The sequence below is a fragment of the Cavia porcellus genome, unplaced genomic scaffold (assembly GCF_034190915.1).
Source record: "Cavia porcellus strain 051 isolate PalLab524CR breed Dunkin Hartley unplaced genomic scaffold, mCavPor4.1 scaffold_39, whole genome shotgun sequence".
Classification (NCBI taxonomy): Eukaryota; Metazoa; Chordata; class Mammalia; order Rodentia; family Caviidae; genus Cavia; species Cavia porcellus.
In genome coordinates this window covers 2,142,108-2,430,465 of record NW_026947522.1, presented here as the reverse complement: position 1 = coordinate 2,430,465, position 288,358 = coordinate 2,142,108, and positions in this window count along the sequence as shown.

Below are 288,358 nucleotides of genomic sequence, written 5' to 3'. Positions count from 1 at the left end.
AGCCTAACCCTAACCCTAAACCTAAGCCTACACCTAACCCTAATCCTAACCCTAAACTTAACCATAACCCTAAACCAAACCCTAACCCTAATCCTAACCCTAAACCTAACCCTACCCATAACCCTAAACCTAACCTCTAACTATAACCCTAACTCTAACCCTAACACTAACCCAAACCCTATCCTTAACCCTAAACCTAACCCTAACCCTATCCGTAAACCTAACCCTAACAATAAACCTAACTCTAACCCTAAACCTATCCCTAACCCTAATCCTAACACTGAGCCTAACACTAATGCTATCCGTTACCCTAACCAAAATCCCTAACACTGAACTTAACCCTAACCCTAAACTGAACACTAACCTAATCCGTATCCCTAAACTTAAGCCTTACCATAACCCTAACCATAACCCTAACTGTACCCCTAACCCTTACCATAAAACTAACGATAAAACTAGTCCCTAGCCCTAACCCTAAAACTGACCCTATCCCTAATTTCTAACCCTAGCCCTAGCACTAAAACTAACCCTAACTGTAACCATTAATGTAACCCTAACACTAACCTTAACTCTAACAATAACCCTAAACATATCCTTAACACCTAACCCCTAAGCCTAATCCAAATGCTAAAACTAACCCGTACCATAATCCTAACTCTAAGCCTAAGCCTAACCCTAAGCCTAACCTAATTGTAACCCGAACCCTAACTGTAATCCGAAGCCTAACCCTGACAGTATCCCTAACACTTAACCCATAAATCTAACCCTAACGTAACACTAACCCTAACCATAATCCTAACACTAACACTAACAATAACTCTGACCCTAAACTCTAACTCTAAATCCTAACTCTAAACCTAACCCTAAGCCTAACCATAACGCTAACACTAATCCTAAACCTAACTCTAACCCTAAACCTAACAGTAGCCCTAACACTAACCCTAAATCTAACCCTAACCCAAATACTAAACCTAACCCTAAACTTAACCCTAACCCTAACCCTAACCTTAAGGTGAACCCTAAAATTAAGCTTAACGCTAACACTACTCTATCCTTAAAACTAAACCTAACCCTAACCTAACCCTAAAACTAACCCTAACCCTAACCCTAACCCTAACCGTAACACTAACCCTAAATCTATCCCTAACCCAAATACTAAACCTAACCCTAAATTTAACCCTAACCCAAACCCTAACCTTAAGGCGAACCCTAAACTGAAGGCTAACGCTAAAACTACCCTATACTTAAAACTAAACCTAACCCTAACCTAACCCTAAAACTAAATCTAAACCTAACCCTAACCCTAACCCTAACCGTAACACTAACCCTAAATCTATCCCTAACCCAAATACTAAACCTAACCCTAAATTTAACCCTAACCCAAACCCTAACCTTAAGGCGAACCCTAAACTGAAGGCTAACCCTAAAACTACCCTATACTTAAAACTAAACCTAACCCTAACCTAACCCTAAAACTAAACCTAAACCTAACCCTAACCCTAACCCTAATCGTAACATTAACCCTAACACTAACCCTAAAGCTAACACTAACCTCTAACTCTAACAGCTAACCCTAACCTTAACACTAAGCTTAACCCTAACGTTAAGCCTAACCTAACATTATCCCTATCCCTAAAACTAAGCCTAAACATAACCCTTACCCTAACCCTAAACATAAGCCTAATTCATAACCCTAACACTAACCCAAAATCTAACCCTAAACCTAATCCCTAAACATAATGATAAGCTAAACCCTAACCCTAACCCTAACCTTAAGGCGAACTCTAACCTTAAGCCTAACCCTAACACTACCCTATACCTAAAACTAAACCTAACCCTAACCTAACCCTAAAACTAACCCTAAACCTAACCCTAACCCTAACCCTAACCGTAACACTAACCCTAACACTAACCCTAAAGCAAACACTAACCTCTAAATCTAACACCTAACCCTAACCTTAACCCTAACACTAACCTTAACCCTAACATTAAGCCTAACACTAACACTATCCCTATCCCTAAAACTAAGCCTAAACATAACCCTTACCCTAACCCTAAACCTAACCCTAAACATAAGCCTAATTCATAACCCTAACACTAACCCTAAACCTAACCCTAACCCTAAACCCTAAACCTATTGCTAAGCTGAACCGTAAACCGATCCCTAACCCCTAACCCTAACCCACACCCTAACCCTAACCCTAAGCCTAAACCTAACACTAACCCTAATCCTAACCTAAGCATAAACCTAAACCTAACCCAAACCCTAACACTAACCATAACCCTAACCATAACCGTAACCGTAACTGTAACACTAACTCTAACCCTAAACCTAAACCTAACCTTAACCCTGTAAAACTAACCTATAACGTAACACTAACCCTAACCCTAAACCTAATCCTAACCCTAACCCTTGCCATATCCCTGACCCCAAATTTAACCGTAACCCTAAACCTAACACTAAACATAAAGCTAACCTCAGACCCTAGTTGTAAACCTAAGCCTAACCATAACCCTAGACCTAAGCCTACCCCTCTCCTAAAACCTAACCCTAATCATAACACCTAACACCTAACCATAATCCTAACACTAACCTAACGTTAACACTAACCATAATCTTATCCCTAACACCTAACCCCTAACACTAACCATAACCTTATCACTAACCCTAAAGCTAATCCCTAACCCCACCCTAACCCTAACACTAACACTATCCCAAACCATATTCCTAGCCATAACCCTAACCCTAAATCTAATACTAACCCTAAACCTAACGCTATCTATAAGCCTAAACCTAACCCCTAACCCTAACCCTAACCCTAATGTTAACCCTAATCCAGAACCCTAACCCTATACTTAACCCTAAACCTAAACCTAACCCTACCTGGAAACGTAGCCCTAACAATAAACCTAACCCTAAACCTAAACGTATTCCTAACCCTAATCATAATACTGAGGCTAACACTAATGATATCTATAAACATAACCCAAATTGCTGACACTAAAGGTAACACTAACCCTAACCCTAACCCTAACCGTAACTGTAACCCACAACCTAACCCTAACACTAAACTAAACCTAAACCTAACCCTAACCCTAACACTAACCATAACCCTATCCCTAATCCCTTACTCTAACCCAAACCCTAACACCTAACCCTAACCCTAACTTTAAACCGAACCCAAACCCTAACCCTAACCCTCACCCTAACCCTACCTCTAACCCTTACCTTCTAACCCTAACCCTAACCCTAACCCTAACACTAACCCCTAACCCTAACCCCTAACCCTAATACTAACCCTAAGCCTAACCCCAAACTCTAACCCTAACCCGATCCCTAACCTTAAAACTAACCCTAAACCTGCTGTAACCATAACCCTAACAATAAACCTAACCCTAACCTTAAACCTATCCCTACCCCTAATTTTAATACTGAGCCTAACATTAACGCTATCCGTAACCCTACTCCAAATCCCTAACACTAAACTTAACCTTAACACTAAACAGAACACTAACCCTAATCCGTACCCCTAAACTTTAGCCTTACCATAACCCTAAACGTCTCCATAAAACTAGGCCCTAAACCTATCCCTAACACTAATCCTAATACTGAGCCTAACACTAATCCTAACCCTAAACTTAACCCTAATACATACACCTAACCCTAACTCTAACCCTAACGCAAACCCTAACACTAATTCCTAACCCAAACACTAACCCTAACTCTACCCCTAACCGTAAACCTAAATGTAAACCTAACCCAAACCATAACCCTAAACATAACCCTAACCATATCATTAACACCTAACACCTAACCATACCCAAACGCTAACCCTAATCCTAACCATAACCCTAACCCTAACACTAAACCTATTCGTAACTGGAACCCTAACCATAATCCAAAGCCTAACCGTGAGCCTATCCCTAACACCTAACTCCTAAACCAAACCCTAAACTGACCATAACCCTAACCGTAACACAAACTCTAACACTAACCCTAAGTTCTAACCCTAACCCTAACCATAAACCTAACACTAACCTTAACCCTAAAGCCAACCCTAACACTAACATCTCACTCTAACACCTAAACCTAACCCTAAACCTGACCCTAACCCTAACACTAGCCCTAACACTAACACTATCCCTAACCCTAACCCAAATCCTAAACTTTGCCCTACACCTAACCCTAATCCTAACCCTAAACCTAACCTTAAACCTAAAAGTAACCCTATCACTAATCCAAAAACTAAGACTAACCCAAAGAATAACCCTAACCCTAAACCAACCCTAACCCTAACTAACCGTAACCGTAACCCTAAACCTAACATCTAACTCTAACCCCTAACCCTACCACTAATGCTAACCCTAATCTGTAACCCTAACAACAAGCTTACCCAAAAAGCTAAACCTAAGCCCTAACCATAATCCTCACCCTAAACCTAACCCTAAAATTAACATTGAACCCAACCCTAAACCTAACCCTAACCATAAAAATAACACTAACCATAATCCTAACCCTAACACTAACCCTAAGCCTAATCCTAACCCTTAACCTAACCCTAACCATTACCCTAACCCTAATCCCTAAACCTAACACTAAACCTAACCCTAACTCTATCCTTAACCCTAAAACTAACCCTAACCCTATCCGTAACCTTAACCCTAACAATAAACCTAACCCTAACGCTAAACCTATCCCTAACCCTAATCGTGATACTGAGCCTAACATGCTACCCGTAACCCTAACCCAAATCCCTAACACTAAACTTAACTCTAAGCCTAACAGGAACACTAACCTTAATCCATATCCGTAAACTTAAACCTTACCATAACCCTAACACTAACCATAAAACTAGCCCCTAACCCTAACCCTAACACTAACCATATCCCTAATCCTTAACGCTAACACTAACATTAACGGTAACTGTAACCCTTAATGTAACCATAACCCTAACCGTAACACTAACCAAACTATAAACATATCCTTAACACCTAACCCCTAACCCAAACCCAAATGCTAACACTAACAGTAACTATAATCTTAACCTTAACACTAAACCTAAACCTAATCATAAACCAAATGCTAACAGTATTCCAAAGAATAACCCTGACCCTATCCCTAACACCTAACACTAAGCCCAAACCTATCCCAAACCCTAAACCTAACCCTCTCCCAAAACTTAACCCTAACACTAACCCTAACCCTAACCGTAACACTCAACCTAACCCTAAACCTATCCTTATCCCTAAAAGTAAGCCGAACCCTAACCGTAACCCGAACACTAAACCTCACCGTGACACTAAGCCTAATCCGAAACCCTAACACTAACCCTAACCCAAAACCTAAACCTAACCCTAACCCTAACTCTTAACCATAACCCAAACACTAACCCTAACCATAATCGTTAACCTAGCACTAACCCTAACACTAACACTATCCCTAAACCTATTCCTACCCCTAAGACTAACCCTAACCCTAAACTTAAACCCAAAACTAACACTAACCCTAAATATAATGTCATATCCTAATGCTAACTGTATGCCTAACCCCTAAACCTAAACCCAAACATAACCCAAACCCTAACCCTAACCCTCACCCTAAACCTAACCCTAACACTAACCCTAACCCTACCCATAAAACTAAACCTAACACTAACCCTATCCTTATCCCTAAATCTAAGCCTAACCCTAACCAAAACCCTAACACTAAATATTACCCTGAAACTAAGCCTAATCTGTAACCCTACCCTAACCCTAAACCTAACACAAATCCTAACCCCTAACCCTGACCCTGAACCTAACGCAAACCCAAACCCTAACCCTCATCCTAAACCTAATGCCTAACTCAAAACCCTAACTCTAACCCTAACCCCAAAGATAACCCTAACAATAACTTTAACCCTAAAATCTAACCCTAACCCTAACCCTGACTGTAAAACCTAACACTAAACCCTAAATCTAAACTTAAACCTAACCCTAACACTAACACTAACCCTAACCCTAAAACAAATTCTAAAACTAACCCTACACCTAACTCTAATCCTAACCCTAAACCTAACCTTAAGCCTAAACTTAACCCTATCCGTAATCTAAAACTAAATCTAACCCTAACTGTAACCCTAACCCTAATCCTAAACCAACCCTAACATTAACCCTAACCCTAACTCTAACCCTAACCGTAAACCTAACCCTAACATCTAACTCTAACCCGTAACCCTAACCCTAAAACTAAGCCTACCACTAACACTAACCTTAATCTGTAACCCTAACGATAAGCCTAACATGAGCACTAAACCTAATGCCTAACCCTAACACTCACCCTAACCCTAACCCTAACCCTGACACTATCCCTAATCATATTCCTAGCCCTAAACTTAAACCTAACCCTAAACCTAACCTTAACCCTAACCCTAACCCTAATCCTAAACCTTTACCTAACCCTAAACATAACCTTAATGCTAACCCCTAAACCTAAGCCTAACCCTAACCCTAACCCCTAGTCCTAACCCTAACCCTATACTTAACACTAAACCTAACCCTAAACCTATCCATAACCCAAAACTTAACAATAAACCTAACACTAACCCTAAAATTATCCCTAACCCTAATCCTAATACTGAGCCTAATATGCCATCCATAACCCTAACCCAAATCCCTAACCCTAAACGTAACCCTAAACCTAACCCAAACACTAACCCTATCCCTAATCTCTAACCCTAACAATAACAATAACCCTAACTGTAACCCTTAATGTAACCGTAACTCTAAATATAACCCTAATCATAACCCTAAACATATCCTTAACAACTAACACCTAACCCTAACCCAAATGGTAACACTAGCACTAACCATAATCCTAACACTTACCCTAACCGTACCCCTAAACCTAATCCTAACCCTAAACCTAAGTGTAACCTGACTCTTAACTGTAATCTGAAGCCTAACCCTGACACTATTCCTAAAACCTAAACCTTAAATCTAACGCTAACCTAACCCTAAACCTAACCCTAAACATAACACTAACCCTAACAATAATCCTAACCTCAAATCTAACCCCTAACCATAACCCTAACCCTAAAGCTAACCCTAACACTAAACCTAACGCTAGCCCTAACCCTAACCCTAAATCTAACCCTAACCAAAATCCTAAACCTAACCCTAAACCAACCTTAAACCTAACCATAACCTAACCTTAATGTTAAGTGGAACACTAGCACTATCCTTACCCCCAAAACTAAGCCTAACACTAACCCTAACCCTGACAATAACCATAACACTAACCCTAACCTCTAACTCTAACCCCTAAACCTAAACCTAGCACTAACCCTAACACTAATCCTAAAGTTAAGCCTAAACATAACCCTATCCCTATACCTAAGACTAAGCCTAACCTTAACCCTAATCCTAACCCTAACCCTAACCCTAACCCTAACCCTAAAACTAACCCTAAAACTAAACCTAACCCTAACACTTATTCTTAACCAGAAGGATAAACCTAACACTAAACCTATCACTAACCTCTAACTCTAACCCTCACCCTAACCCTATCCCTAATGCTAAACTTAACCCTAACCCTAATGCCTAAGCTAACCATAACTCTAAACCTAACCCTAACACGTAACAGTAACAATATCCCTAACTGTAATCCTAACACTCTAAAATTAACCCATAAAGTAACACTAACCCTAACACTAACTCTAACCCTAACCGTAATCCTAACACTTGCCCTATCCCTAAACCTAACCCTAAGCATAACCCTAACACTAAAAGTAAACATAATGCTAACCTCTAAAGCTAATCCTAACTCTAAGCCTAACACTAAACCTACACCAAAGCCTAACCAAAACCCTAACCATAACCATAAACCCTAACCCCTAACCTTAATCCTAAATCTAACCTAACCCTAAAACTAAACATAAAATTATCCCTAACACCTAACCCCTAATCTTAACCATAACCCAAACACTAACCAGCAACCTAATCTCTAACTCACCCAGAACACTAATACTAACACTATTTCTAAACCTATTCCTAGCCCTAACCTTAACTCTAACCCTAACCCTCACCCTAGCCCTAACCCTAACCCTCACCCTAACCCTAAACCTAAACCTAATCCTAACCCTAACAGTAACCCTAACCCTAACACTAACACTAACCCTAACCCTAACACTAACCCTAACCTCTAACTCTACCCCCTAACCCTAAATCTAACCCTAACCCTAACTTTAAGCCTAACCATAACACTATCCCTATCACTAAAATTAAGCCTAACCCTAACCCTAAACCTAACCCTACTCCTTACCTTAATGCTAAGCCTAATCAGTAACCCTAACCCAAACCCAAACTCTAACCCCTATCCCTAACCCTAAACCTCAAACAAACCCTAACCCTAAATCTCACCATAACGCTAACTCTAACCCTAACATAATAACCCTAACCCTAACCCTAATCCTAACACTAACACTAACCCTAACCCCTAAACCTAAACCTAATCCTAACCCTAACACCTAAACCTAACACTATCCCTAACCCTAAACCAAACCCTAACACTAAGCCTATCCTTAAAGATAACCCTAAAAATAAACCTAACCCTAACCCTAAACCTATCCCTAACAATCATCCTAATACTGAGCCTAACACTAACGCTTTCTGTAAACCTAACCCAAATATCTAACACTAAAACTAACCCTAACCCTAAACCGAACACTAAACCTAACCGTACCCCTAAGTTTAAGCCTTATGATAACCCTAACCCTAAACACAAAACTATCCCCTAACCCTAACCCTAACCATAAGCATAACACTAACTCTATCGCTAATCCCTAACTCTAACCCTAACACTAACTGTAAACCTGAATGTAACCCTAAACCTAACCATAACCCTAACCATAACCCGAAACATATCCTTAACACCTAACCCCTAACCCTAATCCAAATGCTAAAACAAACCCTAAACATAATCCTAACCCTAAACTTAACCTTAACTTAACCATAAACTAACTCTAAACCTAATCATAACCCGAACCCTAACTGTAATCCGAAGCCTAACCCTGACCCTATCCTTAACACCTAACCCCTAAATCTAACACTAACCTAAACCTAACTGTAACACTAACCCTAACACTAACAATAACACAAACACTAACCCTTACCTCTATCACTAGCCCCTTACCCTAACCCTAACCCTAACACTAAACCCTAACCTTAACCCAAACCCTAACCCCAACCCTAACCCTAACGCAAAACTTAAAACGAACCCTAACACTAACCCTAACACTATCTGTAAGCCTAGCACTAATCCGAAACCCTAAACTTAACCCAAACCTTAAACCAAACCCTAACCCCTAACCCTAAACCTAACCCAAACCCTAACCCTAAACCTCACCCTAACCCTAAATCTAACCCTAGCCTTCTAACCCTAAAAACTAACCCTAATCCTAAACCAAAAACTAAATCTAACCATAACCCCTAACCCTAACCGTAAACCTATACCTAAAACTAAAACTAACAATAACCCTATCCATAACGCTAACCCTAACAATAAACTTAACCGTAAATCTACCCCTAACCCTAATTCTAATACTGAGCCTAACACTAAACCTAACCCTAACCTCTTACTCTAACCCCTAACCCTAACCCTAACCCTAACACTAACCCTCATCCGAAACCTAACTCTAACCCTAACAAAAACACAAAACCTAACCGTAACACTAACCCCAAAACCAAGCCTAACACTGCCCATAACCTCTAACTCTAAAACTTAACCGTAACGCTAACCATAACCCTAACCCTAACCCTAACCCTAAAGATAAACTCTAAACATAACCCTAAACATAACCCTAACACTAAAGCTAACACTAACCATAACCTCAACCCTAAACCCTAACCCCTAACCCTAACCCTACCCTAAGCCTAACCCTAAACCTAACCCTAACCCTAACCCAAAGCCTAAAACATAATCTTAACCCTAACACTAACCCTAACCTAAAATTAACTGTAAACCTAAACTTAACCCTAAACCTATACCTAACCCGATCCCTAAAACCTAGACACTAACCCTAACCCTAAACCTAACCCTAACTTAACAATAACCCTAACCGTAACCCTAACCCTAACCCTAAAACTAAATTCTAAAATTAACTCTAACCATAACCATAACCCTAACACTAATCCTAAATTTAACACTAACGCCAACCCTAAACCTAACCCTAAACCGAACCCTAACCCTAACATCTAACTGTAACACCTAACCCCTACCATAAAGCTAACCGAAGCCTAACCCAAAACCTAACCCTAACCCTAACCCTACCCAATCCTAACTGGAACCCTAACCTTACACCTAACACTAACCCTAATTCTAACCCTAAACCTAACCCTAACCCTAACCCTAACCCTCACCCTAACCCTAAACCTAACCCTAAAAATAACACTAACCATATCTTTAACACCTAACCCCTAAACCTAGCCCAAACCCTAACCCTAACACTAAACATAACCCCTAACACCAAACCCTCACACTAAGCCTAATCCTTACCATAACTGACTCCAAGCCTAACCTTGTCTAAACCTAAACCTAAACCTAACCCTAAAACTAACCCTAACCCAAACCCTAAAACTAACCCTAAACCTAAACCTAACACTAACCCAAATGCTAACCTCTAACCCTAACCCTAACACTAAACCTAAACCTAACCATAACCCTAACACTAACACTAACCCTAACCATAACACTAATGCTTAACCTAAATGAAACTGTAAACCTAACCCTAACCTTAAAAGCTAACCCTAAACCTAACCCTAACCCTATACGTAGCACCTATCCCCTAACCCTGAACCTAAACCTAATCCTAACTTAACACTAACCCTAACCCTAACCCTAACACAAACACTTACCTTAATCCTAACTTCTAAACCTAACCCTAACGGTAACCTAACCCCAACCCAACCTGTAACCCTAACCCTAACACCAACACTAAGGCTGACTTCTCACCCTAACCCTAACCAAAACCATAACACTAACCCTAACCATAAACTCTAACGCTAACCCTAAACCTAAACCTAACCCTAAATTCTAACTCTAACCCCTAAACCTAACACTAACCCTAAAGCAACCCCGACCACTAACCCTAAACCTAAGCCAAACACTAAGTCTAACGCTCACCCTAACCCTAACACTAACCTTAACCCTAACCCAAAACATAAACCTAACCATAAAACTAACCCTAACCCTAAAACTAACCCTAACATTAACCCTAAGCTTAAGCCTAAAGCTAACCATATCCATAATCCTAAAACTACACCTAACCATAACCCTAACCATAACCCTAAACCTTACATCAACCCTAACCCTAACCATAACCCTAACCCTAACCTAACACTAACCCTAAAGGTAAACCCTAACCCTAACACTAACACTAAACCTAAACCTAACCATAACCCTAACACTAACACTAACCCTAACCATAACACTAATGCTAAACCTAAACATAACCATAAACCTAACACTAACCTTAAAAACTAACCCTAACCCTAACCCTAACAGTAACCCAAACCCTAAAACTAACCGTTACCCTAAACGTAACTCTAACCCTAACCCTAACCCTATATGTAGCACCTATCCCCTAACCCTGACCCTAAACCTAATCCTACGTTAACACTAACCCTAACCATAACACTAACACAAACGCTTACCTTAACCCTACCTTCTAAACCTAACCCTAACCGTAACCTAACCCCAACCCAACCCGTAATCCTAACCCTAACACCAACACTAAGGCTAACTTCTAACCCTAACCCTAACCAAAATCCTAACACTAACCCTAACCATAAACTCTAATGCTAACCCTAAACCTAAACCTAACCCTAAATTCTAACTCTAACCCCTAAACCTAACACTACCCCTAACGCTACCCCAAACCCTAACCCTAAACCTAAGCCAAACTCTAAGTCTAACGCTCACCCTAACCCTAACACTAACCCTAACCCTAACCCAAAACATAAACCTAACCATAAAACTAACCCTAACCCTAAAATTAACCCTAACATTGACCCTAAGCTTAAGCCTAAAGCTAACCATATCCCTAATACTAAAACTAAGCCTAACCATAACCCTAACCCTAACCCTAAACCTTACATCAACCCTAACCCTAACCATAAACCTAACAATAATCCTAAACCTAAAACCTAACCCTACCCCTAACTCTATCCCTAAAACATAACCCTACCCATAACCCTAACCCTAATCTAACGATAACCTAACCTTAAACCTAACATAATCCTAAGCCTAACACTAAAACTAACACTAACTTCTAACCCTAACCCTAATCATAACCATAATTCTAACCCTAACACCACCCCTAACACTAACCCTAACCCTAACCCTAAACCTAAACCTAACCCTAACCCTAACCCTAACCCCAAACCTAAACTTTAACCCTAATCCTAACGATAACCCTAACACTAAGCATAACCCTAAATTCTAACCCTAACACTAACCCTAACACCTAACTCTAAACCCTAAACTTAACGCTAACCCTAACCCAACCTTAGCTCGAACCCTAACCCAAACCCTAACCCTACGCTAACACAAACTCTAACCCTAAACCTAACCCTAACCCTAATCGTAACAATAACACTCACCCTAACCCTAACACTAATGCTAAACCTAACCCTAACCCTAACTGTAACCCTAAACATAACCCTAACCATATCACTAACAACTAACCCAACACCCTAACCCTAACACTAACCCTAAGCCTAACACTAACTCTACCCCAAACTTCTAACACTAATCCTAACCATAACCCTAACCCTAACCCTAAGCCAATCCCTATCCCTAACAACTAAACCACAAACATAATCCTAACCTAACCATAACAGTAACCGTCACCTTACCCGTAACAATAACTCTAAACCTAAATTCTATCCCTAACCCTAACCCTAACCATAACCCTAACACTAACGCTAAATCTAAATTCTAACCCTAACCCTAACGCTAACAGTAACCCTAAACTCTAAGGCTAACTCCTAACCTAACCCTAACCATAAACCTAACCCAAAACCTAAACCTAAACCTAAACCTAACACTCAACCTAACGCTAAACGTAACCCTAACACTAATCATAAGCCTAACCCCAAACCTAAACCTAACCCTAACACTAACCCTATCCCTAACACCTAACCCTAACACTAACCCTGACACTAACCCTAACACTATCCCTAATTCTTTTGCCTAACACTAACCCTAACAGTATCCCGAACCGTAACCCTAAACGTAACCCTAACTCTAACCATAAACCTAAACATAACCATAACCATATCCATAACACCTAATCCCTAAACCTATCCCAAAAACTAACCCTAAACCTAACTGTTACCCTAAACATAACCCTAAAGCTAACCCTAAACCTTAGTATAAACCGAACCCTAACTGTAATCTGAAGCCTAATGCTATCCCTATCCCTAACACCTACCCCTAAAACTAAACGTAACCTACCCTAAAATTAACTGTAACCGTTACCCTAAACCTAACCTTAACCTGAACCTTAACTTCTAACCCGAACCCTAACACTAAACCTAACCCTAACCCTATCCCTAACCCTAAAACGAAGCCTAACCCTAACCCTAACACTAACCCTTAACCTAACACTAACCATAACCCCTATCCCTAACCCTAACCAGACCACTAATCCGAAAGCTAACCCTAACGCTGACCCTAACCCTAAACCCTAACCCAAAAGATAAGCCTAAGCATAACTCTAAACCTAACCCCTAACCCTAACCCTCACCCCAACCCTAACCTAAACCTAACCCTAATCCCAACACTAATCCTAATCCTACCCTAACCATATCCCTAACCATAACCCTAAAATTAAGCCTAACCCTAACCCTAACCCTAATACTAGCCCTAGAAATAATCCTAAGCCTAATCCTAACCCTAAAACTCTAAATCTAACCCATACCCTAACACTAACGCTAACCCTAACCCCAACCCTAAACCTAACCCTGAACCTATCCTTAATTCCTAACCCTATCCCTAACCCTAACCCAAACCCTAACCCCGAAACCTAACCCTAAACCTAACCCAAACCCTAATCCTAACCCTAACCCTAAATCTAACACCAATCTTGTAACCATAACCATAACCCTAATCCTAAACAAAACCCTAACCTTAAACCTAACCCTAACCCTAACCCTAACCCTAAACCTAACACGAACCCTAACACCTCATCTTAACCCTAACCATAAACCTAACCCTAACCCTAAACCAAACACTAACCCTAACACCTAACCCTAACCCTAACCCTAAACCTATCCCTTACCCTAAGCCTAATGCTAACCCTATCCCTAAATCTAACAGTAACAATAAACTTAAACCTAACCCTAAAACTATCCCTAACCCTAATCCTAATCCTGAGCCTAACACTAACACTAACCCTAACCCTAATCCCTAACTCTAACACTAGGTTTAACCTTAACCTGAACACTAACCCTAATCCGTAACCGTAAATTTCACCCTTACAATAATCCTAACACTAACAGTAACACTAAGGCCTAACCCTAACACTATCAGTATCCCTAATCCCTAACCCTAACCCTAACCCTAAACATAACTCTAACCCTAACCTTAACTCTAACCATAACCATAACCATATCGTTAACACCTAACCACTGACCCTAACCCAAAACCTAAAACTAACCCTAACCCTAAATGTTACCCTAAACCTAATAGTAACCATAAACCTATGTGTAATTTAAAGCGTAACCCTGACCCTATCCATAACACCTAACACCTAAACCTAATGCTAACGTACCACTAACCCTAACTATATTGTTAACACCTAACTACAAACCATAACCCAAACACTAACACTAAACCTAACCCTAACACTAACCCTAAACCTAACCCTAACTTAATATTAACCCTAACAGTAAAACTAACCCTAACACTAACACTAACCCTAACTTCTAAACCTAACCCTAACCCTAACCATAACCTAACCCTAACATTAATTCTAACCCTAAATTCTAACCCTAACCCTTAACAAACCGTAACACTAACCCTAAACATAGACTCTATTCATAACCCTATCCCTAACCCTAACCCTAAACTCTAACTCTAAACCCTGAACCAAAGACTAACCCTACACTAATCCAAACCCTAAACCTAAACCTAACCCAAACACTAACCCTAACCCTCACCCTCACCCTAACACTAAGCCTAACCCTAACCCTAACCCAAAACCAAAACCTATCCCTAAACCTAAACCTAAACCTAAACCTAAACCTAAACATAACACTAACTGTAACCCTAATCCTAAACTTAAGCCTAAGCCTAAGCATAACTCTAACCCTAACCCTAAACCTATCCCTAAAACCGAGCCCCTCACCCTAAAACAAAAACTAACCCTAATTTAACACTAGCCCTAACCCTAACCCTAAACCAAAACCTAACCTTAACCCTAAACCTACCCCTAACCCTAACACTAACACTAACACTAAACCTATTCCTAAGCCTAACCGTAACCCTAAACCAAACCATAAACCTAAACCTAACCATAACGCCTAAGGCCAAACCCGCAACCTAACCTTGATCCTTACTATAACCCTAACCCTAATGCTGACCCCAAGGCTAACCTTGTATAACCCTAACCCTAAACTTAACCTGAACCCGAACCCTAACACTAACCCTAATCCCTAACCCTAACAATAACCCAAACACTAACACCAAACCTAACTCTAAGCCTAAACCTAACCTTAAAGCTAAATCTCACCCGAACACTATCTTTAACCTGTAACGATAACCGTAACCATAACCCTAAACCTAAACCTAACCATAACCCTAAAACAAACACTAACCCTAACAATAACAATAATCTTAAACCTAAAACCTAACCCTAACCCTAACCCTATCCCTAAAACATAACCCTAACCCTAACCCTAACATAAGCCTAACCTAAACTTAACCCTAACATAACGCTAAGCCTAACACTAAAACTAAACCCTAACTTCTAATCCTAACCCTAACCCTAACCCTAACACTAACCCTAAACCTAAACCTAATCCTAACCCTAAACCGAACCCTAACAATAACCCTAACCCTAACCCTAACCTTAAAACCTAACCCTAACCCAAAAAATAACACTAACCCTAAAACTAACAATTACCCTAAACTTAACCCTAACACTAACCCTATCTGTAGCACCTATCCCCTTACCCTGACACTAACCCTAACCCTACTTTAACACTAACACTAAGCGTAACACTAACACTAACTCTAACCCTAACTTCTAAACCTAACCCTAACCATAACCTAACCCCAACCATACCCATAACCGTAACCCTAACACCAACTCTAAGGCTAACTTCTAACCCTAACACTAACCAAAACAGTAAAACTAACCCTAACCCTGAACTCTAACCCTAACCCTAAATCTAAACCTAACCCTAAACTCTAACTCTAACCCCTAACCCTAACACTAACCCTAATGCTACCCCAAACACTAACCCTAAACCTAAGCGAAACTCTAACCCTAACGCTAACCCTAAACCTAACACTAACCCTAAACCTAACCCAAAAACTAAACCTAACCATAAAATTAACCCTAACCTTAACACGAACCCTAACATTAACCCTAAGCTTCAGCCTAAAGCTAACCGTATACCTAATCCTAATACTAAGCCTAACCATAACCCTATCCTTAACCCTAGAATTAACAATACCCCTAACCCTAATCTCTAAACCTAACCCTAACCCAAACCATTTCCCTAAACCTAACTCTAAACCTAACCCTAACACTATCCCTAACCCAAATCCTTAACTCTAATCCTAACCCTAACCCTAACACTAACCCTAAACCTAAGCCTAACCCTAACCCTAAACCTAAATCTAACCCTAAAGCTAACACTAACCTCTAACCCTAACTCTAAACATAACCCTAAACCTAAACCTAACCATAAACCTAAACCTAACAGTAACCCTAACAATAAACATAACCCTAAACTTGAACCTAACCCTACCCTTAACAATAGCCCTAAAACCTAACCCTAACCCTAACCCTAAGATCTAACTCAAACACCTAATGCTAACCCTAACCCAACACTAACACAAACCCTAACCCTAACCCTAACCCAAGCCTAACCAAACCCTAACCCTAAACTGAACACTAACCCTACACCTAACACTAACCCTAACCTGAACCCCAAATCCTAACGCTAACCCTAACCCTAACCAAAACCTTAACATAACTCTAACCATATCCTTAACACCTAACACCTAAACCAAACCGAAACCCTAACCCTAAGCCTAAACCTAACCCACAAACCCCAAAACCTCACCCTAACCCTAATCCTTACCATAACTGACCCAAAGCCTAACGTTGTCTAACCCTAACCCTAAACCTAACCTGAACCCGAACCCTAACCATAACACTAACCCTAATCCCTAAATCTAAACCTAACACTAACTCTAACCTTAACACTAACAGGAACCCTAACCCTAACACTAACACTAACCCTAATCCTAAACCTGGACCTAACAATAACCCTCACGGTAACCTCCAACCCTAACACTAACCATAACCCTAAACCTAAACCTAACCATAAACGTAACCGTAACACTAATCCTACCCATAACCCTAAGCCTAAAGGTAAACATAACCCTAACACTAACCCTACCCTAAAACCTAACCGTATCCCTAACACTAACACAAACCCTAAAACTAAACATAACCTTAAACTTAACCCTAACCGTAGCCCTAACCCTAGCCCTAACACCTATCCCCTATCCCTAACCCTAAACCTAACCCTAACTTAACACTAACCCTAAAGGAAAACTAACCCTAACACTAAGACGAACCTTAACTTCCAAACCTAACCCTAACCCTAACCATAACCTAACCTAACACTAACTCTAACCCTGACTTCTAACCCTAACCCTTACCAAAACCCTAACAGTAACCCTAACCATAAACTCTATACATAACCCTATCCCTAACCCTAACCCTAAACTCTAACTCTAAACCCTAACCCTAACACTAACCCTAACGCTACCCCGAACCCTAACCCTAAACATAAGCAAAACACTAAGCCTAATGCTCACCCTAACCCTAACACTAACCCTATCCCTAACCCAAAACCTAAACCTAAACATAAAACTAACCCCAACCCTAACACTAACACTAACATTAACCCTAAGCTTAAGCCTAAAGCTAACCATATCCCTAATCCTAAAATTAAGCCTAACCATATCCCTAACCCTAAACCGAAACCTATCCGTAACACCTAGCCACTAACCCTAACCCTAAAACTAACCCTAACTAAACACTAACCCTAACTCTAACCCAAATCCTAAACCTAACCATAACCCTAACCCTAACGCTGACCCAAGGCTAACCTTGTCTAACCCTAACCCTAAACCTAACCCGAAACCGAACCTTAACCCTAACACTAACCCTAATCCCTAACCCTAACAATAACCAGAACCCTAACAGCAACCCTAACTCTAAGCCTAAACCTAACCTGAAAGCTAAATCTCACCCTAACCCAATCCTTAACTTGTAATGCTAACCCTAACCGTAACCCTAAACCTAAACCTAACCATAACCCTAAACTTAAACCTAACCATAACCCTAAACCTAACACTATCCCTAACCATAAAAATAATCATAAACCTAAAACCTAACCCTACCCCTAACCCTAACCCTAAAACATAACCCTAACCCTAACCTAACCCTAACCTAACACTAACCTAACGTTAACCCTAACTGTAACCCTAAGGCTAACACTAAAACTAACCCTAACTACTAACCCTAACTTCTAACCCTAACCCTAACCATAAAACTAACCCCTAAACCTAACACTAGCCCTAACGCTACCACGAACCCAAACCCTAAACCTAAGCCAAACACTAAGTCTAACGCTCACCCTAACCCTAACACTAACCCTAACCCTAACCCAAAACCTAAACCTAACCATAAAACTAACCCTAACCCTAACACTAACCTTAACATTAACCCTAAGTGTAAGCCTAAAGCTAACCATATCCCTAATCGCAAAACTAAGCCTAACCATAACCCTAACACTAAACCTATCCCTAACACCTAGCCCCTAACCCTAACTCTAAAACTAACCCTAACTTAACACTAACCCATACCCTAACCCTAACACTAACCCTAACCCTAAATCTAAGACTAACTTTCTAGCCCAGCCCGAAAGCTAATCCTAACCCTATCCCTAACACTAACCCTAAACCTAATCCGAATGCTAACCCTAAACCTAAACCTAATACTAACCCTAACCATAACCCTAATGCTAAACCTAAACATAACCCTAACCCTAACCCTAAACTTAAAACCTAACTCTAACCCTAAAACTAAACCTAACCCTAAAACTAACCGTTACCATAAACTTAAACCTAACCCTAACCCTAGCTCTATCCATAGCACCTATCGCCTAACCATGACCCTAAACGTAACCCTACCTTAACATGAACCCTAACCATAACACTAACACTAACTCTAACCCTAACTTCTAAACCTAACCCTAACCATAACCTAACCCCAACCCTACCTGTAACACTAACACTAATACCAAATCTAAGGCTAACTTCTAACCCTAACCCTAACCAAAACTGTAAAACTAACCCTAACCCTAAACCTAAACCTAACCATAAATTCTAACTCTAACCCCTAACCCTAACACTAACCCTAACGCTACCCCAAACACTAACCCTAAACCTAAGCCAAACGCTAACCCTAATGCTATCCCTAACCCTAACAATAACCCTAATCCTAACCCAAAAACTAAACCTAACCTTAAAACTAACCCTAACCCTAACACTAACCCTAACATTAAACCTAAGCTTAAGCCTAAAGCTAACCATATCCCTAATCCTAAAACTAATCCTAACCATAACCCTAAGCCTAAACCCTAGAACTAACAATAACCCTAACCCTAATCTCTAAACCTAACCCTAACACTAACCCTAACCATAACCCTCAACCTGACTCTAAACCTAACCCTAACACTAACTCTAACCCAAATGCTTAACCCTAATCCTAACCCTAACCCTAACCCTAACACTAACCCTAACCCTAACCCTAAACCTAAATCTAACCCTACCTAACACTAACCTCTAAACCTAACTCTAACCATAACCCTAAACCTAAACCTAACCATAACCCTAAACCTAACAGTAACCATAACCATAACCATAACCCTAAACTTGAACCTAACCCTACCCTTAACACTAGCCCTAAAACCTAACCCTAACCCTAAGATCTAATTCTAACAACTAACGCTAACCCTAACCCAACCCTAACACAAACCCTAACCCTAACCCTAACCCAAGCCTAACCAAACACTAAACCTAAACTGAACACTAACCCTACACCTAACACTAACCCTAACCTGAACCCTAATACTAACCCTAACACTAACCCTAACCATAACCATAAACATAACCCTAACCATATCCTTAACACCTAACACCTAACCCTAACTGAAACCCTAACCCTAAGCCTAAACCTAACCCCTAAGCCAAAACATCACCCTAACCCTAATCCTTACCATAACTGACCCAAAGCCTAACGTTGTCTAACTGCAAACCTAAACCTAACCTGAACCCGAACCCTAACTCTCACACTAACCCTAATCCCTAAACCTAAACCTAACACTAACTCTAATCCTAACATCAACAGAAACCCTAACCCTAAACCTAACCCTAACCGTAATCCTAAACCTAGACCTAACAATAACCCTAACGCTAACCTCTAATCCTAACACTAACCATAACCCTAAACCTAACCATAAATGTAACCGTAACACTAACCCTACCCATAACCCTAAGCCTAAAGGTAAACATAAACCTAACACTAACCCTACCCTAAAACTTAACCCTATCCCTAACACTAACACAAACCCTAAAACTAAACATAACCTTAAACTTAACCCTAACCCTAGCCCTAACACCTATCCCTTATACCTAACCCTAAAACTAACCCTAACTTAACACTAACCCTAACAGTAAAATTAACCTTAACACTAACACTAACCCTAACTTCTAAACATAACCCTAACCCTAACGATAACCTAACCCTAACACTAACCCTAACCCTAACTTCTAACCCTAACCCTTACCAAAACCCTAACCCTAACCCTAACCATAAACTCTAACCATAAACCTATCCCTAAACCTAACCCTAAACTCTAACTCTAAACACTAACCCTAACATTAACCCTACACTAATCCAAATACTAAACCTAAACCTAACCGAAACACTAACCCTAAACCTCACCCTAACTCTAACACTAACCGTAACTCTAACCCAAAACCAAAACCTAACCCTAAACCTAATCCTAACGCTAACACTAACCGTAAGCCTAACACTAAACTTAAGCCTGTCCCTATACCTAAACCTAAAACTAAGCCTAACCATAACTCTAACCCTAACCATAAAACTATCCCTAAAACCTAGCCCCTAACCCTAACCCGAAAAACTAACCCTAACTTAACTTACCCGAACCCTAATTCTAACCCTCAACCTAAACCTAACCCTATCCCTAAAACTAACCCTAACCTAACCCTAACCCTAACCTACCTTACCCCGAAAATAACCCTAATCCATATCCCTAACCTTAAGCCTTTACACAACCATACCCTAACCGTAAAATTAGCGCCTAACCCTAATCCTAACACTAACCCTATCCCTAATTACTAACCCTAACACTAATACTAACCATTAATTTAACCCTAAGTCTAACCGTAACCCTAACCAAACCCTACACATATCCTTAACACCTAACCCCTAGCCCTAACCCAAACCCTAACACTAACCCCTAGCATAATCCTAACCCTAACCCTTAGCGTAAAACTCATTGTAACCCAAAACCTAACCAATAACCGAAGCCTAATCTTAAACCTATCCCTAACACCTAACCCCTAAATCTAACCCTAACCCTAACCCTAACCCTAAACCTAACGCTAGACCTGACCTTAACCCTAAATCTAACACTAACCTAAAACCTAAACCTAATTCTAAACCTAACCCTATCCCTAACCTTAAGCCTAAACATAACACTATACCTATCCCTAAACCTAACCCTAACCCAAACCCTAACCATAACCATAACCCTAACCCTAAATCTAACCCTAACTCTAACCATAACCCTAACCCTATCCTCTAACTCTAACCCCTAACCCTAACCCTAAAACTAAAGCTAAACCTAAAATTAAGCCTAAGGCTAACCCTAAACCTAACCCTAAACCTAACCTTAAACTAAGCCTAACACTAACCCTAATCCTAACCCTAAACCTAACCCTAAAACTAAAAAGCAATTAGCCTTACCTTAGACCTATCCCTAACACTAAAACTAAGCCTAACACTAATCCAAACCCTAACTTCTAGGCCTAACCCTAAACCTAACCCTAAACCTAAACCAAACACTAACCCTAAACCTAAAGCCTAGCGGTAACCCTAACCCTAACACTAACACTAACACTAACCCTATCCCTAACACCTAACCTCTAACCTTAACCTAAACCTAAGACTAACCCTAAGACTAAACCTGAACCTAACGCTATCTCTAAACCTAACACTAAACCGCATCATAACCATAAACATAACCTTAACCAAAAGCCTAACATTAACCCTATCGCTAACACCTAACCAATAAACATAACCCTAACCCTGACTCTATTCCTAACCCTAATCCTAAACCTAACCCTTACAATAACCCTAACCATAACCCTAATCCCAAGCCTAACCTTGTCTAACCCTAATCCTAAACCTAAACCTAATCCAAACCCTAACCCTAACACTAATCCTAATCCCTAACACTAACCTAACCCTAAGACTAACCCTAATCCTAACACTAACCCTAACACTTAACATAACCCTAACACTAACCCTAAACGTAAACCTAAACATAACCCTAACCCTAAACCTAACCTCCAACCCTAACCCTCACCCTAAATCTAAACCTAACCATAACCCTAACACTAACACTAACACTAACACAAACCCTAAAACCTAACACTAACCCTAAAAATAACCTCACCTTAAAACAAAACGTAAGCCTAACCTTAACCCTAATCCTAAACCTATCCCTAACACCTGTCCCCTAAACCTAACCATGAACCTAACCCTAACAAAAACCTAATCCTAACCGTAACCCTAACCCTAACGTTAACCCTAACCCTAACTTCTAACCCTAAACCTAATCCTAACCCTAACCCTACACCTAACCCTAATCTAACCCTAAACCTAACTCTAATGTAACCGTAACCCTAACTGTATCCCTAACACTAACACTAACATTAACCCTAACTTCAAACCCTAACACTAACCATAAACCTAACACTAACCCTAACCCTAAACTCTAAACCCAACACTAACCCTAACCTCTAACTCTAAACCTTAAACCTAAACCTAAACCTAACCCTAACCCAAAACCTAACCCTAAATCTAACCCTAACCCTAACCCTGACACTATCCCTAACCCTAACACTAACCCTAACCTTAACCCAAACTCTAAACATAACACTAAACCTAACCTAAGCCTAATGCTAACATTAAATATATCTCTAACACTAAATCGAAACATAAGCCTAAACTTAAGCCTATCCTTAACTCTAAAACTAAGGCTAACCCTAACCCTAAGACTAACCCTAAACCTATCACAAACACTAAGCCTAATCCCTAAACCTAACCCTAACACTAACACTAACACTAACACTAACACTAATCTCTAACCCTAAGGATAAGACTAACACTAAAACTAACCCTAAACCCTAACTGTAACCCTCACACTAACCCTAACCCGAAACCTAACACTAATCGCTATGCTAACCATAAGCTTAAACCTAACCCGAACCCGAACACTAATCATAAGCCTAACCGTAACCCTAACCGTAAACCTAACCCTAACCGTAACCCTAACAAAAACACCAACCCTAACCCTAACACTTAACACCTAACCCTAACAATAATGCTAACCAAAACACTACTTCTAACACTAACCCTATCCCTAATTCTAAACCTAATCCTAACCCTAACCGTAAAGCTCTAAATCTAACCCAAACCCTAACCCTAACCCTAACCCTAAAGTTCAACTCTAACCCTAACCCTAACCCTAAACCTAACCCTAATCATTATCCCAAACCCTAACCCTAACAGTCACCCTAACCTTATCCCTAATCCCTAACCCTAACCCTAACCGCTAACCCTAAACCTAACACTAACCCTAATAACTAACTCTAACCCTATGTCTAACCCTAACACAAACGCTAACCCTAATCTGTAACCCTAACTTTATCCCTTACAATAAACCTGACCCTAAACATAACACTAACCCCTAACCCTAACCCTAACCCTAAACCTAAACCTAACCTTAACCTTATTCCTAATCCCTAACCATAACCCTATACCTAATCCCTAAGGTTAACGCTGACCATAACACTAACCCTCACCGTAAACCTAAACATAACCCTAAGCCTAAACCTAATTAAAACCATAAACCTAACCATATTCTTAACACCTAAAAAAAACCCTAACACAAACAGTAACCCTAACCATAACCCTAAACCTTACCCTAAACCTAGTAGAAACCATAACCCTATCTGTAATGCGAAGCCTAACCCTGACACTATCCTTAACACCTAAACCCTAAACCTAACCCTAGCCTAGCCCTAAACCTAAGCATAATGGTAACCCTAACACTAACCCTGAAACAAACTTTTAACCCTAACCCTAACCCTAAACATAACACTAAATTCTAAACCTAACCCTAACCCTAAGAGTAACCCTATCTCTAACACTAACCCTAACCCTAACCCTAAACCTTACATTAAGCAAAACCCTAATCCTAACCCTAACCCTAAAACTAATCTAACCCTAAGCCTAAACATAACACTAACCCTAAACCTAACCCTAAACCTAACCCTAACTCTAAGCCTAACCCCTAAACCTGACACTAAGCAAAACCTAATGCTAAACCTAATCCCTAACCCTAATGATAAGCCTAACAGTAAACCTATACCTAACACCTAAACTTAACCTAAACCCTAAACCTAACCATATCCCTAATCCATAACCATAGCCCTAACCCGAAAAGTAACCATAACCAAAACCCTAAACATAACCCTAACCATAACCATAACACTAAACATAACCCTAACCATATCCTTAACACCTAACCCCTTACCCTAAACCAACCCTAACCCTAAACCTAACAGTAACCCTAATCATAACCCTAACACTAACACTAAAATTTATTGTAACACAAAACCTATCCATAATCTGAAGACTTACCCTATCCCTATCCCTAACACCTAACCCCTAAACCTAACACTAACCTAACCTTAAACTTAACTGTAACCCTAACCCTATCCCTAACCCTAAACCTAACACAAACTTCTAATCCTAAACCTAACCCTAACCATAACCCTAACCCTAGACATAACCATAATACTATCCCTAAAACTAAAACTAAGCTGAACCCTAACACTAACACTAACCCTAACCCTAATTTCTAACTCTAACAATAAGCCTAACCCTAACCCCTAACACTAACCCTCACCCTAAACCTAACTCTAAATTTAACCCAAATCACTACCCTACCCCTAACACTAAAAATAACCCAAACACTAAATGTAACCCTAACCATAACCTTAACCATAACCCTAACCCTAAACGTAACCCTAACAGTAACCCTAACCCTAACACTTAACCCCTAACCCTAGCCATAAAGCTAACCCTAACCCTAACCTCTAACACTAACGCTATCCCTAATCCTAAGCCTAATATGAAAACTTACCCTAAACCTCTAAATTTAAACCAAACACTAACACTAACCCTAACCCTAACAATAACATTAACACTAACCCTAACCTCTACCCCTAATTCTAACCCTTACCCTAACCCTAATGCTAAACCTAACCATAACCAAAATCCTAAACATAACACAAACCATAAAGCTAAAATTTAAACCTAAGCCTTACCCTAACCCTAACCCTAACGCTTACCCTAACCACTAATACTTAACCCTACCCCAACCCTAACACTAACCCTAACCCTAAATTTATCCCTAACACCTAACCCCTAACCCTAACCCTAACCCTAAACCCTAAACCTAACCCAAACCCTAACCACGAAACCCTACACTAAATCTAATGCAAACCTTAACCCTAAATTAATCCTAAGCCTAACTTTCACACTAAACTTCTAACACTAACCATAAACCTAATCCTAAACCTAACCCTAAACCTAAATCTAACCCGAACCCTAAAACCTATCCCTATCCCTAACCCTAAACCTAACCTAAACCCTAACCCTAACCCTAACCCTAACCATAACCATAACCATAACCATAACCATAACTCTAAATCTAACCTTAACCATAACCCTAACCCTAACACGAAACTTAACCCTAAACCTAGCCTCCAATTCTAACCCCTAACCCTATCACTAACACTGAAGCTAACCCTAAAATTAAGCCTAAGCCTAACACTAAACCTAACCCTAAACCTAAACATAAGCCTAACTTTAACAGTAACCCTGACTGTAATACCTAACTATAACCCTAACACTAAACCTAACACTAAAACTAAGCCTAACCCTAACCCTAATCCTAGCTCTAAATGTAACCCTAACCCTAACACAGCAATTAACCTTACCCTAGACCTTTCCCTAACGCTAAAATTAAGCCTAACCTTAATCCTAACCCTAACCTCTAGCCCTAACCCTAACCCTAAACCTAACCCTAAACCTAAACCAAACACTAACCCTAAACTTAAACCCTAACGCTAATGCTAACCCTAACCCTAAAACTAACACTAACACTAACCCTATCACTAACACCTAACCCTTAAGCCTAACCTTAAACCTAAGACTAACCCTAACACTAAACCTGAACCTAACACTAACCCTAAAACTAACACTAAACCACATCATAACCATAAACCTAACCTTAACCAGAAGACTAACATTAACCCTAACCCTAACAACTAACCCCTAACCCTAACCCTAACTCTAACAGTAAACCTAAACCTAACACTAACCCTAACCCTAGCCCTAAACCTTACCCTAACCATAACCCAAACCCGAACATCTAACTCCAACCCCTAACCTCAACCCTAACCCTAACCCGAACCCTAAACCTAAACTTAACCCTAACCTTTACCCTAATCCTAACCATAATCCTAAACATAACCCTAACCATATCCTTAACACTTAACCCCTAAAGCAAACACTAAGCCTAACCCTAACTGTAACCCTAACTCTAACCATAATACTAACCCTAAACCTAGACCTATTTGTAACCCAAACCCTAACTGTAATCCGAAGCCTACCACTGTCCCTAAGCCTAAAAACTAACCATTAAACCTATACCTAACCAAACCTGAACTTTATCATAAATCTTACTCTAACACTAAACCAAACCATAACTTCTAAACCTAACCATAAGAATAAACCTAACACTAACCATAATCCTAAACTCTAACCCAAACCCTAACCCAACCCAAGCCCTAAACAGTAACTCTAAACCTTCGACCTAACCGTAACCCTAACCCTAACCCGAACCCTAACCCTAAACCTAACCCTAACAGTAACCCTAACGCTAACCCTAACCCTAAACCTAACACTAACCCTAGCCCAAAACCTAAACATAAACTGGAATCTAACCCTAAACATAACTTGAAACCTAAACATAACCCGAACCTTAAGCCTACCCATAATCCTATCCCTAAACCTAAAACTAAGCCTAACCCTAACTCTAAACCTAAACCTAACGCTAACACTAACCCTAATCCCTAAACCTAACACAAACCCTAACACTAACACTAACCCTAACCCTAACCCTAACCCTAACATCTAACTCTAACATCTACCCTTACCCTGAACCCTCAAGCTAACCCTAAAACTAACCCTAACCCTAACCCTAAACCTAACCCTAACCCTAAACCTAACCTTAAACCTAAACCTAACACTAACCCTAACCCTAGCCCTAAACTTAACCATAACCCTAACACTAACACTAAACCTAACCCTAGCCTTAAAACTAACCCTAACGCTAACCCTAAACCTAACACTAATCCTAATCTTAACCCAAAACTTAACCTAAACCTAAACCTAACACAAACACAAACCCTAACCCTATACTTAAGCCTAACCCTAACCATAAACCTAACCCTAACACTAAACCTAACCCTAACCCTAACATTTAACTCTAAAATCTACCCTTACCCCAAACCCTCAAGCTAACCCTAAAACTAACCCTAACCCTAACACTAAACCTAACCCTAACCCTAACCCTAAACCTAACCCTAACCCTAACCTTAAACCTAAACCTAACACTAACCCTAACCCTAGCCCTAACCTTAAACCTTATGCTAACACTAACCCTAACCCTAGCCCTAAACTTAATCCAAACCCTAACCCTAACACAAAACCTAGGCCTAGCCCTAACGCTAACCCTAAACATAACACTAACCCTAACCCTAGCTCAAAACTTAACCTAACCCTAAACCTAACACAAACCCAAGTGCTAACCCTATACTTAAGCCTAACCCTAACCATATCCCTAAACCTAAAACTAACCCTAACCCTAACCCTAAACCTAACCCTAGCCCTAACCAAAACCCTATCCCTAAACCTAACCCTAAACCTAGCCCTAAGCCAAATCCCTAACTCCGAACCCTAACACTAACCTTAACCATAACGCTAACATTGTCCCTAACGCCTAACCCCTAACCCTAACTTTAAACCTGCCCTAACCCTAACCCTAACCCTAACCCTAAACCTAACCCTAACTCTAATCCTAACTTTCTAACCCTAACCATAACCCTAATGCTAAAGCAAACCCTAACCTCTAACCCAAACCCTATCCCTAATCCCTAACCCTAACCCTAACCCTAATACTAACCCTAACCGTAACTCTAAACATAACCCTAACCCTAAACGTAACTCTAACCATAACCCTAACTATATCATTAACACCTAACCCCTAACCCTAACCCAAAAATAACCCTAAACTTAACCCTAAACCTAACCCTAAACCTAATAGTAACACTAACCCTATCCGTAATCTGAAGTGTACCCCTAACAATATCCCTAAAACCTAATACCAAAACCTCACCCTAACCTAATGCTAAACTAACTATAACACTAAGCCTAACACTAATGCTTAAAATAACTTCTAACCCTAAACCTAACCATAACCATAACACTAACCCGAACCTGAACCGTAATCGGAAGCCGAAACCTATCCCTGACACCTAACCCCTGAGCCTAACCCTAACGTAACCCTAACCATAACTGTGTCCCTAACCCTAACACTAACCATAACCCTAACTTCAAGCCTTAACCCTAACCATAAATCTAACACTAACTCTAACCCTAAACTCTAACCCCAACAGAAACCCTAACCTCTAACTCTAAAGCCTAAACCTAACCCTAAAACTAATCCTAACCCAAAACATAACCCTAAACTTAATCTCTAACCCTAATGCTATCCTTAACCTTAACACTAACCCTAACCCTAACCCAAATTCTAAACATAACACTAAACCTAACCTAAGCCTAAACCTAACTTTAACTGTATTCCTAACACTAAACTGAACCTTAAGCCTAACCCTAACCTTATCCCTAACTCTAAAACTAAGGCTAACCCTAACCCTAACACAAATCCTAAACCTATAACAAACACTAACCCTATTCCTTAAACCTAACACTAACACTAACACTAATGCTAACCTTAACCCTAATCCCTAACCATAAGGATAAGCCAAATGCTAAACCTAACCCTAAACCCTAACCGTAACCCTCACCCTAACCCTAACCCGAAACCTAAACCTAATCGCTACCCTAAACCTAAAAATAAACCTAACCCTAACCTGAACACTAATCATAACCCTAACCGTAACCCTAACTGTAACCCTAACCCTAACCGTAACCCTAACAAAAACATCAACCATAACCCTAACATGTAACCCCTAACCCTAACAATAACGCTAACAATAACCCTAACTCCTAACAATGACCCTATCCCTAATTCTAAACCTAATACTAACCCTAACCCTAAACCTCTAAATCTAACCCAAAACCTAACCCTAACCCTAAACCTAAAACTAAACTCTAAACTTAACCCTAACCCTAAACCTAACCCTAATCGCTATCCCAAACCCAAACCCTAACACTCACACTAACCTTATCCCTATTCCCTAATCCCTAACCTAATCCCTAACCCTAACCCTAACCCTAAACCTAATCCCTAACAGTAACCCTAAGTCTAATGCTAACATGAACTCTAACCCTAATCTGTAACCCTAACCTTATCCCTTAAAATAACCTTATCCCTAAATGTAAAATTAACCCCTAAACCTAACCCTATCCCTGTCCCTAAACCTATCCCTAATCCCTAACCCTAACCTTGACCCTAACACTAACCCAAAATGTAAACCTAGACATAAACCTTACCCTAATCGTAACTCTAACCATAAGCCTAACCATATCCTTAACACCTAACACCTAACCCTAACTGAAATTCTAACCCTAACACTATCCCTAAACCTTACCCTAAACCTAGAAGTAACCCTAACCCTATCTGTAATGTGAAGCCTAACCCTGACCCTATCCCTAACACCTAAACCCTAAACCTAATCCTAACCTAGTCCTAACCCTAAGCATAAGTGTAACAATAACCTTAACCCTAAACTCTAAACCTAAACCTAACCCTAACCGTAACCCTTTCTCTAAACCTAACCCTAACACTAACCCTAAACCTTACATTAAGCAAAACCCTAATCCTATCCCAAAACCTAAAACTAAGTCTATCCCTAAGTCTAAACCTAACCCTAACCCTAACCCTAACCCTAAACCTAAACCTAAACCTAAACCTAACCCTAACCCTAAACCTAATGTCTAAACCTGACACTAACCCTAAACCTAACCCTAAACTTAATCCCTAACCCTAATGATAAGCCTAACAGTAAACCTATACCTAAAACCTAAACCTAACCCAAACCCTAAACTTAACCCTATCCCTAATCCATAACCCTAACCCTAACCCTAAACATAACCCTAACCCTAACACAACCCTAACCATATCCTTAACACCTAACCCCTTACGATAAACCAAATCCAAACCCTAAACCTAACCGTAACCCTAATCATAACCCTAACAATAATCATAAACTTTATTGTAACCCGAACCCTAACCATAATCTGAAGCCTAACCCTATCCCTATCCCTAACACCTAACCCCTAACCCTAACCCTAACCCTAAACCTAACCCAAACTTCTAACCCTAAACCTAACCCAAACCATAAAACTAACCCTAAACCTAACAATAACACTATCCCTAAACCTAAAACTAAGCCGAACCCTAACACTAACAATAACCCTAACCTTAACAGTAACTCTAATGCTAATCGCTAACCCTAACCCTAACACTAACCCTAACGCTGACCCTAACACTAACCCTAACCCTAATTCCTTAACTCTAACAATAAGCCTAACCCTAACCCTAACCCCTAAACCCAACCCTCACCCTAACCCTAACCCTAAAGCTAACCCTAATCACTACCCTACCCCTAACACTAACACTAACCTGAACACTAAACGTAACCCTAACCGTAACTTTAACCGTAACCCTAACCCTAACAGTAACCTTAACCCTAACCCTAACACTTAACCCCTAACCCTAACCATAATGCTAACCCTAACCCTAACCTCTAACACTACCCTATCCTTAATCCTAAGCCTAATACGAACCCTTACCCTAAACCTCCAAATCTAACCAATACACTAACACTAACCGTAACCCTAACAATAACACTAAAACTAACCATAACCTCTAACACTAATTCTAACCCTTACCATAACCCTAATCCTAAACCTAGCCCTAACCTTAATCCTAAACCTAACACTAACTATAAAGCTAAACTTTAAACCTTAGCCTTACACTAAACCTAACCCTAACCCTAACCCTTACCCTAACCACTAACACCTAACCATACCCTAACCTCTAACACTAACCTAAACCCTAAACATAAACCTAACCGAAACCCTAAACATAACCCTAACACTAACACTAAACCTTATTGTAACCTGAACCCTAACCATAAATCGAACCCTAACACTATCCCTATCCCTAGCACCCAACCCTTAAACCTACTTCTAACCTAACCCTAACCTTAACTGTAACCCTAACCTTAACTGTAACCCTAACACTAACTCTACCTTCTAAACCTAACCCTAACCCTAACCCAAACCCTAACCCTAACACTAACATTAACCTCTAACCTTTATCCTAACCCTTACCATAACGTTAAAACTAAACCTAACCCTGACCGTAATCCTAACCCTAACCCTAAAGCTAAACTCTAACCCAAACCCTTACCCTAAAGCTAACCCTAACCCTAAACCTAACACTAACCCTAATGCTAACCCTAATCCCTAAACCCTAAACATAACTCTACACTTACCCTAACCCTAACCTTATCCCTAACACCTAATCAGTAACCCTAACCCTAAAACAAACCCTAACACTAACCCTAATCCCTAACCCTAAACCTAACACTCACCGTAACCCTATCACTAATGCCTAAACCTAATCCTAACCCTAACCCCAAAACCTAACACTAAACTTAACCCAAACCCTAACCCTAACCCTAACCCTAAATCTAACACTAACCTTCGAACCCAGGCCTAAAGCTAATCCTAACCCTAACACTAACCCTAAACCTAACCTTAACACTAACACTTAGTGCTAACCCTAACGCTAAACATAACCCTAACCTCTAACACTAATCCTATCCATAATCCTAAGCCTAATCATATCCCTAACCCTAAAGCTCTAAATCTAACCAATACCCTAACAATAACCCTAACCCTAACACTAACCCTAACTTCTAAACCAAATCCTAACCCATACCCTAACCCTAATCCTAAACCTAAACCTAACTGTGACCCTAACCCTAACCCTAACCCTAAAGCTAAACTCTAACCCTAACCCTAACCCTTACCCTAACCATAACCCAAAACGTAACCCTAAATCTAACCCTAGCCCTACCCTAACCCTAACCCCTAACCTAACCCTACCCCTACCCTAACCCTACCCTAAACCTCAACCTAACCTTATCCCTAATGTCTAACCCTAACCCTAATCCCTAATCCTAACCCTAACCCTATCCTAATACCTAAGCCCAACTCTGACCCTAACACAAACCCTAACCATAAGCCTAAACATAACCCTAACTCTAACCATAACTCTAACCATAACACAAACCATATCCTTAGCACGTAGCCCCTATCCCTAACCCAAACGCTAACCCTAACACTAATCCTAACTCTAATCCCTAACCCTAAGGATAAGCCCAACCCTAAACCTAACCCTAAAACTTAACACTAACCCTCACCCTAACCCAAACCGGAAACCTAACCCTAATTGCTACCCTAAAACTAACCCTAACCATAACACTAACCAGAATATTAATTGTAACCCTAACTATAACCATAAACGTAACCCTAACCCTCACTGTAACCCTAATAATAATGCCAAACTAACCCTAACACTTAACCCTTAACCCTAACAATAACTCTAAACATAACCCTAACCTCTAACACTAACCCTATCCCTAATCCTAAACCTAATCCTGACCCTAACCCTAAACCTCTAAATCTAACACAAACCCTAAACCTAACCCTAACCCTAAAGCTAAACTCTAACCCTAACCCTAAACCTAAACCTAACCCTAATCCTATCCCTAATACCTAACCCAAACTCTGACCCAAACACCAACCCTACCATAAGCCTAAACATAACCCTAACTCTAACTGTAACTCTAACCATAACCCTAACCATATCCTTAGCATGTAGCCCCTAACCCTAAACCAAACGCTAACCCTAACACTAACCCTAAACCTAAGGATAAGCCTAACCCTAAATCTAACCCTAAACCCTAACCCTAACCATCACCCAAAACCTAAAACAAAACCTAACCCTAATTGCTACCCTAAACCTAACCCTAACCCTAACCCGAATACTAATCGTAACACTAACCATAACCATAACCGTAACCCTAACCCTCACTGTAACCCTAACAATAACACCAACCCTAACCCTAACACTTAACTCTTAACCCTAACAATAACTCTAAACATAACCCTCTCCTCTAAATCTAACCCTATCCTTAATCCTAAACCTAATCTTAACCCTAACCCTAAACCTCTAAATCTAACACAAACCCTAACACTAACCCTAACCCTAAAGCTAAACTCTAAACCTAACCCTAACCCTAAAACTATCCCTAAGCTTAATCCTAATACTGAGCCTAACACTAATCCTAACCCTAACACTAACCCTAATCCCTGACTGTAACCCTAAATCTAACCCTAACCCGAACACTGACACTAATCTGTAACCCTAAACTTAGACCTTACAATAACCTTAACCCTAAATGTAACACTAACACCTAACCCTAACCCTAACCCTAATCCGAAAACTATCCCTAAGCTTAATCCTAATACTGAGCCTAACACTAATCCTAACCCTAACACTAACACTAATCCCTAACTGTAACCCTAAATATAACCCTAACCCGAACACTGACCCTAATCTGTAACCCTAAACTTAACCCTTATAATAACCCTTACCCTAAATGTAACACCAACCCCTAACCCTAACCCTAACCCTAACCCTATTCTAATCCCTAACCCAAACCCTGACCCTAGCACTACCCTAACCATAACCCTAAATATAACCCTAACCCTAACCGTAACTCTAACCATAACCCTAACCTTATATTTAGCACCTAACACCTAACCTGAACACAAACGCTCACTCTAACCCTAACCCTAAACCTTACCCTAAACCTAGTAGTAAACCTAACCCTATCTATAATGCGAAGCCTAACCTTGACCCTATCCCTAACACCTAAACCCTAAACCTAACCCCAACATAGTCCTAACCCTAACCATAACCCTAACCCTAACACTAACCATAACACTAACTTGTAACCCTAACCCTAAACCTAAACCTAACCCTAACACTAACCATAAGCCTAAATTCTAAACCTAACCCTAACCATTACTCTAACCCTAAATCTAACCATTACATTAAGCAAAACCCTAATCCTAACCCTAACCCTAAAACTAAGTCTAACATTACACCTAAACCTAACCCTAACACTAACCCTAGCCCTAAAAATAACCCTAACCCTAAGCCTAATCCCTAACCATAATGATAAGCCTAACTGTAAAACTATCCCAAACACCTGAACCTAACCCAAACCCTAAACCTAACCCTATCTGTAATCCATAACCCTAACCCTAACCCGAAAAGTAACCCTAACCATAACACTAAACGTAAACCTAATGCTAACCAATACCCTAAACATAACACTAACCATATCATTAACACCTAACCCCTAACCATAACCCAAGCCCTAACCCTAACCCAAGCCCTAACCCTAAACCTAACCGTAACCCTAATCATAACCCTAACACTAACCCAAAACCTTATTTTAACCCAAACACTAACCGTAATCTGAAGCTTAAACCTCTCCCTATCCTAACACTTAAGTCCTAAACCTAACCCTAACCTAATCCTAAACTTAACTGTAACCCTAACACTAACCCTAACCCTAAACCTAAACCAAGATTCTAACCCTAAACCTAACCCTAACCCTAAACCTAACAATAACACGATCACTAAACTTAAAACTAAGCCAAAGGGGCTGGGGATTTAGCTCAGCGGCATACGCGCCTGCCTTGCAAACAGGCAGTCGTGAGTTCAATCCCTGGTACTGATGAAAAACGAAAAAGACAAAAAAAAAAAAAAAAAAAAAAAAAAAAAAAAAAAAAAAAAAAACCTAAGCCAAACCCTAACACTAACACACTAACACTAACCCTTACCCTAGCAGTAACTCTAACCCTTATCGCTAACCCTAACCCTAACACTAACCCTAATGCTAACCCTAACACTAACCCTAACTCTAATACCTAACTCTAACAATAAGCCTAACCCTAACCCTAACCCTAACCCTAACCCCTAACCATAACCCTCACCCTAACCCTAACCCTAAACCTAACCCTAATCACTACCCTTCCCTTAACCCTAAACGAAACACTAAACGTAACCCTAACGGTAAGCTTAATCATAACCCTAAACCTAACCATAACCCTAAAAGTAACTCTAACACTAACCCTAACACTTAACCCCTAACCCTAACCATAAAGCTAACCCTAACCCTAACCTCTAACCCTAACCCTAACCCTAACCCTAAACCTAGTCCTAACCATATTCCTAAACCTAAAACTAACCATAAAGCTAAACTTTAACACTGAGCCTTACACTAACCCTAATCCTAACCCTAGCCCTTACACTAACCACTAACACCTAAACCTATCCTAATCCTAACACTAACCCTAACCCTAAATTTATTCCTAACACCTAAACCCTAACCCTAACCCTAACCATAAACCCTCACCCTACCCAAACCCTAACCAAGAAACCCTACACTAAATCTAACACAAACCCTAACCCTAAACTTAATCCTAACCCTAACTCTGACAATAAACTTCTAACACTAAACCTAATCCTAATCCTAACCCTAAACCTAAACCAAACCCGAACCCTAAACCCTATCCCTAACCCTAAACCTAACCTAAACCCTATCGCTAACCCTAACCCTATCCCTAACCCTAAACCAAATGCTAACCCTATCTCTAAAACTAACACTAACAATGAACTTAACCCTAAGCCTAAATCTATCCCTAACCCTAATCCTAATACTGAGCCTTAAACTAACCCTAACCCTAACCATAACCCTAATCCCTAACTCTAACCCTAAGTCTAACCCGAACATAACCATAATCCGTAACCTTAAACTTAACCCTTACAATAACCCTAACCCTAAACGTAACACAAACCCCAGCCCTAACCCTAACCCTAACCCTATCCCTAATACCTAACCCTAACTCTAATCCTAACCATAACCCTAAACAAAAGCCTAACCCTAACCGTAGCTCTAACCATAACCCTAACCATATCCTTAACATTTAACACCTAACCCTAACCCAAAAGCTAATGCTAAACCTAATCCTAATCCTTACCCTAAAACTAATAGTAACCCTAACCCTATCCGTAATCTGAAGCCTAACCCTAACCCTATCCATAACATCTAAACCCTAAGCCTAACCCTAACCTATCCCTAACACTAACCATAACCATAACGTTAACACTAACCTTAACACTAACTTCTAACCCTAACCCTAACCCTAACCCTAACCCTAAGCGTAACACTAACCGTAACACTAAAGTCTAACCCTAAACCTAAACCTAAACCTAACCCTAAACCTAACACTAACCCAACCCTAACCCTTACATTAAGCCAAACCCTAATCCTATCCCTGACCGTAAAACTAAGCCTAAACCTAAAGTTAACCCTAACTCTTACCATAACACCAACCCTAAACCTAAATCTAACCCTAACCCTAAGCCTAATCCTGAACCCTGACACTAATCCTAAACCTAACCCTAACCCTTACCCTAATCCCGGACCCTAACTATAAGCCTAACCCTAACCCTATCCCTAACAACTATCACTAACCCTAACCCTAACCCTAACACTATCCCTAGTCCATAACCCTAGCCCAAATGCTAACACTAAACCCAAACCGTAACCCTAAACGTAACCCTAACCGTAACCATAAACATAAACATAACCCTAACCATATGCTTAACCCCTAACCTCTAACACTATCCCAAACTCTAACCCTAAACCTAACCGAAACCCTAAGCATAACCCTAAAACTAACCCTAAACATTATTGTAACCTGAACCCTAACCATAATCCGAACCCTAACACTATCCCTATCCCTAACACCTAAACCCTAAACCTAACCATAATCTAGCCCTAACCCTAAGCATAACCCTAACCCTAACCCTAACTCTAACCCTAACCCTAAAACTAAGTGTAACATTACACCAAACCCTAACCCTAACCCCAACCCTAGCACTAACCCTAACCCTAAAACTAACCCTAAACCTAAGCCTAATCCCTAACCCTGACACTAACCCTAAACCTAACCCTAACACTAATCCATAACCCTTACCCTAACCCCTCACCCTAACCCTAACCCTTAACCTAACCCTAATCACTACGCTAACACAAACCCGAACATTAATCGTAACCATAACAGTAACCTTAACCATAACCTAAGCCTAACTGTAACCCTAACGATAACCCTAACCCTAACACTTAACTCATAATCCTAACCATAATGCTAAAGCTAACCCTAACTTCTAACAATAACCCTATCCCTAATCCTAAGCCTAATCCGAACTGTTACCCTAAACCTCTAAATCTAACCCATACACTAACACTAGCCAGAAACCTAACAATAACACTAACACTAACCCTAACCTGTAACTCTAATCTTAAGCCTTACCCTAACCCTAACCCTAACCCTAAACCTAGCCCTAACTGTAATCCTAAACCTAACACTCTAACACTAATCCTAACCATAAGACTAAACATAATCCTAACCCTAACCGTAAATCAAACCATAACCCTAACCATATTCTTAACACCTAACCCCTAAACCTAATCCAAATGATAACCATAACACTAGCCCTAAACCTTACCTTAAACCTAATAGTAACCCTAAAGCTATCCGTAATCTTAAGCCTAACACTGACTTTAACCTAACACCTAACCCCTAAACCTAACACTAACTTACCCCTAACCCTAACCCTAACACTAATCCTAACACTAACTTCTAACCCTAACCCTAACCTTAAACGTAACCCTAACACTAACCCTAACCCTATACTATAACCCAGACCTAACTGTAACCCTAATCCTAACACTTGCCCTAACCCTAAGTCTTACATTAAGCCAAACCCTAACACTCTCCCTAACCCTAAAACTAAGCCTAACCATAATCCTAATGCTAACCATAACCCTAAACCTAACCATAAACCTAAGCCTAATCCCTAACCCTAACACTAACCAAAAACCTCACCCTAACACCAATACCTAACCTTAACAATAAGCTTAACCCTAACCCTATCCCTAACACGTAGCCCTAAACCTAACCCTAAGCCTATCCCTAATTCATATCCCTAACCCTAACAGTATCCCAAACCGTAACCCTAAACGTAACCCTAAACCTAGCCATAAACCTAAAAATAACCATAAAAATATCCTTAACAGCTAACCCCTAAACCTAACCCAAAAACTAATCCTAAACCTAACCATAACCCTAACCATAACCCTAAAGCTAACCCTAAACCTTAGTGTAAACCAAACCCTAACAGTAATCCGAAGCCTAATGCTATCCCTATCCCTAACACCTACCCCTAAACCTAACCCTAACCTAACCCTAAACTTATATGTAACCCTAACCCTAAGTTTAACAGGAACCCTAATTTTTAACCCTAACTCTAACCCTATCCCCAACCCTAAAACTAAACCTAACCCTAACCCTAACAGTAACACTTAACCTAACACTAACCCTAACCCCAATCCCTAACCCTAACCCAAGCACTAACCCTAATGCTAACCCTAACGCTGAACCTAACCCTAATCCTAAAACATAACGATAATCCTAACCGTAAAACTAAACCTAACGCCTAACCTTAATCCTCACCCCAACCCTAACCTCAACCTAACCCTAATCGCTACCCTAATCCTTACTCTAACACTAACCCTAACCCTAACCCAAACACTAATTGTAAACCTAACCGTAAACTTAACCATAACACTAACCCAAACCATAATCCTAACAATAACACTAACCCTAAGTCTAACCCTAAGCCGAACACTAACCCTAATCTGTAACCCAAACATTAACCCTTACAATAACCATAAACCTAACCATAACACAAACACCTAACACTAACCTTAACCCTAACCCTAACACTAGCATTAACCCTATCCATAATCCATAACACTAACCCTGACCCTAACACTAACCCTAACCCGAACACTTATTGTAACCCTAACTGTAACCTTAACCATACCCCTAAACCTAACTATAACCATAACAATAACTGTAACCCTAACCATAAGTCTAACCCTAACACGAACACTAACACTAATCTGCAATCCAAACCTTAACCCTTACAATAACCTGAAGCCTAACCCTGTCCCTATCACTATCACCTAACCCATAAACATAACCCAAACCTAACCCAAACACTAACCATAACCTTAACCCTAACACTAAATTTAACCCGAACTTCTAACCCTAACCCTAACCATAACCATAACCCTAACACTAACTCTAACAATAAACTCTAACCCTAAGCCTAACCCTCACTATAACCTTAAACATAAACCTCACACTAAACCTAACCCTAACAATCAAACTAAACTCTAATGCTAAACCTAACCCTAACACTAACCTAACCCTAACCCTAACCCTAACCCTAACCCTAACCCTAACCTTAACCCTAACCCTAAGCCTAAACTCTATCCCTAAACTTAACCCTAAGCCTAACTCTAACACTAACCCTAACTGTAACCCAAACCCTAACCATAATCCGAAGCCTAACCCTGTCCCTATCGCTATCAACTAACCCATAAACATAACCCTAACCTAACCCTAACACTAACCAGAACCTTAACCCTAACACTAACTCTAACCCGAAATTCTAACCCTAACACTAACCATAATCATAACCCTAACACTAACTCTAACAATAAACTCTAACCCTAACCCTAACCCTCAGTCTAACCCTAAACATAAACCTAACCCTAAACCTAATGTAACAATAAAACTAAACTCTAAACCTAAACCTAACCGTAACCCTAACCCTAACCTAACCCTAACCCTAACCCTAACCTCTATACCTAAACTTAACCCTAAGCCTAACCCTAACCCTAACTCTAACTGTAACCTGAACCCTAACCATAATCTGAAGCCTAACCATGTCCCTATTGCTATCAACTAACCGATAAACATAACCCTAACCTAACCCTAACACTAACCATAACCTTAACCCTAACACTAATTTTAATCCGAACATCTAACCCTACCCCTAACCCTAACCATAACCCTAACACTAACTCTAACAATAAACTCTAACCCTAACCCTCACTCTAACAATAAACATAAACCTAACCCTAACCCTAACAAAAAAACTAAACTCTAACCCTAAACCTAACCCTAACCCTAACCTAACCCTAATCCTAAACCTAAACCTAACCATAACCCTAACACTAACCCTAACCTCTATCCCTAAACTTAACCCTAAGCCTAACTCTAAACCTAACCCTTATCCTAACCCTAACTGTAACCAGAACCCTAACGGTAATCCAAAGCCTAACCCTGTCCCTATCGCTATAACCTAACCCATAAACATAACTCTAACCTAACCCTAACACTAACCGTAACTTTAACCCTAACACTAACTCTAACCCAAACTTCTAAACAAAACCCTAACCATAACCATAACCCTAACACTAACTCTAACAATAAACTCTAACCCTAACCCTAACCCTCACTCTAACCCTAAACATAAACCTAACCATAAACCTAACCCTAACAATAAAACTAAACTCTAACCCTAAACCTAACCCTAACCATAACCATAACCCTAACCCTAACCCTAACCCAATGCTAACCCGACGTGTAACCCTAAACCTAACCCTAACCCTAATTCTAACCCTAACACTCACCGTAACCCTAACCCTAACCCTAACTGTAACCCTAAACACAACCCTAACCATATCATTAACACCTAACCCATAACCCTAACCCTAACACTAACACTAACTCTAACCCTAACTTCTAACACTAACTCTAACCATAACTCTAACCCTAACTGTAACCCTAAACATAACCCTAACCCTAACCCTAATCCTATCCCTATCCCTAACACCTAACCCATAAAAATTACCGTAACCTAACCCTAACAGTAACCATAACCTTAACTCTAACACTAACTCTAACCCTAACTTCTAAGCCTAACCATAACCCTAACACTAACTCTAAACCTAATCTCAAACCCTAACCCTAACCTAACACTAAATTCTAACTCTAACCCCTAACCTAACCCTAACCATAAACCTAACCCAAATTCTAACCCTAAACCTAACCCTAACACTCAACCTAACGCTAAATGTAACCCTAACACTAACCCTAAACTTAACCCTAAAAATAACCCCAAATCTAAACCTAATCCTAGGCCTAACACTAACCTTAATTAGGCCTAACCCTAACCCTATCCCTAAACCTAAAGCTAAGCCTAAACCTAACCTTAACTGTAACCCTAACCCTTAACCTAACACTAATCCTAACCCCAATCCCTAAAATTAACCATAACCTAAATCTAACACTTACACTAACCCTAACCCTAATCCTTAACCATAATGATAAGCCTAACCTTAAACCTAAACCTTACCCCTAACCCTAATCCTCACCCTAACCCTAACCCTATTCCGAGCACTAGTCCCTACCCTAACCCTAAGCCTAACCCTAACCCAAACACAAACCGTAACCATAACCATAACATTAATCATGAAACAAAACCCTAATGGTAATGCTAACACTAACACTAACCCTAACCCTAACACTTAGCCCCTAACTCTAACACTAACGCTAACGCTAACCCTAACCTCTAACACTAACCGTATCCCTAACACTAAGCCTAATCCTAACCCTAAACCTAACCCTCTAAAACTAACCCATACACCAAACCCAACCCTAACCCTAACTGTAACCCTAACAATAATCCTAATCCTAACCCTAACCTTAACCTTAACCCTAGCCCTAACTATAAAACTACCCTCTAAACCTAACCCTAACCCTAACACTAACTGCAAAATTAAACTCTAAACCTAACCCTAACACTAACCCTAACACTAATATTTACCTCTAACACCTAACACTAACCTTAGCCCTAACCGAAACTTAACTTGAAACCTAACCCTAACCCTAAATGAACCCTAACCCGAACTCTAACCCTAAACCTTTCTCTAACCTTAATCCTAACTCTAACACTCAACCTAACCCTAACCCTAAAAGTAACCCTAAACATAACCATAATCATATCTTTAACACCTAACTCCTAATCCTAACCCAAACCCTAACCTTAACCCTAACTGAAACCTGAACCCTAATCCTAAACTAACCCTAACAGTAACCGTAATTGTAACCTTAACCCTAACACTAACTCTAACCTTAATTTCTAACCATAACCCTAACCCTAACCATAAACCTAACACTAACCCTAAACCTAAACTCTAACCTTAACCGTAACCCTAACTCTAACCGTAATCCCCAACTCTAACCCCTAACCTTAACATTAACCATAAACTTAACCCAAACCCTAACCCTAAACCTAAACCTATTACTAAACCTAACGCTAAAAGTAACCCTAACACTAACCCTAACCCTAATATAAGGCCTAACACTAACCCTATCCCTAACACTAAACCTAACCCTAACACTAATCGCTAAACCTAAGCCTAACCCTAAACCTAACTCTAACAATAAAAATAAACCTAATCCCTAACCCTAATGATAAGCCTAACATTAAACCTAACCCTTACCCCTAACCCTAAACCTCACCCTAACCCTAACCATAACCCTAATCCCTACCATAACCCTAACAATAACCCTAACCAGAACACTAACTGTAACCCTTACCATAACCTTAACCGTGACCCTAACCCTAACTCTAACCCTAACACTTAGCCTCTAACCCTAACACTAATACTAATGCCAACCCTAACCTCTAACACTAACCTATCCCTAACCTTAAGCCTATTCCTAACCCTAACCCCAACCCTCTAAAATTAACCAATACCATAACACTAAGCCTAACCCTAACTGTAACCCTAAAAGTAATCCTAACCCTAACGCTAACCTTAACCTTAACCCTAACCCTAACTATAAAGCTACCCTCTAACCCTAACCCTAACCCTAACCCTAAACCTAACCCTAACCCTAAACCTAATACTCACCCTAACCTTAACCCTAGCCCTATCCTTAACCCAAGCTAAGCTTAACCATAGCCCTAACACTAAAGCTAAACCTAACCCTAATCTTAACCCAAACCCTCACACTAAACCTAACCCTTAAAATAACTCTAACAATAACACTGACCCCAAACCTAACCTTTTCTAAACCTAACCCTAAACCTAACCCGGTACTGAACCCTAACCCTAACACTAAACCTGATAGCTAAACCAAACCCTAACCCTAACCCTAAGACTAACTCTAACCCTAACACTAATCCTAACTTTAAACCTAACTCTAACCCTAACCCTAAACCTAAACCTAACCCTAACCCTAACACTAAACTTTTACCCTAAACCTAACCATAACCCTAACACTAAGCATAACCCTAAACTCTAACCCTAACCCTAAGCCTAACACTAACCCTGACATCTACCTCTAACCCCTATCCCTAACCCAAACCCAACCTTAACTCGAACCCTAACCCTAACCTAATGCTAACCTGAACTCTAACCCTGAAGCTAACCCTAACCCTAACCCTAATCCTAACCCTAACATTCACCCTAACCCTAACCGTAACCCTAAACATAACCCTAACCATATCATTAACACCTAACCCCTAAACCTAAACCTAACCCTAACCCTAACCCTAACCATAACACTAACTCTAACCCTAACTTCCAACCCTAACCCTAACCCTAACCATAACCCTAAACCTAAACCTGTCCCTATAACATAAACATAATCCTTAACCCTAACAATAACAGTAACCGTAACCCTAACACTAAATCTAACCCTAACTTCTAACCCTAACCCTAACCATAACCATAAAACTAGCACTAACCTTAAACCTAACCTCTAACCCTAGCCCTAAACTCTAACTCTGACCCCTAACCCGAACCTTACAACAAATCTAACTCAAACCCTAGCCCTAAACCTAACCCTAACACTAAACCTAACGCTAAATGTAACACTAACACTATCCCTAACCGTAACCCCAAAACTAAACCTAACCCTAACCCAAACCCTAGCCCTAACACTAACCCTTACCCTAAACCTAATATTAGGCCTAAACCTAACCCTATCCCTAAACCTAAAATTAAGCCTAACCATAACCCTAATCATAACCCTAGCCCTAAAACTCACACTAACCCAAATCCTAATCCCTAAAACTAAACCTAACCCTAACCCTAACCCTAACACTAAATCTAACCATAACACTAACTCTAACCCTAACTTCCAACCCTAACCCTAACCCTAACCATAACCCTAAACCTAAACCTGTCCCTATAACATAAACATAATCCTTAACCCTAACAATAACCGTAACTTTAACCCTATCACTAAATCTAACCCTAACTTCTAACCCTAACCCTAACCATAACCATAAAACTAACACTAACCTTAAACCTAAACTCTAACCCTAACCCTAACCCTAAACTCTAACTCTAACCCCTAACCCGAACCTTACAACAAATTTAACTCAAACCCTAACACTAAACCTAACCCTAACACTAAACCTAACACTAAACGTAACACTAACACTATCCCTAACCGTAACCCCAAAGCTAAACCTAACCCTAACCCAAACCCTAGCCCTAACACTAACCCTTACCCTAACCCTAATATTAGGCCTAAACCTAACACTATCCCTAAACCTAAAATTAAGCCTAACCATAACCCTAATCATAACCCAAACCCTAAAACTAACACTAACCCAAATCCTAATCCCTAAAACTAAACCTAACACTAACCCTAACACTAACCCTAACCTTAACCCTTAACCCTAACGATAAGCCTAAACTTAACCTTAACCCATACCCCTAAACCTAAACTTCACCCTAAACCTAATCGTAAACCTACCCCTAATCCCTACACTAACCCTTTGACTAAATGTAACCCAAACACTAACCGTAACCCTAACCATAAAATTAACCGTGCACCAAACCCTAACGGTAACCCTAGCACTAACTCTAACCCTAACCATAAAACTTAGCCCTTAACCCTAACACTAACGCTAATGCTAACACAAACCTCTAACACTAACCCTATCCCTAACCCTAAGCCTAATCCTAACCCTAACCCTAAATCTCCTAAACTAACCATGCCCTAACATTAAACCTAATCCTAACTATAACCCTAACAATAATCCTAAACCTAACCGTAACCTTATGCTTATACCTAACCCTAACTATAAAAAGACCCTCTAAACCTAACCCTAACCCTAACCCTAAACCTAACCCTAACCCTAAGCCTAACACCTAACAACGAACCATAACCCTAACCTTGTCCCTAACACCTAACCCCTAAACCTAACCCTAAACCTAACCCTAACCGTAATCCCTAACCCTACCCCTAACCCTACCACTAACACTAACCTAAACATATCCCTAATCCATAACAAAACACAAACCCTAACACAAACCCTAACCCCGAAACCCTAACCCTAAACCTAACCCAAACACTAACCCTAACACTTACCCTAACTCTAACACTAACTTTCTAACCCTATCGCCTAAACCTAACACGAAATCTATCCCTAATCCATCACACTAAACCTAATACTAACCCTAACCGTAACCCTAAACATAACCCTAATGCTAACCATAACTCAAACCACAACCCTAACCAAATCCTTAACACCTAACTCCTAACCTTAACGCAAACCCTAACCCTAACCCTAACGCGAAACCTAACCCTAAACCTAATAGTAACCCTAACCCTATCGGTAATCCGAAGCCTAAACCTGACCCTATCCCTAAAACATAACTCCTAAACCTAACTCTAACCACTAAAGCTAATCCTAACACTAACCCAACACTAAACCTAACTCTATCCACTAACCCTACCCCAAACCCTAACCCTAAGCCTAAACCTAACCCTAAACCTCACCCTAATGCTAACCCTAAAATGAAACCTAACACTAAACCTAAACTTAACCCTAACACAAACCCTAACCCTAACCCTAACCCTAACCCTAACCCTGACCGCAAAACCTAAACCTAACCGTAAACCTAACCTAAACCTAACCCTAAATTAAACCCTAAAACTAAGCCTAAACCTAATCCTAACCCTAACGCTAACCCTAACATTAAACATAAAAATTAGCCGAACCCTAACCCTATCCCTAACCATAAAACTAAGCCTAACCCTAACCCTAAACCAAACCTTAACCCTAAACCTAACACTAAACCTGACCCTAACCCTAACCATAACCCTAACACTAACACTACCCCTAACGTTACCCTAAACTCTAACTCTAACCCCTAACCCTAACATTAACACTAACCCTAACCCTAACCCTAACCCTAACCTTAAGCCTCACCATAATCCTATGCCTATCCCTAAAACTAAGGCTACCGTAGACCTAACCCTAACCCAAAACCTAACCCTAAGACTAATCCTTAACCCTAACACTAACACTCAACCTATCCACAAACCTATCCCTACCACTAACCCTAATCACTAACTCTAATGGTAACCCTAACCCTGAACCTATCCCTAACCCCTAACCCTAACCCTCAGCCTCAACCTAACCCTAACCCTAACCCTAACCCTAACCCTAACCCTAATCCCTAACCTAACCATAACTCTAAATCCAACTTTAACCCTAACACTAAACATAACCTTAACCATAACCATAACACTAACACAAACCTTAACACTAACCCTGTAAAACTAACCCATAACCTTACACCAACCCTAACACTAACCCTAAACCTAACCCTAAGCCTAATCCCTAACCCTAACACTAACCCTCAACCTAACCCAAAACCTAACCCTAACCCTAATCCCTAACCCTAAAGGTAATCCTAATCCTAAACCTATCCCTAACACCTAACCCTAACCCTCACCCTCAACCTAACCCTAACCCTAACCCTAATCCCTAACCTAACCATAACCCTAAACCCAACTCAAACCTTAACACTAAAATTAACCTTAACCATAACCATAGCACTAACACAAACTTTAACACTAATCCATATCCCTAACCCTATAAAACTAACCCATAACCTTACACTAACCCTAACCCTAAAACTAAGCCTAACCCTAATCCTAACACTAACCCTTGCCCTATCCCTACCCTAACCCTAACAGTGACCCTAACCCTAACCCTAAAAATAAAGCTAACCTCAAACCCTAATCCTAACACTAAGCCTAACTCTAACACTAAACCTAAGCTTAACCATAACCCTAACCCTAACCATAACCATAACCCCTAACCACTAACCCTAATCCTATACCTAACCTAACCATAACACTAACCATAACCTTATCTCTAACACCTAACCCCTAACCCTAAACATAACACGAACACTAAGCCTAAACCTAATCCCTAACCCAGCCTTAACCCTAACAGTAACATTATCGCTAATCCTATTCCTAGCCCCAACCCTAACCCTAAACCTAAACCTAACCATAACCCTAACCATAGCAATAAACATAATCCTTGAACCTAACCCTAACCCTAACCAAAACCCTAACACTAACACTAACCGTAACACTATCCTTAATCCCTAACCTTAACCCAAACCCAAACCCTAACCCAAAATCTAGCCCCTAACCCTAAAAATAAACCTAACCCAAACCCTAAGGCTAACCCTCATACTAAACCTATCTCTAACCCTAACCTTCTAAACCTAACCATAATACTAACCCTAACACTTAAACTAAAACTAACACCTAACCCTAAACCTAAACCTAAGCATAACCCCTAAACCTAATCCTAACCCTATCCCTCACCCTAAACCTAACGCTAACCCTAACCCTAATCCCTAACCTAACCATAACCCTATACCCAACTCTAACCTTAACACTAAAAATAACCTTAACCATAACCATAACACTAACACAAACCTTAACACTTATCCTAAGCCTAACCCTGTAAAACTAACCCATAACCTTACACTAACCCTAACCCTAACCCTAAAACTAAGCCTAACCCTAATCCTAACCCTAAACCTTGCCCTATTCCTAACCGTAACCCTAAGAGTGACCCTAACCCTAACCCTAAACATAAAGATAATCTCAAACCCTAACACTAACACTCAACCTAAGCTTAACCCTAAACCTAACCATAACCATAACCCCTAACCCCTAACCCTAATCCTATACCTAACGTAACCCTAACACTAACCATAACCTTATCCCTAACACCTAAGCCCTAACCCTAAACATAACACGAACACTAAGCCTAAACCTAAACCCTAACCCAGCCCTAACCCTAACAGTAACATTATCGCTAACCGTATTCCTAGCCCCAACCCTAACCCTAAACCTAAACCTAACCCTAACCCTAACCATAAACATAAACATAATCCTTGAACCTAAACCTAACCCTAACCCTAACCAAAACCCTAACCCTAACACAAACTGTAACACTATCCTTAATCCCTAACCCTAACCCAAACCCAAACCCTAACCCAAAACCTAGCCCCTAACCCTAAAAATAAACCTAACCCAAATCCTAAGGCTAACCCTCATACTAACCCTATCTCTAACCCTAACCTTCTAACCCTAACCATAATACTAACCCTAACACTAAAACTAAAACTAACACCTAACCCTAAACCTAAACCTAAGCTTAACCCCTAAACCTAACTTTAACCCTATCCCTAACCCTAAAACTAACCCTAACCCTATCTGTAATGCTAACCCTAACACTAAACCTAACCCAAACCGTAAAACTATCCTTAAGCCTAATCCTAACACTGAGACTAACACTAACCCTAAACTGAAAACTAACCATACTCACTAACCCTAACCCTAATCCTAACCCTAACAATAATCCTAATTCCTAACCCTAACACTAACCCTAACCATAACCCTAAACGTAACTCTAACACAAACCTTAACCCTAACAATAACCCTAACCATATCCTTAAGACCTAACACCTAACCCTAACCAAAACCCGAACCATAACCCTAAACGTAACCCTAACCCTAACCCTAACACTAACCCTAACCCTAACCCTAACATTAAACCTAATCATAACAGGAATCCTAACCGTAATCTGAAGCCTAAACCTGAGCCTATACCTAAAACTAACCCCTAAACCTAACTCTAACCTAACCATAACCCTAACCGTAACACAAACCCTAACACTAAACGTTACCTTAATTTCAAAGCCTAACCCTAACCATAACACTAACAATAACCTTAATGTTAAACTCTAACCCTAACCCTATCCCTAACATCTAACTCTAACCAATAAGGCTAACCCTAAACCAAACACAAAACCGAAACCTAACCCTAAAACTAAACCTAACCCTAGAGCTATCCCTAATACTAACACTAACCCTAACCATAACCCAAATCGTAAACCTACCCCTACATCTAACCCCAACCCTAACCCTAAACCTAACCTTAAGACTAAACCTAACCCTATCCCTAATCCTAAAACTAAGCCTAACCCTAACCCTAACTCTAACCCAAAACCAACCCGAACCCTAACCCTCCCCCTAACTCTAACCCTAACCCTAACCCTAAACCTAACATCTAATTCCTAACCCTGACCCTAACCCTAACACTAAAGCTAAACCTACCACTAACTCTACCACTAATCCCTAATCATAATGATAAGCCTAAACCAAAACCTAAGCCTAAACTTAACCCTCACCCTAACCCTAATGCTTAGCCTAACCCTAAACCCTACCCAAACCCTAACCCTAACCCTAACCCTTACCCTGACTCACATGCTTACACTAACCCTAACACTAACCCTAATCCTAACCCTAACCCTAAATTTAAACCTAATCATAACCAGAACCCTAAGCGTAATCCAAAGCCTAAGCCTGACACTATCCCTAACACGTAACCCATAATGTAATCCTAACCTACCACAAACCCTAACCCTAACCGTAACCCTAACCATAACACTAACCCTTAACCTAACTCTAACCTCTAACACTAATCCCTAACCCTAACCCTAAACCTAGTGCTAACACTAACCCTAAGCCTAAACCTAATGCTAGCCATAACCCTAAACCTAAATCTAACACTAACCCAAATCTTAAACCTAACCCTAACCCTAACACTAACCCTAACCCTAACCTTAAGCCTAACCCTAATAAGATGCCTATCAATAAAACTAAGCCTAGCACTAACCCTAACACTAATGCTAACCCTAAACCTAACCCTAACCCTAACCGTAACCCTAACCCTAACACTAACCCTAGCCCTCACACGAACCACTAACTCTAACCCCTAAACATCACCCTACTCCTAACCCTAAACCTAATGTTAAGCCTAACCATAACCCTATCCCTATCCCTAAAACTAAGCCTAACCTTAACCCTAAAACTAAACCTAAACCTAAACCTAACCCTAAGCCTAATTCCTAACCCTAACTCTAACACTAAACCTAACCCTTAAAATAACACAAATACTAAACCTAATCCCTAACCCTAACAATAAGCCTAACACTAAACCTATCCCTAACCCCTAACCATAACACTCACCCTAAACCTAACCCTAACCCTAATCCCAAACTTAACCATAACCCTAAACCTAAACCTAACTCTAACACTAATGATAACCCTAACCGTAATTGTAACCATAACAATAACCGTAACCCTAAGCCTAAGCCTCTAAAACTAATCCATAACCTAACACTAACCCTAACCCTAACCATAACGCTAACCCTAAACCTAACCCTAATCCTTGCACTACCCCTAAACCTAACCCTAACCATAACCCTAACCCTAACACTAAACCTAAAGCTAACCTCTAAACCTAATCCTAACCCTAAGCTAACCCTAAAATGAACCATAACTTTATCTCTAACACCTAACTCCTAACCTTAAACATAACTCTAACACTAACCCTAACCCTAATCCGTAACACAGCCCAAACCCTAACACTAACACTATCACTAACACTATTCCTAGACATAACCCTAACCCTAACCCTAAGCATAACCCTAACCCTAGCCCTAAAACTAAACATAATCCCTAATCCTAACACTAACCTAACAAGAACCATAAAACTATCCCTATTCTGTAACCCTAACCCAAACCATTATTGAAACCCTAAACCCTAAACCCAACACTAATCCTAACCGTAAACCTAAACCTAATATTCACTCTAACCCTAACTCGAACCCTAACCCTTTAACCCTAACCCTAACCCTAATTCTAAACCTAACACTAACACTAACCTTAACTCTAATCGCTAACCCTAACCCTAACCCTAACACTAACCCCGAACCCTAACAGTAACCCCTAACCCTAACCCTAAACCAATCCCTAACCCTAAACCTAAACCTAACCCTATCTTTAACGCTAACACAAACCATAAACCTAACACTAAACCTAAACGTATCCCTAACCTTAATCCTAATTCTGAGCCTCACACTAACCCTAAACCTAACCCTAACCCTAACCCTAATCCCTAAACCTAACCTTAACCCTAACACTAACCATAAAACTACCCCTAACGTTAACCCTAACACTAACACTAACCTTATCCCTAATTCCTAACCCTAAAACTAACACGAAATCTATCCATACACTAACACTAAATGAAACCCTAACCCTAACCGTAACCCTAACCATAACCTTAACCATATCCTTAAAACCTAACACCTAACCCTAAACCTAACCATAACTCTAACCCTAACCATAACCCTAACCATAACCCTATACCTAACCCTAACTCTAACAGTAACCATAACCCTAACTGTAACAATAACCCTAACCCTAAGCCTAACCCTCTAAAACTAAACCATAACCTAAAACTAACCCTAACCCTAACCCTAACGCTAACACTAAACCTAATCCTAACCCTTGCACTATCCCTAAACCTAACTCTTGTTGGGAGCAGGAGCCAGGGGCCCGGCAGTGAACAGGTGTGGGAAACCACACACTGAAGCTGGACCTCAATTAGTTCCTCATCCTGCAGTGACCTCAGCCTTCTAGACAAAGCATCGCGCTGATATTAACCTGGGAAAAGCTTCATAACATAAACAATAGAAGTTTCTCATGGGCCGAAGAACATGTTTACCTCATGGGCTGCACAACATAGAAGTTTCTCACGGGCCCAGGAGCATGTTTACCTTTGCTGTGTGCACAAGAAAGTGTCCTAAAGTGACTTGTACTGCTCTTTGTTTTGAAACATTATAAAAACTGTGTAGTCCTTCAATAAATCGCCTTTTGCCTCTTGAGCAACTGGTCTCCCTGTGCCTTCAGTCTCTCACCTGACTCCTTCCCCGCGCTGACTGTGGCACCTGGCACTTGGCGCCCGAACTTGGGGCTTGGAATATAAGCATTTGGAGCATTTTTCCAGTGGAAGGAGAATCGGGAATTCCGAGAAGACCGCTGCTACAGACGACCCTGGTAAGTGAAAAGTGAAAGTAACAGGGAGTGGCATATACGCAGGGATTGAGAATGGGTAACTCCCCGTCATCAGAACGGGAACTTTTTGAACAAGTTATTTCCTCTTTGTTAAAGAGTAGGGGCATTCCTGTAGCTAAGCTTCAAATTCATCGGTTTGTTGACTTGGTGCATCAGGTTTGCCCCTGGTTTCCCGAACAGGGAACGGTTAATGTTGAGACTTGGAAAACAGTAGGAGAAAAGATTAAAGATTATTATTGTGCTTGGGGTCCTGAGAAGGTTCCTGTGGATGTGTTTCCGATTTGGACTCTAATTAAGGACTGTTTAAAAGGGGACTCTGAGTCTAGTAAATGGGAAAAAAGAACTCGAGAAAGTTTTATAAGAAAAACAAATCTTCAGAGAATGTGGCATCCTCCTTATACCCCCCGCTGCCCTCTGCTCCGCCACCCCTGTTACGAGCAGCCCGACCTCCCTACGACTAACAAAATAAACAATAGGCCTGATGATTTACAAGTCAATAACCCTGATGGAGAAACTGATTCAGATTCAAATGAAGAATTAGGTCCGAAAGAATGGGAAGAGTTAGAGGGTGAAGCCTCTCAATATGAGCATCAACATGAGGCGTTCATGCTTCAAGATCAGGCAAACCCACAATGTAAATAACCAACGGAGGGTCTAGAAAACTTGACTGAAACCTTTAAAAAGGAATTGTCTGATATGGTTAAGCAGATTCAAAAGTCATCTGAGGCTAATTTAAGGGATCAACAGCATAAAAGTTGTAGTACTTCTTCATTGGCAAGGCCTTTGTTTGATCAGTATGAAACTTCTACTACACCTCTTGTTGCTCGAGTAGGATTTAGACCAATGCCTTTATTGCCCCCACCTGTGCCTATACGTCCTGTTGCGCCTTCAGCGATATCCCCTTTACAACGTGCACTTCAAGAAGCTAGAAAGCAAGGTGAAAATTTAGAGGGATTTCAAGTTTACCCAGTAGTTAGGAGAGTTACTCCACAAGGACAATCATATAATGAATATGAGGGGCTTCCTTTTAAAACAATTAAAGAATTAAAAATGGCAGCTACACAATACGGAGCTACTGCTCCTTTTATTATGTCTATTCTTGAATCAGTAGTGAGCCAGGCTTTGCCGCCTCAAGATTGGAAGCTTTTAGCTAAGGCTATACTGAATGGGAGAGATTATCTTCTTTGGCTATCAGAATATGAAGAGAATACCATGGGATATGCATTAGATGATCAAGCTATTGCTAATGGAATTTCTATGGATAATCTTCAAGGGAAAGGGGCTTTTGTGGCCCTGGGTGCTCAATTGAATTACCCTGGCTATGCCTATGATTTGATTCGGTGGGCTGCTTTAGCAGCATGGAAAAAAATTGCCCCAATCAGGATCAAAGAAGGGAGAGTTAGGCAAGATTAAACAAGGCCCTGATGAGCCATTCCAGGACTTTGTCTCTCGCCTCCTTCAGGCTGCAGGATGATTAATAAATGATCAAGAAGCCAGCAATATATCAGTAAAAGAATTGGCTTTTGAAAATGCCAATGCAATCTGCAAACCAGCTCTTCAACCCTGGAAGGGACGGGGCACCTTAAATGATTACATCAGACTTTGTGCAGACATAGGAGCAGGATATATTCAAGGATTGTCTATGGCAGCTGCCTTAAAGGGACAAACCCTGCAAGAATGTTTGGCAATACAACATAGCAAAGGTAAAAAACGTGCCCCTGGCCCTCCAGGAAGTTGTTATAATTGTGGAAAAATGGGGCATATTGCCAAACAATTCTCTGATTCTCCAAAAGGTGATAATAATGCAAATAATAAGATTAAAATTGATAAAAAGCCAAAAGCCCCAGGATTATGTCCACGCTGTAAGAGAGGAGATCACTGGGCTAATGAATGTTATTCTAAAAGAGATAAAGAAGGCAATTTGTTATCCCCCCAACAGGGAAACTCCAAAAGGGGCCAGCCCCAGGCCCAGCAACAAATCTTTGGGGCAATTCAACCCAAAAACAATCCATTTCAGACCTCTCCAGAGCAACTCCAGGAAGCGCAGGATTGGACCTCAGTTCCACCACCCACATCATATTAACCCCAGAACTAGGAGTTCAATTGATACCTACCGGTATTTATGGCCCATTACCTCCAAACACTTGGGGACTTTTACTAGGGAGAAGTGGATTTACTTTAAAAGGACTTATAGTACTTCCTGGAGTGATCGATCAAGATTATGAGGGAGAAATTAAAGTTATGGCTAAAACTGATACAGTTGTCATTATCATTCCACTGGGTACTCGTATAGTACAATTATTATTGTTTCCTCTTATTCAAGGAAAACAAAAGATGCTTAGGAAAAAACGAGGCACCCAAGGGTTTGGCTCCTTTGATGCTTTTCTTATTTGACAGATACAAGATGAAAGGCCAGAATGCTTACTAAAAATACAGGGAAAAACTTTTCTTGGAATAATGGATACAGGGGCTGATGTTTCTGTTATAAGACAACAAGATTGGCCTTCATCCTGGCCCTTGGATCCTGCCCCTGCCATTCTCCAGGGCAAGCCTCCGCTCCTTTTAAATCCTATTCTATATTATCTTGGGCTGATTTAGAGGGACATACTGGAGAATTTCAACCATATGTTTTACCTAATCTTCCCCTAAATTTGTGGGGATGAGACATACTAAGCCAAATGGGAGTGTACTTGTGGAGTCCAAGTCCCACTGTATCCAAACAGATGTTGCAAATGGGTCAATTGCCATTTGCAGGCATGGGAAAAAATAATCAAGGTATCAAAGACACTTTATCCATCCCACAAAAGGTTAATAAACAGGGCTTGGGTTTTTCCTAGTGGCCGCTGATCGTCCTGCTATCCATGCTGATAAAATTAATTGGAAATCTGAAACACCAGTATGGGTAGATCAGTGGCCCATGCCTGAGGCTAAACTCCAAGCCGCCAGGCAATTAGTGCAGGAACAGTTAGTCTGTGGTCATATTCGACCTTCCTCCTCCCCCTGGAATTTGCCTATATTTGTGATAAAAAAGAAGTCAGGAAAATGGAGATTATTACAAGACCTTAGAAAAGTTAATGATACTATGTTTCCTATGGGAGCTCTTCAGCCTGGACTTCCGTCACGTATGGCAATACCTCTGTCACATCATCGTATTGTTCTTGATTTGAAAGATTGTTTTTATACTATCCCTCTCCACCCTGAGGATTGTAAGAGGTTTTCTTTTAGTATTCCTTCCTGTAATTTGTCCTCACCTATGGAAAGATATGAGTGGGTCGTGTTACCTCAAGGAATGGCTAATAGCCCCACCTTGTGTCAAAAGTTTGTACATGCAGCCATTGCCAATACCAGATCTAAATTTGCCTCTGCCACCATTATTCATTATATGGATGATATTTTAATAGCCCATCAAGATTCTGAGATGCTTTTGCAAGTATATGCCTCTCTTCATCAGGATTTAACAAATAATGGGCTGGTCATCGCACCTGAGAAAGTCCAAACTTCACCTCCTTTTTCTTATCTAGGTTTTCACTTATATCCATGGCATTTTTCTCCTCAATGATTGTCTGTTAATACTTCTCACTTGCGTACGTTACATGATTTTCAAAAACTCTTAGGCGAAATTAATTGGATTCGGCCATCTCTAAAGTTAACTACTCAAGACCTCCACCCATTGTTTCCTTATTAGCTGGAGATTCTGACCCAAGTTCACCCCGCCAAATGACGGCAGAAGCTCGCAAAGCTCTTGAACTGGTTAATAAGGCTCTTCAAAGTGCACAGCTTCATTATTGTGATTATTCCACTCCCTGGTCTCTTATCATCATACCCACGTCTTTTTCCCCTACAGGTGTCTTATATCAGCAGGGAGTTCTCTCATGGATTCATGGTTCACATTCCCCGAAAAAGGCTCTCCCCCCTTATGCCTCTTTGGTTGCAGAAAGGATTATGCAAGGAAGAAAATTGTCTATAATGCATTTAGGGAGAGACCCTCACTCTATTATAATCCCTTATATATCCAAACAGCTCGAATGGTTGCTTAATATGACTGATTATTTTCCTCTTTCTCTAGCATCCTATACCAGTCAAATCCAGCATCATTATCCCAAGGATAAAATTCTTCAACTTGCCTCTAAAGTTACCTTTTCATTTCCTCAAATCATACGCATGAAACCCCTTGTTAATGCTATTACTTTATTTTCAGATGGAAGCTCCAATGGACAAGCTACTTTAGTATCCCCAAATCAAACTTATGTATGGCAATTGAGGAGTACTTCTGCTCAGGAGACTGAACTTTATGCTGTTCATCAGGCTTTTATTCTTTTCTTTGATGTTCCCTTTAATTTGTTTTCAGACAGCCAATATGTAGTACAAGCCTTGTCTGTTTTAGAATGCGTACCTGTTATCAACACTGCTAATATCCTTGTTGCACAGTTATTTGGTCTTATTCAATCATCTTTACATTCTCGATCTGCACCTTGTTTTGTAGGACATATTCGCAGTCACTCTAATCTTCCAGGTGCTTTAACTCATGGAAATGCAATTGCAGATCGAGCCAGGCATATTGGACTGTCTGCTGTTTCACAAGCACAACAGTCACATGCTCTTCATCACCAAGCTGCACAGGTTTTACGTTATCAATATGGTATAACACGGCAGCAGGCACGAGAAATTGTTAAAAACTGTCCCTCATGTGTGCCTCTCCTTCCAGTACCGCATTTTGGAGTCAACCCTCGAGGACTCCATCCAAATGACATCTGGCAAATGGATGTCACTCATTATCCTTTTTTTGGGTCATTAAAATACCTACACGTTACCATAGACACCTTTTCTCATTACATGTTTGTTTCACCTATGACTGGAGAAACTGCCACCCATGTAATACAACACCTACTATATTGTTTCTCTATCCTGGGCATTCCTCGATCCATTAAAACTGATAATGGCCCAGCATATGTTAGTAAACCCTTTGCCAAATTCTGTCAGACTTTCCATATTAAACATGTTACTGGACTGCCTTATAATCCTCAAGGAAAAGGATTGTTGAACGTGCTAATCTCTCACTAAAAAACACATTAAAGAAATTAAAAGGGGGGAGATGGTATAAGTATTCTCCCAAAACCCTTTTTAGCCATGCTCTTTACGTTCTTAATTTTTTAACTTTTGATGCTTCCAATAGATCTGCAGCTGAGAGACATTGGTCTCCTGATTTGCCCTCCAAGCCAATGGTTTATTGGAAAGACCCATTAACTAATCTATTACATGGCCCTGGCCCAGTATTGATATGGGGAAGAGGGTATGTTTTTGTTTTTCTCACAGACGCTGATACACCCAGGTGGATCCCAGAACACTGTGTATGACATGCCCAAGAGCAAGATAGAAAAATTGCGCAGGACAATGCTTCGACTAACCATGACCTCGAGGATGAGAACAACAACCAGAAGGCCTCCTGCGACAAGAGATGAAACTCTTCTGTTTTTGGCTCAACTGTTAAGCATTATTTGGGTTTTGCATACATTTTATATGCCTGTGTGGGCAGATAATTATTGGGCATTTGTACCTAATCCTCCTTTGTTGCACCCTATGTCATGGGGTGACAACGATGATGTTACTGTTTATGTAAATAATACTTGTCTTAAGTTTTCCTTCTTCCACTCATATACAACCTATCTCTATTGTATATAATTATACTGGAATGTCTGCTTCATTACCCCTATGTTTTTCTAAAACAAATAAGAATTGTACATTAATAGAAAGATATTCTGATTGGGATGGAAACTTTACTAATGGAATGCACTGGGGAGTAGATATGATGTATGTATTTCGCAACAATAGTGAAACTAGAGTGGGAAAAGGTAATCCCCCTGAGCATATTCCAGAATGTAGACAAAAATATCCAAGCCAAAGTGTATATGGACCCTCATGGAGTTTGTGCCATCATAATTATACTATATGTTACAAAGATCTATGTGATTGGAGTGATTACAGAGAAACAACCTACAGGCCCTGAAATTTATTATATGGAATATGGACAAGGAATAACATCACCTTTTTTACCATGCTGTGGAAGTTGGTTGCAGCACTTGATTATATTGCTGTTGCAAAGGAAAAAGTTGTATTGCAACATATAGGGACACAGGATGCTATTTCTGTTAATGGCACAGTAAAAAATGTAACTATCATAGCTTGTGTTTCGGAACCATATGGTGTTATAAGTGGAGAACTTACTGTAAATAAGAACAATGAATCTTATGAAATTACTTGTAAAGATTGCATCTTATACAATTGTGTTAATGCTTCACGAAACCACTCATCCATATTACTGGTCAAACAACCTCCATTTGTATTTTTACCTGTTAATATCACCACAGAGTGGTATCAAGATCCTTCTGTGATTATTTTGCAAAAATTAACTAAGTTTTTAAATCGGGCCAAACGATTTGTTGGAGTGTTAATGACTGGAATTGCTGCACTTATTACTTTGATAGCCTCCACTGCAATGTCCGCAATATCTCTTACAGAAAGTGTGCAAACTGCATCCTATGTTAATGAGTTATCCCATAATGTTTCTTTGGTTTTGAAAATACAGGAAAGTTGGGATAGTCTGATTGAACAAAAATTAAATGCTCTACAAGATACAGTAATAACCTTAGGAGATCAATTATATGCTCTGCAAGTACAATCATCTTTGAAATGTCATGCCTTATACAAACATATTTGTGTCACTTCACATAGATATAATGAAAGTGATGTACCTTGGGATAGGGTGAAAAATCATTTCATAGGAATATGGCATAATTCCAATACTTCTCTAGATTTGCTTAAGCTGCATAAAACTATCCAAGATATAACCAATGCACCAGCAATAAAAGTTGACATAGCAAAAGAAACTGAGCAAATATTCAATGCATTAACCAGACATTTCCCAAGCCTCACGGGCATTTCGCATTTTATCATTCTAGCTGGTATTGGAGCTCTAGCATTTATTGTCATGATAACAATTTTTCCATATTTTGTGAGAACTGTTGTTGGGCAAATGAGAAATGTGCATTTGGACTTGAAACGTTTTAAGTTAGAATCAACTGCTAATGAAATTCCCATGCGACGCTTTGTCTAAGAAACAAGGGGGATATGTTGGGAGGAGGAGCCAGGGGTCTGGCAGTGAACAGGTGTGGGAAACCACACACTGAAGCTGGACCTCAATCAGTTCCTCATCCTGCAGTGACCTCAGCCTTCTAGACAAAGCATCGTGCTGATATTAACCTGGGAAAAGTTTCATAACATAAACAATAGAAGTTTCTCATGGGCCGAAGAACATGTTTACCTCATGGGCTGCACAACATAGAAGTTTCTCACGGGCCCAGGAGCATGTTTACCTTTGCTGTGTGCACAAGAAAGTGTCCTAAAGTGACTTGTACTGCTCTTTGTTTTGAAACATTATAAAAACTCTGTAGTCCTTCAATAAATCGCCTTTTGCCTCCTGAGCAACTGGTCTCACTGTGTCTTCAGTCTCTCGCCTGATTCCTTCCCTGCGCTGGCCGTGGCACCTGGCAAACCCTAATTGTAACCCTAACCCTAACATGAAAACTAAAGCTAACCTCTAAACCTAATCATAACTCTAAGCCTAACCCTAAACCCCAAACCTAAGCCTAACTCTAACCCTAAACCTAACCATAACCCCTAACCCCTAACCCTAATCCTAACCCTAGGCTAACCCTAAAATGAACCATAACCTTATCTCTAACACCTAAATCCTAACCTTAACCATAACCCTAACACTAAGCCTAAACCTAATCACTAACATGGCCCAAACCCTAACACTAACACTATCCCTAGCACTATTCCTAGACATCACCCTAACCCTAAACCTAACCATAAACCTATCCCTAAAAGTAAACATAATCCCTAATCCTAACACTAACCCTAACACGAACAGTAAGACTATCCCTAATTCCTAACCGTAACCCAAAACCTAGCCCTTAACCCCAACACTAACCCTAAACCTAACATTTATCCTAACCCTAACTGAAACCCTAAGCTTCTAATCCTAAACCTAACCCTAACCCTAAGTCTAACCCTAACACTAACCCTAACTCTAACCGCTAAACCTAACCCTAACCCTAACACTAACACTAACTCTAACCGTAACTTCTAACCCAAACCCTAACCATAACTATAACCATAACCCTAAGCCTAACCCTAACCCAAAACCTAACCCTAACACTAACAGTAAACCTGTCCCTATAACATAAATATAATCCTAACCTAACCCTAACAATAACTGTAACCTTAACCCTAACACTAAATCTAATCCTAACTTCTAACCCTAACCATAAAACTAACAGTAACCCTAAACCTAAACTCTAACCCTAACACTAGCCCTAAACTCTAACTCTAAACCCTAACCCTAACCCTAACAATAAACCTAATGCAAATCCTAACCCTAAACCTAACCCTAAAACTAATGCTAAACGTAACACTAACACTAACCCTAACCGTAGCCCCAAAGTGATATCTAAACCTAACCTTAACCATAGCCTTAACACTAACCCTTACCCTAACCCTAATATTAGGCCTAAACCTAAACCTATCCCTAAACCTACAACTAACCCTAACCCTAACCCTAATCGTAACCCTAACACTAAACCTAACATTAACCCTAATACTAATACCTAAACATAACCCTAACACTAACCTTAACACTAAACCTAACCTTAATCCTTAACCCTAACGCTAAGCCTAACTTTAACCCTAACCCTTACCCCTAAACCTAAACCTCACCTTAATCCTAACCATAAACCTACCCCTAATCCCTACACTAACCCTAAGCCTAACCCTAACCCAAACACTAACTCTAACCCTAACCATAACATTACCCGTGACCCTAAACCTAACGGTAACCCTAAAACTAACTCTAACCCTAACCCTAACATTTAGCCCCTAACCCTAACACTAACGCTAAAGCTAACCGAAACCTCTAACAGCAACCCTATCCCTAACCCTATGCCTAATCCTAACCCTAACCCTAAATCTTATGAACTAACCCATGCCATCACACTAAACCTAATCTAACTGTAACCATAACAATAATCCTAAATCTAACCCTAACCTTAACCTTAACCCGAAACCTAACTATAAAACTACCCTCTAAACCTAACCCTAACCCTAACCCTAAAACTAACCCTAACACTAAGCCTAATCCCTAAAAACTAACCCTAACCCTAACCTTGTCCCTAACACCTAATCCCTAACACTAACCCTAAACCTTACCCTAACCCAAATCCCTATCCGTAACTTAACCCTAACACTAACACTCACCTAACCCTCTCCCTTATCCATAACCGTAAGCCAAACCCTAACACAAACCCTAACTCCGTAACATGACCCTAAACCTAACCCAAACCCTAACCCTAACCCTTTCCCTAACCTTAACTTTAACACTAAATTTCTAAACCTAACGCCTAACCCTAACACTAACTATCCCTAATCCATAACCCTAACCCTAATACTAACCCTAACCGTAACTCTAAACATAACCCTAACGCTAACCGTAACTCGACCCACAACCCTAGCCAAATCCTTAACACCTAATCCCTAACATTAACACAAACCCTAAACCTAACCCTAACCCGAAACCTAACCCTAAGCCTAATAGTAACCCTAACCCTATTCGTAATTCGAACCCTAACCCTGGCTCTATCCCTAACACCTAACTCCTAAAAATAACTCTAACCACTAACGCTAACACTAAACCTAAACCTAACCTTAACCCTAACCCTAACTCTAACCAACAACCCTAACCCAAACCCAAACCCTAAGCCTAAACCTACCCCTAAACGTCACGCTAATGCTAACCCTAAAGTGAAACCTAACTATAAACCTAAACCTAACCCCAACCCTAACCCTAAATGAAACCCTAAAACTAAGCCTAACCCTAAACCTGAACCTAACACTAACCCTAAAACTAACCATAAAAATTAGCCTAACCCTAACCCTATGCCCAACCATAAAACTAAGCCTAACCCTAACCCTAAACCTAACATTAACCCTAACTCTAACCCTAACACTAACTCTAACCCTAACCCTAACCCTAACTGTAACCCTAACGCTAACACTAACCCTAACCTTACACTAACCTCTAACTCTAACCCCTAACCCTAACCCTAACCTTATGCCTCACCATAATCCTATGCTTATCCCAAAAACTAAGCCTAACCCTAAACCTAACCCTAACCCAAAACCTAACATTAAGCCTATTCCCTAACCCTAACACTAACCCTCAACCTAACCCTAAACCTAACACTAACCCTAATCCCTAACCGTAACGGTAACCCTAACCCTAAAATTATCCCTAACCACTAACCCTAACCCTCACTCTCAACCTAACCCTAACCCTAACACTAATCACCAACGTAACCATAACCCTAAACCCAACTCTAACCCTAACACTAAACATAACCCTAACCGTAAACGTAACACTAACACTAACCCTAACCCAAACACTAACCTGTAAAACTAACTCATGACCTTACACTAACCCTAACACTAACCCTAGCCCTAAGACTAACCCTAATCCTAACCCTAACACCCGCCCTATCCCTAAACCTAACCCTAACAGTAACCCTAACCCTAACACTAAATCTAAAGCTAACCTCAAACACCAATCGTAACACTAAGCCTAACCCCAACACTAAACCTAAGTCTAACCTTAACCATAACCATAACCCGGAACCCCTAACCCTAATCCTAAACCTAACCTAACCCTAACAACTAACCATAACCTTATCCCTAACACCTAAGCCCTAACCCTAACCATAACCCAAACACTAAGCCTAACCCTAATCCCTAACCAAGACCTAACCCTAACAGTAACATTATCTCTAACCCTATTCCTAGCCCCAAACCTAACCCTAAACCTAAACTTAACCCTAACCTTAACCCTAACCATAAACATAATCCCTAAACCTAACCCTAACCATAACCCTAAGCCTAACAATAACCGAAAACCTATCCTTAATTCCTAACCCTAACCCAAACCCTAACCCAAAACCTAGCCCCTAACCCTAAAACTAAACTTAACCCAAACCCTAACCCTAACCCTCACCTTAACCCTATCTCTAACCCTAAACTTCTATCCCTAACCCTAACCATAATCCTAACCCTAACACTAACCCTAAACCTAACCCCTAACCCTAACCCTAAATCTAAGCCTAAACCCTAACCCTAACACTAACCCTATTCCTAACCCTAAACCTAACCCTAACCCTATCTGTAACGCTAACCCTAAGAATAAACCTAACCTTAACTGTAAATCTACCCCTAAGCCTAATCATAATACTGAGCCTAACACTAACACTAACCAGAAAACTAACCCTAATCACTAACCCTAACCCTAATCCTAACCCTACCAATAACCCTAATTTCTAACCCTAACACTAACCCTAAAGGTAACCTAAACACTAACACTAACCCTAACGCTAACTTCTAAGCCTTACCCTAACCATAACCCTAACAATAACCTTAATGCTAAACTGTAACCCTAACCCTAACCTTAACATCTAACTCTAACACATAAGCCTAACCCTAAGCCAAATGCGAACCCAAAACCTAACCCTAAAACTAATCCTAACCCTAAAGCTATCCCTAATACAAACACTAACCCTAACCCTAACCCAAATCCTAAACCTACCCCTAAACCTAACACTAACCCTAACCATAACCTAACCTTAAGCCTAAACCTAACCCTATTCCTAAACTTAAAACTAAGCCTAACCCTAACCCAAAACCAACCCGAACCCTAACACACTCCCTAACTCTAACCCTAACCCTAACCCTAAAGCTAACATCTAACGCCTAACCATGACCCCAACCCTAACCTTAATGCTAACCCTACCACTAAACTAACCCTAATCCCTAAACATAATGATAAGCCTAAACCAAAACCTAAACTTAAACCTAAGCCTCAACCTAACCCTAACCCTAAACCTAACCCTAATCCCTACCCTAACCCTAACCCTAAACATAAACATAACACTAACCGTTATCCTAACCGTAAAGTTAACCCTAACCCTAACCCTAACCGTAACCCTAACCCTAACTGTAACCCTAACTCTAACCATAACCCTAACACCTATTCCTAACCCTAACCCTAAATGTAAACGTAAACCTAACCCCAATCCCAACCCTAAAGCTAACCTCTAACCCTAACCCTAACCCTAACCCTAACCCTAACACTATCCCTAACTGTATTCCTAGCCCTAACCCTAACCCTAACCCTAAACATAACCATAACGGTAACCCTAACCCTAACCATAATCCTTACCATTAACCTAAAGATAACCATAACACTAACCCTGACCCCTAAACCTACCACTAAATCTAACCCCTAACCCTACCTCTCACCCTGACCCTAGCACTAACACTAACCCCTAAACCTAACCCTAACCCTATCCTTAACCCTAAACCTAACCCAAACCCTATCCATAACCCTAACCCTAACAATAAACCAAACCCTAACCCTAAACATATCCCTATCCCTAATCCTAATACTGAGCCTAACACGCTATCGTAACCCTAACCCAAATCCCTAAAACTAAACTTAACCCTAACCCTTACCCAAACACTAACGCTAACCTGTACCCCTAACATTAAGCCTTACCATACCCCTAACACTAAATGTAAAACTAGTCCTTAACCCTAACACTAAACCAATCCATAATCCCTAACCTTAACCCTAACATTAACACTAAACCAAATGTAACCCTTAATGTAACCCTAACCCTAACCATAACACTAACCATAGCCCGAAACATATCCTTAAAACCTAAGCCCTAACCCTAACACACATGCTAACACTAACACTAACTCAAACCCTAACTCTAACCCTAAACTTAAACCTAATCATAACCCGAAACCTAAGCGTAATCCGAAGCCTAACGCTGACCTTATTCCTAACATCTAACCCATAACGTAATCCTAACCTAACACAAAACCTAACCCTAACCATAACGCTAACCATAACACTAACCCTAAACCTAACCCTAACCTCTAACACTAACCCCTAACCCTAACCCTAACCCTAACCTGAACCCTAAACCTAACGCTAACACTAACCCTAAGCCTAAACCTAATGCTAGCCCTAACCCTAAACCTAAACCTAAATCTAACACTAACCCAAATATTAAACCTAACACTAAACCTAACCCTAAACCTAACCCTAACCCTAAACTTAAGCCTAACCCTAATAAAATGCCTATCACTAAAACTAAGCCTAACACTAACCCTAACCCTAATGCTAACCCTAAACCTAACCCTAACCATAACCGCAACCCTAACCCTAACACTAACCCTAGCCCTAACCCGAACCACTAACTCTAACCTCTAAACGTAACCCTACCACTAACCCTTACCCTAACATTATGTCTAACCATAACCCTATCCCTATCCCTAAAACTAAGCCTAACCCCAACCCTAAATCTAAACCTAACCCTAAGCCTAATCCCTAACCCTAACACTAACCATAAACCTAACCCTTAAACTAACCCTAATCCTAACGCTAATCCCTACCCCTAACAATAAGCCTAACCCTAAACCTATCCCTAACCCCTAACCGTAACACTCACCCTAACCCTAACCCTAACCTTAATCCCAAACATAACCATAACCCTAAACCTAATCCTAACTCTAACACTAACCGTAATCATAACCGTACCAATAACCCTAACCCTAAGCCTAGCCCTCTAAAACTAACCCATAACGTAAACCTAAGCTTAACCCTAACCCTAACGCTAACCCTAAACTTAACCCTAACACTTGCACTATCCCTAACCCTAACCCTAACGTAACCCTAACCCTAACACTAAACCTAAAGCTAAACTCTAAACCTAATCCTAACCCTAAGCCTAACCCTAACCCCAAACCTAATACTAACCCTAACCCTAAACCTAACCATAACCCCTAACCCCTAACCCTAATCCTAACCCTAAGCTAATCCTAAAATGAACCATAACCTTATCTCTAACCCCTAACTCCTAAGCTTAACCATAACCCTAACACTAACCCTAACCCTATTCCCTAACACAGCCCAAACCCTAACACTAAAACTATCCCTAACATTATTCCTAGACATAACCCTAATCCTAACCCTAACCCTAACCATAATCCTAGCCCTAAAACTAAACTTAATCCCTAAACCTACACTAACCCTAACACGAACCGTATCCTTAATTCCTAACCCTAAACCTAACACTAAAACTACCCCTATCCATAACCCTAAACGTAACCCTAACCCTAACCGTAATCCTAAACTTAACCCTAAACATATCCTTAAAACCTAACACCTAAACCTTACCCTAACCCTATTCGTAACCGAAACCATAACCCTAAAACTAACCCTAAACCTAATCGGAACTGGAACTCTAACTGTAATCAGAATCCTGAGTCTGAAACTATCCCTAACACCTAACACTTAAACCTAACACTAACCATAACCATAACCGTAACCCAAAGCATAACACTAACACTAACCCTATCTTCTAACAATAACACTAACCATAACTCTACCAATAACCTTAACCCTAAACTCTAACCATAACGCTAACCCTAACATTTAGCTCTAACCCCTAACTGTAACCCTAACCCTAACCGGAACTCTAACCCTAAACCTAAACCTAACCCTAACCCTAATGCTAAACCTAACCCTAACACTAACCCTAATCATAACCCAAATCCTAAACCTAACCCTAAACCTAACTCTAACCCTAACCCTAAAGCTAACCTTAAGCCTAAATCTAACCCTATCCCTAACCCTAAAACTAAGCCTAAACCTAAACCTAATGTTAACCCTAAACCAACCCTAAATGTAAAGCTAACCCTAACTCTAACATTAATTTTAACCCTAACGCTCAAAACTAAATCCAACCACTAACCCTAACCCTAAACATAAACCTAATCCTTGCACTATCACTAAACCTAACCCTAACATTAACCCTAACCCTAACACTAAACATAAAGCTAACCTCTAAACCTAATCCTAACCCTAACCCTAACCCCAAACCTAAGCCTAACCCTAACCATAAACCTAACAATAACCCCTAAACCCTAACCCTAATCTTAAACCCTAAGCTAACCCTAAAACGAACCATAACCTTATCTCTACCACCTAACTCCTAACCTTAACCATAACCCTAAAACTAATCCGAACCCTAATTGCTAACACAGCCAAAACCCTAACACTAACACTATCCCTAACACAATTCCTAGAAATAAACATAACCCTAACCCTAAACCTAATCCTAACCCTAACCCTAAAATTAACATAATCCCTAACCCTAGCACTAACCCTAACATGAACCATAACACTATCACTAATCCCTAACCCTAACCAAACCCTAAACTAAACCCTAATCCCTAACCCCAACACTAACCCTAACCCTAACCCTAACTTAAACCCTAACATTCGAACCCTAACCCTAACCTTAATTCTAACCCTAACAATAACCCTAACTCTAACTGCTAACCCTAACCCTAACACTAACACTAACCCCTAAACCTAACACTAACACCTAACCATAAGCCTAACCCAATCCCAAACCCTAAACCTATACCTAACCCTACCTTTAACACTAACCCTAACCATAAACCTAACACTAACCCTAAACATATCCCTAACCCTAAGCCTAATACTTAGCCTCACACTAACCCTAAAACTAACCCTAACCCTAACACTAACCCCTAACCCTAACCCTAACCCTAATCCTAACACTAACCATAAAACTACCCCTAAACTTAACCCTAACCCTAACACTAACCTTATCCCTAATTCCTAACCCTAAACCTAACACTAAAAGTACCACTTTCCGTAACCCTAAAATTAACCCTAACCCTAACCGTAACCATAACCATAACCATAACCATATCCTTAAAATCTAACACCTAACCGTAACCCTAACCCTAACCCTAAACCTAACCCTAAACCTAATCATAACTGGAACTCTAATCATAATCAGAAGCCTGAGCCTGAGCCTATCCCTAACACCTAAACCTTAAACCTAACCCTAACCTACCATTAACCCTAACCGTAACCCAAAGCCTAACACTAACCCTAACCCTAACTTCTAACAATAACTCTAACCATAACCCTACCAATAACCTTAACCCTAAACTCTAACCATAACACTAACCCTAACATTTAACTCTAACCCCTAAGCCTAACCTGAACGCTAAACCTAAACCTAAAACTAACCCTAACCTTAACGCTAACCCTAACCCTAACACTAACGCTAATAATAACCCAAATCCTAAACCTAACCCTAAACCTAAATCAAACCCTAACCCAAAATGTAATCCTATCCAAAACACTAACCCTAAACCTAATCCCTAACCCTAACCCTAACCCTAACCCTAAGCCTAACCCCTAACCCAAACCCTAACCCTATCCTTAACCGTAAACCTAACTCTAACCCTATCCATAACAATAACCCTAACAATAAACCTAACCCCAACCGTAAAACTACCCCTAAGCCTAATCCCAATACTGAGCCTAACACTAACCCTTACTCGGAAACTAACCTTAATCACTAACCCTAACCCTAATCCTAACCCTAACAATAACCCGAATTTCTAACCCTAATACCAACCCTAACCATAACGCTAAACGTAACCCTAACACTAACCGTAAACCTAACCATAACCCTAACCATATCCTTAAGAACTAACGCCTAAACCTAACCCAAACCCGAACCATACCCTAAATGTAACCCTAACCCTAACCCTAACCCTAACACTAAAACTAAACCTAATCGTAACTGGAACCCTAACTGTAATCTGAATCCTAAACTTGAGCCTATCCCTAAAACCTAACCTTTAAACCTAACCCTAACCTAACCAATACCCTAACCATAGCCCAAACCCTAACACTAATCATAACGCTAACTTCTAAGCTTAACACTAACCATAACCCTAACAATAACCTTAACACAAAATTCTAAGCCTAACCCTAACACTAACCCTAAACCTAACATCTAACTCTAACACATAAGCCTAACCCTAACCCAAACCTGAACCCGAAACCTAAACCTAAAACCACCCTACACCTAAATCTATCCCTTGTACTAACACTAACCCTAACAATAACCCAAATTCTAAACATACCCCTACACCTAACCCTAACCCTAACCCTAAACATAACCTTAAGCCTAAACCTAACTCTATCCCTAATCCTAAAACTAAGCCTAACCCTAACCCTAACTCTAACCCAAAACCAACCCGAACCCTAAACCTAACCCTAACCCTAACCCTAAACTTAACCCTAATCCCTACCCTAACCCTAACACTATCCCTAAACCTAACACTAACCATAACCCTAACCACAATCCTAACCCTAAAGCTAAACTCGAACCCTAACCGTAACCCTATCACTATCCCTAACCGTATTCCTAGCCCTAACCCAAACCCTAACCCTAAAATTAACCATAACCGTAACCCTAACCCTAACCGTAATCCTTACCCTTAACCTAACCCTAAGCATAACACTAACCCTAAACCCTAACCCTACCCCTAACCTTAACCCTAACACAAACACTATCCCCTAAACCTAACCCTAACCCTATCCTTAACCCTAAACCTAATACTAACCCTATCCATAACCCGAACCCTAACAATAAACCTAACCTAACCCTAAACCTATCCCTAACCCTAATCCTAATACTGAGCCTAACATGCTATCGTAACGCTAACCCAAATCCCTAAAACTAAACCTAACTCTAACCCTAACCTGAAAACTAATGCTAACCCATACCCCTAACATTAAGCCTTACCATACCCCTGAAACTAACCGTAAAACTAGCCACTAACCCTAACAATAAACCAATCCATAGTCACTAACACTAATCCTAACACTAACACTAACCCAAATGTAACCGTTAATGTAACCCTAACCCTAACCGTAACACTAACCATAGCCCTAAACATATCCTTAACACCTAAGACCTAACCCTAACCCACATGCTAACACTAACACTAACCCTAACCCTAACCATAACCCTAAACTTAAACCTAATCATAACCCAAACCCTAAGCGTAATCGAAGCCTAACCCTGACACTATCCCTAACATCTAAGCCATAATGTAATCCTAACCTAACCCAAAACCTAACCATAACTGTAACCCTAATTATAACACCAACACTACACCTAACCTTAACCTCTAACACTAACCCCTAACCCTAACCCTAACCCTAATCCAAACCCTAGTGCTCACACTAACCCTACGCCTAAACCTAATGCTAGCCCTAACCCTAAACCTAAATCTAACACTAAATTCCGAAACCTAACCCTAAACCTAACCCTATCCCTAACCTTAAGCCTAACCCTAACAAGATTCCCATCACTAAAACTAAGCCTAACACTAACCATAACCCTAACGCTAACCCTAAACCTAACCCTAACCCAAACCCTAACCCCTAATCCCAACACTAACCCTAACCCTAACCCTAACATTCACCCTAACCCTAATTCGAACCCTAACCTTCTAACCCTAACACTAACCCTAATTCTAACCCTAACACAAACCCTAACCCTCACCCCTAACCCTAACCCTAACACTAACACTAACACCTATCCTTAACCCTAACCCAATCCCTAACTCTAAACCTAACCCTAACCCTATATTTAATGCTAACCCTAACCATAAACCTAAAACTAACCCTAAACTTATCCCTAACCCTAATCCTAATACTGAGCTTAACACTAACACTAAACCTAACCCTAACCATAACCTTAATCCATAACCCTAATCCTAACCCTAACCTTAACACGAACACTAACCCTAATCCATAACTCTAACCTTAACCCTTACAATAACCTTAACACTAATCGTAAAAGTAGGCCATAACCCTAACCCTAACCATAACACTAACCTTATCTCTAATTCCTAACCCTAAAACTAAACCTAACACTACCCCTAACCATAACCCTAAACGTTACCCTAACCCAACCATAACCCTAACCATAACCATAACCATATCCTTAACACCTAACACCTAACCGTAACCCAAACCCAAACCCTAACCCTAACTGTAACCGTAACCCTAACGCTAACCCTAACTCTAACCCTAAACTTAATTGTAACTGGAACCCTAACCATAATCCGAAGCCTAACAGAGAGCCAATTCCTAACACCTCACCCCTAAACCTATCCATAACCCTAACCATAACCCAAACCCTAACACTAACCCTAACCCTAACTTCTAATCCTAACTCTACCCATAACCCTAAAAATTACATTAACACTAAACTATAAACCTAAACTTAACCCTAACCCTAACATCTAACTCTAACCCCTAATCCTAATGCTAACCTAACCCTAACCCGAACCCTAACCCTAAACCTAACCCTAAACCTAACCCTAATGCTAACCATAAGAATAACTCTAAAACTAACTCTAATCCAAATCCTAAACCTAACCCTAAACCTAACCTAACACTAAACCTAAAATTAAGTCTAAACCTAACCCTATCCCTAATCCTAAAACAAAGCCTAAAACTAACACTAATCCTAACTGATAAACAAACCTAACCCTAACCCTAAACCTAAACGTAACTGGAACCCTAACCGCAATCCGAAGCCTAACACAGAGCTGATCCCTAACACCTAACCCCTAAACCTAACTGTCGATGTCCGCTCCCGGCCGGCAGGAAGGACACACGACACAGTCTGGTAGTGGACAACCTTTTCTTTTTATTTTCCTTCTCCGTACAGCCTGCCCTGGGTTCTCCCAGCTGAAGCCTCCTCTGGTCCGCTCCCCGCGGCTCCTTTTGTGCTTCAGCCTGCCCCAAAGCCTCTACCGGTCCGCTCTCCGCGGCTCCTTTTGGGCTTCTACCTCCGGGCTTCTACCTGGCTTCTTCTTCCGCCCAGGGGTGGCACCGGTATATATACGGGTACAGTGTCCAATCATGTTAAAGTAAGCAAGGCAAGCTGATTGGCTAACATCATCAGTTGCCAGGCAGACTATATTGTTGAGCGGGTTGTTTACGCGGTAAGCAGGAAACTAACATATTCGATGGGAGGGGTAATCTACCTCAGGCCTCACTCTTTACTACAGGCCTCACGTCCGCCAAGTGAGGCGACCGGGCTCGGGGCTGCGGCTCCCAACATCTCCCCCTTTTTTATTTTTTATGAATGTGCGCATCGTAGCCCTTCCTGGACTGGGTGCAGAGGCTTATGCCCTATGCGTAGGCCCACCGTAGGTCCTTGGCTTAGACCCTGGTCGGCCGTCCCATGGTCTGCCAAGGCCCTGAGGCCCTCGTCCTTTTTCTAGGGCCAGGCACAAACTGGACGGAACCTGGATGCACACAAGCTTGCACTCATTTCCTCTCCGTAAAGAAATCCCCTTGGAGAGAAATTTAGACCTGGGCAGCATCTAACAGTCCAGCGGCTTACGTGCAGGATGGGGTAGGGCCTGGCTTAGGTCGAGTCGTGCTGGGGAGGCACGCTCTTACCCGTCATTGACTCATCTACCCTGCTGTGTATTGTCACCTTATGGAGGAGAATGAAGGATGCCCGCCATATCTAGACTCGGTCGTGGGCCAATCGAGCAAGCCATGCATATGCCTGAGGATCTTTTTGTCCATTTCGGGCTACCGCTATTTCTATTCATCTTGTTGGTTGGTCTGTGATGGATCTCCGGTAGGGCAGGTCTGATCTTCAGTCGAGGGCTTTGTCGCCCGTGTCAGTCTCTCCGGTACCCACAGTGGTTTTCGTCCCGATTCCTGTGGGAAAACACAAACCGCGCCTCGGTTCCAGCTGACCACTGGATCCGGGCCCATCCATTGTCCTGTCAGGACATCTTTCCACTTCACCCACCCTTTATGGTTGGGGGAAGGGTTGCAGTGCTCCACAGCTGGGGAGCAATTATCATTATTTAAATTTAAAAAATTGTGTGTGAATAGTGCCATGGATAATCGTGCCTTTGGGGCCAGGCCTTGGCCTACTCCCCCTTTTTGTTTTTGTAAAATTTCTTTGAGGCTTCTATGAGCCCTCTCAATGATTCCTTGACCTTGGGGATTGTATGGGATACCATGTTTTAATTGAACCTCCATCATTTTGCAGAACTCATTGAAGGCTTTGCCTATATAGGCTGGTCTATTATCAGTTTTTAATATTTTTGGTTTGCCCCATGCGGCCCAAGCTGCCAGGCAATGATTGATCACATTAGACACTTTTTCACCTGTTTCTGCTGTTGCAAATATGACGCGAGAACAGGTGTCTGTGGAAACATGAACATATTTAAGAGTCCCAAACTCCTGTATATGTGTGATGTCCATCTGCCAAACATCACCAGGGATCAAACCTCGAGGGTTTACTCCCCCTTTTTGTTTTTTATTTTTTATTTTTATCTTTTTCGTTTTTTTTTTTTTTTTTTTTTTTATTGGTACCAGGGATCGAACTAACAACTGCACACTTGCAAGGCAGGCGCTTAAGCCGCTGAGCTAAATCCCCAGCCCCTTTTTCCTCGACCGGCGTTTTTCTCAGCCTGCTCGGCAGAGTAGCCGCCCATGAAAATACCGTCTGCCCAGCGGCGCGACGTCATAAGACTGCGGTCGCGACAGAGTGAAACGGGGCGTCACTTCCTGTGCCGGCTGAGGGAAGGGAGGGTTTCCTGTGGCGGCCTCTCGGCGGGGAGCCGCTTTTAGAAAAGAGCTCCAGGGCGGAGCGGATGGCTCTCTATCTCCTCCCCGCCAGAGAGCGCCGGGGAACCGAGTCTGACCATCAGCGCGCCGACCCTCTCCCACAAGCATTCCCTTGTTCCACCCCCGGTCTCCCCGATTGGCGTTTCTCTCAGCCTGCTCTGCAGAGGACTCTGCATACCAGGCTCGCCAATCCAGGTAACTACCCGAGGGCAGACAGGCCTTTGCCAGCTGAATCCAGTCCGCGGGGGTGAGGGGCCCAGAAGACAGATTCTCCAGCATGGCAATGGTGTAAGGCGCAGTCGGCCCAAAGGTTGTAACTGCATTTTTAAGTTCTCTAATCTGCTTTATCTCAAAAGGCTCCCATACATTGCGTCCCTGGCCTATAGCCACTTGTACAGGAAATATCCCATAGGGGTCACTATCCATCCCAGGTGGTGGATGTACCTCATGAAACAAGCGTCTCCCCTGCCAAAGCCGCCTGTAAAAATACCGACCTGCCGGCGGCGGAGCATAAGACAGCGGCCGTGATTGGGCGGAAAATGGGGGCCCGTGCATCACTTCCTGTTCTGGCGAAGAGGAAGGGAGCTCCCGGGCGGCCGCCCCGCGGCGAGGGATCGCCTCCGGAAACGGCCCCCAAGGTGGGGCGGAAGGCTTCGCCTCCCTCTCGCGCCGGGGAGCGCTCAGGAGCTCTCTACTCCTCCGCAGACCAGGTTGAGCAGAGCGCAATTCGCGGGGCAACGCTGGAAAAGAACCCTGCGACTCCTTATTGAGCGATTTAGGCTCCTGACAGCTGGTCTCTTTGGCCTCCTTGCCATTCAACTTTCCCTCGTCCTCGGAGTCAGACAACTCCGAGGCTAGAGCCCCGTCCTTCTCCTTAGCATCCTTGTTCCCCTTGACGGACACCTCTCGGGAGCTCCCTGACTGGGCCTGCTCAGATACCCTGCGTACTTTTGTAAGCTCTTGAGAGCTTTCTCCACAACCACCCTCGCTCTTAGTGCCGCTACCTAGCATGTTTCCCATTTTTTAATATGTTACTCACCGCGTGAGGCCCAAGGAATCTGCCACTTACGCGTGAGCCTGAGGGGAGTCTAAAAGCCCTGTAGGTGCGCGCCACCCAGAGCCCAGGCTTATCCCCAACTCACCTGTCTCGCAGCTCTGTACTGGAGCGTTGTCCACTTCCACGTCGCGGGGGTGATCAGTCCCCGGGCGGGCCTCCAAATGTCGATGTCCGCTCCCGGCCGGCAGGAAGGACACACGACACAGTCTGGTAGTGGACAACCTTTTCTTTTTATTTTCCTTCTCCGTACAGCCTGCCCTGGGTTCTCCCAGCTGAAGCCTCCTCTGGTCCGCTCCCCGCGGCTCCTTTTGTGCTTCAGCCTGCCCCAAAGCCTCTACCGGTCCGCTCTCCGCGGCTCCTTTTGGGCTTCTACCTCCGGGCTTCTACCTGGCTTCTTCTTCCGCCCAGGGGTGGCACCGGTATATATACGGGTACAGTGTCCAATCATGTTAAAGTAAGCAAGGCAAGCTGATTGGCTAACATCATCAGTTGCCAGGCAGACTATATTGTTGAGCGGGTTGTTTACGCGGTAAGCAGGAAACTAACATATTCGATGGGAGGGGTAATCTACCTCAGGCCTCACTCTTTACTACAGGCCTCACGTCCGCCAAGTGAGGCGACCGGGCTCGGGGCTGCGGCTCCCAACACCTAACCATAACCCTAACCATAACCCAAACCCTAACACTAACTTCTAACCCTAACTCTACCCATAACCCTAAAAATTACCTTAACACTAAACTCTAAACCTAACCTTAACCCTAACCCTAACCTCTAACTCTAAACACTAAACTTAACCATAAACCTAACCCTAAGGCAAACACGAACCCTAAACCTAACCCTAACACTAAACATAACATTAGCCCTAACCCTAACCATAAATCTCGGCCTAACCCAAATCCTAAACCTAACCCTAAGCCTAACCCTAACCCCAACCCTAACCTAATCTTAAGCCCAACACTAACACTATCCCTATGCCTAAAACTAAGCCTAACCCTAACCCGAACCCTAATCATAAACTCAACCATAACAGTAACACGAATCCTAACCCAAAACCTAAACCCTAACCCTAACCATAACGCTAAACATATCCTTAGCACCTAACTCCTAGCCCTAACACAAATGCTAACACTAACCCTAACCATAATCTTAAACCTAACCCTAACCATAAACCTAATCGTAACCAGAACACTAACCATAATCCGAAGCCTAACCCTGACCCTATCCCTAGCACCTAACTCCTCAATCTAACACTAACCTAACCCTAACCCTAACTGTAACACTAACCCTAACACTAACCCTAACCCTAACCTCTAACTATAACCCCTAATCCTATATATAACCCTAACCTTAACTCTAACCCTAACACTAACACTAATCCTAACCCTAACGCTAACACTAAACCTAAACCTAAACCTAAACCTAAACCTAACCCTAAACCTAACCCTAACCCTATCCCTATCCCTAACCCTAAACCTAAACTTAAGCCTAACCCTAACACTATCACTATCCCTAAAACTAAGACTAAGCCTAAGCCTAACCCTAACCCTAACCAAAACTGTAACACTAACCCTAAGCCTAACCCTAAATATAACCCTAACCCTAAACCTAACCCTAAACCTAACCCTAACCCTAAAACTAAAACTAACTCTGACACTAACCGTATACCTAACACCTAATCGTAAACCTAACACTAACCCTAACCATAAACCTGAAACTAAAACTAAACCTAACCGTAACCCTAAACTTAATGATAGCCCTAACCCTAACTATAACCTGTAGCCTAAACTTAACCGTATCCCTAACATCTAAGCCCTAACCATAACCCTAAACCTAACTCTAACCCTAAGTCTAATCCTAACCATAACTCTAAATTCTAATCCTAACCCTAACCATAAAACCCAAACCATAACCCTAACCCAAACTCTAACCCTAACCCTAACCGTAACCAAAAACTTAACCCTAACCCTAACGTAACCCTAAACCTAACCCAAATCCTAAACCTAAACCTAAACCTAAACCTAAACCTAACCCTAAACCTAATTCTAACCCTAACACTAACCCTAACACTAAACCTAAAACTAAACCTAAACCGAACCCTAACCATAAACATAACACTAACCCTAAAACTAAAACTTAACCCTAACCCTAAAACACTAACCTTAACCTTAAAACTAACTGTAACCCTAACTTAACACTAACCCTAACCCTAAATGTATCCCTAATACCTAGCCCCTAGCCCTAACCCTAAACCTAAAACTAACACCAACCCTAACCCTAAACCTAACGCTCACGCTAAGCCGAACCCTAAACCTATTCATAACCCTAACCATAACCGTAAGCTGAAGCCTACACTAAACCTATACCTAACACCTAACCCCTAACCCTAATCCTAAAGCTAACAGTAACCCTAACCCTAAGCCAAACCCTAACACTAACCCTAACCCGGATCCTAAACCTAAGGCTAATTCTAACCCTAATCCTAACCCTAAGCATAACCCTAACCCTAACCTCAATCCTAATAACAACACTAACTCTAACCCTAAACCTAAACCAAAACTTAACCCTAACCCTAACTATAACCCCTAACACCAAACCCTAAATCTAACCCTAACCGTAATCGTAACACTAACCCTAACCCTAACCCCAACCCTAACCTTGTCTAACCCTAACCCTAACCCTACCCGATCTCGAACCCTAAGTCTAACCCAACCCTAATCCATAACCCTAAAACTAACACTAACCCTAACCCTATCCATAAAACTAAACGTAACTCTAATCCTAACCATAACCCTAACCCTAACCGTATCCCAAACACCTAACAGTTAACACTAACCCTAACCCTGACCCTAACACTAATCCCCAAATCTAACCCTAACACTAACCCTAACAGCATCCCGAAAACTGTACCTAGCATTCAACCTAACACCATCCCTAACCCTAACCCTAACACTAACCCTAACAGCATCCCGAAAACTGTACCTAGCATTCAACCTAACACCATCCCTAACCCTAACCCTAACACTAACCATAATCCCTAACCCTAACACTAACCATAAACCTAAAATTATGACTAACCCTAACCCTAATCCCTAACCATAAGCCTAACCGTAAACCATAACCCCTAACCCTAACCCTTAATCTAACACAAACCCTAACCCTAACACTAACCCTAATCCTAACCCTAACCCTAACATTCTAAACCTCATGCTAAACCTAGTCCCAAAAATAAACCTAACACTAATGCTAACACTAACTCTAACCCTTAACCATAACCCTAACCCTAACCCTAACCCTATCCCTAACCAAAAACCTAACCCTAACCCTATCCCTAACCCTAACCCTAACAATAAACCTAACACTAAAGATAAACCTATGCATAAACTTAATCCTAATACTGAGCCTAACACTAACCCTAACACTAACCGTAAAACTAACCCCTAAACCGAAACCTAACCTAACCCTAACCTTAAACAGAACCCTAACCCTAACACTAACGCTAATTCTAAATTCTAAACCTAAACCTAACCATAACCATAACCCTAACACTAACCTTAACCCTAAACTTTAACCCTAATCCAAACTCTAACCCTAACCCTAACCCTAACCTAACACTAACCCTAACCCAAATCCTAACCCTAACACTAACACTAACCCTACCCCTTAGCACTAACCCTAACCATAACACTAATACTAACCCTAAGCCCGAACACTAACCCTAACACTAATCCTAACGCTAAACTCTAACCCAAACCCTAACCCTAACCCTAACTTAAGCCTAACTCTAACCCTAACGCTAATCTCTAACCATATCCCTAAACCTAACGCTAACCCTAAACATAACCCTAAACTGTAACCGTAACACTAACCCTATCCCTAAACCTAACCCTAACCATAAAATCTAATCCTAACCCTAATCCTAATCCTAAAACTAAACCTAACTATAATCATAACCCTAACCCTAAACCCTAACCCTAACCATAACTCTAACCCTGAAACTAACCCTTACACCAACCATAACCCTGATACTAACCCTATCCCTAACACCTAACCCCTAAACCTAAACCTAACACTAACCCTAACACTAAGCCTAAACTTAACGCTAACCCTATCCCTAAACCTAAACCTAATCATAACTCAAATATTTACTGTTTACCTGAAGCCTAACCCTAACCCTATCCCTAACACCTAAACCCTAACCCTAACCCTAAGCCTAACACTAACCCTGAGCCTAACCCTAACACTAATCCTAAAACTAACCCTAACACTGACCGTATCCCAAACACCTAACCCCTACCTCTAACCCTAAACCTAACCCTGAATCTAATCCTAACCCTAACCCTAACTGTAACCCGAAGCCTAACCTTAACCCTATCCCTAACATCTAAGCCCTAACAATAACCCAAAACATAACTCTAACCCTAAGCCTAATCCTAAACCTACGTCTAAACACTAACCCTAACAGTAACCATTAAACCCTAACCTAATCATAACCCTAACCCTAACCGTAACCCAAATGCTAACCTCTAACCATAACGCTAACCCTAACCATAACCATAACCCTAAACTGTAACTGTAACTCTAACCCTAACCCTAACCCTAACCCTAACCCTAAACCTAATCCTAACCCTATCACTAACCCTAAAATTAAGCCTAAGCCTAACCCTAACCCAACCCCTAAACCTAACACTATTGCTAACCTCTAACCCTACACTAACCCTAAACCTAACCCTAACACTAACGCTAACACAAAACCTAAACCCTAACCCTAAGCCAAAACTAACGCTAACACTAACGGTATCACTAACACCTAACACCTAACCCTAAGCCTAAACCTAACACTAACCCTAACCATAAACCTGAAGCTAACATTAACCCTAACACTAACCCTAAACTTAATAATAACCCTAAACCCAACCATAACCCAACGCCTAACCTGAACACTATCCCTAACAAGTAAGCCCTAACCATGACCCTAAACCTAACTCTAACCCTAAGCCTTATCCTAAACCTAACTCTAAACTCTAACCCTAACCCTAACCCTAACCCTATACCTAAACCTAACCCTAACCCTAAGCCTAAACCTAACACTGAACCTAACCCAAAACCAAACCCTAACACTTAACCTTCACCCTCACCCTAACCCTAAGCCTAAACCTAACCCTAATCTGTACCCTACCCCTAAACCTAACCTTAAACCTAACACTAACAGTAAACCTAACCATAACTTTAACTGTAACCCTAGCCCTAACCGTAACTCTAACACAAACCATAACCCTAACTTCTTACCCTAATATGAAACCCTTCCCCTATCCCTAACCCTAAACCTAAACGTAATGATAACACCAAACCTAACCCTAAGCCTAACCCGAACACTAACCCTAATCCACACACCTAACCTTAAGCCTTACCATAACCATAACCCTAACCATAAAACTAGTCCCTAACCTTAAGCCTAACCCTAACACTAACCCTATCCCTAAGGCCTAACCCTAACCCTAACGTTAAAACTAACACTAACCCTAAATGTAAACTTTAATGTAACCCTAACCCTAACCGTAACTCAAACCATAACCCTAAACATACCTTAACGCCTAGCCCCTAACCCAAATGCTAACACTAACTCTGACAGTAATCCTACCCCTAACCAAACCCAAAATCTAACCCTAAACCTAATCGTAACCCGAACCCTAACCGTAATCCGAAGCCTAGCACTGACCCTATCGCTAACACCGAACGCCTAAATGTAAACCTAAACTAACCCTAACCGTAACACTAACCCTAACACTAAACCTAACCCTGACCCTAACCTCTAACACTAACCCCTAATCCTAACCCTAACCATAAACCTAACCCTCATCCTAACCCTAACTCTAACCCTAAACCTAACCCTAACACTAACCCTAAATCTAACCCTAACCCTGACCCTAACCTCTAACTCTAACGCTTAACCCTAACCATAGCCCTAACACTAACCCTCACCCTAACACTAAATCTAACACTAACCCTAACCCTAACCCTAACACTAACACTAACCCTAACCCTAACCTAAACCCTCACGCTAACACTAACCCTAAACCTAACCCTAAACTTAATGCTAGCCCTAACGCCAACCCTAAATCTAACCCTAACCCAAATCCTAAACATAACCCTAAACCTAACTCTAACCCTAAACCTATCCCTAACAATAAGCCTAACACTAAACCTACCCCCTGAACCCTAACCTTAACCCTCACCCTAACCCTAACCCAAAACCTAACCCTAATGCCTTACCTAACCATAACCCTAAACCTAAACTTTAACCCTAACACTAAATATAAACCTAACCGTAGCCATAACCATAACACTAACCCAACCCTAACCCTAATGCTAACCCTAACCTGAACCCTCTAAAACTAACCCATAACCTTACACTAACCATAACCCTAATCCAAACCCTCACCCTAACCCTTGACATATGCATAACTCTAACCATAACCATAACCCTAACCCTAACGCTAACCCTTGACATATCCGTAACCCTAACCATAACTGTAACCCTAACCCTAACACTAAACCTAAAGCTAACTTCTAACCCTAATCCTAATCCTAAGGCTAACCCTAACCCTAAACCTAAGCCTTAACCTAACACTAATCATAACCCTAACCATAACCCCTAACCCCTAACTTAATCCTAAACCTAACACTAACCATAAACTTATCACTAACACCAAACCCCTAATCCTAAACATAACTTTAATACTAATACTAACCCAAACCCTAACCCAGCCCTAACCTTAACACTAACACTATCCCTAACCATATTCCTAGCCCTAACCCTAACCCTAACCCTAATCCTAACCCTACACTTAACACTAAAAATAACCCTAACCCTAACCACTAACCCTAAACCTAACCCTATCCTTAAGCCTAAACCTAACCCTAACCCTATCTGTAAACCTAATCCTAACAAAAAACCGAATCATAACCCTAAACATACCCCTAACCTTAATCCTATCACTGAGCCAACACTAACGCTATCCGTAACCCTAACCCAAATCCCTAACACTAACCCTAACCCTAACCAGAAGACTAACACTAATCCGTACATCTAAAATTAAGGCTTAACATAACCCTAACCCTAACCCTAAACTCTAACATTAACCATAACCTCAACCCTAACCCTAAGCCTAACATTATCCCTAACCCTAACCCTCTTACCCTAATCCTAACCCTAAACCTAAAATTAATGCTAACCATAAACCCAAAACCTAACCCTAACCCTAACACTTACCTTCCCCTAAACCTAACCCATACCTCAAACCCTAATCCTAACCATATCGCTAACCCAAACCCTAAACTTAACACTAAGGCCTAAGCCTAACCCTTACTCTAACCCTAACCCTAACGCTAACCTTAGCCCTAAACTCGAACTGTAACCCTAACCCTAACATTAAGCCTAAACCTAATCTTAACTTTAACCTCTAAACCTAAGCCTAACCATAAACTTAACTTCTAAACCTAACACTATCGCTAACCCTAAACCTAAACTTAAACCTAAACCTAACCCTGAACCTAACCCTAACCCTAACCCTAAACCCAACCTTTACCCTAAACTTAACCCTATGCCTAACACTCATGCTAACCCTATCCCTAACACTTAACTGCTAACTCTAAACCTAACCCTTACTCTAACCCTAAAACTAACTCTAAAGCTAATTATAACCCTAACACTAAACCTAACCCTAACTGTAAAACTAAGCCTAACCGTAAACCTAACCCTAATCCTAACTTAACACTAAACTCTAATTCTAACCCCTAATCCTAAACCTAACCCTAACCCTAACCCTAATACTAACCCTAACCCTAACCCTAAACCTAACCCTAACCCTAACAACCCTAAACTCTAATTCTAACCCCTAACCTTAACACTAACCCTAACCCTAATCCTAACCCGAAACCTAACCCTAAACCTAAAGCTAACACTAAACCTAATGCTAACCCTAACCCTAACCCTAACGCTATAACCATAACCTTAACACTAACCAAAACCCTAAACTCTAACCCTAACCCTAACATCTAACTCTAACACCTAACGCTAACCCTAACCCTAACCCTAACACAACCCTAACCCAAACCCTACCCCTAACCCTAGCCCAACCCGAACCCGATATCTAACCCTAAACCAAACACTGACCCTAGCCCGAACCCTAAACCTAACCCTAACCCTAACGATAACCCTAAACATAAACCTAACCATATCCTTAACACCTAACCCTTAACCGTTACCCATACCCTAAGGCTAAGCCTAAACCTAAGCCCTAACCACAAACCCTCACCCTAAACCTAATCCTTACCATAACAGACCCCAAGACTAACCTTGTTAACCTAACACTATACCTAACCCTGCTAAACCTAACACTATACCTAACCCGAACCCGAACCTTAAACCTAACACTACCCTAATTCTTAAATGTAAATCAAACAATAACTCTAACCCTAACTCTAACATGAACCCTAACCCTAACCCTAAACCTAGACCTAACCCTAACAATAACGCTAACTCTAAACCTAATCCTAAATCTAATCCTAAACTTAACCCTATCCATAAACCTAATCCTAAACCTTACATTAAGCCAAACACTAACCCTATCCCTAACCATAAAACGAAGCCTAACCCTAACCCTAACCCTAACCCTAAACCTAACCGTAACCCTAAAGCTAACCCTAACCCTAAACCTAACCCTAACCCTAAGCCCTAACACAAAATGCACAATCTAACCCTAATCCTTACCATAACCCTAACCCTAACCCTGACCCCAAACCAGCCTTGTCTAATCCTAACCCTAAAGCTAACCCGAACCTGAACACTAACCCTAAAACTAATCCTAATCCCTAACCCTAACTCTAACCCTAACCCTAACACTAACACTAACCCTAACCCTAAGCCTAACCCTGAAACTAAACCTAAATCTAACCCAGCCCTAACCCTAACCCTAAAGCTAAACCTAAACCTAAAACTAAAACTAACACTAACCTCTAAACCTAACGCTAACCCTAACCCTAATGCTAACCCAAACACTTAACCCTGACTCTAACCCTAACACTATCCCTAACCCTAAACCTATTCCTAAACCGAACCCTAAACCAAAATCTAACCCTAAACTTAATACCTAACACTAATTCTAAACCTAACCCTAACACATACTTCTATCGCTAAACCTAACCCAAACCCTAACACTAACCCTAATCCTTATACTAACACTAACACTAACATTAACACTAATACTAACACTAACACTAACACTAAACATTAAACCTAACTGTAACTCTAACCCTAAACATAAGCCTAACCTCTAATCCTAAACTTAACCCAAACCCAAACCCTAAACATAACCTAACCCTAACCCTAACCGTAACCCTAACCTCTAACCCTAACCCTAACCCTAATGCTCTAAACCGAAACCCTAAACCAAACCCTAACCCTAACCCTAACCTTGGCCCTAACCCTAAAACTAACCCTAACTCTAACCCTAAACCTAAATCTAAACCTAACACTAACACTAACCTTAATCCTAACCCTTACCCTATCCCTATCCCTAACCCTAACCCTAACCCTAAACCTAACCCTAACCCTTACCGTATCCCTAACCCTAATCCTAACCCTAAACCTAACGCTAACCCTAACTGTAACCCTAAACCCAAACCCTAACCCTAACCTTAACCATAACCCTAAATTTAACCATAAACTCTCAACATAAACCTAACACTAACTAAAACACTAACCCTTCCCCTAACACTAATCCATACCACTAACCCTAACCCTAACACTAACTCAAAACCTAACACTAACCCTAAGCCTAAACCCAATCCTAACCCTAACCCTAACCCCTAACCCTTGCCCTAACCCTAACCCTAACCCTAACCTTAATCCTAACCCTTAACCTATCCTGAACCCTAAACCTCACCCTAAAACTAAACATAACCCTAACCCTAACCCTAAATCTAAACCCTAACAAAAACCTGAACACTATCCCTAACCCTTAGCTAACTTAAGGTTAGCTAAGGTAAGTTAGGTTAGGCTTATGTTTAGGGTTAGGGTTAGGTTTTAGGGTTAGGGTTAGTGTTAGGGTTAGAAGTTAGCTAACCCTATAGCTAACTTCTAACCCTCACCCTAACCCTAAACCAAAGCTTCAACCCAAACACTAACCCTAACGCTAACCTCTAAGCTTAACACTAACCCTAAACATAACCATAAACCTAACTCCAAATCTAACACTAATTTCTAACCATAATCCAAACCCTAAACCTAACACTAACACTAACCCTAACGCTAATGCTGACCTTGAAATCGAAACAGTACCCTAACCCTAACCATAAAACTAACCCTAACCTCTAACCCAAACCCTAACCCTAACACTAGCCATAACACTTAACCCTAACTCTAAACCTAACACTATCCCTAGCCCTATCCCTGACCAAACCCTAAACCTAAACCTAATCCAAAAACTAATTGCTAACACTATTCCTAACCCTAACCCTAAGCCTAACCCTAACACTAACAATAATGCTTACCCTAACACTAACCCTAAATATTAAAAACTAATCTTAACCTTAACCCTAACCATAAGCCTAAACTCTACTCCTAAACTTAACCCGAACCCAAACGCTAACCATAACCCTAAACCTAGCCCTAACCCTAACCTCTAACCCTAACCCTACCCCTAACCCTCTAACCCTAAACCTAACCCTAAACCTAACCCTAACCCTGGCCCCAACCATAACACTAACCCTAACCCTAACCCTAAACCTAACTCTAATCCTAATCCTAGCCCTAACACTAACACTAACCTTAAACCCAACCCTTAACCTATCCCTAAACCTAACCCTAAATCTAACGCTAACCCAACACTTACCATATCCCTAACCCTAACCCCAACCCTAAACCTAACTCTAACCCTAACCGTAACCCTAAACCCAAACCCTAAACTTAACCCTAACCTAATCCTAACCCTAGCCACAACCATAACCCTTTACCCTACCCATAAACCCTAAACCTAAACCTAACCCTAACGAAAACACTCACACTACCCCTAACACTAATCCATACCACTAACACTAACCCTAACACTAACCCTAACTCTAACACTAGCCTAACCCTAAACCCAAACCTAACCCTAAACCTAACACTAACCCTAATCCCTAACACTTACCCTAACCCTAACACGAACCCTAACCCTAACCATAAACCTAAACCTAACCCTAAACCTAAGCCTAAACCCAACACTAACAATAACCATAACCCTCGCCCTAAAACTGTCTTCTAACCCTAATCATAACCCTTATCCTATCCGTAAACCTAACCCTAAACCTAAAACTAACCATAAACCTAACCCTAATCCTATATTCGTAAGGCTAACCCTAACACTAACACTAACCAAAACATTAAGACTAACCATAAACATAACCTCTAACCCTAACACAAACCCTAACCTCTAAGCCTAACCCTAACCCTAACCGTAGCCCTAACCCTAAATATAACGCTAACCTCTAAACTTCACCCTAACACTAACCTTAGCCCTAAGGCTAACCCTAACACTAACCCTAGCCTAACACTAACACTAACACTAACACTAACACTAACACTAACACTAACACTAACGCTAACACTAATGCTAAACCGAACTTCTAACCCTAACTCTAACTCTAAACCTAACATAACACTAAAACTAACCCTAACACTAACCTGTAAACATAACCCTAACACTAATCATAACCATAACCCTAACCCAAACACTAAGCCCTAAACCTAACCTTTACTGTAACCCTACTACTAATCCTAAGACTAACCCTAAACATAAGACCTAACCCTAATACTAACACTAACACTAATCTTTAACCCTAACCAGATCCCTAACCCTAACCACAAACATAACTCTAATCCCATAATCCTAATCCAAACCCAAACCCTAACCCTAACCATAACACTAAGCCTAACACTAACCATAACTTCTCACCCTACCCCTAACCGTAATCCTAATCCTGACCATAACCTCTAAACATAACTTTAACCCTAACAATAACTCTCTAACCATAACGCTAACCTAAACCTCGAACCTTAACATTAAACCTAACCCTAACCCTAACTCTAATCCTAACACCTAATGCCAAACCCTAATCCTAAACCTAACCCTAACCCTAACACTAACCTTAACACTAACCGCAATCCTAACCCTAACCCTAATCCAAAACTTGTCTAACACTAATTCTAACCTTAACCGTAAACCTAAAACTAACCTCAAGCCCTACCCTTAAACCTAAACTTAACCCGAACCCTACCCCTACCCCTACTCCTAACCCTAACACTAACCCTAACACTAACACTAACCCAAACCCTAACTCTAACCCTAACCATAACCCTAACCCTAACCCTAACAATAACCCTAACCCTCACACTAAACCTATCCTCTAACCCTAATCCTAAATCTTATCGTATCCCTAAACCTAACACTAACCCTAAAACTAACACTAAACATAAACCTAAACCTAAAAATAAAACTAACCATAACCATAACCCTAAACCCTAATACTAACCCTAACACTATCCCTAACCCTAACTATAACCCTAACTCTAAACCTAACACTAACACTAACACTAAACTCTAACCGTAAACCTAACCCTAACCCTAACCCTAAACCTCAAACTAACCCAAACTTCTAACCCTAACCCTAACCCTAACTGTAACCCTAACCCTAACCCTAACCATAACCCTAAAACATAACACTATCAATAACCGTAACCCTCACTCTGAACCTATCCTCTAACACTAGTTCTAACAATTATCCTAAACCTAAACCTAAACCTAAACCTAAACCTAAAACTCAACATAACCCTAAACATAAAACTAAAACTAACAATAACCGTAAAACTAAACTCAAACCCTAACCATAACCATAACCTAACCCTATCCCTAAACCTAAACCCTAAATCTAACACTAACCCTACCCCTAACCCTAACCCGAACTTCTAACACTGACCCTAACCCTAAACCTAACCCTAATCCTAACACTTAGCCTAACCTCTAACCCTAACATTAATCTGAACTCGAACACTAACCATAAATCTAACCCCAACAATAACCCTAAACCTAACCCTCACACTAAGCCTAACCTCTAAACCTAACATTAATTCAAAATCGAACACTAATCATAACCCTAAACCTAACCCTAACCCTAAACATAAACCTAACCCTAAACCCAAAACTAACATCTAAACCTAACCCTAACCCTAAACCTAAACCTAACCCTCACCCTAACACTAACATCTAACCATTACCCTAAACCTAACCCTAACCCTAACTGTAACACTAACTGTAATCTCTAATGCTAGCCTTAATTATAAACCTAAATCTAACCCTAAACCTAAATTTAACCCTAACCTAAAACCTAACGTCTAGCCCTAACACTAACACCAAACTTAACTTCTAAACCTAATCTTAACCCTAAACCTAACCCTAACTCTAACACTAACACCTAACCATTATCTAACCCTAACCATAACCCTAACCTCACACCTAACACTAACCCTAACACTAAGCCCTAAACCTAACACTAACCCTAACTCTAAGCCCTAAGACTAAAACTAACACTAACTCTAACCCTAACACTAAACCTAACCCTAACCCTAAGCCTAAACCTAATCCTGCAATCCTAAGCCTAACTTTAAACCTATCCATAACCCTAACCCTAAGCCTAACCATAACCTCTAACCCTAACCCTACCACTAACACTAACACTAACGCTAACCTCTAACCCTAACCCTAACCCTAACCATAAACATAACCCTAACCTCTAACCCTAAACCTAACCCTAAGCTCTAACACTAACACTAACATTAACCCTATCCCTAAACTCTAAGCCTAAGCCTAACCCTAACCCTAAACTAACACTAATCCTCTAATCGTAAGCCTAAATCTAACCCTAACGCTAATTATAACCTTAAACCTAAACCTAACCATAACCTCTAACCATAACACTAACCCTAACCTCTAAGGCTAAACCTAACCCTAACCCTAACCATAACCATAACCCTAAACCTAAATCTAACGCTAATCTCTAACCATCACCCTAATCCTAACCTTAAGCCTAACCCTAACCCTAAACCTACCCTAACACTAACACTAACACTAACCCTAAACCTAAACCAAACTTCTAACACAAACCCTAACACTAAACCTAACCATAACCCTAACACTAACCACTAACCATAATCCTAAACCTAACAATAACCTAAACCTAATCCCTAACCCTCACCCAAACACTAAGCCCTAAACCTAACACTAACCCTAACCCTAACACTAAACCTAACCCTAACCCTAAACCCTAAAACTAAAACTAACACTAACCCTAAACTTTAACCCTAACCCTAACCCTATCCCTAACCCTAATCCTAAACAAAACCCTAATCCTATAATTCTAAACGTAACCCTAACCCTAACCCTAAACATAACCACTGACCTTAAGACTAACCCTAACCATAACCATAATCATAACCTATAACCATAAGCTTAACCCCAATACTAACTCTAACACTAACCCTCTAAACCTGACCCTAACCCTAGCCCTCTAACCCTAACCCTAAACCTAACCCTAACCCTAACCCTAAACCATACCCTATCCCTAAAACTAACCCTAACCCTAAACCCTAATGCTAACCCTAATCTTAACACTAACCCTGACCCTAACAGTAGCCCTAAACCTAATCCCAACCCTAACCCTAACCGTAACCCTAACTTTAACCCTATCTAATGCTAACCCTATCCCTAACCCTAACCCTAAATCTATCCTCTAACCCTAACATTAATTATAAACCTAAACCTAACACTAACTCTAACCCTAAACCTAAACCTAACCGTAAACCGAAATCAAACGTCTAAACCTAACCCTAACCCTAATCCTAACCCTAAACCTAACCCTCACCCTAACACTAAGATCTAATCATTACCCTAACCCTAACCTTTACCATAACCATAACACTAACTGTAATCTCTAAGGCTAACCTTAATTATAAATCTAAGCCTAACACTTAACCTAAATTTAAACCTAACCCAAAACCAAAAGTCTAGCCCTAACCCTAACACCAAACCTAACTTCTAACCCTAACCTTAACCCTAAACCTAACCCTAACTCTAACACTAACACCTAACCATTACCCTAACCCTAACCATAACCCTAACCTCACCTCTAACACTAACCGTAATGCTAAGCCCTAAATCTAACACTAACCCTAACACTAAGCCCTAAGCCTAAAACTAACACTAACCCTAACCCTATACTCTAACCCTAAACCTTACCCTAACCCTAAGCCTAACCCTAATCCTGCAATCGTAAGCCTAACCCTAACCCTATCCATAACCCTAACCCTAAGCCTAACCATAACCGCTAACCCTAACCCTACCACTAACACTAAGCCTAACACTAATCTCTAACCCTAACCCTAACCTTAAACATAACCCTAACCTCTAACCCTAAACCTAAATCTAAAGCTAAGCATAACCATAAATGTAACCTTAACCCGAACCCTAACACTCACCCTAACTTCTAATCCAAAGCCTAATCTTAAACCTAACCCTAAACATAAACCTAACACTAACACTAAACTCTAAGCCTAAACCTAACCCTAATCCAAACCCTAATCCTAATCTCTAACACTTAAATTAACCCAAACCGTAACACTAAAGTCTAACTCTAAATCTAACAGTAACCCTAACACTAACACTAACCCTAACTTCTAGCCCTAACCCTAATCCTAACAATAACCCTAAGCCTAAGCCTTTCCCTAACCTTAATGCTCTAACCCTACACCTAACCCTAACCCTAACCATAACCATAACCGTAACCCAAACACCTAACACTAACACTAACCATAAGCCCTAAATCTAACCCTAAGCCCTAACCCTAATACTAACATTAATGCTATCTCTAAACTCTAAGCCTAAACCTAATCCTAACCCTAAACCATAAACCTAACCCTAATCCTCTAATCATAAGCCTAAACCTAACCCTAACCATAACCATAACCTTAAACCTAAACATAACCATAAACTCTAACCCTAACCCTAACCCTAACCTCTAAGGCTAAACCTAACCCTAACCCTAACTGTAGCCCTAACCCTAAATCTAACGCTAATCTCTAACCATCACCCTAATCCTAACCCTAAGCCTAATCCTAACCCTACCCTAACACTAACACTAACACTAACACTAACACTAACACTAAACTAAACTAAACTTCTAACACAAACCGTAACACTAAATCTAACCATAACCCTAACACTAACCGGTAACCATAACACTAAACCTAAGAATAACCCTAACCCTAATCCCTAACCCTCACCCAAACACTAAGCCCTAAACCTAACACTAACCCTAACACTAACCCTAATCCTAACACTAATGCTAACCCTAAGCCCTAAAACTAAAACTGACACTAACCCTAAAATTTAACCCTAACCCTAACCCTATCCCTAACCCTAACCCTAAACATAACCCTAATCCTATAAACCCAAACCTAACCCTAACCCTAAACCTAACCCTAAACATAACCTGTGACCTTAAGACGAACCCTATCCCTAACTCTAACCATAACATCTAACCATAAGCTTAACCCTAATACTAACTCTAACACTAACCCTCTAACCCTAAACCTAGCACTAACGCTAACCCTAAGCCCTAAAACTAAAACTAACACTAACCCTAAACTTTAACCCTAACCCTAACACTATCCCTAACCCTAACCCTAAACATAACCCTAATCCTATAATCCTAAACCTAACCCTAACCCTAAACATAACCTGTGACCTTAAGACGAACCCTATCCCTAACCCTAACCATAACATCTAACCATAAGCTTAACCCTAATACTAACTCTAACACTAACCCTCTAACCCTGACCCTAACCCTAACCCTCTAAACCTAACCCTAAACCTAACCATAACACTAACCCTAATCCTAACAACTAACACCAAACCCTAATCCTAAACCTAACCCTAACCCTAAAACTAACCCTCACCCTAACCTCAATCCTACCCCTAACCCTAATCCATAACTTGTCTAAACCTAACTCTAACCTTAAGGCTAACCCTAAAATTAACCTCTAACTTTACCCTTAAACCTAAACTTAACCCTAACCCTAACCCTAACCCTAACTATAACCCTAACCCTAACCATAAGCCCCAAAACTAACCCTAAACCTAACCCTAAAACTTACACTACCCCTAACACTAACCCATACTTCTAACCATAACCCTAAACATAACCCTAATCCTAACACTAACCCTTGCCCTTACCGTAACACTAACACTAACCTCTAAACCTAACCCTAACCATAACCCTAAAACTAACCATAAGCCTAACCTCTAACCCTAACCCTAATCTATACCTGAACACTAACCATAAATCTAATGCTAATCTAACTCTAACCCTAATGCTAACCTTAACCCTAACCCTAAACCTAACCCTAATTCTAACACTAACCCTAATCCTAACCCTTACCCTAACACTGAAACTAAAACTAAACTCTAACCGAAACCCTAACCATAACCCTAAACCTAACCATAAGTCTAACCTTGAACCCTAAAACTAATCCGAACCCGAACACTAACCATAAACCGGACCCTAAACCTAATGCTAAACTCTAACTCTACCACTAACCCTAACACTAACTCTCTAACCCTAACCCTAACCCTAACCCTAAGTCCTAATGCCAAACCCTAATCCTAACCCTAACACTAAACCTAACAGTAATCCTAAACCTAAACCCAATCCTAACCCTAACCTTAACCCTAACCCTAAATCTAACCCTGTGTAAACCTGACACTAATCCTAACCCTAACCCTAAACTTAACACTAACCTCTAACCCTAACCTTAATCCTAAAGCTAACCATAAACCTAACCCTAACCCTAACACTAATCATATTGCTAAAACTAACATTAACCTCTAACCCAAACCCTAGCCCTAACCCTAACCCTAACCTAACCCTAACACCAAATATAACACTAACCTCTAACAATAACCCTCACCCATACCCTAACACTAAACCTAACTTGGAATGCTACCCCAACCATTACCCTAAACGTCAATCTAACACTAACCATAACCCTAACGTGCAACCCTAACCCTAACCATAACCCTAAACCTAACCCTTACACTAACTTCTAACCCTAACCCTAAAACTAACCGTAAACCTCAACCTAACCCTAACTCTAATGCCAAAACCTAATCCTAATTGTAACCCTAACTCTAAGCCTAACCTAACCCTAACCTTAATGCTAACACTAACACTAATGCGATCCTTAACACCTAACCCCTATCCTAATCCTAAACCTAACCCTAACCCTAACGCTAATGCTAACCCTTATCTTAAAACTAACCATAACCCTAACACTAACACTAACCCTAACCTTAATTATTACCCTAAACCTAACCCTAACACTAACCATAACCCGAATCCAAACCCTAACACGAAACCTAATTTCTAAGCCTAAACTTAACCCTAAACCTAACCCTAATCCTAACACTAACCCCTAACCATTACCCTAACACTAACCATAACCCTAACCTTAACTCCTAACACTAACCCTAACGCTAAGCCCTTAACTTAACACTAACCCTAACCCTAACCCTAAGCCCTAACCCTTACATTAACACTAACCCTAACACTAAATTCTAACCCTAACTCTAACCCTAACCCTAACCCTAACTCTAGCCTAACCCTAATCCTATAATCCTAAGCCTAACCCTAAACATAACCCTAACCATAACCTTAAACTTAAGCCCGTCTCAACCTAACTCTATCCCTAACCCTTACCCTAAGCTCTAACCCTAAACTTAACACTAACCCTAACACTAACCCTAAACCTAATACTAACACTGACCCTGTCTAAACCTAACCCTAACTCTAACCCTAATCTTTACCCCTAACGCAAAAACCTAATCCTAACCCTAACCGAAATCATAATACTAACGCTAAAACTAACCCCAAACCAGACCCAAACCCTAACCATAACCCTAACATTAACCCTGTCTAACCCTAACCCTAAGCCTAACCCTAACCCTAAACCTTACCCTAATCTCTAACCCTAAACTTAACCCTAACCCTAAAACGAACCCTAACCCTATCCATAACACTCACCCTGTTTAACCATAATCATAACCCTAACCCTATCTAACCCTAACACTAACCCTAAGCCTAACCCTAATTCTCAACCTAACAGTAACTCTAACACTAACGCTAAACTTCACACTAACCCTAACCCGAAAACTAACCGGAAACCTACATGTAACCCTAAACCTAACCCTAAAACAAACCTCTAACTCTAACCCTAACAATAACCCTAAGACAAACCTAAATTTGAACCCTAACCCTAAGACTAAACCTAAACCTCAATCTAACTCTAACACTAACCATAACAGTAACACTAACTTCTAATCCTAACCCTAACACAAAGCCTAAACTTTAAACCTAACTCTAACCCTAACCCTAACCCTAACCTTAATTATAACCCTAAAACTAACCCTAACCCTAACCGTAACCTGAATCCAAACCCTAACACGAAACCTAATTTCTAACCCTAAACTAAACCCTAAACATAACCCTAATCCTAACACTAACCCCTAACCATTACCCTAATACTAACCATAAACCTAATGCTAACCCTAACCCTGTAACCCTAAACCTAACCCTAAACCTAAACCTAATTATAACCCTAACGCTAACACTAAACCTAACACCTACCCTAACCCTATGCATAACCCTAAACCTAACCCCTTACATAACAATAAACCTAACCCTAATCCTGTCTAACCCTAACAATAACCCTATCCCAACCCTAAACCTAACCCTAACCCTAGCACTAACCCTAACTCTAACCCTAACCGGTCTAAGCCTAACACTAACCCTAACCCTAATACTAACACTAACCCTAACCCAAACACTAATCTCAACCCTAAACTTTACCCTAACCCTAACCATGAACTCTAACTGTAACTGTAACCCTAACCCAAAGCCTAACCCTAACCTAAACCCTAAACCTAACACTAAACATACTGCTAACCCTAATCCCAATCTATAACGCAAAACCCTAATCCTAAACCTAAACCTAACCCTAACACTAACCCTAAACCTACCCGGTCTAACTTTAACACTAACCCTAACCCAAAACCTAACACTAACCTCTAACTCAAACTCTAACCCTAACCCTAACACTAAAGCTAACCCTAAACCTAACCGGTCTAACTTTAACACTAAACCTAACCCTAAACCTAACACTAACCTCTAACTCAAACTCTAACCCAAACCCTAATGCTAACACTAAACCTAACAATGACCTTAACCCTATCCCTAACCCTAGCACTAACCCTAACTCTAACCATAACCGGTCTAAGCCTAACACTATCCCTAACCCTAACACTAACACTAACCTCTAACTCAAACTCTAACCGTAACCCTAACACTGACCATAAAATCTAAGCATAATCCTAACCCTAACCCTAACTCTAAGCCTAATCCTATCCCTAACCCTAACCCTCTAAAACTAAACCCAACCCTAACCCTAATCCTAACCTTAAATCCTAAACCTAACCCTAACCCTAACCTCTAACCCTAACCCTAACCCTAAAGCTAACACTAACCCTAATCCTAACCCTAAACCTAACTGGTCTAAATTTAACACTAATGCTAACCCTAAACCTAGCACTAACCTCTAACTCAAACTCTAACCCTAATCCTACTACTGACGGTAATATCTAACCATCATCCTAACCCTAACCCTAAGCCTAAGCCTAATCCTATCCCTAACCCTAACTCTCTAACCATAAAATTAACCCTAACCCTAAACCTAACCTTAAATCCTAAACCTAACCCTAACTCTAACCCGAACCTCTAACCCTAAACCTAACACTAACCCTAATCCTAACGCTAAACTTAACTGGTCTAACTTTAACACTAACCCTAACCCTAACCCTAACACTAACCTCTAACTCAAACTCTAACGCTAACACTAACAATGACTGTAAAATCTAACCCTAAACCTAACCCTAACCCTAACTCTAACCATAACCCTAACCCTAACCCTAACCCTAACCCTAATCCTAAGCCTAATCCTATCCCTAACCCTAACCCTAACCCTCTAACACTAACCCTAACCCTAACCCTAACCGTAACCTTAAATCTAAACCTTACACTTACCCTTACCCTAACCTCTAACCCTAACCCTAGCCCTCAACCTAACACTAACCCTAACACTCCTAATCCTAACCACTAATGCAAACCCTAATCCTAATCCTAACCCTAACAGTAAACATAATCCTAACACAAACACTAACCATACCCTAATCTCAACACTAACCCTAACCGTAAATCTAACACTAACCATAACGCTAACCCTAATCCTAACCAATAATGCAAAACCCTAACCATAACCCTAACCGTAATCATAATCCTAACACAAACACTATTACCCTAATATCAACCCTAAACTTACCCTAAACTTAAACGTAAACCTAACCCTAACGCTAACCGTAATCCTAATCCCTAATACAAAACCCTAACCCTAACCCTAAACCTAACCCTAACACTTACCCTAACCGTAACCCCAAACCTAAACTTAACCCTAACCCTAACCCTTAACAGGTCTAACCCTACGCTAACCCTAAATCTAACTCTAACCCTAACAATAATCTCTAACTCTAACCCTAACCCTAACCCTAACCAAAACACTAACCCTAAACACTAACCTTAACCCTAAACATAACCCTAACCATAACCCTAAGCCTAACCCTATCCCTAACCCTAACCCCCTAACCCTAACCCTTACACTACCCCTAACCGTAACCATAAGCATAAAACCTAAACTTAACCCTAACCCTACAAAAACCTAACCCTAACCCTAACAAATACCTCTAACGCTAACCCTAACCTTAACACTAACACTTACCATAACACTAACACTAACCCTAAACTTTCACCCTAACCTGAACCCTACCACTAACCCTGTCTATCCTTAACCATTACCCTAAACCTAACCCTATCCCTAATCCTAACCCTAAACCTAACCCTAACTTCTAACCCTAACCCTAACCTAAACCTCAAATTCAACCTAACCCTAACCATAACCATAACCCTAATCCTAACTTCTAATCCTAACCCTAACCTCACCCTAACACTAACACTAACCCTAAGCTCTGAGCTTAACCTTAACCCTAAACCTAAACCTAAACCTAACCCAAACCCTAAATCTGACGTTAACCTCTAACCAAAACCCTAACCCTAACCCTGACCCTACCCGTAACCCTAACACTAACCCTAATGCAAAACCCTAATGCAAAACCCTAAGCCTAACCCTAACACTAACCCTAACCCTAACCACAAACCTACCCCTACCCCTAACCCTAACCCTAACACGGTTTAACCCAAACACAAACCCTAACCCAAACCCTAAACCTAACCCTAACAAAAACACTAAATCTACTGTTATTCCTATTCCTAACCCTAACTGTAACGCTAACCACTAAACCTAACCCTAACCCTAAACCTAACCCTAAATCTAACACTATCCCTAACCCTAAAACTCTAACCTTAACCCTAACCATAACCCTAACCATAAACCCTAACCCTAACTCAAAACCTAAACCGAACCTAACAATACTTCTAACCCTAAACTTAACCTTAACCCTAACCCTAAGCCTAACCCTAATGCTTACCCTAATCCTAACACTAACGCTAAACTGTACCACTATCCCTAACCCTGACACTAACCCTATCCAGAAGTGTAACCTTTAACCCTAATGCTAATCCAAACCAGAACCAGAACCAATACCTTAAGACTAACCATAACCATAACCTCTAAACATAACCCTAACCCTAACCATAACCATAAACCTAACACTAAACCTAACCTTAAACCTAACCCTACAACTCAAAATAATCTCTATCCCTCTAAGCTTAACCGTAATCCTACCCCAATCCTAACCTTAACCCTAACCAGTAACCCTAACGCTAACGCTAACCCTAATTCTAAACCCTAATGCAAAACCCAAAACTTATCCCTAAACCTAACCCTAACACTAACCCACACCCTAATCCCAAAACTACCCATACACTAACCTGTCGATGTCGCTCCCGGCCGGCAGGAAGGACACACGACAAAGTCTGGCAGTGGACAACCTTTTCTTTTATTTTCCTTCTCCGTACAGCCTGCCCTGGGATCGCTCCCAGCCGAAGCCTCCTTTGGTCCGCTCCCCGCGGCTCCTTCTGGGCTTCTACTTCCGGGCTTCCTCTTCCCCCCAGGGGTGGCACCAGTATATATACGGATACAGTGTCCAATCATGTTAAAGTAAGCAAGGCAAGCTGATTGGCTAACATCATCAGTTGCCAGGCAGACTATATTGTTGAGCGGGTTGCTTACGCGGTAAGCAGGAAACTAACGTGCTCGATGGGAGGGGTAATCTACCTCAGGCTTTGCTCTTTCCTACAGGCCTCACGTCCGCCAAGTAAGGCGACCGGGCTCGGGGCTGCGGCTCCCAACATCTCCCCCTTTTTTATTTTTTATGAATGTGTGCATCGTAGCCCTTCCTGGACTGGGTGCAGAGGCTTATGCCCTATGTGTAGGCCCACCGTAGGTCCTTGGCTTAGACCCTGGTCGGCCGTCCCATGGTCTGCCAAGGCCCTGAGGCCCTCGTCCTTTTTCTAGGGCCAGGCACAAACTGGACGGAACCTGGATGCACACAAGCTTGCACTCATTTCCTCTCCGTAAAGAAATCCCCTCGGAGAGAAATTTAGACCTGGGCAGCATCTAACAGTCCAGTGGCTTACGTGCAGGATGGGGTAGGGCCTGGCTTAGGTTGAGTCGCACCGGGGGAGTACACTCTTACCCGTCATTGACTCTCCTACCCTGTTATATCATAATTTTTTAGAGGAGGAGTGTGGGAAGCTCACCGTCCCTAGACTCGATCGTAGGCTAGGCGAGCGAGCCATGCATATGCCTGAGGATCTTCTTGTCCATTTCGGGCTACCGCTATTTCTATTCATCTTGTTGGTTGGTCTGTGATGGATCTCCGGTAGGGCAGGTCTGATCTTCAGTCGAGGGCTTTGTCGCCCGTGTCAGTCTCTCCGGTACCCACAGTGGTTCTCGTCCCGATTCCTGTGGGAAAACACAAACCGCGCCTCAGTTCCAGCTGACCACTGGATCCGGGCCCATCCATTGTCCTGTCAGGACATCTTTCCACTTCACCCACCCTTTATGGTTGGGGGAAGGGTTGCAGTGCTCCACGGCTGGGGAGCAATTATCATTATTTAAATTTAAAAAATTGTGTGTGAATAGTGCCATGGATAATCGTGCCTTTGGGGCCAGGCCTTGACCTACTCCCCCTTTTTGTTTTTGTAAAATTTCTTTGAGGCTTCTATGAGCCCTCTCAATGATTCCTTGACCTTGGGGATTGTATGGGATACCATGTTTTAATTGAACCTCCATCATTTTGCAGAACTCATTGAAGGCTTTGCCTATATAGGCTGGTCCATTATCAGTTTTTAATATTTTTGGTTTGCCCCATGCGGCCCAAGCCGCCAGGCAATGATTGATCACATTAGACACTTTTTCACCTGTTTCTGCTGTTGCGAGTATGACGTGAGAACAGGTGTCTGTGGAAACATGAACATATTTAAGAGTCCCAAACTCCTGTATATGTGTGATGTCCATCTGCCAAACATCACCAGGGATCAAACCTCGAGGGTTTACTCCCATCGGTATGGCAGGTTTGTTTGTGGCACAGGAGTCACATAGTCGCACGATATCTCGTGCATCTGCTCTGGAAACATGGAAATGGTTTGTTAGTGTCCTGGCATTGACATGAAACTTATCATGGAAGGCACGGGCTCGCTCGTTTGGTGTTAGTAAGGTAAAAATCCATAACGGGCGAGTGGCAGTATCAGCAGCCGCATTCCCCTGTGCCATAGGCCCTGGCAGGGATGTATGTGCTCTTATGTGGGTGGTGAAGACCTTATGGTGTCTGTTCTGAAGCAATGTCTGGATAGACAGGAACAGCCCAGCCACTGTGGAAGTGGATCTAATTAAACCAGCAGTCTCAAGCACTTGCATAGCATTGACCACATACCTAGAATCGGAGACAATATTAATGGCTTCTGAGAACCGTTCAAGAATCATTTTAACGATCTGCAGTTCTACCACCTGAGGCTGATCAGGTTCAAATTGTATGGTAACTGGGGGCTTGCCTAGAATCACATAGGCGCCTATCCCCGTCTTGGAGCCATCTGTGTATATTGTAGTTGCTGGGACTAATGGCTCAGAGGCAGTAACCTTTGGAAAAATTATAGGGTGCTGAGTGACAAATGACAAGATAGGGTCTTTAGGGTATTGATTGTTTATATCCCCATGGAAAACACATCTCAGAATGGCCCATGTATCTATGCAGGCAGCCAGGGTCTTGATCTGGCTGGCGGTATAGGGTACTCGGATGGCTTGTGGTCCTGAGCCAAAATGTTGGACAGCTCTATCATGCACTTCAAGGGCCAATGAAGCGACTGCCTCCGGGTAATGCTCTATGACTTTTGCAGGTGAGACCTTAGGGTGTATCCACAGTAATGGTCCTTTCTGCCAAATCACCGCTGTGGGCTGTAGACTAGTCTGTAGCAAACAGACATCAAAGGGTCGCCCTGGTTCAATTCTGTGTAAGGTAGCCCCACCTAAGGCTTTTTCCACTCTCTGTAAGGCAGCTCTTGCCTCAGGAGTGAGCCTCCTGTGGGAGGCTATATCTGGGTCTCCCTTCAGAAGGTCGAACAGGGGTTTGAGATCTGAATTTGGTATATGTAAATATGGCCTAATCCAATTAATGTCTCCCAATAGCTTTTGCATGTCATTTAGGGTCCTAACGCCATCTGTCCTAATGGTGACCTTCTGTGGAGAGACTAGCATAGGGGAGATTTTCGCGCCTAAGTAGGTCACCATTTCTCTTCCCTGAATCTTGTCGGGGGCAACATGCAGATTAGCTTGTCTCAGGGCCTCGACCAACTGGCCGAGCATATTATTTAGCATGTCTGGGTCCCTGCCGCTGAGCAAAAGGCCGTCCATGTAATGCACACATCTTATCTTGGGAAAGGATTTCCGTAGGGGGGCCAGTAGGGAATCAAGGTAAATCTGACACATAGTGGGACTGTTGGCCATACCTTGGGGCAGCGTTATCCACTCGTATCTGAGATCAGGGCTTTCTTGGTTAATGGTGGGTAAAGTAAAGGCGAACCTATGAGTGTCCTCTGGATGCAGGGGGATTGAGAAGAAACAGTCTCTAAGATCTATAACATAAACTGGCCAGGACTGAGGGATGCCTGAGAGAGCTGGCAGCCCCCTCTGGACTGCCCCCAGGGACTGCATCTGCGCGTTGACCGCCCTTAGATCATGGAGCAGCCTCCACTTGTCAGACTTTCTTAATTATAAAAATGGGGGTGTTCCATGGGGAGGTTGACGGCTTAATGTGTCCTAATCTAAGTTGTGTACTGACTATTTCTGACAAGGCTAATAGCTTCTCCTTAGGCAGGGGCCACTGAGGTACCCAAACCGGATCATTTGACCTCCAGGTGATTTTGATCGAAGTGGGTAGGAGAGCTTCTTCAGCGGCCCCTAAGAAAAACCCAGCCCTTGCCTACCTTTTTTGTTCTCTACTGGTATTGGGGATGTCCGACCCTGTAGGGCATTGCCCAAGCCTTTGCCGGGGGTATATCCCTGGTTCCTGAGTATATCCTTAGCCTGGGGGGAGCAGTTTGACGTAAGCGTGACATCCATCTGAGTGAGGATGTCCCTTCCCCATAGAGACACTGGCAACTGCAACACAAATGGTTGGAAATGGCCCTGATGACCCTCCTCATCACACCAGAGCAGGGTTGAAGCACTAACCTGAGGAGCTGACACCATCCCCAGGCCCTGCAGCGTGTTATCTGCAGTGTTGGTGGGCCAGTTGGAGGGCCAATCCTTTCTAGAGATAATGGAACGGTCAGCTCCTGTGTCTAGGAGCCCTGTTATATTCTTGCCATTGACCTTAAGTGAGAGCATGGGCCTTTTATCAAGTATTATATGGAGTCCCTCGAAGACTTCCCCTGAGGAACCGAAACCTTGACTTTCTCTAATTTTCTGCTTTGAGGGAAATCTCTTGTGGAGACTGGGGAGCAGCAAGAGCTGCGCTATCTTGTCTCCTTTATTGATTATCATAGTACCCACAAGAGATTGAACCATAATTTTAATGTGTCCTGTGTAGTCTGAGTCTATGACCCCCGGGACTACTATGAGACCCCGAAGGGCCGTGGAGGATCTCCCGATCACCAGACCCACGGAATTTTCGGGTAACGGTCCCTTAAAGGTGGTTTCAACCACTTGAACACCCATATCAGGCACTAATATAAGTCTGGAGGCGACACTGAGGTCCACACCTGCTGACCCAGGGGTGGCCCTTGTTGAAGGCTGCCATCCTGAGCTGTCCTGTCTCTGGGGCGGGGGCCCGCCTGTGAAGGGGGCCCCCTCTGGCCATTTTTTGGCCCTCTAGCATCTCGTCCACAAATACGGTTGCCCTGAGCATCAAAGACTGACCTACACTCCTCAGCTTTGTGTGATCCCCTCTTGCATCGCCCACAAACATATGGTTCTTCATTCCTAGGGCGAGGCCTAGCATCTGCATTGTTTGGGCAATGACGTTTAATGTGTCCTGGCTCCCCGCAGGCAAAACACCTTTTAGCCTTACATTCCCCTTCTAACCCGCGAGGTCCCCTCTGCTGTACAGCCGCGGCCAGGAGAGCAGCCACTCCCGAGTTGGAGAGCGGCCCCCCTATCTCTCTGCATATCCTAATCCAGGCGTTGAGGTCCTTGTTCTTATGAGGAGCTATCGCTGCCTTGCACTCCTTTGTACATTGCTCAAAAATCAGCTGCCTTACCAGCGGTCGAGCCACTCCCGGATCGGAAAATATCTTATCGGCAGCATCTTGCATTCGGGCCACAAAGTCAACAAATGGCTCTGTGGTACCCTGAATTATTTTTGAAAGACACAAGGAGGCTGTTCCGGCACCACTTACCTGCTTCCAGGCGCGGAGCCCTATGGCATTGATTTGTTCATAGACAGCGCCGGGGAACTGAGTCTGATCATCAGCGTGCCGACCTTCTCCCATAAGCATTTCCTTGTTCCACCCCCGGTTTCCCCGATTGGCGTTTCTCTCAGCCTGCTCTGCAGAGAACTCTGCGTACCAGGCTCGCCAATCCAGGTAACTACCCGAGGGCAGACACGCCTTTGCCAGCTGAATCCAGTCCGCGGGGGTGAGGGGCCCAGAAGACAGGTTCTCCAGCATGGCAATGGTGTAAGGCGCAGTCGGCCCAAAGGTTGTAACTGCATTTTTAAGTTCTCTAATCTGCTTTATCTCAAAAGGCTCCCATGCATTACGTCCCTGGCCCATAGCTACTTGTACAGGAAATATCCCGTAGGGGCCACTATCTATCCCAGGTGGTGGATGTACCTCATGAGACAAACGTCCCCCCTGCCAAAGCCGCCTGTAAAAATACCGACCCGCCGGCGGCGGAGCATAAGACGGCGGCCATGATTGGGCGGAAAATGGGGGCCCGTGCATCACTTCCTGTTCTGCGAAGGGGAAGGGAGCTCCCAGGCGGCCGCCTCGCGGCGAGGGATCGCCTCCGGGAACAGCCCCCAAGGTGGGGCGGAAGGCTTCGCCTCCCTCTCACGCCGGGGAGCGCTCAGGAGCTCTCCACTCCTCCGCAGACCAAGTTGAGCGGAGCGCAATTCACGGCGCAACGCTGGGAAAGAACCCTGCGACTCCTTATCGAGCGACTTAGGCTCCTGACAGCTGGTCTCTTTGGCCTCCTTGCCATTCAACTTTCCCTCGTCCTCGGAGTCAGACGACTCCGAGGCTAGAGCCCCGTCCTTCTCCTTAGCATCTTTGTTCCCCTTGATGGGCCCCTCTCGGGAGCTCCCTGACTGGGCCTGCTCAAATACCCTGCGTACTTTTGTAAGCTCTTGAGAGCTTTCTCCACAACCACCCTCGCTCTTAGTGTTGCTACCTAGCATGTTTCCCATTTTTTAATATGTTACTCACCACGTGAGGCCCAAGGAATCCGCCACTTACGCGTGAGCCTGAAGGGAGTCTAAAAGCCCTGTAGGTGCGCGCCACCCAGAGCCCAGGCTTATCCCCAACTCACCTGTCTCGCAGCTCTGTACTGGAGCGTTGTCCGCTGTCACGTCTCGGGGGTGATCAGTCCCCGTGCGGACCACCAAATGTCAATGTCGCTCCCGGCCGGCAGGAAGGACACACGACAAAGTCTGGCAGTGGACAACCTTTTCTTTTATTTTCCTTCTCCGTACAGCCTGCCCTGGGATCGCTCCCAGCCGAAGCCTCCTTTGGTCCGCTCCCCGCGGCTCCTTCTGGGCTTCTACTTCCGGGCTTCCTCTTCCCCCCAGGGGTGGCACCAGTATATATACGGATACAGTGTCCAATCATGTTAAAGTAAGCAAGGCAAGCTGATTGGCTAACATCATCAGTTGCCAGGCAGACTATATTGTTGAGCGGGTTGCTTACGCGGTAAGCAGGAAACTAACGTGCTCGATGGGAGGGGTAATCTACCTCAGGCTTTGCTCTTTCCTACAGGCCTCACGTCCGCCAAGTAAGGCGACCGGGCTCGGGGCTGCGGCTCCCAACACTAACCCTAACCCTAACACTTTTTAACCCAAACTGAAACCCTAACCGTAACCCTAACCCTAACAAAAACCCTGACTCTACCTTTATTCATATCCCTAACTCTAACCCTAACCCTAACCAATAAACCTAAACCTGATCCTAAACTTAACCCTAAATCTAACCCTATCCCTAACCCTAACCCTCTAACCTTAACCCTAACCATAACCCTAACCATAAACCCTAACCCAAACCCAAACCCTAACTCAAAATCTAAACCTAACACTAACACATACTTCTAACACTAAACCTAACCCTAACCCTACCCTAACAGTAACCCTAATGCTTACCCTAATCATAACAGTAATGCTATACTGTACCACTAAAACTAACCCTGACCCTAAAACTATCCAAAAGTGTCACCTTTAACCCTAATGCTTATACGAACCCGAACCCTAACCATAACCTTAAGACTAACCTTAAGACTCGCAGCTCTGTACTGGAGCGTTGTCCAGTACATAAACTCTAACCATAAACTCTAACCATAACCATAACCCTAACACGAAACCTAACCTTAAAACTAACCCTACAACTCAAACTAATCTCTAACCCTCTAAGCTTAATCCTAATCGTAACCCTAACCCTAACTGTAACCTTAATGCTAACCCTAAACCTAATTCTAAATCCTATTGCAAAACCCTAAACCTAATCCTAACCATTACCCTAAAACTAACCCTAACCCTAACACCAAACCTACCCCTAACCATAACCCTAACACGGTTTAACCCAAACCCAAACCCTAAACCTAAACATAACCCTAACCCTAACCCTAATAAAACCCTAAATCTACGTTTAACCCTACCCTACCTTTAACCCTATCCCTAACCCTAACCCTAAACACTAAACCTAACCCTAACCCTAACCCTAAGTCTAACCCTATCCCTAAACCTAACCCTCTAATTTTAACTCTAACCATAACCCTAACCATAAACCCTAACCCAAACCCTAAACCTAACCCAAAATCTAAACTTAACCCTAACACATACTTCTAAAAATAACCCTAACCCTAACCCTAATGCTTACCCTAATTCTAACACTAATGCTAAACTGTACCACTAACCCTAACTCTGACCCTAAACCTAACCCTATGCAGAAGTGTAACCTTTAACCCTAATGCTAATCCGAGCCAGAACCATAACCAAAACCTTAAGACTAACCATAACCATAACCTCTAAACATAACGCTAACCATAACCATAACCATAAACCTAACACTAAACCTAACCTTAAAACTAACCCTACAACTCAAAATAATCTCTATCCCTCTAAGCTTAACTGTAATCCTACCCCAATCCTAACCCTAACTCTAACCGTAACCCTAACGCTAATGCTAACCCTAATTCAAAACCCTAATGCAAAACCCAAAACTTATCCCTAAACCTAACCCTAACACTAACCCACACCCTAATCCAAAAACTACCCATACCCTAACCCTAAACTTAACACTTTTTAACCCAAACTGATACCCTAACCATAACCCTAACCCTAACAAAAACCCTGACTCTACCTTTATTCCTATCCCTAACTCTAACCATAACCCTAACCAATAACCCTAAACCTAATCCTAAACCTAACCCTAAATCTAACCCTATCCCTAACCCTAACCCTCTAACCTTAACCCTAACCATAACATTAACCATAAACCCTAACCCAAACGCAAACCCTAACTCAAAACCTAAATCTAACACTAACACATACTTCTAACACTAAAACTAACCTTAACCCTAACCCTAACAGTAACCCTAATGCTTACCCTAATCCTAACACTAATGCTAAACTGTACCATTAACACTAACCCTGACCCTAACCCTATCCAGAAGTGTCACCTTTAACCCTAATGCTAATACGAACCCAAACCCTAACCATAACCTTATGACTAACCATACCATAAACTCTAACCATAACCACAACCATAACACGAAACCTAACCTTAAAACTAACCCAAACAAATCTCTAACCGTCTAAGCTTAACCCTAATCCTACCCCTAATCGTAACCCTAACCCTAACCGTACTTTAATGCTAACCCTAAGCCGAATTCTAAATACTAATGCAAAACCCTAAACCTAACCCTAACCATTACCCTAACACTAACCCTAACACCAAACCTACCCCTAACCATAACCCTAACACGGTTTAACCCAAAACCAAACCCTAAACCTAACCCTAAACCTAACCCTAACCCTAACCCTAATAAAACCCTAAATCTACCTTTAACCCTATCCCTAACCCTAAGCCTAACTCTAAACACTAACCCTAACCCTAACCCTAAGTCTAACCCTATCCCTAACCCTAACCCTCTAATTTTAACTCTAACAATAATCCTAACCATAAACCCTAACCCAAATCCTAACCCTAACCGAAAATCTAAACCTAACCCTAACAAATACTTCTAAAAATAACCCTAACCTTAACCCTAACCCTAATGCTTACCCTAATTCTAACACTAACGCTAAACTGTAACACTAACCCTAACCCTGATCCTAACCCTATCCAGAAGTTTAACCTTTAACCATAAATCTAATCCGAACCCAAACCCTAACCATAACCTTAACACTAACCATAACCATAACCTCTAATCATAAGCCTAACCCTAACCCTAAACCTAACACTAACCCTAACACTAACACTGACTCTAACCCTCTAACCGGAACACTAACCTTAACACTAATCCTAGACCTAAACCTAACCCTAACCCTAACCATAACCTTAACCCTAATCTTTGCCATAACCCTAAACCAAACTTCTAATCCTAACCCTAACCATAACACTAACACTAAACATAACCTTAAACCTAACCCTACAACTCAAACTAATCTCTAATCCTCGAAGCTTAACCCTAATCCTACCCCTAATCCTAACCCTAACCTAACCCTAACCCTAACCCTGACGCTAACCCTAATTCTAAACAATAATGCAAAATCCAAAAACTAACCCTAACCCTAACACTAACACTAATCCTAGCCCTAACGCCAAACGTACCACTAACCCTAACCCTAGCCCTAACCCTAACCCTAACCCTAACACAGTTTAAACCAAACCCAAACCCTAACTCTAACCCTAACCTTAACCCTAACAAAACCCTAACTCTACCTTTAACCCTATCCATAACCCTAACAATAACTCTAACCCTAACCCTAACCACTAACCCTAACCATAACCCTAAACCTAACCCTAAGTCTAAACCTATCCCTAACTCTAACTCTCTAACCTTAACCCTAACCATAACCCTAACGATAAACCCTAACCCAAATCCTAACCCTAACCCAAAACTTAACCTAACCCTAACACATACTTCTAACCCTCACCATAATCCTAATGCTTACCCTAATCCTAACAATAACGCAAAACTGTACCACTAACCCTAACACTGACCCTAACCCTATCCAGAAGTGTAACCTTTAACCCTAATGCTAAACTGAACCCAAACCCTAACCATAATCTTAACACTAACAATAACCATAACCTCTAACCATAACCATAACCCTAACCCTAACACTAACACTAACCCTATCCCTCTAACCCTAACCTTAACAATAATCCTAGACCTAACCCTAACCCTAACCCTAACCCTAACGCAAAACCCTAATCCTAACCCTAAACCCAATCATAACACTACCCCTAAACCTAATCCCAAACCTAACACTAACGCTAACCATAACCCTATCCTTAACCCTGTCTAACACTAACCCTAAACCTAACCCTAATGCTAACCCTAACCCTAACCCTAAGCTCTAACCCTAAGCTTAACCCTAACTCTAATAGTAACACTAACCGTAACCCTAACACTAACACTAGCCCTGTATAACCCTAATACTAATCCTAACCCTAACAGTAATTCTAAACCTAACACTAACTCTGTCTAACACTAACCCTGACCCTAACCCTAACCCTAACCCTAACCCTAACCCTAACATTAACCCTAACATTAATCCTAACCCTAACACTAATCCTATCCCTAACACTAATCCTAACCTTAACGCTAACTCTAATCCTAACTCTAATCCTAATCCTAACCCCTAATGCAAAACCCTAATCCTAACCCAAACCCAAATCCTAACACTAATGCTTAAACCTAACACCAAAGCTAACCCTAACCCTACCTATAACCCTAACATTAACCCTGTCTAACGCTAACCCTATCCCTAACCCTAACCCTCTAACCTTAACCCTAACCATAACCCTAACCATAAACCCTAACCCAAACCCAAACCCTAACTCAAAACCTAAACCTAACCCTAACACATACTTCTAACACTAAACATAACCCTAATCCTAACCCTAACAGTAACCCTAATGCTTACCCTAATCCTAATACTAATGCTAAACTGTACCACTAACACTAACCCTTATCCTAACCCTATCCAGAAGTGTCACCTTTAACCCTAATGCTAATCTGAACCCGAACCCTAACCATAACCTTAAGATTAATCATAACCATAACCTCTAATCATAACCCTAAACCTAAGCATAACCATAACCCTAACACTAAACCTAACCTTAAAACTAACCCTACAACTCAAACTAATCTCTAACCCTCTAAGCTTAACCCTAATCCTACCCCTAATCCTAACCCTAACCCTAACCGTAACTCTAACGCTAACCCTAAGCCTAATTCTAAACCCTAATGCAAAACCCTAAACCTAACCCTAATCATTACCCTAACACTAACCCTAACCCTAACACCAAACCTACCCCTACACATAACCCTAACATGGTTTAACCCAAACCCAAAACCTAAACATAACTGTAACCCTAAACCTAACAGTAACCCTAACAAAACCCTAACTCTACCTTTAACCCTATCCCTAACCCTAACCCTAACCCTAAACACGAACCCTAACCCTAACCCTAACCCTAACCCTAACCCTAACCCTAACCCCTAACCCTAACCCTAACCCTAACCCTAACCCTAAACCTAACACTAATCCTAACCCTAATACTAAGCCTAATCCTAACCCCTAACGCAAACCCTAAAACTAACCCTAACCCAAATCCTAACACTAACGCAAAACCTAACCCCAAACCTAACCCTAACCCTAAACCTAACCCTAACCCTAACCCTAACACTAATCCTAACCCTAACCCTAAGGATAATCCTAACCCCTAATGCAAACCCTAAAACTAACCCTAATCCAAATCCTAACACTAACACAAAACCTAACACCAAACCTAACCCTAACCCTAAACCTAACCCTAACCCTAACTCTAGCCCTAACACTGACACTATCCCTCTAACCCTAACACTAACCCTAACACTAATCCTAGACCTAATCCTAACCCTAACTCTAACCCTAACCCTTAGCACTAACCCTAACGCTAAACCTAAACCTAACACTAAGTCTAACCCTATCCCTAAACCTAACCCTCTAACCTTAACCCTAACCATAAACCCTAATGCAAACCCTAACCCTAACCCAAAACCTAAACAAAACCCTAAAACATACTTCTAACCCTAACCCTAACCCTAAGGCTTACCCTAATCCTAACACTAACGGTACACTTTACCACTAACCCTCACACTGACTCTAACCCTATCCAGAAGTGTAACCTTTAAGCCAAATGCTAAACCGCACCCGAACCCTAACCATAATCTTAACACTAACCATAACCATAACCTCTAACCATAACACTAACCCTAAACCTAACCCTAACACTAACACTGACACTATACCTTTAACCCTAACACTAACCCTAACACTAATCCTAGACCTAACCCTAACCCTAATTCTCACCCTAACACTAACTCTGTCTAACACTAACCCTAAACCTAACACTAATTCTAACCTGAAACCTCACCCGAAACCTACACCTAATCCTAAACCTAACCCTAAAACGAACCTCTAACTCTAACACTAACCCTAACACAAACCTAAATTCGAACCCTAACCCTAACACTAAAACTAAACCACAATCTAACCCTAAGCCTAACCATAACACTAACTTCTAATCCTAACCCTAACAAAAAACCTAAACATTAACCCGAACCCTAACCCTAATCTCTAACCATTACCCTAAACCTAACACTAACCCTAACTTCTAATACTAACCCTATCCCGAACACTAACCCAAAACCTAAATTCTAATCCTAAGCCTAACCCTAAACCTAACCCTACACCTAAACCCTAACCTTAACCCTAAGCCTAATCACTAACCCTCTTAAACTAACCCTAAGCCTAACCCTAACACTAACCTCAACCCTAACCCTAACACTAACCCTAAACCTAAACCTAACACTAACCCTAATGCTAACACTAGTCCTAATCCATAAAGCAAAACTCTAATCCTAACCCTAATCCTAAACCTAACCCTAACCCTAACCCTAACCCAAAACCTAAACCTAAAACTAACCCTTACGCTAACCGTAATCCTAATCCATAATGCAAAACTCTAATCCTAACCCTAACCCTAACCCTAACCCTAACCCTAACCCTAACACTAATCCTAAACCTAACCCGAAACATAACCCTAACCCTAACCCTAAAACTAAACGTAAATGATCTAACTTTAACACTAACCCTTATGCTAACCCTAACCCTAACACTAACCTCTAACTCAAAATCTAACCCTAACCCTAACACTGACCGTAAAATCTAAACCTAATTCTAACCCTAACCCTAACCCTAAGCCTAATCCTATCCCTAACCCTAACCCACTAAACCTAAACCTAACACTAACCCTAAACCTAAACTTAAATCGTAAACCTAACCCTAACCCAACCTCTAACACTAAACCTAACGCTAAACCTAACACTAACCCTAACCCTAACCCTAAACCTAACCGGTCTGACTTTAACACTAACCCTAACCCTAAACCTAACATTAACTTCTAACCCAAACTCTAACCCTAACCCTAACACAGATCCTAAAATCTAACCCTAACCCTAACCCTAAGCCTAATCCTATCCCTAACCCTAACCCAATAAACCTAAACCTAACACTAACCCTAAACCTAAACTTAAATCGTAAACCTAACCCTAACCCAACCTCTAACACTAAGCCTAATGCTAAACCTAACACTAACCCTAACCCTAACCCTAAACCTAACCGGTCTGACTTTAACACTAACCCTAACCCTAAACCTAACACTAACCTCTAACCCAAACTCTAACCCTAACCCTAACACAGATCCTAAAATCTAACCCTAACCCTAAACCTAAGCCTAATGCTATCCCTAACCCTAACCCTTGAACACTAAACCTAACCCTAAACCTAACCCTAACCTTAAATCCTAAACGTAACCCTAACGCTAACCCTAACCTCTAAACCTAAGCCTAACCCTAAACCTAACCGTAACCCTAGCCTAACCTTAACCCTAATTCTAGACCCTAATGCAAAACCCTAAACCCAACCCTAAGCCTAACCATAACACTAACCCTAACCCTAACCCCAAACCTACATCTAACACTAACCCTAACCCTAACCCTAACCCTAACTCTACCTTTACTCCTATCCCTAAAACTAACCCTAACCCTAACCCTAACCATAAACCTAAGTCTAACCCTATCCCTAACCCTAACCCTCTAACCTTAACCCTAACCATAACCATAACCATAAACCCTAACCCAAAACCAAACCCTAACCCAAACCTTAACCCTAACCCAAAACCTAAACCTAACACTAACACATACTTCTAACCCTAACCCGAACCGTAACCCTAACCCTAATGCTTACCCTAATCCTAACACTAACCTGTCTAACCCTCATCCTAAAACTTACCTGAACCCTAACCCGAACCCTAACCCTAAACCTAACCCTAACCTAAACCTAACTTCTAACACTAACACTAACATAAACCTCAACTTCAACCTAACCCTAACCCTAACCATAACCCTAACCCTAACTTCTAATCCTAACCCTAACACAAAAACTAAACTTTAACCGTAACCCTAACACTAACCCTAACCCTAACCTCTGAGCTTAACCTTAAACCTAACCCTAAAACTAAACATAACACACTAACCCTAAATCTAACGCTAACCTCTAACCACAATCCTTACCATAACCCTAACCCTAACCTTAACCCTAACCCTAAACTCTAACCATAACCCTAACCTTAACCCTAAATTCTAAACCTAAACCTAACAATAACCCTAACCTTTACCATAACCCTAAACCTAAATTCTAACGCTAACCCTAAACCTAACCCTAACCCTAACGCTAGCACATACCTCTAACCCTAACCCTAACACTAAACCTAAAATTTATGCTTCCCCTAATCCTAACGCTAAACTGAAACACTAACCCTAACTCTAACACTAACCGTATCCAGAAGTGTAACCTATAACCCTAACGCTAAATCAAAACCGACCCTAACCATAACCCTAACAATAACCATAACCCTAACCCTTACCATAACACTAACACTAACCCTATTGCTCTAAACCTAACACTAACCCTAACCCTAATCCTAACCCCGAAAGCAAAACCCTAATCCTAAACCTAACATTATTCCTAGCACTAACCCAAAACCTAACCCCAAACCTAATCCTAACCCTAACCATAACACTAACCTTAACCCTAACACTAACCCTAACACTAACTCTAGCCCTAACACTTACCCTAAGTTCTAACAGTAACCCAACCTTAACACTAATCCTGTTTAACCCTAACCCTAACCCCAACACTAACCCTAACACTAACACTAACTCTGTCTAACACGAAACCTGACCCTAAACCTAAACCTAAGCATAAACCTAAACTTAACCCTAACCCTAACACTAATCCTAACCCAAACACTAATCCTAACCCTAATCCTAAACCCTAACGCAAAAGCCAATCCTAACCCTAACCCAAATCCTAACACTAAGGCTAAACCTAACCCCAAACCTAACCCTAACCATAACCATAACCCTAACATTAACCCTGCCTAACCCTAACCCTAACCATTACCCTAACCCTAACCCTTACCCTAATCTCTAAACCTAAACTTAACCCTAACCCTAAGCCTAACTCTAACCCTAACACTAAACCTGTCTAACCCTAACCCTAAACCTAACCCTAATTACAACCCTAACACTAACTCTGTCTAACAATAACCCTAAGCCTAACTCTAACCCTAACCAGAACCCGAAACCGAAACGAACACCTAACCCTAAACCTAAACCTAAACCTAATGTCTAACTCAAACCCTAACACTAACCCTAACACAAAACTATATTCTAACCCTAAACATAACCCTAAACCTAAACCTCAATCTAATCCTAACCCTAAACATACCATAACACTAACTTCTAATACTAACCCTAACACAAAATCTAAACTTTAACCCTAACCCTAACCCTAACCCTAAACTCTAACCCTAACCCTAACCCTAACAATAACACTAACCCTAACACTAAACCTAAGTTCTAATCCTAACCCTAACCCTAAGCCTAATCCTAACACTAACCTTAACCTTAATCCTAACCCCTAAAGCAAAACCCTAATCCTAACTCTAACCCTAATCCTTACACTAACCCTAAACCTAAACCCAAACCTAACCCTAACACTAACCATAACCCTAACATTAACCCAGTCTAAAACTAACCCTAACCCTAACCCTAAGCTCTAAAACTAAACTTAACCCTAACACTAAAACTAAGCCTAACCCTAACACTAATTCCCAACCTAACACTAACTCTAACAATAACCCTAACCATAACACTAACCCTAACCACAAACCTAACCCTATCCCTAACCCTAACACTAACCCTAACACTAAATGTAACCCTAACCCTAACCCTAACCCTAAACCTGTCTAACCTAGCCCTAACCCTAAGCTAAACCTAACCCTAATCCTAAACTCTAACCCTAACCTTAACCATAATGCTAACCCTAACCATAAACCTAACCTTAACTCTGTCTAACCCTACCCCTAACCGCTAACACTAACCCTAACCTGAAACCGAACCCTAACCCTATAGCCCTAATCCTAATGCTAACCCTAAGCCTAATCTTAACCTCAACCCTAACCCAAAACCTAATCCTAACAATAACCCTAATGCTAACACTAACCCTAAACTTAACTCTGTCTAACCCTACCCCTACCCCTACCCCTAACCCTAACACTAAACCTAACCTCTAACCCTAACCCTAACACAAATACTAAACCTCTAGCCCTAATCCAAACCCTAACCCTAAGCCTAACCCTAACCTCAACCCTAACCCAAACCCTAACACTAACAATAACCTATCCCTAAACCTAACACTAACCCTAACGCTAACCCAACCCTAACTCTATCCCTAAGCCTAACCCTATCCCTAATCCTAACCTTTTAACCATAACCCCTTACCATAAACCTAATCCTAACACTAACAGTCTAACCCTAACCCCAACCCTAATCCTAACCCTAATTCCAAACCTAACGTTAAAACTAAACCTAACACTACCCCTAATCCTAACCCCAATGCAAAATTCTAATCCTAACACTAACCCTAACCGTAAAACTAACCCAAACCCCAAACATAACCCTAACCCTAACCCTAACCCTAACGCAGTGTAACCCTAACACTAACCAAAATGCAACACTAACCCTAACCTGTACCTCTAACCTTAAACCTAACTGTAACCCTAACCTTTACCATAACCCTAAACCTAACTTCTAATTCTAACCCTAACACTAAACCTAACCTTAAACCTAACCCTATAACACAAACTAATCTCTAAACCTCTAACCTTAACTGTAGCCCTAACCCTAACACTAATCATAACCCTAACCCTAACTGTAACCATACCCTAACAAAAACCCTAACTCTAAACCCTAAATCAAAACCCTAATCCTAATACTAACTCTAACCCTAACCCTATACCCTAAACCTAACCCTAACATTAACAATAACCCTAACTCTTACTTTAACCCTATCCCTAACCTTAAACATAACCCTAACCACTAACCCTAACACTAACCCTAAACCTTACCCTAAGTCTAAACCTATCCCTAACCCTAACCCTCTAACCTAACCCTAAGCCTAACCCTAACCATAAACCCTAACCCAAACCCGCAACCTAATGCTAAACCTAACCCTAACCCTAAAACATACCTCTAACCCTAAAGCTAACACTAACCATAACCCTAACCCTGACCCTAATCCTAACACTAACGCTAAACTGTAACACTAACCCTAACCCTAATTCTAACCCTATCCAGAAGTGTAACCTATAAGCCTAGCGCTAAATCGAACCCGAACCCTAACCATAACCGTAACCCTAACCATAACCATAACCTCTAACCATAACCCTAACACTAACCCTTATACTAACCCTATCCCTCTAACCCTAACACTAAACCTAACCCTAATCCTAGACCTATACCTAAACCTAATCCTAATCCTAATCCCTAATGCAAAACCCTAATACGAAACCTAACCCTATTCCTAACACAAACCCTGAACCTAACCACAAACCTAACCCTAATCCTAACCATAACCCTAACCTTAACCCTGTCCAACCCAAACCCTAACCCTAACTCTAGCCCTAACCATTACCCTAAGCTCTAACCCTAAACTTAAACCTGATCCTAACACTAACCCTAAACCTAACCCTAACCCTAACAATAACTCTGTCTAACCTTAACCCTAACCCTAATCATAACTCTAACCGTAACGTTAACCCTAACCCTAACCTTAACCCTAACACTAAATCTGTCTTACACTAAACCTGACTCTAACCCAAACCCTACCCCTAACCCTAAACCTAACCCTAACACTAACACTAATCCTAATCCTAACCCTAACCCTAACCCTAATCCTAACCCCTAATGCAAAACCCTAATCCAAAACCTAATCCAAATCCTAACTCTAATACTAATCCTAACCCCAAATCTAACCCTAACTCTATCCCTAACCATAACACTAACATTAACCCTGTCTAACCCTAACCCTATCCGTAACCCTAACAATAACACTTAACCTAATCTCTAACCCTAAACTTAACCCAAACCCTAAAACTAACCCTAACCCTAAGACTAACCCTGTCTAAAACTATCCCTAACCCTAACCCTAATTACAACACTAACACTAACTCTAAAACTAAACCTAACCCTAACCAGAACACTAACCCGAAACCTACACCTAACACTAAACCTAAACCTAAACCTAAACTCTAACTCAAACCCTAACACAAACCTAAATTCTAACCGTAACCCTAACCCTAAACCTAAACCTCAATCTAACACTAACCCTAACCATAACCCTAACACTAACTTCGAACCCAAACCCTAACACAAAATCTAAACTTTAACTCTAACCCTAACCCTAACCATAACCATAACTCTAAACTCTAACTGTAACTCTAACCGTAACAATAACCTCTAACACTAACCCTAACCCTAACACTAACACTAACCCTAACCCTAAACGTAACTTCTAATACTATCCCTAAACCTAAGCCTAACACTAACACTAACCCTAACAGAAACCTAAATTCTAACCCTAAACCTAAAACTCAATGTAACCTAACCATAACACTAACATGAAATTTTAACCCTAACCCTAACACAAAAACTAAACTTTAACCCTAACACTAACCCTATCCCCAACCCTAAACTCTAACACTAACCTGAAACCTAACACTAACAGTAACCCTAACCTTAACATTAACACTATGCCTAACCCTAAACCTAACTTCTAATCCCAACCCTAACACTAAGCCTAACCCTAACTAACCCTAACCCTAATCCTAACACCTAAAGCAAAACCCTAATCCTAACCCTAAAGCTAAACCGAACACTAAGCCTAAACCTAACCGCAAACCTAACCCAAACACTAATCATAACACTAACATTAACCCAGTCTAACCCTAAGACTAACTCTAACCCTGACCCTAAGCTCTAACCCTAAAATTAACCCTAACCCTAAAACTAACACTAAACCTAACCCTAACCCTAACCTTAAACCTGTCTAAACCTAACCCTAACCCTAACCTTAACCATAATTCCCACCATAACACTAACTCTGTCTAACAGTAACTCTAACCCTAACACTAAACCTAACACCCGACCTAACCCTATCCCTAACCCTAACCAAGTCTAACCCTAACCCTAACGCTAACACTAACCGTAAGCCTAACCTTAACCCTAACCCTAAACATGTTTAACCCTAACCCTAACCTAAGCCAACCCTAACCCTAACCATAACCTCTAAACCTAACCTTAACCATAACGCTAACCCTAACCATAAACCTAACCTTAACTCTGTCTAAAACTACCCCTAACCCTAACACTAACCCTAACCCTAACCTGTAAACTCACCCTAACCCAAACACGAACCCAAAACCTCAAGCCCTAATACTATCCCTAACCCTAAGCCTAAACCTAAACTCAAACCTAACACAAACCCTAACCATAAATATAAACCTAACCCTAACCCTAACCCTAAACTTAACTCTGTCTAAAAGTAACCCTAACCCTTACCCTAACCTTAAACCTAACCTCTAACCCTAACTCTAACCCTAAAATGAACCCTAACACTCTAGCTCTAATCTTAACCCTAACCCTAAGCCTAACCATAACTTCAACCCTAACCCTAACCATAAACCTAACCCTAATGCTAACCCAACCCTAACTCTAACCCTAAGCCTAACCCTATCCCTAAACCTAACCCTCTAACCTTTACACTTACCCTAAACATAACCCTAACACTAACAGTTTAACCCTAACCCCAACCCTAACCCTAACCCTAATCCTAAACCTAACGCTAAAACTAACCTTAACACTAACCCTAATCCTAACCCCAATGCAAAACTCTAATCCTAACACTAACCCTAACCCCAAACATAACCATAACATTAACCCTAGCCCTAAACCTGTCTTACCCTGACACTAACCCTAACGCAACCCTAAATCTAACCCTAATCATAACCCTAACACTAACACTAAGCCTAACACTAACACTAACCCTAACCTCTAAACTTAACCGTAACCGTAACCCTAACCCTAACTCTAATCTTAACCCTAATCCTAACTGTAACCCAACCCTAACCCTAACCCGAATTCTAAACCCTAATGCAAAACCCTAATCTTAACCCTAACCCTTACACTAACCCAACCCTAAACCCAAACCTAACCCTAACCTTAAACCTAACCCTAGCCCTAACCCTAACCCTAAACCTAACATTAAAAATAACCCGAACTCTTACTTTAACCGTATCCCTAACACTAAAGCTAACCCTAACCCTAACCACTAACCCTAACACTACCCCTAAACCTTACCCTAAGTCTAACCCTATACCTAACCCTAACCCTCTAAGCTTAACCCTAACACTAGCCCTGACAATAAACCCTAACACAAAACCTAGCCCTAATGCTATACCTAACCCTAAACCTAAAACATACCACTAACCCTAACCCTAAAACAAACCCTAACCCTAATACAAACCCTAATCCTAACAATAGTGCTAAACTATAACACTTACCCTAAACCTAACACTAACTCTAACCTTATCCAGAAGTGTAACCTATAAGTCTAGTGCTGAATCGAACCTGAACCCTTACCATAACCCTAGCCTAACCATAACCATAAACTCTAACCCTAACCCTAACCCTAACAGTCACACTATGCCTCTAACTGAAACAATAACCCTAAACCAAATCCTAGACCTAAACCTAACTCTAATCCTAATCTTAACCACTAAAGCAAAACCCTAATCCTAAACCTAACCCTATTCCTAACACTAACACTAAACCGAACACCAAACACAACCCAAATCCTAACAACAATCCTAACCTTAACACTGTCTAAACCTGAACCTAACACTAACTCTAGCCCTAACCCTTACCCTAAGCTCTAGCCCTAAACTTAAAACTAACCCTAACACTAACCCTAACCCTAACCCTAATCCTAACACTAACCCAATCTAACCCTAACGCTACAACTAACCCTATTTCCCACCCTAACACTAACTCTGTCTAACACTAACCCTAACCATAACCCTAACCCTAATCCTAATCCTAACTCCAATGCAAAATTCTAATCCTAACACTAACCCTAACCCTAAAACTAACCCAAACCCCAAACATAACCATAACCCTAACGCTAATCCTGTCTAAAACTAACACTAACACTAACGCAACGCTAACCCTAATCCTAACCCTAACCTCTAAAAATAAACCTAACCCTAGCCCTAACCTTTACCATAACCCTAAACCTAACTTCTAATTCTAACACTAAGCCTAAACCTAACCTTAAACCTAACTCGAAAACTCAAACTATTCTCTAAACCACTAACCTTAACCGTAACAGTAACCCTAAACCTAATTCTAACCCTAACCCTAAACGTAACCCTATGCTAACACTAACCCTCATTCTAAACCCTAATGTAAAACCCTAGTCCTAACACTAACCCTAACACTAACCCTAAACCTAAACCCCAACATAACCCTAACCCTAACCGTAACCTTAACAATAACCCTAACTCTTACTTTAACCCTATCCCTAAGCATAAACCTAAGTCTAACTGTAACCACTAACACTACCACTAACCCTAAACTTTACACTAAGCCTAACAGTATCCCTAACCCTAACCCTCTAACCTTAACCCTAACACTAAATCTATCCATCAACCCGAAACCAAAACCTAACACTTACCCTATCCTTAACCCTAACCCAAAACACTAACTGTAACCCTAACCCTAACACTAACCTCTAACACTAACCCTAACCCTAACCCTAACATTAACCCTAACCCTAAACCTAAATTCTAATAATAATCCTAACACTAAGCCTAACCCTAACACTAACCCTAACCCTAATCCTAACACCTAATGCAAAACCCTAAACCTAACTCTAACCTTAATCATAACACTAACACTAAACCTAACCCCAAACCTAACCCTAACACTAACCATAACCCTAACAATAACCAAGTCTAACACTAACCCTAACCCTAACCCTAAACTTAACCCTGTATAACCCTAACCCTAACCCTAACGCTAACCCAAACCCGACCCCAAATTCCCACCTTAACACTAACTCTGTCTAACACTAACACTAAACCTAACCCCAAACCTAACTCTATCCTTAACCCTATCCCAGTCAAACACTAACACTAAACTTAACCCTGACCCTAACCCTAACCCTAACACTAACCGTAACCCTAACCCTAACCCTAAACATGTCTAACCCTAACCCTAATCCTAAATCAACCCTAACGCTAACGCTAACCTCTAAACCTAACCTTAACCATAACGCTAATCCTAACCATATACCTAACCTTAACTCTGTCTAACCCTAACCCTAACCCTAACACTAACCACTAACACTGACTCTAACCCAAAGCCGTACCCTAACCCCCTGACCCAAATCCTAACCCTAACCCAAAGTCTAAACCTAACCTCAACCCTAACCCAAACCCTAACCCTAACCTGAACCCTAAATTTAACTCTGTCTTACCCTACCACTAACACTAACCCTAACTCTAAACCTAACCTCTAACCATAACACTAACCCTAACCAGAACCCTCACCCTGTAGCCCTAATTCTAACTCTAACACTAAGCCTAACACTAACCGCAACCCTAACCCAAACCCTAACCCTAACCATAAATCTAACCCTAACGCTAACCCAACCCTAAGTGTAACCCTAAGACTAACCCTTTGCCAAAACCTAACCGTCTGAACTTTACCCTTACCCTAAACCTAACCCTATCACTAACAGTCTAACCCTAACCCTAACACTAATCCTAAACCTAACGCTAAAACTAACCCTAACACTAAACATAATACTAACCCCAATGCAAAATTATAATCCTAACACTAAACTTAACCCTAAAACTAACCCTAACCCCAAACATAACCCTAAACCTAACACTAACCATGTCTAATCCTAATACTGACCCTAACACAACCCTAACCCTAACCCTAACCTGTAACGCTAAACCTAACCCTAGCCCTAACCTTTACCATAACCCTAAACCTAACTTCAAAACCTAACCCTAACCCTAAACCTAACCCGAAAACTCAAACTAATCTCTAAACCTGTAAGCTTAACCATAACCCTAACCCTAACCCTAACCTTACCAATAACCCTAACTCTTGTTTTACCCTATCCCTATCCCTAACCCTCAACCTAACCTTAATCCTAACCACTAACCCCAAAACTAATCCTGAACCTTACCCTAAGTCTAACCCTATCACTAACCCTAACCTTCTAACCTTAACCCTAACCCTAATCCTAACCATAAACCCTAACACAAAACCTAACCATAACCCTAAACCTAACCCTAACTCTAAAACATACCTCTAAACCTAACACTAATGCTTAAACTAATCCTACCACTAACGCTAAACCTAAACCCAAACCTAACCCTAACCCTAACCATAACACTAACATTAACCCTGTTTAACCCTAACCCTATCCGTAACCCTAATCCTAAGCCTTACCCTAATCTCTAACCCTAAACTTAACCCTAAAACTAACCCTAACCCTAACACTAACCCTGCCTAACCCTAACCCTAACCATAAACCTAATTACAACCCTAACACTAACTCTGTCTAGCACTAAAATTAATCCTAACCCTAAACCTAACAAGAAGCCTAACCCGAAACCTACACCTAACACTAAACCTAACCCTAAACCTAACCTCTAACTCAAACCCGAACACTAACCCTAACACAAAGCTAAATTCTAACCCTAACCATAACCCTAAACCTAAACCTCAATCTAACGCTAACCATAACCATAATGCTAACGCAAACGTCTATCCCTAACCCTAACACAAAACCTAAACTTTAACCCGAACCCTAAACTCTAACTGTAACCGTAAACATAAACCTAACACTAACCACTAACAAAAACCCTAACCCTAACACTAACACTAACCCTAACCCTAACACAAACACTAACCCTAACCCTAAACCTAACTTCTAATCCTAACCCTAACCCTAAGCTTAACCCTAACCTTAATCCTAACAACTAAAGCAAAACACTTATCCTAACCCTAACACTAATGCTAGCACTAACCCTAACCCTAAACGTAACTTCTAATCCTAACCCTAACCCTAAGGCTAACCCTAACACTAACCCTAAACTTAATAGTAACAACTAAAGCAAAACCCTAATCCTAACCCTAACCCTAATCCTAACCCTAACCCTAATCCTAACACTAACCCAAAACCTAACCTCAAACCTAACCCTAACACTAACCATAACCCTAACATTAACCCAATGTAATCCTAACCCTAACCCTAAGCTCTAACCCTAAACTTAAAGCTAACCCTAAAAGTAACCCTAACCCTAGCCCTAACCCTAAACCTAACCCTGTCTAAACCTAACCCTAGCCCTAACCATAATCCTAATTCCAACCCTAACACTAACTCTGTCTAACACTAATGCTAGCCCTAACAATAACCCTAACACCAAACATAACCCTATCCCTAACCCTAACCCAGTCTAAACCTAACCCTAACCCTAACACTAACTGAAACCCTAACCCTAACCCTAATCCTAACCCTAAACCTGTCTAACCGTAACCCTCACCCTAAGCCACCACTAACGCTAACACTAACCTCTAAACCTAACCTTAACCATAACCACAAACCTAACATTAATTCTGTCTAATCCTACCCCTAACCATAACACTAACCCTAACCCTAACCTCTAACACTAACCCTAACCCCAACATGAACCCTAACCCCCTAGCCCTAATCCTAAACCAAACCCTATGCCTTAACCTAACCTCAAACCTAAAACAAACCCTAACCCTAACCATGACCGTAAGCCTAACCCTAACCCTCACCTTAATTCTGTCTAACCCAACCCCTAACGCCAACCCTAACCCTAAAACTAACCTCGAACCCTAACCCTAACCCGAACCCAAACTATAACGCTCTAGGCCCTAATCCTAAGCCTAAGCCTAACCCTAAACTCAACACTAAACCAAACCCTAACCCTAACCATAACGCTAACCCTAACACTAACCCAACCCTAACTCTAACCCTAAGCCTAACCCTATTCCTAAACCTAATCCTCTAACTTTTACCCTTACCCTAAAACTAACACTAACACTGTCTAACCCAAACCCAAGACTAACCCTAACCCTAATCCTAAACCTAATGCTAAAACTAACCATAATACTAACCCTAATCCTAACCCAATTGCAAAATTCTAATCCTAACACTAACCCTAACCCTAAAACTAACCCAAACCCCAAACATAACCATAACCATAACCATAACCCTGTCTAAAACTAACACTAACCCTAACGCAATGCTAATCCTAACCCTAACCCTAACCTCTACCCATAAACCTAACCCTAGCCCTAACCTTTACCATAACCCTAAACCTAAATTCTAATTCTAACCCTAACCCTAAACCTAACTTTAAACCTAACTAGAAAACTCGAACTATTCTCTAAACCACTAACCTTAACTGTAACCATAACCCTAAACCTAATTCTAAACCTAACCCTAAATGTAACCCTACCCTAACCCTAACACTAATTCTAAACCCTAATGTAAAACCCTAATCCGAACACTAATCCTAACACTAACCATAACCCTAGACCCCAACATAACCCTAACCCTAACCCTAACCCTAACCTTAACAATAACCCTAACTCTTACTTTAACCCTATCCCTAAGCATTAACCTAAGCCTAAACGTAACCACTAACTCTTAACTTTACACTAAGCCTAAACTTATCTCTAACACTAACCATCTAACCTTAACCCTAACACTAATCCTATCCATTAACCCTAACCCAAAACCTAACACTAACCATAACCCTAATCCTAACACAAAACACTAACTGTAACCCTAACCCTAACCCTAACCTCTAACACTAACCCTAACCCTAACACTAACATTAACGTGAAACATAAACCTAAATTCTAATAATAACCCTAACACTGAACCTAACCCTAACACTAACCCTAAAACTAATACTAACACCTAATTCAAAACCCTAATCCTAACTCTAACCCTAATCCTACAACTAACACTATACCTAACTCCAAACCTATCCCTAACACTAACCATAACCCTAACATTAACCCAGTCTAACACTAACCCTAACCCTACCACTAAACCTAACCCTGTCTAACCCTAACCCTAACCCTAACGCTAACCCTACCCCAAATTTCCACCCTAACACTAACTCTGTCTAACACTAACCCTAACCCTAACACTAAACCTGACCCCAAACCTAACTCTATCCCTAACCCTATCACAGTATAACACTAACCCTAAACTTAACCCTGACCCTAACCCTAACCCTAACACTAACCATAACACTAAACCGAACCCTAAACATGTCTAACCCTAACCGTAATCCTAAGTCAACCCTAACCCTAACCCTAACCTCTAAACCTAACCTTAACCATAACGCTAATCTAAACCATATACCTAACCTTAACTCTGTCTAACCGAACCCTAACCGTAACACTAATGTTAACACTAACCTCTAACACTAACCCTAACCCAAAGCCGAACCCTAAACTCTAGCCCTAATCCTAACCCTAACACAAAGTCTAAACCTAACCTCAACCCTAACCAAAACCATAACCCTAACCATAACCCTAACCCTAACTTTAACCCTAAACTTAACTCTGTCTTACCCTACCACTAACACTATCCCTAACTCTAAACCTAACCTCTAACCATAACCCTAACCCTAACCAGAACCCTCACCCTCTAGACCTAATTCTAACTCTAACACTAAGCCTAACACTAAACTCAACCCTAACCCAAACCCTAACCCAAACCCTAACCCTAACCATAACTCTAACCCTAACGCTAACCCAACCCTAACTGTAACCCTAAGACTAACCCTTTCCCTAAACCTAACCCTCTAACCTTAACCCTTAACCTAAACCTAACCCTAAAACTAACAGTCTAACCCTAACCCTAACACTAATCCTAAACCTAACAATAAAACTAATCCTAACACTAACCCTAATACTAACCCCAATGCAAAATTATAATCCTAACAGTAACCTTAACCTTAAACTAACCCTAACCCCAAAAATAACTGTAAATCTAACCCTAACACTAACCGTGTCTAATCCTAACATTGACCCTAATGCAACCCTAACCCTAACACTAACCTGTAATGCTAAACCTAACCCTAGCCCTAACCTTTTCCATAACCCTAAATCTAACTTCCATTCCTAAACCTAACCCTAAAACTAACCTTAAACCTAACCCCAAAATTCAAACTAACATCTAAACCTGTAAGCTTAACTGTAACCCTAACCCTAACCCTAACCTTAACAATAACACTAACTCTGCATTTAACCCAATCCCTAACCCTAATCCTAACCACTAACCCCAACACTAATCCTAAACCTTACCCTAAGTCTAACCCTATCACTAACACTAACTCTCTAACCTTAACCCTAACCCTAATCCTAACCATAAACCCTAACACAAAACCTAACCCTAACCCTAAACCTAACCCTAACTCTGAAACGTACCGCTAAACCTAACCCTAATGCTTAAACTAATCCTACCACTAACGCTAAACCTAACCACAAACCTAACCCTAACCCTAACCATAACTCTAACATTAACCCTGTTTACCCTAACACTATCTGTAATCCTAATCCTAAGACTTACCCTAATCTCTAACCCTAAACTTAACCCTAAAACTAACCCTAACCCTAACACTAACTCTGCCTAACCCTAACCCTAACCCTAACCCTAATTACAACCCTAACACTAACTCTATCTAGCACTAACCCTAATCCTAAACCTAACCCTAACCAGAAGCCTAACCCGAAACCTACACCTAACCCTAAACCTAACCCTAAACCTAACCTCTAACTCAAACCCTAACACTAACCCTAACACAAACCTAAATTCTAATCCTAACCATAACCCTAAACATAACCTCAATCTAACCATAACCATAACCATAACGCTAACACTAATGTCTATCCGTAACCCTAACACAAAATCTAAACTTTAACCCGAACCCTAAACTCTAACTGTAACCCTAACCATAAACCTAACCCTAACCACTAACAAAAACCCTAATCCTAACATTAACACTAACCCTAAACCTAAATCTAACTTCTAATCCTAACCCTAACCCTAACCCTAACACTAAGCGTAACCCTAACCCTAACTGTAATCCTAACCCTAAACCTGTCTAACCGTAACCCTAACCCTAAGCCACCCCTAACGCTAACACTAACCTCTAAACCTAACCTAAACTATAACCATAAACCTAACTTTAACTCTGTCTAAACCTACCCCTAACCATAAAACTAACCCTAACCCTAACCCTCTAGCCCTAATCCTAAACCTAACCCAATGCCTTAACCTAACCTCAACTCTAAAACAAACCCTAACCCTAACCATAATCGTAACCCAAATACTAACCCTCACTTTAATTCTGTCTAACCCTACCCCTAACACCAACCCTAACACTAAAACTAACCTCTAACCCTAACCCTAACCCGAACCCAAACTAAAACACTCTCGCCTTAATCCTAAGCCTAAGCCTAACCCTAACCTCAACACTAAACAAACCCTAACCGTAACCATAACGCTAACCCTAACACTAACCCAAGCCTAACTCTAACCCTAAGCCTAACCCTATCCCTAAACCTAATCCTCTAACCTTTACCCTTAAGCTAAAATTAACCTAACATTAACTGTCTAACCCAACCCCAACACTAACCCTAACCCTAATCCTAAACCTAATGCTAAAACTAACCCTAACACTACCCCTAATCCTAACCCCAATGCAAAATTCTAATCCTAACACTAACCCTAAACTTAAAACTAACCCAAACCCCAAACATAACCATAACCCTTACACTAACCCTGTCTAAAACTAACACTAACCCTAACGCAATGCTAACCTAACCCTAACACTAACCTCTAACCATAAACCTAACCCTAGCCCTAACCTTTACCATAACCCTAAATCTAACTTCTAATCATAACCCTAACCCTAAACCTAAATTTAAACCTAACTGGAAAACTCAAACTATTCTCTAAATCACTAACCTTAACCGTAACCAAAACCCTAAACCTAATTCTAACCCTAAACCTAAACGTAAACCTACCTTAACCCTAACCCTAATATTAAACCCTAATGCCAAAACCTAATCCTAACACTAGCTGTAACACTAACCCTCACCCTAAACCCCAACATAACCCTAAACCTAACCCTAACCCTAACCTTAACAATAAACCTAACACTTACTTTAACCCCATCCCTAAGCATAAACCTAAGCCTAACCGTAACCACTAACCCTAACGCTTACACTAAGCCTAACCGTATCCCTAACCCTAATGCTCTAACCTTAACCCTAACACTAATCCTATCCATTAACCCTAACCCAAAACCTAACACTAACCATAACCCTAACCCTAACACAAAACACTAACTGTAACCCTAACCCTAACCCTAACCTCTAACACTAACCCTAACCATAACACTAACATTAACCCTAACCCTAAACCTAAATTATAATAATAACCCTAACACTAAGCCTAAACCTAACACTAACCCTAACCCTAATCCTAACATCTAATGCAAAACCCTAAACTTAACTCTAACCCTAATCCTACAACTAACACTAAACCTAACCCAAACCTAACCCTAACACTAATCATAACCCTAACATTAACCCACTCTAACACTAACCCTAACCCTAACCATAAACCAAACCCGGTCTAACCCTAACCCGAACCCTAACACTAAACCTACCCCAAATTCCCACCATAACACTAACTCTGTCTAACACTAACCCTAACCTTAACTCTAAAGCTAACCCCAAACCTAACCCTATCCCTAACCCTATCCCAGTCTAACACTAACCCTAAACTAAAACCTGACCCTAACCCTAACCCTAACACTAACCATAACACTAACCCTTACCTTAAACATATCTAACCCTAACCGTAATTCTAAATCAACCCTAACCCTAACCCTAACCTCTAAACCTAACCTTAACCATAACGCTAATCCTAAACATATACCTAACCTTAACTATGTCTAACCCTAACCCTAACACTAACACTAACGCTAACCCTAACCTCTAACACTAACCATAACCCAAAGATGAACGCTAACCCTCTAGCCCTAATTCTAACCCTAACCCAAAGTCTAAACCTAACCTCAACCGTAACCCAAACCATAACCCTAACCATAACCATAACCATAACCATAACCATAACCTTAACCCTAACTTAATTCTGTCTTACCCTAAAACTAACACTAACCCTAACTCTAAACCTAACCTCCAACCATAACCCTAACCCTAACCAGAACCCTCACCCTCTAGCCCTAATCCTAACTCTAACACTAAGCCTAACACTAACCTCAACCCTAACGCTAACCATAACTCTAACCCTAATGCTAACCCAACCCTAACTGTAACCCTAAGACTAACCCTTTCCCTAAACCTAGCCCTCTAACCTTTACCCTTACCCTAAACCTAAGCCTAACACTAACAGTCTAACCCTAACCCTAACACTAATCCTAAACCTAATGCTAAAACTAACCCTAACACTAACCCTAATACTAAACCCAATGCAAAATTATAATCCTAACACTAAACTTAACCCTAAAACTAACCCTAACCCCAAACATAACCCTAAATCTAACCCTAACACTAACCGTGTCTAATCCTAATACTGACCCTAATGCAACCCTAACCCTAACACTAACCTGTAACGCTAAACCTAACCCTAGCCCTAACCTTTACCATAACCCTAAACCTAACTTCTAATCCTAACCCTAACCCTAAACCTAATCTTAAAACTAACCAGAAATCTCAAACTAATCTCTAAAATTGTAAGATTAACCGTACTCCTTACCCTAACCCTAACCTTAACAATAACACTAACCCTTGCTTTTACCCTATCACTAAACCTAAACCTAACCCTAATCCTAACCACGAACCCCAACACTAATCCTAAACCTTACCTTAAGTCTAACCCTATCACTAACACAAACCCTCTAACCTTAACCCTAACCCTAATCCTAACCATAAACCCTAACACAAAACCTAACCCTAACCCTAAACCTAAGCCTAACTCTAAAACATACCGCTAAACCTAACCCTAATGCCTAACCTAATCCTACCACTAATGCTAAACCTAACCACAAATCTAACTCTAACCCTAACCATAACCCTAACATTAACCCTGTTTAACCCTAACCCTATCCGTAACCCTAATCCTAAGCCTTACCCTAATCTCTAACCCTAAACTTAACCCTAAAACTAACCCTAACCCTAACACTAACTCTGCCTAACCCTAACCCTAATTACAATCCTAACACTAACTCTGTCTAGCACTAACCCTAATCCTAACCCTAACCCTAACAAGAAGCCTAACCCGAAACCTACACCTAACCCTAAACCTAACCCAAAACCTAAACTCTAACTCAAACCCTAACACTAACCCTCACACAAACCTAAATTCTAACCCTAAACATAACCCTAATCCTAAACCTCAATCTAACCCTAACGCTAACACTAATGTCTATCCTAACCCTAACACAAAACCTAAACTTTAACCCGAACCCTAAACTCTAACTGTAACCCTAACCATAAACCTAACCCTAACGACTAACAAAAACCCTAACATTAACACTAACCCTAACCCTTAACCTAACTTCTAATCCTAAACCTAACCCTAAGCCTAACCCTAACACTAACCCTAACCTTCATCCTAACAATTAAAGCAAAACCCTAATCCTAACCCTAAGCCTACACTAACACTAACCCTAACCCTAAACCTAACTTCTAATCCTAACCCTAACCCTAAGCCTAACCATAACACCAACCCTAAACTTAATCCTAACAACTAAAGCAAAACCCTAAACCTAACTCTAACCGTATTCGTAACACTAACCCAAAACCTAACCTCAAACCTAACCCTAACACTAACCATAACCCTAACATTAACCCAATCTAACCCTAACCCTAAACCTAAGCTCTAACCCTAAACTTAAAGCTAACCCTAAAACTAACCCTAACCCTAGCTCTAACCCTAACCCTAACCCTGTCTAACTCTAACCCTAGCCCTAACCATAACCCTAATACCAACCCTAACACTAAATCTGTCTAACACTAACGCTAACCCTAAAACTAACCCTAACCCAAACCCAACCCTAACCCTAACCCAGTCTAAACCTAACCCAACCGTAGCACTAACCGTAACCTTAACCCTAACCCTAATCCTAACCCTAAACCTGTATAACCGTAACCCTAACACTAAGCCACCCCTAACTTTAACAGTAACCTCTAATCCTAACCTTAAAAATAACCATAAACCTAACATTTACTCTGTCTAACCCTACCCCTAAACATAACACTAAACCTAACCCTAACCTCTAACACTAACCCTAACCCCAACCTGAATCCTAACCCTCTAGCCCTAATCCTAAACTTAACCCTATGCCTTAAACTAACCTCAACCCTAAAACAAAACCTAACCCTCACCATAACCGTAACCCTAACCCTAATCCTCACCTTAATTCTGTCTAACCCTACCCCTAACACCAACTCTAACCCTAAAACTAACCTCTAACCCTAACCCTAACCCGAACCCAAACTATGACCTTCTAGACCTAATCCTAAGCCTAAGCCTAATGATAAACTCAACACTAAAACAAACCCTAACCCTAATCAAAACACTAACCCTAACACTAACCCAATCCTAACTCTAACCCTAAGCCTAACCCTATCCCTAAACCTAATCCTCTAACCTTTACCCTTACCCTAAAACTAACCCTAACACTAACAGTCTAACCCTAACCCTAACACTAATCCTAAACCTAACGCTAAAACTAATCCTAACACTAACCCTAATCCTAACCCCAATTCAAAATTCTAATCCTAACACTAACCCTAACCTTAAAACTAACCCAAACCCCAAGCATAACCATAACCCTAACCCTAACCCTGTCTAAAACTAACACTAACCCTAACGCAACGCTAACCCTAACCCTAACCCTAACCTATAACCATAAACCTAACCCTAGCCCTAACCTTTGCCATAACCCTAAACCTAACTTGTAATCCTAACCCTAACCCTAAACCTAACTTTAAACCTACCTCAAAAACTCAAACTGTTCTCTAAATCACTAACCTTAACGGTAACCATAACCCTAAACCTAATTCTAACCCTAACCCTAAACGTATCACTACCTAACACTAACCCTATTTCTAAAGCCTAATGCAAAACCCTAATCCTAACACTAACCCTAACACTAACCCTAACCCTAAACCCCAACATAATCCTAACCTTAACAAGAACCCTAAATCTTACATTAACCTTTCCCTCAGCATAAACCTAAGACTAACCATAACCACTAACCCTATCACTAACCCTAAACCTTACACTAAGCCTAACCGTATCTCTAACCCTAACCCTCTAACCTTAACCCTAACACTAATCTTATCCATCAACCCGAACCCAAAACCTAACCCTTACCCTAACCCTAACCCTAACCCAAAACACTAACGGTAACCCGAACCCTAACCTCTAACACTGACCTTAACCCTAACATTAACATTAACCCTGACCCTAAACCTAAATTCTAATAATAACCCTAACACTAAGCCTAACCCTAAAACTAACCCTAACCCTAATCTTAACACCTAATGCAAAACCCTAATCCTAACTCTAACCCTAATCCTACCACTAACACTAAATCTAACCCCAAACCTAACCCTAACACTAACCATAACCCTAACATTAATCCAGTTTAACACTAACCCTAACCCTAACAGTAAACCTAACCCTGTCTAATCCTAACACTAACCCTAACAATAACACTACCCCAAATTCCCACCCTAACACTAACTCTGTCTAACACTAACGCTAACCCTAACACTAAACCTAACCCCAAACCTAACCCTATCCCTAACCCTATTTGAATATAAAATCTGCTTAGGAACTATGTTGTTAAAAACTGTGGTGTCATGAAAACACAAGTGAACATTGCATTAAAAACCCCTAATTCAGTGAAGATAGCTTGCCCAAGTCTCAATTATCCTTGGGAAAATAAATTACTCACCTCTTATGTAATCACCACTAAAACTATATCTATTTTGTACCTGAAGAACCTGATATACTTCACAAAGTAAAAGACACTGTGAAGTACATTGTCAGCCTCTATGCACTACAGCATGGGGCCAGATTCCCTGCAGCATATTTCTGCTTGCCATCAATGGGAATATTTGAAGTTTGTATTACAGCTAATAATAGAAGACTGAATCTATAAGACATATATCCTGAGTACATGCACTTTCTCATTTTACCATGAAAGTAAATCATTCTGGTCCTGTTGATGCATGCTTGTAATCCTAGCACCTCAGCAGGCTTAAATTAGTGGAAGAGGAAGTTGAGTCTAACCTACACAATTAGAGTGACTTTGTCTCAAAATACATCTACAAGTTCTGCAGATGTAGCTTAATGATTTAGATCTCCTCCCTTTCTTACCCAGCATCAACATTTTTTAATACTCAAAATTGCACATCAGTAGTTGTCCTTTTATCTGTTGGCCACCTAGCAGTTATCCCAGAGAATCACTTGGGAAACACATTTGTTTATGCAGTGACCATCCTGAGCATCATTTGGGCAGTTGTCAAATTAACACATTCACTCTTGTATTGAATACAGTAGAATTGTCACTTTTATATTTCTTGTTATTTTATTAAAACTAACAAAAGTATGCAATTTTTGATCATTTTGTATTTAAATAATTGCATTGGTAAGGAGTTACCTATAAAGATTAGGCTAAAGATGATTTCTTTAGTTCAAGCATCAGGAGAGAATGAGGTGTGATGATAATTGCTTTGAAGCTTACTTTTGGAGGCAATTGCTAGATGATTTAGCAGAGTGTGAAACAGTTGTTTTTATGTCTGCATTTGAAGTTTAAGGAAACAAGTAAGTTGAGGTCAAGAATATAAATGTACAATAGGGTAAAAGAATCACTACTGCAAATTATGATTTTTCTTTCATTCAGGAAGTGTACTTTTTTTGGTAATTTGTGCAGCAGTCTCAAATATGCCTCTATTGGAATAAAACATAGTGAAACATGAAAGAGCCAGACATTCCATCTTCTGAATGTAAAGGTATTAAAAAATATTTTTTAATACTATTGCTGCTGTTTTGTGTAGAAAATAAGATAGGGTGACAAAACAAGCAAAAAGGACTTTGTAAGATTTTAATCCTCCTGCATAAGCATAGAAGCCACAGAAAAGTCAAACCAAAAGGATGAAGAAATAACTACAGAATGAGAGAAATTTTGCCTATTACTCCCTAACATGTAAAACCAATAGGAACTTGAAAGGAACACACATTTTTCAGAATATGTACAAATTGCCAAGAAATACTTGAAGAACTATTGAGCATTTTTGCACAATAGAGAAATGCAAACAGGAACATCATTTCACTGCAGAGAGAACTAATCACCATAAGATCTAAAGAACATTCAGGAGACTACAGGAGAAAAGGAACTATTTAATCTTGTTGGTGGAAATGTAGGTAAGTAGTTCAACTACTACTGAAGTCAGTTTTTAAAGTATTCAAAAGACTAAAATCAGTAATTCTCATTAGTGCAGTGCCTCCTTTAGTGTGTTTCTTCCCCAAAGAGTTAAGGACATATTGCAGTGATTCATGCAGATTCCTGTTACTGCAGCAATAGTCATTTTTCTGTGGAGACAGCAGCAAGCACTGCTCCATCACCACCAAATACCAATGACAAACAACAAATACTCACTAGTGTACTCCATTTGATAAACAGTTTGATATTTTATTGTGAAGTCGGCTGTGACTTAGGTTTTCCAGTAGACTACAGGTCATTATAAATATAATAGTCATGCTAATGTCACAAGGCCATCACTAGTACACTATTACGTTCATTAGATTTGATATATTTATCTTTTTGAGGAAGCATGTTGCTATGAAGTTCAGGCTGGCTTTGAGGTCACATTATAACCCAGAGTGGTCTCAAACAATTCTCCTTCCTTAGTGTCTCAAGTACTGGGCTCCACACAAGAGCCACCAGGCCTAGTTTATATTTGGCATATTAAGTGCATATTCAGGATATTTTATTTCAACTTTTTTTGTTGTTAAAGCATTTCCATATTTTACCTCTAGCATTTGTAGAAACTTTGGCCTTATTTAGGTGGTGATGTGCATATCACCAGCCTCATGACATGGTCTGCTGGGTTCAGAGCTGTCAGTGTACTGCAATGAAACATAGCTGTACATAACTGTTTCTTTTTCTACTTTCCTTAGAAAACATTTTTAAAATTTCCATGGATAATCACAGGGTCAATAACTCTGGCTACAGTTTCATGCAAATTCTCAAAGTTAAGTACAGTGTAGCACTGACCCAAAGATACTCTCTGTCATATGAGAGTCTTTATAGTCCTTTCTGTACACACACTTTGTGCCTGAGCTAGCACCTGTTGTGGGACCCAGAGTCTGCTGCAAATCCATGGAACACATAGCTTTGTGACCGCCTCTAGACTGGTGTCCTATATGCCACTCTGCTGAGGCAGAGCACAGCTTCTGGTAGGAAGCCAGAGGCTCTGAGGCTCCGAGACAACACAGGTTTTTCTTTGTAAACAAAGATAATCTACAGACAGCTCTGTCCCATATTTCTACCCAGGAAGATAGAAGAGGAATCTGGAGACTGTGGATTAAACAGGGGTGCTGCCCTTCTGCTCCACCAGCCCAGTCTTGGGTGGGAACCTGACAGTGGCCCAGGCTTGCATCCTCCAGGACCTGCACCAGCCCACAAGGATCTGCCCTCAGGGCATGTCAGACCCAGTCACACTTGACTTAGGGCAGGGATTGTGTAGGGGGATTCACAGTGGTGGTCAGGCCTTAATGTTACTCTGCTGGACCCAGTGAGTCTGAGTGGCTTGTGGCTCAGTCTAGTGACACCTGTCCTGGTCTCTTTCCTGCCTCTGGGTGCCAGAAGGCTGGGGACAGTGAGCCCTGTCCTTTAATGCCCTTGTCATTTGGCATTTGCCCGCAATCATCCTGAAGGCTCTGGGATGAGTGAACCATTTTATCAGCCATTCCCTCGTGGTCTACCTATGCGGGATCCTGAGGCTGGGGTCTCGTGTCCTGGGAAAGCAGCATAACCTGCTCCCTGTTCACTGTCTTGAGCCAACTGTCTGTAAAGACCAACTGTCACCAGACCAAGGTGCCTGGTGACCTGAGCCTTCAGAGGTCTGTTTGGACCTATTGCCAAGGAATTGAGGTCATGCACTGGGGTCCACAGTTTGGCCTTCCTCTGTGATATCACCTTTCTTTTTGTTGTGGAACAAATCTATGTCCTCCTTAGAAACAACAAGTTAAAATGCTAGAAAACTGTGTATACTTTTGACTTTGCTGCACTTCGAAGATTTTAATTCAGCAAACATGTAGATGCTTCAGATGTGTCAGGCTGGGTGCCAAACACAAATGTCCATCCAAAGAGTCCATTGTCTCAGAGGATGAAAGACACATTGTCTTCTGTTAAAGATTTGTCAAATGTTAGGATGACTTCCTTTCTTGGGCTTATGTTAGTTTAATTTCAGTTCCATTAGGAAGCAGAATACCCATAATAATTTTACCAAACAATGTGAAGTTCTCATGTTATAAACCCTATATATCCAGGGGAAGAGGATTCATAGCCAGTTTTATTCTCTCGTGCTTAGGAATGATTATTTATTCATCCTTAGATGTTCAACTCAGCTATACACTGTAGTGCTCCAAACTCTGACCTCCAGGAAGGGGGGACAGCAGGTGGTGAATACAAGGGGAGGTGACATCATCACCCCATACTGATGAAGGACACATGTGCATTACTCCTGGGGAACTTGTCTCCTAGCTGCTGCTGTGACTTCCTTAACTCCCATGCCAATCAGACCATGGGCTTTGTGTCCCTGATGGGTAGTTTCCCTTTCCTAGAGGTGATGGTGCTGAGCCTTTTCAGTTGTAATACTCTTTGGTTGGTCTCCTTGAAGCAGTGTTTCCATACTGGCATCTCTCTGTGCTGCCACCAGCATTATGTGGCTGAACCAAGCACATGCACCTGTCACCCATTTTGTGATGGCCATTTTTTATGTTTTTCTCTTCTTTCAAAGATTTTCTCTTCTTTCAAAGAGCAGTAGCAGCCAGTCTCATCCAGGAATGTTTGGCCAAACAGAATCTGATGCACTGATATAAAAGACCCTGGGTAGTAAATCACAGTGAGAGAAAGGTCAGCACCGGGTGGGGACTAGCAGGAGAGAACAGGGGTATGGATGGGTCCAACACTGAGCAGAAAGCTGGAACTCAACAGATGTGAAGATTGTTCCAATTGATGATGTGCTTACATGTGGCTCAACTGAATATGTGGAATGCAATGAAATCTTAACTTAAAATTATCTTAGAATTTAATGTTTCAAGAACTATAGATTTAAGAGTAGAAATGAAAACTGAGAGAAATAGAAGAGAGAAAGGGAAGGGGAAGCGAAGGGCAGGTGCTTTCCTGGACTTGAGCCCTAAGTGGAGCTCAGGACACCTGCCATGGAGCCAGCGACAGACCTGCCTTGGAATTCCACCAGACCGGGCATCTGCCCTTGATTTTCAGGTTGATCCCAGAGCTGGTGAGGTCATTGGAGTTGGAGCTGGCACAAGATCTGTAAGTAGACCTTAAGCTCAGTCCGATACCAGCCCTGCTTTAGAAAAATCAGCAACTGTCCTTGCTCCTTGCAGGCCCCAAAACATCCCAGGGCCTGTCAGGGACAGCTCTGTGCACAAATGCACCCCAGGAAAACTTCCCATTCTCCCTGACCCCACTCACTTCTGCATGCCTCTGTGTTGCAGGAGGCCCCAAATCTGAGAGTCTTTCTCCATCTAAAGTGTCCCATGTCCTCCTCAGAAACCAACAGACCAAGGCCAATTCCTTTTCACTGTAGTTCTCATTTTCAGTGAGCTAGGCTTGGCCCAATTCAATCAGATTAGGTTGGGCTGATTGTACCACCTTGCTTAGCAGCACCTGCCAGGAGCCAAGAAGAGAAACTCTGATCCTGAGGAGGACAGGTGTAAGCAGCACTACAGGTCTGGGCTCCCTCCCAAACTGCCCTCCCAGTGTATCCTGTGTGCTAACAATAATCAGCCCTCACTTGCTGTCAGAGGTCCTTAGACAGTGCTGTGACCACCTGTCCTCCACTCCAGGAAGCCAAAAATGCATCTCCCTTTTCCACCTTTGTGGCATGTTGCCTCTGTGAGAAAGCCAGTGGAGTCTGTAATCATAGGTGCTCCACAGGGTGCTGCTCTATAACTATCTGAGAAGTGAGTGGACAGTGGAAGTGCATCCTGCCTGCTTTTCTTCCACCTTCAGTTCATATACTGATGCATCACCCCATTCTGTGTGCCTTTCCCCTATTTTATGTCCATATGTACAGAGGCCAAGAAATTAAGCACATTCACCGTAATGTGGGTGTTACATGGTCTGCTCTCCAGGGTGACTGTGTGGCCTTCATAACATGGAAGCTCAAGAGACCAGTGTTTGCGTCTGCTCTGGTCATTGCATCATGGTCAATTTCTGGTACACTGAATATTTAAGGCACCCACCAGCTCCCTCCATGATGTCTGTGTGGAACTGGGTCATCTGGCATCCCCCAGAGATTCTTGCTCTGGATACCATGGAAGCACATGGAATGACTGCCCAGTGTCCTTCAGAGTGAAGACAACTGCTCCACCCAAGTGATGGGTTCTTGGCAGGAGGCAAAGCTTCCCCACGGGAAAGGAAAAACTGCAATGAAGCCAGGGTCCCCGGTATGAGAAGACCTAGTTTTAGACCCAACTCCTCCTTCCTACCTCGCTTGTCAACTTAGAAAAGACATCATGCCTCTCAGGTCCTTTCCAGTGTGTCCCCCTGAGCTATGGAGGTCATATGGGCATCTGCTTCCTAGGGACATCATCAGAGGTGAGAGATGACACTTTTAAATTTGTGGGCTGGTGTCATGAGTACACAGTGTACAGAATTAAAGGTGAAATCCATGAAAGGTTGGGAGGGAGGTGAACACATTGCACACAGGCCCTAGATCTTTCTGTATGGAGGTGTAAATGACACTCACCTCCTGGACATGTTTCCCTGGTGTCATCATGAGGGGGCAGAAGTTCATCAGATCAGCCATCATTTTGTTCCCTAAGCATCTCAATTTCTTCTATGTATTGGTTCTGTGGCCTCAAGTCAGGACCTCACAAGGCTAAGCAAGCAGTATGGATGCAGATGCACCCCGAAATCTACCAGCACTGTGCCTACATTCACACCTGTGTGAGTCACTACACCCATGGCCCGCGTGCTTAACTGCTGAGAGCTCACCTTCTGATGGTCACCTCCCGAGTAGCCCATTCCTTGACCATGGGTCACAGGTAGTGAAATATATTCAGCTTTGTATTAGCCAGGCTGAAATTTAGCCCAGGTCCTCATGCATAGTAGGCAAGTACTCTATCCTGAGCTATCTCCCCAATTCCTTACTTGTTCTTGATAACAGAACATGGCAGACGTGATGGGATGTGACTATCAAGGTCCACACATAAAATGCCTGTGACGAACCTCCTGATCTCTCCCTCTGTTCTTCCCTGCATCTTCCCTGAGGAGAGGCTGACTCCTTGCATAGAAAAAGGGTAAGCGACAGAGCAGACATCAGACCTCCATCCTAACCTTGTTCCTTCCTATTAGCAAGAGAGAGAGCCTGAGAACAGACTCTGCCACAGATGTGCTTCCACTGATCCTGCAGCCTGATCAGGAGAAACTATGGTGGATCCCCCAGCAGGACCTCCTGAATTCCTAACCCATAAAACCTGAGAGAACTGAAGTTCATCTGTTGTACCTAAGTTTGCAGCCACGCATTCATCAGTGGTCACTGATGCGCTATATCAGATATGAGGTTCTGCCCCCACCCCTGTCTCTTGCCCACTCCTCCCCTCCCTTATTCTCGCCAGGCCCTCTTTTCTCTCTTTTCATCTCTTTCTTGACTAAAAAAAATTGACTTTGAATCTCTAAATAGTTTGTCCTCTGTCTTCTGCCACACAGACTCAGCTCTGTACAACTTTAGGAACCACATGTCTCAGGTTCAGGCATCAGTTCCATCTCAGTGAGGCTGTTCAGATGCCCCCATGTAGTGGCCTTGGCCTCTGTGTGCCCTTGCTTTATTGGGATATAGTGCTGGGTCTTCTCTTCCACTACATTCTGCAGTGGTTTGTCACTGTCCTCCAGCCTTCCAGCTTCTGGGTGGCCAGTGACATATTGTCCTTTTCTGTGTTGGTGCCAGCCTCATTCAGCCCAGGAATAGGGTGAAAATTTGAGGCATGTAGATTGAATGAATCAAATCACTTTTCCTCTGAGCAACCCATTGGGTGCCCATGGCATCACTGTGTGTTCGTGGGTGTGTGTGCGTGTGTGTGTGCACACATGTGTGTGTATCCCTTGAGATGCTGCTTGAAATCAGTCCCACATGTTTAGGCTCAGGTCCCAGTAGCCTGGGGGCTGCTTTTCTAATGCCTTTGGGAGTGGGCTGAGTCCTGTGCTAGGAGGTTTTTATCCTTTGGACTTCTCTCCTATCCTCTTTACTCTGCCCATGTCCTGTGCCTTGGGCCTGGCATTGTCCCTCTCTGGGCACTGGTTCTCAAATGTCCATTGGGAGTGGAATAACACACATACTCCTTTACTGTGGAGATTCTAGCATGCTTGGGGGTGAGGCACTAGAGGGTCACATGGGACTCTCTTCACCTGGGCATTGTCCCCATCCACACCTGCCTGTAATTTGATACAGTCCCTACTAAGGCCATCATTTTCAGGTTACCTCACATTGCCATTGTCACATGCAGTCCATTGGGCAAGGCATGGCCTGGACTTAGAACTCACCACTCAATGTCACTGATGCCTTACCCAAAGCCTGTGACTCTTTATATGCCTACTTGGTTCAAAGACCACGGGAAAACTTTCTATCATCCATCAAATTCAGGAGCTACACCTTAGCTCACACTGGGGCATCTAAATGCTCAGCTATTTCTTTGTGGGAAACCCAGTGGCTGCTAAATCAGTGACATAAACTCTCCTGCTGTGCAGGCCCCAGTGGCAGCCAGGACTTGGGGGAATAACTTCAGCCTGGAGCATTCATAGCGTGAAGCAACCAATCAGCTGGCCTCTGTGAAGGCTACAGGGCTTTACACCATGACACAGCAGATCTGTGATTAAAGACCGCACCCCAGCCCCTGAGGAGTCTTGGAGAGCTCTTGGCTCCCCACCATCTACCACAGCCTGGCCAGGAGCCTGGTGGATTTGAGTTCTCGGCTGGCTTTTACAACCTGGGACCTGATGCCAGTGCTGTTTCCCAGTGCTCATTTCTCCCACTTGTTTGCCTCCTTGATCATTATGTTTCTTTTCTTATGTACACAAGGCCTCATTATTCTTAATTGGCCTGTGTTCAGGTGTCTGGTTCTTTGACTGAACTACTGGGTAAGAACTGAAACTTATAGGTGGTGACATGCTGAGCCAGACATTATGCAAATTTACTCTGTCCATAGAAGAGGACAAAGGCAGCCATATTCATGACATTGCATGGAAATAAACCACAGGGGAATTCAATGGACATGCTGCCTGTGACACTGCACTTTCTATACTGGGTTATAGACTTTCCTTGGAACACACAGTGTCTCACATTTTAATGGTTGTATTACAACTACAATACTTTACTTTTGTGATTTTTTTCGTGTTAAGCACTCATAAATTAAAATTAATAATTTATCATTAGAATTATCTAAACTAAAAACATGGGTGTGACACTCCCATGGTGCTGCTCTGTAACGAAAGGAAGTGTGTTAGTCTCCTTCATATGAAATAGATATGAAATGACCTACATGTAATTGAACTTGGAGCAGTTTTGATGTGTATATGTCTATAAAGGCAGGAACATAATTAAGAAAACAAAGAATCCTAAGAATTACAAAAAATTCCTGAATTCTTTTTCTATATGCCCTGTCAAGAGTCCATGAATGTGTGAATGAGAAATTGATACAATCTGACTGGATTTTCCCTTCTCAGACAAGGCGAGATTAAACAGTTACTTACAGCAGGGTAAGGCAGAGAAGAAACATAACTACAGTGACGTGGAAAAGTTAGGACAGGTAAATTACAAGGACATAGGATGAGTGGTGGCCAGGATCTAGTAGGAAGGAAAATAAAACAAAATATATTTGCTTAATGAGCTGATAAAAATATTCTGGGAAAGGACACTGGTGAAGGTTTCACAATTTGGAGAATGCACTAAATCACACCAAACTTGTCAACTGAAACAAGAATAAACTCTTAAATTTCATTTACAATGATTCTATCACTGGCAGCCCAGAATAAAATAATAATAAATAGAATAATAAGTAAGTCTGGAAGAGAGGGGAATGGCAGGAGTGGGTCAAGAGCTGCCTGCAGGTAGAGGTCAAGAGATGACTCCTGCAGCGGAGCCACCAGGAGATCCAGCTCTGCAGCTGGTGGAGAAAGGAAAACATATGCCTGCTCTTGCTGTGGGCCCAGAGCTGGTAAGGAAGCTGCAGGTGGAGCTGGCATGAGCTCTGCGGGTGCAAATTCAGCACACACTGGAATTGCCTCTGCAGTTGCAGGAGAAGAAAACATCACTGACTTCCCAGGGTTTTCTCAGGGCCAAACCTTCCCACTGCTTGTCAAAGGCAGCTGTGTGCATGAACACAGCCCTAGTAAAGCCTTCCAGATTGCATCCCCAAAATGACTGCTGAGGGGCTCATGTTCCTGGGTCTCCCATCATCTGACACATTGCCGGGTTCCCTAGTACATTCCTCCTCTCAAAGCCACAACCCAAATCCCAGGGCTCCATACCCTGTGACTTAGGCTCCAGGGCCTTAGGAGGCTCCAGATGGTCCATGAGAAGCTTGGCCTGGGGATCCACCCTGGAGTTCAGCTCCAGTGAGGAGTCAAGGACAGAAGATGCGGACCTGGACCTAACAGGGAAGTAGCAAAGCAAGAGGTCTGGCCTCTCTTCTAACACTACCTACACAGGTTACCTTAGGCAGGGGGACATGGGTCTCTAGCCTAGCAAGTTCAGTGTCCACTCCCACCCTCTCCCAACTACAGTGTGTCAGTGTGGGCCTTGGGAACCCTGAGAGGCTGACAGAATGCTCCGTGGGAGGCAGTCCTTGCTTAGTGGTATGACACCACTCCCTTCTTTAGGGAAGTGTGACACAGTTTCTCTCTGCCCTTCCCCACTGCAGGTCAGCTCAACAAAGGTGAAGACTGATATCTGCCATGTCTTTGCACTCAAGGGCTCAGGGCTGGTGCTCCATGAATATCTGAGAAGTGAGGAGTCATTGATGTCTATCCTGTCTTTCTGCAGTGTCTAGGTCAAGCAAAGATGTGCTGCCCAGTTCTATTGATCTCTGTGGAACTCCTCCTACATGGTCTGTAACCACTTCCGAATGGGGCCTTGTACACAGAAAGACTTCCTTGAGGTGAACCATATCTTTTCTGCTGCCAATGCTGACTCTGTGGCCTCCAAAGAACATCAAAGCTCAAAAGGGCAGTTGTTACACCTGTTCTGCTTACAAGATCATGGACAATACTCAGAAGTGTCTTCACACAGGGTGTCTTCATGTGTATTTTTGCTTGATGACACCCACCCACTTTGCAATGATACCTGTGGGCCATGGACACTTTGCCATTCCTAAGAATTCCTGCCCTGAGCATACCCTGAAACCCCTAGAGTGACTCTCCAATCTCCTTTCCAAAGAACAGAACGGTTTTCCACATCTGTGTGTCAGTGAGGTGGGTGAAAGGTCATCCCTGGAAATCAGGACAGCCTCCTTAGCAGGTCTTCATGGGGCCACGGCCACAGCTAATCCCCTGCGATGGAGCCTCCATTTCATCCTCAGTGAGCCTAAACTCTGGATCCACTCAGCACCCCACAGTTCAGTGTTGTAAACCAAGACTGAGGTGCTTGCACATGGCCAGGACTTGAATACACAGGCCAAGTCTCAGGGGGCTGCTCAGGTAAGAACTTAACTTCCCTGTATCTGAACTAGTCCTGGACTCAGTGTCTCTGAGTGGCTGGTGGTTGAGCCTAGGGATATGTGTTCTGGGCTTCCTCTTGTCTCTGGGTGCCTCTGGGCACCCCTGTGTGCCACTGAATCCTGGCCTGAGCTGGATTCATCTCAGTGCTTTAGTCAGCACACTGAACATTAAGTTTACCATGAGGTAGACATTGATCTACTGCCAAGAAGTTGAACTATTTCAATTTTTTGACCTTTTAACTAAGATGAATGTAGATATGCTACTGAATTTACACTCAGGATTTGGAGAGCATAATATAAAGAGAATTTGATGGTTTTTTTACTTTTGTACTGACTTTATATATGGAAGTAGGATTTAAATAAAGGATTACTGCTTTTTGGAAAGACATTCTTGTCTTATTTTAATATAACTCAAGTACATATTAATAAGGTCCACATAAAAGATGCTATTGTTAAGTCTGTAAAAGGATAAAATACAGAAGAATAATGAGAGAATAACTTTGGCTACTGTATGGTGCAAAATGATTTCTTAATGATCTATATTTTCATACATTTGTAAAATTTGTTAATCTTTTTACAAATTTTAAGGCATGATCTCACTAAGATAGTGAGGTTCCCAGGTCAGGCTAAAACCTTTCCTTATTCACTCTCCCTCCCTCACCCAGAGTGCTGGAATGCAGATGTACATTATCTTGAGTTGGTAATCAGCAGTAATTTTTTGCATTCATAGAATGAAATATTTGGCTTTGATCTTTAGACACTTTGCAGAAAGAGTGGATCTAGTTAAGCTATATACCAACTTCCTAACTGGCAGTTTTTTCAAAGTAAGTAGGATTGAGAATCCCATTAACACTGTTTGTAGATTCTCTATTTTGTAACTGTGGTCATCATGCGCTTCAGAATATCACTGCAAATGCCTTCTGCACTGGGACTGAGACTTGGTGTCCTTGAAGCACATTCTGCTTTTTTTTCCCTCATGTATTTTGATAATTGTTTGAAGTCAAACCACAAGAAAAGTGTGAAACTTAATGCACTTGGGGCACACTGCCCTCCAGAAGGCCAGGACAGTGTAAAATATTATTTTTTCTACCGTTGGACTTTCCAAGTTGTTTTGTTTTGCATTCAGTTTCTATGGATTGAATACTGAGATTTGCACTTAGCTCCATGGCCTTCCACATTTAAAATTCTTTTTATTTTCATCCAGGTTCTGGATAAGTGGCTATATTGCTGAGGCTCTCCTTAAATTGGTGATGTTGCTGCCTCAGCCTTTCAGAATGCTGAAATTACAAGTACACCACCAGACCAGGTTTCATCACAGTGTTGTTAAAAATTCATTGGCTTAGCATGGAATGTTGAAAATGACTGCAATGCCTGCACTCTGATGGCTGAGGCAGCAGGATTCCTGGGAGTTCCAGACAAACCTGCAACACACTCTGAGTTCGGCTTAGGCAAGAGCTACACAGGAAGAACTAGACCATAAACTGAAAAAGAAAAAGAAAGAAAACTAAAGGAAAGGGAAATGAAGGAAAGCGGAGGGGGAGGGGGAGGGGAGGAAAGGGAAGGAAAAAGGAGAAACAAAACAAAATTCCTGGTGACAGTAATTTTTTTCTCTACTGGGCTGGCCTTTTTAATCTGTGCTCCAGTTCTTGCAGTATAGGACACTTTTGACTGTTGTCACTTTATTATATACCAGAGAACTATGTATTTTGTTGCTTCTAACTTTAATGTTTTTTCCATGGCTATAGGATAGACTCTTTGTCCTTCCCTGTGCATTTTCACTTTCTTTTTTCTATTTCTAAGAAAATGGCACTGATAGTTTGACAGGAATGGCATTTAAACACCTGGTTGCTCTGGGTAGCATGTACATTATAACAACATGATTCTTCCCATCCATCATCACAATCTGTCCTTTCTTCTCTTAGTGCCACTTCACTCATTGCTTCAATTTCTACAGTTTTCCAAGAACAGGTGAGTTTGGTTTAAATTTTACATGAGTATTAATTCTTTTGGATGAATTATGAAATGAATTGTCTTCCTTGTATTTGGGGCTGCAGTTTGTTTTTAAGCACATAGATATGAATTGATTATGACATATGGATATTGTTCCTTGAAACTGAAGTTATTTGTCCATTTGTTCTAAAAGTTTTTCAGTGTAGTTTTAAGTTTCTTATATGAAATGTTGTGTCCACAGGAAACAGAGACACCTCTTAATTCTTCCTTTCTGATTTGGTCAACTTTTGGGTTCTTATTGTTGACTCAATTCTAGGACTAGGACTTCAAGTAGTGTGTTGAAAAGAGTCCAAAGCCTGGTCTTGTTCCTGAGAAGCAAATCTTGCAGCTTGTCAGCCTCTGAGCATGATGTCAGCGATGGGCTTGTCATGTCTGTTCTTTGATGTGCTGAGATTCATTCCTCCTACACATGATGTATGAATGGCTCTTATCATGAAAGGATGGGGAACTTTTGAATTTCTCAAAGTGATTTTTCCAAATCTCTTGAGGGGTTAGCTGTGCCTCATGCTGTGAATGTGGCAAGTGACACTGAATGATTTGTGCAAGTGGAACCATTCTAGCACCACTGAGGTTGAATCCAGTGTTTATTGTGGTGTTTAAATTTTGCATGTGCTGGTGAATTTAGCCGATGAGCATTTAGTTGAATATTTTTGTGTATGCTCATTAAGAATATTGGCCATTAGAGTATTACCATTTTTTTTTAGCTTTATGGTCTGGCATCGTTTTCAGGGTGACTTTGTCATCTGAAAGGAATTGGTGGTGGTTCCCTTCCCTTGAAAGACATGAAAAATTATTAGTATTTATTCTTTTTCAAAATTTTGTTTTGAAGATAGTAAAATACAACAGAGCAAACAGAACAAAGCACATTGAGACAATGCAGTGAAATTGGTACAGAACTTCACAGCAGGGTCCATGATAACAGTAATAGGTACCATAGTAGATCTCATTATCTTCACAATTGGTTTCCATTCAATTAGTTATAGTGAAATCCAAACAAACACAGAACATTTTAAAACCAGTCAAAAGATAATATTGAATAGAGCAAAACAATTAATCTGAACACAGCAAAAAATTAAACACAACATTTGTTTTCAAATACAAGATAGAAAGAAATCCCCCATATTTTCTATATTGCACACAGTCATCTTCCTGAGATGCTCAGAATTCTGCATCTCCTTGCTAACCAAGGGTGGTCAAGTGAGATGTATGGCTCTCAGTCCATGCACCAGTAGGCTCACCAGAGATGCTGACTGGTTCTCCTCCTGGCTTGCATCAGGACTGCTTGCCAGGAAGGCAGGAGAATTGTTTTCTTGTTTAGGTGCCTAAGTCCCAACATGGCCAGATCCAGTATTTATTCTTTACTATACACTTTATACAAGTCAGCAGGGCATTTATCATATTCTGGCATTTGTTGTTGTTATTAAGTAGTTTTGATTGTTGACTCATTGCCCGTGTTTGTTAGTGCTATGTCTAATGGTGTGTTTTCTTCTGAGGGTGTGGGTCAGGGATAATATGGGAGATCATGTACCGATTAAGGATCACCTCACATTTTACTTAGGGACGTAGCAATTTACTTTTGTATCTTCAAACTTCCCCTACAGTATATATTTTTGTGAGTAATCTATTAAGTTATTTAGTCTTTTAAAGCACATTGTTGCAGATGCAGTTACTACTGGAGGACACTGGGGAAGGCTAGGGCCAGGTCTCTTATTTCAGGCTTTGTACCCTTACCACCCTGCAGTGTCCCCACCTCCTGACCTGCTGCCTGTAAACACCTGTCTTGCTCCACAGCTGTGGTAAATTCAAATGTGGCATTTGAGATCTCACCTGGGTGGAAGACATTCAGTCAAGGTAGGCTCTGAAACATGCTGATCTTCTTGTACAGAGTTCCCGTGAGTGAGACATGGGGACTCAGGACTGCAGGAATGAACTTGAACAGCAGGGCCACAACAGCCCTCTCTTTTCCAGCATGCAGTGTATGCTGTTTGCTGAGAAGCTGACTGATGAATGAGGAGTCTGAGACTTTCTTCCCCATGGTACACTACTAGATGCCGTGGTGTCCTCCACATCTGCATGGTCCATCTTTCTCCTACTTCGAATTTCCACAGAGATCTGAGGAGCCCTGGGCTTCCCCGTCAAGGCTCCAACTGTATGGTGAGTTTTAGTGTGAGTTTTAAAATCAGGAAATTCAATTTATATACATTTAACCTGGAAATTCCACTTCTATGGCCTCATTATAAAAAATAAGATTGAGAGATACCCGTGATCTCTTCTTACTCAGTTAGGAGTGTGCATAGTTAGAAACCATGAATGTACCACAGCAGAGCTGCTCAGTCAATTATACAATTATAGTCACAGAAAATGCTGAAAGAAGGCCATGTCCTAGGCCATGTCCTGGATCCTACCTGAGATGATAGAAGAGCTCATAGCCTGGCCCTCTCTCCACCCAGCAATGAAAAGACCCAGGCCTGAATAGAAGGTGAGGACAGAAGAGAGGAGCTCCTGGAGAGCAGAGCACTGAACCTGGGGGGAAGCCTTTTTGGTGTTTTTCCCATTTTTCCATTCCATTGCATTATTTATGGTGTTCTATTCAATATTCCTTTTATTCAAATAAGTTAATATTTAATTGTGGATAATTTCTTGAATAGGTATGTGAACATGGATGATTTAATTTCATTATATATACTGAAAGTTATGCACAATACAGACACTTCAAATATCACTGTAAATATAAAATAAGGAGGCTTGGTATTCAGCAAGCCAACACATCGCTCACAACTAACTTCTAAAAATTCCAACACATAAAGCCATGAGGATCCTGCTGTGGTGGGTGTCCCTGCCCTTCCTACCATAAATGCCACCATGCTGACCTGTGTCTGCTACTGCCATAGGACAGCAAGAGATTTGCTTCAGTGTCTATTTTTAAAGCAAGGAAGTCCTGAATCTTGCTGCTTTAAAGCAGCGCAGGCAGTGTGCAGCTTGCACAGGATCCTAGCACTGCCTGCCTTACACCCTTTTCCCCCACCTCATCCATGCTGCAGCCCTGCAGGCAAGTGAAGGCAGAGCAGACAGAGCAGCAAAACCTCTGATTCCTCAGCCCTGGAGGCCTAACTTCCTGGGTCCTGGTCTCAGCCTCCACCAGGATTCAGGAGCTATCCTGAATTCATCTGGATTATTGGGCAGGGCACCCAATCTGCACCTCTGAGGATCAAGACCACGAAGACCACTGTCTTCAGTGACCCTTCTACTCTGCAAATTTTGCTCCTATCTTTGAGACTGAGGCAGTGCCATTGGAACAAAACACAATATTGTCATTACATTTCTCTTTGTTATTATTTTTTCTGGCTTCTTTGTTTATTTAAGCACATATTTAGAACTGCATTTTGCCAAAAAACATTTCTTTGTCTTTACACTCCCCAGTTAACGGAAGTTTTTACAGATTTCTACTGTAGTTCAAAACCTATTTGCTTGAATGCTGAGAATCCACTCTCAAGCTTGGTAGAATGAGGGAAGCAAAGAAGAAACTGAACTTGGGGACACTGCTGTGCCTTCCAGCACTTTGTACAGCAAACCCTGACTCATGCCTGTTTACCCATAACATATGGGCTTCAATACCAACTGAATCTTCCACTGACAAATGAGTTTCCAACATTTACTTCAAAAAATCTCATTTCCCCTCAACTTGCTAAGCACATGGTCTATGGATTCTTACACCCAAACTTCAAAAATAATTTCCAGTAAACAAGAGACTGCTACCCATCCTGAAATCATGGTGGGGTTTTATGTAAAGACACAGTCTGATCCACACCCAGGCAATCATGAGCTAAGGGGGCAGAGATGGCTTGTGTAGATAGAAACACCTTGCAAGTGTCAACCAGCAGCAGCATCAAGCAGGGAGCAGAGCTGCTGAACCCTCACATTTGGGTGATAGAATCATCTGGTGGATTTTGCCTAGGGTTTAGTGAAGTGGCTCAGTAAATCTAGATTGCTGTAGTGCAGTGCCAAAGGGAAGTCATGTACCTGTAGCTTTTATTTTTAGTTATTGTTTTGCAATTGTGAAACCTGCATGCATGAGGTTTCACACCTCTGCCATTGCAGACTCACCCACAGGCATTATTTCCTTGACTTGTAAAGGATCAGTATATTTACACAATATGCAGAATGCTGGTCTCAGCCTTGTTTTTCTCAGATTTGTGCATTTTCAATCATTTCTTCAAAAAGAAGCTAAATGATTTAGTTTGAGCCAACTTCAATTGTGTTGCCATGGTCCTGTGTGACGTCCTTGCTGATAGACCTGAAAAGGAAGTGAGGTGGACCTGCTGGGTGTTCAGCTCCAGAGGGATACTCTGCTCAGGTGTGTCAGTCAGGGCTGCCCTTCACCTGACTGGACACTCTGGCATCCAAATGCCCTTGCTCGGTGTTGTCCCTGGTGTTTGGAAGCACTGGTTTGCAGTGTAGACACCCAGCTCACTGGTTAGCCCATGAAAAACCTTGCTGTGCTATGAGTTTTTCACCCCCACACCTGCACCTCTATGGCCCTTGACAGAGTCCCCTCCGACAATCATGCATGGCATTCTCCAATCATCTCTCCTGTGCATACTCTACGTGAAGGCTAGGGAGGGTCCCAGTTTCTTCCTGCTTCAAACAGTACTGTGAATCAAACTCTTGAAAAGAAATCTTGAAAATTTGTGTAGCATTCTCTGTTGGAGAAACCTCTCTTCTTATTCCTATGAGGTCTAAGGACGGCTCTGTATATAGCTGTGATGGGAGCTACGGGACAGGGCTCTGCTCTGTCCCCCATGTTCTCTCCAGTGCTGTTCAGCTCCTGCCTTGAAATGTGCCATTGGATGGGGACCCACCACATCTCAGTGATTTGTGCCAGTGCTTATCAACTTTTGGAGGCTGAATGTTTTCTGCACCTGTTGGCCAAAAGTGGTGATTTTCTTTTGAATTACAAGCCTTTCTCACTTCTCTCACAAAATGAACTGGTGAGACCTCTTTTACTCAGATAATTCAAACCCCGGGAAGGTGAAGCATTTTCATCCCCAATCACAGCACTAAACAATGAACCAATCACAGATGCTAGGTTTAGCTGCCTCTGTGACTTCATGAGGCTTTGGTGGGGACACCCAGACACAAACAATATCATCTTTGAAATTAAATCCTCTGATGATGCCCATGCTTTGGACTAGAAGATAATTCCTTGCCTTTATCTTATTTTATTTTATTAATTTATTTTTTAAGACTCTCACTGTGTAGTTCAGGCTGGCCTTCAATGCACTATATAAATTAGGCTGACCTAAAACTTGCAACAATCCTCCTGCCTCAGCTTCCTAAGTGCCACGATTACACACATGTACCATCACACCCAGCTATTGTTTAAGCTGTATTTATTCATTTACTTGAGATTACTCAATTTAATTACCTTTGTTATACTTAAGTATACACAAATGCTAATAAATGTAATAAAATTCCAGCCCAATGTAAACAACTTAGCAACTTAGCAAGGCCCTGTGTGGGAATAAATTATGATAAAAGGACCAAGGCACTGGATTCAATCTTCACCACAGCAAAATTAAATAAATCTATAAATAAACAGACTTTGTATAAAATAATCTATAAATAAACAATACTGCTTAGAAATAAATCTATAAAAAACAAAATTGCTTGCCAGCAAATCTATAAGTAAATAAATCTTTTGTGGATAGATCAGATGAGAAGTGTTTTAAAAGCAATTTTATTTCATTATAATTTACATACAATGAACTAACAGGTTTAAATTCAAAATTGGATGAAACTTGACATGGGCCTGGGATATAGCTCAGTGGCAAAGTGCTCCCTGGCAAGCACAGAGTCCTGAATTTGGTTCCTGGTACCAAAAATAAACAAAACTGAAACTAAAAACAAACAAAAAAATCCTCTAGGAATCTTGTCAGACATGAGCCCCTTGAAAACCATCACCCAAGTGGTGAGGTACACGTGACCTTCATATTTACCTTATGGCTCCTTAAAATTGCTTCCCTCCATGCTAAGCAATGTGTCTGTTTTTTGTCTCTGGGAAACACTTTGTGTTTTCTAGAGGTGACAGGTCTGTAACCACACAGGATGCAGAAGCTTTTTTGTTTTTGTTTTGGGGGGAGCTGGTAGGGTTTATTCAATCCTCATAACCATGTTAGATTTCCCAGGTGCTGCTCCTTGTCAGTGGCTGAGCCATCCCATCCCATTGTGTGGATGAACCACAGATCCTCATGTGTCCATCAGCTGAGGCCCTTTTTGTTGTTTCCAATTTTGAGCTCAAAAATAAAGTTGGTGTAGTCATTCTTGTGTTTGTATAGCTGTAGCACTGATTTCCAAGGGGAAGATACTCAGTGTGCAGTTGAATATTTCAGGTCTTGCTTGTTTAACTCAGAAATTATTTAACTGTCTTTTAAGTAGTTGTTCAAAGCAGAGCAAAGATTTCTGGCTCTTTCTGTGAGTATTTTTAAACCCTGTTCTTTTTTAAAATCTTGTTCATTTATTTTTCAGTCTTTTTCAGTTCATTTTATAAAATTTACCAAAGGAAAGTTTATTTTTATTACATAAAATTCAGCATTTTTTGACTTTGGATAGAATTTTAAAGTTGGAAAAAACCCAAAATACTATATATATATATATATATATATATATATGTGTGTGTGTGTGTGTGTGTGTGTGTGTGTGTGTGTGCGTGTGTGTGCACATGTGTAAATCACCTATAATTTTAACATCACAAAACTTCTGCTATGTGATGATTGATTTCATTGTCAATTGATGGGCTTGAGAGCCATCCGAGGAATTAGTAAAGTGTACTTCTGGGCTCATCTGTAGGGGTCATGGAGGAATGAATTTAGGTACTCCATCTCTTCTCTAGCTTCTTCCTCCCTGGTGCTGTCTCTCTATTCTGCTTCCTGGCCACCATGGACTGCTTAGAGCACTATATAAGAATGTAAATATGAGATAGCAAACTGTAAGAATTGTACAACAAAAACAGTGGTTCTTTGCTCTGCTCCACACTGACTACCACTGTTGCTGATGTCTTGAACATGTACATTCTATGACCTTGGGACCTCACCCCAGAAAATCTTTCTTGAGTTCCCAAAGCAGGCCAACAAATGTTCACACAGTGCCCATGAACAGTCCATGTTACCTTCAGCCAATTCTTCTGCATCTTCAAGGAGAACATGGCCCTTTTGTGTTCTCCCCATGAGTCTGCAGAAGGCCATTCTAATCCTACTTTATAAATCCATTATGTGACACACACACACACACACACACACACACACTCACAAATTAAATCTGATCCTCTAGTGAACCCTGACACAACCTGTCTCTAGCTCCCTGTGCAACCTCCTATGAACAATTACATGCCTCACTCATGTGAAAAATCCAAAGAAGAACTGTGGCAGTGCTGTGCCAAGTATGGGTTATTTAACAGAGGTGTTGGTATGAGGCTCACTGTGTTAAAATTCTTTCCACACGTTTGTCATTGGAAAAGGTATTAAATGTTGGTGTCTTGGCTCACACAGCTATGAAAATGAAAATAATTCCTAACCCCTACTCTTGTAAGAATTAACATATGTAAAGCACCTCAGAGAGGCCCTGACCTTACACCTGTAGGTGTTACATATGCTTGTTAGTGTGCTATATTAACATGTAAACATGTTTTTAAGATATGAAGACATCGGATGATGGATACCGAATGCAATCATTTCTCTTTAATAAAAGAAGGGCAACAACGCAAATAACAATGGCATCTGAGCACTTGCTATATGGTAGGAACCATGGGAATAGCTCTGCAGGGTTTTCATTGGATCTTCACAACAGTGCCAAGAGATGAGTACTGCCATTCATCACAGTTTGTTCTTTTAATGGAAAAAACCACGCAATATTTCAAAGCAAAATAATACGAGAATAAGAATAGTTTTAATTGAGGCTCCCAGAAGAGAAGAAGTGTACCTAAGGTGTCAGGCCCAGGAAGATTTGAGTCCAGACATCTATAAATTCCAAGCCTCAGACTCAGTCCACTCCTCTGCTTGCTCTCACAGCAAGCCTGGGGCTCAGTCTCCCAGAAGCTCAACCTGCAGCCACACCCAGCGTCAGAGAAACCCTAACCCCCACTGCCACGCCCACCGCCTCATTCGTGCCTCCTGGAGGGCTCTGCACCTCCTGGGTCCCAGCTTCTGGCCCCGCCCCTCACATCACTTGGCCCCACCCCCTGGCCACAAGCGAAGATTACACTCCACCCGGCCCAACCTGGGCGGCCCGCGCCCAGGGACGGTCCCTAGCCACTGGCCTCCTCATCCCACTCAGTCCCGCCCCGCCCCGGCCAGGTTTCACAGGGGATGCATGGAGTGGCAATTTTGCCGCTAGCGACCCCTTCTGGAGACCTGAGCACTCTTCCTTCCTTCCTCCACCTAGGCTGTGGCTGGGCTGGAACTAGGCTCTGGGTCAGGTAGGCGGGTGGAAGCCGGTGTTGAGTGGCAGCGCAAGCTGGTAGCCCCGATGTTAGCGGCGCAGGTGCCCTTGGTCGGGGTTCCAGGGAGGTCGCGGGCTCGGCAATGGGGCAACCTAGCCTCAGGTCTTCAGGGCCCTCTCTCCTTTCCTCCCTCCTCTCTGTCAGGGTCTGCATGGCCAGCCTGGCACGTGGCCCGGGATCCTTGCCCCCCCCAGGTGCTGTTGGGAGCCCAGCTCTGTTGTGGGACCTGTGGGCAGGGCAGCTGGGGGGTCTCACATGGCCTCTGCTCTCAGTGAGCCTGGCCCTGCTGAGCTGTGGACATTTACCCCAATAGGAGAATTTTATTCCACTTGGACCTCCTCCCTGCAGACTGAGAGAGGACCTAGATGTTATACTAAGATAGCAGTTATTATTCTACCTGCACATGCTTTGTCTCCAGTCCATTCCATTGATAAGGGCTTTCTGCTTGTTTTAATATTGGTGTTTCTTGGGTGTTTAAGTTTTGTGAGGAGGATGAATGTGGCATGGGGCTTGGAGGGATGAGAAAGTGTGATCAGCAGTTTAAAAATTTAAATACACACAAAAAAATAATTCACCCACATTGTTGAACCTGCTGCAGAATACCCATGTTGTCAGTATTTGGCTGTCTCTAACCATACGCACCAGTTCTGCTCACATCATTAATGTATTTGCGTAGTGTTGAATATTTATCTTATATGCATAGGTAGAGTTTTACTTAGTTATCCTGTTACTGACCATGTGCACAAGTCTAGTTCCTCTTAGAAAAACTGCATTGAGCATATATCTTTTTTTCTTGGGATAAATTCCAGACATTGGAAATAGTAAATCAAAGTTCTGTGTTCTTTCCCTAGTACTTGATATGAACTGCTTCTTAGACAAGACATGTTAATAATAGACAACTTGCAAAATTTAGGTATTGCCCAATTATCTGCAGAAATTTAGAGTTCAGCAAGGTGTTGAGTCATTTTCTATACCAGCTGAGAGGCCACACAACCTACTATTGGATTTTATTTTTAACTGATGTACCATGATCATCCTTTTGTTTTGATTCACTCTATTCTGTTTTATTTCATTTGGTTTTATCCTCTTGACAATTAAAAAAAAAACACTTCCTTGCAAGTCATGGTGGTGCATACCTGTAATCCCAGCACATGGGAGGGTTAGACATGAGGATCACAGGGAGTTCAAGGCTAGCCTGAAATACTTGTTGAGTCAAGGTCAGCCTGCAGTACATAGGAATACCTTGTCTCAAAGTAAAATAAAACAAACAAACAAACAACTTTTTCTTCTTTTTTATTTTAATGTAGCACAGGTAGATATTAATAAAGTATGAAAGCACTTTTATAAATAGATTAATTTTTTTCATAACAGAATAGTCGTTAATACACTGTGTTCGATGATCCCAGAGACTTCTGTATGAGCTATATGTCCATGCACTTTAAAAATTTGTCATTTTTTTTTAATTTTTGAGATAATCACTAAATAATTTACTCAGCTTTCCAAGTTGGGTTTAAACTTGTGGTCCTACTTCCTTACTCTCCCGAGTGCTGGGAGTACAGGTATAGGATATCTTCCTTTGGTAATTCACAATAATTATGAATGTTTGTGGGGTAACATGTGCTTTTGATCTATGTCTCCTTTGTAGAAAGAATCAATCCAGTTAATGTGTCTACCACACGTCTACCACCTTACTAAACTACAAATACTTTCACAGTGACTACAACTGCAAATCCCATTGTTTAGCAGTTTTGAAAGCTATCCTTCTTATTAACTGTGGTCACCAGGTAGTTTAGTAATCATTGAAAATTTCTTCTCCATTGTTAATGAGACTTTGTATTCTTGGATGAAAATCCTCCTTTCTCCATCCCTCATGGAACTGATCATTCTTTAAAATCGAAGTGCCCAAGAAAGATGTGGAGGCTCAAGCTGCTTGGGGCACACTGCTCTCCAGAAAAACCAGGTGATGGTGTTCTGCAGCCCTTCATCTTGCTCCCAATTTTTTTCCTTAACTCAATTCTGGGAATTGAATGCAGGCCCGTGCACTGAATTACAGTAAATTCTGTTTTCAAATTTCTTTTTTATTTTGAGTCAGGGTTTGCATAAGTAAGAACACTGCTGAGACACCAACCTTGGTCATAGATTCTTACATATCTGTGTGTGAACACACATTGATGTCAGAGACATTTCATTTTCAAAACCAAGATCTTCCATGCACGCATCCTTCTCTCATCAGTGTATTACTTCGTGATCAAATTCCTTTTCCTCTTTCTTTGTCGGCACAGAGAGACTGAGCTCAGCATCCCTGCAGCTTTCCCTGGTTCTTGTGACCCACTCTGATGCCTTGAACTCTCTATGTGGAGTGTAGCAAGGCTTCCAGTTTCCTCTTGCTTCAAACAGTGCTGTGAACCACAGTCTTAAACAGAAAGCTTGAAAAGTAATGCAGATGTCTGTGTGGGATAAATCTCTATTGTGAGCATTGCAAGGTCTGGGTACACCTGTGTAGAGCTGTGATGGGAGCTACTGGACAGGGCTCTTCTCTGCACACCATGTTCTCCCTAGTGATGTTCAGCACTTGCCTTAAAACCTGCCATCAGATGGGGACACAGCAAATCTCAGGGATGTGTGCTTGCATGAATCAGCTTTGGGAAGCTCAGCATTTTCTACATTTGTTTACATGTGGTGATTCTCTTTTGAATTACAAGAATTATTCATCTCTCACAGAATGGACTCCTTACACCTCGTTGTCACTTCTAATACAAACTATTTATCTGCCTGCTGCTTGAAAGCAAAGATTTCTTATTGTGGATTCTACATTATTCTTGGTTTTATTTTTCAAATGTAAAGAATCAGATCTTTCTCTCTCCCTTGTACCACTGAGATCATGGGAAAACTTTTCCAACATGAAAAGATGAGTAGATAAACAATAGTCTTCACATTTTATCTGTACAATTTTGTCTATCTGGGATTTTCTCTTCTATTGAAGAGCAATAGCAGCCAGTCTCCTCTAGGAATATTTGACCAAACATAATCTGATGTATGAATATTAAAGACCCACAGTAATAAATTAGAGTGCAAAAATGTCAGAGTGGATGGGGAGTAGCAAGAGAGAACAAGGATATGAAAGTTCCCAAACTGAGCAGAGTGCTGGAACTCAATGGATGTTGAAATTGTACAAATTAGTGATGTGATGACGTGCTACTGAATGGGATATGTTGAAATGCATGATATCTTAACTTTTAATTAAAATTACCTTAGAATTTGATGTTGAGAATAATTATAGACATAGGAGTAAACATCAAAACTGAAAGAAATACAAGGGGAGGGGTTTCAAGGGGATGGGAAGGGAAAAGCAGGTGTTTTGCAGGACTTGCCCCTAAGTAGAGTTCAAGACACCTGCCATGGTGCGGTAAAAGTGCCAGTTATGGAATTCGTTAACAGGGGCCTGACCTTAGTTTTCACTTTGATCCCAGAGCTAGTGAAGTCACTGGAGGTGCAGATGACCAAAGCTCTGCAATTTGGACTTAAGGTTAGTCAGGTACCAGGCCTGCATCAGCAGAAGGACAACAATCACCAACTGTCCTTGCTCCTTGCAGGCCCCAGAACTTCCCAATGCCTTTCACAGACAACTCTGTGCACAAATCCACCCCAGCAAAGTTTCTCATTCAGCTTTGACCAACTCATTTCTGCATGCCTCAGGGTTGCAGGATGTCCCAATACTGGCAGTCTTTTTCCTTGTCAAGTGTTCCATGCACTCCCCAAAGGCTCACAGGCCAAAGCCAAAATCTTCTAAAGACAGTGCTTATTTTCAGTGAGCTCAGATTTGTCCAATTCAGCTGGGACATCTTGTAGAATTCGACACCAGCCTCGTGCTCCAATTACAGAGAGCCCAGCCCAGGCTTCTCTCTGCCTTGAATGGGACAGTGCTGGTCCAAGAAGCATTCCCCTGCTGATTGTATTCCCTAAAAGTTCTGTGACCACCTGTTGCAGTCAGGGGTTGTACACAGAGAACAACTCAGGTCAGGACATGGAGGTTATAATACTTTTATAATGGTCACCGGAAGTTAATACAGGACAATGCAGGAAATCTATCCACAACACCAACGACATAGATTATATAAGTCAAGAGCCTAAACCCCACGGCAATGTCCCACATGAGTCCAGATAAAAACCCAGAGCTCAGGACAATGCCGCCACGCGTCCAACTGGAAGTCCAGGGCCCACAAGGACTCACGCCAGTCTCTTTTATGGATTCATGCTGGGAAGACCCAAGGGTCAGCGGTGGAAGCCAGAAAGTCTATGCCAGCAGGATGAAGGAGCTGTGCTAGTGGGATGAGGGTTCTACACTGGAGCCGAGAAGTCACACTCACAACAAAGAGTGAGGCTGTCCTGAATGGAACCACAGCTGTCCTCAGCGACACGGAGGCCCCAAGCTCCTCCGACGACAAACACAGTCGGGAACGTGCCAGGAAGCAGCGTGAGAAGTTCACCCTGGAGACCAGGCAGCACATGTCTTCCCCTCCGGAGCCAGGAAGCAATGCTCGATGTGAAGACCAAAGCTTCTCCAGGAGAACCAACAGCTCAGACAGCAACTTGTAAGAGAACTAACAATGCCTCCATAATGCCTCAATCCCTCTCCACATCTCTCTTCTTCTCCACCTATTTATCCTGGCAACACTTCTCAGGTGGAGCATCTTCTCTCAATGCATGCTGATGTAATCCAGCTGGCATTAAGTTGACAACTAGTTATCAAACCATAACACCACCTGTCCTCCGTTCTTTAGGAAAGCATGAAATCCATCTTCCTTTCTCACCCTCGTGGTGTTGTCTCTGTGAGAAAGAGAATGGTGTCTGCAGTGGTACTCTACTTGTGCTTAATCTACAGGGTTGGTGCACTGTAAATATCTGTGAAGTGAGTATTCAGAGGGAGTGTGTTCTGCCTGCTATTCCTTCCTCTTCACTTCATATCGGGATGCATCCTTCCATTCTGTGTGCCTTCTGGGGACACCCCTCCTCCTATTATGTGTTCACATATACAGAGCCCAGGAAGTTAGGCAAATTCACAGTAATGTGGGTAGCATCTGATCTGTTCTTTAGAGGGACTTGAGTCCTGGATAACATGGAATCACAAGAGAACAGTGGCTACATTTGCTCTGGTCATTGCATCATGGTCACAGTCTAGTAAATTGCTGGTTAAAGGCACTCACCTGCTCCTTTGATGATGTCTGTGTGAACCTGTGTCCTATGGTATCACCCAGAGATTCCTGCTGTGGATACCTTGGAAGCCCATGGAATGACTCTATGGTATCCTTCACAATGAAGAGAACAGCTTCACCCAAGTGACAGATCCATGGTAGAAGGTAAGGCTTCCCCAAGGCTAAGAAAAACCAGCAGTGCTGACAGGGTCACAGCTCTGAGGAGAAAAATCTGAGTTTAGACCCAAATCCGCCTCCTGTCTTCCTATGTAAACCTAGACAAGACAACCTCCCTCAGGTCTTTCACAGAGTGTCCCCAGGCACTATAGAGGTCATCCTGGCATCTACTTCCTAGGGAAATTATCACCAGTCTGAGATGACAATTGTAATGCCTGTTAGCTGGTGTCTTGTGTACATAGTGTACAGAATTAGAGGTTAAATCCAGGAATGGGTGCAATGAACGTGGAATACAGTGCTGCCTGGTGGTAGAAATGACACTGACCTCCTGGACATATTCTCTGGTGGCATTGTGAGGGGGCAGATATTCTTCAATTCAATCATTTTTATGTTCCCTAAGCATCACAATATCTGCTATGTACTGGTGCTATGGCCTCGAGTCAGGACCTCACACAGGCTATGCAAGCAATATGGATGGAGTTGCACCCCCAAATCTTCTGGCATTGCTTCTACACTCACACCTTTGCAAATTGGCACTCCCATGACCTGACTCCTACTCAATAGCTGACAGCTGACCTTCTGATGCAAAAATCTGAGTAGCCCATTCCCTACATTATGGGCCTCACTTAGTGGATTATTTTTATTATTACTATTATTAGTGTTGTTATTTTGCATTGGCAGTGCTGAAATTGAGCCCAGGGCCTCATGCATGGTAAGCAAGTACACTATGCTGAGCTCTATCCCCAGCTCCTGACTCACTGTTAAATAACTGACAATGGCAGACATCATGTGATGCGAATACTAAGGTTCACGCATTAAAATAACTGTTATACATCTTCTGTTCTTTCCCTCTTATGTTCTCTCTTATATTTTAGTATTTATTTTTCTCCCTCTCTGGATCTCTGGCTGTGGGGAAGTCACTGCTGTCTCTGAAACTTGCAAGAGGAGAGGCTGATGAGCTTTGAATGAGAAAAGGGAAAACAATCCAAAAGGAATAAGGCTTTTGACTTGGGTCCTGCCTGTAACAAGGGACAGAGCCTGAGAGCAAATTTTGCCCTAGTGCCATCTCTCCTGAGCCTTTTTTCACAGAAAATATGATGGTAGCAGACCCAGCCAAACCTCCTGGATTCCTGATACACCGCAACTCTGAGAGAACAGAGTATATCTCTTATATAATCTGACCTGTCTTCTATCACATGTGTCTTGTCATATTTTGAAAATATATGTAATGAATGGACAGAATTTGACCTCTCAGCCTTCTTTCACCAATCATAATCGTTAATGATTATGTACAGTGAGATTACTGTACAGTGTTTTCCTATGGATTTTCTTTAGTAGGTTCTCACTTCATGGTTTGCTGTGGTTTGTTTATTCATTCAGATGTTATTGGATATTCACATTGCAATTTTCAGTTGTTGGAAACAAAGTTGAAGTGAATATCTTATAAAATTCTCTTCATGATGTAGAGGATTGTACGCACAGAATTCTAAGATAGTCAGGTGAGTTAACCTGAAATTAACTGCCAAAATGGTATCTGAAGTGAATGTACCACAAGCAAGACAGAAGAAATTTCCTTCGTGCACTTCCTCACCAATACCATTGTGTTTTGAACTAAAATGAAAGTTTCCTTTGTGCTCTTCAAAACATCAACAGTGTTTCTCTTGTGGGATGAATATTCGCTTACCTGATAATTGAAAATGATAGGAGGCATGTAGAAACTGGAAAGGGTTCATGTGATGGCTAAGGGCATGTTGAAGGCCTTAGAAGTGATAGACTTGTGAGTCCACTGAAGGACTGGAATCACAGCTGGCTCCTGTGGAAGTCACACTGCATGACACAGGGAGTACTGAATTTTCATGAAATTACGGCCCCATGACTAGGACAGTTCTTGTGAGAGTTCCCTGGTATTGTGTGACAGGCCTATGACTTGACAGAAGATGGAGGTTGAGGAGCCCCTAGCCCAAGGATAGGGACTAAGGGGACTGTTCCTCTCTACCCATAATACATGTGTACAATGTAGACAGCTTTGGAATATGGGAGCGGCCAAAAGATCTAAACCAAAATGTCAGTGAAACAGTCCCACCATGGATGTTATACCTATGGGAAAATGACAAAAAGAAAAGGCAAAATGCAATCTCAAACATCTAGTCCATCAGGAGCAAGACCAACTGACATTAAAATAGAGGACTTTAAAAGTCATAAATCAGAAACTTCATAAGATAGCAAATGAAGTAAAGAAACATATCCATGAAGCTATAGAGGAAATCAAACTAGAAATAATGTCTCATGTAAAGAAATAACAGATGTAACAACTGTAGTAAACAAGTTTCTCAACATAGCTAGAGAAGAAACAGAAAAAAAATACAGGAGCATGGTAAATTGAAACTAAGAATGAACAATTTAGAAAACAAGCAGAATCTATGAAACATAGCAAAGAGATATTCAAGCAACAAAAAATATTGAAAGCTGGCAAAACCATTTAAATGAAGCGGGGGGTAGAATTTCATAATTTGAGGACAGTATTGCAGGGAGTGATCATGAAAGTGTAGAACATATAAAAATAGCAAAGCATCATGAAATGACAATCCAGGGGCTTCAACATGATGCCAAGAGAAGCAATATAAGACTAATAGACATCAGTGAAGATGCAGGAGTCAATGCAAATGACATAACTAAGCTATTCACATAAAAAATAACAGAAAATTTCCAAACATGAAGAAAATTCTGATATACAAAAAAGTGAGACGCACAAAGTGCAAAACAGTTACAACAAACATAAGTCTATGGTCAAACATATAATAATTAAGATCCCAAATATACAGCTTAAAAAGAGAATACTAAAACTGTTAGAGAAAAGACACAACTCACCTGTCCAGGAAAGACTATGATTACTATTAAGGCAAACTTTTCAGCACAAACCTTCAGGTTTGGACGAGCTTGGAGTGAACAATTTCAAGCCCTAACAGAAAACAACTTTCAACCTAGACTGACGTACCAAGAAAAAGTGTCTTTCAAATTTAATGGATAAACAAGATACTTCTATGACAAAGAACAGCTGAAGAAATTCATGTCCACCAAACCAACCCTAGAAGGATTACTGAAAGACCTGCTAGATAGAGATAAAAATGACCACAATCTCCAGAACAACAGAAAGAAATGACCAGGCTGGGCAAGAAATTGAACAAGGGAGAAAAGCAGGAAATCAACAACAGGAATACAACATGGCAAAGTCAAGCCAGTACATATCAGTGATATCCATAAAGGTAGATGGCCATAACTCACCTATAAAAAGAAACAGGTTCACAGAATGGATCAAGAAACAGGACCCCACAATATGCTGTATACAACAAACACATCCTACTCAAAATTCATAGATTAAAAGACAAAGGATGGCAAACAGTTTTCCACGAAACAGGAACCCAGAAAAAAGCAGGGTAGCCATTGTGTTTGTGGAAAATGTGAACTTTAAACCTAAAATGTTTAAAGGAGATAAAGAAGGCAACTACATACGTGTGAGAAACTGCAAAAGGAAGAATTACAAATATATATGAACCAAATACAGGCGCACCCAACTATATAAGGCAAATACTAATGGACATGAAAAACGAAACACAAGTATATAATTACAATAGGAGACTTTAACACCCCACTGTTAGAGACAGATCAATGAGACAAAAAGTCAGCAAAGAAATAACAGCACTGAATAATACCTGTTAGCAAATGGACTTGAAGGATGTTTACAGAGTGTTCCACCAAACCACATCATAAGTTATATTAGAATACACATTCTTCTTAGCTCTACATGGGACCTTCTCCAAAACAGATCATATATTCACCAATACAACACGCTTAACTAAATGCAAAAGAAACAAAATTATCCCATGCATAATATCAGACCATATTTCAATAAAATTGGAAATCAATGGCAAAAAAGTGCAAAGCCTTCAAATACATGAAAATTAAATAACAACTTTCTGAATAACCAGTGTGTTACAGATGAAATTAAAGGGCAAACAAAACAATACTTACAATACAATTAAAACACAGATACAACATACTGTAACCTATGGAATGCAATGAAAGCAGTCCTCAGCCTTTGAACCTCCATTGGGCAGGCAGGGGAGGAATGTAGAGGAAGACAAAGGGCTTTCTCTGCCAAGACCGAAAATAGATAAGGACAAAGGGCACGTCCAGCTGTAAGTGTTACACCTACTTCTGAGCCTGTATCCTGAGGCTAGAGAGGAGACAGTTATTTTGATCACTTTGCTAGAAATCAGGAGTCTGAGCAGAGCTACAAGGGCTGGACTTGGGAGCCCAACTGAGGGATCCTCCAGAAGATTTGCCTGCATTTTGTTTTCACTTTCTTTCCCATGACTTAGTCGTCCCCAGCTGTTGGCAGTGTGGGATCACGTGTCTTCCCAAGTGAGCTGCTTCTGGGGATCTTGGGTAGTCAGCACACAGTGAGATCTCTATGTGTCTCTGTTAGGTTTTGCACAGAGCAAAGTATAAAAGTGCAGTTCCTATGATAGTAAGATGGCCCCAAAATTGCATTAGTGAGGTCTTAGTTTGAGGACAGCTGATGCTTTGATCTTCAGGTTTGCATGTGCATGAAGGACTCAGTGCTGGTCAGTTAGAGTGTGTCCTTCCTCCATGAGGTTTTTCATCAGTTGTGCTTTTATACCCACTTATCAGAAGTGGATTTTCTTGCTGTGTGTTTGCTTATAAATTATCATATTTTTATTACTACTTATTTACAGTGTGTACTGATTATGTTTTTGATTAGGTCCATGGCACATGTGATGCATAGAATGGAAATTAGGCCCTACCTTGTGCACAATGGTGCAGTCAATCAACTCGTGACTGTCCTCAATGTTGCGGGCATTGAGAACCTAGTTCAGGACCAAGACATTGCCAGCACAAAGCACTGCTTTGTATGGATTGTTCTTTCTTTATGATCATTGCAGTGGGTATGATGCAATATTTGGAAGCTTAGTCCAGCCCTAACCCTAACTCTAACCAGAACCCTAAATATAACTAACCCTAAAAAGTCACTACCAGCATTCTCTGGGGAAAGAAAACTTGATGGCATTGATGTGGGAAATGTAACATAAATTAATTGTAAGGACATAAGATCACTGGTGGCTGGGGTGGAGTAGCAGGGAAAAGTAAAAAAAAAGCATTGTGTAAAAATTTGAAGGACATTCTGGAATTGGACAATGGGGAAATCCTCACAACATTGAGAATACACTGAATGCCAGCAAGCTGATTACTTTAAATTTCATTAAAATGTTAAATTTTATTTATTTTGTTCTGTCACTAACAAATCTGAGAAATAAGAGTAGTGATGTATACAATGATAAATAAAACTGGAAGAGAGGGGAATGGCAGGTGTGGGTCAAGAGCTGCCCACAGGTAGAACTCAAGAGATGACTCCTGCTGTGAAGCATCCAGGAGGTCCAGCTCTGCAGCTGATGGACAAGGGAATCCAGGTGCTGGCTCTTGCTGTGGGGCCAGAGCTGGTGAGGGAGCTGCAGGTGGAGCTGGCACAAGGTCAGGAGGTGCAACTTATGCATGAACTGAAACTGGCCCTGTAATTTCAGGAAGAGAAAATATCACCAACTGTCCATGGATTTCTTGGGGCAAACCCTTCCTACTGCCTGTCAGAGGCAGCTGTGTGCACCAGCTCAGCCCTAGCAAAGCCTCCAAGACTACATCCCCACATTGACTGCTGAGGACCTCATGCTCCTGGGTCACACAGCGCCTGGGCACTTTGCTGAGTTCCAAGGCATATCCCCTGCCCACAAGCCCATAAACTCTGGAGCTCAGGCCTGGGAGGTTCAGGGTGCTCTAGCTGTTCCTGAAGAAGCTTAGCCTGGGGATCTACATGGAAGTACAGTTCAAATGAAGACTCAAGCATGGAAGATGTGGATCTGGGGCAGAGGGGTGCCAGCTGAGTGAGAGGCCTGATATACCTGGGGAACTAATCTGTGGGAGAGGTGTAGGCTTTTTCCCAGTCTGTCCAGCATCCAGCCACAGCCTCTCCCACACACAGTGGGGCACTTTGGGCCCAAGGAGCCATTAGAGGCTGAAGAAGTCTCTGTGAGAGGGAGACCTTGCATAGTTGTAGCACACTTGTACTTTCTGACACATTGTCTCCTTGCCCCTCCACAGTGCAGTCAGCTTGGTGAAGGCAGTGACTGCTATATGCCATGTCATTGCACTCAATGGATCAGGGCTGCTGCTCCATGAATATCTGAGAAGTGAGAGGTCAGTCTGTATCTGTCTTGTCTCTCTGCAGTCTCTAGCTTAGGCAATGATCCATTGCTTACCCACTTATGCATGGTCTGTACCCACACTGAGGGAGGCCTGGGGTCCAGAAAAATGGCTTTTAGGTGAGCAATATCTGTTCTGCTGCAAATGGTGACTCTGTGGCATACAAAGAACATTGTAACTCAAAAGGGCAGGGGTTGCATCTGCTCTGCTTACAAGGTGACGGCCAATACCCAGAAATGTGTCTGCACACAGTGTGTCTTCATGTGTATTTGTAGTATAATTAAACCTATTTGCTCTTCCATGATATCTGACAATCATGGATTCTTTGCTGTACTCAGGGTTTCCTGTGTTGAACAAACCCTGAGGCCCATATAGTGACACTCCAATCTCCTTTCCAAAGCATAGAAATCTTCCCCCAAGTGTTGGTCAGTAAAGGGGATGGAAGATCATTCATGGGAATCAGCACATCCTCTACTGTAGTTCTTCATGGGGCCAAGGCCACAGCTAACCACTTTGCATGGAGCCCTCATTTCATCCCCAGTAACCCTGAGTTCTCAATGCACTCAGCACCTCATCGTTCAGCATTGTAAACTGGGGTTGAGTGATCAATTTGCACATGGCCAGGACCTGAATGTGCAGAATTCACATTCTCAGGTTGGTGCCTGCAGGGCTGAGATGTCAGCCATGGAGGAAGCCAGAGAGGAATGGCCGGACCTGGGACAGCTGTCCAGGAAGGCTAAGTCTGGAGTCTCCTTCAGGCTGTGAGGTAAATCTGCCTGCACCTGGCTTGCTGTACAGACATCTGCCAGGCTCTCAGCTGGTTGACTTCCAATCTGTGTTGAGACAGTGGGGAGACATGGAATTGGTGTCATGCACATGAATTCTCAGAAGGGTTGGAGCTGAAGGAAAGCCCACACTCTAAATTGTCTGCATAGGCTTGTGCTACAGGGCTCACTAAAGAATACTACCATGCTCACATCACCTTGATAGAGGAGAGGCAGAAAAGAAGTCTATGCATTAACAAAACCTATGAGTTTTAATACGGCCTCCAATTTTAGAGATGAGAAAATGGAGGATAATTCTAGATGTGTAGATCCATTAATGAGGCCTCACAGAATGTTCCCCAGTTTCCTGATAGAATGTCCACAGGAAGGAATTAAGCTACTCTTCCATAGCCATGGAAGGTGAGCAGCTGTGTTAACTGTTCTTTTCTTGTGCTCATTTTGCCTGCTATGAAAGGAAATGCAGTGCCTAAAAAATTCCTGTAAGACAAGTGCCAGAGAAATGAACAGAGTGGACTGACATTTGAGGTGAGCACACCTCTGGTGAGTTGATGATGTGTAAGCGCTGGGGATAGGGTGGAGAGGCAGCCGGCTAATGTTCCATGGACACCAGGCCTAGGGCTGAAAATGAGATACAAGGGCAGAATGCAATCATGACAAGAAATGAAGTGACTTTGTGTTTGTGTCCCATTTCCCCTTCTCCACCAATGTATGTACAATGACCTTGCCTGTGACAAGGTAGATGATGAGTAGAGAGCATATGGTATTTGAACACTTGGAGTCTAGATTCCTTGAGAGCAGGAGTACAGGCACAGTGTTTGACAAGTCCTGGATGGATGTGCTTAAAAGGTTAATCTGACCCTAAATTCCCCTCAGTACTCTATGGGCTGCTATACAGTCCCTTCTGCTGACACATCCTGCACCAGAGCAGATATCTATTGTTATTCTGGGTACCATGTCTGGAGCAGGGACATGTCACACAGGGCCCAGGGGCCAGCTCCACGCCAATGTCCTGTGTACAGCTCTGTTGGGCCAGAGCCCCAAAGCCTGGAGAAAGCCTGAGGCTCTGAGAAACCACAAGATTTACTGTTAAACAACATAAACTTATGTTCCTCAAAGACAAAAAGCACTATCCCAGACTTCTACCCAGGAGGACAGGAGATGACTCTGGAGGCTTTGGATAAACATGGCCGCTGCCCTTCTCCTCCTGCCAGCCCTGTCCTAGATGGGAATGTGAATATGACAGTGGCCCAGGCTCAGTTTCCCTGTCCCTGCTCAGGAGCATCTGCCCTCAGTGCCTGTCCTCAGACCCCCTCACACTGATGACCTAGGGAGGGAATTGTTTATGCAGACTTATAGTGGTGGCCAGGCCTAAATAGCCTTGTCCTGGAGTCTGTGTCTCTCAGTGGCTGGTGGCAGAGCCCCCTCTTCTGTCTGGGTGCCTGGGGACTGGGCCTGGAAAATCCTGTCCTGTGCTGCCTTTGATGGTTGGGCAGTTCCCGGTGAGCATCCTGAAATATCTTGGCTGAATGAACCATCCTCTCATTTGTTCCTGGTAGTTTTCCCATTGTGGGTCCTGAGGCTGGGGTTTTGAGGCCTGGGAAAACAGCATAACATATTGACTGATCACTCTCTCTAGCCAAGTGCCTGTGAAGGCCAACTGTCACCAGACCAAGGTGCTTGGTGACCAGATCCTTCAGAGTTCTGGTTAGATCTGTTGCCAAGCAAATGAGGTCATACACTAGGGTCCATAGCCGGGCTGCCACCTCTAATGCCCAATTTATTTTTATAAATCTGTTCTTAGAAAGAGCAGGTGAAAAACTGGAAAACTGAGTGTGGTTTTACACTTTTCTACACTTTGAAAATTTAAATGCAGCAAACATGTAGATGCTTCAGATGTGGCAGGCATGGTGCCAAGCACAAAATTCCATCCAAAGGTCCCTTGTCTCTGAAGATGAGGTGTTTAGTGTCTTCACTTAGAGATATGTCACATTTTCGGGTGACTTCCTTTCCTGGGCATATGGTAGTTTCATTTCAATTCCATTAGGGAGCATGGAGATGTTCCCAGATTGCCCATAATATTTTTCCTTGAAGGATGTGAATGTTTCATGTTAAAACTTCTGCATGTCCGGGGGAGGAGGATTCCTAGCAAGTCTTGCTCTCACATGCCTATGAATGATTACTTATGAGTCCTTGGATGTTTACCTCAGCTACACACTGTAGTGCACCATAATCTGACAGCCTGTGAGGGGGGATAGTGGGTGGTGAAAGCAAGGGAAGGCTTTGCAAGGCCATTAACATCATTGCCCTGTGTGGATGAAGGACACATGTGTGTCACTCCTGGGGAACTTGTCTGCTAACAGCTGCTATCACTTCCTGTCTTCCCATCCCAAACAGACCATGAGCTTTGTGTCCCTCCTGGGTAGTTTGCCTTTCCTGTAGGTGATGGTGCTGAGCCTCTTTAGTGGCAATGCTCTTTGCTGGTATACTTCAAGCAGTGTCTCCATGCTGGGCTCCTCCTGTGCTGTCAACATCTGCTATTATGGGACTGAACCAAACAACTGCAACTTGTTCATGCATGTGTCATCTATGTGCTGATGGCGATTTGTTCTGTTTTTGGCTTGATTCTTGAAAGCAGGGTACCACAACCATTTTTATTCATGTTCTTGTGTGTATATGCACTTTTATTTCAAAGAAAAGTGCTTGAATGTGAAATTACTGGATCGTATTTCTGTTGTATGGCTACCTTAGAAATTCTTAAAGTATCTTTGGAAGCAGTTGATTCAAGCAGAGTTAAATGGTTGGTTTTTGTTTTGTTTTGTTTTGTTTTATTATGCTATATTATGCCATGCTATGTTATGTTCCACTATGTTATGTGTTGGTTAGGATTTTGAAACTCCTTCAGCATGTTTTCAGTGCTTTCTGATTTGACTTTGAATAATCAACCTGAGAAAATATAAGAATATAACATAGTTGACTAATTTTGCTTTGGAGAAAATTTAAAAAGGAAAACCCAGTCAGGGATATTGGTGCACACCTCTCATTCCAGTACTCAGAAGGTTGAGGCAGGGGGATTGTAGTGAGTTTGAGGCCATCCTGGGCTACAAGATAAGATGAAGACCAGCCTGAACTGCATAGCAAAACCATTTCTAAAAATAAAATGAAAGCAAGAAAGAGAGAAAGAAAGAAAGAAAGAAAGAAAGAAAGACAAAATAATATAAAAAATGAAAAGTCAAAAGTCACCTGTCAACTGAGAAATCAAATCTTTGTAAGGTTTTCTTGAATATGTGTTTTAGTCAAAACAACTAGCATCAGATTTACCATCAGGTAGGCATTGATGTTCTTCCTGGTGTTTGCATTGTTTTAATTTTTTAAAGTTTTTACTGAAATGAGCGCAGATATGCTACTTAATATACCTTCTTAGGATATGAGTAGCTCAGTATGAAGAGAATTTGATCATTCTTATTTTTTCTATCCTAAATTTATATTTTGAACAAGAATTTGATAAAGGGATTACTACCTGTCTTGAAATAATAATAAGCATCTTATAAAGATACTCTTTTTTAGTGTATAAAATTATAAAAATTATTATAGATTAATAGTGGTTAACGTACCTTGCACTGGGATTTCTGGAATTTCTAAATGATGGATATTTTCATACAATTGTAGAATTATTTACAAATTTTAACACATGGTCTCACTAATTTTCTAAGTTTCCCAGGCTAGGCTTAAATCTTTCCTCATTCTTTCTCACCCTCCCAGAGGGCTGGGATTACAGGTGTACATTATCCTGCATTGGCAATTGATAGCAATGTTTTGCGTTCATGGAATAAAATGTTCAGCTTCAGTTTTTAGACACTTTGCAGAAAGAGTCGATCTACTTAAGCTATCTGCTACCTTCCTAGCCTACAGTTTCTTTAACAGAATAAGACTGAAAATCCCATTAACAGTGTTTTAGATTCTCTGATTTTTAACTGGTCAGCATGTGCTTCAGAGCATCACTCCTATTGCCTTCTGCACTGGGACTGAGGTTTGGTGTCCTTGAGGCAATTCTCTTTTTATTTGATCCCTCCTGGAATTTGATAATTGTTTGAATTCAGACCCCCAGAAAGGTGTGAAAGTTAAAGCTACTTGGGGCACACTGCCCTCCAGAAGGCCAGGCCTGTGTAAAACATTATTTTCCCTGCAGTCCTACTTTCCAAGGGTTTGTTTTGGTTTTTGGATATTGATTTTTGTTTCCAATTTTTGCTCTGTTCATCAGTGTGTCTGTCCCTGATGTCTGTGGGTCAGTGACATCAAAGGAAACAACACATTCATTAAGGGTCATATTTCATTTTACTTAGAGATGTAGCCATTTTCTTTGGTATCCTCAAACTAACCCTACAGTGTATGTTCTTGTGACTAACTATTTTCAGTTATTTAGTCTTTTAAGTAAAATATTCTCATTATGCTGCTTCTATTGAAGGAAACTGTAGCAGTCATGAGCCTGTCTCTTATTTCAGGCTCCATACCTTGACCAGCCTGCAGTGTCCCCTTTTTCTGAACTGCTCCACAGCTGTGGTGAGTCCACATGTGGCAGTTGAGATCTGCAACTGAGTGGAAGACATTCAGTCAAGGTGGGATCTGTAACAGGATGACCTTCTTGAACAAAGGTCCCCTGAGGGAGATAGGGGGCCTCAGGCCTTCAGGGAGGAGCTCTGGCAACAGGGCCTTTCCAGGCATCTCCTGTCCAGCCTGCAAGCTGTGCTGCTTTGCTGAGAAGCTGACTCATGGATCAGCAGGCCTGAATCTGGGCCTTTCTTGCCATGGTTCAGGCTAGGTGTCATGGTGTTCAGCACCTCTGCCTGGCCCATCTTCTCCATCTTCAGATCTCAACAGAGATTTGCACAGCTTTGGGCTTCCTCTTCCAGGCTGCCACTCTATGTAGAAACTACAGGTGTTAAATCTGTGACTATGAAACTCAACCTGTATACATTTAACCTGGAAATTCAACATCTAAGGCTTCATTAAAAGAATGAGGCTGACAACACCCATATTCTCTTCTTACTCAGCTTAGCTGTGAATAGTTAGAAACCACTGAATGTACCACAACAGAGCTACTGCATCAATTATATAATTACAGCTACTGAAAATGCAGCAAGAAGGCCATGTCTCAGGCCATGTCCCCAGTGTTACCTGAGATGACAGAGAGTTTATGGCCTGGCCCTCTCTCTACCCAGCAGTGAAGACACAGGGGCCCATGCAGCAGGTAAGGACAGGAGAGAGTGGCTCATCAATGGCAGTCCATGATCCTGGGGGTATGCCTATTTCTTTGTTGTCCATTTTCTTATACCACTGAGTTAATTATAGTGCTCTATTCAGTATTACTTCTATTCAATTTAGTTAACAACAAATAGTGGCTAATATCTTGAATAGGTAAGTGAAAAAGGATGATTTAATTACACTATATACAATGAAATTCACAGTACATACTTTGAATATCTATCTATATCCGTGTGTGTGTGTGTGTGTGTGTGTGTGTGTGTGTGTGTGTGTAAAGGAGTCTTGATATTCAGAAAGGCAACACTCTGTTTATCACTATCTCAAACATATGAGGTCATGCAGCGCTCTTCCATGGTGGGGTGGTGGTAGAAGCCATCCTAGAAGCCACCGTACTCATCTGTGCCTGCTACTGCCAGAGGACAGCAAGATATTTGGTTCAGTGTTTGTTTTTCCAGGAAGGAAGTCCTGAATCATCCTGCTGCCAGGCAGCTCAGGGAGTGAGAATCATGCAGAGGAGCCCAGCACTGCCTGCCTTACACCCCTTTTCCCCACTGTATCCATGCTGCAGCCATACCTGGGTGCAGCCTAGACTCTGCCTCTTCAGCCCCAGGGTCCTCAGTTCCTGAGTCCTGGCCTCAGCCTCCACCAGGCTTCAGGTGCTGCCATGTGTTCAGCTGGCATAGTGGGTGGGGCACACTCTTGGCCCCACATACACAAATATCACTAACCACACTGACCCTTCCAGTCTGACCCTTCCAGTCTGCAAATTTTGACTCAGGCTTTGGCATTGGAACAATACACAAAATTGTCATTACCTTTTCTTTTTGTTCTTTTTTTAGTGGCTTCTTTATTTATTTAAACATATATTTAGAATTGCATTTTGCAAAAAACCTTTATTTGTCTTCTCATTCCCCAGTTAACTGAAGCTCTCACAAATTTCTACTGCACTTCAAACCCATGTGCTTGAATGTTCAGAATCCAATCTGCAGCTTCGTAGCATGGTGGAAACAAAGCAGAAACTGAATTTGGGGATATTTCTTTGCCTTCTAGCACCTTGAAGAAAAAACTTTGACTCGTGTGTTTTTACCTCCAAAATATAGGCTTTAGTACTAACTGAATCTACCATTGACAAAATGAGTTTCCTGCATTTATTTCAAACAATCTCACTTCCCCTCAACTGGATAAGCACATTGTCTAAGATTTCTTATGCCCAAACTTGAAAAATGAGTTCCAGTAGACAAGAAGCTGCTACCCATCCTGAAATAATGATGGGATTTTATGTAAACATATAGCCCAGCCCACACCCTAGCAGTCATGAACTGAGAGAGGGGCAGATGGCTTATGCAGATAGAAACAACTAGAAATAGTCAACCAGCAGCTGCAACAAGCAGGGGGCACAGCTGCTGAGCCTTCACTGCTGGGTGATGGAACGGTGTGGTAGGTTTTGCCCTGTGTTTACTGATGTGGCTTGGTAAATCCAGGTTGTTGCAGGGATTATCCTTCCAAAGGAAAATCATGTACATGTATCATTCATTTGCCATTTTCTTTTGCATTTATGGAATCTGCATGCATGAGATTTTATGCCTCTGCCATTGCAGGCCCATTCATGGGCATTATTCCCATGTCTTGTCAAGGGATAGTTTATTTACATAACATGCAAAGCACTTTTCTCAGCCTTGTTTCTCCAGACTTGTGCATTTTCAATCATTTCTTCAAAGGAAGCTAAACAATTTTGTTTGAGAAACTTCAACTGTGTTGCTGTGCTTCTGTGTGACTTCCTTGCTGCCAGACCTGAAAAAGGCAGTGAGTTGGACCTCCTGGAGGGTTATCCCCAGAGGGACATGCTTTGCACAGCTGTGCCAGGAAGGGCTGCTCATTAGTTGACTGGCCACCCTGACATCCAGATGTCCTTTCCCCAATCTGGTCTTGGTTTTGGGAAGCATTGGATTGCTGTAGAGACTCCCTGTGCACTGGCTGGTTCTTGGAAAGCCTTGTGCTACCATGAGGTTGTTGGTTCCTAGACCTTCACCTCTGCATCCCTGGGGTCAGTTAGTTCCAGAAATCATGCACAGCATCCTCCAGGTAGCTCTCCTGTGCACCCTCTATGTGGAGGCTAGGGAGGGTCCCAGTTCCTTTCTGCTTCAAACAGTACTGTGAATCAAACTCTTGAACAGAAATCTTGAAAAGTTGTGCAAGTTTCTGGGAGAAATCTCTGTTCTTAGCCATTCATGCTGCAGGGACACCAGTGTATAGCTCTGATGTAAGCTACGTGTCAAGGTTCTGCTCTGCACCCCATAATTTCATGTGTGCTGTTCAGCATCTGCCTTAGAACCTGCCATCGAATGGGGACACAGCACATCTCAGGGATCTGTCCACTGCATGCTTCAGCTTTGGGAGGCTCAACATTTTCTGTACTTGTTGGCCATGTGTGGTGATTACCTTTGAGTTACAAGAAATTGTCACTTTTCTCACAAAGTGGACTCTTGAGACATCTTTCACACCTGTAATAACAATCATCTATCTGAATATTGGTTGTAGGGAAAAGTTTCCTGCTGTGGTCTTTACATTAGTCTTGTTTCTGTTTTTCAAATGCCATGTATCAGAACTTTCAATCTCCCTTCTGTCACTGACATCATGGGAAAGATTTTGGAACATGAAAAGGTAAGTATATACACAATGGTCTCTACGTTTTCCCTGTAGACTTTGTCTGTCTGGAGTTTTCTCTTATATCAAAGACAATAGAAGCCAGTCTCCTCCAGTAATGTTTGGACAAACACAATCTAATGCATTGATATGAAAGATTCAGAGTAGCTAATCACATCGAGCGAAATGTTAGTGCACATGGGGACTAGCAGGAGAGTACAGGGCTATGGATGGGTCCAAAACAGCAGAAAGCTGAAACTCGACAGATGTGAATATTGTACAAATTGGTGATGCGCTTATGACAGGGCTACTGAGTAGAACATGTTGAAACTAATAAAATCTTAACTGTTAATTTAATTAACTTAGAATGTAATGTTTAGAAGAATTACATAAGAGTAGAAATGCAAACTGAAAGAAATACAAGGGGTGCAAGAGAAGGGAAGGGAAAGGCAATACTTTGCAGGACATGTCCTATGTCTACCATGGTGCCAGCAACAGCCCCAGCTCTGAAATTTATGAAGTCCTGGTGCTGAACTGGGCATAGCTTTCACATTGATCCCAGAGTTGGTGAGGTCACTGGAGGTGGAGCTCACACAAGCTCAGCAAGTAGGACTTGAGCTCAATCACGTACCAGCCCTGCTGCAGAGAAGGGAGAAAAATCACCAACTGTCCTTGATCCTTGCAGGCCGCAAAGCCTCCCAAGGCCTCTCGAAGACAATTCTGTGCACAAATCCACCCCAGAAAAGTTTCCTGTTCTGCCTCGCCCCACTCACTTGTGCATGCCTCATGGTTGCAGAAGGCCCCAAGTTTGAGAGTCTTTCTCCATGTAAAGTTACACATGCCCTCCCCAGAGAATAATAGAACAAGGCCAAACCTTGCTCACTGTAGTTCTCATCTTCAGTGAGTTCAGGTTGTTCCAAAAGACTCAGTTTAGTTTGGACTGGGTGTCCCAACTTGGTAAGCAGCACCTTCCAGGAGTCAGTAAAGGAAGCACTGGTCCTAGGGAGGACAATTGTAAGCAGCAGTACAGGTCCAGCCTCCCTCCCAAACTGCCCTCCCAAGGCATCCTGTGGAGTTGGACACCAGCCTCTTGCTTCAGCTACAGAGAGCCCTGCCCCAGCCATCACTGTGCCCTGAATGGGGCAGTGCTGACCCAGGCAGCCCTCACATGCTAATGGAAGTCCCTGGACAGTGCTGTGACCACCTGTCCTCCATTCTTCAGGAACCCTGAAATGCATCTCCCTTTCCCGACCTCATGGCATGTTGCCTCTGTGAGAAAGAGAGTGGTGTCTTCAGTGTTACTCTACTCCTGGGTACTCTACAGGGTGATGCTCTCTAACTATCTAAGAAGTGCAGATGGAGTGTGTCCTGCCTGCCTTTCATTCATCTTCAGTTCATATAGTGATGCATCACTCCATTCTGTGTGCCTTCCATGACATCCCTCCTCTATTTTGTGTCCCCATGTACAGAGGCCAGGAACGTAGTCTATACTATTGGTAGTATTTGGTACACGTTGATTGTGTGCCTGGACAAAATGTAAGCACAGGAGAGCAATGGTTGCATCTGCTCTTGGCAGTACTTCATGGTCTGTGCCTGGTACACTCATGATTTAAAGCACCCTCCAGCTCCTTCCATGATTTCTGTGTGGACCTCAGTCCTCTGGTATTACCCAGAGATTACTGCTCTGCATACCACAGAAACCCATGGAATGACACTCTGGTGTCCTTCACAGTGAAGGGAAGAGCTTCACTGAAGCAAGAGCTCCTTGGTAGGAGGCAAAGCTTCCACATAGGAGAGAAAAAACAGCAGTGTAACCAGGGAGTCATTTCTGAGGAAAAAGACCTGAGTTTAGACCCAACTGCTCCTTCTGACTTCCTGTGTAAACCTAGGTAAGACATCATGCACTATGGAGGTCATACTGTCATCTGCTTCCTCAGAGGTGTGACATCATCAGAGGTGTGAGATGACACCTGTGAAAATTGGAAGCTGGTATCTCAGGTACATAATGTATAGAAATAGAGGAGAAAACTGGGAAGGGTTGGGATGGAGGTGAATACAGTGCACGCTGGGCTGGTTCCTCCTGCCTGGTCCTGGAAATGACACTCAGCTCTTGACGTGTTTCCCTGGTGGCATTGTGAGGAGACAGAAGTTCATCAGTTTGGCCATCCTTATGTTCCCTAAGCAGTGCAACTGCTGCTATGTATTGGTATTGTAGCCTCAAGTGCAGAAACTTATTGACATCTCATAGAATGACCCCTGGGTATAGCCTGGAGAGAGATAGAAATCAACCATGTTCTAAAGGTGGTCAGCTAGACTATAGCAGTAGATTTCGAGTTGGTGTTTAAAAAATGCCTAGTGAAATCAGTTGAGGTTTGAGTCTCTGTAATCCCCTGCTTTACCAGACTAGGGCAAGAGGGTCACATATTTGAATCCAGACTAAACAACTCAGCTGCACAGTGAGACTTGGTGTCAAATTTAAATTTCAAAAACTAAAAGGGGCTGGGGATGTCACTCTGTGGGAAGGCCTTCATTCAACCCTCCTATATAAATACAAAACTTATTACCTTGTGAAGAAGCTCAATCAAGAGGATTCTACAACTTTCTTGGGGCAATATGGAACAAAATTCCCCTAGGAACCTTAAGCCGTGATTGTCCAAAATGGCCTGAGATTCAGTAATTTGTAAGAGAAAGTGAGTCAAGTTGTAGGCAATGTTCATCCATCTTCAAGAAGCAGAGGAGAGGCCATGTCATGATGTTGTGCTGTCTGCTGAGATATGGTGATGCAGTGTCCCCATGGGAACACCACAGCTTGTAGAGCTGCATTTGCCAGAGGTCACCATGAAGCTCTGTGCCTGGACACTGTATATGCAGACCCATGGACAGTAATTGGTCCTACCCAAGCTTCTATGACCATGACTGAAAAATTCCACTGCTAAGAATCTAACACACAAAATGAGATTTACAAAGGTGGTTGCTTCCTATGGGATAGAGCTTGACAGGACTCTGTCTCCACATCCTAGATGCAATCCGTGAGGAGTGTTCCCTGAGACACACTCCCCACCCAACAGTTAAAACACTCACGCTGACCCTAAATGAGACTGAAAGGGTAGCACCTAGGAGAGAGGCCACTGTTCCTGGATGGAACAACAGCCACTATGTCCTATATTATTCACTCATATTGCATTGGGTATTTAACCATAATATGTATTTCTTGACCAGAAAGGATACTGGATAATTTACTGAATCTGTGATTTTCTAGCCAAGGACATTAGCTTAAGATTCTGTCTTCTCCCAAAAAAGCAACATTGAAAAGTCACATCCAGCACCCTCTGGCTGAAGAGAAACTTGATGGCATTGATGTGGAAAATGTAGCAGAGGTAAATTGTGAGGACATAAGATGAGTGGTGGCTGGGATGGAGCAGGACAGTGAAAAAAAGGAAACACCTTTCTGTACAAAATTGAGGAGGAAAATGTTCTGGAAGTAGACAGTGGTGAAATTTGCAAAACATTGAGAATATACTGAATGCTACCAGGCTGATGAATTTAAACATGACTGCAACCTTAAACTTTTTTATGTTAGTTCCATCACTGCCATACCTCTGGGAAATAAGGTTAGCAATGAATACACTGATAAATAAATCTGTAAGAGAGGGGAATGGCAGGTGTGGGTCAAGGGTTCCCTGCAGGTAGAACTCAAGAAATGACTACTGCTGGGGAGCCACTAGGAGGTCCAGCTCTGCAGCTGGTTGAGAACTGAATCCAGGTGCTGGCTCTTGCTGTGGTGCCAGAGCTGGTGAGGGAGCTGCAGGTGGAGTTGGCACGAGCTGTGTGGGTGCAAATTCAGCATGCACTGGAATTGCTTCTGCAGTTGCAGGAGGAGAAAACATCACTGGGACCTCTCAGAAACAAACCTTGCCACTGCCTCTCAGAGGCAGCTGTGTGCATGAACACAGCCCCAGTAAAGCCTCCCAGTATGCATCCCCAAAATGACTATTGAGGGGCTCATGTTCCTGTGTCTCCCATCATCTGGACACATTGCTGAGTTCCCTAGCACATTCCCTACCCTAAAGGCCACAGCCCACATCCCAGGGCTCCTTACCCTGTGACTTAGGCTCCAGGGTCATAGGAGGCTCCAGGTGGTCCATGAGAAGCTTGGCCTGGGGAACCCCCTTGGAGTTCAGCTCCAGTGAGGAGTCACGGACAGGAAATGTGGACCTGGGGCAGACAGGGAGGCAGCAGAGTGAGAGGTCTTGCTTCTCTTCACACACTACCTACATAGGTAACCTTAGGGAGGGCACCTGGACTACTAGCCCAGCAAGTGCAGCATCTGCTCCCACTGTCTCCCAACTATAGTGTGGCACTGTGGACCTTGGGATGCCTGAGAGGCTGACAGAATGCTCCACAGGAGGCAGTCCTTGCTTAGTGGTATGACACCACTCCCTTCCTCAGGGAAGCCTGACACAGTGTTTCCCTGTCCTTCCCCACTGCATGTCAGCTCAGCAAAGCCAAAGACTGATATCTGCCATGTTTGTGCACTCAAAGTCTCAGGGCTGGTGCTACATGAATATCTGAAAAGTGAGGGGTCATGAGTGTCTGTACTGCTTTTCTGCAGTATCTAGGTCAGGCAAACATCTCTTGCCTAGTTCTCTTTGCCTCTGTACAACTCCTCCTGCATGGTCTATACCCACATCTAGGGAGGCCTGGGAACCAGAAAAACTGCTTTGAGGTGAACAATGTCTGTTCTACTGCCAGTGCTGAATTTGTGACCTCCAAAGAACATCAAAACTCAAAAGGGCAGTGTTTGTACCTGTTCTGCTTACAGGACCATGGACAATACCCAGAAAAGTGTGATCACACAGGGTGTATTCATGTGTATTTGTGGCTTGATGACATCGGCCCACTTTCCAATGATACCTGAGGTCATGAACACTTTGCCATCCCCAAGAATTCCTGTCCTGAGCACACCCCGATCTCCAATCTCCTTTCCAATGAATAGAACAGCTTTCCACAAGTGTGGGTCAGTGGGGAGGGGGTGGAATTTCATCCCTGGGAATCAGCATAGCCTCTGGTCTTCATGGGGCTAAGACCACAGCTGTCCCCTTGCCATGGAGCCCCCATTTCCTCCTCAGTTACCTTGCACTCTTGCATCCACTCAGCACCCCTCTTTCAGTGTTGTAAACTGAGGCTCAGCTGCTTGCTCATGGCCAAAACTTGAATGCACAGGTGGCCAAGTTCCAAAGGGCTTCTCAGGTAAGAACTTACCTTCCCAGTATCTGAACTTTTCCTGGACTCAGTGTCTCTGAGTAGCTGGTGCTTGAGCCTAGGGATAACTGTCCTGGGCTCCCCCTTATCTCTGGGAGCCTCTGGCCTGGGGCTGGTGAGTCCTGGCCTGAGCTGCCAATGATGGTTGGGTGTTTCCAAGTAAGCTTTCTGAAGCATCTGGGACAAGTGAACCATCCTCTCATACATTCATAAGTCATGTCCTAATTTTCCTTATGGCTCCTTACAATTGCTTCCTTCTATCCTAAGCAATGCACCTGCTTTTTGTCTCTGGGAATCACTTTGTATTTTCTAGAGGTGACAGATCTGTGACCACCCACTATACAGAGTGTTTTTGTTTTTGTTTGGGGGGGAGCTAATAGAGTTTTTTCAATCCTCATAACCATGTGAGGTTTCCCATGTGCTGCTCCCTGTCAGTGGCCGAGCCATCACATCCCACTGTGTGAATGAACCACAAATCCTCATGCGTCCATCATCTGAGGCCTTGTGTATTGTTTCCAGTTTTAGTCTTAAAAATAAGTTTGCTGCAGTCATTCTTGTGTTTGTATAGCTGTAGCACTCATTTCCCTGGGGAAGATACTTAGTGTGAAGTTGAATATTTCAGGCCTTGAATGTTTAACTGTCTTTCAGAGTAGTTCTTCAAAACAGAATTAAGATTTCTGGCTCCTCCTGTGAGTATTTTTAAACCCTGCTCTTATGTTTTTCAGTCTTTTTGGGTTGATTTTATAAAATTTACCTAAGGAAAGGTTATTTCTGTTACACAAAATTCACCATTTTTTGACTTTGGTTAGAATTTTAAAGGTGGACATAACCTCAAAATACTGTATATATGCATATATGTAAATCGCATATAATTTTAATATCACAAAATTTCTGCTATGTGATATTAATAGTCATGGTCACCTTGATGGGCTAGAGAGCTGTACAAGGGATTAGTAAAGTGTACTTCTGGGCTCATCTGTACAGGTCATGGAGGAATGATTCTAGGTACTCCATCTGGTCTCTGGCCTCTTCCTCCCTGGCACTGTGCCTCCACTCTGCTTCCTGGCCACCATGAACTGTTTAGCTTTGCTCCATCACGCCCTCCTGCTGTGGTGTCCCTGCCTTGGAACCAGGCAGGACTGACTCCCCTGAAACCATAAGCCAGATTAGACTTCACTTCTCAGCTGTGGGTCTTGGATTCTGTGCGCTATTAATGGGAAAGCTTGACCAAGACAATTGTTTTTATGTTTACATATGTGCTTCAACCTACACAGCTTTTATAGAATTTACCATAATTTCACCCTTACTTTCTGGTCAGATGTTGGAATTGTTTTCAATTTTTTTTACCCTTTTAAATGAGATGTTCACAAATATGCTGTTAAATGTATCTTTCCTGATTTAGAGATTTTGTGACTAACGGAACTGTATTATTCTAAGATGTAAATATTTACTTATTTTTTTATAATTCCATTTGTATAAATACCCAGAACAGGCAAAACCTTAGAAAGCATGGTAGTGGTCTGTGGCTGAGTGTGGGCAATGGAGAATGACAGTTTAATGAACCTAGGTTACCACTGGGGATGGTGGAAGTGTTCTTTAACAGGCATGATGAGGGTCTCACAGCCCTGAGTGCATGAAATGCCACTGAGCTGTGTGCTCCAGGACAGATGCTGAATTTTAGATTGACTTTTACCTTAATAAAGAAAGAAACACAGATGAGGAGTCTCCCTACCCCTGACTACAGACCTGTAGTGTGGGAGCCCCCTGAGGACAGAACTGGTCATGGAAATATTTCCCAAATTCTTCTTCTTCTCCCTCCTATGCCCAGAATGAAGGAATCAGAGATGTGTTACTGAGTGTAGGTGAAAAAACAAGTGTGCACGGTTAGGACACTGGAGGCTTCAACTGAAATTTTGTCCTTTGAGTGATATATGGGATGTGTGTTATGATCAGGACCAAGGAGCACACTAATCATCAAAAAGTCAACAGAGAGTCACAGAAATGTCCCTGAATCCACTCATCTCTTCTGTCCTCTTTATCATATCCTATCTATTGTCTAAAATATGTTAAAACCAGGCAGGACTGACTCCACTGAAACCATAAGCTAGATTAAACATCTCCTCTTCCAAGTTGTGCGTCTTGGATTTTGTGTTCTACTAATGGGAAACCTTGACCAAGACAATTGTTTTTATGTTTACATACATGCTTCAACCTACACAGCTTTTGTAGGACTTACCATAATTTCACACTTACTTTCAGGTCAGATGTGGGAATTCTTTTCAATTTTTTTATGCATTTAAATACTGAGCTGTGTACAAACATACCGTTAAATGTCTTCTTCATGATTTAGAACTCTTGTGAGTAATAAAATTAAATTTTTGTCAAATGTAAATATTTACTTATTTTTATGCTTCCATTTGTATAAATATCCAGAACAGGCAAATCCTTAGGAAGCACAATAGTGGTTCATGGCTGAGCGTGCAGAATGGAGAATGACAGTTTAACGAACCTAGTTTACCTCCTGGCATGGTGAAGGTATTCTTTACCAGGCATGGTGAGGGTCTCACAGCTCTGAGTGTATGAATTGCCTCTGAGCTGTTTGCTCCAGGACAGATGCTGAATTTTAGATTGAATTTTGTCTTAATAAAGAAAGAAGAGCAGATAAGGAGTGGCCCTAACCCCACTACAGACCTGTACAGTGGGAGCCTCCTGAGGACATCACTGGTCATGGAGATCTTTCGCAAATGCTTCTTTTCCTCTCTCTGCTTAGCATGAAGCCATCAGAGACATGTTACTGAGTGTAGGTGAAGAATCTGATGTGCACAGTCAGGAGATGGGAAGTTTTAACTGTAAGTTCTGTCTTTTGAGTGATATATGGGGTGTGTGTTATGATCAGGACCCAGGAGAGTACTACTTCTCAAAATGTGAACAGGGTGTCAAAAAATTGTCCCTGAATTCACTCACCTCTTCTGTCCAATTTGTCATCTCCTATCTACTATTGAAAATATGTTAAACTATGTAGAACACAAAATCCACTAATTTTGTCAGTGAGTTAAGAACATTTACCTTGTGCAATTATCAGCACCGTCCTGCTCAAAAACTCTGTTTCTGAGCAGAAACTGTGAACCCTCCCAACAATAGCATCATTTCAACTCCTAGAAATACCATTATACTGTCTGTCTCCATGAAATGGACTCTTCTGGGCCATCACATATTTGGAATCATATAACATTTCTTTTTCTCTGTGTTTTATTTCCCTCAACATAATTTTGCAGGATATACACATACCACCTTTTGTTCATTCACCATTTGGGTTTTTTTCCCCATGCTTTGGCTCTTAGGAATAATCCTATTGTGAACATGAGAATGCGTATATCTGCTTGAGCTCCTGATTTCCATTAAGCTGTATAAACATATTTAGAATTGTTGAATCATAGAATGATTCTATAGAATTTGGAGAGGGCAGCTATGTTGTTCTCTACAGCAATGAGTCCATTTTACAACCCCATCAACAGGACATATGGTTTGGGTTTCTCACTGAGATCATCTGGGCTAGGGAGCAGTCACAGAATCTAATCAAGCTGCTGTCCCTGATCCTTGGTCTGTGGAGCCTCAGACTACACTCCACCTGATGGGTTTTTGTGCCACATGAGGCAGTAGGAACAAAGAGGGACTGGATCCAAGCCACACCCAATTTAGGGTCAGTTCTGCAGTGATGTGAACTCTTTAGAGACTGTCCCCTTCTACACCATGGAAACCAGTAGCCTAGTGACCCACACCTTGCAGCTCCCCACTCCCCAATGAAGCCCAGATGCCCCACAAAACTGACCCTTTGCAGGTTAAGTGTGTGGATGCTCCACTTTCTGTGTTTTAGGGGAAAGAGGTAGATGAATCAGCTGTTGCTCCTACAAGTTCAGCAGAACTATGATTGGCTGTGTCCCAGACTTAGTTGCTGAATCTCACAGTTTCCAGTGAACTGATGTTCAGGTTGGGATCTGCCTTGTGTGAGCTGAGGAATCAGACCCTATTTGAATGCCCTGTCCATGCCTGGGACCCCAGTGAGTGCCAGAGGCCAGACAGGAGACCTGGGCACGGAATCCTCACCATTCAGGTCTCCTGGATCAGTTAGGGGAAACCTTTAAGAGAACAAGGGCCCATACTGCAAGCCAAAACCCACTTATTTATTGCACTGCCTACACTGCAACTAGATCTGAATGCTGAACTGAAGTTTTAGTTTAGAAAAAAACTGCTCATCCATTGACATATTTTGCTTGATAGAAAAACACAATCACAAAGCTTTCAATGATACAACCTTTTATTGAAAAGTGAAGGTTTGCATTTGGTATGCTTTCCCACAATTAATGTCATCTTGGCTGTTGCATGCACACTGATAGTTTGTCAAAGGTTGGCTCATGCTGCATTCGTTTCAGAGCAACACATGCAATACTCAAGTCATCTGTTGGTCTGTTTCATGTATCAGATTTAATATAATTCAAAGCTGAAAACAGTGGCCCAAAAGTATAAGATGATCCACAGTAACAAATGCAATCCCCAGTGTTTTCATTGACTTAATGGTTTTTCGTCTTTTTGAGACAGAATCTCACTATACAGTTCAAGATGGCAATCAACCTGTGAGGAGAAGAGAGCAGCCAGGAGAAGGAACAAATGAAGGTGAGAAACACGGAGCCATGAGAAGAAAGACATCTACAACTACACGTAGCAGGTCATAATGTAATGGCTTTGTGAATGAGTCAGTGTGTAAATCTCGCAAACATAAAGATAAATGAAAAAGTCAGACCCTCAAAAAACACAAACTGTAACAATACATATATGGATATAAATGAACATGCATATGTATAACTGATAAAAACAGGACAAACTAATCTCTGGATAGGATTTATCTTGGGGGATGAGAGGACAAGCAGCCAGAAAAGATCATAAAAGGTGAATGTTCATTTCATTTATGAAAACTCATTGAATTCAACATTTTCCTTTATTATTCCTTGTTACCAAAGCTTTACTTTCCTGGCTGCCTTCCTATAAAACTTGTCAAAGTTGACTCGCTGCTCTGCCGCCACCTCCTGGCCGTTCTGTGAAATAAAATGCTGGACTGGAGAGGCCTCCTGGTCCAGTTGGGCTGAGTGAGAGGGATGCTGGTTAATACTTTTTGCAGAAGACAAATCCAGCCAACCATCCAAGCCCTGTCACTGTGCAAACATCACTTTAGGGACCTTGTGCAAACAGCATCTCTCTGACCCAAACCCGCATGTGCACACAAATGTAATGGGACAAAGTCATCAACCTAATCACATTCTTCTGGTTGCCATCTCTCCTATATACCCTAGATCTAACCTACGATTGTAGTTTAGAGTCATCAATACGATAAGATGTCTTACTCACATGCTATATCATATAAAACCCTACATCCTTGATAAAAGAAATGTATTTGATATACCGTGAAGTTAGCAATAATTAATTTCAATGCCATATAAAAACTTTGTGTACATTTACTTAGATTTTACACTCTAGAAAAATTTACATTTTTAAACAGACATCTGTAGAAATCTAATAAATTTAGGATAGAGCATTAACGACCATATATATATATATATATATATATATATATATATATATAGTTATTGACCAATTCAATTATATATTATTTATGCAATAACAAAATGCTTATTTAATAAATTCCTGTAGATGTAGATCAAAATTTATGTACCATGAACAACTTTAAAGAGATGTTGAAATATTTTACTGCTGTTTAACCTTTAGATGTACACTGTGTGACAGAGAGCACTTGTTATTTTTGTATGCTCTAAACATATGCAGTCTTAACTCTGTACCTGAGATTCTCCTGTACTCGACAAAAATTGTCCTGGGATGGGGACAGTACAACCAACCATGGAAGCAGTAGGCAGCTGCACCCAGGGCTTTTCTGGACTTAGTTCATTCAGGAAGTTGCCACAGTCTTCTGTGCCACCACTTTGGGCCCCGTTTGTGTTGTCAAGGAGTTTCTCACAATATAGGGACCTTCCTGAAAGTGGCAGGTGCCACTGTGAGGGGTTCACCAGTCGAGGACAGAGAACTCTACATGCACCTAGGAAAATTAGGGATGTATAGCTGCAGGCCAGGGTCAGGTCAGGGAGCTGACAACACTAAGAGTGAGCAGCAGATGGAAGGGAGCTGTTTCCTGACAGCCTAATGGAATGCTTGCAGAGGGCAAGCCAGGCTGAACAGGCGTGAGCTGCATGATGGTGGAGGATGAGGAGCCAATCGGATGTTAAGGGTGATCAGACATCAGGAATGGAGGCTTGTGGACAACTGCCTTAGCAGGACACTTGCTAAAACTGGACAATGCAGATATGAACACAGAAGCTAAAAATGAACTGATAGTGAGAAATATGAAACAAATATAGGTGAAAAATTAAAACAACACTGTGATTCCACCTCACCCTGAAAAGAATGTTTATGTCAAGAGATCAACCAATAAGAAATGCTAGAGGTATTGTGGGCAAAAAGGAAGCTTCTCCACTGCTGGTGGGGGCATAGACTGGTGAATCTACTGTGGGAATCAATGTGGAGATTCATCAAAAAACTAGGATTGCTGGACCCATTTGACACAGATATGGATAACAGATTAACTTAAACTAGATTAACTTTTGGTCACCCCAGGGACTTTGTGCTATACTAGGCCATATGAGTGTTTGCTCTGGAGGAAGTTTTACAATTGCATTGTGTTTAAGGTAAAGAATGCAGAACCCAGAGTCTCAGTGGAATGCTGCTGGGACAGCACAATTTGGTTTGCGAAGATATGTCCAGAGGACTGGTAAATGTGAAGGCCACGTTTAGCCAGAGATGGTTCCTGGGAAATCCCAGCTTCAAGATATAAATGTATCCAAAGTTACAGTGTCTTTTTTTCCTTCCAAGAAACTCACCGAGAAAAAATCCACTGTCTTCAAGATAAAATAAAGCCTTAAACTAGGCCTTCTTTTGCCTTTTACCTAGAAAATGGGCCATTGCCTGTTGCCTGTAACTTGAGCCCCTGGCTTCTATAGATTCACAAATTCCACAGATTTCCATCCCCCATAACACAGAAGCTGCCCAGCCCGAGACCATAATGGGCCTCATTCTCTGAGCACCTGCACTCTGTTCTGGCTGCCTGCATCTTTGAATCTGCTTACGAAATTTACCTGAGGCTCTCCTAGGGATACATAGCAATTCTCCTCCATGACAAGACTGGAACTTCTGCACCAGGCCCAGGATGAGTGGAGGTCAACATCACCTCTTTGTGGAGACTTCTCAGACAGTGTCAGGTGACCAGAGGATCCTGACTAGGGTTTGTGCAAGGAGAGAATACTTGTGAGATACGAATGGAAGTGACACATGTCACTACCCACTAGAAGCCTTAAGAGTCAGGGCTGTGAAAGACAATAAAACAAAATCAGGAAAGCTAAGACTTTATGAGGTAAGTCAGGGAATGGCGACAGGACAGTATGCAAACCCGCTGAAGGTGAAAATGAAAGATGTTCTGTAGACTTAGAGAACAAATGAACATCTTCACCTCTTCCTCCATCACCTCTCACCCAGGAACATCCTTGTTAACTAACAGTCAGATGCACATGTGACTCAGAAGTCTGCGTAATCATGGAGTTGTCTCTGAAAATAACTCTGGGAATCCTCAACAACAAACTTCACTGCATTTGTTTTATGGGGCTGCCTTGAGTGGGTGCACCTGAATTGCAACACGTTTTCCCATGTACCATTTCTTTAGACATCTATTTTTTGTAGTTGACATTGAATAATTAGCAAAAATTCTTTTTCCTCTGCTGTAAGAAGTGCAGTGTCCCACTGAGGGGAAGGAAGTGCAGGTGACGTGAGTTGGACACCAGTGTTGGCCCCTGAGTGATGCACACATGAGAAACGCTTCTTGTTTGTGTGTTTGAGGCTTTGGATTGTAATTGTTCCTCAGTAATCCTTGTGGTAGAGGTTTGGTCATCAGCCTGTGGCACCACTGGGAGGCCAGCATGCAAGGATGTAAACATAACAACATATACAGAGTCTGGACGATAAAGACACAACTCTCCCTGCCTGCTGCCTGCTGCTGCTGATGTGCTGAGGACTGCCTCCCTGCTGTCTTTGGGGACTTCACAAGCAATTTACCCCTTATCCTCCTCCTCTCTGATAGATGTAAAGGCAAGGGAGTAAAGTTCCCACCAGCAAGGAGCGGGTTCTGAGTAGGATACCCATGAGGGAGCCTTTATCTAGAAGTTGTTAATGGGTTTAGAAAAGAGCTACCATATGGAATACTACCTACTTTTCAGGGTTCAATATATGTATTGTTGTGGGGAACCACTCAGACTGCTTCACAGTTCAGGGACATCTAAAGAAAACTGAGTACCTGACCCTGCTTGTCTGCACTGGCACACAGTGGGGTACAGTTATGTAACCATGACTTAGCACAGGTGAACTCATATGAACAGGTTAGAGCACTGCACAAGAATGTAAATATGAGATAACAACCTGTGTAAGAATTATACATCAAGAACAGTGGTTTTCTGCTCTTTGCCACTCTGCCTACCACTGTTGCTGATGTCTTCAACATGTACATTCTCTAATTTTGTGACTTCACCCAACAAAATCTTCATTGAGTCCACAAAACAGGACAACAAGTGTTCACACAGTGCCCATGCACAGCCCATGTACCCTTCAGCCAATGTCCTGCATGATCATGCTCTGGAGAGGTCCCAAAAAACTGCAGGACAGTCAGCAGATGTTTTTGTAAGGTCTCTGGAAAGTCACAACTCAGCAGGCTCCATTTTGGACTTCCTGACTCCATTTTTGGGCTGCTGTCCTTAATGCCGGGTAGAATCTTAATTCCTATTTCACTGATTCCTGTTACAGTAATGTAAACCTAAATTAATCACCCTGGAACCACATCTACAATAAATTGTTAATAGGAAAAGGGAGGCCAAAAAATGTACCAAAGATAGTTACCTCTCTACATAGAAAAAGAGCAAATATTTCTAATTTTTTCTCCTTGTTTGTTGTACTTTTTGAAATACGTAAATATTACCATAATTACCAAAACAATAATTGAGAGACAAACAGAAAAATAAAAATTAGGGGATTCAATGATAAAACTTCAAAGCTACCCAGCATGGTGACCTGATTTAGGCCTCTGCTGACTCCTACTGCAGGACCACCCATTGTCTTCTTGTTTTCCTTAGGGAAACAAGAGCCTTGTTCTTCAACCTTGATGGCCAGAGATGCAAGGCTGAAGAAGATGCTGCAAAACAGTTTCCTCTGGCCACCATTAACTCATGAACACCACGGAAATGCCGTTTCTCACCTCCAGTCTCTATAATGCTGCTAACATAAATGATCATTTGTAAGTGAGAAAACTAAGTGTGGAAAAGTGACCAGATCTGTTCAAGGTCATTTCTACAATAGGAGAGTCAGCATACAGACCCTGTTCCTGGGGTCTGGCAGCTACCTCCCTGCCCTATGAAGGCAGGGGATCTTTTTGCTATAGATCATGGCTTGGGGCAAGGGGACCTTCTATCATTTAGCTTCTTAGCTTTGGGCATCTTGATTCATGTTCCACATGCAGGTGTCTGAGCCTTGAATATGGCCAATGATATTTTCCCAGCAATCACTGCACACCTATTACCTGCAAACCCCCCCCCAGGTGCATGGAATTAGCAAGGGATTAAGCAACATATGCATTAGCATGTAACTGCAAACATGCTTTAAATTTTGTTCCATCTCTTTTCCTTTTTACACATTATAATTATTGATGCATACTAGTTGTATAGAGTAAGGGGATTCATTATGATATTTTCATATATACATATACTGTGTATTGGTCAAGTTTGTCAACCCCTTTCCTATCTTCTTGCTCTCTTCTAACTTTCCTCCCAGGCCTGTATAGCCCCTCTTCTACTTTATTTTTTAGTTTTCACATATGAGAGAAAACATGCAATATTTGTCTGTCTGAATTATTTTGTTTAATATGATATCCTGCACTTCCCTGAATTTTTCTGCATATGACTGGATTTCTTTCATTTTTATGGTTGAATAGGGTGTGTATGTGTGTGTGTGTGTGTGCATGTGTCTGTACCTGCATGTGTGCACATGTGCATGCCACATTTGCTTTGCCCATTCTCTTGCTGACACATACCTAGACTGATTGCTTGCCTTGATTATTGTGAATAGTGGCTCTCTTGCTCCGATCTTGCTCATTAGCCATTGTTGTATAACAAAGCATTCCCAAACTCAGTGCCTTATTGCAAAATTTTATAATTGGCACTCAATTTTCCGGTTTTACTGGGCTCAGTTGGGTAGTAACAGTGTCCTGTCAAATAACTTCAGTCAGCTTGGTGCTAAAACTGCAGTACATTCCCAAGGCCTAAAGTCCAGCAGTAAGAAAGGGAGGACTGGAACGTATCTTGATGGTAGAGCACTTGCCTAGCATGCAGGAGGTCCTGACTTCCATGCCCAGCATGAGATTGTATAAGAGCTTACAATTGATTTTTAAGACCATAGGGAGAATGGAACATGGATAGAGAAGCATTATTTGCTATAATAAAGTAAAAGAAATGACAAGCTTAGTGCCTACAGAGAGGAAAACTGATGAGACTTCATTTCACTGCAGAGCCTTGGAAGCAGTGAAATTCTGTGTGATACAAATCTATAATTGTTTGCTACTGCTGGTTTTCTTTCTGTCAACAAGTGCACACCATTCTTGTGTCAAGCATTGAGTTGAGAAACACTGATTACCAGTTGTGTGAGTTACTTTTCATTGGTTGTTGAGACAAAATACCAGACACCCAACATGCAAGAAAGAAAGGTTTATTTCTTACAGGTCAGAGGTTTCAGTCCATACTCAGTTTGATCCAAGGCAAAGTGACATGGTTGAGGGGAAGCAGTTAATTGTGGCTGCAAACAGCAAGCATGAACAGTAAAAGAGAGAGACACACCTTCTTCCATCCGGTACACTGTATGCTGGCTCCATTCCTGTGCAGGTGTCGCACTCATACCACCAATCTGAGTGCTAGACAATGAACCAATCAGAAATACTGGATTTGGCCACATTCATTATTGCATGATGCTTGGGAGGGGCACTGACATAAACTATGACACCAGTACAGGCAAAGAGACTGCTCTCATACTCTCAGCATGAAGCTTATGGTCTACTGAGGTAGGAGGATACTTATCAAATCACTATCCAGTATAGGCTGAAAATTCCTAATCTGAAATCTGAAGTCTGAAATGCTTCAAAATCCAAAACTTTTGACTACTGATGTAGTGCCAAATTGAGAAATTCCACAAAAAGTAATTTTGTTTCAAACACAAAATGTTATTTAATTAAGATTATTGATACATTTTAGATGTAAATAATGATCATGTTAATTGTGGGAAATTTGTACCATACATGATATGAATCTTTTTTTTTCCATTCCCGTACCTTTCCTTCAACTCCCTTCCCCTCCTTATTTATGGAAGTATTGTTTCCTTCTTTTCTCATCATTTATTTTTCATTTCCCTTCTTCCTTTCTCACTCCTCCATCCATAATTCCCCATCTCATTAGAAAATGTTCAAGTATCTATTTTATTTTAGTCCTTATCTACATTTTCAGTTTCCCACACCAGAGAAACAACACAATACACATGTTAACCACAGAATTAATACAAATATTGTATAAAATTATCTTCAGGCTCTGAGTATGAAGTATATATGAACTATAACTAAATTTCATGATTAGACTTGGGTCCCATCCTAAAGACAACTTATTACGTTTATGCAAGTTCTCCAATAAATAAAAAAAATCAGAAATTCAAAACACTTCTTGTCCCAATCATTTTGTATAAATGACACTGAATATGCAGATGTTTAATTAATGCCTTCAAGGAAGAAGTACAAGGGCTGATGAAAATATACAGCTAGCATTCAAATTCTTTAAATTTACTACAATAAGAGATACATACTCATTAATCCTCCTTAAAAAACACATTCTGAAAATAAATTAAATAAAATACACCTGCTTGCTTCAAACACACTTCTTCATTTGTTCTTGCAATTTTTGGAGCAGTTTGGAAGTCCTCTTTTGCGAGTGTCTTTACAAATTGTGATAAAAATATAGTGAGTACTGCTGCTGAGTGCCATCCAATGGGAAGAACGGTTCATAAATACATTATGGTGTGTCTTCATCCACCTCATTCACCAGATCTGAACCCTTGTGACTTCTGACCCTTCTCCAAAATCAAAATGATCATTGAAAGGTGAATAGTTTGAACTGATTCAAGACCTTGAGACAGCCACAACAGCAAAACTAAAGATCCTTATAAGAGGACTTCCAGAATTGATTCAGAAGAAAAGGCAGGAATGATGGAATAAGTGCATTCAAATGAAGGAGGAACTGGGTGTGGTGGTGCACACCTGTAAACTCAGCACTTGGGAGGCTGAGGCAGCAAAATCTGAGTTGGAGCCTAGCTTGAACAACACAGTGAGTTCAAGGCCAGCATGAAATCCAAAGAAAATCCTGTCTCAAAAAACTTACAGCCAACAAGCAAAGAACACCTAGGTGATTGTTTTATCACAGTTTTGTGTTTGTGTGTAGATTACTAATTCATTGAAGATGGAAGACCTTCCCTGTGTGTAGTGGGCAACCAATAGTCCTGCATCGTGGAGGCAGTAAAAAGGAAAAGGAGAAAGTCTGGCTTCTGCCTCTTCAGAAGACTTTGAGTCCTTGCCATCACCTTAGGTGTCATTTCCAGGATCCTAGCACAGATTGTTCGGCTTCCTGCCAGAGACTCTCCCAGGACTCTGCTGTGAGCTCCAGGCCTTAGAATTACGTGTTGATCTTTTGCACCTCCAATGAGCACCTGGCACTTTTGCATTCTTCTCCACCTGACTCTGCCGATGGCCTTCCTAAGCCTCCTTTGTAAATCCTTAACTGTCACACACATAAATTAAATCTGATCCTCTAGTGCACCCTAACACAAACTGCCTCTAGCTACCTGGGCAACCTCCCATGAACAATTTCTTGCCTCACTCATGTGAAAAATCCAAAGCAGAACTGCAGACGTGTTGTGCTAATTATGGGTTAGTTAACAGAGATGTTGGTGTTGGGCCCATTGGGTTAAAATTCTGTCCACTTCTTTGTTATTGGAAAAGGTATTTAATGTTGGTGTGTAGGCTCACACAGCTATGAAAATGAAGATAATTCCTAACTCACACTGTTGTCAAAATTAACATATGTAAAGCATCTCAAAGGGCCCTTGCCTGACACATATAAGTGTTACATATTAATATGTTATATTAACATGTAAAGATACTTTTTTTTATCAGCACCAGGGATCGAACTCAAGACCGCCTACTTGCAAGGCAGGTGCTTATGCCACTGAGCTAAGTCCCCAGCCCCCATGTAAAGATACTTTTAAGATATAAAGAAATCAGAGGATGGATACCAAAAGCACTCATTTCTCTGTAATAAAAGAAGGGCAACAACACAAATATCAATTGTATCTGAGCACTAGCTATATGCTAGGAACCATGGGAAGATCTCTTCATTGGATCTTCACAGCAGTGCCAAGAGATGAGTATTGCCATTCATAACGGTTTGTTTTTTTGATGGAAAAAACCCCACAGTATTTCAAAGCGAAATAATAGGAAAATAACAATAGTGGAAATTGAGGCTCCCAGAAGAGAAGCAGTGTGCCTAAGGTGTCAGGCCAAGGAAGATGTCTGAGTCCAGACATCCATAAATTCCAAGCCTCAGACTCAGTCCACTGCTCTGCTTCCTGTCATAGGAGGCTTGGGGCTCAGAGTCTCCCACAAGCCTCATCAGAGACCTGCAACCATACCTCCCTTCAGCCTGACCCAACCCCCAATGCCACGCCCCCTACCTCATTCTCCCCCACAGGAGGACTACTTACCTATTGGGTCCCAACTTTCTGGCCACGCCCCTTGCCCCGCCTCCCAAGCAGCTGAGCCCCACCACTGGCCTCAAGCGAAGTTTATACTCCACCTGGCTCAACCTGCGCGTGCTGAGTCCACGGACTGTCCCTCGCCTTGCGCCTCCACATCCCACTCAGTCCCCTGGCCTCGCCCTCGCAGTGGATGCCGGTCTTGTGCACGGAGTCGCCATTTTGCTGCTAGAGAAGCCCTCAGGAGACCTGAACGCTCTTTCTTCAGCGGCCTAGCCTGCAGCGGGGCAGGGGCTGAGGTCTGGGCCAGGTTGGCAGGCGGGAGCCGGCTGTGAGCGGCGGCGCGACCCGGTGGCCCCGAGGTTAGCGGGCGTAGGTGCCTCGGCGGGGAGTTCTGCCGGCAGGGTCGCGGGCCCAGGGCAGCAGGCACGGCTCTGGGGGCGACCCGGCCTCAGCCCGCAAGGCCCCTCTCTCCCTTCCTCCCTCCTCTCCTTCAGGGGTCAGCACATCCAGGCCTGGCGCGCGAACCGGAGTCCCTGGCCCCCACCAGGCGCTGCTGGGAGCCCAGCCCTGGAGTGGGACCTGCGGGAGGCGGCTCAGGTCTCACATGGCCTCTGCTGTCAGTGAGCCTGGCTGTGCTGAGCCAGGGACATTTACCCCCAAAACAACGATTTCATTTCACTCCGAGCTCCTCCCTGCAGAGACTGTGAGAGGACCAAGATATTAAAGTAAGATAAGCAGTTATTATGCTACCTGCACATGCTTTAGCTCAAGTCCCTTCCATTGATAAGGGATTTCTGCTTCTTTTAATATTGGTTCCACTTGGGTGTTTAGGTTTTGTAAGGAGACTGAATGCAGCATGGGGCTTTGACAACAAGGCAAAGTGTGACCAGTAGGGTTTAAAAATTTTAATCCACAAATAAAAATAATTCACCCACATAATTGAACCTTGCTACAGAATACCCATCTTGCCCATATTCAGCTGTCTCTAACCATTACTACCCAGTTCTGCTCATATCATTTATATATTTGCATAGTGTTGAATATTTATATTATATGCATAGGTAGAGGTTTACTTAGTTATCCTGTTACTGACCATGAACAAAATTCTACTTCCCTCTTAGAAAAATCGCATTGAGCATATATCCTTTTTTCATGGGATAAATTCCAGAATTTGGAAATACTAATTCAGAGTTCTCTGCTCTTTCCCTGACACTTGACACGAACTGGCGTGTAAACAAACCATGTTTACATCTTTCAAAATCTAGGTATTTGTCCAATTATCTTGGAAAATTTGGAGATCAACAAGATGTTGAGTCATTTTCTGTGCAGACTGAGAGACAGGCCACACAACCTACTGTTAGATTTTGTTTTTAAGTCATCTACCATGTTCGTCTTTTTATTTTGATAAAAATATTCTATTCTATTCTATTCTGTTTTGTTTCATTTGGCTTCATTCTCTTTAAAATAAAATTAAAAAAAAAACATTTTCTTGCTGAGCATTGTGGTTCATGCCTGTAATCCCAGCACTCTGGAGGGTTAGACAGGTGCCTAACCCTCAAGGGAATGCCAAGCTAGCCTGAAATACTTGGTGAGTTCAAGGTCAGGCTGTAGTACATAGAAGGACCTTATCTCAGAACAAAACGAACAAACACTTTTTCCTCTTATTTTAATGTAGCACAAATAGATACTAATAAAGGAAATATGAAAACCCTTATAAATAGATTGAAGATTTCATACTATGCAGTTTATATACTATGAAACTATAGTATATTTATACACTATAGTATACTTTATATAACTATATACTCTAAAACTGCATAGTATGAAACTAGTATGAGGTATGCAGTTTCATATTATGCAGTTTATATTCTATGTTTAGTGATCCTGGGGATTTCTGCATGAGCTATATGCCCCTATACTTTTAAAATTTGTTTTTATTTATTTATTTTTTAATTTTTGAGACAGGGTCTAAATAATTCACTCAGTTCCCCAGGTTAGGTTTAAACTTGTGGTCTTCCCAGAGTGCTGGGAGGCTATCCTTACTTAGAAATTCACAATAATTATGTAAGTTTATGGGATAAAAATGTGCCTTTAATCTATGGCTCCATTGTAGAAAGAATCAATCTAGTTAATGTACCTACCACATTACTAATCTACAAATTCTTTCACAGTGACTAGGACTGCAAATCCCATTGGTTAGCAGTTTTGAAAGCTGTCCTTCTTATTAACTGTGGTCACCATAATGTTTAGTAGAGAATTCAAAATTTCTTCTCCACCATGACTGAGATTTTGTATTCTTGGGTGCACATCCTCCTTTCACCATCCTTCATGGAACTGATCATTTTTTAAAATCAGACTGCCAAAGAAAGGTGTGAAGGCTCAAGGTACTTGGGGCACATTGCTCTTCAGAAAGCCCAAGCAGTGGTACTCTGCAGGCCTTCCCCTTGCTCTCAATTTTTTGGTTTTTTTGTTTGTTTGTTTTTTCCTTAACTGAATTCTAGGAATTGAATGCAGGGCTGTCTTAGTTACTTTACACTTGTTGCTGAGACAAAATACCTGATGCCAAAAGTTTGGAAAGGAAAGGTTTATTTCTTACAATTTTTGGAAGTTTCAGTCCATACTCAGTTGGCTTTAAGGCAGGCGGCATGGCAGGGCCAAGGTTCATGACTGCTACAAACAGCAAGGAGGAAACAGGTAAAAGAGCAAGACAGGCCTTCTTTCTGCCATTACATCACATCCTGGCTCCACCCCTAGGTCAGTGTAGCACTTACACCCTCAGTCTAAGGGATAAACAATGACCCAGTCACAAATGTGTAATATAAATGCATGAGGCCTGGGGGCCACAGACATAAACTATGACAAGGGCCTTGCACTGAACTAGACTAACTTCTGTTTTAAAATTCTTTTTTATTTTGAGCCAGGGTCACCACAAGGAACTACAGTGCTGAGACACCATTCTTGGACATAGATTCTTACATGTCTATGTGTGGATGCAACTTGACGTCATGCTGGAAACCACTAGGAGGTGAAGTGGCTCTTAGCAGGATTTAAATTTTACTAATTGGCTTTCTATGTTTATCTGTCAATCTGTCCAAGGCCCAGGCCCCTTGGCTGGAGATGGGAGCTGATTCATAGTAAGTGAGCCTCTATGAATCACAGGTCCTGGCTGAGGCCAGTAGTGGCTTTTGAGGCCAGAGATACCTCAAAAGACATGATAAGGCTACAGCTGTGTCTGGCTAAAACACCAATTAACTAGGTAGAGACTGCAGATGCAAAGATTACTCCTACAGCCTCACTTCTACCATGTCAGTAGACAGTGCTACTGAATTGACTTGATTCATTACTTCGAGATATCCTTGAATTGACTCCCAAGGTCCTGCTCATTGCTTGTAATTTCCTCAGTTTCTCTGCCCTTTGTCCTTGGTACTAATATAAGTGGACTGACACAGAGAATCCTTTGTCTTTACCCTCAAAGTGGAGCCCTACAAATCATATAATTTCTCACTTTTTTTAACCTCCACCATAAACTAGTTTGGGAGATCTGGAATCTAGGACAGAACCCCATAATGTCAGAGACATTTCACTTTGAAAACCGAGATCCTTATTCTCACACCCATGTATTATTTCATGATCAGATTCCTTGGCTTCTTTTCCTGTGGACCCATGGAGACCAATCTCAGCATCCCCCCAGTTTTCCCTGCATCCTGTGGCCCACACTGATGCTCCACACACTTTACGTGGAAGATAGGGATGTTCCCAAATCCTTCCCACTTCAAACAGCTGTGAATCAAACTCCTGAAAAGAAATTTTGCAAAGTTGTGCAGCTCTCCGTAAGTCATAAACCTCTGTAAGTCATAGCACTCTGATGGAGCTGCAAGATGGGGCTCTGCTCTGCCCCCCATGTTCTCCCCAGTGCTGTTCAGCACCTGCCTTAACATCTGCCATCAGATGGAGACACAGCACATCTCAGGGATGTGTGCCTGCATGAATCAGCTTTGGAGGCTCAACGTTTTCTGCCCTTGTTGGTCACCTGTGGTGATTCTCTTTTGATTTATAAGAATTTTTCGTCTCTCACAGAATGAACTCATGACACCTCTTTTACACCTGTATTACAAACTATCTGTCTGACTATGGCTTGTAAGGAAAGGTTTCTTGTTGTAGTTTCTACATTATACTTGTTTCTGTTTTTCAAATGCAATGAATCACACCTTTATAGCTCCCTTCTATCACTGAACTCATGGGAACATTTTTCCAAAATGAAAAGATGAGTAGATACACAATGGTCTCTACATTTTCCTGATAGAATTGTCTACCTGGGGTTTTCTCTCCTATCAGAGAGCAACAGCAGCCAGTGTCTTCCAGTAAAGAATCTGATAAATGATTATTAAAGACCCAGAATACTAAATTGCAGTGAGAAAAAGGTCAGAGGAGGGTGGGGTATAGCAGGAGAGGACAGGGGTATGGGTGGGTTCAAAACTGAGTAGAGAGCTAGAAATCAACAGATGTGTAAATTGTACAAATAGATGATGTACTTATATGTTACTGAATTGAACAAGATGAAACAAATGGCATCCTATCTTTAAAGGTAAATTGTACTAGAATTTAATGTGCAGAAGAATTACAAACTTAGTTGTAGAAATGTAAACTGAAAATAATACAAGTTTTACAATGAGAGGGGAAAGGAAAGGCAGGTGCTTTGCAGGAGTCACCCTAAGCGGAGTTCAGGATGCTTGCTGTGGAGCCAGTAAAAGTCTCAGCTCTAGAATTTGCAAAACAGGCTGCCTCGCCATAGTTTTCCTTTTGATCCCAAAGCTGGCGAGGTCACTGTAGATGGCTCTAGCATAAACTCTGCATATGGGACTTGAGCTCAGTTAGCTACTACCCTGTGTCAGCAGAAGGAGAAAAATCACCAACTCCTTGTTCCTTGCAGGCCCTAGAACTTCCCAGTGCCTGTCACAGACAGTTCTGTGAACAAATCCACCCCAAGGAAGCTTCCCATTCTTCTTTGACCTACTCACTTCTGCATGTCTCAGTGTTGCAGGAGGCCCCAAATCTTGGAGTCTTTGTCTGTATAAAGTGTCCCATGCACTCCCCAGAGGCCCACAGACCCAGGCCAAATCCTGACTTCATTTCTCATTTTCAGTGAGCTCAGGTTGGTCTAACTCAACTGGGCATCTTATAGATTTGGACATCAACCTCCTGCTGCAGTTGCAGAGCCCTGCCCCAGCCTTTTCTTTGCCTTGAATGGGGTAGTGCTGGCCCAGGGAGTCCTCACGTGCTGACAGAAGTCCCTAATACTGCTGTGACCACCTGTCCTCCCTTCTTCAGGGAAGCCTGACATACACCTCCCTTTCCAACCATTGTGCCCTATTGTCTCTGAGCAAGAGTGGTGTCTGCAGTGCTACTCTACTCATGGTCACTCTACAGGGGTGCTGTACTATAAATAACTGCAAAGTGAGTGGACAGAGAGTGTGGGTTCTGCCTGCCTTTCCTCAATCTTCAGTTTATATAATGATGTTTCACCTCATGCTGTGTGCCTTAGAGGAACTCTCCTAACCCTATTATGTGTTCACATGTACAGAGGCCAGGAAGTTAGGCACATTCACAGTAATATGAGTATTACATGGTGTTCTCTCCAGGGAGACTCTGTGGCCAGTAAAACATTAAAGCACAAGACAACAGTGTTATGTTTAATCTGGTCATTACATCTGTCAGAGCCTAGTAAATTGATAACTGAATGCATCCACCAGCTTCCTGCATAATTTCTGTGTGGACCATGATGTCTCACAGAAATTCCTTCTTTAGATAATAGGGAATCCCAAAGAATGACTCTCCATTGTCCTTCACAATAAACAACAGCTTCTTCACCCAAGTGATGGATCCTTGGCAGGATGCAAATATTTCCCATGGCTAAGAAAAAACAGAAGTACAGGCAGGGTCTCAGCTCTGATGCAAAAGTCTGGGGTTTGGATAAAACTTGTTTTTCTGGTTTCTTATGTCAACCTAGACAAGACACCATGCCTCTCAGGAGCTTCCCAATGTGTTAGTGTGCTCTATGGAGGTCATTCTGGCATCTGCCACCTGGGAACATCATCAGTGATGTGAGATAACATTTGTAAAATCTGTGGGCTGGTGTCACATATACATAGAGTATAGAATTAGAAGTGAAATCCAGGAAAGGTTAGGATAGAGGTGGAACACAGTGCACAAAATGCTGGCTCCTCCTGTGCGGTGGTAGAAATGAGACTCCTCTCCTGGACATGTTTCCCTGGTGGCTTCATGAGGGTGTGGAAATGCATCGACTCAGCCATCCATATTTTCCCTAAGCATCTCAATTTCTTCTATATATTGGTGCTGTGGACTCAAATCAGGACCTCACACAGGCTGAGGAAGCACTATGGATGGAGCTACATCCCCATATCTAAGTCCATAGTTCTTATATTCACACCTGTGTGAGCCACCAGGCCTGTGGCCTGTGCTCCTACTTAGTAGCTGAAAGTTCATCTTGCGATGGCCATATCCTGAGTAGCCTGTTGCCTATATTACGGTCCTAACTTTTTTTTCTTGTCTTTTTCCTTTTCATCAGTACCGGGGATCGAACTCACAACTGCCTGCTTGCAAGGCAGGCACTTATGCCACTGAGCTAAATCCCCAGCCTTATGGTCCTAACTTTGTGGCTTATTATTATTATTATTTTAATTTTGCATTAGCAGTGCTGAAATTGAGCCCAGGGCCTCATGCATGGTAAGCAAGTATTGTATCATGAGCTCTCTCTGCAATTCCTGACTCACTCTTAAATAACTGACTATGGCAGAGGTTATGTGATGGTACTACTAAGGTTCACACAAAATAACTGTGACCAATCTCCTGATCTTTTCCTTTGTTTTCCCCAGTATGGTGGGTTTTTTTTGTTCCTCTCTGGATCTCTGGCTCCAAAGAAGTCACTGCTATCTCTGCAGCTTCCCTGAGGAGAGGTTGATGAACCTTGAGTGAAAAAAGGGAAACCAGACAGAGGAAACATTAGGCTTTTGTCCTGAGTCCTTCGTGTATACAAAGGACAAAGCCTGAGAGCAAATTCTTCCTGAGTGGCATGTTCACTGAGTATGTAGCTCTGTGCACCAAGCTACTATGGTAGCAGCCTCAGAAAAGCCTCTTGGATTCCGGATCCACAGCAACTCTTATTAGAACAGAGTATTATCTCGTGTATCAGATAGGCACAGACTGGTCTGCCTTGAATCTTTTAATATTTTGAAAATGTATGTAATGACTGGACAAAATGTGTCCACTCTGCCTTCTTTCACCAATCAATCATTCTGAGTTTACTGTGCAGTGTTTTTATATTTTTTATTAGAATTTCAATTCATGGCTTGCTGTAGTTTCTTTATTCATTTAGATGTTATTGGATATTCACATTGTAGTTTTCAGTTAGGAAAACAAAGCTGATGTGAATAGCTTGTGAAATTCTCTTCATGACATAGGGTTGGATGCACAGAATGTTAAGTTAGTCTGATGTGCTACTGTTAAATTAACTACCAAAATGATTTCTGAAGTGAATATACCTCTAGCAATGCAAAAGGAGTCTCCTTCCTCACCAATACCAGTGTACTTTGACCTAAAAAACAAAGTAGGCTCTTAGTGCTCTTCAATACATGAGCAGGGTTTTTCCTTGTGAGATGAATATTCACTTACCTGATTGCTGATAATGTTAAGAGACATGTACGGACTGGAAAGGGTCCATATGACTCCCAAGAGCATGTTGAAGGCCTTCAGAAGTGATAGACACGTGGATCCCACAAAGGCCTTCGAATCACTGCAGGCTCCTGCTGAAATCACACTGCATGAACCAGAGAGCTCTGCCTCCTTCTGAGGTTAAGGCTCCATGACCAGGACAGTCTCTGTGAGTTCCTTCACACCTGCTACTTGACAGAAGGTGGAGGTGGAGGAGCCCCTAGCCCAAGAAGGGGGACTTGAGGGACTACTCCTTTCTACACATGATACACCTATACAATCTGTATAGCCCTGGAATATGGGAGCTGGTGTAACAGTTGAATTAAAATGTGAGTGAAACTGTCCCAACATGGGTGTTATAGCTATGGGAAAATGGGGCTGATAACACAAAGTTGAGCCCACAGAAGATGTGCCAAATCTATTCCAGCCAGCACTGCCTCTATGTGACAAGTTCTACAGAATTTGAAAAGGACAACCTGTAAGCAGATAAGCAGATTTTAATAAACTTGTTGATAGCAGCAGCCTGAGACCAGAGATGCCAGACCAGCAAGGTGCTGATATGGAGAGCATGACCGCACCACAAGGACTGGGGCCTGTTATGTACAGTGTCTGGGGGTGGATAACAGGGAACTAAGGAGCATAACTGGATGCAGCTCCACTTTTGTTCAACAGGTAAATGCAGCATTGGAGCACCCCATTGTGGTGTGGATATGTCTTCACCTGTGTAACTGTGTATCACTGAAAAATGATACAGATATTTGGGGTGGCACCAAGCTCATCAGGGTGATGCCCTCTGTTTGGCTTACTGTGGAAGCCTCTTAAGTCTGTGTCAGCTAGGGCTGACAATAACTATCCCTACACTGACCAGGACACCACCTGGGTATTCCCATATATCCATGACACCATCAAACCCATTATTATGGACACACTGCAATATTGTGAAACTGTTCTATAGGTGCCACCATATTGTACAGATGGCCTGGTGGTTTTCTCTGGTAGCTGTGTTGCTACCAAGAACAAAAATCATGGACCTAAACCCTTGTTAATGCAGGGCCCATGCCATTAACTTTACTTGCTAGGCCTGGTGTTGCTCATGGATGAAACTTCTCAAATGTGAAAGGTGGTTTTGCAAAACCACATGAGCCTTGATTTGGGAACCACAGCCCAACAAGGTACTTGCACTGTCTTTCATGTAGAATATGGGATTTATATCTCTGACCAACAGAGATAGGAACAAAAGGCCTTACAATAAATGGATGTTCACCTGAGACTCCTGGACTACCACCAAGGGTCTGCCCCACAACCTGACAACAAAGGACACACTGGACTGCCACTCAGGCCCACAGAGTTGGAAACTCCCCCACCTCCTGGACCTAGTATTACATTTGACCTTAGGCTCTGACCCTTTCTCCTAAAACTTTGGACTACAGTGGATTACCATGCTGGCTCGATGAGAGACTCAGGAACCCCTCACGCAAACAGAAGCTGTCAGCAGGCTCAGTCAGTGTGGTGAGTGTGCCCCTAAAATAGAGGTCTGCAGTGGGTAAATAGGAGCAGAAATGAAGCTCCCTCCAACTACAAACCTTTGGCAAACCTGGCAAGAGAGTGAGTAACACTCCACACAGAGAACATCAGACAAGTTGAGCAGTGCACCAAAAAGCCCTTGCCTCACTTGGAGAAAATTAAAAGAGCTTATAAAACACACAGTGACACAATAGGGCCTCAGCTGACACAAACACTATAGACAGGGAGATCTGGTGACCTCCAACAACCTAAAGACATAGCAATAGCAAGAACTAAGAGTTTGCCTAGATCTATTCTTTTAGGCTAGTTAGTCCAGGAAGAATATAGGAGTCACAAAACAGGCCCAGCAGGAGGAATTCAGGTGACGGGCTCTCCTCTTCATTTTGGTACCCAGCAATTGCACAAACATCAGCCACACAACAGGACCCTAAAATCCCCACTGTGTTGGGATAGAAGACCAAATATGTACCCAAAGGATGAAAATGACAAGGTGAATTGGCAAAATGCAAACATCTCAAACATCTAGTGAATCAGGAGCAAGTACAGGTAACAATGAAATAGAGGATCTTAAAAGTCATATACCAGTACTCTCTGTAAAGATAGCAACTGAAGTAAAGAGAGAAATCCATGAGGCTATAGTGGAAATCAAATTAGAAAGCATGTCCCATGTAAAGACAGAAATACCAACCTTATTAAACTAGTTGCACAACATAGCTAGAGAAGAAATAGATTTTAGCAAAGACAAGATCATGGGAAATTGATTGAAACTTTGAATGAATAATGTAGAAAATAAGCAGAATCGCTGAAACAAGTGCAAGGAGATATCCAAGACAAAAAACTATTGAAAGCTGTTAAAGCTATTTATAAGAAGCTGAAGATAGCTTGAGGAAAGTTTCATACATAGTGATCATGATAGGGTAGAACTTCTAAAAACAACAGAGCAACATGAAATAACAATTCAGTAGCTTCAATATGATGTGAAGAGAAACATAACAGTAACAGACAGTGAAAGTACAGGAGATGATACTAATGACATAACTAAACTATTCAGAGAAATAATAGTAGTACATTTCCCAAACGTGATAAAAGTCTGATATACAAGAAAGTGATGCATACAGACTGTCAAACAGTCACAACCAACATATATCTATAACCAGATATATAATAATTAAGATCTGAGACATACAGCATAGAAACAGAATACTGAAAGCTGTTAAAGAAAAAGACACAACTCACCTATCAAGGAAAGCCTATTAGAATCACAGCAGAATTTTCAGCACAAATCTTCAGGTTAAGGATCAGCTTGGTGTGAAGTATTTCATGCCCTACAAGAAAACAACTTTCAGCCCAGAATGATGTATCCAGCAACACTTTCATTTAAATTTAATGGAGAAATAAGATAGTTCCATGATAAAGAACAACTGAAGAAATTCATGTCCACCAAACCAACCCTAGAAAGAATAATGAAAGACATGTTAGATAGAGATAAAAATGACCACAATCTCCAGAACAACAGAAAGAAACCATGAGGCTGGACAGAAAACTAAACCATGGAGGAAAACAGGAAGCCAAAAACAGGAACACGATATGGCAAATTCAAGCCAGTACATATCAGTGATATCCATAAATGTAAATGGGCTCAACTCACCCATCAAAAGAAACAAGTTGACAGAATGGATCAAGAAATAGAATCCCACAGTATGCTGCATAAAAGAAACACATCTGACTCAAAAAGAAACCCAGATTAAAAATCAAAGCATGGAAAACAGTTTCCATGCAACAGGAAACCAGAAAAGAGCAGGGGTAGTTATTCGGTTTGCAGACAAAGTGAATTTCAAACCTAAAATGATTAAAAGAGTTAATGAAGGCCACTCACATTTGTATATCAAAAAATACAACAGGAAGAACTAACAGTTATAAGTATATATGCACCAAATATAGAAGCACCCAATTATGTAAGACAAATCCTAATGGACAAGAAAAACTAAACAAACAAGAACACAATTGCAATAGGAGAACTAAACACACCACTGTCACAAAGTGATAGATCAACTAGACAAAAAGTCAGCAAAGAAATAACAGAACTGAATCATACCTGTGAATGAATGGACTTAGTGGAAGTTTACATAGTATCGCACTCAACCACATCAGAACATACATTCTTCTCAGCTCTACATGAGATATTCTCCAAAACAGACCATATATTATCCCATAAAATATTTTTAAGTAAATGCAAATTGAGCGAAATTATCCCATGTGTATTATGGGACCATAGTGCACTAAAATTGGAAATCAGTGGCAAAAAGTCTGCAAAACCTGCATAAATATATGGATATTAAATAACAAACTTCTGAACAACCAATGGGTTACAGATGAAATTAAAGGAGAAATAAAACAATACTTATAATACAATAAAAATGCAGAATAACATACCACAACCTATGGGACACAAAGCAGTCCTAAGTGGGAAATACATAGTAATAAGTAGTCACATCAAGAAAATGGAATGAACTCAAATAAATAACCTTAAACTACATCTCAAGCTTCTAGAAAAGGAAGAGCAAATCAAACCCAACTTTCATAGAAGAGTGGAAATTCTAAAGATTAGAGAAGAAATTAATGAAATTGAAACCAAAAAAAAAAAAATACAAAGAATAAATGAATCAATGAATTGGTTTTTTGAGAGAATAAAATTGATAAAATTCTAGCCAAGCTTATCAAGATAAAAACACACAATAAGGACTGAAAAGAGAAATTACTATCGATCTCATGGAAATTCAAAACATCATGAACACCTACTTTGAACATCTCTACTCACATAGGGTGGAAAACAGAAGAAATAGAATTCTAGAAACATGTGAACTATCAATGCTTAATCAAGAATATATACCAATTTTGAATAACCCAATATCAGCTACTTTAATCAAAAGCATGATTAAAAACTTAGCAACAAAGAAAAGCACAGATCCTGCTGGATTCAGGGCTGAATTCCATAAGAAATTCAGAGAAGATCTGACTCCAATACCCCTTAAACAATGAAATTGAAAGAGAAGCAGTCCTCCCTAACTCATTCTTGGAAGCAAGTGTCACTCTGATACCAAAACCAGAGAGAGATCCAACCATATATCGAACTATAGACTAATCTCACTAATAAACATTGATGCAAAGATTCTCAATAAAATATAGTGTATAAATATAGTGTATAAAATCATCAAGAAGATTATACAACATAACCAAGTAGGATTTATTCCAGGAATGCAGGGATGCTTCCACATACACAAATCAGTGAATGTAATACATCACATCAACAGAGCCAAAAATAAAAATCATGTAATCATTGCAATGCATGCAGAAAAAGCTTCTGATAACATACAACACCTGTTCATGTTTAAAAAAAACCTGCAGTAACTCAGAATAGATGCTATGTTCATCACTGTCATAAACACCATTTATTACAAACCTACAGCAATGTTATATTAAATGGACAAAAACTGAGAGGCTTCACACTAAAATCAGGAACAAGACAATGATGTCCACTGTCACCACTGCTAGTCAATATAGTTCTGGAAATATTAGCCAGAGGAATCAGACAAGAGGGAGAAATAAAAGGAATAAAAATAGAGAAAGAAGAAGTTAAATTATCATTATTTGCAGATGACATGATATTCTACTTAGAAGACCCCAAAAACTCAATTGAAAGACTACTAGAGATAATAAACAAATTCAGCAGTATAGTTGGATACAAAATTAACATTCAAAAATCAATAGCATTCCTACACACAAACAAAAAACTCCATGAGAGAAAAATAATGAAAATATAGCCTTTCTTAGTAGCATCTGAAAAAAATGAAATACATAGGAATCAACTTAACTAAGAATGTAAAAGAAATATATGCTGAAAATTATACTACTTTGAAAATGGAGATTCAAGAGAATTTGAGAAAATGGAAGGATATTTCTTCCTGTTGGTTAGGAAGAACCAACTTTGAGAAAATGGACATACTTCCAAAACTGTTACACACATTCAATGCAATCCCAATCAAAATATCATTAATATACTTTACAGATCTAGAGAAAATATTTCTAAAACTCATCTGATAACCGAAGAAAACTAGAATAACAAAGACGATTCTTGGCAACAATAGCAAGACATGAGGCATCTCGATTCCTGACTTCAAACTATATTTAAAAGCCACAGTAATAAAATCAGCATGGTACTGGCAGAGAAACAGAGATGAGGATCAATGGAACAGATTAGGAGATGTGAACACTACTACAAAGACACAGAGCCACCTTACATTTATCAAAGGGGCTAAACATCTTCATTGGAAAAAGATAGCTTCTTTAATAAATGGTGTTGGAAACATTGAGTTTACATGCCAAAGACTGAAACTAGACCCATAACTATCACCCTACACTAAACTCAAGTCCAAGTGGATAAAGGATCTAAATATTAAAAAAGAAACAAAAATCTACTGGAGGACAAGGTAGGTAGAAATCTTGGAGACATAGAGTAGACCAAGAATTCATGAATAAAATGCAAAGTGCATAGGAAATATTTCAAATAATCAACAACTGGGATGTCAGATTACTAAAAGATTTTATACTTCAAAAGAAATCAGACAAGAGAGAAAAAAAGATTGAGAAAGCATCTGGATATAAGACACAGGACTTAAATGCAGAACATATAAAGAACTGAAAAACATCAAAGACCCTTTCCAAAACTGGGCATCAGAGATGAGCACACAGTTCTAAGATGAAGATATACAAATGGCAAACAAATATATGAAGAAAAGTTCACCATAAATGGTCATTTGATAAATTCAAATTAAGACAGCACTGAGGTTTCATCTTACTCTGGGAAGAATGGCTGCCATCCAAAATAAACTGAAACAAATGTTGGTGAACATGAAGGGAAAAAGGAACTTCTCCACCGTTGGTGAGAATGCAGACTGTTGAAAGCACTATCAAAATCAATGTGTAAATTCCTCAAAAAACTAGGATGGAAGTTTCATTTAATCCAGCTGTTCCACTCCTGTGTATTTTCCCAGAAAAATTGAAAATATCATGTCACAGTGATATATGTGCACACATATATGCGCCACAGTTGTGATAGCTAAATCTTGGAAACAAGCAAACTGCCCATCAACCACAAGTGGATGAAAAAATTGTATTGTTACACAATGAAATACTACTCAACTATAGAAAAGGATGATCTTGAGGCCTTTATAGGTAAATGAAGGTAACAAGTATATCCTCATTAGTAAAATAAATGAGGCTCACATTAGAAAATATCACATTGTCCCTCTAGTGTAAAAAATAATAAAAACTGACAAGGTAATGGGACCCAAAAAAGTATAATAGATATTATAAAATAGAAAGGGAAGAAAAGTACTCTAAAGGATATAATGGTATGTATAGTATGTAAGATAGATGACCATATTACTAAATTTCTGTTAGATCATTGAACAGGAAGGTTTGCACTGTCAATGTTTCAGTGTTCAGCGACTTTTTATGCTTTGTTTTTGTAACTTTAACAACTATTTTTAAGACGACAATACATAATGTATCAACTAGTGATTTTATGATGTTAATTTTTTGAATTCTATGTTCTATACTTTTTGCTTTTTTGTATTTTGTTTCTTTTAATTTTGTTTTCTTTCTTTAAATAAAAAGAAATGAAAAAAAGTAATGGACCTGGAGTTTTGTGCCTTTGATTCCTTGAAGCAGGACCTGCTCATGCAGTGGTGGGAATCCTTGGGATCCACCTCGCTTTGCATGGCCATAAGCTGCACTGTGGTGGGATTAGTGGTATTATGCTGTACATTTACTGTTGTCATGTTCTTTGCATATGTGAGTCCACCCTATGAGTCACTTACAATAAGCATATTTTCCCTGATTTTTGAGTTGATGGAAAGAGAAAAATCACTGCGTATTGTTTCAATATCAAACAATATGGACCTCAACCTGTATGGACCACATCCAACTGATTGGCATGTGCACACCATGGACACAGTCATATAAGCATGAGTTAACATAGACAGCCATGAATATGCTCAGGCTTGTGAAAATGTGCAAGAAATAATGCCTGAGGACGACTGATATATACAGGCTGGATAATAAAAATCCTTGCTTACTACTGTTGCTAATGTTGGCTCTGTGTGGTTTCTTCTCCCTGGGGATCTTGCCCACTAAAATACCCACTCACCTACCTAACTCTGAGAAAATATCATACCACAGACAGGGCACTTTAATACCCCACAAAACTAAACTCCCCGTGCCCTGTTCCAAGCCATGCATCACATCCAAAAGCCCAATTCTCTGTTAGGATACAGCTTAAGAATGTAGACCGAGTTTTATGCCTGTGTCTTGGTGATCACTTCCTAAGCCCTGTGATGGACATTTGCCCCACTTCCATCCCTCCTCTGTACCCCACAGGGAATTAATATTCCCAAATGGTCTGACCTGGAAGTGCAATACAGCTCCCATAGCAGCAGACGTGCAGTTCTCGAGCAGCTTGGTCGGACCATGGTCTTAGGTGAGTCAGTCCCAGACTGTAGGTCAGGACAATGGGGTCCATTGGCCCCTTTCTCACAGGGGTGCAGCTACTTGCCAGGATATCTTAGCCTCCCTTGATCCCTGAACACATGGAGACTCATTTTTCCTGTGTATCGTTGTGTGTTAAAACCAGGCATAGCATTAATGCATGGTAGGGAGAACCCATGTCCAGCACAAAGCCTCCTGAAGGCAACTCCCCATGTACTCTGCAAGCCAGCTGTTCTTAATATGTGGCACCACGTTGTAGCTGAGTACTATGAGGTAGAGCACAAAGCAAGGGCAGGATCGGGTGCTATGGAACCCATAGAGTTGGGCAGCCTTTCTCAGATATGTGTAGACCACAGTGTCTGTCAGGATATAGGGATGGCCCTCTTGAATAGCTAGGGATATCCCTGCCTGGTTGTGTTGGGTCAGGGTGGCAGTGGACACTGGCTATGTCTGGCAGCCACGTTGGGCAACACAGAGTATGTACCACTGCACCATGCCCAGGACATCCTCCCACAAGGTCATTCTTTTGTCATTCCTCTACCAGACTTTGTATACCCAGGGCCCCCCTTTTTCACTCCAATCTTCACTGGACCTTTGAATGCAGTCACAGGAGGAGGCAATGCACGTGTAGCTGCCCAAAATCCAGTGTCACTGGTGTCTGCTGTCACCCAAAAGTTATGGTGGGTAACAAAATCACTGAGTGGTGTCCATCACTGAGTAATTTGGGGCCTTTTTCTAATCTTTCTTCTTCCATTCCCTCATTCCTCAGGCATCCCTTCCTCCTCCTTCTATACTCTGTTCTCCTTCTAAGAGCACACAGCTGGGCTTGTGCTAGCCCTGGCTGGCCTAGGAGCTGCTCTATGCCCCTTCCATCATTTTTGTCCCAGAGAGAATCCTGTTCCCACAAGTACTGGTTATCACCTAGCACAAGCTTAATCCAACCTGTTTTGCACTTGGCCCAAGGCCTAAGATTGAGGTTCTTAGAAGCCCTTGATGTTGGCTCACAGATTTAGATGTTCTCAGAATATGGTGCTTAGAATAGAGGTTTCAAGGTCAGTCCAGAAACTCCAATCTGTGGAACATCTAAGGAGCTGATCTAAACTGTGAGTTGCCGTGTGATGCTTGTGTATCTGGATATGTGGGGAGAAAAATGCAGATGCTCCTGTCTGGCACAATCCAAATAGAAACAGTAACTTTGAAATAGCTCCTGTAGGATGAGCAGAATTGGATCTGGCCAGGGAACAAAAGCTGTGTGCACCAGACCTTGAAGCAGGACCATGAAATCTGGACCACACATTGGAAGGAAGGGAAATAAGGGTGCCCAAGCCCAACTGTGTCTGGGGACAAATTCTTCCCAATTGTTAGAGTACATCTCTGTTCTGTCCCAAGACCAAATGACCATGTTATAAGGCCTGGAATTGTCATCACCCTGTTATTGGTATATCTCTGCTCCCCTCAGGAGGGGACAGCACCTGGAAAGGAGATGGCCCAAGGATCACCTGTGCATAATGTACCTCTCAGTGACCAACCTTCAGGTAAGGTGGTCATGGCCATTGTCATCTCTTTTTCTGTCTGGCAAGCTAGTTGCCAGGCACTGCTGTGTTCTCACTTTCCTGCTCATTGGATCATGAGGGAAATACCTAGTGTTTGAGTGCTGGTGTCCATGAGAATTTAGTCAAGTGTGGTGGGGTGTGATCAGCAATGGGACAGCTGAGTTTTGAGTGGACACAGAGTGGGGCAAGAATCCCATACATTTCCTTCCCCACCACATTGATGTGGGTATCTTGGTGTATAAAGCAGGGTTCCTTCCAATTAACTGTCACTTTTTACTACATCTTTCCATCTCATGATAATTTACTGGAAAGCTGTCTGTATGTGACACAGTATGTCACATATAAAAGTATGTTGATAAAAGTGTATTGAAGGCCCTGCTGAGCATCTCTTCCCAGACTGCTGGGCAGCAGTTCAGCCTTCAAAACTTAGTGGGAGAGACAGGGGAGGAAGGAGGAGGAAGACAAGGGGCTTTGGCCTCGAAGACAGCAGTTACAGAGGGGCAAGTGTCACCTCCAGCTGTCACTGTTAGACCCACTTTTGAGCCTGTATCCTGAGGCTAGTAAGGAGACAGAAGTTTTGACCACTTTGCTAGAAATCAGGGGTCTGAACAGAGTTACAAAGGCAGGACTTGGGAGCTAGACTGAGGGCTCCTCCAGAAGACTTTCCTGTGTTTGGTTTTCACTTTCTGTTCCATGACTCAGTCAAGACCAGCTGTTGGCAGTGTGGGTTCACTTGTCTCCCCAAGATTGAGCTGCTTCTGTAGATCTCTGGTACTCAGCACAGTGAGTCCTCCATGTGTCTCTGTTAGGTAGTGCATAGACAAAAGTATAAAAGTGCATATTCTTATGATAGGAAGATTAGCCCCAGAAATTCCATTAGCGAGGATGTAGATTGAGGACAGCTGATGCTTTGCTCTACAGGTTTGCATCCGCATGAAGGACCCACTGCTGGCCAGTTAGAGCGTGTCCTTCCTGTGTGAGATTTTTCATCAGTTGCTCTTTTATTCCCACATGTCTGAATAGATTTTCTTGCTTTGTCTTTTGTTTACAGATTATTGTATATTTTTATTAGTACCTATATACAGTGTATGCTGATTACATTGGTGATAGGTCCATTGCAAATGTGATGCATAGAATGGAAATTAGGCCCCATCTTGTGCATCGTGGTACAATCCAACAATCAGTGACCATTCTCAAAGTTTTGTGCATTGAGCACACATCTCAGGACTAAGACATTGGCAACACAAGGTGCTGCTTTGTCTTGATTGTCCTTTCTTTATGACCAATACAGTGGGTAATGATACAATATTTAGGAGCTTAGCCCAATCCTAACCTTAAAATCTAGCCAAACCCTAAACCTAACTCTAACTCTAGAAAGTCATTACCAGCATTCTCTGGCCAAATTGAACTTTATGGCACTGGTGTGGGAAATGTAATATAGCTTAATTATGAGAATATACAATCTATGGTGCCTGGGATGGTGCAAGAGGGGAAAGAAAAGAAAACACCGTTGTGTAAACATTTGAAGAATACATTCTGGAAGTGGACCTTGGGGAAATTAGCTTCAAATTGAGAATGCACTGAATGCCAGCAAGCTGATTATTTTAAACAACATTAAAATCTTAAATTTTATCTATGTTGGTTCTATCACTAACATATCTCTGGTAAATAAGTGTAGCAGTGAATACAGTAATAAGTAAATCTGGAAAACAGGGAATGAAAGGTGTGGGTCAAGAGCTGCCCACAGGTAGACCTCAAGAGATGACTCCTGAGTGAGGCACCAGGAGGCTTAGATCTCCAGCTGCTGGAGTAAGGAATCCAGGTACTGGCTCTTGCTCTGGGATCACAGCTGGTGAGGGAGTTGCAGGTGAAGCTGGCACAAGGTCTGCAGGTGCAACTTCTGCTTGGGCTGAACCTGGCCCTATAGTTGCAGGAAGTGAAAAGATCGCCAACTGTCCATGGGCTTCCTGAGCAACACCTTCCCACTGCCTGTCCAGGCAGCCATGTGTACCAATACAGCCTCAGCAAAGCCTCCCTGACTGTATTCACACACTGACTGCTGAGTGTGTCATGCTCCTGGATCACCAAGCGTATGGGCACTTTGTTGAGTTCCAAGGCCATCACCTCCCAAAAGCCCACATCCCACTCTCCAGGGCTACTTATTTTAGGGCTCAGTCCCTGGTGGTTCAGGAGGCTCCAGCTGTTCCAGGAGAAGCTCAGCCTGGGGATCCACATGGGCATAGATTCCCAATGGGGCATCAATCACAGAAGACCTGGGGAGACAGGGAGCTAGCAGAGTGAGAGGACTGGCCTTTCCTGCCACAATGTCTGCACAGCTCACTTGTAGAGAGGGGTGTATGGGCCTCCTGTCCAGTCTGTACAGCATCCATCCCCACCCTCACCGACCCTTAATTAGGCAGTTACAGCCCAAGGAGCTGTTAGACGCTGACAGAAGTCTCAGTGGGTGGGAGTTCTTGCTCAATTGAATCACACCTCTGCTTTGTACAGGGAATCCTGACACAGTTTCTCCCTGCCCATCCCCAGTGCAATTCAGTGTGGTGAACACAGAGAGTGGAATCTTCCCTGTCTTTGCACTCAAGGGCTCAGGGCTGCCTCTCCATAAATATCTGAGAAGTGAAGGATCAATCAGTGTCTGTTCTGTGTCACTGCAGTCTCTAGCTCAGGCAGTGATGCTTGCCCAGTTCTCTTAGCCTCTGTATAACTCCATGTTTATGGTCTGTCCCCACATCTAGGGAGGCCTGGGGACCAGAACAATGGCCTTGAGGTGAACAATGTCTGTTCTGCTGCCAAGGGTGACTCTGTGGCCTCCAAAGAACATCAAAACTCAAAAGGGCAGAGTTTGCACTGGCTCTGCTTATAGGATCATGGTCAATGCCCAGAAAAGTGCCTGCACACAGTGTGTCTTCATGTACATTTGTGGGTTGATGACATCTATCTGCTCTTCCATGACATCTGACAGCCATGGAAAATTTGCTGTTCTTAAGATTTACTGTGTTGAACAAGCCCTGAATTCCACAAAGTTACTCTCCAATCTCCTTTCCAATGAACAGAACTGCAACCACCAAGTATTGGTCAGTGAATGAGATGGAAGATCATCCACCAGAATCATCACAGCCTCCACAGTAAGTCTTCATGGGGCCAAGGCCACACTTGGCATGGAGCCCCCATTTCATCTTTAGTGACCCTAAGTCTGAATCCACTCAGATCTCACCCATTCAGCATTGTAAACTAGGGTTGATTGAGGCCCTTGCATATGGCCAGGACCTGAATCCAAAGGTGGCCAAGTCCCACTGGGCTGCTAAGGTAAGAACTCCCCTCCTCAGCCTTGGTGATTGTGGGGTAGAGATGTGATCCTTGGAAGAGTCCAGGGGTCTGGATAGATCTGGAGGATCTATCCAAAAGGCCATGTCCATAGGCTCCTTCAGGCTGTGAGGCCCATCTGCCTGCACCGTGCTTCCTGTACAGACCTCTGCCAGGCTCTCTGCTGCCTGACTTCTGAGAATGTGGTGAGACTGTGAGTGGATATGGAATTGTGTCCTGCATGTGGCTTCTCAGAAGGGTTTGGGGATGAAGCAAAGTCCACACTCCAATTGGTCCACAGAGGCTCGTGGTAATGGGCCCACAGGATGGTCCCAGCAGAAAAGGAATTCTCATATTAAAAGTTACATTTCACAAGGGACACTTAGAAATACTAGTATGCTCAGATCACCTCGATAGAGAAGTTGAAAAGAAGTCTATGCATGAACAAATGCTAGGAGTCCTAAGACGGCCCCCAATTTTAGAGATGAGAAAAGGAGACTCATTCTTGATGCCCAGGTCCATTAATGAGACACCACAGAATATTCTCAGTTTTCTGATGGAAAGTTCCCAGGAAGGAATTAAGATCCTCTTCCATTGCCATGGGAGACTGAGCAGCTGTGTTCACTGATCTCTTCCTGTGCTCATTTTGCCCAGAGGCTCCTGCAATAGTAATTGCAGAGCCTGAAAACTCCCATGAGACAAGTGCCAGAGAAATGGACAGAGTGGATGACATTTGAGGTGAACACACCTCTAGCAAGGTGATGCTGTGTAAGAGCTGGAGACAGTGGGGGAAAGACAGCTCACTAATTGTCCTCGGACATCAGGCCCAGGACTGACAATAAGGTGCAATGGCAGAATTCAATCATGATAGGAAATAAAATGACTTTCATCTGTCCCCTTTCTCCTGCTCCCACTGATATGTGTACAGTGACCTTGCCTGTGACAAGGTAGAGACAGAGTTGAGAGTATATGGTAGTTGAGCACTTGGAGTCAAGATTCCTTTGGAGCAGGACCATGGGCCCATTGTTTGAAAAGCCCTGGAGGGAAGTGCTGGAAGGATTGATCTGACACAAAATTCCTCTCAGTCATCTGTGGGTATCCATACAGTCCCTTCTGCTCACACACCCTGCACCGGAGCCGATATATGTTGTTACTGTGGGTACCATGTCTGGATCAGGGATGTGACACACAGGTTCCAGGGTCCATCTCCATGCTGATGTCCTGTATGCAGCTCGGGTGGGGCAGTGCACAGTCACCAACAGGAAGCCTGAGACTCAGACACCACAGGTTTCAATTTGTGAACCCAGATAACCTATGTTCTTTAAGGACAGACAGATCTGTACCAGACATCTACCCAGGAGGATAAGAGATGACTCTGGAGCCTGTGGATAAACATGAGCTCTGCCCTTTTCCTTGAGGCTGTCCTGTCCTGGGTGCAAATTTGACAGCATCCCAGCACCTGCCCCTTCTGCAGAGCATCTGCCCTTGGTGTCTGTCCTCAGAGCCCTTTCCCTGATGATTTAGAATGGGAAATGTTTAGGAGAACTCACAGAGGTGGCCAGGCCTTAGTGTACCTGTCCCGTACTTGGTGTCTCTGAGGGGCAAGTGGCCAAGCCTAGAGACACGTGTCCTGGGCCCCCTCTTGTCTCTGGTCTCTTGGGAAGCCTATGCTGCCCTTGACATTTGGGCAGTTCCTGGTAAGCATCCTGAAGCATCTTGGCCCACTGAACCATCCTTTCCCTCATTCCCATGTAGTTTTCCCATGTGGGATCTTGAGGCTTAGGCATCAAGGCCTTGGAAAGCAACACAGTATATTCACTGGTCACTCTCTTGAACCAAGTGCCTGTTGCCAGAAAAAGGTGCCAGGTGAACAGAGCCTTCAGAGTTCTGTTTAGACTGGTTGCCAAGGAAATTATGTCATGTGCTGGGATCCATAGCTGTGCTACCCCCTCTGATGCCCCCTTTCTTTTTATTGTGTTCCTTAGAAATGGCAAGTGAAAAACTAGAAAACTGAGTGTGGTTTTACACTTTTCTTCACTTTGAAATTTTTAATACAACAAACATGTAGATGCTTCAGATGTGGCAGGTTGGATGCCAAGTGCACATTTCCATCCAAAAGTTCTTTTCATTGAGAATTAGGTTTCACTTAGAGATCTGTCAAATTTTAGGATGAGATTCTTTCCTGGCTTCATGTTAGTTTCATTTCAATTCCATTAGACAGTATGGAGAAGTTTCCAGAATACCCATAATAATTTTCCCAAAGGATGTAAATGTTTCATGTGATTACCCCCATATGTCCAGGGGAGGATTCCTAGCAAGTTTTACTCTCACGGGCATATGAATGATTACTTATCCTTAGATGTTTAACTCAGCCACACACTGTAGTGCTCTGCCCTCTCACATCCTGTGGAGGTGTCAGCAGGTGGTGATTTCAAGGGGTGGCTTTCCAAGGCCATGGGCATCATCACCCCATGCTGAGGAAAGACACATGCACATGCCTCCTGGGGAACTTGTCTCATAGCAACAGGTATAACTTCCTGTCCTCCCATCCCATATAGACCATGGGCTTTGTGTTCCTGCTAGGTAGTTTACTTTTCCTAGAGGTGATGGCCCTGAGGCTGATCAGGCGCAATGCTCTTTGGTTGGTCTCCTTCAAGCAGTGTCTCCATGATGAGCTCCCAGTGTGCTGCCACCACATGCCATTGGGGGGCTGAACGAAACCAGCTGTGACTTGTTCATGCACCCCTCACCCATCTGCTGATGGCCATTTCTTCTCTTTCTGGGTCAACTGGTGAAAACGAGCTGCCATAGCCATTCTTATACATGGGCTTGAGTCGATGCAGACTTTTATTTTAAAGAAAAACTACTTAAATATGAAATTACTGGATCATATTGCTGGTGTATGGCTAACTTAGAAATTCTTAAAGTATCATTGGAAGCAGTTGTTTAGCAGAGTTAGGTGGTTGCTTTTCATTTTATTTTTATTTGTTTTACTATAGTATACTGTGCTATGCTGTGTTATTTTACATTACATTATATGTTGGTGAGGATTTTGAAACTATTTTCTGTGGTTTCTGATTTGATTTTGTATAATCAACCTGAGAAAATATAAGAATATCACATAACTGAGTAAGTATTTTTTGGAGAAAATTTAAAAAGGAAGACACAGTCAGCAATGTTGGTACACACCTGTCATTCCAGTACTCAATGGTTGAGGCAGGGGGATTGTTGTAAGTTTGAGGTCATGCTGGGCTACAAGGGAAGATCAAGGCCAGCCTCAAATGCATAGCAGAACCCTGTCTCAAACAAAGAATGAAAGAAAGAAGAAAAAACAATTAAAAATACAAAGTCAAATATTGCCTGTGAATTCAGAATAAAAACATATGTAATATTTTCTATCAAGTGTACTTTAGTCAGCACACCTAGCATAAGGTTCCCATCATGTAGACATTGTTGTGTTACCAGGTTTGCATTGTTTCAATTTTTTTTGAATGTTTTACTGAGATGACTGCAGATATGCTAATGAATATACCATCTTAGGATTTGGGTAGCTCAGTATTAAGAGAATATGATCATTGCTTTTTTCATCTCCTAAATTTATATTTAGAATCAGAATTTGATCAAGCAATTGCTATTTTTTAAAATAAAAATGAGGACCATATAAAAGATATTCTTTTTAAGTCTATGGAAAGATAAAAATAATTGTAGAGTAACAGTGGTTAAAGTATCTTGCACAGTGATTTCCAGGATTTCTTAATGATCAATAATTTCATACATTTGTAAGTTTTTAAAAAAGATTTTAAGACATGGTCTCACCAGTTCTCTGAGTTTCCCAGGCTAGAGTTAAACCCTTCCTCATCCTTCCTCTCACTCCCAGAGGGCTGAAATTACAGGTGTACATTATCCTGAGTCAATGATTGGCAATACTTTTGTGTATTCATGGAATAAAATACTTGGCTTTGATCTTTAGACTCTTTGTAGAAAGAATTCATCTAGTTAAGCTATCTCCTACCTTCCTAATCTACAGTTTCTTTCATAGTAAGACTCAATATCCCATTAACAATATTAGTAGAGTCACTGCTTTTTAACTGTAACAGTGGTCAGCCTGGGATTCAGGAGATCATTCCAAATGCCTTCTACTGTGAGACTGAGGCTTGGTATCCTTGAAGCACAGTCTCTTTTTCTCTGATCACTCATGGCAATTGATGACTGATGTCAAATCCCAAGCTGCTTGGGGCCCACTGCCCTCCAGAAAGTCAGGCCAGGGTAAAACATTTTTGCCTTCCCCTTCTACTTTCCAAAATTTTTGTTTTGGTTTTACACTTAGTTTCTAGAACTGAATACAGAGGTTTTGTATTTAGTTCCATTACCTTCCACTTTTAAAAGTCTTCTTTTTTGAGGAGTTTCTTAATAAGTTGCTAAGTTGGTGAGTCTCTCCTTGAATTTATGATGTTCCTGTTTTAGTATTCCAGTGTGTTAAGCTTACAAGCCACACCACTAGATATGGTTTCATCATGGTGTTCTTAAAAACTCATTAGCTTCACAGGGAATGGTGAAAATGCCTGTCATGTCAGCATTCAGGCCACTGAGGCAGCAGGATTCCTGGGAGTTCCAGACAAGCCTGCAACACACTCTGATTTCAGCTTAGGCCAGAGAGACAGACAGAGTCTCTGACCAGAAAAAGAAAAGGAAAATATAGGAAAGGACAGGAATGGAAGGAAGGTACAATACCAAATTCCTGGTGATTCTATGAGTTCTTTTGTATCTGGGCTAGTCATTTTAATCTGCGGTCCTGTTGCAGTATGAGACCTTTTGGACTGCTGTCACTTTAAAATATACCTTGACACCAGGGATTTTGGTAATTCTAAGTTTAATGTACTTTACATGGCCAGAGGATGTTGTACTTCTTTGTGAATTTTCATACTGAATTTTTCGATTTGTAGGAAAATATCAGTGGTATTTTGACAGGAATGCTTTGAAATGGCTATTTGCTCTGGGATGCACATATATGATAATAACATAAATTCTTCCTATCCACTATCGTGCTATGTGTTTTCTTCTGTTAGTGCTATTTCACTGATTTCATCAATTTCTACAAATTTTCAACAACAGGTGAGTTTCATTAAATTTATCCTAAGTGTTAATTCTATTTGATGAATTATGAAGTGAATTGTGTTCTTTGTATTTGAGGCCACAGTTTGTTTGAAGCACATAGATATGAGTTGTTTAAGACATGTGGATCTTGTACCCTGCACCCTATGTGATTTGTGAATTTGTTCTAAAAGGTTTGCAGTGAGATATGAGTTTCTTATATGAAAGGTTGTGTCCTCAAGAAACAGAGTACATGCTTAATTCTTCCTTTCTGGTATGGAAGCCTTTGATTTCTTATTCTTGAGTAAATTCTAGGGATAGGACTTGGAGTACTGTGTTGAAAGGCATTGCAAGCCCTGTCTGGTTCCTGATCTGAGAAGAAAATTTTGCAGATTGTCTGCCTCTGAGCACAATGTCTGGGATGGGCTTCTCATGCATGATCTTTGATGTGCTGAGGTCCATTCTTCCAATACATAGTGTGTGGGTAGTTCTTACAATGAGAAAATGTTGAAACTCAGTATTTTTCAAAGCTATTTTTTTTTTGGTCTTTTTTGTTTTTATCGGTACCAGGGATCGAACTCACGACTGCCTGCTTGGAAAGCAGGCGCTTATGCCGCTGAGCTAAATCCCCAGCCCCTCAAAGCTATTTTTCCAAATCTATTGAGAGGTTACTTCTGTATCATTCTGTGAGAGTGACAAGTGACACTGAATGGTTTTTACAATGGGACAGTTCTTGCATCATTGAGATTGAGCCGAGTGTTGATCGTGGTGCTTAACTTTTGCATGTACTGGCAAATTTAGCTGACAAGTATTTAGCCGAATAATTTTGCTTATATTCCTTAGGAATATTGGTCAGTAGGGTGTTTTCATTTATTTTATTTTATTTTATTTTTCAATACATTATTGTCTGGCTTCATTCTCAGGGTGGCTTTGTCATCTAAAAGAAGTTGGTGTTGGATTTTTCCCTTCAATTTCCTGGAAGAATCCAAAAATGATTATTATTTATTTTTTATGATACACTTGAAAAAATTCACTGGGTCATTTTCCTTATCCTGGTTTTGTTGTTGTTGTTAATGAGTTTTGATTGTTGACCCATCACCTATATTAATTTTTGCTCTGTTCATCAGTGTGTTTGTTCTTTATGGGTGTGGGTCAGTGACACAAAAGGAGACCACATTCCCATTAAGGGTCACATCTCATTTTACTTAGGGATGCAGCAATTTACTTTTGTATTTTATATAATTTTGTTAGTAACTCCTTTCAGTTACTTAGTCTTTAATGCATACTGTTCTTGTCTGGAGTTTACTGCTAAAGGAAACTGGAGCTGGTCAGGTGCCCGTATCTTATTTCAGGCTTCATATTCTGGCCTGCCTGCAGTGTCCCCATCTCCTGATTTACTCCCTGTAAACACCTGTCCTGCTCCATAGCTGTTGTGAGTTCACATGCGGCAGTTGAAATCTGTACCTGGGTGGAAGACATTCTGTCAAGGTGGGCTCTCTAAGAGGCTGGCCTTCTTGTACAGTGCTTGCCTGAGTCAGCCAAGGGGCCTAGGACCTTCAGGAAGCAGTTCTGGGAGCAGGGTCACACCAGCCCTCTTCTGTCCAGCATGCAATGTATGCTGTTTTGCTGAGAAGCTGACTTGTGGATCAGGAGGCCTGGACCTGGGCCTTTCTTGCCCCTGGTGCCATGGTGTCCTCTACATCTGCCTGGACCCTTTTCCACTGGCATCAAATCTCCACAGGGATCTGAGCACCCCCTAGACTTTCTCTTCCAGGCTCCAATTCAATGTGGAGACTTCAGCTGTGAAATCTGTCACTATGAAATTCAACATGTATACATTTTTCCTGGAATATCTACTGCTAAGTCTTCATAACAAAAAGTGAGATTTACAGTTTCCCATATTCTATTCTTACTCAGTTAAGGTGCGAAAAGTTAGAAGCCATGAACCTGTGACAGCAAAGCTGCTGAGTGAATTATAAACTTACAGGCACTGAAAATGCTGAAAGAAGGCCATGTCCTAGGCCATGTCCCCAGTCTTACTTGAGATGACAGAAGCCTGTGGCCTTGCCCTCTCTCCACCCAGCAGTGAAGAGACACAGGCCAGCACAGTAGGTGAGGACAGGAGAGAGGAGGTGGTCAGCGGCAGACAACTCATCCTCGGAGGGATGCTTTTGTGGTTTTTCAATTTTTAATTTCCATTGAATTATTGCTAGTGTCCAACTCACTATTTCTTCTCTTGTACCCAACCTAGTTAAGAAAAAAAAATAGTATGTAATTTCTCAAACAGATGAGTGAAAATGGATGACTTAATTTTCATTTATGTAAAATGAAGGATATGCACAGTACAGAAACTTCAAACGTCACCTTATAGATATTTAAAATAAGGAGTTTTGTTATTCAGAAAAACAACACATCATTTACGACTAATTTTTAAAACCTTAACACATGTGGAGTCCTTCTGTGGTGGGGTGGCGCTGCCCTCCTACCCTAGAAAGCACCGGTTCACCTGTGCCAATAACTCTCAGAGGACAACAAGAGTTTTTCTTCAGAGTCTGTTTTACCAGTGAGGAGGACCTGAATCTTCCTGCTCCCAGGCTGAACACAGAGTGTGCAGTGTGCAGAGGAGCCCAGCACTGCCTGCTTTACACTCCTCTCCCCCAACACAAGGCAGAGCTGCAAGGATGCAGCCAAGACTCTGCCACATCAGTCCTAAGTCTGCCTCCACCAGCTGCCTGATACTGCCTGGGTGTTGCTCACATAGTGGGTCTACACCCCCTCAGCCTCCTAGGCCAAGTGCATTCACCACAGTGATCCTTCCAGTCTGCAAATTTCACTCCTCTCCTTTCTGACTATGGCTGCAGCATTAGAACAAAACACAGCATTAACATTACCTTTTCTTCTTCTTTGTTCTTTTCCATTTTGGTTTTTTTTTTATTTATTTAACCATATATTTCAAATTGCATTTTGCCAAAAAAGCTTTACTTTTGTTTTTACTCTCCACTTGCCTGAGTTTTTACAGATTTCTACTGCAGTTCAAACCTTAAGTTCTTGGATGCTCAGAATCTACTCTGCAGCTTGGTAGAATGAGTGAAGCGAAGCAGAAAGTAAACTTGGGCACATTTCTGTGCCTCCCAGTGTCTTGTACAGTAAACCCTGACTCATGTCTTTTTATCCCCAAAATATGGGCTTCAGTAGCTTGAATCTGCCACTACAAAATATGTTTCCTAGATTTTTCCAAATTATGTCATTTCTTCTCAACTGGCTAAGCACATTGTCTAAGGTTTTTTATGCCCAAACTTGAAAAATAATTTCCAGTAGACAAGAGGCTGCCACCCATCCTGAAATCATGATGGGAGTTTTTGTAAATACATAGTGCAATCCGTAGTCTGAGACCATGGTGCCAGGGCAGGGTTCTCTCCAGCAACCATGCACAGCATGCTCCACACACTCTCCTACTTCCACCTTACCTGTGGTCTGTGACTTGTGGGAGGGGCCACCCTGACACCTCATTGTAGGAGTACTGAGGCTGGTAGACATTCCCAGAGCTGCTAATGACACAATCTTCAAGTTCTCTTCCTTTCCAGGAGGAGACATTATCTCTACCCTGTGTCAACGACATTATCTCAATGACTATATTCAGCTTAAGTCCTCATATTTCTACACGGAAGGATTTTTAATGAGGGGAACCTACAGCAAGACCATTCATATCTGTGGAGCAGCTGAGTGGTACACGGCTTCCCACCTTTCCTAGAGAACTAGCCAATGTTCAAACAGCTGACATGTAAATAGTTTTTAAAAAATTAACATGGTTCTATTGTTCATGTCTCTGGTGGCTCCTTTTTCAGAAACTCTTCTCACTTGGTAGTTGTGTTTTCTTGTTAGTTTTTAGCTGCAGAAAAAAGCAGAGACATAGTGGCCCTGTAGGCATACTGTGATCCCCTCTCCCACAGCTGAGCCCTGGTCTTCTTCCAACCCAGCCTTGTACTCTTTGCTGCATCTCCGCCCTCCCCCCTACACACTCGGAAGTGGTGGCATCTCTCTTTGATTTAAGTAAGGAGTCTCAGGTGACATTTTTTTCAACTAAGGTTAAACCCCATTTCCCCTTTATATGGACCTCCCTTCCCTTCCCTCACCCATCCATCTTCTGAGCCTGCTAATGACAAGCCCATGGATGACTCTGCTACTGGAGAACTATCTGTATGTCATTAATATATTCTCTCTTATTGTAAATGCCATATTTAGAAAAAGAAAAAAGAGAATCTTGGTATATTTATCTATTTCTCCTGGTTCCTGTTACTTCCAGGTGCCACTTTCCCTCCTAAAGATGCCATTGTACAATAAAGAACTTTGCGATTAAAACCAAGAAGAGTGTTCACATTTTCCATCCTCTGCAGCTCCACTTCATTAAGTGATGGGCAAGTCTCCCAGGCTCTGTGTCACTCTCATCTGTCACTCTGCCTCACACACATCTCTGTGTGTATGCACATTGATGTCAGAGGTATTTCATTGTAAAAACTGAGACCTTCCTCACACACATCCATCTTGTATCCATGGTTATTTCATGACCAGATTCCTTTACCTCTTTCTTTGTGGGCACAGAGAGACTTAGCTCAGCATCCCTGCAGCTTCCCCTGGTTGTCCTGGCCCACACTGGTGCCCACACTATCTACCTGCAGGGTAGGGAGGGTCCCAGTTCCTTTCTGCTTCTAACAGTGCTGTGAACAACAACCTTGAAAGGAAAGTTAAGAAGTTATGCAGCTTTTTCTTTTTTGTGTGTGTTGTTGTGTAGCTCTCTGTGTGGAAGAAACCTCTATGCTTAGCTAAACGAGGTCCAGGGACCTGTGTAGAGGTCTGATGGGAGCTGAGGGAAAGGCCTCTGCTCTGCCCCTCCATTTTCTCCTCACTGCTCTTCCCCGCCTGCCTTAAAATCTGAAGTCAAATGGGGACACAGCACATCTCAGTGACATGTACGTGAATGTATCTGCAGTGGGATACTGTGTATTTTATACACTTGTTGGTCATATGAGCAGATTCCCTTTTAAATCGCAAGAGTTTGTCTCATATCTCACAAAACAAATGGAAAGGTAATTCCAACCCCAAAGATGAATATATTTAATTTTTACTATATGTTATAGTCTATCTAGGATTGTCCCCTTTATCAAAGACAAATATCAGTTAATCTCTTCCAGTACTGCCTGGCCAAACAGAGATGTGATGCACTGATGTGAAAACATGGTGTAGTAAATCACAGAGGCAGAAAGATTACTGGTGGCTGGGATGGTAGGAAAGAGAGGGAATGGTGTCCAAGTGGGAATGAACTTGGGGGAAACATTCTGGAACTGGACAGAAATGAAGGCTGTACACATTGAGAATGTGATAGTGCCATTTCCTGAGCATTTTAATTAAAATGAATGAAATCCTATAATTTGTTTAAAATTAATTCATGCCATAATATTTAAAAGGAGTATAGAGGTAAGTGGGAGAAAATGGAAAAAATAGTGGAGGAGATGGGAAAGTCACGTTTTCAGCAGGAGCTGGCCTCAGTGGAGTTGAGGAGCTGACAATGGCTGTGGAGCCACTGTTAATCATACATCTGAGCTGACAGAGATGGGCTTCCTGGTGCTGCCTCTTCCCGTGGTCCCAGAGCTGGTGAAGGCACTGGAGATGGATCAGTTACAAACTCTTCAGCTGGTGCTTGAGCTTGGTGTCGAGCTGACCCTTCAACAGTAAAAGGAGGAAAGATCATCAATTTCCCATGTCCCTTGCAGAGCAAACAAACTTCTCAGTGCCTGTCAGAGACAGCTCTGTGCAAAAATCCACTATCAGGAAGTTTCCCACACTGCATCCACCCACTGACTGCTGTGTCTCAGATTTGCAGGGTGGTCCCTTAGCTTTGTCCTCCTCATATAACCTCAAGCCTATACCCAGTCCTCCTCACCCTTGTTTCTGCCTCAGTTGGTTCAGTGCTCCAGCTCAGTGAAGTGAAGTTGCATTGGAGTGTCCATGTGGGTTTGCAGCTGCTGCTTAGAGCTAAGAAGCAGGGCTGTGGTTCTGGAGGAGAAAGGTGTGGGGAGCTGAGTGTGAGGTCTGGTCCTCCCTCCCAAACTGCTCACCCAAGGCAACCTGCTGAGTTCAACACCTGCTTGCTGCTCCAGCAGTGGAGAGCCCAGTTCACTCTATCTCCACCACCAGTGAAGCAGTGCTGGTCCAGAAAGCCCTGAGAGACTGAAAGATGACTCCATGGAAGAGTCTGTGGACACTGGGGAGACCATCTCTCCCTTCTTCAGGGAAGCTGTACACACATCTGTCTAGTGCTCTCCAGTGGCATGTTGCCTTCATGGGGGATGGAAAATGTCTGCTATGGAACATGGGTTGTCTTCCATAAACATGTGAGAAGTGAGGGGACAGAGGGATATGTCCTGTTCCACCTTTCCTCATTTGTTAGATTGCACAGTGACTTGCCACCCAGTACTCTGTGCTTCCTCTGGGCTCCTCTTCCACTGTTGGGCATCCTTGTCTAGGGAAGCCAAGAGGGGGACTCATGTACCATAATGTCAGTGATTCATGATCTGCCATTCAGGGTACCCCCACTAGTGTGGAGGGTCAAGAGGGGAGTAGATATATATTTCCTGGTCATTGGATCATGGTCAGTGCCTGGAAACGTGTCTGTGCATGGTGTAGCTCTATATATATATTCATGTACTCATGGTACCAAGTGGTTCCTGCCCTGATGTCTAAAAGAGCCTGATGCTTCTGCCAGTCCCCAGAGAATCTGGCTCTGAATAATACATCCCAAAGTCCATAGAGCAACTTGCCAATCTCCTCTACAATGAAGAGAGAATGTTTATTCAGTGTAGGGATCAGCACAGGAGAAACAAACCTTTACCATGGAGAGAGCAGCTCAATGGAGAATAAACATGGCTACTCAAGCAGGCCTTCCACAGAGCCTTGACTGGGGTCAGCAATTGCCTGGAAACCCCATTTTGTTCCATAGGGACCCTGTAAAATTGGCCTTAGGTGCAATTCACTGTTGTGAGAATTTTACTGCTACTGGGTGCAATTCTCAATTCTTAGTGAACTGAGGCTGGGAGATATAATCACATTTCAAAGAGTCAGCTCTAGGTGACTCAGTCACATTGTGCACCTGACAGCAAACTCTCCTTCCCATTATCGGGGCCTATGGGGTGGAAATGTTGGCCCTTGAGGGACCTGGAAAGAAAAAGCTGTGGATACGGCAGCTGTGCAGAAAGTCCTGCTCCAGGGGTTCCATCAGGCTGTGCAGCCCTTTTGCCTGTGTCACCCTCACTGTGCAGACCAATGCCACGTTCTCCACTGACTGATTTCCAGTCTGTGATGACACAGTGGGAAGCTTGAAGTTACTGGCCCAGCCATGCCCCACCGTGAGTGCTGGAAGCTGTAGTGATACTCAAAGGTTAAATTTCAGAAGGAGCAGTTAGAAATAATAGCATTTTCAGATCAGTTGTGAGCAAATAAGTCATTAGCTTCCTCCATGAAGAGTATCATCCCACGGGTCCTGTGACAACCACACATTCTGGAAATGAGAAAACAGGATTGTCCTGGGTGTGGGAGTGGGGACATGTATATGATGACACACAGGGTACTTCTCTGTGGTGCTTCTGAAAAATTGGGTCCAGTTTCCTTAGCCATGAAAGGCCAAGTGGCTGTGTTCCCTCTCTCTTGGTACAGTAATTTAGACTAGTGGGGCCTCAACCTCTGACCAGAGGGGCTGGATATTTTCCCTGAGACATGGACAAAGTAGCAAGGGCCTAGGTTTTGGGTGAGTGCATCCCTGCTGATGTGATGATGTGTCAGAGCTGGGGACAGGGAAGAAACACAGTCACACCAGTGCCAAAGGGATATATGGGCCCAGGCGTTACAGTAAACTAAAACAGCAGATGTAAATTATGACAGGAGGTAAAGTGACTTAGTGTCCATGTCCCTATTCTGATGCTCCCTCTAATGTGTGGACAGTGACCTGGCACCTGGCCGAGTTGGCTGAGCAGAGAGGAGGTGATAGTTGAAGAATTAGACCCCAGTTTCCTTTGGGGACATGACCACAGGCCTGCTGTTTACATGTCCTTGAGGGAAGTGCTGAAAATGTAATCTGTCCCTGAATATCCCCTCTCCTCTTTGGGCCTCATTACAGAATCCCCTTAGCTCACTGTCTCCCCCTGCTGGCATCTTTTGTTATTGCGAGCCCCCACTGTGGTACAGGTATGTGGATTGCACCTCTGCAGGGACTAGCTCCAGGCTGATGTCTGGGGCAGCACTGTTGGTGCAGTAACTAGTAGTGTGCAAGAAGCTTCTGAGATCTCAGACAAGCAGATAATGGGGCCATCAGGACTCCCCTAAAGCTGCCCAGAGGTCTGAGTATAGTGGAGAGAGACCTGGCAGCTTCTGGAAGCAAAGGCTGCACATAGAGCTGCATGGTCTGCCCTTCACACTGAGCTTGGAGTTGTCACATCCTGTCTCATAACACTGTTCCCCCATGGTAGGGATGATAGGGACACCCAGGCCAACAGAGCAGATAGTCACTAAGGGGTTTACACCAGCATTTATGATCCAGGAAGCCCTCAAAGCCACCAGCCAGCCAGGACAGAAAACCAGGAGGTCTCACTTTGTCTGTTTTGGGATTGCCTAAGTGGGAAAGGATTCACCTTTCTAGTGACAGCACAGAAGCCACCAGCCATGTGATGAACCATGTCTTTTAGTACAGTTCCCCATGGCAGCCTTTCAGACAGCACCTGGGGCTTGCTGGCCTGGTGGAAGCCAGGCTTGGTCCTTCTGGAAGCTGATCTCACCCACCTTCCCCTCCCCATCTTGAATTTATTCTCACCCTATGGTTCCCCAAAGCCCAGACCAGCTTATGAGCCTCGAGGTGGTCTTCCTCAGAGCCCTAGTGAAACTCCCTCTACCTGCATTGCCTGGCCTCTGCTTTGCATCTGAGGCCTGAAAAAACCCCATCTTTATTCCTGTTTCCTGCTGGGGACTCATGGCCACCTGAGTGAGCACTTGTGTAACAGAGCTTCTTATGTACAGAGGAAGGTTCTTTAGAAATTAAGCAGTGAGTCCCTAGCCTCTGGATTGAAGTTTCTGCATTAGAGCCAGGTCAGAAGGCTGTACCATCTCTCACTGGTAGTACATATTGCACACATTACATTTTGTGTCTGGTCGTACCCCCAAAGCCTCATCTAGTCACAGGAGAATGGGTTTTTCAAAAGTTGCTGAAACTAAGTTTGTGATGGATTCATGGTATAATGCTGAGATTAAGGGTGTTTGTGGCATACCTGCCCTAGGGCTGGAACCTGCTTACATTGTAAGGGATGGAAGGAGACTTTCTCTCCCCTCCTCACCTGTTGTTTTTACTGTTTTCCACTGCCATGGACTGTTGCCCGCTGCCATGTCCCACCCTGCCTTGAAGCCAGCAGGTAATGGACTGAAACCTCTCCAAACTGTAAACTAAAACACCCTCCCCTTTTTAAATTTGGGTGTCTGTTATTTTGCCTCACCAGCAAGAGAAAAGTAAATAAGACAGTACACAAGAGACCCAGCGTGCTATATGTTCCCACACTCTCAGCCTCAGGATTTCTTGCTCACATTGCTGAATTCAGCTGAGTGTAACCCATTTCCCTTATAGACCACGCATCTGATACCCAAAGGAGCAGTGCTGACCCTGTGTAATTAGAGACCTGCACTTGAACTTGTGTCTCACAGGCCACCTTTCAAGCCTTGTGCCATCTGAGACCGGGCCTTTGACCTGTGAGATCATGGGGAACCTGGACTGACAAAATCCCACACCAAAAAATCCAGGCTAAGGGCTGCTCAGCTCCAAAAAGTAAGCTTTTGTCAAAGTCAGACTCCTGATGTGTTTGGGGTTTTTTATTAGTAGGAAAAGTCCATTCAGAGAGTGAGCTTCATGCTCCATGGGAGCTATGCAGAGCAAAAGAGAACACTATGATGCGGTCTGCAGCCAGGAGCTGGGCAGTGGCTTCTTCCCCACCACAAGGCTCTGTCTACACAGGAAGGAAGCCCCCCTCCTCCTGGGTGCACAGAATAGAGTGTTGGGATCAGGAACCAAGACACTGCGTGTGATCCTCTCAACCCATGCTCTCTATGGCTGCTCAAACCTGTGACCTAGCACTTGATCATGGCCAAGGCCATGACTGTCTGTGTTGAAGCTGTCCCACTGTCTCAGAATAACAGAGCAGCACTTAATGAAGGTTCCAACAGGGGAGGGGTGAACCTGGGCCCCAAAACGCAGAGGCATGTATGGTATCTGTGCTCAGTGGGAACCATACCGTAGGGTACCATATTCTGTCACCTGGAACATGAACCCCATGTCAGGCAGGGTGTGTGGGTCCCAGGCACAAGATACTGTGGATTCCAGTATGTGGTCAAGGTTTGGGAGGGAGGTAGAGGGTGTGCCCAGGGAGGTTACTCTGCACCCTTTCACTTCTGCCAGGTCTCACTGCCTGTCCAGGCTCACATGGACAGGCAGTGAGACCTGGCAGATGTCGGGGAACCTCCCTTTCTGTTCGGTGAGCCTCAGGCCACAGGCAAGGGAGGCAGCTGCACCCCAACCCATGCTCTTCCAGAGGGCACTAATTTCATGGGCTAGTGGCTAAATGACCTCATGACTGGTAAGTATTTGACTGAGAGCAGAATCATCATTGGTTGGCATCTGCCTGCATCTTCAGAAATTCAGGCTGCCAGTTGCCTTCCTTGCACCAGGCCATCAACCTGGTTGGTTCATTGCCCCCAGCCCAAGAGGCAGGATTATGGAAGGCTCATCTCTCAAAAGAGTCTTGACAATCATGATAAATGTTCAGTAGTCCATATCTCTGGCCCCTTTGTTTTGCTGACACTGTTTCATAACTACTAAAGGAACAGCGTTGGGGGTGCACCCTGCAGAGTTCAATGCCAAAAGCATACACTGCCAGAGAATAGCCGAGTGAAGACAGATCTGTGACTATTGGCAATTGAAGAGAGCTGCTGGGGTAACTGTCAAAACTGCCTCCCCAATACAAGGGCAGCTGCATTGTACTGGAGAGACCTATCACACCCATGTTGGAAGGATGGGTCCTCACCTCTAGAGAGAGACACTTTCCTGTTCTCTTGGAATCATATTATAGATCATGCTGCATTGTGCACTGTGCATCAAAACTGGTGGATTAGGTGGTTCATCTCTTTGAGCACCCACATTCCATGCTTGAGTGCATTTTGTGTCTCCCTCCAGCAAACCTTTCTGAAGCCTGTGTTTTAAAAAATAGTGTAAGCAGGCCATGGTGGTGCACACCTATAATCCCAGCACTCAAGAGGCTGAGTCAGGATTCTTGAATGTTTGATACCAACCTAGGTTACACAGTGAGCTCAAGTCTAGCCTGAACTGCAAAGTGAGTCCTTGTTTCAAAAAGACAAAATTAAACTAAACAAATGGTGGATTAGAACACTTCTGAGTAGAGATTTGGGTATTATAATGTGTGCATAGCTTTTTTCTGTTTAACTTCTCTCTCTCTCTCTCTCTCTCTCTCTCTCTCTCACTCACTCACTGGGGATTGAACTCATGGCCGTATGAGTCTTGCTTCCTTCCTTCCTCTTTCTATCTCTGTCTCTGTCTCTGTCTCACTCTCTCTCCATTTTTTTGATTTTCCATATTCTTCAGCCTAGGCTTGAACTTCTGATGTTCCTGTCTCAGATTCCTACAGTATGGGAATTGCAGTTGTGCACAACTATGCCAGTTTCATACGGTGACTGTAACAAACACTGTTTACTCTAGATGACTTACAAGTGTGTGTGTGTGTGTGTGTGTGTGTGTGTGTGGGTGGGTGTGTGAGCTATTTTGGTTGGTTTAAAGTAATTTCTTATTTTTTGTTTTGGTTTTTTCAGTAGCATGGATCAACTCGCAACGTTGCATTTTCTAAGCAGGTGCGGAAGCTGCTGAGCAAAGTCCTCAGCCTCAACCAGTGACTTCTATGGTTCTCATTACCTTAAGGATGTCATCTGAAATAAATAAACAATTTAAAGGGATGTTTTCAGTTACTGGTAACATTTTCCTAAACCCTCACCTTCCCAAAGAAGGAATGCTTAACCCTATCCCCTCCTGCATAGCAGCTAAGTGCTTTGGGAATGTCTCCTCCTGGGCCACCAGTAAACTGGGAGGGCTGGAGTATGTTCTTGACTGAATTGTACATTGAGGCAACTTCATCCACTTTGGTCATTGTTACCAAGTGCCTGCAAGGACAGTCATACCTCAGACACAGTGAACAAACCCAAATGCCCTGTACCCTGATCCATGGCATTGATGACTAACTAAAGCCCAAATCCCTGGTGAGTACATCTTTTGAGAGGAGACTGAGTTTCATTCTTCTTCCCTGGCATCATTTTCTAAGCCCTGTGATGACATTTGCCTCACTTCCATCCAGCCCCTGTGCCACACAGGTTACTGAGGGTCTCAGGTGTCCTGACCTGGACTGGTACATGGTTATCCAAGCAGCAGATGTGCCGTTCCCCTGCTTGCTGCTCTGACCACCTTCTGATGGGCATCATTCCCGGGCTGAAAGTCCTGGGCAGTAGCATCCCTTGGCCCACGTTCACACATGGCAGCAATATAACTGGGAGTGTGGCCTCCCTTACTCCCTGAGCCTGAGGGGAGTCACTTGAACTGGTATTGTGCACAGCAAGCTGAATCACAGGATCAGTGCCAGGTAGAATGGAAAAATCCAGGCCCCTCTGTGTGGCACCATGTGGGAGCTGAACACCATGAGGGAGAGCACAAAACAAGGGAAGGAGCAGGTTCTGTGGAAACCAAAAAGGTGGGCAGCCCTTCTCTGATGTGTAGACCCCAGTGCCTGTGAGGGCGTCGGGATGGGCATCTTGCATTGAACAAGGGAGTTCCTGGCCTGCTATTTCTTGGTCAGTGTGGCAGTGGACATTGGCTCTGTCTGGCAGTGAATTTTCACAACACAGATTGTTTGACTGCTTGACTTTTTCTACCCAGACCCTTCCTTGTCCACCCCAGTCTTCTCTGAACCTTTTGGTGGAGCCACAATAGGTGACACTGCATGTGTAGCTGCCCAAAATATAGCTGGTGCAGTTCGGTGCTATCAGCCAAAAGGCATGATGGGTGACAAAATGAAGTGCCAGCCATTGTGCAGCTCAGGGACTTCTTAGCCTTCTTCTTCCAGCTTCCATTCTCTCTTTCCCCAGGTATCCCTCCATCCTCCTCTTGTACACCCTTCTTCTCTCAAGAGCACACATCTGGGCTTGTGCTAGCCCTGGATGGACTGGGAGCTGCTCTGCACTCGCCCAGAAGAGAGAATCCAGTACCCACAGGTATGGCTGATTTGTTGTCACCCACAACAAACTAGAACCAAAATGTGTTGTCCTTGATTCACAACGTGGGACTGAGGCTACCAGGAATTCTATTCTTGGCTCTAAGCTCTAGAGTTCTCCTCAGGACATGCTGGTCAGAACTGGGGGATCAAGATCAATCTGATTGTGGACCAACCCAGGACCTGACCTAAGGTTTGGGTCCCTGTGTGAGGCATGTGTTCCTGGATATGTGGGGAGGCAAATGCAGGTGCTCCTGTCTGGCAGAATCCAGTTAGATACAGTATCTTTGAAATGGTTCATATGATATGGGCAGAATTGTATCTGCTCAGGGAACAAAGGCTGGGTGCACCAGACCGTTAAGCAGGACCCTCAGATATGTGCTACACTTTTGAATAAAGGCAAATAAGTGTGCCCCAGCCCAAATGTGTCTGCATGCAAATTCTTGCCCCCTGGGCTCATGCATTTCGGTCCTGACCTAAGAGCAATAGAAGGTATTATAAGGTGTGGCAGTGTGGTCGGCCTTCTAATGGCCTGACTCTGGGCCCCTCAGGAACTGGACAGCACCTGGACAGGAGACAGGTGGAAGGCTCACTTTTGTACAATGTGACTTTGTCTCAGTGGCTAGCCTCAGGATATGGCCACCATCAATTCTTCTTTTGTTTTGGTTGCCTAGTTGCCAGGCTTCCATTGTGTTCTCACCTGAATCACAGCAGAATTGATTTCCCAAGTCCAGGTGCACAGTGAGGTTGTAGGCCAGTGTGCTGGAGTGAGGCAAGCACCTGTGCCACCAGCAATAGGGCTTCTGTGTTGTGAAAAGCTGTGGATTGTGGCAAGAACCCTATGTGTTTTGATCCCCACCACATTGATGCTGGAGTCATGATGTACAGAGCAAGATTCCTGCCACTCAGATGTCACTTTTTACTATAACTTTCCTTCCTGTGATAAGTTACTCAGAAGCTGTGTGCAAGATAAATATATGTTCAAGGCCCTGCTAAGCATCTCCACCCAGACTGTCGGGTAGCAGCTCAGCCTTCAAAGCTGGGTGGGAGAGGCGGGGAGGGAGATGGAGGAGGACAAGTGGCTTTGTCCTCCAAGACAGCAGCTACAGAGGGGCAGAGGGCACCTTCAGCAGTCACTGTTACATCCACTTCTGAGCCTGTAGCCTGTGGTCAGAGAGGAGACAGCAGTTTTGAACACTTTGCTAGAATCAGTGATCTGAACAGAGCTACAAAGGCAGGACATTGGAGCCAGACTGAGGGCTCCTCCACAAAATTTGCCTGCTTTTCATTTTTGCTTTCTGTTCCATGACTCAGTCATCACCAGCTATTGGTGGTGTAGATTCACTTATCTCCAAAAGAGTGGGATGCTTCTGGGGATCTGGGGCAGTCAGCACACAGTGAGATCTCCATGCGTCTCTGTTAGGTTGTATATACAGCAAAGTATAAACGTGCATGTTCCTTTGATAGAAAGATTGGTCCCAGAAACTCCATTAGTGAGGTCTTAACTTGAGGACAGTTGATGCTTTGTTCTTGAGCCAGCATTTGCCTGAATGACCCTTGCCTGATGCAATATACATTTCTTTGCAGTGTATATTGATTACACTGATGATAGGCACATGGTTTATTTATTATGCAGAATGCATATTAGATCCTATGTGGTGCATGACAGTGAAACCCATCAACTAGAGACTGTTCTCAAAATTGTTTGCATTGATCACCTAGAATTGAAAAAAAGTGGAAAATTTTACAGAGAAAATCTTTCAGATACAAAAACATATTTTAAGTCAAATATATTAGAGAACACACAAATAAAAGAATAGATGAACATTGAAAAACAATGGTTGCCCAACATAGCGAAGAAATGGAATACATGAAAGAGATCCAAACAAGAGTTCAACAAGTTCAATGCTATATGAAAGATATATAAAACTTATAAGTGATTAAAATTATATGCACAGATGGAACAAAATTAGGTTTAGAATTTCAGATCTTGAAGACAAAATTGTAGCTAGTTGTCATGAAAACAATGCTATCTTAAAAGTAGCAAGGGACTATGAGAGATCAATCCAACAGGTACAAAATGCATCAAAGAAGAATGGCATGAGATTGATTGGGGTCAAAGCCAGAGACAACGCAAATACCATAAAAAACTTCACAAAATAATGGAATAAAACTTCCCAAACATGATTAAAGAACTTGCCATACAAATAAGTGAAGCATATAGAATTCCAAACAGACATAACCAAAATGAAACTACACCAAGATATATAGTATTCAAGATTCCAGAAATACAGCACAAGATCACAGTATAAAATGCTGTTAAGGAAAAGCCACAGATCACTTATAATTGAAAGCACATCAAATTCCTAGCAATCTTTGTTGTATCTTGGCATAACTGACATCATCTTGAGCCCTGCTTTTAACTGGTGGCTTATATTTAACCCAAGAGAATGGAAAAGACTTAGAGTACAAGTCCTATGAGAAAAGCAGAATGAGATGCATCACCTGGAGAAAAATTACCCTGCTCAACAAAAGAAACAAGATACAGGTGTCAACTAAAAATTAATGTAAAATTCTAGCTCAGTTGTTTCCAATAGGATGTCACTTAGTGGTTCTCTGTTTAAAAGCTTTGTAAGTCTCCAGTTCAGCCACTTGTTTGGACTCGAAATTGGCAGGTAATCTATATGAGTGGTCCTGAACTCTATTAATCAAATTCCAAATTTATCAATTTGTATGCTTTGATTCCTTTATTTTTGTTCATGAGCCTACCTCAGTCTTCTCAACACAAATATTCAAGTAAAGAAGAAAGCTGTACTTGAAACAGAAGAACAAGTCCTGAAGTTGGACAGAAGTACAAGTCCTGAAAGGAAAGAACATCCAACCCAGATTGATGTATCCTATAAAACTTTCAAAATTAATGCAAACATAAGATATTTCCATGACAAAGAAAAACTGAAGAAATATATTACTGCAAAACTGACCGTAGAAAAAATAATGAAAGTTATACTAGAGAGAGGTAAAAATGGCCACCATTCCAAGAAAAACACAGAAACAACCAGGCAGGACAAGTAACTAAACAGAGGAGAAAAGCAGAGAATCAACAGCAGAATATTACAACAAAGACAAACCAATACATATCATTGTAAATGGTCACACCTCATAAACCAAAAGAAATAGATGGGTGAAATGGATCAACAAACAAGATACAAAAATATGCTGTATACGGAAAAAAATATTTAATTCAAAAAGAAATTCAGAGACTGAAAATCAAAGGACAGAAAACAATCTTCCATGCAACAGAGGCCCAGAAAAAAGCATGAGTAGCTGTGCTTTTTGCATGCAATATGAACTTCAAACCAAGAAGGACCAAAAAGATAAAGAGCCTCACTACATGCTTGTTAATGGAAAGTTTTTAAAAGGATAAGATAACAATCATAAATATGTGTGCCTCTAATACATGAGCACCCAACATTATAAGGCAGTTTTTAAAAGACATGAAAATAATGCAACAAAGAATAACACAATTAACCAAAGAGACTTCAATATCCCACTATCACAAATAGATGAACAAGACTAATAATCAGCAAAGAAATATGAAAGTAAAACTGAATCTATGAACAAATAAACTGAATTTATGTTTACCAAGTATGTGTCCCAACATATTCAGAATAAACATTCTTCTCAGCTCTGCAGAGGAGGTTCTCTAAAACAGTCCACATAAACTAGTCCACAGAACATGCTGAAATAAATGCAAAGAAACTGAAGTTACCCCATACATTTTACCTGACCATAGTGCAATACAATTGGGAAATAATTGTAAAAGAAGTTGCAAAAACTTCATAAATATATGGAAATTAAGTAACACTCTGCCAAACAATCAGTAGGTCACAGATGAAATAAAGGAAGAAATCTGAAAGTATCTACAACACAACAAAAATATAGATGCAAACCTTGGTTCTCATGGGATTCAATGAAAGCAGTTCAAAGTGGGAAATTAATAGTAGTCAAATTTCTCTTCAGGGAATAGAAAGAGCATAAATAAAGATATACTGTTGCACCTCACACTTCCAGAAAAAAAAAATGGCATGAAAACCCCAAAGCCAATAAAAGTGAGGCAACTATAGTGATCAGAGAAGAAAGTAATGCAGTGCAGAACATAAAAACAATAAAAAGATCTAATGAATCAAAGAGTTGGTTCATTGAAAGAATAAATAAAATTGATAAACCTTTAGCCAACCACATCAAAAGAAGAAAAGAACCACTCAAAACCATTCATTGAGGAATGAAAACAGTAAGATAACTACAGATCGTGTGAAAATCAAGAAGATCATCAGTATCTACTTCAAAAACTCATGCTTCCCTAGGTTGCATAACATAGAAATGAATCAATTCCTAGATTCATATGAATTGCCAAAGCTGACTCAAGAAGATATAACAATTCTAGCTAATGCAGTATCTGTCAATGAGACTGAAGATCTAATTAAATTTTATTGGGTACTGGCCAGGTGGTGCATGCCTGTAACCCCAGACCTTGGGAGGCTGAGGTAGAAGGATTGTTGTGAGTTTGAAACTAACCAAGGCTACAATGTGAGCTCAAGGCCACTCCAGTGCATAATAAGACCATCTGGAAAATACATTAAAATAAAGCAAACAATGACAACCAAAAGGCAACTGACCAATATATAGAAGTCTAAGTCTTCAGGGATTTACTGCTGAATTTTATAAAAATGTATAGAAAATTGAAGGCCCCTACTCTTTAATGAAATTGAAAGAGAAGCAGTTCTCCCTATCTCTTTCCTGGAGGCCAGCATTACACTGATACTAATAGCAGAGAAAGACTCAACCAGAAAAAGAAAACTACAGGCAAGTTTGCCTAATGAACATACTTGCAGCAATCCTTAATAAGATACTAGCAAAGTGAATGTAGCAAATTATCAAGAAGATTTTAAAACCTGACAACTTGGATTCATCCCAGGAAGGCAGGGAAGTTTCAGTACATGCAAATCAACAAATTGAAATGTTATATCAACACAGGCAAAAACAAAAGTCACATGGTGATCATCTCAATAAATGCATGATAAGCTTTTGATAAAATCAAGCACTGATTTGTAATAAAAACCTGCAGTATGTAACAATAGAGAGCATTTACCTCAATCTGATAAAACAAGCAAGAACAAAAATACACCCAGCATCATACCAAATGCTGAAAAACTAAAAACTTTCACACTACAATTAAGAACAAGAAAAGGATGATTATTATCACCACTCTTATTCAATATAGCTCTGGAAACATTAGGCAGAACAATTAGAGATAAGAGACAAATAAGAATAATCATATAACAAAAAGTAGGTAAACCATTATTATTCACAAATGACATGATATTCTATGTAGAAGATGTCAATTACTCCACCAAAAGACTTCTAGACTTAACCAAATTCAATAATGTAGCTGGAGACAAAGTTGACAATCAAAAATCAAGAGCATTCCTGTACAACATAAACTAAGAGACAAGTTACAGAAACGACACCCTTTATAATACGCTCCAAGAAAATGAAATACTTGGAATGAACCTAACAAAGAAAGTGAAGGACTTACATATTGAAAATTACAGTATTTTGTAAAAGGATACTGAAGAGATTATCAGAAAATGGAAAGATATCCCTTGCCCAAACTGTGCTTTGTCTTTTCACTGTGTTAGTGATTTCTTTTGATGTACAAATATTTTTAATATGATGGAGTCCCAGTGATTGATTCTTTGAAGTTGATTCTTCAAATTTTGTGTTTTGTTCATGAAGCCTCATTAGTGTTTCTGTTGTAATATTTAGATCTCCAAGCTAGTTTGACCTTAGTCTGTTTCATGGTGATAGGCATAGACCCAGTTTAAGTCTTCAGCATGGGGAAAGTCATTTTCTTCAGCATTATTGAAGAGGCTATCTCTCTTCCAGTGAACATATTTGGCTCCTTTATCAAAGACAAGGTAGCAGAGTGTGTTTGTAGTTGTGTCTCCATCTCCAGTCTGTTTAGATTATTGGGTCTGTTTTTCTGCCAGGACTCTGGTGATTGTGTGACAGTAGCTTTGTAGCATTATAGCAAGTGCAGAATTGTGATGCCTCCTGACTTGCCTCTGTTGCCCAGGAATGTCTTTGATATTCTAGATCTTTTCTGTTTCCAAATGAATTTTAGAAAAGTTTTCTCTATATTTGTGAGCTATATTAATAGTGTTTGGATGGACATTGCATTAAATCTGTATAAGACTTTTCAATATACTATATTTTGAGTTTTCCATATCCTTAAACATAGTCTTACTGGTTTTTATACTTACCTGATATATCCTAAAAGGTACAATCCTAAGAGTTTCAAACTATTGAGTTCTTCTTCTCAAGGATATCATCAATAATAGATACTTTTTTTCCTATTTGTTTGAGACAGGGTTTACCTATGCAGTTCAGGCTGACTGTGGACTCACATCTTAGTCCAGTAAATTCACACTGGTGATCCTACCTCAGCGTTCCAAGTTTGGGATTACAGGTGTGCACCTGACACCTGAAAGAATTCTTGGTGTTATTTGAAAGATGAGAAAACAGTCATGAGATACACATGTATTCATTAACTGTCATTTCCTTAAAGGAAAAATGTTCAAATTAACACATAACACCATTGGAGTGTAGGGAATCAGAAGACATGTTCCTATCTCTTATGGTCTGAGGATAACAGACTACACTACTGCAAAAATGGGAGACATCACATCTAGGGTTATGTGTCAAATTTGAGCACCAGTATTATGAATTAAGAGAGCATTTATGGAAGATGAGCAAAAAGATCAGTGGAAAATAATGAGTGACCTGTTGACTTTAGCCTTTCATGACTCTAGATCAGGCTTTATTATAATGCTGAACATCACAAATATTGAAATAGTCAAATATTATGTGTGTTTTTATATGGAAAATATTAAGGCTTGGCACTGTATCCTAGCTGTGTTGTAGCCTGGCATAAATCATACAATCTTGAGCCCTACATTTAACTAGTGGCTTGTATTTGAGCCAAGAAAATGGAAAATGACTCAGTATATAAGTAGGATGAGAAAAGCAAAATGAGCTGTTCCCAAAGAAAAATATTTAACCTGCTCAACAACAACAACAACAACAACAACAACAACAACAACAACAACACAGGATACAGGTGTCAACCAAAAATTAACATAAGATTCTAGCTACATTGTTTCCAATATGATGTTCTTTGTGACTCTCTCTTTTAAAAACTCTTAACATTCCAGCCCAGGATCACTTGTTTAGATTTTGAAATGGGGGAGGTTTTGAAATGGGAGAAATTGTTCTGAGCACAGCTATTTAAATTCCAAATTTATCCTTTGTCTGTGTGGATTCATATATTGTTGTTCACAAACTGACCTCAAGCTCCAGAAAGGTTTACTGATACAAGCAAGAACCTAGATTAAATACAGTGTCACCTTAATTAAAGAATAATAGTGAAAAGGAGGGAAGAAAAAAGACAAACACGATCTGTTATGATACCCACGTCTTTACCCAGCATTAAAGAGGCTGAAACAGGAGAATGGCCATGTATTCAAGGACAGACTACCCGACATAGTGAGTGCAAGGTGAGCCAGAACTACAAAGTGGGACTATGTCTTTAAAAACAAAAAACAAAAATGAAAAAATATAAAAAGCAAAGAACAGAGAAAGACTATTAAAAGAAAACAAAAATATTAGAGCTGAATGAAAGTTGACTTAACTAAAATGGGAATTATGGAATGATGTTGCAGAGGAAAGCTGGTCCTGAGGTGGCATCCAGGAGGCAGTGAAAAATACAGTTATGAATGGGACCTATTGTGCTACATCACAATAGTGACCTCCTTCCTCCAATACATCTGCAGTCTACTAGACAGGAGGTCCAAAAGTTCATGGAAATTTCAAACTCAGAGCAAATAAGCAGCTTGAAATCAAGGCTTTGAATCATGGGCTTTAGCAGATGTTTGATATTCAAGTTGAAATAGGAGAAATATAATCTTACCTGGTTTGATGTCAAATTCAGCAAGTTGGTTGGCTCCCAGCATTACAGAATGAAGTCACAAATCAAAAGAAGTTCAAAAAGTTTTCTTAGAAAAAAAGATAGAATAGCCTTGCCTTTGCAGGAGGGGTCTTCAGTGTTTAGCCCACAGATCTATTGTCAGGGGTCATTTATACATCAAAGTTAGAATGTGAGTACAGTGTGGGTCTCAAACTACAATCTACCTATAAGTGTATAGCTGCTTAACTAATATTATTTAGAAAGGCAGCAAGTCAACCAGAAAAGGTATGCAGAAAGAGCCAAAGAATTTTGTGGGAACAATAATCCAGTTGTTCTGGTCATTGAGTATGGTAATAGATGCCTACCTGGACTTCCTGGGGAAAGTGGTGGTAACTGTAGTACATTTCAAGCTATTGTTTTTCTCTTTAAGAGGCATGTAGACATGGTCACTGCATCTTCACCTTCAGGTCTGGCTTTCTTCAGCTGTGCCTCTAGCAGGGATTGTTGTACTTAGTTTTTTACATTGATTCCTCTGAGGTTCCATTTCCTCTCTTACTGTATATCAATTTCTGTCTACCTTGGTCTCCTGTAGTAAAATCACAATTCTATTTGCATGGATAAAGTGATATTTATACATTTAAGAAAATATTATTTAATAGGGGCCTGGAGTTTATCTCAGCAGGCAAAAGTACCTGCCTGGCAAGAACCAGGTTGTGAGTTTGATCCCCAGTACCTAATAAAAAGTGATTTAAAATGCAAGGAAAGGAAATAATTTTATTTGTGAAGATGTAGATGAACAAAATTTTCAATTAAATCTGTCAATGGCAAATTAAAGAGTGGTAATAGTCATATTTAGAATCTAAGGTTGTTCAGGCTGGGGATTGAGCTCAGTGGTACAGGACCAGCCAGGCAAGCCCAAGGTCATGAGTTCAATCCCTGGTACAAAAAATAAAATTTCTACAATTGTCAACCATGTAGTGCTATGAGCACAATTATTGAAGTTGACAGTTGTTCATTCAGTGGCTCAATTTTTCTTTTGTGTTCTACAAAATATCTACAGATAACATGGTAAATACAGTGAATGATATACTCTCCCCTATACTATGGCTATTTGCTGAGAGTTGTTTTTAGTTTTTATTTTTTCACATACTTGAAAGCTGAAAATATTTGGTGATGCTAGATAGAGAAACTGTGATAATTATTTTTTCATTTTAATCATATATTTCACTATATCCATTAAGTACATTTTATTTGCTACAATTATGCTAAGAGAAGTTGATAAATGATTCTTAATGTTATGGGCAGATGAGTTAGTTAGGAATATAAGCAGTCAGACAGTGATATAGGCGATTGAAACTCCTGACCTAGTATGTTGGGTATGAGTTTAGGTTTTCTAAAATTGAAGAATGAATAATTAGGAACAAAGGAGGTAAGAGCAGAATATATTTTTTGAGAGAAATAAATTGACAGGATTGCTCTAGATGAGACATTTCAGCACGGGGAGGTGAGACCAGGGGACATTTACCTTGAGGTCACTTTCCCCTCTCCTATGCAACTTACCTGTGACATGAAAAGAGTCCCAATCAGCTACTTGTACATCAGCAATGCCACCTTTAAGCACCACCCCAATGGAAACTATATGTATGCCCCTACATGATATTTTTACTGTGTATTCTCTCTTTTACCATGCCAAAAATCCTATCATTTGGTTCCCTAAGGCAGATTGAGTGTCTCCTGGGAATCCCTCCCATTTAGAGTCCCTTTGCTTTAAAACCACCAGTTCCTTCCTCCTGGATGGTTTACTTGCCACTGTTAATATGCATGCAGCAGTAACCTTACTCACTGAATGTGGGTGAGATACCTTCTGGTTTTTGTTGTTGTTGTTGTTGTTGTTGTTGTTTGTTTGTTTGTTTGTTTCTGTTCCTTAGCAAACTTGTGACAGAAAACACATCCTGCCATCCTCAAACAGGGTTACTAATTTCCACACTTCTTAGGCCACACAGCTGGAGGTAACATGGAGATTTTTATGTGCTGGGACCCTGCCCTGCTCTCTTTGATTATCTGCCAAGAAGAATGGGTGTTGGGACTTTGCCTGTCACACCTTCAAAATAGATTATGATCTCTTATGTTGTGTGTGACTGAGCACAGCTTCCACGTGCCTTGGGGGAGCTACAGCTCTTAGTCCCTGAGGTGAAATTGTTCTCTCAGCTCCCTTATAATTCTGTCATGGGGACCATTTCCTGTCCTCCAGAAAAAACACCTCTGTGGTGCCTGGTTCATAACCTTGGTGCTTTTGGCCTCTAAAAGGCTACAACAACCAAAAAGTTGATCTTTTATTTATGCTTTTGTCACAACGGTGTTAAGTTGGCCAAAACTCTTCATCTTTAGGCCTTCTTCACTGTAAGGACGTGGTTTTCTCTCACTCTGTCTTCTGTTATGGCCCAAGTACTCCTGGCTCACTCCGCTCCACGAGGATTTCTCCCTTCCCCTCACTTATGATGTGGCTCCTGTCTTTACAGCTTCTCTCCATATCTCTCATACCAAATACCACTGCTTTCTCAGCTAAAGGTTTCTATACCCCTGTGTCATCTGCTCCTCCTCCTTCACTCCCAAGGGTCTCCAATCCTCCCCCTAGGGTCTCCAATCCTTCTCCTAGGGTCTCTAATCCTTCCCCTAGCATTTCTCACAAGGCTCTGATTTCTCAATCCCACTGCTCTAACCATCTGTTCCATCTGAGTGTTCTTTTCCTCCTTCCCCTGCATCTCCATTTTCTCTGCCTGCCCACCATACACAGTCTCAGGCATTGCAGCCTTCTGGCAGGCCACATGGTTGCCAGCAGCCATGTTGATTACACACATGTACCTGCTGGGCTCATCTCTACTGCTGCTTTGGGAACAGACTGGACCTAAAAGATTAACTAATATTTGTGTTCCTTCTTTTAACTTCCTGAGCTACCTCACATTAACCATCAATTAGGTTCCTTTTTTGGTATTCTTATTTCAAGAGATCTCTGTTAATTGATCTATAAGAAGGTTTACTCTACTCTATTTATGAGAGTTCAAGTTGGCCAAATATATTTGAGTGCATTCTAATTTTATAAGATGATTGTCAGTTTATATATCTGTTGTCCATTTGTCCAATTGTCTGCTCTGTTAGCAGCTTTTTCTTTTTACTTGAGCTCAACAATGTTTTCCTCAACATTTATATTTTCAAATCATGTAATAAAGGTTTATATGAGTAACAGATTTAAAAGACATGCTTCCACCTAAGTTGCCAGCTTGTCAAAATGATGCTAAAATTGGTTAAACAAAATCCCTTGGGGTGAGGCAACATTAATCAGAACTCCAATTGATAAGAAAGTGGCCACCTGGTAACTTTTATAAAAATTTATTTTAAATTTAAAGAGATTAAAATAAAAGAGGACTTAACAAATGAGATTGGAGTACAACAATTTAAGCAACACAGCATTTCAACACAATACAACCTGACATATCAGTAGCTACCTTAGTGTCTCTTTCCTTGAAGTAGTTCAGTATATCTTCATACACAATAGTATCAAACATAACAAAATATTATAAAACATTAAAGAGCATGAAAATATTACAGATTATTTGGAATAAAATAACAAAAAATGAACAATGGTTACTGTATTATCTCATTATCCATAAAATATTTCTTTATACTATCACACATAATACAATCCAATAAGATACAACAAGATAGAACCAAGGAAACAGAAGGCTAAAAGCATGTTAGCACTTCAAAACAAGATGATATTAAATCAGCACTAGCTATTATAATGTCTTCTTTTCTTCAAAATAGCTGTTCAAATAATTATAGATAATTAAATCAAACAACTCAGGATGAAACCTTTGTGATTAATGAATGGGAAATATTATAAGGCTCCAAAACAATATAATGGGGAAGTAGGATTACCACAAACTCTTATGTACTCTTACCATTTCTCACACTAGGGAGACTATATGGTATTTACACATGAAAAACCAGGTATTTTAACCAGGTCAGGTTCACTGATGGGAGGTCCAAATAAACTCTTTAGCCTCATGGGAAAAACTTCAAGTAAAGTTCAGATTACTAAGACAATTCATTATTGCTGACCTGATGGTATATTCATGCCTTCAAATATAAAATTGTGATTGTTTATGATGACAAATGTTTTCTTCCATATCTAGATGTCTTATGCTTTTTTCTTGTGTTCCAGCCTGGTGATTTAGATCAGGCCAATACAAGGTCACCAGTCAAACAATAACTTTTTAATAAAATTTATGTAATGTTATAGTGAGCAGTCCAAAATATGTCACAAAATTTTTTTTTAGTGCTCAAATGTTAAAACACCCATGGTTAATGGAAAATAACACTTCCATTTAATGTTCTATATTAAGTTTACTGCTTGGCCTGTACTGTATGGTATTAATCTTCAGGATGTTTAACAGCTACAGTTAAGATATAATTATAAATTCCCTTTGGATTCCTTGTGCTGTGATCCACCAGATATTTTCTAGAAAAAATGGTTATATGATGCAAGGGGACAACAGAACAATGAGACCATGAGTGGGGCTGAGACTGGGGCAGCAGCCAGGTGAGAGCCAGTCCAAGCCTGTCTGTCAGCACTGGCTCAGCCCTCAGGATAGGGATGCATTTGCTTGATGTTTTGTCTTGAGGCCTGACCCACAACAGGAGGTATCCATCTTCCCCATGGTTGCAAGGTATCTGGGCTTTTGCACTGGCCATTTCTTGGACCTAGTCCTGTCCCACTGTCTATGTATTTCTAACTAAGGCAGCTGCCTGTAACAACAGGGCTGGGACTTCAAAGGAGCAAGAGGATAAATTCAGATTGCTTATAGCCTTGGAAGAGACAATCACCTCCTGCTCTGGGCCAAATCTCAAGACAAATGCCAACAGAAATACAATCAAGTGCTAAGCATCAATAGTCCAAATAGTTCTGTATCACCCTGAAAAAGTCAAGAGTCAACATCCCAACCCCCTACAGGAAGAGTCACTGCTGTTAATCAAGCCCACTTATTATGGGACATGCTCCCCCATTTGTTCCTAATTGAATCAATTATACCTGAGCAACTGACCCTATTGGTTGAACACAGTTGTATCCCACCTTATGCTCACCTTGCAAATTCCCACTTTTCCCCTCCTTTGACCCATCTAACCTCCTGTTTTTACTCTATAAATACAGAGTCTTTTGCAACCCACTCAGGACCCTTTCTGTCTCTCAGACAGAAGCTTTTTTTTCTCTTAATAAATATATTCCATTCTTAAACTCCATTATTCTAAACATTATTCTTCTATTTTAGAGAACCCACACTCATACCAGACATATAGTAGGTCAGGAGTTTCATTCCCCTCTATCATTAACATGAGCCAAATTAACATAAATATCTTTATGATTTGTCTGAATGCTTTTCCCTTTTCATGCAGTTTTAAGTGATCAATACAACTCACAGTGGTTGTATTCCTGGCAATGTATAAAGCTGTATATATCAGTCAGTATAAATGTAAAATAATTGGTTTGAGTGTATAATTTAGCAAGAACTAGATATTGCCATGGCAGTAGGTTATTTCATATAAAAGTGAATTTTCAACTAAAATTGTTCATAACAATTTCTAAATTACTTCCTTCTTCAACAATTTTAAGATACATAACTGTGTATTTTTGCCTTTTCATAGAAGGCTTCTATTAAGTTATTGAAAGAAGTCTGTAAATCTGTAGGACCCTGTTTATATTTTAATTCTTTTTCTGCATTGAAGTTTATATGAAGATTTATTTTTATCTTAGGCTTAAACTCACTGCATTGACACTGATGGAGTGAAGCAACAGTCCACTACATTAATTTCAATTATATATTCATGGCATTGATCATATGAATACCTGAGGAGGTACATTAGCTACATACATAGACAAGAATCAGTATTGTTAGCATTTTCTGGTGCAATAGAGAAGCAGAATATTAAAAAAAAAGTAAAAGTGGTCTTTCTATTTAAGGAATGTTAGGAGGAGCCCAAAAAAAACAAGTTTTTTTGTTTTTGTTTTTGTTTTGTTTTTTTACTATCGGGTTAGGGGTATATGTGACTTTTGCCTGGATGTGCAGACTGGAGCAGACATTTCTGTCATGTGAGGAGCTGATTGGAATATTCTTCAGGCCCCTGGGAAAGGAATGAGGAGGTTGTAATCAGGGAAAAAGAGAAGCGGCCATATGGTTAGCATCCCTGATTGGGCCTTCCACCATGTTGAACTGCAACCAGGAGGTCCCGTAACTCATTCTAGGGAAAAACTCTTTCAAGTACATCCCTCAGTTTGAATGACAAAACAAAAATAAATAAGTTTTGCTATTTGTCTTCCTCCAATGCTGGTGGTAACCATTCACAAGAAATATTTTGAGTCATATCCTTAATAAATTGTAGATACCATAACCACAATTACAGATCAGTTCACTTTCAGAGAACAGAAGCAGCACTTAAATGCAGGCATAAAGGCCTTCAATGAGAGTATCCCTGAAGAGGTGAGATCAGCTTTATAGAACACAAACTACTACTCATTTATCTGAGTTCACTAAAGAGAAAAATTTATAATGGTGTTGCTACAGGGGAAAGAAACTCCTGATCTACTATATCCAGTGTGAGTTTGTGCTCTCTAAAATTAAAGCATAAATTTTAGGAACAACAGAATTTAAGAGTAGAATATATTTATTGGGAGAAAGAAAGCTGTCTGAGAGAGAGAAGGGGTCCTGAGTGGGTTGCCAAAGACTGTCTTTTCTAGGGACTTCTATAGAGTAAAATCATTTTGTGACATGGATTTAAGGTGGGAATACTGGGAGCTCACAAGGCAGATATGCATAAGATGGGACAGAAATATGGGAGCCAATAAAATTAAGAGTTCAGGTAAAAGTGATTAAATTGGGATCAAATGGGGAAGCCTGTCACACAGAATGTAGGCATTTTTATGCAGTAGTGACTCTTCAATTAAGGGGTTCAGAAGGTGACTCATGACTTCACCAGGATGATAGGAATTATTTGGAATATCAGGCTTTAGTTGAATGGTAACTGCTGATTTCCTCAGAGTGCTAGAGAACCATTTCAAATATCAATCCTTACAATATGAATATATTTGCTTAATCTTTTGTCCTGAAGTCTGACGCTTAGCAGGAAGTGTCTGCCTTCACTATAGTTGAAGGTATCTGGGCTTCGGCATGGGATCCTTGGAGAACCTAGCCCTGTCTCACTGCCAACATTATTTGACTAACTCAGTTGCCCATTAAATTATTGTTTGGAAAATTGAATACAAATGTTTTGTGCTTTGGGTGAATGATTTGGGGATGACAGTGTGCAAAGTATTTATCATTGTTGTCCCCTGATTGACATGTTTTGAAATTTCGTTTTAGTTTATTTTTATCCTTGAAATCAAATGGAATTGGAAATAAAAAGCCTGAGGTAAATCTCTTTGGTACAAGCACTCCTCTGTGGATATCAGCACTGTAGAAGACAGTCAGCTCCAGAAATCTGCACTACAGTCTATCATTTGGGATCCAATCTTGCAGGGAGGGGTTCCTTTCCCTGTTTATTCTTGACTCAGAAGGAGAGCAGTAGAAAAAGACTGAATCACTGATGAAGAGGTGGACTATATGAACAGTCCAAGCAGGTGGGCCACAGCAGGCGGTCTGTTAGGTCTTCCTATCTGGGCATTATTGACCAGTTGTGAGCACAGTACTGGAGCAGAATGTTTGCTGGATCTCATTTAGTGGTTTCAATGTCATGTGGCCTGGTTAGGAAAGAACCTGGGATATATTCAAGCCACAGAATGCTGAGGTTGTCGATGGGAGCCCGAAATAGGGTTCGAATGGGCAAACCATTTACAAGTGGTTAGAAACAGTTCTGGTGTCTCGATCTTCAGGTATTTAGTTAGCTTCAGCTCCTGAGGTCCTCCAGCATTGGCTGTGGGTCATCCATTGTGCATTTTGCCTCTTTCTGGTGGAAAGAGTGACTCTATCTTCTCTTTGACAGCAGCAGATTCCAGTATCATCTTTGAAATTCTCTGCTGCCTTGGCACCTCCACAAGCTCAGTGAGGGAAGGAGCTTGGGGACACCCTGACTCTGATGCATTTTGTAGCTGCTACAAAAGTACTGAGGAAGGTCTCTGCCCTCATTGCTGTGAGAAGCAGACCTGGGGGTTCTGATGTTTATAAATGTCTGTGATACAGGGCCTTATAGCCACAACTGCTCTCCTTAAACTTGTGGGGTTTTTTTTTCTTCTTGTATTTAGAGTGATCTCCTAAACTTATAGTATGTTCTTTTATTTCCATCCTCATGAGAGTGTTGGCAAAGGTACTGAGTATTTGAAGATGTGTAGTGATATGCCTCAGTTGAGGAAGGCTTCACAAACACCTGCTGAAATCCTGTGCATCACAGAGAACAATGCAAAAGTATTTTGAACATAATTATTTAGGTGACACCTCTGTTCACAGACGATTTGTGAGAACAGCCATTGATTTTTGAATTCTGAGAAAAATGAAGCATATATGAAAGTGTTATCAAGGGCAGGGTAAAGTGTGCTTGCTAAGGACAAATTCCAGAATCACCTGCCTGTTAAACCCTCATTGACAAATGCCAAAATTTATGCACTTGCATGGACCCATACACATGATATCCTTCTGAATGGAAAGGAATAGGCGTGTCATCTCCGAATTAACAGCTGATTTAACAGCTTGGCTGATAATATACATTGTTTATCTATAGAAATTCTCTGCAATGGACTTTACTAAATGGAGTAAAATAGAATCCCTAAATAGAAGTTGTGCTGCAGGAATATCCATAGTTAGGCATGAAGGGTTTTCTGTGTAGTGTGAATCAGAGGACAATGGAAAGATTGTGCAAGTGATTGGCATGATACAAGGTGCCAATAGGATTTACAAGTCAGAAGATCTTCACTGAAAATTGAGTAGTTCTTAGGGTAAGCATGAAGTTAAATTTGGCTTTTGATTTCTTACTTGAGATGAATAACACCAACTCTTGTCAATATTCAGTATTACACATACCTGTTAACCCATGAATTTTGTGTTCCATACTTGAGATCTAATTTTGATTTTCTCTAATTATGTGGCAGTGTCATAATGCAGGAATTTGAATCTTTTTTTTTTTTGTACCAGGTATTGAACTCATTAGCTCATGTTTGCAAACAGGTGTTTATGCCACTGAGAGAAATACCCAAACATGAATGTGTTTTCTGTATATTATGGAAAGTATCAACATTCTTCTTGAGAATGTCTTGAATGTTCTTGGAATGTTACCATATTGTATGGATATAATTTTTAAAACAAAACAATGGTGTTTTATGCAGTCAATTTTCAAGTTTCATTTTTTGTGTGGTTTTTCAGTCAAGGTACTTCTCTATTTCAGACAGCTCTGTAACTGAGGCTGGCCTCTATCTCAAGGCAGTTCTCTTGCATCAGCCTCCCAAGATATATTTCTTATTTCTGAGTGAAAGATGATCACTTCATGACACTGAGCTATAATTTGCAACTTGTGCCTTGTTTCATTGTTTATACATTGTTTACATACACAGTTTTCCATTATCATTTGAGTTATTTATGTACCATATTTAATGTTATTTATGTTTTGTTATATGAAACTAAATTCAAATTTCAAAATGCTGCTTAAGTATATTAAGAACAAAGGACTCAGTGACCTAAATGAGATTTGAAGAGATATCATCTTAGTCTATCAAAGTGATTCACGACATATTTGCCTACCCCTTTGCTTTATGGATGCTGGTCCTGCAGGATCCCACTGTGAGCTCTTCTTTAGAGACAATGCACAAGGACATTTGCAGTGACTCAGCACAAAAATCAGTGCTCCCATTTGGCTGTGAGTTGCAATCCAAATTGCTTTTTCAAAAAATGTGTCTATACATAAAATTAATCACAAAGACATGGAATTAAGCTTTGAAGAATTCAGTCTCCATTCAGCTGTGATGTTTGGTTCTACTTTGTTTAGTTTAGTTTAGTTTTATTGAGACAGGATTTCACTATGTATATCACTGGATTTGAAACCTGTATGGTGCCTCCAATTTCCTTGACTTCACAATAACCCTCCTCTCTCAGCCTCTTGAGTCCTGGGATTATAAATATGCACCAACTCTGCTTTTGATTCAGATATTTATGAGAGAATTTAAGATATCCCAGGCCGTGAGTCTCAATCTTCCTTTGAGAAATATATGTATGAATTTTTGGATCATACTTTTATTACTTGGCCACTCCACAGTTATCCCCCTAACATCACTTGGGAAGCACATTTGTTTATGCACTGACTATACTGAGCATAAACGGGTGTCATGGTTTTATGTTTGTGTCCCCCAGGCCTCATGAGTTTGCATTGTTCATTTGTGTTGGTTCATTGTATCGTGCTTGGATTGATGGTGTCAGTGCTCTACCCACATATGGGTGGAGCCAGGATGTGATGTAATGGCAGGAAGAAGGTGTGTATTACTCTTTTTGCTGGTTTGAGCTTGCTGTTTGCAGCCACCATGAACTGCGGTCCAGCCATGCCCACCTGTCTTGGAGCCCACTGAGTGTGGACTGAAACCTCCAAAAACTGTAAGAAATAAACCTTTCCTTTCCCAACTTGGGCATAAGGTATTTTGTCTCAGCGACGACCATAAAGTAACTAAGACACCGCGGCAGTTGTCATTTTAACCAGTTGATTCTTGTATTGAACACATTACAATAGTCATTTTTATATTTGCTGTTATTTTAGAAAAACTAACAAATGTATGCAATTTTTAATTATCTTTTATTTAAATAATTGCACTGGTAAGGACTTACCTATAAAGCCTTAGGCTAAGTGTGATTCTTTTAGTCCCAGCATCAGCAGAGGATGAGATGGAACAATCACGGCTTTGAAGCTGACTTTGTGAAGCGAGTTTGCTAGGTGATTTAGCAGAATGTGTGGTAGGTATTTTTATACCTGCATTTGAAGTTTAAGGAAACAGGTAAGTTTAGATCAAGAATATAAATGTAGGATAGGATAGCTGAATCATGAAAATCATGATTTCTTTTTTTTTTTTTTGGCCCAGGAAATGTGCATTTCATGGTAATTTGTGCAGCCGTCTTAAATATGCCCGTATTAGAGTAAAACATAGTGAAACATGAATGAGCCAGGCATTCTAGGTTCTGAAAGTAGAGGCATTATCAAAACTTTTTACTCAATGCTATTGCTGGTGCTTTTTATAGGAAATAAGATAGGGCAATAAAAAACAAAAAATGATTATATAATAATTTAATACTCGTGCACAAATGAAGAAGCCAAAAAACAAACAAACCAAAAAAAAAAAAAAAGTCAAAAAAGATGAAGAAACAATCTACAGGATAGGAGAAGCTTACATGTTACTCCCTGACAGCTAACATGTAAATCCAATAGAAATGTGAAATGAATAGACACTTTTCAGAACAGGTACAAATTGTCAAGAAATACCTGAAGAACTATTGAGCATTTATGCACAGTAGAGAAATACAAATCAGTACACCATCTCATTGCAGAGACAAATCACCACAAGATCAAAAGAACACTCATGAGACATCAGGAAACTATTTAACCTTGTTGGTGGAAATGTAAGCAAGTATTTCAGCCACTACTGAAGTCAGTGTTCAAAGTATTCAAATGATTAAACATAGTAAGTCCACTAAGTGCAGTGCTTCCTTTAATGGGTCTCATACTCAAAGATCTAAGGACCTATTGCAGTGATTCATGCATATTCCTGTTTACTGCAGCAATAGTCACTTTTCTGTGAAGAGCAGCAGCAAGCACTGCTCCATCACCACCATGTGCCAATGATGAACAACAAATACTCATCAGTGTACTCTGTTTAGTAAATGATATGATATTTTATTATGAAATGGGCTCATGACAGTTTATTGTTGTCAAATTTATGATGTATTTGATATATTCATATTTCTGGAGGCATAGGCCTCCAAGAATGTAAAATGAGGATTGCTTATGGTAGCAGACTTTTTTTCCATGTTCATACCTCTCCTAATCCCAAAGACTTGTGAGATTCACATTCCACTAAAGGTCAATAAATTGGTCAATGATACATAAGAGACTTCTTGGGTATTTGATAAGGGTGCTTGACTAAAATGGATATTTTATGTCAAAAGAGAAATTCAGATTATTGCAAGGATGTCATAATACAATAACATGTACAGTTCTGATTTCTGATTTACTACATAAAATATGTCACAATTAACACTGTAGGTATTCAAAAGTTAAAATATCCATGGATAGTAGAAAATACATTTCACTTAATGTTCTAAGGTGTTTCATGTTTAGATAAAATAGTAATGTTAAGCTTACTGCCTCTAATGTATTGTATTGTGATCAATGTTTTCTTCTGGATGTCCAACAGCTAAGGTTTAGGACCAAAAATGAGAGACACAGATGGGCTAAATGGATAGCCAATATTTTGTCCACAGCACTTCAAGCTTGGAGGAGACTCAGGATGTAAAAAAAATCTTGCTTTCATCATCAGAAGATAACCAGTGAGTACCTAGTATTCTGATCAGGAAGATGATGAGACCGCAGAGGAAAGTGACCCTTGATGCAAGGTGTACCTAAGGAGAGTCATGAGTCACCAGAAAAATCTCCTAAGTTTTCACAGAAATCAAAATGGTCAAGTAACGGCCATGACTCTTCCAGGTGGCAGACATGACAGAAGAGATATGAGGAGCTATGCATGATTATAAGAACTGGCCTTGATAGGAAGTAACAAACCAATTGTCCTTAGTGTAATTCTTATGTTAGCTTGATCTTGAACTTTATTCAGAAAAGTCTGGACTTGGGAGGTACTGTGCAATTCTAAAATATTGTCTGTGGGTGAATCTCGTATCACTAACATCATCAGACAATTGCTATCTATGCTGGTAACTGACTACCATTATGGATGGATAGACTGTGCAGTGGTGGGAGCTCTAACACACCTTCTACATCTTCAGCTGGTCACCCATCTGTGTATCAACCAAACAAAAAGGAGAAATATGTTGAAGCCATTGAAGCTGAATACTCTTGCAGGGCTGTGATGTGGCACAGGCATGATTGAACTGAGAATCAAGAGATGCCTCAAGTGGCAATATAGGCCACAGCTGAGTCCACCTAGACACTTTCTCTGGGATAGTTCTCTGCGGTTACAATCACACTGTTGCTTGGAGTGGGTCCTGAACCTCTCCCAAGACCCTGTTCAGGTTTCCTCCATTGTCCACTCAACTACTGGCTGCATGAGGTTGGCCAGCTGGCTAGCAGAGTGATGAGCTCTGCCAAGGATCTCTCTCCTCCTGCAGCCCTGAAGACCTTGCTGTGTTTCTCATTTCTTAGAGCCTTTTTGGTACACCTTTTTGGCATCTTGGTTTCTAGGAAAAGACCCCAACATGAAACATAATATGTATGTGTTTTAAAGACTCAGCACTGAAATCTGGCATTGTTGGATGGTGACAGGAACAAGCATCAAACCTGTTTAAGACAATTCACGTATACAAAAGCTGTTATAGTCCACTGTATTTTTTTGGTTCACCAATGCAAAATCCTCTTACATGACACAACTTTCCTCAAGACAATTATTTCCACTCCAATCAATGACCTACATATGAATTATTTTCTGTAGGACACACACACAGATATGCAGGTTTTATGATATGTCTCTACCAAGTCATCCTGAAGAAAAAGTTAACAACCCAGAGCCATCTCATGCCTAAGAAGAGAAATAGAAAGCTAATATGCCCTTGCTGTGAGCTGGTGGATGTCATATGAGGAATGGTAGGGGAAACTAGCCAATGTGCCCATGTTGTGATTCTGTGGAAGCCATTCTGGTTCTCTGAAGAAAAACAAGACAGTAACTTGCACTTCCTGGGAGCTAGCCATTGCATTGGCAGGGAAATGCGCACCACAGTCACCTCCTCCCACCACCAACAGTCTGACTAGTTTAGAGCACATGCTGAGTTGATAGCAATGGAGGTATAAAAAAACTCAATCCTTGTATTACTTGATTGGCTTTGCAACCCAAAGCTAATATTCTTAAGCATGCATTTAAATTGGGAAATAATGGTAAAAGAAGTTGCAAAAACTGCATATCTATATGAAAATTATATAATACTCTTCTAGACAACCAACATGTAGCAGATTAAATAAAGGAAGAAACTTAAAAATACCTACAACCTGACAAGAACATAGATGCAAAATCCTGTATCTTATGGGATTCAATGATAGAAATCCAAATAGTTAAATTTATAGTAGTCAAATCTCACATCAGGGTATAGAAAGAACACAAACAAATAATGTAATGTTGTATCTCATTCTTCCAGAAGAAGAATGGCAAGACAAACACAAATCCCATACAAGGGAGGAAATTATAAGACCAGACAAGAAATTCATGCAATGCAGAACAAGAAAACAATACATATAATTAATGAATCAAAGAGTTGGTTCACTGAAAGAATAAACAAAATTGATAAACCCTTGGACAACCATATCATAAAAAAAATAAAGACTGAAAACCTTGCACAGAGGAATCAGAAGAATAAAATAATTACAAATCCTGTGAAAATTCAGAAGATCGTTAATATCTACTTGAAAAGCTTATACTTTCATAGGTTAGAAAATATAGAAATGCACTGGTACCTAGAAACATATGAAATGTCAAATCTGATCGAAGAAGATATAAAAATTCTAGAAAATATAGTATCAGTAAATGAGAATGAAGATCTAATTAAAATTTTATCAGCTGCTGGGCATGGTGGTGCAGAACTTAGGAGGCTGAGGTACAAGGATTGTTGTGAGTTCAAGAATAAACAATGCTACAAAGTGAGCTCAAGGCCAACCTGAACTGAATAATGAGAGCCTATCTCATGAGCACATTAAAAAAAAGAAAAACAATGACAACAGAAAAGCAAATGACCAACATAAAAAAGTCTAGGTCCTGATGGATTTACTAATTAATTCTACAATAAATGTAGAAAAAAGATTTAAGGCCACTGCTGATTCTTTTTTGTTTGTTTGTTTTTATCGGTACCAGGGATCAAACTCAGGGACTGCCTGCTTGCAAGGCAGGCGCTTATGCCGCTGAGCTAAATCCCCAGCCCCTGGCCACTGCTGTTTAATGACATTGAAAGAGAAGCTGTCCTCCCTAACTCATTCCTGGAGACAAGTATTACCCTGATACTAACACCAGAGAAAGACCCAACCAGAAAAAATAAACTATAGAACAGTTTTTCTAACGAACCAGATGCAAAAATCCTTAACAATATACTAGCAAAGTGAATGTAGCAAATCATCAAGAAGATTTTAAAACCTGATCAACTTGGATTCATCCTTGGAAGTCAGGGATGTTTCAGTACATGCAAATCAACAAATTTAAATGTCATATCAACACAGTCAAAAACAAAAGTCACATGGTAATCATCTCAATAAATGCACAATAAGCTTTCTATAAAATCAAGCACTGATTTGTGATAAAAACCCTACAGTAAATAACAACAGATGACCTTTACCTCAAGCTGATAAAATCAAACAATGACTTGGCTGGGGATTTACCTCAGTGGCATAAGCACCTGCCTTGAAATTGTGTGGTCATGAGTTTTATCACCAGTACTGATAAAAAAAAAGACAAAAAAATCAAACAATGAGAAAAAAATTCCAGCATCATACTAAATAGAGAATAACTGACAACTTTCATTTTACAGTTATGAAAAGGACATGGATCACTACTATGACCATTCCCATTCAATATAGCTCTGGAAACATTAGGCAGACCAATTAGACAAAAGAGAGAAATAAGAATAAATATATAATTGAAAGTAATTAAACTATCATTATTCACAGATGTTATGATATTCTAAATAGAAGATACCAAAGACTCCACCAAAACAGTCCTAGAATTAATAACCAAATACAATAATGTAGCAAGAGACATAGTTGACAATCAAAAATCAATAGCATTCCTGTACACAATCAACAAACTCACCAAGAGAGAAGTTACAGAAACCACAGCCTTTACAATAGCCTCCCAGAAAACAAAATACTTGGAAAGAACCTAATGAAGAAAGTAAAGGACTTACATATTGAAAATTATAGTACTTTGGAAAAGGATATTGAAGAGATTATCATAAATAGAAAGATATTCCTTGCCCATTCTGGGCATTGTCTTTTCAATCTGTTAATGATTTCTTTGGATGTAGAAATATTTTTTAATAAGATGGGGTCCCGGTGGTTGATTCTTTAAAATTTGTATTTTGTTCATGAAGCCTCATTAGTTTTTCTGTTTTAATATTTAGATCTTTAATTTAGTTTGACTTTTGCTTGTTTCATAGTGATAGACATGTCTCCAGTTTAAGTCTTCAGTATGAGGAAATTCATTTTCTTCAGCACCATTTATTGAAGAGGTTATCTCTCTTCCAGTGAACATGTTTGGCTCCTTTGTCAAAAACAAAGTAGCAGAGTGTGTTTGTAGTTCTATTTGCATCTTCTAGTCTTTTTGGTTGATTTTCAGGTCTGTTTTTGTGCCAGAACTATGCTGATTTTTTAATAGTAGCTTTCTAGTATAATAACAAGTCAGGAATTGTGATGCTTCCTGACTTGCCTTTGCTGCCCAGCAATGTCTTTCGTGATCTAGAGCATTTTTATTTCCAGATGAAATTTAGAAATGTTCTTTCTACATTTGTGAGCTATCCTAGTGGTATTTTGGTGGGCAATGCATTACATCTATATGACAGTTTGCAATAAGACTTTTTGAGTTTTCCCCATATCCTTGAAGGTAGTTTTACTGGTCTCTTATACTCACCAGATGAAACATAATAGGTATGATCTTAAGAGTTTCAAACTTTTGAGTTCTTCTTCCCAAGGATATCCACAATAATAGGATATTTTTTTTCTGTTTGTTTGAGACAGGATTTCCCCATGCAGTTCAGGCTGACTGTGGACTCGCTTCCTATTCCAGTCAATTCACACTGATTTTCCTACCTCAGCCTCCCAAGTTCTAGGATTACAGGTGTGCACATAAAACTTGGAAGAATTCCTGGTGTTATTTGAAACCTGAAGAAACAGTCATGAGATACATATGTATTCATTAACTGCCATTCCCTTAAAGGAAAAGTGTCCAATATAACACATAACATCATTGGAGTGTAGGGAATCAGAAGATGTGTTGCTATCTCTTATGAGCCCGGGATGCCAGGATAGACTACTGCAGAAAAAGGAGATGTCACAGGTAGGAATATGAATCAAATGTGAGCATTAGTATTAAGAATTCAGAGAGTATTGTATTTAAGGATGATGAGAAAAAGATCAGTGGAAAGCAATGAGAGTCCTGGTGAGCTTCACTTGTCCTGACTATAGATCATGCTTTACTATAAGGATGAACATCATAAAAAGTGAAATATTCAAACATTATATGCTTTTGACCCTAGAAAATATTGAGGCTGTAATACCGTAGCTCAGCTGTATTGTAGCTTGGCATAATAGATGCCATCTTGCACCCTGCATTTATCTAGTGCCCTGTATTTGACCCAGGAAAATGAAAAATCACTCAGGGTATAAGTTCCATGAGAAAAGCAAATGGAGCTATACCCAAGTAAAAAAGTAACCTGTTAAAAAAAGAAGCAGGATACAAGTGTCAACCAAAAATTAATTTAAGATTCTACTAAACTGTTTCCAATGGGATGTCTTCTGTTATTCTCTCTTTTAAAAATATCTAACTTTCCAGTTCAGAGCCAATTGTTTAGATTCTGAAATGGGGAAGGAGGTCTGTATAAAAGTGGTTTGGAGCTCAAATATTTAAATTCTAAATTTGTCTTCTGGATGCTTGGATTCCTATACTGTTGTTCACAAACTCACCTCAAGAAGCAGAAAGATTACTGACAGAAGCAAACCTCTGGATTAAATGTCAGTGCCCCTGAAATGAAAGAATAATGCTGAAAAGGAGGGAAGAAAATGACCAACACCATGTGTTATGATGCCCACCTCTTTTCCACAGCATTAAAGAGGCTGAAACAGGAGAATGGCCATGTATTCAAGGACAGTCTAACCTACGCAGCGAGTGAAAGGCCAGCCAAAACTACAAAGTGAGACTACATCTTCAAAAACAAAAAAATAAAAATGAAAAAAAGTAAAAAACCAAGGGAGAGAGAAAGACTACTAAAGGAAAACAAAAATAATAGTGCTGAATGAAAGCTGACCTAAATTGGCAATTATGGAATGATGTTGCAGTGGACAGCTGGCCATGTAGTGACATCCTGGCAGCTGTGACAAATACAGAGTTAGGAATGGTACCTATTGTGCTATAGCACAACAGTGACCTCCTTCCTCCAATAAATCTGCAATTTGGTAGAATGAAGAGGTCCAAAAACTCATCGAAATCTTAAACTCAGAGCAAGCACGTAGCTTCATGCAAAGGCTTTCGAACATTGCTTTGACCACTAAGCTCAAAACGCAGCCCAACATCTTCAGATTCTATATATGACTATTACCAATGTTTAATTTACCATTGACATATTTAATTAAAACTCGTTGATATATATCTTCACAAATAAAGCTATTTTCTTTCTCTGCAGTTTAAAACTCTGTTTTTTTTTTTTTTTTTTTTTTTTTTTTTTTTTAAGTACGGGGGATCAAACTCACAACTTAGCACTTCCCAGGCAGGTGCTTCTGCCTGCTGACCTAAACCCCTGGCCTCTATTGAATAATATTTTATTAAATGTGTAAGCATCACATTATCCAGTGAAATGGTATTGTGATTTTACTACAGGAGGTCAAAGTAGAGAAAAATTGATATACAGTCAGAGAGGAATTTGAACCTCAAAGGAGTCAACATAAAAAACTAAACACAACAATCCCTTTACAGGCTCAGCTGAAGAAAGCCAGACATAAAGGTGAAGATGCAGTGACCATGTCTACATGCCTCCTGAAGAGAAAAACAATAGCTTGAAATGTACTACAGTTACCACTACTTCCTCCAGGAAGTCCAAATAGGCATCAATTACCATACTCAATGACCAGAACAGCTGGACTATTGTTCCCACAAAATGTCTTTGCTCTTTCAACATACTTTTTCTGGGTGACTTCTTCCCAGGTTAAATAATATTACTTAAGCCACTCACTACAAGCTTATAGGTTGATTGTTGTTTGGGACTCACACTGTAGCCACCTTGTGACTTTGCTGCATAAATGACCCATAACAATAGGTCTGTGACTTAAACACTGAAGAGCACTCCTGAAAATCCAGGGCTATTCTTCTCTCTTTTTTCCCAGAAAACTTTTTGAACTTCTTTTGGTTTGTGACTTCATTCCTTAATGTTGTGAGCCAACAAACTTGGTGCATTTGACATCAAACAGGGCAAGATTACATTTGTCCTATTCCCATTTGAATATCAAACATCTGCTAAACGTTCCAAAACATTTGCATGAAGCTACTTGCTTGATCTGCATTTTTAAAGACATATTTTGTCTTGAGGCCTGGCCCATAACAAGAGGTATCTGTCTCCCCCTGCGAGGTGTCTGTGCTTTTGCGCTGGCCACTTCTAGGACCTGATCCTGTCTCCCTGGCTATATATTTCTAACTAACTCAACTGCCTGTAACAACAGGGCTGGGCCCTCAATGGAGCCAGAAATTAAGTTCAGATTGCTTGTAGCATTGGAAGAGACAATCACCTCCTGCTGTGGGCCAAATCTCAAAAGAAAAGGCAAGGAAATGCAACCAAGTGCTAAGAACCAACAGTCCAAATAGTTCTCTGATGACCCTGAGGAACTCAAGAATCACCATCCCAACCCCCTACAGGTAGTGTCCCTGCTCTTAAACAGGCCCACTTAGAATGTGACTTGCTCTCCCATTTGCTCCCAATTTAATCAATTTTACCTGAGCAATTAACCTTATTGGTTGACCACAGTCTTATTCCGCCTTATGCTAATCTTGAAAATTCCTATATTTCCCCTTCTGTGACCCATCTGACCTCATGGTTTAACTCTGTACAAGCTCCTCAAAAAGACAGAGTCTTTGGCATCCCACTCAGGAACACTTCTCTATCTCAGAAGCTTTCCTTCTCCCAATAAATATGTTCCATTCTTAAACTCCATCATTCCTAAAATTCACTCTTTAAATTTAGAGAACACAAACTCATACCAGACATATAGTAGGTAAGGAGTCTCATTATCCTATACAGTAACATGAGCCAAATTAACATGACTATACTTATATAATGTCTGAAATTTGCTCCTTCTTCTGCAGTTTTAAGTGATTAATACAAATCACAGTGATTGTAGTCCTGGAAATATCTAAAATTGTATATATCAGGCATTATAAATGTAAAATAATTGGTTTGAGTGTATTATTTAGCAAGAACTAGACATTGCCATTGCAGTAGGTTATATCTTATTAAAGAGATGATTCACCTATAATTCTTCAGAAAAGTTTCTACATTACTGGCTGCTTCAACAATATTTCATCAGAAAAACTATGTATTTTTGTCAGTTTCTAGAAGGCTTCTATTATATTATTGAATGGTGTCTGTAGGTCTCTAGGACCTTGGCTGTATTTTGATGCATATTTGTGTTTTGAAATTTTTATGCAGATTTATTTTTATCTTATGATTAAACTTACTGCATTGACACTGATAGAGTGAAGCAATGGCCCACTGCATTAATTTCCATTGGGTCCTCGTGGCATTTAACATGAGAATTATTGAAGAGCTAAATTAGCTTCGTACACACACAAGAATCAGTACTGTTACTGAAAGAGTTTTTGGCCAAGACAGGACACTGTAGCCAGTGAGGCAGAACCAAGGAGCTCCTATCTCTCCCACCTCTAGGAATTTACCTGTGACTCCAACTTCACTGCACCTAGGAATTTACCTATGGTGCCAAACAAAGACCAATGGACTACTTGTGCATCCCTAATGCCCGCTCAGGTTCCACCCCAAACCTAGGCTGCTTATATGCCCCCATGCTATGAGTCCATGAGAGAGAAAGCCAGACTCCAGTGGTCAGGGGGTTTTTGTTTTCTCTCTTCGCATTCTCAGGATAAAGGCCTCTTTTTTTATACTTCTCATCTTTTGGACATACTATATAATCTTATCAGTTAGAATTTTGTGGCCCAATAGAGAATCAGAATATAAGAAAAAGTAAAAGTGTCCTTTCTATTTAAAGAATGTGGAGGGGAGCCTACAGCCACCAAGGGTTTGCCTTTTTTTCTGACTGATTATGGGATTATGGGGTATATGTGAAGTTTTCCTCTATGTGGTGCCTGGCACTGACATTGACGTCATGCAAGGAGCTGATAGGAATTTTCTTTGGGCCTCTGGAAAAGGAATGAGGAAGGTGCATTCAGGGAAAAAAAGAGGAAGTAGCCATATGGGTAAGCTTGGCTGATTTGAACTTTAACCCTGATGAACTACCATCATGATGTCCTGTAATTTATTCTAGGGCAAAACTCTTTCAAGTACATCCTTCAGTTTCAATTACAAAATGAAAGTAAAGAATTTTTGCTGTGTCTTCTTCCACAGTTAGTGGTAAACAATTCACAAGAAAAGAAATTGGCTTCTGGAGATTGCATTGCCAGGCCTGGCCTGAAATAAAGCCTTTGCTCCCCTAATTTTAATTTCTTGCTTCCTTGGGTTTTATTCCAGAGTCCAAACTATCACATCCATCTTATACATAGGTGCAGGGTATCTGGGTTTCTGCACGGGCTCCTTGGAGGACCTAGCTCTGTCTCACTGCCAATAGTATTTAACTAACTCAGCTTCCCATAACAGTATTTTTCTGAAAATTGAATACAGATGTCTTGTGCTCTGGGTGAGTGATCTGGGGGATGACAGTGTGCAATGTATATACCAGTGTTGCCCCCTGATTCACATGTTCTGAAATTTAATTTTAGTTTATTTTTTCTTTTTATCCTTGAAATAAAATGGATTTGGAAATGAAAAGCCTGAAGTAAAGCCCACATATTCCTCTGTGTAGCTGAGATCAACATTGTAGAAGACAGCCAGCTACAGAAGTCTCTGACTATAGTCTATCATTTGTGATCCTCTCTTGCAGGAAAGAGTTCCTTTCCCTGTTTATTTTTGACTCAGAAGGAGGGCAATAGAGCAGCAGTCAATCAGTGAAGAAGAGGCAGGCTATATGAAATGTCCAATTAGGCAAGCCATGACAGGCGGTCTCTTGGGTCTCTTCCATTGTCTAGCCATTATTTACCTGTTTGGAGCACAAAACTGGGAGCAGAATACTTGCTGCATCTCATTTCCTGGTTTTGAAGTCCTGTGGCCTGATTAGCAAAGAACCTGGGAGACCCTCTAGCCACAGAATGGTGAGGCTTTGGATGGGAGGCCAGAAATAGGGTGGAATTGGGAGAAACCAGTTACAAGTGTTTAGAAGCAGTTCTGGTGTCTGTAGACTCAAGTATTTAGATAACTTCAGCTCCTGATGTATTCTAGCATTGGCTTTGTGTCATCCACTGTCCCTTTTTACTCCTGCTGGGAGTAAGCATGATTTTGTGTCTCCAGAACCCTGCCCTAACTATGATAGCAACAGAATGGAGTATCGTCTTTGAAATTCTCTACTACCCTGGCACCTCCATTATAGGGGGCAGAGGAAGGAGCTTGGGGAGACCCTTACTCTGATGCATTTTGTAGCTGGAGTAGCAGTACTGAGCTTGGTCTCTGTTCTCATTTCAGTTAGCAGCAATCTTTAGGTTCTAAAGTTTATAAATATCTGTAATGCAGGGCCTCATATGCACAATGGCTCTCCTTAAACTTGTGCTTTTTTGTATTTATAGGGGTCACCCAAATTTATGGTATATTCTCACATTTCCATCCTCATGACAGATGTTGGCAAAAGTCCTAATAATTCAGAGATGCGTAGTGATGTGGCTCAGTGGAGGAAGGCTTCCCAAACACCTGGGGAACTCCTGTAAATTACACAGAACAATGCAAAGAATTTCTGAATGTACTTTTTGTTACACACCTGCTCCTAGACTACGTTTGTGAGAACAGTGATAGAAGTTTGAATTCTGACTAAAATGAAATCGATTTAAAAGTGTTATCAAGGGCAGAGTAAAGTGTGCTTGCTAAGGACCAATTCCAGAAAGGGCTGCCTGTTAGATCCTCTTTGAAAAATTCCTAAATTTAGTCATTTGCATGAACATATACAGGTGATATTTTTCTGGATGGAAAGTAATATGGGTGTCAGCTCTGAATTAACAGCTGATTTAATAGCTTGGTTGATCATAGACATTGTTTAAATATGCAAATGCTCTGCAATGGTCTTTACTAAGTCATGTGAAGAAGATGTCCTAAATTGAAATTGTGCAGCGATATCAAAAGTTTAGACATGAAGGGTTTTCTGCTTAGGAGGGATCAGAAGAGCATGGAAATGATATGGAAGTGATTGGCAGGAAACAGTGTGCCAATAGCAAGACATACAACAGAGAGCGTCCTCACTGAAAGTCAGGTATTCTTAGGGCAAGCATGAAGTTAAAGGTGGCTTATTGTTTCTTCCTTTAGGTGAATAACACCAGCTCTGGTAACAACCATTATTCCACATCTCTGTAAACCCATGAATTCTGTGTTCTTCACTTGAGATCCAATTTTGATTATCTCTAGTTAAGACCCAGTGTCATGAAAGCGAAAGTTGAATTTTTTTTGTACCAAGGATTGAACTCATGATCTCAAGCTTGCCAGTTAGGTTTTCATGCTGCTGAGCTAAATACCCAGCTTTGAACGTGTTTTCTCTATATTATGAATGATATCAACATTGTTCCACAGAAAATGTTGAATATTGTGGAATTTTTGTATATTGCATGGCCATAATTTTTTTAAAGCAAACCAAATATGTCTTATGCAGGCACTTCAAATTTCACATTGTCTGTGAGGTGTCTCAGTCAGGGTTTCTTTATTCGAGACAGCTCTATAACTTAGGCTAGTCCCAGACTCAAGGCAGTTCTCCTACATCAGGCTCCCAAGATATATCTATTATATCTGAATGTCAAGTGATCACTTGGTTACACTGAGCTATTGAAGAACCAGAAATTTAAAGGTTAAAAACAAGATGCTGTTTCTCAGCTAGAAACAGCACTGGGCATCGTGACTCAGTCCTAACTCAGCCCTGAAGGAAGAAAAAAATAAAAAAAAACAAACAAACATCTGTGGCTGTAACGTTCTCGGGATGTGCTGTGCCAGGGAACTGAGAGATAGAGCCTGCCATTACGCTAATCAGGGTTGTAAAATATGTCAGACTCGAGCCTACAGAAACCAGGTGTCTTAAACATAAGTTGTGCAGAACAAAGATAGTTAATTAACTCTGACCCGCTGATCACCCCTTATGAACTGACCAATAGCAGATAGATAAGATGCCCACCGCTCCGCACTAACTGTAATGATTGGCTTCTGTAATAAAGGCTTACATTGCAGTTTTTCCCCCTTAAAAACACCAGCCTTGCCCCAACTCAGGGTTCTCCATTTCCACCTGTTTGGAGGACGCCGTGTACACGGAATAATAAAAACCCCTTTGTTCTTACATGAGAGCAAGGCCCTTGGAGTATTCCTTGCGACACCGGTCTTACTATAATTTGAAGCTTGTACCTGGTTTCATTGTTTATACATTTTTTACATTCAGCAGTTTTCCATGAACATTTATTATTTATGTACCATATTTGATGTTATTTATGTTTTGTTCTATGAAACCAAATTCAAATATCAAAATGCTGCTTAAGTATATTAAGAACAAAGGCTCAGTGGCCTAAATGAGATCTGAAGAGATATCATTGGTAGTACTCAAAGTGATTGATGAAATATTTGTCTGTCTCTGTGCCTTTGGAGGTTGATCCTGCAGGCTCCCACTATAAGCTCAGCTTTAGAGACAGTGAATAGGGACTCTTGCACTGACTCAGCACAAGAATCAGTGCTCCTATTTGGCTGTAGCATTAGCAGTGAGTTCCAATCTAGTATCAAATTTGCTGTCTCAAAAAATGTGCATATACAAATAATTAATGCCTGAGACATAGAATTAAGATTTGAAGGAATGAGTCTCCATTCAGCTGTTTTGTTTGGATTTATTTGTTTAGTTTTATTTTATTGAGACAAGTTTTCTCTATGTATATCAGCTAGATATGAACCCCTTACAGAGCTCAGAATTGCCCTAACCTCAAAGGAGCACTCCCGTTTCAGCCTCTTAAGTGTGGGGATTATAGATATATTATTTTTACCCCAGGAAATATGGAGGCTTGTAACTTAGCCATGTTGTAGCTTGGCATAATAGATGCCATTTTGAGCTTTGCATTTAAATGGTGCCCTGTATTTTACCCAGCAAAATGGAAAATCACTCAGGGTAGAAGTCCCAGGAGAAAAGCAAAATGAGCTGTACCCAATGAAAAAAATTTAACCTGCTCAGCAAAAGAAGCAGAATACAGTTATCATCCAAAATTATTATAAGATTCTAGCTCAATGATTTCCAACAGGGTATTTTGTGATTCTATCTTTTAAAACATCTGTAAATTTCCAGTTCAGAGCCTCTTATTTAGATCCTGAAATGGGGGTGGTGTCTCTGTATACAAGTGGTCCTGAGACCAGCTAAAGAAATTTTAAATTTCTCAGTTGGATAGCTTGGTTTTCTATAACTCAACTCAAGCAGCAGAAACCTTTACTGACACAAGCAATCACCACAATTAAAAGGCAGTGCCACTGAAATGAAGAATGATAGTGAAAAGGAGAGAAGAAAAAAGAAAAATGCCATGTCCGGCGCTGCGTCTGTCCCGCAGAATGAGGCACACGAACACTTTGTCTCTGCAGGCTCCTTTATTGACTGGGCTACAACCTCAATACACGTCCGTCCTTGACGGCTTCCTATGTGTTGTGCGTAGGGCACTTCCTATACTTGGGCTTATATAGCTAATGTTATCCAATCATGGGATTACACGTGGGGACAGGCGATTAGGCGGCAACAAGGAAGAAATCAATCATTACCATATATGGCGGGGACAGTAAGCCGAGCAAGAACCAGGAAGCAGGATGTGTGCGCCATCTTGGGCACACGATGGGCGGGGGAGCAGCGAGGTGGTAGATGAACGCCATCTTGTGGCTATATTCTCATGGGTAATACGGCAGGCTCCCAACATCTCCCCCTTTCTTATTTACAAGGAAGGACAGCGAGACCTTCCAAGTAACTACAGAGGTCTGTACCCCGCTGTGCATGGCTCTGAGGTCATCCCCCGGCACAGGTTGGCCACCCCCGCATCGGAAGGGACCTCCAAGCCTCATCCTTTTGTGCAGGGCTAGGGTAATTCAGATGAAACCTAGATGCATACAGACATATAGCCTGACATCTCTCTTCAAAAACCTCAAGAGTAGAATGTCATGCAGTACCATCTGGTCTCGCACCTTGGTACCTCTCGCTGTCTTAATGGAACGGGGCCTGTCTTAGGTTGAGCAAGGTGGGGTACCTTGATCTTACCCGTCTTCGGCTCACCCATTCAGCATCCTTATAACTGATGCTCTGCAACATGAAGGAGATATGCAGCCGCCCGACCACCAGATGGGCCAGCCTCCGCTAGCTGCATAGCCACCATGGCTGTAAATCTGACTTGTTGTTGAGTCTGCATCAAGCGATCAAGCAAGCATTTAACAACCACTAATCCAACCAGGATAGCAACAGCAATAAAAATCCAGGTAGTCAAATTGGGCCAGGAGAACCAAGAGGTGACATGATTCCATAAACCTTTTAGAACATCACTCAGGGTAGACAAATCAAATCTAACCGGGTTCAACTGAATTTTTTCTATTTCGTCTAATTCCTGACTAACAATCATTGACAGGTTGTGAAATTTTGGCAAATAAGTGTCCTGCAGCCATTTAGTCATAGTCTTTGTAGTTTCAGTCAGGTTGGTGCGAACAGGGGTGACGCAGACCCGGAAAGGCAGCCACCTCTGATCACAGAGTTGAGTGGCAACCTGCCACAACACATCAATCTCCTGCCCGATGAGCTGGATCTCTTCTTGTAGCTGAAGTATAACCTGGCTGTTAAGCTCAATCTGTTGCCTTTGAGCCTTGATGGTCTCTCGTGTGGCGTTGCTCAGCCAATTGACTGCATCCATGGTCAGCGCGAGCTGCTCGGAGGTCCATGCCTGCAAAACAGCCTGTCCCACTGCAGGGACAAACAGAGAAGAGACCACCCCCGCTGCCTGCCACAACCAATCTTTTATCCCTCCTTTTGTTCTGGTTGGCAACGAGGAGAGTGTCCTGGGCTTGGACGGGAACCCAAAGATAGCTTGGACAATATGCTAGAATGGCAAAGGCCGGGTAACCAGTCCAATAATTAGAAAGTGAGCAAGAGGTCTCATTGCTATCGGATGAATTACAATGGAAGGTGTGCTGATGAGAAAGCACAAAGACAAACGGGGGGTCTACACAGACCTCTGTGTTGAGTGGATGGGTCCCGTTTGATGCGCCTGTCACGTTAGCGGTGGAGGTATTGGACAGTGTCTGATTAAGTGTCCTGAAGGGGCGAAGGTCCAAACATGCCCCCATCACGTTGCAAAGTTGATGTTGTGCAAAGTTGGAGGAGGTGTGTCTAGTGGGATCAGGTTGAGGTTCATTACAATACCCCGTGGCCGTCCAAGCGGCCCTCACTGAATAATTCTGAAGCTTAGTTAAATTACCCTCTTTTCTAGGGTGGGTGGTCCAGAGTCACCATCCCTCACGGGTTATAGGATAAAGGTGGATAACTGGGACACAGCGGCACCAAAAGAGCTCTGCCAGTTTGGTTATTCTAGGGATGTTTGTATCGCAGGATTCGAAGAGTGGGTGCCTCGGGGCCTGGAAGTCCTTACTACAGTCGGGCAAGATGGGCCATCGTGCCTGATTAAGGGTCAGGCATGTTTTTGGGGACTTTAACCCATCTGAGGAATTGATTCTGGCTGTGCCCTCGCATTCCATGCGCGTCCAATTCACAAATTCCAGCAATGGTAGGGTTAAGTTGGACCTCTCTAGGGTAATAGACAAATTTGCATATGACAGTATAATCGTGTCAGGGGTAAGCGGGAAGGACATATTGAACTCACAACGGGTGTGTGAAACACGTTTATGGGGAAGGTCTAAGACAGTTTGATTAATAGTGTACACCGTGGGTGATGCAGGAGATGCTGCGGAAAAGGGGGCCAGGGTAGGAGGATGATGCCAAAGACCCCAGAGATATTGGGTGTCCTCTGCACCAGCCATGCTAGCAGCGGCGGCAAGCAATAGTGTGCAGAAGTATATGCTGTAGCTTTGTTTGGGGAACCTGGTATTAATGGGGGCTCCCTGGACACCTGCGGCGGGCGATACCAAAGGGGTCCTCCAAACCTCGGTTACCTCGCGTCTGGGGAAGCGATCAATTTTCCATGCTGGGGTCATCTTCAGGTATCTGGGGTTCCACTGACCGTGGCACGTTGGAGATCCTCACCAGTCGTTCTGGAATCCACACCGGCTCCTTCCCTGGTTTCTGTGGGAAGACACAAACCGCACCTCGGGTCCAGCTGAGCACTGGGTCCGGGCCATTCCATTGTCCTGTAAGGATGTCCTTCAATTTTACCATGCCCTTGTGCATAGGGGAGGGACTGGTATGCTCCTCTGCAGGGGAGCGATCGTGTGCATTCAAGTTTAAAAAATTATATGTAAACAGGGCCAATGAGAGTCTTCCTTTTGGGGGGAGGCCATGGCCTATTCCCTCTTTTTGTTTTTGTAATACCAGCTTGAGCATTCTATGAGCTCGTTCTATAATGCCTTGTCCTTGTAGGTTGTAGGGTATTCCATGTTTGAGGGGTGAAGTAGACGGCTGAATGTGCCCCAGCTGCAGTTGCTCTTGTATTAATTGAGATGCTGCCTCTATCTTTTCTATTGGTAGGGGCCACTGCGTCACCCAAACTGGGGTATCCGATTTCCATGTCAGTTTTATAGGGGTGAGCGCGAGAGGCATTACAGCGGCCCCTAAGAAAAACCCAGTCCTTTCCTGTCCCTTTTAGAGACGGCGGGCACAGGAGAGGTATTTCCTTGCAATTTGATGCCCACGCCTTTGCCAGGGGTATAGCCCATCCGTTTCATCATGTTTTGAGCCACCTCGGAACATCCCGTATTCAGGGTGATGTCCATCTGAACTAATATATCTCTGCCACATAGGGTCACCGGAAGGTTGAGGACATAAGGCCGAAATGTACCAGCATGTCCTTCCTCATCCTGCCAGGGAAGGGATTGCGCACTCACACTGGGTGAATGCACGAATCCCAATCCCTGGAGAGTCTGTTCTGCCACATTAAGCGACCAAGAGGCCGGCCAATCTTTATGAGAGATGATGGAACGGTCAGCGCCGGTATCTAATAACCCTTTAATTTTCTTACCATTGACCGAGAGGAGCAACATAGGCCGTTCCTGCAAGGTCATATGGAGGCCAACAAAGTTTTTACCCGTGGACCCGAAACCCTGATCACCCCGAGAATGCTGCTTGGCAGGAAATTGATCATGCAGGCTAGGTAGGATGAGTAACTGAGCTATCTTATCTCCTTTATTGATGATCAGTGTCCCCTGTAAAGACTGCACCATGATTTTAACTGTACCCAGAAAATCAGAGTCAATAACACCGGGCACGACCGTAAGACCGCGGAGGGCAACCAAGGAGCGTCCCAGCAGGAGGCCGACAGTCTTTGGTGGTAAGGGCCCCTTAAATGAAGTTTCTATCAATTGGACTCCCATTTCAGGTGTTAGTATGAGTCCGGAGGCGGCACAGAGGTCCACTCCTGCTGACCCTGGGGTAGCCCTGACTGGCTGTTCACTCCCGGAAAGGGGCTGCTGGGGGAAAGGGGGCCCGCCTTGTAGGAGGGCCCCCTCTGGCCATTTTTTGGCTGTGAGTCTTTATGGCCAGTCAGAGAATTGCCCTCCTTATCAAAAATGGAGCGGCAGTCCTTAGCAGCATGATGGCCCTTGCGGCACCGTTGGCAAAGGCCCACTTGTCCCACATCAGATGTCCCATATTGTTGAGAAGCGGTACCTTTACCTTCTTTGTTTGGGCAGAACGTCCTGACATGTCCCGGCTGGCCACACTCAAAACATTTTTTACTATTTTGCATCTGCTGTTGTGTTGCTGAAGGGCGGGAGCCGAGGGCCGCATTAATTGAAGTGCCCACCAGGGCTGCAAGACCTGAATTAGAGAGTGGTCCCCCCACTTCTCTACATAATTTGGTCCAGGTTTCTAAACTCTTGTTTTTATGTAGTGTAATGACTGCACGGCAGTCCTTAGTACACTGCTCAAAGACTAGCTGCTTTACCAGGGGCTGTGCCACACTGAGGTTGGGGAAGACCTTGCCAGCGGCATCTAGCATCCTGGCCACAAAGTCAGAGAATGGCTCTGTTATCCCTTGCACAATCTTAGTAAGACAGGCGGTATGTTCGCCTGGCTTGGCATCTGTTTCCAAGCGGCAATAGGGCACTTGGTAATTTGATCATAAACTGCCTGAGGGTGCTGGATTTGATCTTGCGCATGGGCTCCCTGACCTAGTAGCATATCCTTGTTCCATCTTGCATTGCGCTCCCTAGCATTCTTTTCAGCTTGCTCCCCACAATACTCGTCATTCCAAGCCTTCCAGTCCATGAATTGGCCTGGAGACAGGCATGCCTTTGCAAGCTGTGCCCAATCCGAGGGTGTCAAAGGGGTGGTTCCTATATTATCCAAAATAGCCTGTGTGAACGGAGTGTTGGGGCCATAGGTAGAAACTGCCTCTTTTAATCCCTTAACCACTTTCATGTCCAGGGCCTGATAATAAGGTGCGCCAGCCTGGTCTTGAAAGACCGGATAGAAACCGGGGATGTCATATGAGGCAAGGCCCCTACGCAGGACGTCCCACAAGTGACCATGAAACGAGCGGCGTCCGGAGGACGGAAATGTGGCAGGGAAGGGAGGGGGCGGCCCCCAGCCTCCAGGTGCACTCATTTCCTGGGGTGGCTCCCAGGGAGGGGCAGACGGGGTTGGTCTCGTCCCGCCTGGGGTATGTACTTCCTGTATATCATTCTCCACTCTCTCGAGCTCTTCCTCTAAGCTCTCCATCAACCCTTTACATAAGGTTCTAGAGGGCTTATTAGTCTCCTGCCCTGTATCATGGCGCGAGCATGTCTTGCCGCCGTCTTCCCCTTTTGGGCCTGTCAGGGGGCCCTCCCCTTCCGAATCTGAGGAGCGATCCGGTGAACCAGCCTCAGAGGCCCCTCTGGAACTCTCTGAGCATGCCTACTCGAAAGCATGGCGCGCCTCCTTAAGCCCTTGAGCTGCGCCTACCATGCTTTCGGCTTTAAGACATGCCCGAACCATCTCCCATATGGGGCGGACCATAGGGTCGACACCCATCCCTTGTTCCTCAGCAAACTGAATATCACATCCTAACTTCTCCCAGGAGGTAAAGTGAGGGATCCGGTGGGCAGAAACCATGGGGCCAAACCATCGATACATTCGAAAACCTGCAGCACCATTTGCTTATCTATCCTAATCCCTCATGCCTTAAGCAACAACCACAGCGATAATGCGAGGGGGCCACAGTTAACATTGCCCATCTTAACAAAATTAAAGAGCCCCGAGGCGCAATAGCCAACAGAGGCCTGCCCTTCTTTTTCGGGCAATGTCAATCCCCACAAGGGGTTGACCAGTAGATCCCTTAAAGTGTGTCCACCAAGGGCCGGGTTAAGCCGCCGCTCACCCGCAGGTACGTACCGTTATTCAACACAGTCACAGGAGCCGCAGAAGGCATGGGAATGGTTTCGAGTCCCCATACGGGCCACCAGCTGTCCGGTGCCGCGTCTGTCCCGCAGAATGAGGCACACGAACACTTTGTCTCTGCAGGCTCTTTTATTGACTGGGCTACAACCTCAATACACATCCATCCTTGACAGCTTCCTATGTGTTGTGCGTCGGGCACTTCCTATACTTGGGCTTATATAGCTAATGTTATCCAATCATGGGATTACACGTGGGGACAGGCGATTGGGCGGCAACAAGGAAGCAATCAATCATTACCATATATGGCGGGGACAGTAAGCCGAGCAAGAACCAGGAAGCAGGATGTGTGCGCCATCTTGGGCACACGATGGGCGGGGGAGCAGCGAGGCGGTAGGCAGACGCCATCTTGTGGCTATATTGTCATGGGTAATACGGCAGGCTCCCAACAAAGCCATGTGTTTTAATGCCCACCTCTTTTCCACATCAATGAAGAGGCTAAAACTAGAGAATGGCCATATACTCAAGGACAGCCTAACCAACAGGTGAGTGCAAGGCTGGCCAGAACTCCAAAGTGAGACTATATCTTTAAATCAAAAAACTAAAATGAAAAAAATAAACAACCAAGGGGAGAGAAAGACTATTTAAAAAAAACAATAATAAAGCTGTGTGAAAGTTGACTTCTCTAAAATGGAAATTATTGAGTGATGCTACAGAGCAAAGAAATCCATGTAGTGGCATCCAGGAGGTTGTGACCAACACAGACTTAGGAATGGCACCTATTGTGCTACAGTACAACAGTGATTCCTTCCTGCAATACATCTGCAATTCACTAGACTGAGGATTTCTAAAAGCTCTTGGAAATGTTAAACCCATGGCAAATAAGCAGCTTGATATCCAGGCTTTGGAACATGGCCTTTAGCAGACATTTCATATTCAAATTGAAATAAGAGAAATATAATCCTGCCCTGTTTGATGTCAAATGCACCAAGTTTAATGGCTCACAACATTGAGAAAGGAAGTCACAAACCAAAAGAAATTCAAAAACTTTCTTTGAAAAAAAGAGTGAAGTATAGCCCTGAATTTTCAGGAGTGGTCTTCAGTGTTTGGCCACAGACCTATTTTCAGGGGTCATTTATACAGGAAAGTCACAATGTGGGTACAGTGTGTGTCTCAGACTACAATCAACCTATAAGCTTATAGCTGCTTATCTAATATTATTCATCAAGGGAACAAGTCAGCCAGAAAAGGTATGTGGAAAGAACCAAGGCATTTTGTGGGAACAATAGTCCAGTTGTTCTGATTATTGAGTATGGTAATTGATGCCTATCAGGACTTCCTGGAGGAGGTGGTGGTAACTGGAGTACATTTGAAGCTGTTGTTTTCTCTTCAGGACCATGTAGACATGGTCACTGCATCTTCTCCTTCAGGTCTGGCTTTCTTCAGCTGTGCCTGTAGCAGTGATTGTTGTATTTAGTTTTTTGCATTGACTCTTTGAGGTTGCATTTCCTCTCTGATTGAATATCAATTTCTGTCTACATTGACATTCTTTGCTAAAATCACAATACTATTTGAATGAATAAAGTGATGTTTATACATTTAAGGTGGGGAAAACTAGGAACTCACAATGCAGATTGGCATAAGATGGGACAGAGCTATGGTAACCAATAAGATTATAAGTTCAGGTGAAGTTGATTAACTTCGGAACATAGGGGGAAGGGAGTCACATAGAAAGCAGGCATTCTTAGGCAGCTGTGATTCTTCCCTTAGGGATTTGGGAGGGTGACGCCTGAGTTGATCAGGATGATAGGAACTATTTAGAATGTCAGTCTTTAAGATAAGGATACATTTCTTTGAATGGTGACTCCTGACTTCCTCCGAGGGCTATGGAACTATTTAGAATATCAATCCTTAGGGTAGGCATGAATTTGCTTATCATTTGTCTTGAAACAAAATTTATATTTCAAAATACTGCTTAATTATATTAAGAACAAAGTACTCAAATGAGATTTGAAGAGACATCATCTGTAGTCTATCAAAAGTATTGATGAGATATTTTTATTTTTTTTAATTTTGAAAGTGGTAAAATACAACAGAACAAGACAGAATATGGCCACCTAAGATTGTACAGTAAAATTGGTACAGAACTTCAAAGCAGGTTAGTGGGATAATAATAATAGTTATCGCAGTATATTTCATTATCTTTATAATAGTTGTTCTTTCAATCACATATATCCAAATGAGATGAAATACAGAGCATTATAGAACTTATCAAAAAAATATTGAATAGAGCAATACCATTAATCAGAATAGAGCAAAACAGTAATAAAAATATTTGCCTTCCAAGAAATAGTAGAAGGAAGTCCCCCTTATTTGCTTTGGTCAGCTTCCCAGGAGACGCTCAGTTTTCTGGTTCCCATTTGCTAACAGGAGGATGATAGGAGAAGAGGGGTAGGGAAGTGGGATATTTAATTCTAGGCTGTGCATCAGTAGGCTCACTATTGCTTAGCAGGGAGGCAGGCTGGTTGTTTGGTTTCACAGCATCCTAAGTTCCAAAATGGATCTCAGGAGCTGCTCTTGGTTCTCCCCCTGAAGGGCCATAGTCTCTGCCAAACCACCACTGCTTACCAGGGATGGCAGGTGCTTGCTTGGCTTCCCAGTGTCCTAAGTTCCAATATGGCATGGATCTCAGGAGATGCTGATGGTTCTTGCCCTGGAAGGGCTGCATTATGCCAGACTGCCACCACTTACCAGGGAGGGCATGCGCTTGCTTGGTTTCCCAGTTGATTGATGCGATATTTATCTGCCTTTACTTTGTGGATGCTGGTCCTTCAGGCTTCTCACTGTGAGCTCTGCTTTAGAGACAGTATATAGGGACTCTTGCAGTGACTGAGCACAAGAATCAGTGCTCCTATTTGGCTGTTAAATTAGCAGTGAGTTGCAATCTAGCATCAAACTTGCTGTCTCCAAAAGTGTGTATATACACACAATTAATGACCGAGACATGGAATTAAGATTTGAATGAATCAGTCTCCATTCAGCTGTTCTGTTTGGTGTTATTTGTTTAGATTAGTTTTGTTTTATAGAGACAAGCATTTTGTATGTATATCAGCTGGATTTGTACCCTGTATGGAGCCTAGAATTCTCCTGACCTCACCAAAGCCCTCCTGTCTCAGCCTTGTGAGTGCTGGGATTATAGATTTACATCACCACACTTTGCTTTTGATTCAGATTTGTAGGAGAGAATTAAAGATATCTCAAAACTGGGGTCTCAACCTTCTTTGAGGAATATATGTATGATCCTTTAGGAGGTGGTGACCTTTGAGGATGTTGCTGTGAACTTCAGCAATGAGGAGTGGACTTTGCAGAGTACATCCCAAAAGAACCTCTACAGAGATGTGATGGGTTAAATCTTTAGGAACTTGACTGCGATAGGTAAGCATGACATCTTTTTGTCACTCATGCTGTTAGAATGTTTGTTGCTCATCAGTGCTGTTTCATTAAAAAGAATGTGAAAATATTTTTTAAAATAACACAGACCTGGACACATTATATCATAAATCTAAACAGAATCTATTAATTTGTATGTATTACTCTAATGAGTCCTGGTATTTCTATATCTACAATTCAGGAGGATTTGGGGACATCCAGGAAGCTGATAAAGAATGCAAAATTTACTGGAGATACTTGAGGTAATTCTCACTCACAAGGAGAAGGAATGTTCCTGAGTAAATAGTTTGTGAGCAGAAATATGACAGCCAAAGAAATGAGGCACCATTCAATTTAATGTCAGTAATATTCTCCCAAGATTTATAAGCCAGGGTATGTATAATGAGGGAATTAAATCATTAAAGTGTATGACATTGCATATAGATGCATACAAAAGATATACACTTTGAGTTATGACATTCTGCCTCCAGTTTTTCTATCCATATATACTTGCAAATACAACACATTCATTATCTAACAATTGCTAAGATTGCAATAGAATTAGAAATAAAACAGAGTGCTCGTGTTTCCAAGCCATGCTATACAGAATCAGCCATTCTGATTAAAATTCTTAGTAGTGCTGGTGGAATGTTAAGTGCATTCATTCTGAATATCAGTATGCAGTTATCTCTAGAAGTTGATCCCCTCATACTTGTCCTGGATATATTTTTAAAAACTCAAAATCCACATAAAATACAGATACATTCTTACTCATATACAAAGCAGATCAAGTTATAAGAAATCAGGCCTTGATGCAGCTTAGCAATCTATAACTGGATTTGTGGAGAAGGAAAATATTAATAGTTCCTCTGTGATGGTACATTCTTGTAAACCCAGCAAGCTAGGAATCAGATTTTGCAGAATGGCAAATTCAAGTTCCAACTTCACAGGTTAATAATCAGTGAAAATCTCTTAAAATAAATATAAAAGCTAGAGATTTTATGTTAATACCTGTTGTTCATTCCCAGCATGGAAAATAAAAACGTGTTATATGATGTCAAAAAATAAATAATAAAATGTCATTTGCGATAAGAAATGCGTGTCTTTCTCCCATCAATTCAGTGAAATAGATCAGCTGTAAAGCATAAATGTCACAGGGTTTCTTTTAGATGAGAAACCAAAATATTAATTGCGGAATGATATGAAAGAGGGTTGATAGAGAAAGGTAACACTGATGGTTTGGAAAAGAGAATTACAGGTTAAGGACAGAAGGGAGACTATGATTGAGAAATGTATCAGAATGATTTATCTGTGATACACATATATACCCATGCTCAAAGTGAAGCTAAATATTCTGCATTTCAAAAGGTACCAACTTTTAAGATTTCCAAATGTGTACTAGTGTTTTGGGAATGGTTGTTTTCAACACATCTTACAAGGCCATTCTGTTGCTTCATTGTCAGAATTTCTTAGTAGGCATTAAAAGCAGAACATGACGTTAATGGAGTCATTAACACAGAGACCCATTTCACTGTGATTTTTTAAATTTTTATGTAAGGAAAGACTAAACAAAACAAAATAAGTAGAAATAATGCTACATTCAAAGTGAAAATAAATGGTAAGAAATAACTAGTCGGTGATTTCTTATGGTGCTCATAGAAATAGTTAATCAAGATACAAAAGTGAAACATATGAAGTGGGGATTCAAACAGTGAGACTGCAAACAGTTTTGTTCAACTCTCCAACAAAAACTTACTAATATGGTTATTAATCCTATATGTGATTTTTTTCTTTACAGAAATGACAAGCTAGGGAATTCCTATGGTCATACATATTGGAATCAGTGTAAAGAAGTATTCCTTCGTACTGCAGAAGGTAATTTGAATGAGAAAGATACAGAAACACACTACAATGTTCAGATCCATGAAAAATATTGCAGTGGAGGGAAACCATATGTATGCAAGCAATGCGGGAAAGGTTTTACCACACATGGAATTTGTAAGAAACATGAAAGAATTCACCGAGGAGAGAGACCCTACATATGTAAGCAATGTGGGAAAGCTTTTACAACATGTACATATTGTTAAGTACATGAAACTCTTCCCTCTGGAGAAAAACGTTATAAATGTAAGCACTGTGAGAAAGCTTTCAGCACACATACTTATTGTGTAATCCATGAAAAACTTCACATTAGGCAGAAATCGTATATATGTAAGAAATGTGGGAAAGCTTTTAGCAGTAACATGCATTGTCAAATACATGAAAGAATTCACACTGTAAAGAAACACTATGTATGTTAGGTATATGGAAAAGGTTTCAGCCAAGCTGGCAATTGTAAGCAACATGATAGAATTCACACTGGAGAGAAACCCTACTTATGTAAGGACTGTGGGAAACCTTTTACCACACGAGGAGGGTATAAACAACATGAAAGAACTCACACTGGAGAGAAACCCTATGTATGTAAGCAATGTGGCACAGGTTTTCCCACATGTAGACAGTGTAAGGGACATGAAATAATTCACACAGGAAAGAAACCCTATGTATGCAAGCAATGCGGAAAGGCTTTTACCACAGATGGAAACTGTAAGAAACATGAAAGAATTCACACTGGAGAGAAACCTTATGTATGTAAGCAATGTGGGAAAGCTTTTACCACACATGGACAATGTAACAATCATGAAAGAATTCACACTGGACAGAAATGCTATGTCTGTAAGCAATGTGGAAAAGGTTTGACCCAACCTGGAAATTGTAAGCAACATGAAATTATTCACACTGGAGAGAAACCCTACGTGTGTAAGCAATGTGGGAAAGTTTTTACCCAACATGGACATTGTAAGCAACATGAAAGTTCACACCCAAGATAAATCCAGTATATATAAGCATTGTGAGAATGGTTTGAGCACATGTACATATTGCATGATGCATGGAATCTTTACACTGGGAAGAAAAGTTATATATGTAAGGAATGTGGGAAAGGTTTCAGCAGAAATGCTCATTGTCAAATAAATGAAAAAGTTTACACTGCTGAGAAACCCTGTGTATGTGAAGAACGTGGCAAAGCTTTCACTACACATGGATATTTTAGAAGACATCAATGACTTCACACTGGTGAGAAACCCTATGTATATAACAATGTGGCAAGCTTTTAATGCATACAGTCATTGTTAAACATGTGAAAGAATTCACACTGGCTATGTAAGCAAGTGGAGACACTTTCAGCAGGCAGAGCCATGTATTTCACTTACATGAAGAAACTCACACAAGAGATAAATCCTATGTGTTATGGGAATCCTCTCAGCACACACCATCATTGTTACATATCTAAAAGTGCTCACTTGACTGAGATTCTATGTGGATTAGCAATGTGAGATATAGAGCAATCCATATTTGTTGTTAAATACATATTAAAAGCATCAATGATCAGACAGTTTAGATCTAAGTTTACTTTAAAAATCCCTAGGAGACCTGAAGAAATAATCACAAATTATCCAGAAACGACAAATCTGAGGTGGAACTCTCCTCAAGTGCACACGTTATATGGTTTTCAGTTAATCACTTGTACATCTCTAGATTTTTTGTTTTTGTGCTTCAACATGGCATCTTGTAATTAAACATGTTAAACTGAAATGTGCTTTTCACTTGCATGTATGGATAGTGACTGTTGCAGTCAGGGGTGTGCACAGAGAACAATTGGATCAAGACAAATGTTTATAATATTATTTTTATAATAGTCACGGGAGTTAACAAAGGAAACTGCAGGAAGACTATCCACAACACCAAAGACATAGATTATTTGGTCAAGAGCATAAACCCCACAGCAATGTGCCTCATGAGTCCAGATAAAAATCCAGAGCTCAGGACAATGCCTACTATTAGTCCAACTGGAGGTCCAGAGCACACAAGGAGGAATCATGGAGTCTCTTTTATGGATTCATGCTGGAAAGACTCAAGGGTCAGCAGTGGAAGCTAGAAAGTCTATGCCAGCTGGATGATGGAGCTGTGCTAGTGGGATGAGTGTTCTATGCTGGAGTTGAGAAGTCACACTCACAACAAAAAACAGGTCTATCCTGAAAGGTACTACAGCAGTCCTCAGTGACATGGAGGCTCGGAGCTCCTTCGATGAGAAGCACAGTCGAGTTCATGCCCAGAAGCAGCATGATGAGCTCATTCTGGAGACCAAGCAGCACATATATTCCCATCCAAGCCCTTCCAAGCGAAGAAGCAATGATCAGTGGGGACCAAGGCTTCTTCAGGAGAACCAACAGCTCAGACAGCAACTCATAGGACAACCCACAATGCTTCCTTAACGCCTCAACCTGCATCACCTCCTTTCTTCTCCACGTATTTATCCTGGCAACTTACCTCAGGTGGAACATCTTTGCTCAATGCCATGCTGATATAATCCAGCTGACGTTAAGTTGACCACCAGTTCTTAATGCAAAATAGTATGTATGTACTTAAACTTTTGTCTTTAAAACTTAATTTTCATATTTTTTGGTGAATTGTAATGTTTTTTATTTAAAGAGAAAAAAAAACCAGAAAAAAGGTAGAAGTAACACAGAATTTCAAAAAATAAACAATAAGAAATCACTAGTTGATAAGTTACATATTGTCATCTTAGAAATAGTTGTTCAAGTTAAAAAATTAAAGCATATAAAGTGGCATTCAAATAACGACACTGAACAATTCTGCTAAATGATCCAATAAAACTTAGTAATATGTTTATCTGTCCTACATAATTATTTTTAATCTTAAAGAGGGTAAGATTAAACATGACAAAACAGTACAGAACAGTTCATAAGAAAACAAGTTGAAGAACACAGATTTCAAAGCAAGTCCACTGGAGATATTCACTGTTTATCTTACTGTCTCAGTTTTCTTTTAAATAGTTGTTCTTATCTTCACAGGCATTGAATATATACTAAACATTATAGAACTATGAAATAATTACAGGATGATGCAGGCTTTTTTGGTCTTCAAGAACTGATTTTGGGGAAGTTGATAATTACAATAAGGTCTTTCATTCTCTTCGTAGTACCTGTCTTTATCTTTATGTATGCTGAAATTCAACGTATGAGACTAGACTACTGTCTTAGTTACTTTTTACTCGTCGCTGAGACAAAATACCTGAAGCCCAAAGTTGGGAAAGGAAAGGTTTATTTCATACAGTTCTTTGAGGTTTCAGTCCACTCTTAGTTGAGTCCAAGACAGGCGGGCATGGCTGGACCGCAGTTCATGGCAGCTGCCAACAGCAAGCTCAAACCACAAAAGAGAAAGAGACACCTTCCTGCCATTACATCACATACTGGCTCCACCCCTTTGTGGGTGGAGCACTGACACTATCAATCCAAGCACTAGACACCGAACCAATACTAAATGCACAATTCAAATTTATGAGGCCTGGGGGACACAGACATAAACCATGACAACTATTATCACTCTGAACAGTGAATAATAGTACCCTGAGAAGGAGCAAGGTGAGGAATTGCCTAAAAAATGAAGACAGGGGACATTGTTAAAAGTGTATCAGGATTTAAAAGCTACAGTAGTCTTATTGGTCTGTTTAGTGTGATTATATTTTATTCTGGTCTGCCTACTCATATTAGATTTGAGGGCACAGATATATAACCCAAAAATATCAGGCTATACCATGGTAATTGTCCTTAATTTCCTATTAACTTATACTGAAACCCTGTATTACTTACATTGTCTTACTATGACTGATCTTATTTGAAGCTGGTTTGTCTGAATGCTATTTGGCCTTGACTAATTTTATTCACATTTGGTATGCTTGCTGGTATAAAGTCTAAAAGTAGAGGCAACTACTGTGAAGATGACAAGATGTAAAAGATATTCATTGGGGGGCTGGGGATTTAGATCAATGGCTTAAGCATCTGCCTGGCAAGTGTGAAATCGTGAGTTTAATCCCCAGTACCAAAATAAATAAATAAATAAATAAAATATATCCATTCCCGGTTTGATTATTAACTGCTTTCACACCCTATAATGTCTTCAAGTTGTTTTTATAAAAATAGCTATGCAATGTTATGCTTAACTGTATAATGCTTGATGGTGTGGACAATTCTATTGATAATAACAAGAGAAAGCATAGTAAATACTGTACATCACCTAATATTGTGGTCTTATATGTCATTTTCATATCAGGATTTTATACAAATTTGTTTTGTTGTCTTGTTTTTATCTGTTTTTCCCAATAATACAGAAAGGATTGATATACACATAGAGATTCATACCTGGGAAGAATTTCTAACTGATTTATGGGAACAAATTATATAATACACGATGTAATGAACAGCTACTCTGAAGAAGACACATTATGAAACCCAATGCAAATTCTGTAGCATTGTGATATAAAATTGAGCAATACTATTAATTAGTCTAGTCACTTATTTTTTGGTGAATTGTAATTTTAAAACTGCATTTGCTTTAATCTTTTGATGCACCTGCTTCATTTTCTCTTTCATAAATGATGTTTCTGAAGTGGATGCAATATTTGGCATTAATATATACATTTATAAGGCTCAGAGCATGTGGTTTTGACAAAGTTGTGTTCTTTTCACATAACTTGCACATTAATGAATGTTATGTTTTCCATGTTGTGACGAGACAAGATATCTGCTGATTCCCTAATATCACTGGACTTCATATCATACACATTATGTTGCCTGATTTTCTTTCTCAGTGGTGCCAATATTTGTCATTTAACTAAACTGTTGTTTTTCTAACCATCAGAATTTTACCTGTTATGTTTATATTGCATCTTTGCTAGTAATGTTTCCCCACATGTACCAAAGTAAACCATACTACTGTGAATTTCTGATTGCCCCGTACTCACAGAACCATAACTTGTCTCCAATGGCACATCACAAAATATATTAATATCTCCAGAAATTATGAAATTTGGCATGATTTTTGAGTAACCATACTTTGAAATAAATTTTTCTTAAATGTGGAGTTGTTTTGGGGGAAAACGTTGCTATTGGATGTATCATGCAAATGCCTTTATTTTATTCCTTGATGCTGTGACTGCATTATATATTTTGCAATTATTACAGCTTTTTCCTAAAACACTGAAGTAATGGCATGAAGGGAAACCTAAATTTTGAGCTGTCAATACAGTAAAAAGTAAATTTGCTAAATTAAGATTCAGATTGTTTTACTGTTTTACTGGATTGTGAATTTATACAACAACATATCTCTTTATTTATAAGGACCAGTGCCTGATGTTTGTGGTGTGTGCCGATTATCTCTAAACACATACACTAGGCCATGAGTCCCAGTTGGTTTCCTGTGGCCTGTGGTTTTCATTTCCATTTTAACATTCATGTAATTTGTAAAGTGTTTAATGCAGTGTTGTTGAATTCAAAATCTGCTTAGGTTCCAATGGAATTATGTTTTTAACAAATGTGGTGTCATGAAAACACAAGTGAGCATTTCATTAAATACCACTAATCCAGTGAAGACAGCTTGCCCAAGTCTCAATTATCCTTGGAAGAATACATTACTCACCTGTTGTGTAATCACCACTAAAACTGTATCTATTTTGTACCTGAAGTACCTGACATACTTCATAAAGTAAAAGACACTGTGAAGTACATTGTCAGCCTGTATGTACTACAGCATGTGGCCAGATTCCCTGAAGCACATTTCTGCTTTACCATCAATGGGAAAATTTGTAGTTTGTATTACAGCTAATAATAGAAGACTGAATCCATAATACATATATCCTGAGTACATGCACTTTCTCATTTCATCATGAAAGTAAATCTTGCTTGTCTTGTTGATGCATGCTTGTAATCCTAGCACCTAACGGAACTTAAATTAGTGCAAGAGGAATTTGAGTCTAACATACACAATTAGTGTGACCCTGTCTCAAAATATATCTTCAATTTCTGCAGATGTAGCTTAATGCTTTAGATCTCTTCCATTTCTTCCCCAGCGTCAACATTTTTTAATACTCACAATTACACATCAATAGTTCTCCTTTTATCACTTGGCCACCTAGAAGTTATCCCCCAAGAATCACTTGGGAAGCCCATTTGTTTATGCAGTGACCATCCTGAGCATCATTGGGGCAGTTGTCAATTTAACCCATTCATTCTTGTATTGAGTATAGTAGAAATGTCACTTTTATATTATTTGTTATTTTATAAAAACTAAGAAAAATTATGCAATTTTTGATCATTTTGTATTTAAATAATTGCATTGGTAAGGAGTTACCTATAAAGATTGGCTAATGGTGATTTCTTTAGTACCAGTATCAGGAGAGAATGAGACGCTATGATCATGGCTTTGTAGCTGACTTCGGGTGGCTACTGCTAGATGATTTAGCAGAGTGTGAAACAGTTGTTTTTATTCCTGCATTTGAAGTTTAAGGAAACAAGTAAGTTGAGGTCAATAATAAAAATGTATGATAGAACAAAAGAATCACTACTGCAAATTGTGATTTTTCTTTCACTCAGGAAATGTACTTTTTATCATAATTTGTGCAGCACTATCAAATATGACTCTATTAGAGTAAATCATAGTGAAACATGAAAGAGCCAGGCATTCCATGTTCTGAATGTAGAGTTATTTAAAACATTTTTTCTTAATGCTATTGCTGCTGTTTTGTGTAGAAAATAAGATAGGGTGACAAAACAAGCAAAAAGGACTTTGTAAGATTTTAATCCTCCTGCATAAACATAGAAGCCACAAAAAAGTCAAACCAAAAGGATGGAATAAACTAAAGAATGAGAGAAATTTTAGCTGTTCCTCCCAGATTGCTAACATGTGAAACCAATAGGAACGTGAAAGGAAGACACATTTTTCAGCATATGTACAACTTGCCAAGAAATACCTGAAGAACTTTTGAGCATTTTGAACAATAGAGAAATTCAAATAGGGACATCATCTCATTGCAGAGAAAATAAATTACCACAAGATCTAAGAAATGTACATGAGACTGCAGGAGTAAAGAATCTATTTAAACTTGTTAGTGGAAATGTAGGTAAGTAGTTCAACTACTACTGAAGTCAGTTTTCAAATAATTCAAAAGACTAAAATTAGTAATGCTCATTAGAGCAGTGCTTCCTTTAGTGGGTCTCTTCCTCAGAGAGTTAAGGACATATTGCAGTGATGCATGCAGATTCCTGTTACTGCAGCAATAGTCATTTTTCTGTGGAGAGCAACAGCATGCACTGCTCCATCACCACCAAATATCAATGATGAACAATAAATACTCACCAGTGTACTCCATTTGGTAAATGGTGTGAGATTTTATTGTGAAATGGGCTGTAAATTAGGTTTTCCTAATAGACTATAGGTCAGTATAAACATGAAAGTCATGCTAAAATAATTATGATAGCAATATATACCTATCTGAACTCAATCAACATGAAGAATGTAAACCCAGACTACAAAGATGCTTTGAAAGACATTTCTATGAATCCTGACACTACTTTGGAAATCCCTGGTAAGTTTTATAAGGTCCCTACTACTTTTCATGATCCCCTACCTCCTGGAACAGCTGGCCTGGTTCTTTCCTGTTCACATGCATCAAAAATGGCCACTTGTGTGATTCCTGATGTCATTGATGCTTCTTATACAGGCATATTGTTGATTGAATTGTGATCCCTCTTACCCATTCAACTAAAAGTTTCTGAATCTGTAGCTCAACTAACTGTCTTGTCTTATGTCTCCTCTAAAGCTTGTCATGTTAGTTGTATAAATCAAGGATTTGACTGCAATTTGGTGTCTGCTGCTATTCCCATAGGAGATGCATGCCAAAGCCTCCCTTTAAATATTGACAACCATTCCTTTTCATGTTTGCTACTGGAGCTGATGTTTCTCTTTTACTTCACTAACTTGGTGATATTTTATTTCCATTGTCAATGCTATTCCCTCTCATCTCTAGAGATGTACTAGAACACCTATTGTCCTTTGAATTGATTTAATCACTACTATCTTGCCACTTACCAAGGCTTACTTTTCCTTTTTGCTGTCCTATGCTGTCCCCTCTGCAAACACAGGGCTGTAGAATTAGCTCAGTGGCATGAATGCCTGCCTTGCAAGCGCACAGTCATGATTTTAATCCATTGCTCTTTGAATCTCAACTTTAAAAAAAAATTTATTTAAAAGGAAAAAGAGAAAAAACAAAACAAAGTGGTGTAAGGTACAAGTAATGCAGACTACAAAAAAAAGTAAGTAATCACCAGTTAATAGCTTACACATTATCATCTTAGAGATAGTTCCTCAAGCCATAGTATCAAAGCATACAAAGTGGACATATAAACAGTGAGACTGTAAACAGTTGTCTTCAATGATCAAAAAAAAAAAACATTAACATGGTCATCTATTTAACACCCCTAAACACGCTTGCAGTTGTATCCTTTAGAGCACTTGTTTCCATCTCTTTTTTACAACACAATTTACACATTTTGGGTTTTATTACTCCTTATTTCTTATTACTTTATTTGGAAGAGAATAAAGTCAAGTATTGCAAAACAAAGCTGTCAGTCAAAACCAAGGATAGACATAGCACATGATGTAAAAACAGAGTACAATGGTAACAACAATTGTTACCATTATGCCTTTTGCTTCCTTAAAAAGAATTGTCTATCTCATTAGGTATTATAAAGTTGAACTAATAGAGAGAATAAGACCAATAAAACCTAAACATTTTAAACATTACAGGACTTCCAAAAGAGATAATAGTCAAATCAGAATGGGCATCTTAGTGAATCTTATTAGCTTCTAAGTAGTTGCCTATACCCTTAAATTTGATACTAACATACAGAATGGAAAAGAGTCTAATCAGTCAAAGCAAAATAGTGGGAGTATTACAGGACTTCAAATCAAGTTAATAGGACATCAAAAGTTACTATAGTATATCCTGCTAATATTTAAAAATTTTTCCCCTTAAATAAAAAATCATAAAAAATAACTAAATATTTTTTAATGAATAAGGGAAAGATTGAGATAAAAGAGGACATAACAACATAACAATACAGGTCAAAGCATGACAGTTTCAGCAACCTAGTGCTTCAGCAAAAATAACCCGACTTAATAGTAGTTACCATAGTGTCTGTCTTTTTCCTTGAAATATTTGAATATAATTTCATATACTATAGCTTCAAATATTTCCATATCAAGCATCCCAGAATAAAG